Raw genomic sequence first — 241,810 nt, 5'->3', positions numbered from 1 at the left:
TAATGTGACTGGATTCTGGGGCAGCAATCAAAACTATTGGTTTGGAATCAGGCTTGGGAAAAAGTATTGTAGGAGACTGGAGGAAAAATTGAGCAGAAATTGCCAAAGCTAGTGAAATGGAATAAAAGTAAGGAAGACAATGTTGAAAGGTAAGTATAAAGAAGTTGAGGAAGCTTCATTTTTGTCTACGATAATGATCGAAAGAAGAAATGAATTAAAATTTGTGCTGCGGCCAGGACTCAAACCCGGGTCTTCTTGCTTGCTGGGCAAAAATGCTAACCATTTTTGTGTCATGAACATTCAAGTGAAGAAAGTTTCCCCCCTTACTGGGCTGATACTGCAGGAAAAAGCATTGCAGTTTCAATGGCAAATAGAAGGACAAGATTCAGAATTTACTGCCAGTGATGGGTGGCTGGATTGGTGGAAAAAAATGAATTGGTATTCTCCATATTACCATTAACGAGAAGCTTTATCTGCTGAAAAAAGAGGCTGTCCCATTATTTAAAGACTACATTTTGAAGTAAACTGATGAGGAGGGAATTCCTGGGAAACAGTTGTACAGTTGCAATGGGAGTGGTTTAAATTAAAAGAAGCTACCTACAGAAACAATATATTCAAAAGAAGAAGCAGCAGATACAAGTAAAGTGACGAACCAGTTACCATATTGGCTTGCAGTAATACAACTGGCAACGATAAGTTCAGGTGTAGATTAATAGGGAGAACACAGAAACCTACAGCTTTAAAAAACTTGAAAAATCAGGAATCACTAAATCACTACCCCTATATTACACTCATCAAAAGAAAGCACAGATAAATTCAAATCTTTAAAACCCGGTTCCAAACGGAATTTTTTCCAGCTGTAGAGAAATATTTGAAAGACAACAATTTATCAAGGAAAGCCTTGTTACTTCTTGATAATAACAGGCTTTCACATCCTGCCAGTGGCAAACTCAGATATCGGAGCATTATTTTTACCACCAAATGTGACTGCTCTTTGTCAGCCAATGGACCAGGGTATCCTTGAAATGCTAAAGAAGAAGTACTGCTGCTGTCTTCTCAGTTTGTTGATATCAGTGATTAATAATAATTAAGACTGTGTAACTGTTCTGAAGAGGATGTACATGCTAAATATAAAGTGGTTGACCAAAGTGTGGGAAGACACTCCGAACATATTACTTGCAAGGCCTTGGAACATTCTTTTAGACTATTTTAACTCTGAATCCATGCATGAAACCGAAGTTAAAATTACAAATGATGATGATGATGATGATGATCCACTGTTCAAAAATGTACCAGGCTGGGAGGATACTAATGCAGAGGACATCAGAGAGTGGATGGCAAATGAAAAAGTTGATGAACTAGACAAAGAAAGACCTGAGTAGAATACAAGAAAGAGAGATGATGTTCATACTAGGGATCTTGGGTAAGACAAGATGATACGGAATGAGAAATGAAACAATATGAAAGACACTTCAGATCAATCCTCTAAAAGAAATTAGAAATAAAACAATAGCAAATTATTTTGAAAAACCAAGAATCATGAGAAAGTAGAATGCTACTCACTGTAAAGATGACAGTCAAAGCCTTCTTAACAATGAAAACACACACAGATTCACACAAGCAGGGATATCTGACTCTCACATGACCACTATCTCTAGCTGCTGAATCAAGACTGTAATTGTTGTGTTGAATGAAAGTAGGAATCAGACGTGGGGCACAGGAGGAGAAATGACAGCAGAGTGTGGGTGTGTGAGAGAAGAACACCGTCTAGTGGAGCAAGCAGGCACTAGCAGATGGCAGAACAAGGCTGCCTGGCACAGTGTCAGACGGCCGTCGCTGAGGGGGTAGCAGATGACGAGAAGTGCTGAGAGGGGCAAAGACTATTGGGTATGTTGACAGAGAGAGGTGCAGAATGAGGGTGAGGGGATGTGATTTGGGAGGAAGTGATAGGACAGAGGGAGTGAAAACTGTTGGGTGGAGGGTGTGGGGATACTGGATTATTGTTGGTTGAGGCTGGGATAAACTCAGTGGAATAGAAAGTGTTGTAAGGACAGCTCCCATCAGTGCAGTTCAGAGAATCTTATGGTGGAGGGGAAGATCCAGAAGGACCTGATTGTGAAACAGCCACTCAATTCAGGCATGTTATGTTCCACTGCATGTTGTGCCACAGCAGGCTGCACTTTGCTCGTCACTAAACTGAGAGCCAAAAAAATCCCAGAACACTGTTGTTAACCTTTTCAACAAAATCCTCAGCCCCACAGAAGTTTCAGTCCTATCAAAAAGACTCACTTTGAGCCCTACACCCAAATTTAACCATGTTGGATTTGTCAAAGACCTACTTTCCTTCTCCCAATGCCCCAAATGGAAACACTTTTTTACCACCAGTCCACCCAACCACAGTCATCCTAATCACAACACTGCACCCTGCCTCTCCACATTCAAAGCAACATTCAACTGTGATCCTCCTCCTTTCCCACCTAACCAGCCCTTGGTCATCTTTGGGGAATCCTTGATTCCAACTTGGAATCCCTTCCTAAGACACCAACCTTTCAGCACACGAAAAGGCAGCCGTTTACAGACCCAAAACAGATCCTCACCTGATCATCCTACTTGCAGACAAAGGTTCCATCACTGTCATTATGAATTGCAGTGACTACCTGACAGAAGGTCTCTATGAATTGTCTGATTACTCCACTTATAACCTCCACAAGAGTGATCCCATCCCAGAAGTCCAACATAACCACCAATTTCTGCTTAAAGCCTTAGGCCCTTCCCAGAACCTCTCCCTTGAATTCGTTTTCCTCCTCTCCCCTATGACATCCTGCATACCCACCTTCTACATGCTCCCTAAAATCCACAAACCCAACAATTCTCAATGCCCCACTGTGGCTGGTTTATTGTGCCCCACTGATAGAATTTCAGCCCACACTGACCAACACTGTATTTGTGCTGGACACGAACTTAAGTCGGGAGTAGTTTTGGTCTTTCACTCGAGTGCATGGAAGACCAAAACTACTCCTGACTTATGTTTCATGTCCAGCACAAATACAGGAGCAGCAATGCCAGCATCTATGACAGTATTAAACCGCCTGCCTAGAAGCCAAAACTGCCCAGTCTTAATAATAATAGGCCTACAGCTACAAATTGTAACGAGCCCTCCCATCCCACGTTGGAATCTGAGAAAATCCAATTGGGAAGCATATCGAGAAAGTGTGGAGAAAATGATAATGAGAATACCGCCTACTGCTGCAAACTATGCATGCTTCTGTAAGTTACTCATCCACGCAGCTCATAAAAATATCCCCCGAGGAGCCAGAAAATACCACATCCCATGCTGGCATGAAGAATGCAGCAACCTACTGGAAGAATTTAACAGGACTGAAGATGAGGGCACTGCCCAGGCTCTTGCCGACCTACTGGACGAGGAACAAAAACTAAGATGGCACAAGCTGATGGAACAAATGGACTTCACACATTAAAGCCGTAAAAGCTGGAGTCTCATGAGAAAGCTGGGAGGAGCCAACCACAGGAAGTCAGCAGAGGCCAGTATCCACCCAAACAAAATCAGCAAGAAACCCAGGGATAACGCCAAGATAACAGTGACTCCTGAGCAAAGAAAAAAACATAAAAGCTCAGATGGCTGTGGCACTACAGGAATGTGAAGAAAAAGCCAACATGTTCAAGGCAGCAGACCAAGAAGAAGAGGTGAAGATGGCACTCCAACACACACGGGCAGGGAAGGCAGCTGGACCAGACAACACCCTCCCTGAATTTTTGAAAAATCTTGGACCAAAAGCGCTGAAATGGCTATGCAAATTATTCAAGAGAATAATGGGAACCTGTGAAATCCCCAGAGAATGGAAAACAGCCAAAATCATTGCCATACTTAAACCAAGGAAGAATGGAACTGACGCAGGGAACTTCAGGCCAATCTCATTACTGTACATAACCTACAAACTGTTTGAAAGGATACTGTCGGAAAGACTTAAACCAGTAATGGAGGAACAACTACCAGTGGAGCAAGCAGGTTTTAGACAAAAAAGAAGCTGCTGCGACCAGGTGCTGTCACTTACCACACACATTGAACGAGGCTTTCAGGAAAAGAAGAAATCAGGGATAGTCCTCTTTGACCTGACATCAGCGTACGACACTGTATGGCTAAATGGTCTCATGTTAAAACTGGCAAAGATAGTCAAATGCAAAACAATGTTGAAGCTCATGAACAACATGCTGAGCGAAAGCAAGTTCAGGGTCAAATTAAATGGTGAAACCAGCAAGTGCCATACCCAAAAAAATGGTCTTCTGCAAGGATCAGTCTTAGCTCCCTGGCTCTTCAACATCTATATAGCAAATTTGCCTGATCTGCACTCACGTAAATTTGCCTACGCAGATGATTTAGCTATTACAGCACAAAGTAACTTGTTTGAAAACCTGGAATCAACACTAAATGAAGATCTAGCTACACTTAAAAAATACTATGACACAGGGCATCTAAAAATCAATGTGACAAAAACAGTAAGCACAGTCATGCATCCAAACAACAAGGAAGAGAGAAGGGAACTGTGCCTGGTTATAATTGGTAAAGCTGTCAGCCACAGGAATTTCCCAAAATATCTCGGTATTAAGCTAGATCGCGGCATGACTTTTAGACAACACCTAGCTGATACTGCCCAAGACGAGAAATAACCTGCTCAACAGACTGGCAGGCACCACTTGGGGTTGTGATGCTGCCACTCTACGAACTGCTGCACTGGCACTGGTGTATAGCGCTGCAGAATACTGTGCCCCAGTCTGGAGCAGAAGCCCGCACGCCAAAAAAGTGGATGTACAACTAAATGCCACTCTGAGAACAGTCACCGGCACTCTCAGGCCAACACCCATTGAGTGGCTTCCGGTGCTGGCAAACATTGCTCCTGCTTCCATATGTAGAGAGAAAGCAACCCAGGACATAGTAGAAAAAATTGAAGCAAACCCAAGGCTACCCATACATGCCGACATGGGAGGACCCACGAGACTCAAATCCAGGAAACCTATCGTCTGGAGCAGAACATTGGGCACAGAGGGTCTCGATGCTGAACAGAAGAATGCATTGCAGGATCTGAGAAGAGGCATCATGGAAAACCATCACCTAATCCACGACCCAACCAAAAGGGTTGAAGGCTTCAATCTCGACAGGAAACACTGGTCGGCTCTAAACAGGTTTCGCATGGGAGTTGGACGATGCAGACAGCAAACAACCAAATGGGGCTATAAAGATGATTCGTGTTGTGACTGTGGCAAGGTACAAACAATGGACCATCTTCCAGTTTGTAACATTCATGGTTTCAGAGACGGCTCTCTGATGTCGCTCCACAAGTTAACGGACAATGCCAGGAAATGGCTCCTTAATCTTAATGTTGTGTAATTAATTGTCTTCAATTTATGTAATTTTTGTTCCATTTACTGTAATAATGTAGTTTCACTGAAATAATTGTAATGTAATAACTGATATAATTTGTTTCCACATTGTAAGTTCCAAATACTTATTGTGATTTATATTAATCTTATCTGTTCTTTGTAAAATGTATCTCGCAGATCGAACAAGAAATAATAATAACACTTTCAACCAACTGCATGACATCTAGCCTCCCACATCAAATAAACCAACCACTTCCCTCAATGACTCTCCACCATCCCCATCAGTTTATCTCCTGAATGCCTACTCATCACTGTTGACAGAACTTCCTTATACACCAATGTCCCTCATGCCCATGGTGTTGCTGCTAATGAAGACTACTTCTCCCTTCAGACTTCAAATCCACTACCTCATACTCCCTACCTCCTCCACCCGACAGTTTCTGCCACCACTGTTGTATCACCTTCTCCCAATTCACATCCCCTCACCCTCATTCTGTGCTGCTCTCTGCCAATGCGCTGTACAGTATTTCCCCCCCCCCCCTCTGCTCCTCTCCTCTTCTGCTGCCTATTTTCTCTCTGCCCCCCCCCCCCCCCCCACACACACACACCTCATAACCTTTTGATGCTGCGCCAGGTAGTCCTGTCCTGCCACCATCCTGATCGTGCATGCTCGGCCACCCAGCCAGACGGCACTGACCCCCCCCCCCCCCTCCTAATCCCACCCTGTCAGTACCCTGCTATTTCTGGCCCTTTCCCGCCTTACTCTGGATTGCTGCTTCTCGCGTGTCAGCACTCTGTGCCGCGCGCTGCGATGCCTTGCCGGCCGCAGCGGAATCCGACGCGTCGGCAGTGGCCACTGGCTGCTCCGCGCCCCGCCGTCAACGTCAGCAGTAGCGGCCACCAGCTGTGCTCCCTGCTTTTGGTAAACAACCGCCTGCCTACCTTCAGCCCTGGATTCCAGCTGACAAAGCAGCGACACCACCACACCAGAGGCCAACGGAAGAAGAAGGAAAGCATGGGGTAAGACGCTAGCGCGAGCCATCAACTTCACACCCGGTATGGAACACACGGAAGAACAACTTTTGCCTATGTCCCCCAGTCAAAAGATAGCAGCCATAGACAAAATATTGAGTGAAATAGGAGCAGAGTTAAAAGCTAAGCATGTTTCATCTGCTCTGTTAACCGTCATTAGAGACAAAATGTTTCCTTTGGTTTTCGAAATAACTAGCCTTGAAGCTAAACTGTCCTGCCTAAATGACAAAAATAGGCGGCTAAGACTAGAACTACAGAGAGCCTTGAATCCAGTCAAAGACTTACAAATACAAACTTTGCAAGAGAAGGCTGAGAAATTAGAGAACGAAAATAGGGAATTGAGTGTAGCGAACCAAGACTTGCAACAACAAATAAGAGAACTAACTAAAGAAGTCATACAACAAGCACAGACACTGACATATGCTGCCGCCTTAACTATAGAGCCCAAAGCCAAAGAGGCTCGAAGAATAGAACAAGCTAAAACAAAACAGACCACAACCCTCTATATCAAATCGACAGAAAATCAAGACGCCAAAGCTGTTCGACAGACCATCACCAAGAATATAAATCCCAAGAAAGAGAATATACATATAAAATCAATCAGAACCACACAGACTGCAGGTATAGTAGAAACAGAAACACAGGAGGATTGTCGAAAAATAATAGAAAAGACTACAGACCTGCACACCATTGTCTGTGAAGGACTGTGAAAATGCAAGCCACTCTTGGCAGTATATCAAGTGATAGATACACTTACCGACGAAGAGTTTCTAGAAAGCCTTTATGAGCAGAATCTAAGCGGTGACACCACGAAAGAAGACTTCGACAGAGGGGTCAAAAGATGATTCAAAACAGGACCTAAGGGAAGGGGTTTCAGTCACCAGATACTGGAGGTCAGCCCACACCTGTACAGAGTCCTTACAAGAAGACAGAGACTCTACATAGACTTCGAATCACTTTCTGTGAAAGACTATACAGTAGTAAACCAGTGTTTTAAGTGTTGCGACCTAGGACATAGACTAAAACCTGCAGAAAAGCCGACGTCACGTGTGCCAAGTGCGGCAACCAAGGACACAAGTGCAGTGAGTGCAGGTCCGCGGTTTGCGTCTGTATCCCCTGCAAATACAGAGGCCGCGTCTGCAATAAAACAAAAGGAGGTGATTGTCAGACATATAAACAGTTGCATGACCGGCTCCTGGACAGTATAGACTACGGCAGCTAAAATCAGCACACACACAAGAAATGCGAACACCCAAAACCAATCACCCAAAAAACATAAATAGAAATCACCGTCAACATTACAGAGAAGCTACCAAAGAGCAATTTCCTGGAGAAGACAAATGAATCTTCTGCTGGAGAATTATGTCGATAATGAGCACATCCCGCCCCTAACACACTCAACGACGTTACAGGATAGCTGCATTAATACAATAGAATATGTAGATGACATGACAATCTGTGGCTCCATCCACTATGAGGTGGCAAAGCAAATTAAAAGACAATTACACCACTGGATAAAATTCCAAATAACATAAACGCAGAGGATAGATGAGTTGAAAGATGAGCTTACATATATTGTGCACAAGAAAATGTACAAACAAAACCAACATACTCCCTCACAATTTCTCCCAGCCGAAGTACATCACACCACACATACACAGGATGAACACAAACCAGAATCATCTCCACATGGAAAACCGCACAACACACGTAAATAGTCAAATTTGTCTCAAGAGGCACTCTTCACCCTGGGAAAAAGGAACAAGGAACAGACAGGCACACAGTCCCTGAATCAAAACACATCGAAACACTCAGGCCACAGACCAATACAAAACTCAAAACTAGCGGACCCAGACTTATAAAAGTAGACCAATTAGATGAGGACCAATCTAAGGGAGAGACAAGTGACATTTGCAACGATTTCAACGTGCGTCTAGCAACAACCTCCTCTCCAAACACAAACAAAGACAACATAACACATACAGTCAGTCCCATACAAATCACACAAATCACCACCATCGCCGACACCACGCCAGCAAGCACCACCATCATCATCAGTGAAAAATGTGTGAAGGCAAACAGCATTGAAGAAGCGTGTGACAAAATGAAAAGTAACCGTGTGACATCCCAAAGAGGTCTTAAAATGTCCCCCAATCAGCAGCCAACACCGAGCCACAATCCGTTTAGTACCACCTCAGAGACCGCAACAGAAACCAGCACCAACAGCAAGCCAGCTCACCTAATTACCATAATTTAGAACTTAACTTACTTTTAAGTAGGCTAGAGAAAAAAGAGATACTGCAGACAGCGCAGCGGATGCTACTTAGATTTTGTCATCCAAAGGGAGATTCTCTCTGTTTTCCAGTAAGTGAGCAACCAGACAGAATCATCCTAAAGACAGAAAATATTCCTACATCAGCAGAGCCGCTGCTCGATCTCATGCTCCAGGTCTGCCTGCGCAGGTCAGAATCTTTTGACTTGGACAAAATATAGGTAGATGATGTAAGAGCACACAGAAAAACATATTTTGATTACTCTCAGACTGGCAGTAAATGTTTTGTACACGTAAAACACCCAGAACACAATGACAAAAAATGAATATCTTACAATATAATACAAAAAACAGTAAGACAGTCAGCGCGGAAATCCCTAAAATAGCAGAAGACCTGCAGGCAGACGTCATGTGCTTACAAGAACCTTATAATAGAAACTGGCAACTGATATGTCTATCAAAACATGCTACCACAATAACAGGCAGCAATGACTGCAAGGCTGCAATAGTAATTCTAAATAGAACTTATAACATAATTAAGGTAACACAGTTATGCAATCAACACTTGGTTACCATAGAGATAACTAACGGGAATGCCACATGGGTTATTGCATCCATGTACGCCCAATACACCCATCAAATACAGCCATATGCAGACTACATCAGAGACCTAGTAATGTATGCCAGAGGCAAAAAATTAGTGATAAGTGCTGACATTAATTCCAGATTGACCCTCTGGAACTCAGACAGAACAGATGACAGAGGACGCATAATCACCGATCTAATACAAGAAACACAATTACATGTAATGAATATGGAAGGACCTATACCAACATATGCAGGGTTCGATGGTACGAGCAGTAATATCGACTTCACGCTAGCAAATAATGCAGCAATGGCATACGTAACAAACTGGACTGTACACGACAACATAACCAGTAGTGATCATAATGTCATAACATACACACTAACTCACACTCAGAACACAATGACCAAATCACACACCAGACACTTGCTGTTGCACAAAGCAGACTGGAACAAATTAACGGAAATTATCCAACGACACGATCTAGAAAACATCAATGGAAGTATCGATTATAGAGCACACAAGTTAACACAGGTGATACAAGATGCACAAAACACTTCAATACCGACAGCAAAGAACACAAATTGCTCACTGGTACCATGGACCAACGAACTTATGAGACTCAAACAAGACACAAACGAAAATTATATCAAAGGGCGATAGCAGATAAGGACAGACGAATAAGACTTGTCGCATATAGGCAAGCACAAGACTTATATAGACAGACCCTATACAACATGCGTAGACAACAATGGGAGCTATTTGTAACAACACAAACAGAGCAGAATATATGGGGGGAACCATACAAAATACTGGCAGAGAAGATAAAAACCCCACTAGTTCTGGGAACACTAAGGCAGGATGATGGCACGATGATGAGGGGATGGAGGAATACAGCGGAGTTTCTGCTGTATAAACTGCTCCCTGACGACGTTATCGATACAGACACACAACATCATGCAACACTAAGAGAAAACCTACACACACCATACAACACTGCAACTGTCACCTGTCCTTTTGCGCAAGAAGAGGTTGCGCTAGCAATCTCAGAGCTCAAAAACAAAAAAGCACCTGGACCAGATGGTATCCACTCGGAAACACTGAAAAAACTAGCACCGCAGATCACCCCGTTCCTAACAACGTTGCTGAACGATGCCTTACAGCTGGGCAGGGTACCTACAGTATGGAAAACCTCCAAAGCAGTCATTATTAAGAAATCAGCGGAAAGGGATTCGTCAATATGCCTAATAAACACCCTAGCAAAGATTCAGGAGAAGCTACTGTGTAAGCGCCTGCAAACACACAGAGCTCTCAGGGGTATGAGCCAACACCAGTTCGGCTTCAGATCTGGCAGATCAATAGATGATGCCATCAACCAGGCGCTGCACAGAGTTAACACCACAAAACAGAATACGCCATGGCAATAATGATTGACATTGCCGGAGCATTTGATAATCTTTGGTGGCCCGCACTGTTTCAAAGGCTAAGACACCTGGAGGTACCGCAATCACTGTACAACAGTTTTCTAGACTACTGTACAGACCGAGTAGTCGAATGGAGATGGAGAGCCGGAAAGTAATTAAAAGAATTACCAAAGGCTGTCCTCAAGGGTCGATCTACAGCCCCATCTTCTGGGACATAACAATCGAACCCCTCCTACAGCTTCTGGATGGGGATGACAGGTCAGACGGAATTGTTGCCTACGCAGATGACCTATTAGTTGTAGTCACTGCAAACAACAGAGCCCATTCAGAAGAGAAAGCCAGTGGATTACTACAAACAATTACTCAGTGGTGTCACAACAACAAACTCAGGATAGCTGAAAACAAAACAACATACACTTTACTGAAAGGATCACTCCAAAGGAATCCTTCGGTTAAAATTGGGGACACAAACATCAAACGAACACGCATTACGCGCTATCTTGGGGTACACATGGATGAAAAATTGAATTTCCACGAACACATAAGGCTAACAACAGACAAAGCAGAAAAAATACTCCACAAACTGGTGAGGCTAAATTCAAAACGGTACAGACTACCTCTATCAGTCATACGTACATACCACTGTGCGCTCTTTGAATCAGTACTCAGCTTTGCAGCTAGCACGTGGGCACCTAGACTGAACGTGGTCACCAACAAAGCATTTGTCAGACGAGGGCAGAGAAGTGTCCTACTTAGGCTATCTGGAGCCTTCTGTACCACCTCAGCGGATGCACTGTGTGTGGTGCTCGGAATATGCCCCATAGATATCATGATCAAATACAGAGCTGCAAGGTACTGGTTAAAGGCGGGGAGACTAGATAAGGTACACACAATAACCGGTGTGCCCATAGAGACGATGTTGTTGTTGTTGTGGTCTTCAGTCCTGAGACTGGTTTGATGCAGCTCTCCATGCTACTCTATCCTGTGCAAGCTTCTTCATCTCCCAGTACCTACTGCAACCTACATCCTTCTGAATCTGCTTAGTGTATTGATCTCTTGGTCTCCCTCTACGATTTTTACCCTCCACACTGCCCTCCAATGCTAAATTTGTGATCCCTTGATGCCTCAAAACATGTCCTACCAACCGATCCCTTCTTCTAGTCAAGTTGTGCCACAAACTTCTCTTCTCCCCAATCCTATTCAATACCTCCTCATTAGTTATGTGATCTACCCACCTTATCTTCAACATTCTTCTGTAGATACGATAGAGACGATACGTCACCTTAAAAGTTGGCGTTTGGATACTTGGAAAGGTGAGTGGGATATAAGTGATAAGGGACGTAGACTGCACGACTTCCTCCCTGACATAAGGGAGTGGTTGAAAATGAGACATATCGATCCCAGCTGCGGTATGGTACATTTCTTAACCGGACACAGACCTTATCCCACGCAATTAAACCGCGTGAGTCTGAGGCAGACACCTACATGCACTTGTGGGGAAGAAGGTTCCCCAGAACACACTGTCTTTTTCTGCGGGCAATACACGAACAATAGACATACACTACACTTAGATTACACAGATACAGACATAGATATATACACAGCAATAAGAGACAAAGAACAATGGGCACAATTAAACACATTGACAAACAGTATTTCAAAAACAACACATGAAGAGTATATGCGGGCACGACATCACAGACATGCCTATGTGCAGCGTAACAGAAATCTCCAGAGGATGGACAGCGATACCCACAGTGACAACAAATATAGTGGCAATGAAGAGGAACAGGAGAAGGAAGCTGAGATGTGACAGTAAATAAGCAAATTGCTGGCAATCTAGCCAAGAAAACACCAAATGCTGTACATGGATGGGCACCTAAAGTAGTTAATACGTAGGATTAGTAATAAATAGGATAAGCAACATTATTTCTCTACTAATAACCATTTGTGTATATGTGTGTGTGTGTGTGTGTGTGTGTGTGTGTGTGTGTGTGTGTGTGTGAGAGACTGGTGGTCAACGGCTCGAAGAAACCATTCCGAGGTATTCCCCGTCAGTCACACTCGGTGATGGTACTAACAAATCTCTCATCTATCCTATCTTCTTTTCATATCCTCCTTTTTTATATTAAAAAAAATAATTCAACCTTAAATTATTGTTATTTTGAAAAGTATCATTCTTTGTAAATGTTGTAGATAAAACAAAAGGAAAGAAAACTGTAAAAAGATGAAAAACGAAAATTGTTTTATACATCAGGTAACAGGTCTATAATTTGGCAATAAATAAATAAAATTGCTGCTTCCCTTGCAACACAACACAGTTGCATTCTAGACAGAGACAGCAATCACGTGTGAATGAGATGTGCTGCTTCCTTTGCATAGTACACCCCTGACTTATCAAGGGGTCTCCTACAATACCCCACTCAATAACGCAGGTCCAGACGTACATTCCCAGAAATTTCTTCCTTAAATTAAAGTTGATGTTTTATACAAGCAGACTTCTTTTGTCCAGGAATGCCCTCTTTACCAATGCTACTCTGCTTTTTACATTCTCCTCTTTTTTTTGCTCATCATATGTTATTCTGCTTCCAAGGTAGCAGAATTTCTTCACTCCATCTACTTCATGATCTGCAGTTTTTATGTTAACTTTATCAGTAATCTCATTTTTGCTAAGCCTCATTACTTTAACCTTTCTTGGGTTTATTCTCAATCCATATTCTGTGCTCATTAGATTTTTCATTCCTTGCAACAGGTTGTAATTCTTCTTCACATTCACTGGAGATAGTGATGTCGTCAGCCAGTCTTATCAATAATGTCCCTTCACCCTCAATTTTAATCCCAGTCTTGAACTTTTCTTTAGTTTCAGTTCTTATTTCTTTGATGTGTAGATTGAACAATGGGGCCAGAAGAATACCCTATTTAATCCAAGCATTTGTTTTTGCTCATCCATTCTTACTGTACCCTCTTCATTCAAGTGCTTGTTGTATATTATCTGTCGTTACCTTTAGCTTAATTCTATCTTTTTCAGCTTTTTGAACATCTTACACCATTTTACATCGACAAATGTTATTTTTAAGTCAACAGATTCCATGAAAGTGTCTTGATTTTTCTAAAGCCCTGCTTCTATTATAAAGTGCCATGCCAGAACAGCCTCTCTGGTGCCTTTACCTTTCATACAACCAAACTGCTCATTGCCAAAGGGATATTTAACTTTCTTTTCCATTCATCTCTGTATTATACTTGCCAGCAACTTGGATGTGTGAGCTGTTAAGATGATTGGGCCATGGTTGATACACTTATCTGGCATTGCTATCTTCAGAATTGCATGCATGATATTTTTCCAGAAGTCAGTTGGTGTGTCTACAGACTCATTGATTCAACACACCAACTTGAATAGTTGTTTGGTTGCTATTTCCCCCAATGGTTTTAGAAATTCTGACACAGTGTTACCTATGATATCTGCCTTATTTGAATGCAAGTCAATCAAAGATCTGTCAAACTGTAACTGTAATACCGGATCCCTTATATCTTCCAAACTAACTTCAATTTCTCCTTTGTTTTTCCACACTTCCGCCCCTCTTTGACACAAGGTCATTGGCAGAATGAATGTGACTCCTCCCCCTGTCTGAAGTATCCAATGTGTTCTTTTCTTCACTCTCTCCTTTATATTTAAAAGCAGAATTTCTCCTGCACTCTTGCTGTTGAAACCTTTGCTTTTAATTTCAGTGAAGGTTGTTTTCATTTTTCTGTATCTGCCCTTCTCACAGCATACCATTATCGATTTCTTCAAATTTTTTCTTCAGGCATTTCACCTTAGCCTCCCTAAACAACCTATTTATTTCATTCCTAAGTGACATACTGCCAGTGCTAGATTCCTGTTCTTCCCTGTGAAATTTTGTACTTCCTTCTTTTCTTTTCTTTACAGTTACCTTCCTTGCACCTATATTTATCTGCCCAAGTTCTATGATTACCCTTTTTAGAAATATTTAGTCCTCTTCAACTGAACTGCCTACTGTGGTATTTTTTATCACAGTATCTACAGCCTTAGGTAACTTCCAACTTACATTACCATTCCTCAAGTACCCTCTTTGTTCCTCTTGTGATTTTTGAAAGCATGTTCACTATTACCAGCTGATGTTTACTGCAGAACTCAACCGAGTTTCTCCACTCTCATCCCACTATTGAGCCCACAGTCAGCCATAAAACTATCTTCAGTTCCTTCCCCTGCAACAGCACGCCAATCCTCATGATTATTACATTATGGTCTGCCTCCTTAAGCCATCGGTCACATGGTTGAATAAATATTATTTTACCAGATCAAACTCTATCATTCAGCAACTGTGGACCTACTCACACTATCGAAGTGTGCAGCTGATCGTAGAAAATTAATCATTGGCACAGATGATGGTGTGCAACATAGCTACCCAGTTTGCAGCGGATCGGTCTTTTCTACCTGGGTGCAGCTCGTTTCATGACATTGAATGTGTGTGGACACATTTTATGCGAAATGGTCTGTACTATCTCCTTCTAAAATATGTTTTGTTCCTCTTGAAATAAACTGTATACAATGCTAGGATGATATTAAGTGCTTTGTCCAAATAACATTATTTTTAGTTAATCCACCACTAGAATGCAACACAGGTTAGCTTACAAGTACTACAAAAGCCGTCCAGAAAGATCGTGAAGACAAGGATGCCATTGAGCTTGGATGCATCGTTGGGGGAAGGCATTCAGTAGGCAATCTCCAAATACTAACTCCCTCAACCCGCTACCTCTCTCTGCCAGTTCATTTCATGTGATGCTCATTCCAATGCCTTGGGATGAGACAGCCAACAATGATGTGCACACAGACGAGATATCCCACATCACAATACACAGCACCGTCAGCACACAGCATGAGCTGCTTAACATGATTTTGTGCTTTCAGCACTATGGCTTTATTTGGCTTGAAAACCATGCAGTTTGTTTACGAAAATGGACTGCATAGAATTTCTAAATTAGTTCTATTAAAATGCACATTACCTTTCTTGACTGTATGCTAGCCATGTTGTTCTGTCTGTGGTATACATAAATAACAATGTCACTATCCTGGAATGTGTGATAAGACAAAAATGAAAGATACATGATCACTCAGGAAGGACATCACCTTAAAAAAGTTCAAACGAACTCACCCCTGAAAGAGAGAGCACTTACATTCACATAACGTCAACTATTAGAGAAATTAATTCCATTAATTTCTGTAGGAAATTCCAAAAAGCTTTGAGAAACTATGAAGGTGGAAAAAATTTAGGATATGCAATTTAGGATAGGCAATTACCATGTGTTGTTTCAGATGTGATGTGAATACGGATTCATTATTATTCCATCTTTCATCTGTCTTATTGTTTTACTCACTTATTAGTACGTGAGAGTCTTACTTATTCTCTAGGTACCTATATTTTCTTCTGGGCATTTTGATGATAAAACACTGTGTGAGAAGTTAAGGTCTGGGTACATCATTAACCAGTTCGTAATTGTCTTCTAGTCCTCGTCAAGTTGCTTCCTTCTGCGAAATCATGGAACTTTATTAATTTCAACACAGGACGTAACAATCCAATTAAGACTTTATATGCACAGATTAATTACATTTGTTGATTACACATTTGTGGGCGGATACAACTCAATATAGACAGGTCATTAAACACAGCAGCTTTGACTAGATGGGACATCCAATTTAGAGTGGACAGTAAAAACATAATAGAAAAGAAAGACGCTACGGATATGCGCTGCACCCGCGCTATTTGTACGTGCAAAGTTGTGTAGGAGAGGAATACTCTTAGACTTCTGAGTGAATGTATTGCTTGTCAGTAAATAAAACAGTTCATGTATGTATTTCAGTAGTTGCTATTTGTAAACATAAAGATACTTCCACTTCGTCGTGTTATGCGAGATCAGTTGGTTTCAGTTCCTGCGTCCTGTTGAATATTGAGAGGAATAAATATTATTTTACCAGATCAGACTCGATCATTCAGCAACTTTTAGAATAAATTATTCAACTGAAATGCCCCAAGTCCTCCAACCAAAAGCAATATGCGAGGCCCCTGATGATTCAGGAACTTATCAACTAACATTTTCTCTTCTGCGAGGCGGTTGATTTTTCAAGTAGCCTGTTAGCTTCATGGGGGTAATCTATCATTTTATATGAGTGGGGATGATAGATTCAGCATCAGGCTAATTGATATATCCACAGAGCAACTGATGGGTAAGGGGTCGTGGTCACGGCATACCCGGCTTCTATCAATGCCAACATCAATAATTCACGTCTAAATGCTGATGTTGCAAGCACAAGATAAGGTGGGGAGAGTGTATGAGGGGGGTAACTCAGTATGTTAAAAGAGATCATAATGTAATGAAATAAAATGATCATATGGCATTAATAGCTGGGAGACCTCACCTGAAGTAGTTCAGCCACTGACTTGCAAGGCTTTGCAGGTTAGCCACATTGGGCAACTTGCATGTCGATGAGGATGAAATGACGATGAGGACAGCACAACACCCAGTCCCCAAGTGGAGAAAATCCATGATCTGGCCAGTAATCGAACCTGGGCATGCTGAATGGCAGTGAGAGGCACTCACCACTCAGCTAAAGCCATAGGCACATGGAACAAGTTATGTAATGTTGAAGTGGCGCTCTGCTAGTTTTGTGATGTCACTTCCTGCTATTTCTCATTGAGGAGCCATTTTGTCACATTAAACACAAAATAAGTTCTGTGATATTTCAGCACCTATCACGTAAAGTAGAACCAATAGGAAGCAAGAATGCTCTCTATTTCACAAGGAGAAAGCAAGATGCCATACTGTATTTATTGTGTTCAGTAGAGGTCCATATTCGGTGGGTTTTATATTGTACATTAAACCCAATGAATATGTGCTGTTGCTGAACACCAGCCCACAGAATTGAGAATGAATTGTTATTTGTATGATTTGTTGTAATAAAATGGTGGGAAACACCATATGGTATTTGAACAATTTTCATACGATAGAAAACCATTTTAAGACAACAACCTGTTGAATAAAGTTTCATGAAAAAGTGTCATTTTTACTAGGATTTGTTACAATTAAATATAAATAACATTTTGGTAATTGAAACTTTTAGAACACTGTAATACGAAATCTGAGAATAATTGAGGAAGAACATTGGCGTAGTGTAGTTGGTTGAAGTACCACAATAGAGCACTGAAGTGTACATTGGTAGCGAGTTTGTATCCCACCATATCCTAAATTTTTTCCACCTTCATAGTTTCTCAAAGCTTTTTGGAATTTCCTACAGAAATTAATGGAATTAATTTCTCTAATAGTTGACGTTATGTGAATGTAAGTGCTCTCTCTTTCAGGGGTGAGTTCGTTTGAACTTTTTTAAGGTGATGTCCTTCCTGAGTGATCATGTATCTTTCATTTTTGTCTTATCACACATTCCAGGATAGTGACATTGTTATTTATGTATACCACAGACAGAACAACATGGCTAGCATACAGTCAAGAAAGGTAATGTGCATTTTAATAGAACTAATTTAGAAATTCTATGCAGTCCATTTTCGTAAACAAACTGCATGGTTTTCAAGCCAAATAAAGCCATAGTGCTGAAAGCACAAAATCATGTTAAGCAGCTCATGCTGTGTGCTGACGGTGCTGTGTATTGTGATGTGGGATATCTCGTCTGTGTGCACATCATTGTTGGCTGTCTCATCCCAAGGCATTGGAATGAGCATCACATGAAATGAACTGGCAGAGAGAGGTAGCGGGTTGAGGGAGTTAGTATTTGGAGATTGCCTACTGAATGCCTTCCCCCAACGATGCATCCAAGCTCAATGGCATCCTTGTCTTCACGATCTTTCTGGACGGCTTTTGTAGTACTTGTAAGCTAACCTGTGTTGCATTCTAGTGGTGGATTAACTAAAAATAATGTTATTTGGACAAAGCACTTAATATCATCCTAGCATTGTATACAGTTTATTTCAAGAGGAACAAAACATATTTTAGAAGGAGATAGTACAGACCATTTCGCATAAAATGTGTCCACACACATTCAATGTCATGAAACGAGCTGCACCCAGGTAGAAAAGACCGATCCGCTGCAAACTGGGTAGCTATGTTGCACACCATCATCTGTGCCAATGATTAATTTTCTACGATCAGCTGCACACTTCGATAGTGTGAGTAGGTCCACAGTTGCTGAATGATAGAGTTTGATCTGGTAAAATAATATTTATTCAACCATGTGTAAAAATTACTCTGGGCACATAAGAGTCAAGGTCAGAAAACGTTTTAAGAATGAATTTACATAATTAAAATAGAACAATGACGAGAAAATGAATGGTTGTTAGGGTCACCAACAGCACGATGCTGTACAATTACAGTTCGCTGGTGCCCACACACATAAAGGAGATAAGTTATGCTTTCAGTCGTGATTTCAAAACTATGCAGTTACAGAAAAAGGTGTGAATTCAAACAGAACATAAAAACAAATCAATGACTAAAGGAAGAGATTAGGAAGAAATGTCACTAGGTGGATGGGCTCCAATGAGTTAGCTTGGTAAAGAAATGAAACACAAGTGATTATGAAAGGAAAAAAAGGTGTCCTTTGAAGCAAGAACTAGATTGCAGAAAAACACGCATACCAGTGCATGAAGCATGTATATCAACTTGGGAAGACTAAAGAACAGAAAAAAAACAAGGAATGATCTACTCTTCCCTCAGTATATCACAATTCCTAAAGTCTAGAGAGTGCATTGCAGATACAATCTTACTGTGATTGCCTTTGAGTGGAAAATCAGAATACCCTTACAAATCCAAATATGACTATGAATCCATATCACAATTTTTGTTAGCCCTCCTTCAGACCTTGGAAAGGCAACCGATACAATCTTTACTAGCCAATGGCAGAAAAGGGCCAAAGTGATCTTCCAATTAGGGATCTGAAAGTCTGTGCCCTAGCTCCTACTATGAAGTTAAAATGTATCTGTCAAAGAGATACATGTATATGGAAATGATAGACAAGTGTCACCCAGTTCCCACATCTAGAATTGTTTGTTGGAATTTCTGGAAATTTTGCTGAGATCTGCACACCAGTCCTACAGAAAGTGCAAAGTTTGGAACTTGCAGACATGTGAGTGACTATATATTTCACTTGGGTATACATGTCTAGAGACCACACACCGCAGCATAATGGTAAGTACTCACTCCACCTGAAGTTTACAAATATCTCAGTGTTATCACTCCTTCTGCTGGTTGCTTCCCATTCTGCCTGCCAGCTCATGTCAACGGAAGTGTCCGATTCCACCCATCTGCTTTGACCCATGACATAAGTGTGTTGTGTGGTGTGTGACGTCATTACGGCTTGGAGTTTATGAGTTGATTGTGTTTGTGTAGATGTCGCCGTATGTGTGTGTGTGTGTGTGTGTGTGTGTGTGTGTGTGTGTGTGTGTGTGTGTGCGCGCGCGCGCGCGCGCGCGCGCGCGCGCGCGCGCGCGCGTGCGTGAGTGTGTGGAGAGTTTTTGGGTCTATTTTTCTAGATTTGTAATGTTTCGTGCATTTATTGTGTATCGAATGTGTTTTAATTTATGTAGGGATGTCTGATTTTTGAATTTTTGAGGTATTGTGGTTTTGGTTCTGTTTTTCGTAGTTGTAGGTGTTGGTTTTTTCGTATCAATAGTTATGGTTGACCTATATAGGTCAAGGGAAATGACCAATTACAATTTTCGTAGTTTTATATGTAGGTATTGGTGTTTTGGTATCATCAGCTGTGGTCAAGGGAAATGTCTGATTCAATTTCCGTAATTTTTGCTGTAGGCGTTGGTGTTTCTGTATTGTCAGCTGTGGTTGACCTATATACGTCAAGGAAGTGTCAGATTCCTGCAGATTTTGTAATTTTTTTGTTTTTTGTTCATCATTTTGTGTGTTTTGGGATCATGGTGTGTTGTTTTTTATTGTTATATTTAGCTTGTCCCCTTGCTAAAACTCCCAATTTCCTGCGGTTGTCTCGTTAGTTTGATTTTATTTTTGGAAGGAGATGTTATTGTCTTATTTATATGTATTTTTGTGTATTTTTGCCATGTGTATGTAGTGACATCATAGGTGCCATATTGAAGACGCTTAGAACAGCCATTTACGCCATATTGATGACGTCATGGCTCAAAGCTGATGGATGGAATCTGACACTTCTGTAACCCAGGCAGCTCTTCCAAAAAAATGTGAAATTTCCTCCTGTACTCACCCTAGTGAAAAGGAGTTCCCCTGGCCATGACCAAATGCATTTAATGGAAAAAAGACTACTTCAAAAATGAAATGTTAGATGGAAAATCCAGGATGGAATGTAACAGTATTATGAGAAGGAAAGTAGCTACACACCATATAGTGGAGATGCTGAGTCGCAGATAGGCACAACAAAAAGACTCTCACAATCAAAGCTTTCGGCCATTGGACTTCGTCGACAATAGACACACATACGCACACACACACATACTCACACAAACGCAACTCACACACACGACTGCAGTCTCAGGCAACTATATTTTTAAATCACACTGTGAGCAGCAGCACCAGTGCATGATGGGAGTAGCGAGTGTGGTTTCAGTCGTCCGAGACTGCAGTCGTATGTGTGAGTTGCTTTTGTGTGAGTATGTGTGTGTGTGCACGCGTATGTATATGTATTGTTGACGAAGGTCAATGGCTGAAAGCTTTAATTGTGAGAGTCTTTTTGTTGTGCCTATCTGCGACTCAGCATCTCTGCCATATGGTGAGTACCTGCTTTCCCTCTCATAAAAATATAAACAACACACAATACAGGTGTAAAGTCAACAAATAAAACTGAATTGGAAAGTAAATGAAGCAAGAGCATCAGGTGTGCAGATTCACTGCGCAAATAGGATAAAATGTGAGGAAAAAATCCTGAAACAGGCTGCCACCTCACAGCACTGGTTTGTTATCAATGCTGATGAGAATAACCCTGTCATTGAACTGTCCAAAGCAACTCTCTCTCAGACTTACCTTCCTATTTATAACATACCCTACTCCAGTTATACCATTTTCTGCTGCAGATGATATTACTATATATCTGTCTGATGCTAAATCCTTGTTTAAATCCACTAAACCCCACTAAATCTGACAGACGATTTGTATTTAACTTTTCAGTTTTTTAGCTCCCCTACCAGAATCAAACTTCTGACATTCCATGTTCAGACTCTTAGAATGTTACCTTTTCATTAGTTATTCAGTGTCTTTCTTGGTCAACACTCTGTTGGCAGTACCCTCGCTGAAATCTGAATGGGGGACTAAACAGGCTGCTTCTTCATGCTGTTAATCACTATTGATTCTTCTGCCTTCTAGGGGCAGTTTCCTGCCCCAATAACAGGAGGGGGTCCTAAGGCTTTTTAACAAGGTCATTGGCAGAATCAAGGTAACTTCATATGCAGTAAATCTTCAGCTGCCATTGCTAATCATTTTTATTCAGAACTTCAGCAGTTGCTCACATCAAACCCTAGACATTTTGATTACTAATGAAAGGTGCTACCCCTAGACCATGGTGTACATAGTATTATTTGTTGTTTTTCATTATTGTATGTGTTTCAATTAGCTTAACCTCATGGCTCAACCTGAATGGTTCAGAGGCTATCTACTCAATAAGATGTCCTGAAAACTTGCACTATGATTTGAATGGCATAGTGGTGAACTATTTCCAATAACTTCTTTCTGCTGTTCACTGTTCCTGTAATGCTTACACATAAACAACAAAAACCAGTACAAAGATGTTTCTTTCTCTGTAAACTCGAAATAGAAAGTTATTTAAAGTGCCTCCATTACGATGCCTCCATTAAGGTTTGAATACAGTCCGTTTCCTTTGCAGATCAACAGTGATATTTTAATAAACAACATATTCAATTTCCTGTTTAATTTGAATTCTGGGTGCAATATTTTATCTATGAACAACAGAATAATTTGACTATAGTTTGAGTCGCAAATGATAGGGGTCGAGTTTAGGCTTGTTCTGGGCGCCTACGTCATGCAGTCTCCCACAACCAATGAGCATTCAGTAGTGTTCTCAGCACTTTGCTGTGAATGTCAAAGCCAATGCGAGTATTAAACATTATTGTAAGGAGTTATTTAGTTAATTTTTATTTATTTCATTTGGTGAGAGTTGTCACAGCAGATGGTAGTGTTAAGTGACAAATTCTGGACAAGCAAGTGAGAAACATAAATTGCAGCATATTTTCTTCAAGCACAGAGCACGTGTATGCATTTACTGAAAAAATCACTTGGAACTGGCAACAATGCAGTCCCTGTCCATGACTCGAGCTGCACAAACAGCCATTGTTCATAGATTGGACTATAATGTAAAACTTGCTTCTTAAAATGTCACAGCAACAGGTATCATGTATGCATGGAACTTTATTTTTATATCACATTTAGTGTTCACTGTGAAGTGCCAATGCATACAGATGCATTTCTTGCATCAGTTCTTATGTGCCTTAAATTTTGGTAATACAGCTTACAGAAATACGTGACAATCATCGACTATTCCTTGACTATACACTGGATTTGCCGTCTATAACCCGAAATTTAAGAGTGAGATAGTGCAGTATTTAGCAAACAGGACTTCAATTCTGGAGGATAGTGGTTTAAGTTTCCATGTATCCATTTAGATTTAGATTTTTCGTGGTTTCCCTAAATCAATTAAGGCCAATGCAACCCCTCCTAAATTCTTTTGTATTGCACAGAAATTTCAGAATAGTAGTTGGAATGACATTTTTACATCTAAATAGTCCAAAATGAAACTTGAATGAAATAAATATTGGGTGGGGAGTAAGAGAAGATGATCTACTTACCTGTCAATAATTGAAACACTTACGACACAAGAAGTAGCAAAGGGTACAGACATACACTTGATAGAGATGATATTTCTAGAGTTACACTTAGACCACTTTAGTGCCCCTACTTAAATAGATGTGTGTGTTTAAAATGGTGAAAGTTAAATATGTTCTTAAAACAAATGTATGTACACATGCTTACACTAGTGATAAAACATAACCCACATTAGGTGTCAAACCTTATGATAAAATACAAAAAGAATCATAACTAGGTAAAGGCTAAAAACTACAAGAGGCTGTCAGATCACTAATTAAAACAATGTGTGTGTCAGTCACTTTCCAATAAAATAGAGCTTAAAAAGTAAATCTTAGAGTCCAGCCAAAACACAAAATTGTGAGTGTGCACCATACTCTACTTGCTGTCACTTAAAATGGATAGCAGATCCTAGTTAAATTTACTACCGCCTTCAACTCTGAATAAAAAATTGTCATGTTACAATACCAGAGAAGGAAAGTTGCTACTCACCATATAGGGGAGATGCTGAGTCGCGATAGGCACAACAAAAAGATTCACACAGTTATAGCTTACGGCCATTAAGGCCATTGTCAGACGCACGCGCGCGCGCGCACACACACACACACACACACACACACACACACACACACACACACACACACACACACACGAACGCGTGCACATACACATACAGCTGAAACCACACTGCTACTGCCACACTTTTTGTTGTGCCTATCGTGACTCAGCATCTCCGCTATATGGTGAGTAGCAACTTTCCTTCTCTGTAATGTTACATTCATCCTAGATTTTCCATAGTTTGAAATTGTCATGTTACACACACAAAGAAACAGATGATTCTTTCAACAACACCTCTTTTAGTCCAAATACCGACATGATGAAGATTATAGACACTGCTGCCTCTACTATACAGGGCTATTTTGCTATATGGGGACATTACCATGAGGGGTGAAGCTGTTAACCTAGACAACATCCACTACCATCAGAACCATTCACCCACAATGTGTGATCAGGGATTATTGGCGACCGCCTTGTGGGACCATTCCATCTTCCACAATGCGTCACAGGCCAGGCATATCTGTACTTCTTGTGGATAACATGTCTCCCCCGCCATAAGATGTGCTTTTGGTGGTACAAATGGTAATGTCACTGCTACATGATTGTCCTGTACAAGAAGAATATAGTGTCAGCCCAGCAGTCAATAGTTTTATTCCTAATTATGATGGCAGAGTCAGTTGTTGAAAGCACGAGGATTTTATATGAAATAACAGGTCTTAAAATGCGAACATATTGTATTCAAAATGACAAATCTTGAAAATCAAGAGGGTTTTATTGATGTGTGCTACTGCAAAAGACTCTAAGTAAACATCCATTACCTTCAGATACAACAATGTTTCAGGTCTACACACCTTGTGTACATACTTCAGCCAGGACGCCACAGAGTCAGTATGAAACTGCGCAAGGCCTTTGACTCTGGCCACACAAGTTACACCCAAATCAAATTACTAACATAACATCTTTGAAATGATGGCACGTGAAAAATCCAGTGTCTGCACTACCCTGGAAATGGTATGCCTGCTCGAACAATCTGGCCATGATGTATTCACGGATATTTCGCATATTGCACATCCTGCACTCAACTGTTACACCAACAGCATGCAAGTAGAAGACAGCTGTGTCACAGGGATGTAGGATACTCTGAGGCATCACACACATCATGCTCCAGCCTCTCCTGGTAACTGGCAATGTTGAGTGAGCATCACACATATTGGGCCACTTTTTCTGTTTCGGGGTCCATAGAAAAATTTACATGATCAAAAAATTCTCGTGTTCGCTTCTCAACATAATTGTTGTCATCTTCAACTTTTGTGGTCCTGTCTTCCTCAGTTGCATGTAATATTACGGTATATTGATAATTTTTACTTATGGACCATCTGACAGTAACTGAATAAAACACAATTTTAGTGCCATATGCGTTTCGCCTTTATTTTCTGCAAGGCATCATCAGTGGCAGGCTGCGTGGACAATTTCTTACATATTACGCTCCTGTTGCATTTTTGGTGTTCTTCTTCTTCTTACGAATGCCAATTTGCGGTTTTTTCCCCACATTCCACAGCACTATGAACTGAACGCTTGTTTCAATGCCAAATTGAAATTGAATTGGCTGCCCAGCAGATTTCTTATTTTTGCAGATGATCAGATGATGGACATTATTCCTTTCTTTCATGGATTGGGAAAGAGTTTTGCTACCCATAAAAAGTTAAAAAGGTCAAGGAGGGCTTCCTTAGCATTACTGATGGGGTGCTGCAATGTGTTATAAATAATTTTGTCATGGTTAGTGCCTTGCAACTTGTTATACACCATACTGACTCCAGCTTATACACCATACTGACTCCAGCTTATACACCATACTGACTCCAGCTTATACACCATACTGACTCCAGCTTATACACCATACTGACTCCAGCTTCCATATCGAGCAGAGGCAGCTGTGATTCTTCACTCATGTTAGTCCTAACCACCGCCTCAGCAATCATCCCACAACAGAGGAAAGCTAGACAATAGCTGGAAATGGTAGTGATTTGAGCAAAAACAACCCATCATGATCTGAATGACATTTCCATGGCTGTTCAGAAGACATCCAGTTTTCTCAACATTACTAGGGAACATATCATCTATCTCTGAAATTCTTCCGATGGCCTCTCATAATGGACTAATAATGCATTGATTTACTGGAATGGTTAATTTTGTATGAGAATTGTTGTCATTATCTTTATATGCACTCTCTAATCATTCACTGAACTTTTGCCACTGCCATCTGAAAGGCTGCATAGTTCTCAACAGACAGAATGTGTCTAACCTTGCAAATGCCTATGAGTGACATAGTGGTACTTCTCATTCCACTATAGTACAAGCTGTTTCACACACACACACACACACACACACACACACACACACACACACACACACACACACAAAACCACTTGCCTACTTTAGGTGTGAGCAGCAGCCTCTAGATAGAGCTCACATATCAGGACCATTTTCTTCTGCTGTGCTACGTCCACCAGCACATGATATTTGTCCCCCACTAGTATTGCTAGCCACCAGAGAGAACACTGCCAACAGTGGACCACATCGCTTCCACCCAGTACTGGCAGAGATGTATATCCTTCCAGCAACAGGCAGAAAAGACAAAGTGCCACAAACACTCTGACATTTCAGTACCTGCATCCAGCTGAGTAAAGTTCCTGCACTATGCTACACAGCACAGTTCCATGAGTTCCCTTCAGAAGACTACATTCTGACTTAGCAGTGACTATTTACAGAGAATTAGAATAGTCAAAAGAGTTTCTGCCTAATTACTTTCAGTCACTGTGACATTATCACAAACTGTCAAGAAATTGCCAAGCTATTTAGATTTCATTGTATTATGTATAGCACATCAAGTGCTACGCAACAAACTGTAACTAAAGGTAAGTAAATTTTTGTAATAACTTAATACATCTTATTGCTTATTTATTATTAAATCAAACAATGGAAAATCCAGGATGGAAAGTAACAATATTGTGAAAAGGAAAGTTGCCATGCACCACATAGTGGAGATGCTGAATCACAATAGGCACAACAAAAAGACTGTCACAAACATAGCTTTTGGCCAGTAAGGCCATCATCAAAATTAGACAACAAACATACACATACACACACAAACAAACACAACTCCCACATACATGACTGCAGTCTCAGGCAACTGAGGCCACACTGCGAGCAGCAGCACCAGTGCATGATGGGAGTAGCGACTGGGTGAGGGTATCGAGGAGGCCGGGTGGGGAGGGGGAGCGATAGTAGGGGAGGGATAGTATGGTAGGGATGGTGGACAGTGACATGCTGTTGGGGAGAATGTAGGGGCGAGGTGGAAAGAGGGTAGGGCAGCTATGTGCAATCGGGACATTAGACGGAGGACACCGAAGAGGTTGTGAGGTGGGGAGGGAAGTGGGATTGCGAAAAAGGAGAGAAGTAAAAAGACTGGGTGCAATGGAAAAATGAGAGCTGTGTAGTGCTGAAATGAGAACAGAGAACCGGCTGGATGGAAGAGCACAATGACTAATGATGGTTGAGGCCAAGAGGGTTATGGGAACGTGGTATATATTTCAGGGAAAGCTCCCACCTGTGCAATTCAGAAAAGCTGTTGTTGGTGGGAAGGATCCATATGGCACAAGCTGTGAAACAGTCATTGAAATGAAGGATATCATGTTTGGCAGTGTGTTCAGTGACAGGGTGGTCCTCTTTTTTTCTTGGCCACAGTTTGTTGGTGGCCATTCATGTGGACAGGCAGCTTTTTGGTTGTCATGCCAGAATTCAGAAGAACCTTTTGGGAACTGTTTTCAGCTTCGTTACTGTGTCATTAGACGTTTGATAATCTTTCTGTATTAGTCTTTTGTTTTCAAAAAAATGGTTCAAATGGCTCTGAGCACTATGGGACTCAACTGCTGAGGCCATAAGTCCCCTAGAACTTAGAACTACTTAAACCTAACTAACCTAAGGACAACACACACATCCATGCCCGAGGCAGGATTCGAACCTGCGACCGTAGCGGTCACGCGGTTCCAGACTGTAGCGCCTATAACCGCACGGCCACTCCAGCCGGCTCTTTTGTTTTATTCACATTTGTTGTTTATTAATACTGTTAATAATAGTAGTTACTTCCCTTGTAGAGTAAGTTTGTGATTATTGTAGTTAGGTTTTTTACATCATCTTATTGTAGTAGCGGAACTTAGAAAAAGTAAAATTTTACCACGAGTAAGAAGTGTGGGCTTTGCCGTAGGTTCGTGAGTAGTGGATTGCGGTGTGAGACTTGTTCGAAGTATTTTCACTGGGGGGGGAATGCAGTGGGGAAGCCAGTGGACATTCTGGTGAGATCCTCTCCTGGAACTGCAGGTTATGTAGCAAGAGTAAGTTGATAGAGGAGCAGGAGCATAAGATCTGTGCCCTTCAGGTGCAGTTGAAAAACGCACAGGAGGAGCTAGATAGGATGAGGAGGGAGAAGGGGGTTGGGGAATGGGAGCTGGCTGTTGGCAAGAGATCTGCTAGGAGAAGAAGATTTTCAGATAGTTTTACTATTGGTGTTTACAACAGATATGACCAACTGTCAGAGTCTAGTGGAAAGGAATCTCTAGTAGCTGTAGATGTAGGAAGTATGCAGCAGACCTCAGCAGTTACAGTGGCTAGGACAGTTGCAAAGTCGAAGAGGAAGAAGAAGGTTCTGCTGTTAGGTAGTTCTCATGGCAGAGGTGTAGGCCAGCAGTTGTAGGAAGTGCTGGGGAGTGAGTACCAGGTCACCAGCATTGTGAAGCCTAACGCAGGATTGGCTCAGGTGACTGTTAACATAGGGGGGTTATGTAGGGATTTTACTAAAGAGGATCAGGTAATGATTGTGGGTGGGGCTGGTAATACTATTGATAGGGATGGGGAGTATGACATAGATGGTGACCTGGAAAAGATAGCCACTCAGACTGGCAACACGAATGAGCATTTCGTGGAACTGTTTCAGTGTCACGATCGGCCTCATCTTAATACAGCCATCAGGCATAATAACATGAGACTTGGGGGTGCGCTGATTACAGAAAGCATGGGTCACATTTCAGTGGTGTCGGTGGAGTCTATCAGCAGGACGGGTTTCACTAGACATGGCCTGCACCTCAACATGTATGGGAAGGGGAGGTTGGCAAAGCTTATAGGTGACAGCATAGGTGAGGTTGGTGGGATCACTCATGGGAAAATTCCTGCAGTAGTGGGCGTTAGAGCTGCACCTTTTTTAGATTGAAGTCAGCAGATAGGTTTGGTTGGGTTGTTTGGGGAAGGAGACCAGACAGCGAGGTCATCGGTCTCATTGGATTAGGGAAGGACAGGGAAGGAAGTCGGCCGTGCCCTTTGAAAGGAACCATCCCAGCATTCGCCTGGAGCGATTTAGGGAAATCGCGGAAAACCTAAATCAGGATGGCCGGACGCGGGATTGAACCGTCGTCCTCCCAAATGCGAGTCCAGTGTCTAACCACTGCGCCACCTCGCTCGGTCAGCTGATAGGTATTCCTGCTTAAGGGAAGTCTCTCTAACAAAGAAACCACTTTCGACTAAGCTTATGTATCCGATTAATAAGGGAATTAGTATATTTCATCAAAATATACAAGGTATTAGAGATAAAGTTAGTGAACTGCTTATAGATGTTGACTCTGAAATTATTGGTATATCTGAACACTTCTTAAATAAGGAGATAATTCAGAGGCTTCCTTTACCAGGATACAGGTTGGCTGGCAGCTTTTCGAGGTGCTCTTTGTGGTGTGGGGGAGTAGCCATGTATGTGAAAAACGGCATCCCATTTGAGTCAATTGATGTTTCAAAGTACTGCACTGAAAAGGTGTTTGAATGTTGTGCAGGTGTGGTTAAATTTAACGGAGCTAAACTTCTAACTGTTGTTATTTATAGATCCCCAGACTCCGATTTCACAATATTTTTGCTAAAGCTAGAGGAGGTTCTTGGTTCACTTTATAGGAAATACAAAACGTTAGTTATATGTGGTGACTTCAATATTAATTGTATAAGTGATTGTGCAAGGAAGAGGATGCTGGTAGACCACCTTAATTCATATAATCTTATGCACACCGTATTCTTTCCAACGAGAGTGCAAGGGAACAGTAGAACAACCATAGACAACATTTTTGTTCATTCCTCATTACTAGTAGGGCATTCTGTTAGCAAAAAGGTGAATGGCCTTTCAGATCATGATGCACAAATTTTAACTCTAAAAGATTTTTGTGCTGCAACACGTGTTAAAAATATAGTCATCAGCTGTTTAGGAAAGCTGATCCAGTTGCTGTAGAGACCTTTGTAAACCTTATCAAGGAACAAGAGTGGCAAGATGTTTATAGCGCTGATACAGTAGACGATAAATATAATGCTTTTCTCAAGACTTTTCTCGTGCTCTTTGAAAGTTGCTTTCCGTTAGAACGTTTAAAACAGGGTACTGGCACAAACAGGCAGCCTGGGTGGCTGACTAGAGGGATAAGAATATCTTGTAGAACGAAGTGGCAATTATATCAAAACATTAGAAACAGTCAAAATCTAAATGCAGCAGCCCATTACAAACAGTATTGTAAGGTGCTTAAAAATGTTATTAGGAAGACAAAAAGTATGTGGTATGCAGATAGAATAGCTAAGTCTCAGGATAAAATTAAAACCATATGGTCAGTCATAAAGGAAGTGGCTGGTCTGCAGAGACAGGTCGAGGATATAGAATCAGTTCGTAGTGGGAATGTCCGTGTTACTGATAAGTCGCATATATGTACAGTATTTATTAATCACTTTCTGAATATAGCAGGTGAACTAAATAGAAACCTAATCCCAACAGGGAATTATATAGTGCTCTTAGAAAAAAGTGTTCCGAGACTGTTACCTGAAATGCTCCTCCATGATACTGACAAGAGGGAGATTGAGTTAATAATTAAATCACTAAAGACCAAGAACTCTCATGGATATGACGGGGTATCTAGCAGAATACTGAAGTATTGTTCCATGTATGTTAGCCCAGTACTTAGCCATATCTGTAACTATTCCTTTAGGAGTGGTCGGTTTCCTGACCGATTAAAGTACTCGGTAGTGAATCCACTTTATAAAAAGGGAGACAGGGATAATGTTGACAATTTTAGACCTATTTCTATGACATCGGTGTTTGCTAAAGTTATCGAGAGGGTTGTATATACAAGGTTACTGGAGCATTTAAATTCACATAATTTGCTGTCAAATGTTCAGTTTGGTTTTAGAAATGGTTTAACAACCGAAAATGCTATATTTTCTTTTCTCTGTGAGGTTTTGGACGGATTAAATAAAAGGTTGCGAACGCTAGGTGTTTTCTTTGATTTAACGAAGTCTTTTGACTGTGTTGACCACAAAATATTACTGCAGAAGTTGGACCATTATGGAGTAAGGGGAGTAGCTTACAATTGGTTCGCCTCTTACTTTCAGAACAGAAAGCAGAAGGTAATTCTCCGCAATATTGAGAGTAGTAGTGATGTTCAGTCCCAATGGGGCACTGTTAAGTGGGGCGTTCTCCAAGGGTCGGTGCTGGGGCCACTGCTGTTTTTTATTTATGTAAATGATATGCCTTCTAGTATTACAGGTGATTCAAAAATATTTCTGTTTGCTGATGACACCAGCTTGATAGTGAAGGATCTTGTGTGTAATATTGAAACAGTATCAAATAACGTAGTTCATGAAATAAGTTCGTGGCTTGTGGAAAATAATTTGACGCTAAATCACAGTAAGACCCAGTTTTTACAGTTTCTAACTCACAATTAAACAAGAACCGATATTTTGATCAGACAGAATGGGCATATTATACGCGAGACTGAACAGTTCAAGTTCCTTGTTCAGATGGATAGTAAGCTGTTGTGGAAAGCCCATGTTCAGGATCTTGTTCAGAAACTAAATGCTGCTTCATTTACCATTAGAACAGTATCTGAAATAAGTGACACTTCAACACGAAAAGTAGTCTACTTCGCATATTTTCATACGCTTATGTCGTACGGTATTATTTTTTGGGGTAATTCTTCTGATTCAAAAAGGGTATTTTTGGCTCAAAAACGGGCTGTTCGAGCTATATGTGGTGTAAGTTCGAGAACCTCTAGTCGACCCCTATTCAATAGTCTGGGAATTCTGACATTGCCCTCGCAGTATGTATTTTCTTTAATGTGATTTGTTGTTAGCAATATTAGCCTATTCCCAAGAGTCAGCAGCTTTCACTCAGTTAATACTAGGCAGAAATCCAATCTGCATGTGGAATGCACTTCCTTGACTCTTGTGCAGAAAGGAGTGCAGTATTCTGCTGCATCCATTTTCAATAAGCTACCACAAGAACTTAAAAATCTTAGCAGTAGCCCAAACACTTTTAAGTCTAAACTGAAGAGTTTCCTCATGGCTCACTCCTTCTATTCTGTCGAGGAGCTCCTAGAAGAGCTAAAAAATTAAGCAAATTCCAGTGTTACATTGTTGATTTTCTTTATTTAATTTTACGACTTGTCACCCGAATATGTTTTTTTATATTTCATTTTATCTGTTTCCAATATCGTGTTATAATTTCATGTATTGACTCGTTCCATGACCATGGAGACTTCTCCTCAATTTGGTCCCACGGAACAATAAATAAATAAATAAATAACATAGAATGCATCACAGTGGTTGTAGCTTAGCTTGCAGATCACATGACTGGTTTCATAGGTAGCCCTGCCTTTGATCGGATAGGTGATGTTTGTGACCAGACTGGAGTAAGTGGTGGTAGGAGGATGTACGGTGGATGGTGAAAAACCACTGGGGGAGGGGTGGGAAGGATAATTGGCAGGACATTTCTCATTTCAGGGCACAATGAGAGGTAGTCGAAACACTGGCAGAGAACTTAATTCAGTTGCTCAAGTCCTAGGTGGTACTGAGTTACAAGGTGAATGCTCCTCTGTGGCCGGATGGTGAGACTTTGGGAAGTGGTGGTAGCCTGGAAACATAAGGCACAGGAGATTTGTTTTTGTATAAGGTTGAGAGGACAATTATGGTTTGTGAAGACTTCTTTCTTATTGGGTTTCCTATTTCCATCCTAGTGTTATCCAGTCACACAATTTTTTAATTAGTAATACTAGGGTGCAAACTGACACCCATACACTGTTCCCAGACATTGTCTCTATGTTCACATGCAGCCAATTGGCAGTACAGTGTCCTGTTTGCCTTGTAGAGAGTCAGTACGGGTGACTTACTTTCAGAAACTGTTCGATCTGTATTCATTTTTGGAAGCAGTGTTTACGATGGCTGAGATTGTAGATAGTTTTATCGCAGAGAACAATCTTCATAGCAGTGCTGATGCACATGCTGTGCCCACTATTCAAAATCCCAAATCACTGGCAACAAGAAAGTCTCAACAGCTAGACTCTAGGGGCACATTGTAACACACTACAATAGGACTTGATAGTTGACTGAAATCTCCAAAAGAGGAACTGGCAGAAAGGTTGAGGTCATTTAAAGTATCATTATGAAAATAGCTAAAGGGAAGACACAATCACATTATCTGGCACATGCACTATAGTAGCTACTGCTTGCAAGTAGTTGTTCAGGGAGAGAAGTGAGTCATGGGATCCATCATTTATGAAGACAGCAATGCTAGCTTTATTTATCGCTCATTTGTGTAAACTGTAAGCCCTTATCAAAGAGCTCTCCCTCTGCTAACAAGGGAACCTCCCCATCGCACCCCCCCCCCCTCAGATTTAGTTATAAGTTGGCACAGTGGATAGGCCTTGATAAACTGAACACAGATCAATTGAGAAAACAGGAAGAAGTTGTGTAGAACTGTGAAAAAATAAGCAAAATATACAAACTGAGTAGTCGATGGGCCACATAGGCAACATCATGGTCAATATGAGGTCAGGAGCGCCGTGGTCCCGTGGTAGTGTGAGCAGCTGCAGAATGAGAGGTCCTGGGTTCAAGTCTTCCCTCGAGTGAAAATTTTACTTTCTTTATTTTTGCATAGTTATTATCTGTCTGTTCATTCATTGACATCTCTGTTCACTGTAATACGTTTAGTGTCTGTGTTTTGCGACCGCATCGCAAAACCGTGCAATTAGTAGACGAAAGGATGTGCCTCTCCAATGGGAACCGAAAACATTTGATCGCAAGGTCATAGGTCAACCGATTCCTCCACAGGAAAACACACCTGATATATTCTATACGACACTGGTGATGGCATGTGCGTCACATGACAGGAATATGCTGTCGACCCACCTAACTTGTACACTTGGCGAATGGGTAAAAAGATTCTTCTACCTTGCCTGATTTAGGTTTTCTTGTGGATGTGATAATCACTCCCAAAAAAGCAATGAAAACATAAGAGTTTGTCACATGAACTGAAAATAAAAAATTAAACTTTTCACTCGATGGAAGATTTGAACGAAGGACCTTTAGTTCCGCAGCTGCTCACGTTACCATGAGACCACGGCGCTCCTGCGTTCCCACTGTCCTTGACGTTGCTTATCTTCCCATGAACTACTCAGTTTGTATATTTTGCTTATTTTTTCACAGTCCCACACAACTTCTTCCTGTTTTCTCAGTTGATCTGTGTTCAGTTTTTCAAGGCCTATCCACTGTGCCAACTTATAACTAAATCTGAGGGGGGGTGCGACGGGGAGGGTCCCTTGTAAGAATCTCAGTTTTTTGACATTAGTCCCAAACCCATTAAGTGTTACACTGTGTAATGACTTAAATCCTAATGACTTTAATTTGGCACTGTTTTCCTTGGAATGTTTTATTTTATTTGGAGCCAAAAAACTTATCAGGTTGAAACAGCCTAGTCTACTATATTTCTTTCTCTGCTTATTGGTTGGATTACTGACTTCAACAACTCTTTTTTTTTTCTTCTTTTTGATCACTATTGATTGATTTGACTAGATAAAATTTTTACAGTTGTTTCACCTATACTTAAAGGTGCAGAAGATGTTGTTCATATCATTTAATTTTGATAGAAAGTTTTGTGACCATCACAGTAAAGTAAGATGCAAAGGATGATGGTTGTAATGCTTGTTGATCTTTTATGCTTGAGAATAATGGAAATGTTTTGATCTGTTTAAGTTATTAGATTTTTCTCTCCTCCAAATAAGTACAGAAAGCTGCTACTAACGAAAAATGAAGAATCTAATTGTTTTAAGATTACTACTGCTACAAAACTGTGTGAAATATCAAGGACAATTAACTTACAGCACAATGCTGTAGAGAAAGTGATATTGAGTATAACATTTTATCGACAGTGTTAGTTTCTTTATGTGACTCTTTAATTAAATTTTCTGAACAAAATACAAATTTATGTTGTGAAGAAACAAATGAGAATTACTACACACACACACACACACACACACACACACACGCACTACCTTCAATGTGAACACTTATAAGTAAAAAGAAATTCTTTCATTATTGAAATTATACTTATATTTAGAACTACTACTTTATAACAATGTGTTTCACGTCTTTACCTTTAAATATCCAGCTTTAAGGACTTGGTAAGTTGCTCAACATGGCCAGAGTATTATCCAGCCAACAGCCTGTGAAATGGCACAAAATATTTGAGGTCTTCATCCTTCCTGTAGCTTAAAATTTTAGTATAGCACTTAGTTTCTCATAAACGTTTTTAAATTTTCTGAACTTTGGAATTTGTTCCTCTGAAAATGGCTGAAATTTTTCCAAAAATGCATAAAAATGGTTCAAATGGCTCTGAGTACTATGGGACTTAACAGCGGAGGTCATCAGTCCCCTAGAACGTAGAACTAGTTAAACCTAACTAACCTAAGGACATCACACACATCCATGCCCGAGGTAGGATTCGAACCTGAGACTGTAGTGGTCGCGTGGTTCCAGACTGCAGCGCCTAGAACTGCTCGGCCACTCTGGCCGGCAAAATGCATAAAGGTGTCTTCATCCATACATAATTTATTTTGGACGGTGTATCAATCATTTAACCAGACTGTATTGATTTAAGTGACTACTGAACATTCACTTTTAATATCAGCTGCATGACCAAAATCAGTGTTTCCTTTTCATCCTGATATATTGCTACAATTACAGCAAAACAAACGAATCAGCACACAGCAAAGATGAGAACATTGTTTGCAACTTTCATTTTAACTGAGACTGCAGATGTGATTCAAAGAAATTTGACAAGTAATGCATTAAGGGACTGACAAGCCTTCCTTTTCAGTTTTTCCTGCTATTGTATGATCCCTATTAGTCCATATCAAGGTGTAAAATTTTGTTGCATGTTGTCATACCTTCTGTTTGTTGATCAGATTCATCACAATCAGATAAGCAGCAAGATTTTTTAGCAATTTTAAGAATGGTGGATTTGAGAGGAACATTTGTTTTAAGAAGTAGTGTCCAATTTTATTTCACAATGAACCATACTTCCTGATCATGACACGTATTCCACTACAGTTGTTTTCTGGCTCCTTTGATGATTTAGCATTGAGGTAACTGCCTATCTTTGTTAGTTTTGGTGTTGGTGCTGCTCTGTGGTCATTCTGAACAACAGAGTACTACTACAATAATCAATAGTTGCCATTTTGTTCCCATAAGTAGATGGTTAAATAAATGCTGATCTCACTAGAGTCCTACCTCATCTCAACAAACTTTATACAAAATGAAGTGCAGCAGGTACCCAAGTGGTTGCTAATAATTGTTTTATTTTAACACCATTTCATATCATTGGCACATGTTATGAAGTTTTTCATACTGGTTTGTGTTCTCCTCGTAATTCAGGAAGTCAAGCCAAGATCCTCAGTCCCTATCACATTACAACATTACACCACTGAGCTTTACACTGAAGTTCTGACAGAACTTACCACTGTAGAAGATTAAATGTGCTGACCAATAACAGATTGGGATTCCCCCGTTTCATCAAATTGTTTATCCATCAGTGACTGACCAAGTTCTTCAGGTTCTTGCCATGTGACAATTAATGAGCATGTGTGGCTTATCAAACACCACAGGTGTAACAAGCATTATCCTCTTAACGACCAACTCAATATGGTAGAAGCAGGCTACAAAACGACTGGCACTGGGTAAAAAGGGACACAGCAAATTATGGGCTGACAGAAGTACAAATTAATAAATTCAACTGAACCTTTACTTTGCATATCTAAATATATCTCTTGCACAAACAAAAAATGTGTAGATACCAAAAAGGATGGGAAAGCTGCTCCAGTTGACAGATCAAGAAATATTTTAGGTGTAAAAACAATCTAAGAATAGGAATGAAATACAAGTAACAAAATGTGGTATTGCAGTTGTATGTCCGATACTGAAAAAAATCACAAATTACAAAAACTCATTTACATACACCCAAAACTAAAAGTCTGCTGCGCAGTCAACCTCAGTAACATCTGTCTTCAGCTGTGTAAGACTCCCAATCAGGTACTTTAGTCCATGGCTCTTACTCCTATGAGTACCTCAATTGTGAAACCTTCCTTATGCACAATGCCAGAAAAAGAACTAGACCCACTATAATCAAAGTATACAGAAACAAGGTAACATTGGCTTGACAAAGCTAACACAAGTTTCTTTTCATCATACTGTGTAACTAGTCAGTTTCATGAATCACTTGTGCAGTTAATTGTAATGATGTAGAACAAGTCATTTTACATTCAAATGTATATACGGCTACAATGCTCATCATTTAATTTAAAAGTTTGTGTTTTCTTACCCACGAACTTCTACATATTACACATATAGAAATTATTCTTTGGAACATTGGGATGTTTTATTAATACACTATAAATCACATTTTCTCTTATTTAATAATGCTGCAGAATGAGTAATTTTTCTTATTTTGCTCTCTTCAATCTATGTGCTGCTTCCTACCTTTCTCTTTCATTTCAGATTGCATCAACTGAGACCTATTCTTTCATCTGTTGATTACCAACAGCTCATTATATACGATACGTTGAAATCTGACGTAATGTCAAGGGAAAACGATGACTATAGAGCTAAATCACATTACAAATTATATTGTAAAATTCTAAACAAAGTAATCAGAACCTCAAAATGTATTTATTTTAAAGAAAAAATAAATGCCTCTAATAACAAGATAAAAACTATATGGAACATAGTAAAAAGTGAAACAGGAAAAACTAATCAGGCAAATGTGGAAATTATGTAAAATGTAAATAATGAGTAGATTAGAGATACCTCCAAAATTGCAGGCACTTTCAACAACTTTTGCCTTTCAGTAGCAGACAACTTAGGTTTGCACAGTTCCTCAGAGGACAGCTTAAAATATTTTAAAAAAATTCATTTCGGCAGAAGTTTGACAAAATTCAAATATATCCTACCTCACCAAAAGAGATTTATAATATTATTAGCTCTCTTAAAAACAAATGTTCCAGTGGTTATGATGAAATCAGCACTACCATAATTAAAAGTTGCTCCTCAGAACTTGTGACATACAGAGTTACTTATGTAATGAATCCCTCCACAGTGGCACTTTTCCAGATAGGCTTAAATATGCTATTGTCAAACCATTACACAAAAAAGGAGACAAATCATCAGTGGAAAACTTTTGTCCCATTTCATTATTGGAAAGGGTTATGTACAATAGGCTTTATAAACACTTAGTACAGAAAAATAGTCTCATTCACAATCAGTTTGGATTTCGGAAAAGATAGTCAACTGATCAAGCTATATTCACCTTTACTGATGGTATATTAGAATCAATAAATCAAAAGTTATTAGCACTTGGAATATTCTGTGATTTGGCTAAAGCTTTTGATAAGCATGATATCCTTATACAAAAGTTGAAATATTATGGGATAACAAGAGTAGCAGGCTCATGGTTCTCATTCTGTCTTTTTAATAGAAAACAGTGTGTGTCTGTATCTGGCTTACCACATAGCAATAGTCATTCAAAATATGAAACCATCAGACAAAGGGTGCCCCAGGGCTCTATTTTACGTCCCTTGTTGTTCCTATTATATACTAATTGCCTTACATATGCAGTGTCACAAAATGCAAATTTTGTCTTATTTGCAGATGATACAAGTATTGGTATAAAAAACAGTACCTGTGATCTCACTGAGCAATCAGCTAATGACATATTTTTAAGTATCAAAGGGTGGTTCACAGCAAATGGATTGTCACTGAATTTTGAAAAGACCCAGTACATACAGTTTAGTACCTCACAAAGAATACCTGACCCTATAAGTATAATGTATTCAAACAATGAAATTAAAGCTGTAGATAGTGTCAAATTTTTAGGGCTACAAATTGACCACAACCTAAATTGGAAAACACACACTCTAGATTTAATGAAACGCCTTAGTTCTGCTACATTTGCAGTACACATGATAACAGAAATAGGTGATTTAAAAATGAAGAAGTTAGTTTATTCGGCCTACTTCCATCCATTAGTGAGTTATGGAATCATCTTTTGGGAAAACTCCTCTCACAAAGAGAAAATCTGCAAAATTCAGAAACAAGTCAGACCTCTTTAAGAAACTTGGTATCCTAACTACTACTTCTCAATACATACACTCACTGATGTCCTTTGTCATTTCTAACATGTCTCTTTTTACACAAAATAGTGCAAAACAAGATTATAATACCAGAGCCAAATACAATCTGTATAAGGACTATAAAAGCTTAACATTAGTACGAAACAGAGTCAAATACATGGGTACTCATATATTCAATAACTTACCAGAGCATGTCAGAGGTCTTGTAAGTGGTGATGATCGGTTTCAGAGTGAATTAGAGAACTTCCTGTGGGCCAACTCCTTCTGCCCCATTGACAAATATCTTCACAAGGATTATAGTTCATAGCTCTGTCTGCATCGGAATTGTACAACACCCATGTATCTGAGTAAAAAAAAAAAAAAAAAAACTTTGACTCTTTCCATATGCCAGAGACTCCTCTGCAAGGGATCCATGGAAAACGATAAATGTAATGTAAAGAAGAGGGCACCTAAGGATTGGAAGCTCAGTAAACATGATTATGCAAGGCAGCTCAGGGAGCTAAGTGACTCAAGAATACAAAGAGGTTTTTAAAGAAATATTTAATGGGGATAAAGATCTTAAATTATTGGGAGGGAGTATGTATTTACAATGGGGAAAGACAGCATATGGAATGGCAACAATGTGGATAACAGTCCAATTAGTGGAAAGGATGATGATGATGATGATGATGTGATGATGATGATAATGATGATCAGTGTATGGTTATGGAATAGAGTGAATTAGAAACTGAATGGATGGGGAAAGATGAATGTAATTTTGGAGCCAAGAATTGGGTAGGCTTTGCAATATTTCACTAGCAGTTAATATCAAAAAATTGGGAGAAAGAAAGGAAAAGTGCTGCCAGAGAGAGGATTTTTATGAGCACATGAGGCATTAGAAAACAGTTGAATTTTCAGACACAGATTAAGCTTAAAAAATGCTACTGGGAACTACAGTAATCCAGTGAGGAGGAAAGTAATGTTGGATGTAGACACTGGTGGAGAAACATTTGATCATGCATTTCTTGTGGTGCCATATTTGAGTATAAATGTGGTGCTGGGTAAACATGGGGCACATATTGATTGTAAAGACCAGGTTCTGTAATTAAATGCTGGAGTGGGGAGGACGAGAATAAAATTCAAAAGTACATTTAATGATGATGATTTGGTGGGAAGATTGCATGTTGCTCAATGTTTAATGGATGAGATGGGGGTTGAGGAAGAGATAAGAAATAAAGTAAAAAATGGAAATGTCGTGTGGCTAGGTTCTCCCGTCGGGTAGACCGTTCGCCTGGTGCAGGTCTTTCGATTTTGACGCCACTTCGGCGACCTGCGCGTCGATGGGGATGAAATGATGATGATTAGGACAACACAACACCCAGTCCCTGAGCAGAGAAAATCTCCGACCCAGCCGGGAATCGAACCCGGGCCCTTAGGATTGACAGTCTGTCACGCTGACCACTCAGCTACCGGGGCGGACAGAAATAAAGTGAATAACACAAAAGGCATTAATGAGAGTGAAAAAGCAGAATTATGTCAGCTGTTGAGGAGGGAAAGAGATGTTATTTTCAGGACAACCAGGGAAAGTGACAGATTTTTAGCATGTACTCAGGGTGATACCATCTGAACTGATTAAGGTTAGGCCATATGCCATCACACTACCAGATATGGGTGCTGTAAGCACAAAACTACAATGCATGTTAGACTGGAATATGATAGAGATGCAGAAGTGAGTATTGCAATCCAATAGGGATTGTCAACAAAAAGGACAAGTCTGTACATTTAAGTTATAGCGCCGCGCCCGTGCTGAACCGAATGGACAGTGTCTTGAAAGGAGGATATGTGATGAAGATCAACAGAAGCAAAACGAGGATAATGAAATGTAGTCGAATTAAATCGGGCGATGCTGCAGGAATTAGATTAGGAAATGAGACACTTAAAGCAGTAAGCGAGTTTTGCTATTTGGGGAGCAAAGTAACTGATGATGGTCGAAGTAGAGAGGATATAAAATGTAGACTGGCAATGGCAAGGAAAGCATTTCTGAAGAAGAGAATCTTGTTAACATCGAGTATAGATTTAAGTGTCAGGATGTCGTTTCTGAAAGTATTTGTATGGAGTGTAGCCATGTATGGAAGTGAAATGTGGACGATAAATAGTTTAGACAAGAAGAGAATAGAAGCTTTCGAAATGTGGTGCTACAGAAGAATGCTGAAGATTAGATGGGTAGATCACATAACTAATGAGGAGGTATTGAACAGAATTGAGGAGAAGAGAAATTTGTGGCACAACTTGACTAGGAGAAGGGATCACTTGGTAGGACATGTTCTGAGGCATCAAGGGATCACCAATTTAGTATTGGAAGGCAGCGTGGAGGGTAAAAATCGTAGAGGGAGACCAAGAGATGAATACACTAAACCGATTCAGAAGGATGTAGGTTGCAGTAGGTACTGGGAGATGAAGAAGCTTGCGCAGGACAGAGTAGCATGGAGTGCTGCATTGAACCGGTCTCTGCACTGAAGATCAGTGAAGATCACAGCAGCAGCAGCAGCAGCAGCAGCAGCAGCAAAGACAGGTCACTCAGAAAACACAGACAAAGTAATTCAAGGACTAAAAACGTAAAATTAATGAGAATCATGGACCTGACAGATAGGTTCTGGCAGGTGTCCCTGACAGAAGAGAGCAGGAAATATACCTCCTTTTTGGGGTATACCAATACCAAGTAATCTCATTTGGTCTATGTGTATCTGTCACTGTATTTGTAAGGGCAGTAAGTTATGCATTTGGGAATGAGATGATGAGGCGGCTTACTATTTATGTGGACGATATACTGATGGGTACAGCAACTTAGGAGGGCACTATTATCTACTCCAGAATGTGTTTACAGCTTTGCATAAAGGTGGAATGGAACTCAAATTAAAGAAGTGGGAGTTTCGTGCAGCGGTGATAAATTTCTTGTGATGCATTCTGTCATCAGCTATGTTGATATCTAATGAATACAAAACAAGAGCAACAGCAGATTGCACTTAACCAAAAAATCTGAAGTAGTTAAAATCACATCTTGGCATGGCTATTTTATATAGAAAATTCGTATGTGATTTAAGTCTGAATTCACCACACCTGTCTTTGCTATTATAGAAAGATGTGTCATGGGTATGGACAGCGGACTGTGATAGGGACTTTGAAAAGATAAAAAGTAGTTTATTTAATAGTAAATTGCTCTATTATTCTGATACGTCACCCTCATTTTATTTCGCAACTGACAGCTCCGATTATGGAATAGGTGCTGCTCTGTTTCAAAAGAAAATAGATGGAAAGGTAGAACACCAAAGCGTCTCTATTGCCAGCAGGGTGCTGTTAAAACACGAGTGAGCCTATGGCATTTCAGAAAAGGAACTTTTGGCTGGAGTACAAGGCTTCACAAAATTCCAAATATAACTGGAACATCATGAAACCATATTAATGACAGACCAAAAGGCTTTACATTACTAAATTCGAAAATTACTCAGTGGGCACTGTTTTTACAGCAGTTCCAATACTGGATTAAGAGCATCAAGGGTACTGATATTGTAGCTGCCAAAACAATTTCACACCAGCCAGTGAGAGGGGGTGATAATGTTGAGAAGGAGCAAGAAAGCACCAAATTGAAATGTGTATGTAGGGGGTAGATAAGGAAAAACATGTTAGGAACATATGTAAAGATATGAAATGGATAAAGAATACTGATTCTAATCTGAAATCAGTAAAAACTAGTTTAAGGGCTAAGGGTAAAGGAAAGCTTACAAAATTTACAAAGCAGTATCGCTCCGTAGGAAAAACAAAAAGAACGAGGAGTGGTGGTTGAGTTGGCCTGAAGTGAAGAACCATGTATACATCCAAGTCATGGGCATTATGAGGCACAGAAATATATGGGAGTACTGCAAGACTATGTCCTATTGAATAATAAGGACCATGGAGTGGGGAAACAGGTTGGAACATGTGACTAGTGCCAACGTATGAAGCACAGCACTATTGCACTCAAGGGGAGCTGCAGAACATCTTACCCCAAGATGTAGGTGCTCTACTGGTCATTGACGTTTTCACTTGTAGTAGATGTTAAAGCCACTGAGGCTAATTAATAATTATTTTCGAGAGAGAGTAATGCGTTCAAGAATATAACTTTATTTTTGCACGTTGTTGAACAAAGGAACAATAACAAAGCCAAGATATATAAAAAGGTATGGCATAGTGCTAGAACAAAAACAAAGAATAAACACATCATAATTAACAAACACCAAAGTCCACTGTGCGATTTCATTGTGTGGTTCCTACACAACCCCCCCCCCCCCCCTCCCCCCTGCTCTATCCACGAAGCGTTGATGGTACCAACATACCCATCCTTGTTGAATTTCGCCATTGGCGTTGCTGTTTTCATTCTGTAACAATTGTTGGACCTGTTGCTGCAATAATGTCATCTGTCGTGTTAGTTCTTGCATTAGTTTGCTGACGTCCGTATGCTGAGTCTTCTGTATTGCTGCTATCACTTCTGATGCTTCTTCCCCATTAAAGATTGTCATGCAAGCCATCTGTGGATTGCCTATGGTCACATGGACTTTGTCTGCTATCTCCAAGAGGTTCTGCAAGGTGTCTTTTTCACAAGTTACTAGTGTGTCTTTTAGTATGCTTGATAATTGATCTAGCCAGATGTGTTTGAGCATCACATCTGACAATTCTTCTGCATTGATGATATCGTGCAAATGTTCCCAAAATTCAGACAGTGTCCTGTCACCTATAGCTTCTTCTTTAAGCATCTGCCGTATGCATTGATTTTACTGTTTTTGCAGTCTGGTGAGTAATACATTTTTCAATGCCGTGTATGGTCATTCTGCTGGAGGTCAGAGTATTACATCTTTTGCTGCGGTTGGTGCTCTAGCATCCAGCGCATTCACCGTTATCGTGAACTTCGTCTGCTCATCACGGATCTTATTTTGGGCAAACGTGAGCTCAATCACTGCAAACCATAGCTGCAGTTTGTCCGGTAGGAACTGCGGTGTTCGAATTTTTACGTGCAGCTTGTTTTCTGTGGAGCTGTTGGTTTGTACGGCCGCACACATGTTTGATGTTGGAGTAATAGGCGTCTCCAATGCTAACTTCAGTGCTTCAAGTTGTTCATGTATCTATTCTTGAAGGTTCACGAGCTGCATCTCTTCATTCCTATGTGAACTTCCTGAAGTCACTGAATTCTCTTGTTTATACATCGTAATTTTCTTTGTGTTCAGTGTTTGGGGTCACCACTAAAGCCACTGAGGCTAATTAATAATTATTTTCGAGAGAGAGTAATGCGTTCAAGAATATAACTTTATTTTTGCATGTCATTGAACAAAGGAACAATAACAAAGCCAAGATATATATAAAAAGAGATGGCATAGCACTAGAACAAAACTAAAGAATAAATACATTGTAAATAATATTCTTCACAGAATAAACACCAAAGTCCACAGTGCGATTTCGTTGTGTCACCAGGCAGTTCCTACAATGTGTTTTCTAAACATGTAAAATTGAATGTGTTGAAAAAGGCCATTCCTAAAATAATGACTGCGAAACTGGAGACTGACTATTTTAAAAAGATTGGAAAGCCACAGGTACTGTTTTTGTATAATAAATCACAATTTACTTCTCAGCAATGGGAAAAATAATTGCAGCAGACAGGCATGATGCACATAAGAAAAATCAGTGTACCACCTGGCAGAAAATCCTGTGGATTGCTAGAGATGGGAACTAGGGCATTTATGCTGAACATACTGCAGCCACAAATTCATGCTGCGGGCTGAATACATTTCCACATTCAAGACTGTGATGAACAATGTTAAAAGTGCAACGGGTTTCACACTGTATGTGGTGATGTGGAATAAAAGAGCAGCAAACCTGATAGCTGAGGCAATAGAGTTTTTACCTGGAACCTCAATTTCAGAACAGGAACAACTAAAGTCAGCCGATGAAAAGACAGCAAGGGAGCTGCACAACAAAAGCACAGGCATGATGCCAGGCACAAACCAATTAGATCCAAGGTGGGTGATCTGGTGCTTGTAAAAACCAAGGAGTTATCAAGGGACATTGATGGTGACATAAAAAAGCTGTCTTAACTGTACCACAGTCTGTTCATTAAAGTAAGTTTCCCTCACACGAATATGTACCAATTGGAATACACTAAGTAGAAGCAGCATCTAGGACTCATATATGTGACTGAACTATGACTGTATGTACAGACAGCAAGTGTAAACATACTGTCAGCAATGGTTGGTGTGTGTGTGTGTGTGTGTGTGTGTGTGTGTGTTTATATTAAGAATTCGGGGGGAGGGGGGGGGGGGGCTTAGGAGTATATACACGTTAGGTTAATGTCTTAGGGGTCAATCTGTTGTATATATGTAGTATTTTTAGGGGTATTTTGCCATGAAAGCATGTTTATTTGGGGGTGGGGGTGTATGTTCTTTATGGGTTTGTTAGAGGTAAGAGTTGTGGATTGGCTATATGTGTGTATTTCTTGCTGAAATGTGGGAGTTGAAAATATGAGACACAAACCAAGGAGGTAGTAAGAGTTGGTTCAATAACCTGCAAGAGCTATACTGCATTTAAATATTTTAGTCTGAATATACAAAGGGGAGGAGTATAAATGAGAATTATTGTATACTGTTGTGCATGAGTGATTTTGATTTTGTCAGGCACTCAACTTTTTTTTGGTGTGCTGGGATTCATCCGATAATTGAGAGGGGTCAGTTGACGATTACAAAAATTATATTGAAGCTTTATGTACAAAACTGGAGAACAAAATGTCCGCATTAATTCAATTTTTGTATAAGATACTATTTTGGTGTGTGGAGTCGTCTATTGAGGTTTGATTTGGTTCAAATACTGTTTTGTGTGCAGTTTAATACTGTTTTGTGTGCAGTTTAATACGGTTTTAGTTTCTGACCTGATTCTATGGTAAGTGATTCAGAATCAGCAGTTATCTTTTCTGGCTCAGTTAAAGGGTACAGTAATTGGTTTGGTGATGCCTGTTCATGACACGAGTCACCTGTTTAACATGCTGGGTATTATTGATAATGAGACATTTTTAATTTTTTTTGTAAGCAACACCTGTGCTTCATGTGCATTCCATGAGAACACTTCAAGCTGTCTGTTCATGTTAGGTTTCTCTAAAATTTAGTTTTTGATTGTGTCAAGTCTGGATGGCAGAGTGGATGGGGGTTTTGATCTGACTGATCACTGGTATTCCGACTTGTGTAAATAACAGGTGACTCGTTGGGATACTAACTGCTTGGCAGGAGAAATGGAAACAGCGTCAATGCTGTCAGCAGCACAGTTACAGCAAGCAGAGAGGCACGTATCAAGACATTAAATGTGTTTTGACAAGTGTTTGTTAGGCTAAAACATAAAGTGTGATAGTACAAACTGGCAAATTAATAAGCCTTTACAAAAGGAATAACAGATACATTTGTAGATGATATTAAGCAATCATGGGTCTGTGAACATAGATATTGAATCGCAATCTGATTTCTTAACTGTTCATTATGTTTGCTACACAGGTTTGAAAGCAGATACAGAAAACCATGGGATATTAGAGTCATTAGCTTACTAAAACATATTTTACTCTTTGTTTAATTCAAAGATTTGTATTTAATTTTTGGTTTGCACAGGAATACAAATATTTAAATATGTTTAGAATAATGTTTAAAATAAAAGATGCTGCTGCAAATGTTAATATGCTTTTTCTTGATTTTTTTGTGTTTCTAGAGGTAAGTATGATACTTTTGAGAGTACATCGCATGTTTGGTGCTGCTCGCAACACCACTCACTACATGTATAGAGTAGCAAAAGGAGGTATTGAGAAAATGACTATGAAAAACTTAAACAAGAGGCATGGCTGCGCACGCATCCTGTCATACCTCTAGGAGCCGAGTCAGTGAGTGTTATGACAGAAAAAAGAGCCTGTTTTCACGCCTGTGGAGTGCCCATGCTAGAACAGACAAGCTTTGGAGCATGGTCAGTAGCTGGCAGCACCTTTGATGCATGTTGTTTGGCAGAGCTCAAATTATGAGAAATGCTGGCTGCAGGTCAGATAGCTGGGGACACAGGCAGTTTGGTGGCAAAACCCTGAATGTCTGAGCTGAGCAGGGAGGGTAGCCATCACAGCCAAACTAACTGAGTGAAGAAAGTATGAAATAAGGGAAACTCCAAATAAAAACTAAACAAAACCAGTGACAGAGAAACCAGTCATATGGTTTCAAAAACATAAATTGTGGGCGCATGCGTGTGTGTGTGTGTGTGTGTGTGTGTGTGTGTGTGTGTGTGCGCGCGCGCGCGCGCGCGCGTGCGCAAAGACATGCCTTTGTTACAAGATATAGTTTATAAGTTATTAAATGTTCTGGATATAAAATGATCTATAAAAACCGATAACCCACTAACACCTTAAGCAACTCAGACCAACATAGTGTCAATGGAACTGTTTTAATAGACTTTCTATGACTCTTCAAATTATGGACCAGAATGCATATTCCATAAATGAAAAAAATAATTTTCTAGAAATAAAACATGAAACAGTGAAAGTAGCAGCAATATTAGTAACTACAGGTAATTAGAGATGTCTGACAAATTAGTTTAATTTTTTAATAATTATTAAGAGATGTATATCTGCATGAAAGAAATGGATATACTATCAAGCAGGATTATTGAACACAGCCTTCCGAAATTCTTTCACCTAATAAGATGAAGCAAAATTCCATAGAATACAAATCAAGAACAACTGGCAACATGAGTAACTTAGAAGTAGATATCCTCAGAGTACTGAAGCAACTTAAATCACTTAATAAAAGCAAGTCTTCCAGTTCAGATTGTATACCAATTAGGCTCCCCTTTAGAGTATTCTGATGCAACAGATCCACACTTAACAATCATATACAACTGATTGCTTGACGAAAGATCCATACCCAAACACTGGAAAGTAGCACAGGTCACATCAATATACAAGGAAAGCAGTAGGATTAATCCACTAAATTACAGGGCCACATCATTAACATCAATACACAGCAGGATTATGGAACATACAACATGTTCAACCATTATTAATTACCTCGAAGGGAACAGTTTTTTGACACACAGTCAACATGGATTTAGAAAATGTCGTTCTTATGAAACACAACTAGCTCTTTACTCACACGAAGTATTGAGAGCTAACAACAAAAGATTTAAAATTGATTCCATATGTTTAGCTTTCCAGAAGGGTTGTGACATTGTACCTCACAAGCAGCTTGTAATTAAATTGTGTGCTTATGGAATATTGTCTCAGATATGCGAGTGGATTCATGATTTCCTGTCAGAGGGGTCACAGCTTGTAGTAACTGATGGAAAGTCATCGAGTAAAACAGAAGTGATTTCTGGCATTCCCCAAGATAATGTTATAGACCCTCTGTTGTCCCTTATCTATAGAAACGATTTTAGAGAGAACCTGAGCAGCCGTTTTAGGTTGTTTGCAGATGATGGTGTCATTTATTGTCTAGTAAAGTCATCAGAAGATCAAAACCAATGGCAAAATGATTTAGAAGAGATATCTGTAATGAGTGAAAATTGGCAATTGACCCCAAGTAATGCAAAGTGTGAGGTCATCCACACAAGTGCTAAAAAGAATCTGTTAATCAGTTACACGATAAATCAATCAAATTTAAAGGCCATAAATTTAACTAAATACCTAGGAATTACAATTATAAATAACTTCAATTGGAAAGAACGCACAGAAAATGTTGTCGGGAAGACAAACCAAAGGCTGCATTTTATTGATAGAACACTTACAAGATGCAACAGACCTACAAAAGGAACTGCCTACACTATGCTCGTCCAACCTCTCTTGGAGTACTGCTGTACAGTGTGGGATCTTTACCACATAGGATTAATGGGGTACATTGAGAAAGTTCAAAGAAGGGTGGCATGCTCTGTATTACCGAGAAATAGAGGAGAGAATGTCATGGACATGATACAGGATTTGGAGTGGATCTCACTAAAACAAAGGCATTTTACATTGTGGCAGCTTCTTCTCACAAAATTTCATTCACCAACTTTCTCCTCCAAATGCGAAAATATTTTTTTGAGGCAGAACTACATACAGAGAAACAATCATCATAATAAAATAAGGAAAATCAGAGCTCACACGGAAAAATGTAAGTGCTTGTTTTTACTGTGCTCTGTTCAAGAGTGGAAAAACAGAATTATTGTGAAGGTGGTTTGATGAATCTTCTACCAGGCCCTTAACTGTAGATGTAGATAATGACAAAATTGGTTCCATATGAACAAAAACAAATGCTATTTGTGAGAAAATAATTAAATCTACACAAAAACTACGAGCAGCATTGAAAAACTAGTGAAATTTGCTTCCAAATTTATGTGTGACATGTATAAATAGCATTAAATTTATAGTTTATATTTCTTTTCGATAAACTGAAATGCATGTGCTTGACTCACCTCAGTGTGAGAGTATGAGTATCGGTGGCCATTCTCACATGAGACATTGGGATTTTGGCACAGCTTGTATACAGATAGGGCATACGTGTGCCTGGAATGTGCCTCGTGTGTAGCAGAAATATTTTTTAAGAATTTGGTCATGGGCTTGTAAAAGTTTTACATGTGATGGTCATGAGGCGACACATTTTTAGCCTGTGAGAACTCAGAAAAATTTGCATCGCATGAACTGATTGGTTGGGACTTATAAATCTTCTGAGTGTGTCAATCGCAAAGAGTCTGCAAAATTCGCAGTGTGAGGACTCTGTATAACTTTAGGTTAGGTGACTTGGTCCAGACTTCTATGAGTTGTTCTGCAATTAACTTTGATGGTGATCTGCAGTTCAAAATATTGTTAGTTTGCAATCACAGAACTTCAACTTGAAGTGTGATGTTGTACTTTAAATGATTTTCATGAATTTTTGAATGATTAAGTGAGCAAATGATGCAGGTCAACGTACTCAGATTCTCAAAGTGACAAACGTTATTTTAATAATAAACTTTAGTGAATAGTGTGGAAAGAAATTTAATTTACTTTTTTTCAGTAAATTTAGTCTGTGAAAAGTGATCATTATTTTACTGCAAATTCTTGTCTGCATATTTATTTAACTTGTCACTGGTTTCATTTGGAGTTTAGTTGGTTCCTGGACAGTGACATAGGCAAGATTTTAATGCTCTCAGTACCAGATCTATTTTGTATATCTATCAGTAGAAAATAGGGCATTTAAGAAATCTCTGTATCAAAGCTGCAGACTGGATTGTAACAAATTTAGTACCATTTTAAAGCTGCACTTTTCTGCTTTAATACCATGTGAAAGGAATTTCACTGACATACACATGTTTGATTTACAGTTACAGAAATCACTTATCTGTGTTTAAGAATCTAGAAAAGTCATACAAAGAAGAGAACTCAAACTTAATTTTAGGGTACTACATTATATCTTACTCTCTGTCTACAGTCAATGCACATAAATTTTAGAAACAAGGTTCCAGCCATAATTCAACACCACACCATTCACACTGGTAGCAACTCTCTTTACTAGAAGACTTACTACTCTCTCTCTCTTCCTTCCGGAACATGTTCAGCAGAAATGTGTGCACTGCACAATTACAAGCAGTGATACACTGTCGCTAATTAGGGAAAACATACTTTGAAACATACCACTTTATTCAGAATCATCTGGATAGCTCTCTACATTACCCAGTGTGTTGCTATTTTTAATCAATCCATAATTTCTTCATCTCCTAAACCTTGACGGAACATGATTACAAAGGAACAGCAATATAAGGAATTCTGAGAATACAAAGATAAGTTTTGAGATGAATTACGATGCTGTAAACAGTACTGACAAGCCATCCATGGACATATTCTGTTACTAAACATCTGTAATATGTTTACTGGCCATACCCATTAAAGTACCGTTGCAGTGTTTTTCACTAAATTAAAAGTAACAACCCGTAAAATTTATGGGCATGGTGATTTAAATCTTACAGTTTTGGCACTTCAAGAGTTAATATCCAACCACACATTAAAGGATCCGGTGAATAGTGTCCTTCTTCCATTATTCAAGTTTCCATTCATGCAGATGCATTTGGGGGTCCATGAGTCTATCTTTGGTGGAAACAACAGTGGTTAACTTTCCCATTAGTCATTTAACTTTTTGATAGCAAGCAGCAAGAAGAGCAGTGTGAACATTTCATCAAAACATTTTTTAAACAGACATTTCCCACAATTTACTCAGCAACATTGCATATGGCTGGTCTTGTTCGGGATCCAAAGTGAGCAGAACACTTAAACATCCATTTCCACCACTACATTGCAACTGCCACTCATTCCTTCATACATCATTTTCTGTAAATCTTATTATGGAGGATCTGGACTCTCAGTGAGGAAGAACTCGAGAATTTCCTCTCCAACCTCAACTCCATTGGTTCCATCAGATTCATCTGGTCCTACTCCAAATCCCATGCCACTTTCCTTGACGTTGACCTCCATCTGTCCAATGGCCAGCTTCACACATCCGTCCACAACAAACCCACCAACAAGTAACAGTACCCCCATTATGACAGCTGCAACCCATTACGTATCAAACGGTCCCTTCCCTACAGCCTAGGTCTTCGTGGCAAACGAATCTGCTCCAGTCCTGAATCCCTGAACCATTACACCAACAACCCGAAAACAGCTTTCGCATCCCGCAACTACCCTCCAGACCTGGTACAGAAGCAAATAACCAGAACCATTTCCTCATCCCCTCAAACAAAGAACCTCCCACAGAAGAACCCCAAAAGTGCCCCACTTGTGTCAGGATACTTTCTGGGACTGGTTAAGACTCTGAATGTGGCTCTCCAGCAGGGAATGACTTCCTCAAATCCTGCCCTGAAATGAGATCCATCCTTCATGAAATCCCCCCCCACTCCACAAGAGCGTCTTTCCACCGTCCACCTAACCTTCGTAACCTCTTAGTTCATCCCTATGAAATCCCCAAACCACCTTCCCTACCCTCTGGCTCCTACCCTTGTAACCGCCCCCGGTGTAAAACCTGTCCCATGCACGATCAAAGGCAGAGCCACGTGTGAAAGCACCCACGTGATTTACCAACTGACCTGCCTACACTGTGAAGCTTTCTATGTGGGAATGACCAGCAACAAACTGTCCATTCACATGAACGGACACAGGCAGACAGTGTTTGTTGGTAATGAGGATCACCCTGTGGCTAAACATGCCTTGGTGCACAGCCAGCACATCTTGGCACAGTGTTACACCGTCCGGGCTATCTGGATACTTCCCACTAACACCAACCTATCAGAACTCCGGAGATGGGAACTTGCCCTTCAGTATATCCTCTCTTCCTGTTACCTACCAGGCCTCAACCTCCGCTAATTTCAAGTTGCCGCCGCTCATACCTCACCTGTCATTCAACAACATCTTTGCCTCTGTACTTCCGCCTAGACTGACATCTCTGCCCAAACTCTTTGCCTTTACATATGTCTGCTTGTGTCTGTATATGTGCGGATGGATACGTGTGTGTGTGTGTGTGTGTGTGTGTGTGTGTGTGTGTGTGTGTGTGTGTGTGTGTGTATACCTGTCCCTTTTTCCCCCTAAGGTAAATCTTTCCGCTCCCGGGGTTGGAATGACTCCTTACCCTCTCCCTTAAAACCCACATCCTTTCGTCTTTCACTCTCCTTCCCTCTTTCCTGATGAAGCAACCGTGGGTTGCGAAAGCTTGAATTTTGTGTGTGTGTTTGTGTTTGTTAGTGTCTATCAACATACCAACGCTTTCGTTTGGTAAGTTACATGATCTCTGTCATCTTCATTGGCATTATACTTTGCATATATGTTCACATACATGTGTCATCTACATTTTGGGAACAAAATGTAAATACATTAAAAAACTCCACATGGTTTGTCATTTATAAAACAGAATGCTCCCAGATTTGTTGTCAAATGAATAAAAAGTAAAAGCACAATTCTACTAATGCTATGGATGTTGTACTTTTACCTTTTATTCTTTTATTCATCTGAAAACCCACCTGGGAACATTCTGTTTTATAAATGACAAACCATGTAGAGTTTTTTAAATGTATTTACACTTTGTTCAAAAACTGTCGACAACACAAGTATGTGAACATATACGCAAAGTTTAATGCCAATCTGAAGATGGCGGCACGATTCTGTCGAAACTAGTGTCTGGAGTGAAGGTCTTAAAATCAAATGGTCTTGGCTTTCACTCTATGTAATCACCCCAACAACATATGTAAGCTACACAGAATGATAATTCCAACATGAGTTAATGTAATTTTTCATCTTGACTGCTAGTTTTTTCTTAAAAAACACCTAAACACGTTTACACGTTTCATCTTAAGCATCTTCACATTCACATTAAATAATCTCATCAGATTCCCATAAATCAAGGCACCATGCAATGGCTGTATATGGAATTTCACGTCCGTGCTTAATTTGATTCTGTTTTGGTGGGTGATGGGAGGATGCTATTCTTTTGGTGTAAATTTTGTTAGTATTCCTTTTTTGATAAGATGTTAAGTGGAGGGGAGAAGCAAGACATAAATTGGGAGTCACAGCTTAAAAGAAAATGATAAAAATGAGAAGACAGAAGAACGAAAAATTAACAAAGAACAAGAGAGAGACTAACTACTTTAAGCTGAATGCAACTGAGTCATAGCAGTTGTGTTAGTGCTAGTGAGGAAGTTTCCATCTGTGTAGTTCTGAAGTTCGTGTACAGGAAGGAGAACTAATGTAAACATTATCAACCTTTATGGTGCTTAGCTACAATAACCTATGATTATCTTTCTTGCAAGAAGGTGTACACATTTACATGTCTCTGATAAGTTTTGTATTAACATCCAAATGAAAATATGTTTAAAATTTTCGAATTATTTCATATCCTTGAGGACGATTTCACTAAGGATGTACTGAAGGAACATTAACATATCAACTTTTTAGGTAAACATTAACTATGCATCTTTATTTTTCTTGTACGTTTCATTCCTTAAGGACTCTTCATTAAGGGTCTAGTGAATGAACGATGTGCTTAATCTAAAAGCTGAATTAAAAATATGGCTCTGTATGTGCCAAGGTATTGTCTATTATCTTGCAAATTATGTCCTGCAAAAAGAAATAGGCAATCATGGTAGATTCAATCTGATTCCTGTCATGATGACAACGCAAGCTGAATAGTAGCTAACTTGATCAGCTTGTTAGGTATACACAATGGCACGCCATATGCTTGGTGAGTTGCCACCTTTATTCATTTCATTATTCATATCCCACCACGGACTTTCCATTATCATAAGAATAGTTATAACTAGAAATGGATCTGGTTCCTTACCTGAAATATTATCATCTGTCACAAGAGTCAAATAGTGTCTACTAGCATCTACAGGCAGAGTGTAATCACTTTTAAAAAACTTTTTATTTTCCAGTAGACATACTGTTTGCTAGTTTACCTTTCACTACAGTATTGTTCTTACAGTTTTCTTGGTAGGTTCGTGAAATAAATACTGTATGAATTAATAGCATAAATAGTTTTGGGCAGCTGATGTGGGCATGTTTTTCACAACAATGGCAAGATTTTAAAATAAACTTACTTTACACATTTAAAAATCAGTTTAAACAATACTTATAATGCATTACAAAGTTTTGTAAAACAATCAAAATATTTACATTTAGATACAGCCCCACACACAGAACCTGGCCATGCAAAGTGTGTACATGGAAGAACAATGGAGCATCTATATCTACATGATTACTCTGCAATCCACATTCAAGTGTTTGCATTTTGAAATTATTTCCAAGGAGCATACAGATGTATGTTTTTACTCTTTAGTATGCCTTACTCAGAAAGGAAAACAACAAAGATTTAAGACATTACACTTAGTACTACATTTTTGTTTGCTGTCGGTAAATAAAGTACATCTGTTTCTCTTTTGTACATAAAATGGCTCAGAATTTTCTTCATTGTCAAGTATATACTTTGTTTGGCCAGACTATACTCTTTAATATCACATATCAGACTGTAAAATTACATAACTATCAGTTTATCAGTACCAGGCATAACCTTTTGAGCTTTATAAAACTTAATCTTCTAGGGAATGTGAGGTGTCAGATGGAGTCTCAAAATAAATATTTGCAAATTGGTGAAAATCTGCTGCCATAGTATTATCATTATTATTATTATTATTATTATTAGTAGTAGTAGTAGTAGTAGTACAGATAGTCAGTATGAGAAGTCACAGCATATAGAAGAATACAAATGTGGCAATAAAATGAGGAAGAGGAATGCCAGTTACAGAAGAAATTGTCTTTAGCAAGTGGCATGTGAAAACAAATTAAATCAGTGCCATGTTCAAAACTCAATTCCCATGTATGTGTAACTGGAAGTCTAAGGTTAATGTCTAATGTAACTTCAAGATTACATCAGCAAGATGTCCAAAACATCCAAAGAAATAGCAAGAAGTTGCCATGTTGTAAATAATGACTGACAATATGAAACATAAATTGATAAGCAAAAAGACAAAACAATGATTTCATAAGGGCTTTTAAAATTCAAATTTGTGTGTGAGCTAGATACACAACTAGACAAATTGATAGAACACATACAAAGGAAGTTTTTAGCTAGACTGTTTCTTATAAAGCACAATTTAAAGACTAACTCAATGGAAGGCTTATAATACCCCATTAAGCAGATAAATCCCATGCAGCAGATGGGAAAAACTTCACCCACAAAGTTGGAAGACAATAACATTTGGAGTCAATTGGGATTGACATTATCCAGCAACATATGGACTGGAGTGTGGATAATTCTACACAAATGTTGTTAGAAACACTGTATCTGCGAGTTATCATTTCCTTGTATTTTATCTAATATCACTTTTTGCAAGCTGCCTTCATGAGAGAATAAAGACCAAGCATTGAATATAATTTCTGCAGTTATCCCACTCTGACTGAGAAAAGGAACAACTTCAGGTGACCAACATTCTGTTTTCATGCACACTATTTTGACAACTGAATGAGTTGCTTCTATCAGATGCTGCGAGTAATGGTTTGAGATGTGCACATTTTAAACCATAACTCACAGGATCTGATGGATACAACTAGTCCAGCCTAAGGTTTACTGATTGGTCCTGTGATTTACAAACGTATTTTACATTAATGACTAAATATTCAATGTGACTATATACTTACTTGGCAACAGATTTTCAAAGAATTTTCAGTGCAAATGTTCAGCAAACATACTCACACTCCTCATTAAAATAGTAATATAAGACTCAAATTTATCACAGTAATTGTTTGCATAGACAATACAACACATATGAGAACTTATAATTAGATACTTCACCATACACTGTCTCACAAATAACGTGTGTGTGTGTGTGTGTGTGTGTGTGTGTGTGTGTGTGTGTGTGTGTGTGTCAGAGAGAGAGAGAGAGAGAGAAGAGAGAAGATAATGGTTTAATGTACCACTGACAGTCATCAGAGATGGAGCAGAAACTCTGATTGTACAAGGATGGTGAACAATATCATTTGTATCGTTTTCAAATTAACCGTCTTGGCACTTGCCTTGCTTAATTTAGTGAAACATAAAATAGAAGCTTCTATGCCCATAAGAGTATTCGATTCGGTCTTTTCCTTCAAATAAGAGTTCAGGGGCTTCATCCCTGTGACACCCAGCTCACTCTCATACTTAACATTAGTGATGATTTTTTTCTCTTGTAGTACTTGAAAATTAGTAATACAAGCAAACAATCAAATAAACATAAGGGGCTCATTTCCAAAATCAACATGCATAGCTACCAATCTATAATTTCTTATGCTTAATGAAGATTTTCACATTTGCCTCATTAGATACAGTTTGAATAGAGGGGCAAATTTTGTAGGAACATTCTGAAATGTGACAAATACAGCAAAATTAATATCAGCTTGATATAACAACAAAATCAAAAACATAATGCATGAGTGCTGGTAAGGAATATGGAGGAACATTACGTATCTAGCTGTCCCTCTATGATCACCATCATCACCCTAATGTTACATCAAAGAAAATATGTATCTGAGGACAGATCACTACCCAAAAAACAGATGAGGTGCTGAGCAGAACACAGGCTAGCAGAAAGGTTACCCCGCCCCCTCCCCCAACTACCCAACCCCCCCCCCCACCCCCCACACACAAAAACACTGTTGTGTTTCACCGCTGCAGGCAGACTGAGGGGGCTAGAGATGCTGGCTGTGATGGGTGATGGAGAGATGCAAGGGGCGTAGGGTGGGAAGAATTAGGGACAGGACAGGAGTAGTTTAGGGAATACAGTGCTGGTGGGAAACCTTCCCTTATCTCTCCCTCTCTGCATCCTCTACCTTTCCCATGTACTCTGCTTTTTTTCAACATTTCTCCTAGGTGTGTGTGTGTGTGTGTGTGTGTGTGTGTGTGTGTGTGTGTGTGTGTGTGTGTGTGTAGAGCGGGGGATCACCTAAAAAAGATACTTTTTGGTCAGCGAATCACATTAAAAGATGTTTTTTGGTCAACAGCTAAGTGATTTTTCTGGCCTTTCTACATGCCACTCTGGTTTGCAGCACCTCTTCTATTAAATGGAGAACAATGTATTTGCAAACACACATTACCTTAAAATTAATGTATGAATAAAGTGGAGTCTTACAGCTCATCTGATATTTTCTTGGGTATTCAGTCAATACTATTGTCTGATTGCAACGTATTTTCCTGACATGCTTCTTTAATACCAAATGCTTCCTTCTCTATTCATGGCAGATAAGATCTGATGATGGTATGTCATTGAAGTATTACAGACTAACATTACTATCAAGCTGATCAAGCTGAACAACCGAAAAGATATCAGGCTGCATCAGTACTAAAAGTAAAATGGTAAGAATCTCCAAATTTATTTCTTATTCTCTCTCTCTCTCTCTCTCTCTCTCTCTCTCTCTCTCTCCCCCCCCCCCCCCCCCTTTCTCTCTCCATTTCATTAGTCATCTGTTTAAAACATGGGTTTCTTCACTGGTTTCTCATTCCCCCAGCCTCTCCCACTACTTGCTTTCGATTTGCATTTTTACACACAGCATCTTCATTGCAAAAACAAAGATAATAAAATCAGATTCTGACAAGTTTACATTTAATTGACAATAATCTAATTTCTTTCTCTTTAGTAACTATGCATACTTTATGTTTTATCAATACTTGTGACAGATGTCTTACATGTTTGTATGATGATCAATAACAGATACTTTTGACCTCTGATATAATTGACTTAAATTGCAAGAAACTAAGATTTTTTTTTCACAAATATCTTTCAACACATATTTTCTGTAGTACTAAGTAAGATTATGGAATATAACTTCTGTCACACACACTATAGCATGGTGCAGTCCGAACTAAATACAGTAGACTAATCTGACAATTTTCACAGTGCTTTGCTGCCTTGTCAGTAATAAATTACTGTGACAAGGCACAAAGGAAATGTTTGCACCCATGACAGTCTCAGTAACACTTTTATAAATTTGGACAAAACAAATGTGTCCAAATACATAACATTCGCCATTTGGTAAGCCCCCCCCCCCCCCCCCCCGCCCCTCTCTCTCTCTCTCTCTCTCTCTCTCTCTCTCTCTCTCTCTCTCTCTCTCTCTCTCTAAAGCTGTTACCGGCCACCGAGTTAAGTACACACAACCGAATGTTGTCACAAACATTGCAAAATAATAATGATTCTTATTTCAGCAGATAATCATGAAAAATAATGAAATACCAAATAAACCAAGAGGAAGTGTGTTATTTTTTAAGTAGACTGAAAATGTAATAGATATTGGATATTAGATGTGAGAACAAAAACCTTAAGTCATAAGCTTTCCAGAAACTTCCCACGTACTTTACACCAGATGCTGGTTTTAGTTCAGTAACCAAATATAATACTTAATACACAAAATAAGATACTCATTTAGAGACATAAATGCCTGAGACTGTATTGTATTACAGTCACTACAGTCATATAACATACAAATTATACATTTATGATTAAACCATTAAACAGGAAGCTATAGGATTTTTTAAGAAGTATTATGTATACAATACAATAAACTTATTTATAGAAAACAGTATGCTTGAGGTCGGTCTGACTGGTTTCATTTATAACCTAGACGTTTTATACAACAAGTACCAGATGAAGGATGTTAAAAATACTTTGACAATTTTACATAATTACAGTATTTTACAATGATGCATACCTGAGATATACTTTTTACAGTCTTGGGTTTTGTGATCAATGATCTACGCCTCCACTATACACCTATTTACAGTATGTTACAATATATGCACAACATGCCTCAAAAACTTTTTTTCTGAGCTGAAGAGGCTCCGAAAGATGGGCATTTTCAGAAACATAAGACAGTTCACAACATAGTACATATGAGAAAGAAATTTGTCGAAATATTTGCTGGGATCACAGTTGAATTAGATCAATTAAGTTACCTCTTGGCTGAGTCATATTTTCTGGGAAGAAAGCTACAAGTTGATCAAATAACTGGGATCTCCTACGATGGCATTCCAGCTGATCTTCTTCTTCAGTAACACTTTTCTTGTAACCAAAGGTGCTGTCGTCTTGTTCTCGGAAAAGGACTGATGTTAACAACTGGAACTTAAATAGATAAAATTTATTCCTTTAAACTGAATTAGTACTTGAAATAAACAAATACAACTAAAAAGAAAATCACAAAAAATTCTGCATCCTAATATTTAATATCAGATTTTAGTTATCCTTTCCAAGAACTAAGTTGTAGAAACAAGAAGCCTCTGGCACATATGCTATTGATATATTAGCTCTGTTTAGAAAATAGGATTTTCTTTGCACTGTAAGTAAGAGATTGCATTAAATAAGACTACAGCTGAATACAATACATTTTCATCACAGTGACCAATGTTTAAAATATTATTTCTTAATGTAAAGTCTGAAAGAGAAACAGCCTAACAAACAAATCTAAAACAAGATTTTATGTAATTCAATTCCACCTTGGCATTAGAAATTCTACAGTGAATTACTCAGAATTTAAAAAGAAAAGCAAAAGGAATAATAAACATCTGTCAGTGCCGTTATACCAAGTATTTAAATCCAAACATAAGTAGGGTATAAAAAAGAACAACAAATTTGCTGCACATTTGTTATGAATTGAGTAAATGTTAGCGACTGACAACAGAGTATATGTGTAATACTAAAGTAATTGAATCCAAAGAGAAAAATTACACTTATTCAAAGAACTAGAGTTGTTGAAGCTATTATTTATTGTCACTGTCACCGTCAATGCCACCACCACTGCTACTGCTGCTCTGTTGTTATTATGTTACTAAGAACACTATACTTATTTTGAAATCAAACTAATCATCAAAAATATAAGCTTACACATAAAAGCTAACCAGTTCATTTACTAATAAATTCTGGGACTTTTTTTTTGTTTAGTAAGAGAACAAAATGGGTGGAAGGGAATGTGTGCCTCAGGATATGCAGAGAATAAAAAAATAAAGATATAAAGAATGATTACAGTTATAACCTGGCGCCCAGTGACCATAATCTCTACTGAAATCTCAAACTGGTTTGCATCTATTAATTTGAGTGGAGTGAGGAATATATTTAATACTAGACAGACTAAAATGCCATGCAGCAAAACTGTAATGCATCAGGTATGAAGAAGTTTGTTCCACAATATTACAATGTTTAGAATTGCATGGTGATTAGAGAGGGCGAATCAGCTAAGCTATTCACCTCAAATATTTTCTGAACCAATAAACATATAGTCTTGTTTTTACCCAAATGAAATGTGGGAAACTAAATGATGTATAGTGACAGAAATTGAAAAGCATTTCATTCTTCAAAACCTGATCAGTAGTTTCAGAGAAATTACAATATTTAGAACTTAGTATTTATTGGTTTCGAACATGGAATGCTGTTTTTCTTTGAAAGTTTATGATGTTTTACGGAACTGTCCTGTGAAGCTGATGCAGCACTCCAACTTGGCACACCTAAGACAGTCAAGTTGAAAAAACAGAATGATGGAAATAAGATTAATTTAAAAGTGATACAATGAGACACAGCTACATGTGCTTGGACTGACACACCAATTGGAAGGCAAGGCACACACATCTAAGTGTGATTCAGTAGTTAACTCTGGTAATAGTTCTCTTCATTCTGCCAGAGCCTTGAAAGAAAGGTGCACATCAAAAACTGGATGGACTTGTAAAATGAGTAACTGAAGTTTAAGGTCTGTTAAATAATGACGTAGTGTCATGAGTTTATAATGACATCACACAGGAATGTGGACATAAACACTTCCTTAAAATTCTATTCACATCATCAGCTTTTCAAAATGCCCTCAGTCTACTAAAATACACATTTGCAGTCACTAGTACAAGGACTTTGGACAGGCTGGAGAAATACATTTGATATCACTGCATATGCTGCCACAATGCAATGTTTTAAATCCTCTTGGGTTGTGCATGAGCTTTATCTTTGAGTCTACTCCAGAGAAAAACTTCCTATTGTGTCAAACCAAGCACACATGCAGGTCAACTGATAACTTCTTCAATGTCCTATCCAATGACCAGGGAAGAGCTGGATGGGTGCTTTCCCGGACACAAGAGAGTAGTGAGCCAAGCACTCATCTTCCTGGTACCACACACATTTACATATGTCAAGTGATACTATCACTAGGAAAGCCAGTAGCACTTCAGTAAGAAATTGTGGATGTCTTTTACCCATTGAAATTTGTAAATACTTTACGTTTAAAGGAGACGACTCACTGAAAAGCAGAAGTGCTGAGTTGTCAACAGGCACCAACAAAAGAAAGAAAACTTACTAGCTTCCGGAGTTATCCTTTGTGTTGACTAGACTACACTAGATAGCACCACGTAGGGGCATAGGCAGAGAGGTGTGTGTGTGTGTGTGTGTGTGTGTGTGTGTGTGTGTGTGTGTGTGTGTGTGTGTGGAAGGGGGGGGGGGGCACACGCACTCTCTGTTCATAATAAAAGGATAACTCCAAATGCTAGCAAGTTTTCTTTCTTGTTTGTACTTATAAAGAATTCAATGCTTCTGCTTTTTGGTGAGCGGTGTCTGTAAGTATTTAAATTCCACTAGAACTTTCCTACAACATTAACACCCATTAAAGTTTCTTCAATGAAGTAACAACCAGTCACATAGTCCCCAATAATCCCCTACCAAATGTCACACCAACTGCCTCCGATGTTTAACCTACCTCATCCGGTGTGGATTCTCTGCTGTCCAATAATGTATGTTTTTTTACATTCAGCTTTCCATGAATTGTACAGCTAGTTTCATCGGTAAAGAGAATTCTTTGAAGAAAGAACCTATAGTCCAGATCTCTTATCAGAACAGAGCAACAGAATTCAATGCATCTTCTGCAATTCTGCTGATTAATCCGCTGATGAAATGGCACATGCTATGGATAGAAGCTGTTTGCAAACGATTCTGGCTTGAATTATGCCTGAGGCAGTCTTAACTCCTCTGGAGCTAATATGTGGATTATGAGCAATAGCTGCATGAACATCTATTTATGAAGCTCCACTTGTCGCAAGCTTGCTACTTACCCTCTTGCGCATATTCCAGCCCCATTTCAGTAATTATTTGCACATTCATTGAAATGTCATTTTTGTTGGACACCATCTTGTGGGATACCTTTGTGCATACAACTCAACTGTTTGCTTTGCATTCCTCTGCAGTCTTCATAAAGAAGATTGTCTTGGTTTGTGAAAGACTTTCCTCCTCTCTCCCCCCCCCCCCCCCCTTCCAATCGAACCAGCACTTGATATAAGTGAACGACACAGACAGAATTAATGCTATATATCCACTGTGCCCCTTTTAGACTGGGATTGCAGCAGGCAACACACTTCCTTATTTGACATGATGTATTTAGTTATTTGTGTATGAAACTTCTGTGTAAGAAGCAGTCTGTTTCATTGATACAGTTATCTCTGTATTTAGCTATGAAAAAAGACTATGTCATTCACTGAGGACTTACTCACAATTCATTTGGGAGGAAACAGAATTACAATACCTTAAATGGTTCCCGAAATATTTGAGCTGAATAGCTTAGCTGAATCTTTCTGTACAAGAAAGAAAACATGGGCCAAGCAGGCTGTATTCCATTTATTGTCTGTGCTATTAGCTAATTTCGACCATCAATCATTTTCAAACACTTATCACAAGCCTCAAGCTTCACGTCATATTTGAGACTTGAGACTTGCGATAGGTGCTTGAAAATGACCAGTAGTCAAAATTAGTGAATAGCAAAGACAATAAATAGATTAGAACCTGCTTGGACCAGGTTTTCATTCTTAAAACATAATGAAACTGTAGACCCCTCAAGGTTTTGTGCATGAACTGACCTCTCGCTCGTGTCCAATAAATGCTCGACGGACTTCACATGAGGTGATCTGATGGCCAAATTATTAAGTGGTTGAAAGTGATGGAGAGGTTAGGAAAGGAGAGGAATTCATGGTAGCCTGCTTCAAAACAGTCAGAAGACTGATTTAAAGAAGTTATTTTCAACTAATTGCTGTTCTAGCAATTAAACTCTGTTTAATTCAAATTCTATTAAAGTTAAGGAAATGAAAATAAAAAAATTGACTGCACAGAAGCAGGAGCTGCGTCATTCTGCACAGCCTACTAGCTGCATGTTTTAGTTGAAACTTCCAATTATTTGCTTGCAAGCCCCAGCACTAGTGAAATTTCCACAGTTGAGCCACAGTTTGCATTAACATTATTTGATGGCTTTGCATTTGCTGTTTGTGTGTTAAGAGTTTTTCATGAATTCACTACAGTTGGGACTTGTATTTTTTTCTGGCTTGACAAAGAGTCTGGGCTTTTATTTATTCTTTGTTTGCCAAACCCTGGTTTAATTGGAGCATGTGCTCAGAACGGAGAGATTGTACAGTGGTACCTACACTGTACGGGGCTCATGACATAGTCTAAGGACTTTAACACTTTGTTTTAAATACAATTGATGAACAACTCTGCAGTTAATACCAGTTCAGACTCACAATAGACGTCAATTACTGGTGTTTACAAAATTGGATTATTTAACTTACAGTTTTCCAGAAAACAATTTGTCTTGGCAGAAGTAATTTATAGAATCCTGCCACATCACTATTATTTAGAAGTATTGTCTGGAAAGTTCTTCGAATGGCATAGAAAGGAACGACTTATGTTAGCGGAACATTTTTATTTTTCAATGCATTCTCCCTGTACACTAATGTGTTCCAATGTTCCAATGCCTTGATCTCAGCTCAAAAATTAGATTCATCCAGACCTGCAAAATCTGAGTACCGTGGCCATGTCAGTGAACATCAAGAACAACAACAAAAATAACTTCATTGTTCTGCAAGGCAATTAACGCCTGACTGTCAGAAAGGTGGAAACAAAATAAAATCTGAAACTAATAACATATTTCAGCCTTCCATAATTATGTGAATGTATTTTAATTCACTTGCTAGATCCCAGCCACAGAAATCTGTTTTGCTTTCATTTGACGTGAGAACAATAAACAAAGAGGAAACAGCAAAATCACTTAACGTTAACACGGGTCATGTGGAGACAACCACCTCCATACAACAACTCAGACTGCTCTGTGCATCAGGTCTGGATCTATGATATTTCTGAACCGGAGCAATATTAGATAGTGGCGTTACCCCTCCCTCGAGCGTTAGAGGTAGCACATCAAAATATTAAAAAAAAATCGACTTTTCAAAAATATCTTCATTTTGCAGCGCACATCTTTCTGACGAGTATGATACATAAAACATATATGATCGAGGGAAGGTAACACATTGTATTTCGTCTTACGTGTGCCGAAGTGCAGTGCCACACCTCTTCACACAGCATTCTTCTATTGCACGTCTCTGTATTTCATTCTGTGAAATTCAAATATGTAATATTTTGTAATAGGTGCCATCAAACTATATTCAGGCCAGTGGAAATTAAAATGTCCTGTGGTGCCTCTCCTGCTCCCAGTCGGCCGGTTTGACATCCTGCCCCTCTTTAAAAAAATCTCGCAATTAATAGTTGTTGTTGTTGTTGTGGTCTTCAGTCCTGAGACTGGTTTGATGCAGCTCTCCATGCTACTCTATCCTGTGCAAGCTTTTTCATCTCCCAGTACCTACTGCAACCTACATCCTTCTGAATCTGCTTAGTGTATTCATCTCGTGGTCTCCCTCTACGATTTTTACCCTCCACGCTGCCCTCCAATACTAAATTGGTGATCCCTTGATGCCTCAGAACATGCCCTACCAACCGATCCCTTCTTCTGGTCAAGTTGTGCCACAAACTTCTCTTCTCCCCAATCCTATTCAATACTTCCTCATTACTTACATGATCTACCCATCTAATCTTCAGCATTCTTCTGTAGCACCACATTTCGAAAGCTTCTATTCTCTTCTTGTCTAAACTATTTATCGTCCATGTTTCACTTCCATACATGGCTACACTCCATACGAATACTTTCAGAAATGACTTCCTGACACTTAAATCAATACTGGATGTTAACAAATTTCTCTTCTTCAGAAACGCTTTCCTTGCCATTGCCAGTCTACATTTTATATCCTCTCTACTTCGACCATCATCAGTTATTTTGCTCCCCAAATAGCAAAACTCCTTTACTACTTTAAGTGCCTCATTTCCTAATCTAATTCCCTCAGCATCACCCGACTTAATTAGACTACATTCCATTATCCTTGTTTTGCTTTTGTTGATGTTCATCTTATATCCTCCTTTCAAGACACTGTCCATTCCATTCAACTGCTCTTCCAAGTCCTTTGCTGTCTCTGACAGAATTACAATGTCATCGGCGAACCTCAAAGTTTTTATTTCTTCTCCATGAATTTTAATACCTACTCCGAATTTTTCTTTTGTTTCCTTTACTGCTTGCTCAATATACAGATTGAACAACATCGGGGAGAGGCTACAACCCTGTCTCACTCCCTTCCCAACCACTGCCTCCCTTTCATGTCCCTCGACTCTTATAACTGCCATCTGGTTTCTGTACAAATTGTAAATAGCCTTTCGCTCCCTGTATTTTATCCCTGCCACCTTTAGAATTTGAAAGAGAGTATTCCAGTCAACATTGTCAAAAGCTTTCTCTAAGTCTACAAATGCTAGAAACGTAGGTTTGCCTTTCCTTAATCTTTCTTCTAAGATAAGTCGTAAGGTCAGTATTGCCTCACGTGTTCCAGTGTTTCTACGGAATCCAAACTGATCTTCCCCGAGGTTGGCTTCTACTAGTTTTTCCATTCGTCTGTAAAGAATTCGTGTTAGTATTTTGCAGCTGTGACTTATTAAGCTGATAGTTCGGTAATTTTCACATCTGTCAACACCTGCTTTCTTTGGGATTGGAATTATTATATTCTTCTTGAAGTCTGAGGGTATTTCGCCTGTTTCATACATCTTGCTCACCAGATGGTAGAGTTTTGTCAGGACTGGCTCTCCCACGGCCGTCAGTAGTTCCAATGGAATATTGTCTACTCCGGGGGCCTTGTTTCGACTCAGGTCTTTCAGTGCTCTGTCAAACTCTTCACGCAGTATCGTATCTCCCATTTCATCTTCATTTACATCCTCTTCCATTTCCATAATATTGTCCTCAAGTACATCGCCCTTGTATAGACCCTCTATATACTCCTTCCACCTTTCTGCTTTCCCTTCTTTGCTTAGCACTGGGTTTCCATCTGAGCTCTTGATATTCATACAAGTCGTTCTCTTATCTCCAAAGGTCTCTTTAATTTTCCTGTAGGCGGTATCTATCTTACCCCTAGTGAGATAGGCCTCTACATCCTTACATTTGTCCTCTAGCCATCCCTGCTTAGCCATTTTGCACTTCCTGTCGATCTCATTTTTGAGACGTTTGTATTCCTTTTTGCCTGTTTCACTTACTGCATTATTATATTTTCTCCTTGCAATTAATAGAGGATGGGATTATTTGTAACAGGGAGAACAAGCATTCTTCAGAAAATTTGCAGTCTTTACTGTCTATTAGCTAATAACTTGCAGTTTTGAGTGACATAAAATTAAATATAGGATACATAAAATGAGTAAAAACAAGAGACAAGCAAGACAGTACACATTTCCTCAATCCTTAAGTCCCAGAACTTTTTTCTCTCCAATCTTGCCATGGATTTGATATGGCGTACTTTCCTTTCTGGGAAAGGATATATTACCTCATCAAAGTTTGTCAATGTTTTGCTACATGCAAAAACAAAATGTCATTGTCTACTCCCACAAAAGCTGTTAATATAAATGTACCCAAGACTGGTGTGGTTTCTCGATCTGATTACGTGTATTTTGTCACTGTGTGTAGATAAAACGAAATAGGCCTGCCTAATATTGCAGCAATTGTTACACACACCAAATAAACAAGACTGTTTTGCCAAAAATGGTCATTTTTATAACACGACAGAATTTAATTCATGAAGAACCAATATCAAAAGCCTATTAGGCCTACTACAAGCAAAAAGTTTTATGTTAAGAAATAGTTTTACATTTCATACTCTCTAGCTTCTGAAGCATGAGATCGAAAAGTAGCAGTACGAAATTTTTATATAAATTTGGAATCATTCTTCTGTTAATTTGTGAGAGTCTCCGTTTCTTCTCCTTCCTCGTTCTAACAAACAATCTTGTCATCACTAATTCTGTAACTATTCCTGCCAGTGTCAAAATTTATTCTCTGGTTAACTTCACTAAACCTGCAACAATCACTGGATTAGTTATCCCACATTTGTTCTCCAGTTAGGCGTTATTACGTGTTCATACAACGCGTTTTCCGCACTACTCCCAGAATAGAACTTTAGCGGCTGCTAGCCGGGGACTGTATAATTGGCCCTTAGTAGTGTAGCGGTCTGGCCCAAAGTGTTTTGTCAAAATTTCATTTTCTTGTATACACGGAAAAGACAATACGTAATCTTAGTTTCCTGTTAGTCATTTATTTCCACCAGCAATATTTTACTGGGTAGCATCTGGCTGCTTGCTGCAATTGCTCGTACAGCTGCCACACTGCTGCAGTCAGAAGTGGGAGAAGGTACTACTCATACGCAACTCAACTGCACATGCACATACGCTCGCTCGCAACCGCTCAAACAAATCTATAGTAACCAATTGTGACGTCACGTTCATCGGAGGCGATTTGTTGTTATGAAATACTGCATAGTCTTCCTAAAGGCTTTGACACATTTTGCTGTTGGCAGACACTTGTATGAGCACTGTGTTTTGTTCTTGTATATGGTGCATTAACTTTGCAACTTAAGTTTTATTTTCTTCTTTTTTTCCCCCCCTCTCTCATTCATGTTTTACTGCTGCAGTATTATTCTGCAGTAGCGAGATACAGTAATATTCTTTGTTAGAGTATTGGTTCTTACTACTCAAGATTACAAAAATGTAACTGAAAACTAAAACAATGAAAAATTCCCAGAATTCTAAAAAATTCCCGGATGAATAAATTCCCGGGTTTTTCCCAGATCTCCCAGTTGTCTCAGGTCGTATAGACCCTGATCATGTCGAGAAATAAAACTGCTTCAGCTGTAAAATCCTTATATTCGTAGGCACTACCAGTTTCACAGCAGTTACAGATGCATCTTTAGGTGCAAATTGTAGCCAAGTCACGCTGTACATAAAATATTACAAACACTCAGCATTCATAATCCCATACAGTAGATTATCTGCAAAAAATGAATGTGTCCTAAAAGTAATAAGATATGTAGGAGATCGATCCCACAAAACTGAATGTGAAGTTGAATAGATGAACATCAACTGTCATATGGTATCTTGTAGACGGTCCACTAGCAGTACTTTTTCCATTCTTATGTGTCCTTCCTGCACACCTCTGTTTTTGGTTTTGATGGAAATTCTCATACTGCCATCCATTTTCCTTGACTTACTGCTATTTTGCCACAAAAAAGCTTTTAGCTGGTGCAACCTTACCTAGATACCATTAGGTAGGGGTTGTTCACCTCTGCCTGCTGACTTTTGATTTTATGAGCATTCTCCACCATATGTTATTACTTTTAGGACATACATTCGTAAGGATGACATTTCAATCCCGCGTCCGGCCATACTGATTTAGGTTTTCTGTGATTTCCCTAAATCACTCTAGGCAAATGCCGGGATGGTTCCTTTGAAAGGGCACGGCTGCCTTCCTTCCCTGTCCTTCCTAATCTGATGAGACCGATGACCTTGCTGTTTGGTCTCTTCCCACAAACAAGCCAACATACATCTTTTTCAGATAATCTGTTGCATTGGACTAATTTTGAATACTGGGTCTTCCCATAATATGTTTCGTGTACCATGACTGGACTCAAACTTGCACCAGAAGATGCAGCTGTAAGTGCTGTGAAACCAGTACTGCCTAAGAACAAAACCATTTTATTTCTTAGCACGCTTGTCACAAGAAATTAAGTTGACTGCCACAGTCAATTAGCACCTTCACCTCTCTGTCACTTATTCATTTTTTTTAAAAATTACTCTTGCAAATACTTTTCTTAACAGGTTTGCATTCATGGTTGCCTTTTGATTACTCATCTCCTTCACGCATTCAGATGTGCTGGCGACAAACTTGTTGCAACTGAAGCATATCATTCCCTTGCTCTTGTGGTTGCAATTACTTGATCTGTGGCCACTAGCATAACAACTGAAAAACTTTTTGTTTGGATCCCAAACTGTGCTTTTATTATCTTGTTACCTGAGTCTGTGGTGTATTTCTTACTGTGGTTTCCAAAATTTTCATTGCTGTAACTTTTGTTATTTCTTTCGAGCAATGATTTCACAGCTCTCTTGTAATGCCTCATTTTTTCCTTAAACTCTTTCACACTTCCATCACTGTAAAGTAAAAGTTTTGCATCTAAATCATCTTCTATTCCATCAATCGCAAACTAAAATAGTGCTTCAGTATATTGGCATGGCTGGCAATTTCTTTCATTACAAGAAAATGTTCTTTAAGTGACTCTTCCTGTTTCTTCTTTTTGTCAAGACAACAGTTCTTTTCACATCTAATTCTTCTTGTAAAGCTTTCTTCAGTGTAGCCCACAATGCAACACCCTTCTCTCCCTGAATAAAAAGCTTAGTTAAACCAACAGGTGAATTTTTAGCGAAAACAAGTACACTACTAGCCATTAAAATTGCTACACCACAAAGATGACTTGCTACAGACGCGAAATTTAACCGACAGGAAGAAAATGCTGTGATATGCAAATGATTAGCTTTTCAGAGCATTCACACAAGGTTGGTGCCGGTGGCGAAACTTACAACATGCTGACATAAGGAAAGTTCCCAACCGATTTCTCATACACAAACAGCAGTTGACCGGCGTTGCCTGGTGAAACGTTGTTGTGATGCCTCATGTAAGGAGGAGAAATGCGTACCATCACGTTTTCCGACTTTGATAAAGGTCGGATTGTAGCCTATCGCGTTTGTGGTTTATTGTAAAGCAATATTACTGTTCACGTTGGACGAGATCCAATTACTGTTAGCAGAATATGGAATCAGAGGGTTCAAGAGGGTAATACGGAATGCTGTGCTGCATCCAAACGGCCTCGTATCACTAGCTGTCAAGATGACAGGCATCTTATTCGCATGGCTGTAACGGAACGTGCAGCCACGTCTCGATCCTTGAGTCAACATATGGGGACGTTTGCAAGACAACGAATAGTTCGACGACGTTTGCAGCAGCACGGACTATCGGCTCGGAGACCATGGCTGCGGTTACCCTTGATGCTGCATCACAGACAGGCGGCGACGAGAGGTGAGGGAGGGGGCGGCGACAAGGAGGGGGGCCGGAGGAGAGGAGGAGGGGGCGGATGAGAGGAGGGGGCGGAGGAGAGGAGGGGGCGGAGGAGAGGAGGGGGCGGAGGAGAGGAGGGGGCGGAGGGGAGGAGGGGGCGGAGGGGAGGAGGGGGGCGGAGGGGAGGAGGGGGGCGGAGGGGAGGAGGGGGGCGGAGGGGAGGAGGGGGGCGGAGGAGAGGAGGGGGGCGGAGGAGAGGAGGGGGCGGAGGAGAGGAGGGGGCGGAGGAGAGGAGGGGGCGGAGGAGAGGAGGGGGCGGAGGAGAGGAGGGGGCGGAGGAGAGGAGGGGGCGGAGGAGAGGAGGGGGCGGAGGAGAGGAGGGGGCGGAGGAGAGGAGGGGGCGGAGGAGAGGAGGGGGCGGAGGAGAGGAGGGGGCGGAGGAGAGGAGGGGGCGGAGGAGAGGAGGGGGCGCGGAGGAGAGGAGGGGCGCGGAGGAGAGGAGGGGCGCGGAGGAGAGGAGGGGCGCGGAGGAGAGGAGGGGGCGGAGGAGAGGAGGGGGCGGAGGAGAGGAGGGGGCGGAGGAGAGGAGGGGGCGGAGGAGAGGAGGGGGCGGAGGGGAGTGGGCGGGGGAGGAGAGGGGGGAGGGGCAGGAGAGGGGGGAGGAGGGGGGAGGAGAGGGGGGAGGAGGGGGGAGGAGAGGGGGGAGGAGGGGGGAGAGGAGGGGGAGGGGGAGGAGAGGAGGGAGGAGCGGGGGAGGAGGGGGGAAGGTGAGGGGGAGGAGAGGGGGAAGGAGAGGGGGAGGAGAGGGGGGAGGAGAGGGGGAGAGGGGGGAGAGGGGGGAGAGGGGGGAGGAGAGGGGGAGAGGGGGGAGGAGAGGGGGAGGAGAGGGGGAGGAGAGGGGGAGGAGAGGGGGAGGAGAGGGGGAGGAGAGGGGGAGGAGAGGGGGAGGAGAGGGGGAGGAGAGGGGGAGGAGAGGGGGAGGAGAGGGGGAGGAGAGGGGGAGGAGAGGGGGAGGAGAGGGGGAGGAGAGGGGGAGGAGAGGGGGAGGAGAGGGGGAGGAGAGGGGGAGGAGAGGGGGAGGAGAGGGGGAGGAGAGGGGGAGGAGAGGGGGAGGAGAGGGGGAGGAGAGGGGGAGGAGAGGGGGAGGAGAGGGGGGAGGGATATTTATCAATTTTACTTTGAATGTAAGTAGTTTTGTTCCTACTGTACTTGTTCACTAATCATAAGATATGCCTTGTTTCTAGGCAGAGACAGACAAACAACAACTGACACAAAACCTAAAGGACTCACAAGCCCATGTTAAGAAGAAAGATGGGGAGCTCAAAGCCTTTGTAGCAAGACTTTTTTCCATAAATATTCTCCAAGAATGGACAAAACTTCTCTCCAATATTCGGCGTTTCCGGCTTGTCAACAGTAGTCTCAGTGGTAAGGGGAAATTTCAAACTTCCCATTCGCATCATACAATAATAAATTTGGGAAAATGAAATCAATTTCAATATTAATACCTGACCCTACTCAATCATAACACATTGAAAATCTAAGTGATGTAATGAGAACTTGGTAATAGACTGATAAAGCTCAGATAACCAACATCTTTCAGCAATTCATCTTACCTCCCTTGTCTGTTCCTCATCGGTGTGATCTATTATCTCAGATAATGTTGTCTGGAGATAATGAAGAGCTGCCATGCTATTTTTCAAAGCAAGCTCCTTGAACCTGGAAAAATGAGTGTAGGAGTTAAGTGACTAGTGAAAACACGAAGCATACATTTCCAATGCAAAAAGATGACACCTTGCAATATCATTACATAATAAATTTCTCCAAAACCATTCTCCAGACACTTCGTGTTTATATTGATACTTTCCCTGCTAAATTTCATTGGTGTAATTAAACTATAAGTAATATAGTAAATATAAGTAATATAGTAAATGTAAATGAATATAAGTAAAATAATCAAGGCCGAAGGTAACAGTTTTCATGGTACTGTTAATATTTCCAACAGGACACTAAAAATGCATAATATTCTTGATTATACGCCAGAGTATTTTTTTCAGACAAGTAAAGGTGACTGAACAAATTCTTGAAGCACCAACCAATTGATCGTCTCACATCATTTGTAAAATATCTGGACAGAAATGTACTCACAGATTACCATGCACCAGTTCAATAATACACTCCTGGAAATGGAAAAAAGAACACATTGACACCGGTGTGTCAGACCCACCATACTTGCTCCGGACACTGCGAGAGGGCTGTACAAGCAATGATCACACGCACGGCACAGCGGACACACCAGGAACCGCGGTGTTGGCCGTCGAATGGCGCTAGCTGCGCAGCATTTGTGCACCGCCGCCGTCAGTGTCAGCCAGTTTGCCGTGGCATACGGAGCTCCATCGCAGTCTTTAACACTGGTAGCATGCCGCGACAGCGTGGACGTGAACCGTATGTGCAGTTGACGGACTTTGAGCGAGGGCGTATAGTGGGCATGCGGGAGGCCGGGTGGACGTACCGCCGAATTGCTCAACACGTGGGGCGTGAGGTCTCCACAGTACATCGATGTTGTCGCCAGTGGTCGGCGGAAGGTGCACGTGCCCGTCGACCTGGGACCGGACCGCAGCGACGCACGGATGCACGCCAAGACCGTAGGATCCTACGCAGTGCCGTAGGGGACCGCACCGCCACTTCCCAGCAAATTAGGGACACTGTTGCTCCTGGGGTATCGGCGAGGACCATTCGCAACCGTCTCCATGAAGCTGGGCTACGGTCCCGCACACCGTTAGGCCGTCTTCCGCTCACACCCCAACATCGTGCAGCCCGCCTCCAGTGGTGTCGCAACAGGCGTGAATGGAGGGACGAATGGAGACGTGTCGTCTTCAGCGATGAGAGTCGCTTCTGCCTTGGTGCCAATGATGGTCGTATGCGTGTTTGGCGCCGTGCAGGTGAGCGCCACAATCAGGACTGCATACGACCGAGGCACACAGGGCCAACACCCGGCATCATGGTGTGGGGAGCGATCTCCTACACTGGCCGTACACCACTGGTGATCGTCGAGGGGACACTGAATAGTGCACGGTACATCCAAACCGTCATCGAACCCATCGTTCTACCATTCCTAGACCGGCAAGGGAACTTGCTGTTCCAACAGGACAATGCACGTCCGCATGTATCCCGTGCCACCCAACGTGCTCTAGAAGGTGTAAGTCAACTACCCTGGCCAGCAAGATCTCCGGATCTGTCCCCCATTTAGCATGTTTGGGACTGGATGAAGCGTTGTCTCACGCGATCTGCACGTCCAGCACGAACGCTGATCCAACTGAGGCGCCAGGTGGAAATGGCATGGCAAGCCGTTCCACAGGACTACATCCAGCATCTCTACGATCGTCTCCATGGGAGAATAGCAGCCTGCATTGCTGCGAAAGGTGGACATACACTGTACTAGTGCCGACATTGTGCATGCTCTGTTGCCTGTGTCTATGTGCCTGTGGTTCTGTCAGTGTGATCATGTGATGTATCTGACCCCAGGAATGTGTCAATAAAGTTTCCCCTTCCTGGGACAATGAATTCACGGTGTTCTTATTTCAATTTCCAGGAGTGTAGAATAATTAGCCAATCAAAAAGTATGCCATTCAAGAGTGCCACTCTACTGAGTCAGATATTCATACATTTATGAAAGAAACAAATTTTTTTAATGATAAAAAATAATACTGGCTGTAATCAACAAGTTACCAAAAGCATAATATTCTATTACAGAAGTTACATTTTAATGGAAAAGTGTCATTGTGTATCTGATTAGTTCATTTTTAAAAAAGATAAAAAACACAGGCTACAGAAAGTTACACTAAACTATTCCAGAAATTAGTGAAAGGCCACCAGCTAATTTACATGTGGAGACACACAACAATGGTGCTTTCAAAAGGTGGGCTAACCAACTTTGTTTTGCTCTCAATGATACACCATTTCATGTGAACAACAAGACATAATTAGCCTATTTTGCAGGCAATAAAAGTGTTCTTGTTCAACCAAGTAAAGAACCGTCAACAGAAGGGGGAAAAAATAAGAAAATTACTTTTTAAGAAATCAGTATCTGTGAGACCTTAACTTTTCCCAACGAATTGATTGTTCAAATAAATTATGGGTTTGCTGCCGGGTGACGTCATTGTAAGCGGTGGCCGGCAACGTCACTCGTCAGCAAATCCTTAAGTTATTGAACAATCAGTATCTGGTTTGGCACACAGGGGGTACTCTTGACAGTTCTCACAGTTTTGTGTGGCTGAAAATAGCCCACTTCCAATTAATATACTGTATCAACAAGAAATATTAAACAAGACAGGAAGTTCTAATTTCTTGGGTGTTCGAGATGATGAATGATGGGGAAAAAATATATATTTCTGCTAACACCTGTAGGTTCAGTTACTATTTTGAGGTATATTAGGCAAATAGTGTTCACTGCGCAAAGGCAAGTAATCACTAATTAGACAGTAATTACAAATGTCATGAAAGGTTCATACATGTATATCTCATAGTAACCTGTTTAAGAGGTTAGGATTATTAGGTACAGTCTTACAGTACTTTTATTTAATAATGATGTGTGTTGCCAACAATCCATACGAGATTAAGAGTAATAAATATATTCCCAAATAGAATACCAAAAGGATAAATGATTTTTGCTTCCCTCTGGTGAAGCAAATTTTAGCAAAAGCAGGGGTGAAGCTATAAATTAAAAAGACAGTCAAACTTGTTTGCAAGATGAAGGCAGAACTCATCATCTGTAACATTGTAGGATTGACTGCAGACCTTTGGTACAGATGTGAGTGAAGAGTCTGAATCAAAGGCTTTGACAGTTCTGCAACAGTGCAGGCTACAGATTCTTGAAATGCACCAAAAGCTGTACAGGTGTTAGGACCCGCTTAGAAGATCAGGGGTCCATTACATGCAAGAAGCAGTTACACAGATTGTAGGAGCTTTGTGGAGTGGACAGGGCAGTTTTTTTTTTTTAGGTTAGAGGGACTCAAAAAATTACAAATGGGGGTACAGTCTCAAAGCAGGCAGGTCAAACACAGGACAAGGTTACACCTAGGAAATATAGATATTATAGTTGTAAATGTTATAGCCGTTTAGGAAATAGCTAGAGCTCCAAGACTTAAAGGAAGTACTGAAGCATAAATTCTTACAAGCACTGAAAGATGACATCAATGAGTGAAGGTATAAAGGTGGCTAAAGCCTAAGAGAAGTTTAGCTGAAGGTTTTACACAGGACCTAATAGTGTTCTGGAGGATAGACAAAACTTGGTGGCGGCATTTTTATGGCTGTTAAAAGTAGTTTAGCTTGTAATGAACCTGAAGTAAATAGTTGCTGGGAGTTAGTACAGGTACAGGTTGTATTCAACAGAAGGAATAAATTAACAATTGGTTCCTTTTACCAACCTCCAACTCAGATGATCTATTTGCTGAAAGGTTCATGGAAAATTTGTGTCTAATGGATACCAGACACAAGTACAGTTTGGTGGTGACTTCAATCTACCCTCAATATGTTGGTGAAAGTACATTCTTAAAGTCAGTAATAGTCATAAAGCATTGTTCAAAAATTATTCTGAGTAATTAGTTTGGGAGCCAACACAAAGTGTGACTGACTGCAATAACGTAACGTACTTATTAGTGACAAAAAAATCCTGGCCAAATCGAGATCATCATGACAGACATAGGAATTAGTGACCACAAAGCCCTAATAATATGACTGAATACCATAACAACCAAATTTGCCAAAAATAAATGGAAAGTATACCTACTTAACAACAACTGGCAGGACTTCCAAGACCTCAACATCTCTAGAGTAGTTCCTGACACTTACCCGGGCATACAAAAAGAAGCAAGCAGGCAACCTCAGTTCATATATGTAGAGCAAGAAGCTTTAATAAAATATTTTTTATTTACTTACTGTAACATGCCCACAGTTAACATTTTATGTCTGCACACAGTAATAGTTTTCTATTATGCTTCTGAAGAGGATGAATGTAATTTAATTCTAAGGGCAAAAAGACATATTTATGTGATGAAATTAACAATTTTCAGACTTTTTTCCTTTACTTTTACTGTAAAACCTTTTATCTTGCCAAATTTCCTTCTAGCCAATTGGTTTTGATGAGTGAGTTTGTGAGTATCAAAATATGTGACATAAATGGTTGTATCTTTTGACTGCATTGACTTAGAACCTTAAATTTTTTACACTGCTAAAGGACCATAGATCCTAGTAAGTATTACAAATTTCAACTCGGATTCCATTGGGAGATTTGTACCACATAAACCAAGTGAATTACCCCAAATACCCAATGGGAGGGTGGGGGGGTGGGCAATATTGCCAGTTTTAAAAGAAGACAAAATTTACAAAATTGGCAATGATTTAAAGATGCTTGAAACTCAGCCTGGGCTAGTTACCACACACACACACACACACACACACACACACACACACACACACACACACACAAAAACGCTGTCTTGAAATCTGGCAGAAAATCCAAATAGATTCTGGTGATACATAAAGTATACCAGCAAGACACAATCAACAATTACATTTTTGCATGATCTTCTGCATATACTCTTATGCATCTTATTTTGGTTTCAGAAAACATCGTTCTTGTGCAATGCAGCTAGCTCTTTATTCGCACGAAGTAATGGCCACTATCGACAGGGGATCTCAAGTTGATTCCGTATTTCTAGATTTCCGGAAAGCTTTTGATACCGTTCCTCACAAGCGACTTCTAATCAAGCTACGGGCCTATGAGGTATCTTCTCAGTTGTGCGACTGGATTCGTGATTTCCTGTCAGGAAGGTCGCAGTTTGTAGTAATGGATGGCAAATCATAGAGTAAAACTGAAGTGATATCAGGTGTTCCCCAGGGAAGCGTCCTGGGACCTCTGCTGTTCCTGATCTATATAAATGACCTGGGTGACAATCTGAGCAGTTCTCTTAGGTTACTCGCAGATGATGCTGTAATTTACCATCTAGTAAGGTCATCCGAAGACCAGTATCAGTTGCAAAGCGATTTAGAAAAGATTGCTGTATGGTGTGGCAGGTGGCAGTTGACACTAAATAACGAAAAGTGTGAGGTGATCCACATGAGATCCAAAAGAAATCCGTTGGAATTCGATTACTCGATAAATAGTACAATTCTCAACTAAGTACCTGGGTGTTAAAATTACGAACAACTTCAGTTGGAAAGACCACACAGATAATATTGTGGGGAAGGCGAGCCAAAGGTTGCGTTTCATTGGCAGGACACTTAGAAGATGCAACAAGTCCACTAAAGAGCTGCGCGGTGTGGGATCCTTACCAGGTGGGATTGATGGAGGACATCGAAAGGGTGCAAAAAAGGGCAGCTCGTTTTGTATTATAATGCAATAGGGGAGAGAGTGTGGCAGATAGGATACGCGAGTTGGGATGGAAGTCATTAAAGCAAAGACTTTTTTCATCACGGCGAGATCTATTTACGAAATTGCAGTCACCAACTTTCTCTTCAGAATGTGAAAATATTTTGTTGGGCCCAACCTACATAGGTAGGAATGAACATCAAAATAAAATAAGAGAAATCAGAGCTCGAACAGAAAGGTTTAGGTGTTCGTTTTTCCCGCACGCTGTTCGGGAGTGGAATGGTAGAGAGATAGTATGATTGTGGTTCGATGAACCCTCTGCCAAGCACTTAAATGTAAATTGCAGAGTATTCATGTAGATGTAGTTAGGAAACAGCTTCTGTGGCTTACTTATTTGTGAAAACATTTCGAATTGCATAAAGGATTTTTCTCTAATGCCAACATTTCCACTATTTTCTTTCTGTCTATTATAAGAACTGATCACTTGTGGCATGCATAATTATGAACATGCTCAGGTTTATTGACTAGAATTTGATAGTTTGCGTGGTAGCATTGATAATTTTTTTGTTGTTTTCATTACCAAATATTGTGTTTGTTATGTTTCAATTTCATTTCTGCAATTCAGTTACAACGGATTTTCTGTAGTATTGATATACAGGGTGTTTATAAATGAATATCGGGATTTTAACACTTTACAGTATTTATTACATTAAACTCACACTCATAAATGATATGTCAAATAAAAGAGCAACTCAAACAGTTGCGTTTGGAACCAATACGGATGCGCAGCATGCAATGTTTCCACCACAATCCGCTACACAGCGGTAGTAGCAAAGATGGCGACTCGTGAACAGAAAGCATTTTGTGTTTTGCAGTTTGCAAAGATCGAATCTGTAGTTACTGTGCAACGTGCATTCTGGCTGAAGTTCGGTTGTGATCCTCCAAGTGATAACAACATTCGTAGATGGTATCATCAATTTGAAGATACCAGCTGCCTTCGTAAAGGGTAGAGCACAGGACGACCAAGAGTTAGATAAGAGCCTGCTGAGCGAGTGAGATAGTTATTCACTTGTAGCCCAAAGAAATCAGTCCGGAAGGCTAGCCATGAATTACAAGTTCCCATGTTGATTGTTTGGAAAATTTTAAGAAAACGCGTACAAATATGTCGTTATTGTTTACAGTTATTACAGGCTCTGAATTACAAGTTCCCGTGTCAACTGTTTGGAAAGTTTTAAGTAAACGCATAGAAACATGTTGTTACTGATTACAGTTATTACAGGCTCTAAAGCCAGCAGACCATGGATTATGTGCCAACTTCACAAATGAAATGTTGTTTCATGACAATGAAGATTTTCTGGATCATGTTGTCTTCAGTGACGAATCGATCTTTCACCTTAGTGGACACGTTAACACTCACAATGCACACATCTGGGGCTCAGAAAAGCCTCAAGAGGTGGTACAAATGCAAAGTGACTGTTTTTTGTGCCATATCCCAGCGGAAGGTTTATGGGTCTTTTTTTTGGTGAACCAACTGTAACTGGCACATCTTACCTTGATACACTAGAGCAACGGCTCTTCCCTCAGTTGGAAGAGGATGTGCCAGAGAACTTCATTTTCCAGCAAGATAGTGCGCCACCTCATTGGCATAGCACAGTACACGATTGGTTGAACTTCACTGTACCCAAGCACTGGATAGGCCGCAAGTGGCCCAATGACAGGGTTTGCTTTGCATGGCCTCCACATTCACCTGACCCAACGCCATGTGATTTTTTCCTTTGGGGCTTCACCAAGGATCGTGTGTACATGCCTACACTACCAGCAGACCTCCCTGAATTAAGAAACTGGACTGAAGCAGTTGTTGCTACAATCACTGAAGACACACTTATCAATGTTTGGGAAGAACTCGGTTATAGACTTGATGTGTGCTGTGTGACAAATGGTGCTCACATTGAACATTTATAAGGTTCCTGATAAAACTGTTTGAGTTGCTCTTTCATTTGATGTATCATTTATAACTGTAAGTTTAATACAATAAATATTATAAAGCGTTAAAAACCCGATATTCATTTATTAACACCCTGTGCTGCTTTTATGGAAATCCTATTTGGCTATTTTCATGTCTCCTTCCACTTTATGGGTGTTCTTATTAGAAAAATCACTAAAGTTGAAAGATGTTTATAAATATAATTTAATTTGAGAGCAGAGATGGAAAATGCATAAAACATTTGGTATAAATATACATTTCAGTTTTGGCTGGAAAAGTTTAGAAAGCAAAAACTTAATTATTATGATGCGATCTACTTTCAAATCACCCAGCAAATAGCAACAGTCACTTGACTTACTATATACATTACACCTATTTTTCTTTTTCCTTGCATTTCATCTGAAAGCAATTGTTTGAAATTATAAACTTTTCTGTTGTTTTACACTCCCCCAAAGATTGTGTAATTTCTTTGTACCTGTGCTTCCTGATGAGAAGTTTGCACTTCTGCAATAACTGAGAATGAGTAGGACGGCACAACTGGAGCTTCCAGAAGTCATCAAGTCTCAATTTAGGTAAGCATGCTCTTCCTGGATTGCCCCCAAAAAGATAATGAATCTACAACAAATATGAAATGTGACAGCACTGGCTAATAAGCAGCTTATGTTTTCAGTATCAAGAAATTACTTTCAGTGACACACAATTTTAAATTACCTTATTGACATGATCATAAACTAACTGGTGAGCAAACCTAGGACAGGGCTCTAAATGCTGCATTTTATTCCAATAGCTTTCCCCTGTATTCTCATTTCGATATATGCAGGACCTAGAATAAATTAAACAGCTTTTCTGTAAACACAATACACAACACCTACAAACAGTCTTTATAAATATCAAAACATTTATTTTCTTAAACTTTACTATGATACACTCACCATTTATTCTGATGAATATAATAAACCCAAAAAGAATTTTGCACATTATCATCTCTCTTCTCTTTATCTTTGCTGAGCCCCTGAAAAGAGACTGTGTGAGTACTAATGAACTATTCCAAATGCTGCACACTGTTTTCTCCATAGCCTTCATTATTTAGGTTACTTTCATAAAGTTTTAACATTGTCTTTACAACATATTGTGGTTTCATGTGAAATATCTATCACATGAAGATCAACAACAGTACATCAGCACAAGCATCTGAACACTGAAGTTGTAGTCAACACTGTGACTACCTATTAAATTAAACACATCTCTTTAATTGAAATCATATTACTTCTAGCATCTCAAGAAAATCATACTTCATGCATTATTATGAAAACAATGGTACAGTGAACATATTCAATTTTAGTAATATTCCCAACGTCACTCACCGATAACACATAAATTTCATTTAATTCAGGATCTATCGTTGCACGTTGTGTGAAACCAGCAGCTGGTATGTTGGATGCTTCCTTTTTTGTGCCTTCACTTATAATGTTAACTTCATGAGTGTCAACATTGTATGTGAAGAAATCGTTCAAATACTCTTTGCTTCTCTGGCCAGCAAATATAAATAGCTGACGGTAACTCTGTAAAGAAATTATCCCAGAGCAAAGTAAGTAATACTTCCATCAACACAAAATATAGCAACACTAATTACAACTGAAAGTACACAAAGAGTTTTCATTTTTACAAACAGCAAATACAGAGCAAGTCTGACTTCTTGTACTCCTGCAACTTTGTCCAACAAACTTAACTTCATTGACTACTTCACAAACCATCTCATCCTGGTTCCTTCTCCCAATTATCTCACTGTCACCACCTTATTCCCCACAATCCACAACTTCTCTGAACTACTTAGGTGCAAATATTCTATGAACACAGCCTTTGATCTTGCAACTGGTATGACAATATGCTATATTTACAGGGGGCGTTTGAAAAGTCCGTGCAAAGACCGAGAGATGGCACCACCGGCACGTATCGAGGTCATGTTTCGTTAGTAGCATCTTTGGAAAGAAAGCACACCAAGTTTCAGCCACACTGGTCTATTTCTTTGTGTTTGACATTCGTGTGAATCAAGGAAGTTGAGTGACTGTTAAAAATGGACGAAAAAGAATTTCATGTGGTCATTAAACATTACTTTATGAAAGGCAAAACACCTCAGGAGACTAAAGAGAAGTTTGATAAACATTACGGTGACTCTGCACCTTCGAGTAGAACAGTTTATAAGTGGTTTCAAAATTTTCGGAGTGGCCATATGGGCACAAAAGATGCTGAACGTTCTGGACAGAAAGCTGTCTGCAAGACGGGTTCTGTGATTGCCCATGCTTGACCAAAAACAGAATAATGTGAAGAGTTGCAACGATGGTTTGCAGCTGTTCAGGAAGAATACGCAGGACTTAAAGCTTTGTTTCGTTACTGTGGATGAAACATGGATACATTACTATACTCCTGAGACCAAACAACAATCTAAACAATGGGTTACCAAGGGAGAATATGCACTGAAAAGCGAAGACCATTCCTTTGGCTGAAAAGGTTATGGCAACTGTCTTTTGGGATTCGCAAGGGATGATCCTCATCGACTATCTGGAAAAGGGTAAAGCTATTACAGGTGCATATTATTCATCATTATTGGACCATTTGAAAACCGAGCTGCAAGAAAAATGCTGGCGATTGGACCAGTGAAAAGTCCTCTTCCATCATGACAATGCACCCGCACACACCTCAGCAGTTGTGGTCACAAAATTAATGGAAATAGGATTCCAACTCGTTTCACATCCCCCCATATTCTCCAGACTTGGCTCCCTCAGACAACTATTTGATACCCAATTTGAAGAAATGGCTGGCGGGACAAAGATTTTATTCAAACGAGGAGGTGATTGCAGCAACTAATAACTATATTGCAGACTTGGACAATTCCTATTATTCGGAAGGGATCAACAAATTAGAACAGCGTTGGACGAAGTGTAGAAGTCTAAAAGGAGACTATGTCGAAAAATAAAAAAGGTTTACCCCAAACACGTAAGTAGTTTTTATTTCTGCACAGACTTTTCAAACACCCCTTGTAGGTACCTGCTTTGCCATTAATATATATATATATATATATATAAAAGATGAGGTGACTTACCGAACGAAAGCGCTGGCAGGTCGATAGACACACAAACAAACACAAACACACACACAAAATTCAAGCTTTCGCAACAAACTGTTGCCTCATCAGGAAAGAGGGAAGGAGAGGGGAAGACGAAAGGAAGTGGGTTTTAAGGGAGGGGGTAAGGAGTCATTCCAATCCCGGGAGCGGAAAGACTTACCTCAGGGGGAAAAAAGGACAGGTATACACTCGCACACACGCACATATCCATCCACACATACAGACACAAGCAGACATATTTAAAGACAAAGAGTTTGGGCAGAGATGTCAGTCGAGGCAGAAGTGTAGAGGCAAAGAAGTTGTTGAAAGACAGGTGAGGTATGAGTGGCGGCAACTTGAAATTAGCGGAGATTGAGGCCTGGCGGATGACGAGAAGAGAGGATATACTGAAGGGCAAGTTCCCATCTCCGGAGTTCGGATAGGTTGGTGTTGGTGGGAAGTATCCAGATAACCCGGACGGTGTAACACTGTGCCAAGATGTGCTGGCTGTGCACCAAGGCATGTTTAGCCACAGGGTGATCCTCATTACCAACAAACACTGTCTGCCTGTGTCCATTCATGCGAATGGACAGTTTGTTGCTGGTCATTCCCACATAGAATGCATCACAGTGTAGGCAGGTCAGTTGGTAAATCACGTGGGTGCTTTCACACGTGGCTCTGCCTTTGATCGTGTACACCTTCCGGGTTACAGGACTGGAGTAGGTGGTGGTGGGAGGGTGCATGGGACAGGTTTTGCATCGGGGGCGGTTACAAGGATAGGAGCCAGAGGGTAGGGAAGGTGGTTTGGGGATTTCATAGGGATGAACTAACAGGTTACGAAGGTTAGGTGGACGGCGGAAAGACACTCTTGGCGGAGTGGGGAGGATTTCATGAAGGATGGATCTCATTTCAGGGCAAGATTTGAGGAAGTCGTATCCCTGCTGGAGAGCCACATTCAGAGTCTGGTCCAGTCCCGGAAAGTATCCTGTCACAAGTGGGGCACTTTTGTGGTTCTTCTGTGGGGGATTCTGGGTTTGAGGGGACGAGGAAGTGGCTCTGGTTATTTGCTTCTGTACCAGGTCGGGAGGGTAGTTGCGGGATGCGAAAGCTGTTTTCAGGTTGTTGGTGTACTGATTCAGGGATTCCGGACTGGAGCAGATTCGTTTGCCACGAAGACCTAGGCTGTAGGGAAGGGACCGTTTGATGTGGAATGGGTGGCAGCTGTCATAATGGAGGTACTGTTGCTTGTTGGTGGGTTTGATGTGGACGGACGTGTGAAGTTGGCCATTGGACAGGTGGAGGTCAACGTCAAGGAAAGTGGCATGGGATTTGGAATAGGACCAGGTGAATCTGATGGAACCAAAGGAGTTGAGGTTGGAGAGGAAATTCTGGAGTTCTTCCTCACTGTGAGTCCAGATCATAAAGATGTCATCAATAAATCTGTACCAAACTTTGGGTTGGCAGACTTGGGTAACCAAGAAGGCTTCCTCTAAGCGACCCATGAATAGGTTGGCATACGAGGGGGCCATCCTGGTACCCATGGCTGTTCCCTTTAATTGTTGGTATGTCTGGCCTTCAAAAGTGAAGAAGTTGTGGGTCAGGATGAAGCTGGCTAAGGTAATGAGGAAAGAGGTTTTAGGTAGGGTGGTAGGTGATCGGCGTGAAAGGAAATGCTCCATCGCAGCGAGGCCCTGGACGTTGTGTATAAGGACGTGGCATCAATGGTTACAAGGATGGTTTCCGGGGGTAACAGATTGGGTAAGGATTCCAGGCGTTCAAGAAAGTGGTTGGTGTCTTTGATGAAGGATGGGAGACTGCATGTAATGGGTTGAAGGTGTTGATCTACGTAGGCAGAGATACGTTCAATGGGGCGGCCGGGATGATTGGGTTTGTGGATTTTAGGAAGAAGGTAGAAGGTAGGGGTGCGGGGTGTCGGTGGGGTCAGGAGGTTGATGGAGTCAGGTGAAAGGTTTTGCAGGGGGCCTAAGGTTCTGAGGATTCCTTGAAGTAACTGGAGATCTGGAATGAAAAAAGGCGAAAAGGTGTTGGTTACAGCTGGGCTATGTTGGACTTGGGTTGGTAGACAACGATGTGCATAAAGGTTTCCAGCAAACCTCCACCTCCTCTCATTGCACACAAACCCAGTCTCTCCCATCTACTCAATCTCCCACTTCCAGCTCCACTCCCTCCAAAACCTCAAAATTCCGATCAACACAATCTGGAAGCACAACACCCTAATTCAGTAGTTAACCTTTCCTCCAAACCTCTCTCCCAATCTGAAACCTCTGTCCTATCCAAAGGCCTCACCTTCAGCCCCACTCCCAGATTCAACCAAACAGCCCTCGTCAAAGATTTACTGTCCTACACCCGTACTCTCTGCTGGAAGTATCACTTTGCCACGAAGAAAAATGATCCTAATCCTACTCCTAATGATCCGACTTCTCAAGACACCATCCAAATTGAACCCTGCCTGGAACAGTTCCGTCCTCCGTCACAGCGGGACCCACCTCCTCTTCCTCAAAATCACCCTCTCCAAACCTTCCAGGAATTTCTGACTTCCAGCCTTGCATCTCAATCCTTCTTAAAAAACCTTAATCCTACACCCAACATCACCACTGCTGAAGCCCAGGCTATCCGTGATCTGAAGGCTGACCGATCCATCGTCATTCTTCCGGCGGACAAGGGTTCCACAACCGTGGTACTTGATCGTCGGGAGTATGTGGCTGAGGGACTGCGTCAGCTTTCAGACAACACCACATACAAAGTTTGCCAAGGTAACCCCATTCCCTATGTCCAGGCGGAGCTTCAAGGAATCCTCAGAACCTTAGGCCCCCTGCAAAACCTTTCACCTGACTCCATCAACCTCCTGACCCCACAGACACCCCGCACCCCTACCTTCTACCTTCTTCCTAAAATCCACAAACCCAATCATCCCGGCCGCCCCATTGAACGTATCTCTGCCTACGTAGATCAACACCTTCAACCCATTACATGCAGTCTCCCATCCTTCATCAAAGACACCAACCACTTTCTTGAACGCCTGGAATCCTTACCCAATCTGTTACCCCCGGAAACCATCCTTGTAACCATTGATGCCACGTCCTTATACACAACATCTAGGGCCTCGCTGCGATGGAGCATTTCCTTTCACGCCGATCACCTACCACCCTACCTAAAACCTCTTTCCTCATTACCTTAGCCAGCTTCATCCTGACCCACAACTTCTTCACTTTTGAAGGCCAGACATACCAACAATTAAAGGGAACAGCCATGGGTACCAGGATGGCCCCCTCGTATGCCAACCTATTCATGGGTCGCTTAGAGGAAGCCTTCTTGGTTACCCAAGTCTGCCAACCCAAAGTTTGGTACAGATTTATTGATGACATCTTCATGATCTGGACTCACAGTGAAGAAGAACTCCAGAATTTCCTCTCCAACCTCAACTCCTTTGGGTCCATCAGATTCACCTGGTCCTATTCCAAATCCCATCCCACTTTCCTTGACATTGACCTCCACCTGTCCAATGGCCAACTTCACACGTCCGTCCACATCAAACCCACCAACAAGCAACAGTACCTCCATTATGACAGCTGCCACCCATTCCACATCAAACGGTCCCTTCCCTACAGCCTAGGTCTTCGTGGCAAACGAATCTGCTCCAGTCCGGAATCCCTGAATCAGTACACCAACAACCTGAAAACAGCTTTCGCATCCCGCAACTACCCTCCCGACCTGGTACAGAAGCAAATAACCAGAGCCACTTCCTCGTCCCCTCAAACCCAGAATCCCCCACAGAAGAACCACAAAAGTGCCCCACTTGTGACAGGATACTTTCCGGGACTGGACCAGACTCTGAATGTGGCTCTCCAGCAGGGATACGACTTCCTCAAATCCTGCCCTGAAATGAGATCCATCCTTCATGAAATCCTCCCCACTCCGCCAAGAGTGTCTTTCCGCCGTCCACCTAACCTTCGTAACCTGTTAGTTCATCCCTATGAAATCCCCAAACCACCTTCCCTACCCTCTGGCTCCTATCCTTGTAACCGCCCCCGATGCAAAACCTGTCCCATGCACCCTCCCACCACCACCTACTCCAGTCCTGTAACCCGGAAGGTGTACACGATCAAAGGCAGAGCCACGTGTGAAAGCACCCACGTGATTTACCAACTGACCTGCCCACACTGTGATGCATTCTATGTGGGAATGACCAGCAACAAACTGTCCATTCGCATGAATGGACACAGGCAGACAGTGTTTGTTGGTAATGAGGATCACCCTGTGGCTAAACATGCCTTGGTGCACAGCCAGCACATCTTGGCACAGTGTTACACCGTCCGGGTTATCTGGATACTTCCCACCAACACCAACCTATCTGAACTCCGGAGATGGGAACTTGCCCTTCAGTATATCCTCTCTTCTCGTCATCCGCCAGGCCTCAATCTCCGCTAATTTCAAGTTGCCGCCACTCATACCTCACCTGTCTTTCAACAACTTCTTTGCCTCTACACTTCTGCCTCGACTGACATCTCTGCCCAAACTCTTTGTCTTTAAATATGTCTGCTTGTGTCTGTATGTGTGGATGGATATGTGCGTGTGTGCGAGTGTATACCTGTCCTTTTTTCCCCCTGAGGTAAGTCTTTCCGCTCCCGGGATTGGAATGACTCCTTACCCCCTCCCTTAAAACCCACTTCCTTTCGTCTTCCCCTCTCCTTCCCTCTTTCCTGATGAGGCAACAGTTTGTTGCGAAAGCTTGAATTTTGTGTGTATGTTTGTGTTTGTTTGTGTGTCTATCGACCCGCCAGCGCTTTCGTTCGGTAAGTCACCTCATCTTTGATTTTATATATAATTTTTCCCACGTGGAATGTTTCCTTCTATTTTATATATATATATATATATATATATATATATATATATATATATATATATATATATATATATATATATATAAAAAAAAACAAAGATGAGGTGACTTACCGAACAAAAGCGCTGGCAGGTCGATAGACACACAAACAAACACAAACATACACACAAAATTCAAGCTTTCGCAACAAACTGTTGCCTCATCAGGAAAGAGGGAAGGAGAGGGGAAGACGAAAGGAAGTGGGTTTTAAGGGAGAGGGTAAGGAGTCATTCCAATCCCGGGAGCGGAAAGACTTACCTTAGGGGGAAAAAAGGACAGGTATACACTCGCACACACGCACATATCCATCCACACATACAGACACAAGCAGACATATTTAAATACAAAGAGTTTGGGCAGAGATGTCAGTCGAGGCAGAAGTGTAGAGGCAAAGAAGTTGTTGAAAGACAGGTGAGGTATGAGTGGCGGCAACATGAAATTAGCGGAGATTGAGGCCTGGCGGATGACGAGAAGAGAGGATATACTGAAGGGCAAGTTCCCATCTCCGGAGTTCGGATAGGTTGGTGTTGGTGGGAAGTATCCAGATAACCCGGACGGTGTAACACTGTGCCAAGATGTGCTGGCTGTGCACCAAGGCATGTTTAGCCACAGGGTGATCCTCATTACCAACAAACACTGTCTGCCTGTGTCCATTCATGCGAATGGACAGTTTGTTGCTGGTCATTCCCACATAGAATGCATCACAGTGTAGGCAGGTCAGTTGGTAAATCACGTGGGTGCTTTCACACGTGGCTCTGCCTCTGATCGTGTACACCTTCCGGGTTACAGGACTGGAGTAGGTGGTGGTGGGAGGGTGCATGGGACAGGTTTTGCATCGGGGGCGGTTACAAGGATAGGAGCCAGAGGGTAGGGAAGGTGGTTTGGGGATTTCATAGGGATGAACTGACAGGTTACGAAGGTTAGGTGGACGGCGGAAAGACACTCTTGGTGGAGTGGGGAGGATTTCATGAAGGATGGATCTCATTTCAGGGCAGGATTTGAGGAAGTCGTATCCCTGCTGGAGAGCCACATTCAGAGTCTGGTCCAGTCCCGGAAAGTATCCTGTCACAAGTGGGGCACTTTTGTGGTTCTTCTGTGGGGGATTCTGGGTTTGGGGGGACGAGGAAGTGGCTCTGGTTATTTGCTTCTGTACCAGGTCGGGAGGGTAGTTGCGGGATGCGAAAGCTGTTTTCAGGTTGTTGGTGTAATGATTCAGGGATTCCGGACTGGAGCAGATTCGTTTGCCACGAAGACCTAGGCTGTAGGGAAGGGACCGTTTGATGTGGAATGGGTGGCAGCTGTCATAATGGAGGTACTGTTGCTTGTTGGTGGGTTTGATGTGGACGGACGTGTGAAGTTGGCCATTGGACAGGTGGAGGTCAACGTCAAGGAAAGTGGCATGGGATTTGGAGTAGGACCAGGTGAAACTGATGGAACCAAAGGAGTTGAGGTTGGAGAGGAAATTCTGGAGTTCTTCTTCACTGTGAGTCCAGATCATGAAGATGTCATCAATAAATCTGTACCAAACTTTGGGTTGGCAGACTTGGGTAACCAAGAAGGCTTCCTCTAAGCAACCCATGAATAGGTTGGCGTACGAGGGAGCCATCCTGGTGCCCATGGCTGTTCCCTTTAATTGTTGGTATGTCTGGCCCTCAAAAGTGAAGAAGTTGTGGGTCAGAATGAAGCTGGCTAAGGTGATGAGGAAAGAGGTTTTAGGTAGGGTGGCAGGTGATCGGCGTGAAAGGAAATGCTCCATCGCAGCGAGGCCCTGGACGTGCGGAATATTTGTGTATAAGGACGTGGCATCAATGGTTACAAGGATGGTTTCCGGGGGTAACAGATTGGGTAAGGATTCCAGGCGTTCAAGGAAGTGGTTGGTGTCCTTGATGAAGGATGGGAGACTGCATGTAATGGGTTGAAGGTGTTGATCTACGTAGGCAGAGATACGTTCTGTGGGGGCTTGGTAACCAGCTACAATGGGGCGGCCGGGATGATTGGGTTTGTGGATTTTAGGAAGAAGGTAGAAGGTAGGAGTGCGGGGTGTTGGTGGGGTCAGGAGGTTGATGGAGTCAGGTGAAAGGTTTTGCAGGGGGCCTAAGGTTCTGAGGATTCCTTGAAGCTCCGCCTGGACATAGGGAATGGGGTTACCTTGGCAAACTTTGTATGTGGTGTTGTCTGAAAGCTGACGCAGTCCCTCAGCCACATACTCCCGACGATCAAGTACCACGGTCGTGGAACCCTTGTCCGCCGGAAGAATGACGATGGATCGGTCAGCCTTCAGATCACGGATAGCCTGGGCTTCAGCAGTGGTGATGTTGGGTGTAGGATTAAGGTTTTTTAAGAAGGATTGAGATGCAAGGCTGGAAGTCAGAAATTCCTGGAAGGTTTGGAGAGGGTGATTTTGAGGAAGAGGAGGTGGGTCCCGCTGTGACGAAGGACGGAACTGTTCCAGGCAGGGTTCAATTTGGATGGTGTCTTGAGGAGTCGGATCATTAGGAGTAGGATTAGGATCATTTTTCGTCGTGGCAAAGTGATACTTCCAGCAGAGAGTACGAGTGTAGGACAGTAAATCTTTGACGAGGGCTGTTTGGTTGAATCTGGGAGTGGGGCTGAAGGTGAGGCCTTTGGATAGGACAGAGGTTTCGGATTGGGAGAGAGGTTTGGAGGAAAGGTTAACTACTGAATTAGGGTGTTGTGGTTCCAGACTGTGTTGATCGGAATTTTGAGGTTTTGGAGGGAGTGGAGCTGGAAGTGGAAGATTGAGTAGATGGGAGAGACTGGGTTTGTGTGCAATGAGAGGAGGTTGAGGTTTGCTGGAAAGGTTGTGAAGGGTGAGTGAGTTGCCTTTCCGGAGGTGGGAAACCAGGAGATTGGATAGTTTTTTGAGGTGGAGGGTGGCATGCTGTTCTAATTTACGGTTGGCCTGTAGGAGGATGCTCTGAACAGCCGGTGTGGATGTGGGAGAGGAAAGATTAAGGACTTTTATTAAGGATAGGAGTTGACGGGTGTGTTCATTGGCTGAGTTGATGTGTAGGTGAAGGATTAGGTGGGTGAGGGCAATGGATTGTTCAGTTTGGAACTGGTATAGGGACTGATGGAAGGAAGGGTTGCAGCCAGAGATGGGAACTTTGAGTGTGAGGCCTTTGGGGGTAATGCCAAATGTCAGACAAGCCTGAGGAAATAAAATATGCGAGCGTAATCTGGCTAGGGCGAAGGCATGTTTGCGGAGGGAATGTAAATAAAACTTAATGGGGTCATTGTGGGGGTGTTGTGAGGGTGACATGGTATTAGAAGGTGGAAAGTGTAACATGAGGTGAAATGAAAATGAAAATAAAAATAAAAATATATGGGGAGAGATAAAGGTGAACCGGAAAGAAACTGGCGATCTGGAATGAAAAAAGGTGAAAAGGTGTTGGTTACAGCTGGGCTATGTTGGACTTGGGTTGGTAGACAACGATGTGCATAAAGGTTAGGTGGTTGTGTTGCCGCCAAAACACGTTAAAGGACGGAGAAATTCGGGAAAATTTCGAAAAAACTGCGTGTAGTATATTAAAAGGAGTGGTATTGTGGTGGCAGATTATGAAAATGAGGCTAACAATTGTCTGACGAAGAAATAATGGCGTTAAAACCTGTGGGAAGCGGCTAAAAATGATCAGTGATGTGGGAAAAACGGAAATGGAAATAAAGCGAAAGTTATTAGAACTGGCCGAAATGGTTGTTTAAAAGGTGAAAGGAGCTGTTTGTGAACTAGAAACGGTGGATATTATATCGGCGGTAGTGCTGAAAGCCGAAAAAAAAAAATATTTTTTTGGTTATGGTTTGGAAGTGGGTTACGTATTATTGGGTGTATATATATAGGCGGGATAAAATAGTATAGCAGATTACGGTAAAAAGGAGAAGGTGAATACAAAGTGAAACTACTGGCAAAAACAGAAAGAGGAAAATAAGACGACAGAAAAGATTTCGAAATGCAACAGTGACAATAACAAACGTAATTGTTGGATTCAAATTAATGATATCAATGTAATGGAAGGAAACATTCCACGTGGGAAAAATTATATATAAAAACAAAGATGAGGTGACTTACCGAACAAAAGCGCTGGCAGGTCGATAGACACACAAACAAACACAAACATACACACAAAATTCAAGCTTTCGCAACAAACTGTTGCCTCATCAGGAAAGAGGGAAGGAGAGGGGAAGACGAAAGGAAGTGGGTTTTAAGGGAGAGGGTAAGGAGTCATTCCAATCCCGGGAGCGGAAAGACTTACCTTAGGGGGAAAAAAGGACAGGTATACACTCGCACACACGCACATATCCATCCACACATACAGACACAAGCAGACATATTTAAATACAAAGAGTTTGGGCAGAGATGTCAGTCGAGGCAGAAGTGTAGAGGCAAAGAAGTTGTTGAAAGACAGGTGAGGTATGAGTGGCGGCAACATGAAATTAGTGGAGATTGAGGCCTGGCGGATGACGAGAAGAGAGGATATACTGAAGGGCAAGTTCCCATCTCCGGAGTTCGGATAGGTTGGTGTTGGTGGGAAGTATCCAGATAACCCGGACGGTGTAACACTGTGCCAAGATGTGCTGGCTGTGCACCAAGGCATGTTTAGCCACAGGGTGATCCTCATTACCAACAAACACTGTCTGCCTGTGTCCATTCATGCGAATGGACAGTTTGTTGCTGGTCATTCCCACATAGAATGCATCACAGTGTAGGCAGGTCAGTTGGTAAATCACGTGGGTGCTTTCACACGTGGCTCTGCCTCTGATCGTGTACACCTTCCGGGTTACAGGACTGGAGTAGGTGGTGGTGGGAGGGTGCATGGGACAGGTTTTGCATCGGGGGCGGTTACAAGGATAGGAGCCAGAGGGTAGGGAAGGTGGTTTGGGGATTTCATAGGGATGAACTAACAGGTTACGAAGGTTAGGTGGACGGCGGAAAGACACTCTTGGTGGAGTGGGGAGGATTTCATGAAGGATGGATCTCATTTCAGGGCAGGATTTGAGGAAGTCGTATCCCTGCTGGAGAGCCACATTCAGAGTCTGGTCCAGTCCCGGAGAGTATCCTGTCACAAGTGGGGCACTTTTGTGGTTCTTCTGTGGGGGATTCTGGGTTTGGGGGGACGAGGAAGTGGCTCTGGTTATTTGCTTCTGTACCAGGTCGGGAGGGTAGTTGCGGGATGCGAAAGCTGTTTTCAGGTTGTTGGTGTAATGATTCAGGGATTCCGGACTGGAGCAGATTCGTTTGCCACGAAGACCTAGGCTGTAGGGAAGGGACCGTTTGATGTGGAATGGGTGGCAGCTGTCATAATGGAGGTACTGTTGCTTGTTGGTGGGTTTGATGTGGACGGACGTGTGAAGTTGGCCATTGGACAGGTGGAGGTCAACGTCAAGGAAAGTGGCATGGGATTTGGAGTAGGACCAGGTGAAACTGATGGAACCAAAGGAGTTGAGGTTGGAGAGGAAATTCTGGAGTTCTTCTTCACTGTGAGTCCAGATCATGAAGATGTCATCAATAAATCTGTACCAAACTTTGGGTTGGCAGACTTGGGTAACCAAGAAGGCTTCCTCTAAGCAACCCATGAATAGGTTGGCGTACGAGGGAGCCATCCTGGTGCCCATGGCTGTTCCCTTTAATTGTTGGTATGTCTGGCCCTCAAAAGTGAAGAAGTTGTGGGTCAGAATGAAGCTGGCTAAGGTGATGAGGAAAGAGGTTTTAGGTAGGGTGGCAGGTGATCAGCGTGAAAGGAAATGCTCCATCGCAGCGAGGCCCTGGACGTGCGGAATATTTGTGTATAAGGACGTGGCATCAATGGTTACAAGGATGGTTTCCGGGGGTAACAGATTGGGTAAGGATTCCAGGCGTTCAAGGAAGTGGTTGGTGTCCTTGATGAAGGATGGGAGACTGCATGTAATGGGTTGAAGGTGTTGATCTACGTAGGCAGAGATACGTTCTGTGGGGGCTTGGTAACCAGCTACAATGGGGCGGCCGGGATGATTGGGTTTGTGGATTTTAGGAAGAAGGTAGAAGGTAGGAGTGCGGGGTGTTGGTGGGGTCAGGAGGTTGATGGAGTCAGGTGAAAGGTTTTGCAGGGGGCCTAAGGTTCTGAGGATTCCTTGAAGCTCCGCCTGGACATAGGGAATGGGGTTACCTTGGCAAACTTTGTATGTGGTGTTGTCTGAAAGCTGACGCAGTCCCTCAGCCACATACTCCCGACGATCAAGTACCACGGTCGTGGAACCCTTGTCCGCCGGAAGAATGACGATGGATCGGTCAGCCTTCAGATCACGGATAGCCTGGGCTTCAGCAGTGGTGATGTTGGGTGTAGGATTAAGGTTTTTTAAGAAGGATTGAGATGCAAGGCTGGAAGTCAGAAATTCCTGGAAGGTTTGGAGAGGGTGATTTTGAGGAAGAGGAGGTGGGTCCCGCTGTGACGGAGGACGGAACTGTTCCAGGCAGGGTTCAATTTGGATGGTGTCTTGAGGAGTCGGATCATTAGGAGTAGGATTAGGATCATTTTTCGTCGTGGCAAAGTGATACTTCCAGCAGAGAGTACGAGTGTAGGACAGTAAATCTTTGACGAGGGCTGTTTGGTTGAATCTGGGAGTGGGGCTGAAGGTGAGGCCTTTGGATAGGACAGAGGTTTCGGATTGGGAGAGAGGTTTGGAGGAAAGGTTAACTACTGAATTAGGGTGTTGTGGTTCCAGACTGTGTTGATCGGAATTTTGAGGTTTTGGAGGGAGTGGAGCTGGAAGTGGAAGATTGAGTAGATGGGAGAGACTGGGTTTGTGTGCAATGAGAGGAGGTTGAGGTTTGCTGGAAAGGTTGTGAAGGGTGAGTGAGTTGCCTTTCCGGAGGTGGGAAACCAGGAGATTGGATAGTTTTTTGAGGTGGAGGGTGGCATGCTGTTCTAATTTACGGTTGGCCTGTAGGAGGATGCTCTGAACAGCCGGTGTGGATGTGGGAGAGGAAAGATTAAGGACTTTTATTAAGGATAGGAGTTGACGGGTGTGTTCATTGGCTGAGTTGATGTGTAGGTGAAGGATTAGGTGGGTGAGGGCAATGGATTGTTCAGTTTGGAACTGGTATAGGGACTGATGGAAGGAAGGGTTGCAGCCAGAGATGGGAACTTTGAGTGTGAGGCCTTTGGGGGTAATGCCAAATGTCAGACAAGCCTGAGGAAATAAAATATGCGAGCGTAATCTGGCTAGGGCGAAGGCATGTTTGCGGAGGGAATGTAAATAAAACTTAATGGGGTCATTGTGGGGGTGTTGTGAGGGTGACATGGTATTAGAAGGTGGAAAGTGTAACATGAGGTAAAATGAAAATGAAAATAAAAATAAAAATATATGGGGAGAGATAAAGGTGAACCGGAAAGAAACTGGCGATCTGGAATGAAAAAAGGTGAAAAGGTGTTGGTTACAGCTGGGCTATGTTGGACTTGGGTTGGTAGACAACGATGTGCATAAAGGTTAGGTGGTTGTGTTGCCGCCAAAACACGTTAAAGGACGGAGAAATTCGGGAAAATTTCGAAAAAACTGCGTGTAGTATATTAAAAGGAGTGGTATTGTGGTGGCAGATTATGAAAATGAGGCTAACAATTGTCTGACGAAGAAATAATGGCGTTAAAACCTGTGGGAAGCGGCTAAAAATGATCAGTGATGTGGGAAAAACGGAAATGGAAATAAAGCGAAAGTTATTAGAACTGGCCGAAATGGTTGTTTAAAAGGTGAAAGGAGCTGTTTGTGAACTAGAAACGGTGGATATTATATCGGCGGTAGTGCTGAAAGCCGAAAAAAAAAAATATTTTTTTGGTTATGGTTTGGAAGTGGGTTACGTATTATTGGGTATATATATATAGGCGGGATAAAATAGTATAGCAGATTACGGTAAAAAGGAGAAGGTGAATACAAAGTGAAACTACTGGCAAAAACAGAAAGAGGAAAATAAGACGACAGAAAAGATTTCGAAATGCAACAGTGACAATAACAAACGTAATTGTTGGATTCAAATTAATGATATCAATGTAATGGAAGGAAACATTCCACGTGGGAAAAATTATATATAAAAACAAAGATGAGGTGACTTACCGAACAAAAGCGCTGGCAGGTCGATAGACACACAAACAAACACAAACATACACACAAAATTCAAGCTTTCGCAACAAACTGTTGCCTCATCAGGAAAGAGGGAAGGAGAGGGGAAGACGAAAGGAAGTGGGTTTTAAGGGAGAGGGTAAGGAGTCATTCCAATCCCGGGAGCGGAAAGACTTACCTTAGGGGGAAAAAAGGACAGGTATACACTCGCACACACGCACATATCCATCCACACATACAGACACAAGCAGACATATTTAAATACAAAGAGTTTGGGCAGAGATGTCAGTCGAGGCAGAAGTGTAGAGGCAAAGAAGTTGTTGAAAGACAGGTGAGGTATGAGTGGCGGCAACATGAAATTAGCGGAGATTGAGGCCTGGCGGATGACGAGAAGAGAGGATATACTGAAGGGCAAGTTCCCATCTCCGGAGTTCGGATAGGTTGGTGTTGGTGGGAAGTATCCAGATAACCCGGACGGTGTAACACTGTGCCAAGATGTGCTGGCTGTGCACCAAGGCATGTTTAGCCACAGGGTGATCCTCATTACCAACAAACACTGTCTGCCTGTGTCCATTCATGCGAATGGACAGTTTGTTGCTGGTCATTCCCACATAGAATGCATCACAGTGTAGGCAGGTCAGTTGGTAAATCACGTGGGTGCTTTCACACGTGGCTCTGCCTCTGATCGTGTACACCTTCCGGGTTACAGGACTGGAGTAGGTGGTGGTGGGAGGGTGCATGGGACAGGTTTTGCATCGGGGGCGGTTACAAGGATAGGAGCCAGAGGGTAGGGAAGGTGGTTTGGGGATTTCATAGGGATGAACTAACAGGTTACGAAGGTTAGGTGGACGGCGGAAAGACACTCTTGGTGGAGTGGGGAGGATTTCATGAAGGATGGATCTCATTTCAGGGCAGGATTTGAGGAAGTCGTATCCCTGCTGGAGAGCCACATTCAGAGTCTGGTCCAGTCCCGGAAAGTATCCTGTCACAAGTGGGGCACTTTTGTGGTTCTTCTGTGGGGGATTCTGGGTTTGGGGGGACGAGGAAGTGGCTCTGGTTATTTGCTTCTGTACCAGGTCGGGAGGGTAGTTGCGGGATGCGAAAGCTGTTTTCAGGTTGTTGGTGTAATGATTCAGGGATTCCGGACTGGAGCAGATTCGTTTGCCACGAAGACCTAGGCTGTAGGGAAGGGACCGTTTGATGTGGAATGGGTGGCAGCTGTCATAATGGAGGTCCCCAAAGGCCTCACACTCAAAGTTCCCATCTCTGGCTGCAACCCTTCCTTCCATCAGTCCCTATACCAGTTCCAAACTGAACAATCCATTGCCCTCACCCACCTAATCCTTCACCTACACATCAACTCAGCCAATGAACACACCCGTCAACTCCTATCCTTAATAAAAGTCCTTAATCTTTCCTCTCCCACATCCACACCGGCTGTTCAGAGCATCCTCCTACAGGCCAACCGTAAATTAGAACAGCATGCCACCCTCCACCTCAAAAAACTATCCAATCTCCTGGTTTCCCACCTCCGGAAAGGCAACTCACTCACCCTTCACAACCTTTCCAGCAAACCTCAACCTCCTCTCATTGCACACAAACCCAGTCTCTCCCATCTACTCAATCTTCCACTTCCAGCTCCACTCCCTCCAAAACCTCAAAATTCCGATCAACACAGTCTGGAACCACAACACCCTAATTCAGTAGTTAACCTTTCCTCCAAACCTCTCTCCCAATCCGAAACCTCTGTCCTATCCAAAGGCCTCACCTTCAGCCCCACTCCCAGATTCAACCAAACAGCCCTCGTCAAAGATTTACTGTCCTACACTCGTACTCTCTGCTGGAAGTATCACTTTGCCACGACGAAAAATGATCCTAATCCTACTCCTAATGATCCGACTCCTCAAGACACCATCCAAATTGAACCCTGCCTGGAACAGTTCCGTCCTCCGTCACAGCGGGACCCACCTCCTCTTCCTCAAAATCACCCTCTCCAAACCTTCCAGGAATTTCTGACTTCCAGCCTTGCATCTCAATCCTTCTTAAAAAACCTTAATCCTACACCCAACATCACCACTGCTGAAGCCCAGGCTATCCGTGATCTGAAGGCTGACCGATCCATCGTCATTCTTCCGGCGGACAAGGGTTCCACGACCGTGGTACTTGATCGTCGGGAGTATGTGGCTGAGGGACTGCGTCAGCTTTCAGACAACACCACATACAAAGTTTGCCAAGGTAACCCCATTCCCTATGTCCAGGCGGAGCTTCAAGGAATCCTCAGAACCTTAGGCCCCCTGCAAAACCTTTCACCTGACTCCATCAACCTCCTGACCCCACCAACACCCCGCACTCCTACCTTCTACCTTCTTCCTAAAATCCACAAACCCAATCATCCCGGCCGCCCCATTGTAGCTGGTTACCAAGCCCCCACAGAACGTATCTCTGCCTACGTAGATCAACACCTTCAACCCATTACATGCAGTCTCCCATCCTTCATCAAGGACACCAACCACTTCCTTGAACGCCTGGAATCCTTACCCAATCTGTTACCCCCGGAAACCATCCTTGTAACCATTGATGCCACGTCCTTATACACAAATATTCCGCACGTCCAGGGCCTCGCTGCGATGGAGCATTTCCTTTCACGCTGATCACCTGCCACCCTACCTAAAACCTCTTTCCTCATCACCTTAGCCAGCTTCATTCTGACCCACAACTTCTTCACTTTTGAGGGCCAGACATACCAACAATTAAAGGGAACAGCCATGGGCACCAGGATGGCTCCCTCGTACGCCAACCTATTCATGGGTTGCTTAGAGGAAGCCTTCTTGGTTACCCAAGTCTGCCAACCCAAAGTTTGGTACAGATTTATTGATGACATCTTCATGATCTGGACTCACAGTGAAGAAGAACTCCAGAATTTCCTCTCCAACCTCAACTCCTTTGGTTCCATCAGTTTCACCTGGTCCTACTCCAAATCCCATGCCACTTTCCTTGACGTTGACCTCCACCTGTCCAATGGCCAACTTCACACGTCCGTCCACATCAAACCCACCAACAAGCAACAGTACCTCCATTATGACAGCTGCCACCCATTCCACATCAAACGGTCCCTTCCCTACAGCCTAGGTCTTCGTGGCAAACGAATCTGCTCCAGTCCGGAATCCCTGAATCATTACACCAACAACCTGAAAACAGCTTTCGCATCCCGCAACTACCCTCCCGACCTGGTACAGAAGCAAATAACCAGAGCCACTTCCTCGTCCCCCCAAACCCAGAATCCCCCACAGAAGAACCACAAAAGTGCCCCACTTGTGACAGGATACTCTCCGGGACTGGACCAGACTCTGAATGTGGCTCTCCAGCAGGGATACGACTTCCTCAAATCCTGCCCTGAAATGAGATCCATCCTTCATGAAATCCTCCCCACTCCACCAAGAGTGTCTTTCCGCCGTCCACCTAACCTTCGTAACCTGTTAGTTCATCCCTATGAAATCCCCAAACCACCTTCCCTACCCTCTGGCTCCTATCCTTGTAACCGCCCCCGATGCAAAACCTGTCCCATGCACCCTCCCACCACCACCTACTCCAGTCCTGTAACTCGGAAGGTGTACACGATCAGAGGCAGAGCCACGTGTGAAAGCACCCACGTGATTTACCAACTGACCTGCCTACACTGTGATGCATTCTATGTGGGAATGACCAGCAACAAACTGTCCATTCGCATGAATGGACACAGGCAGACAGTGTTTGTTGGTAATGAGGATCACCCTGTGGCTAAACATGCCTTGGTGCACAGCCAGCACATCTTGGCACAGTGTTACACCGTCCGGGTTATCTGGATACTTCCCACCAACACCAACCTATCCGAACTCCGGAGATGGGAACTTGCCCTTCAGTATATCCTCTCTTCTCGTCATCCGCCAGGCCTCAATCTCCGCTAATTTCATGTTGCCGCCACTCATACCTCACCTGTCTTTCAACAACTTCTTTGCCTCTACACTTCTGCCTCGACTGACATCTCTGCCCAAACTCTTTGTATTTAAATATGTCTGCTTGTGTCTGTATGTGTGGATGGATATGTGCGTGTGTGCGAGTGTATACCTGTCCTTTTTTCCCCCTAAGGTAAGTCTTTCCGCTCCCGGGATTGGAATGACTCCTTACCCTCTCCCTTAAAACCCACTTCCTTTCGTCTTCCCCTCTCCTTCCCTCTTTCCTGATGAGGCAACAGTTTGTTGCGAAAGCTTGAATTTTGTGTGTATGTTTGTGTTTGTTTGTGTGTCTATCGACCTGCCAGCGCTTTTGTTCGGTAAGTCACCTCATCTTTGTTTTTATATATAATTTTTCCCACGTGGAATGTTTCCTTCCATTATATATATATATATATATATATATATATATATATATATATATATATATATATATATATATATATATATATATATATATATATATATATATATATATATATATATAGCAGCCATTCCCGTTGAAACGTTATTTGCACAGATTGCTGTTCCCTTTTCATGTATGTTGGCAAGGCAGGTTTGGCTGCAAATGATGCATTCCTGTTTCCTGGGCCCAGAACAAAGGCGTGTGCCATTACTAGTCACGTCATGGAGGTTCAAGTTAAGTAGTTGTTGCATGCATGCCATGGTGGAGTGTCACCATTTATATAGGACCCATTTCTTAGATCCATTTGGTTAATTGAGAGAGCCCAGGAGGTTAAAGCCTGTTTGCCAAGCCTGACATTCTTCCTCATTATACCTCTGTAACTAGCTTTCTAGTACTCCTCCTCAGTGCATTAAGTTTAAGACCTTTTACTTATCAATATGAACTCTCCCCCCTCCCCCCCCAGCCCCAAAAGAAAATGTTCTGGCACTTCTGCACCAGCTTTTTGCTTCTCATTTCATAACTTTTGCCCGGTTTGAGTGCCTATGGACCTGCTCTTGAAGTATGTATCTATTTCTGAGCATAAAATAAGTAATGTTTAAAGAAAAACTGTTGTCTGTGCTTGCTGAGCTCAAGAACAAAAAATGCAGGAAATGTAATATGCAGGTAAGTAGACATCGCCACTACAGCAAATATGTTGCAGGTGTGAGTCACTAACATATTTTGTCGGTTATTATAATTTTTAAAGTCTTTGCTCACATAAAGAAATAATAATATTATATACCATAAAGAAATATATATTCCCAAAGGTCAATTTCCATCATTGTACATGAATGCATACCACACTTAAAATGCAGTGCTATAAAAATAAATTGTGGCAGAAAAGTGTGCAAAGTTTCAGAGTCAAACATGTGTATATTAGTTTGAACAGGGTAGTAATGCAAGAACATACTTACATGAAGCACAACAATTTTACCTACAAACACTTTTCAAAACATTTTCAATCATTTACTTGTGTACATGTGCCAACATGGTCCCCCACCTCTCCACCACCACCACCACCACCACCACCACCACCACCACCAATATGAGTCAGTAAAACTAAAGAAATTCTTGACGAATTTGAGAACACAAGGGTCCAATTAGCCACTTAAAATTATTGGCTAAAACTGCTAGTAAGGTAGCTTTTGGAAAGGTACAAACCGATTCATAGAAGTCCTGAAGTTTACTGGGAAGGGTTTTCTGCACAAGGGTCTGAGTGAACAACTACAACCAGTTTGTACATGTCAAGAAGCCAATAGCTCGAGTTTATCACATCAAAGTTGCCAAACCGGTTACTTAATAGTTTCGGAAGTAAAGGGATAACGTTATTAGAGAAATATGGAACCAGCAGGACAGTACCATGATGAAAGAAGGGCACTGCTAAGTTGGTCGCAGCCAACAAAAAGGCTGCACATTCAGCGACTTTGCAACACTATGGTGACAACACGACACTTGTGCCAATGAGTGACACAGCCTGCAGAAGTATTGCAACCCAGTTACGACAGTTTGGAGGTCACTGCCACATTCTGAACAGTTCAGTATTGCACACTAGCCATGGTAAACATCAGAAATTGGCATAGAGAAGCAATATTTAAGGATGCTCAAAATAGCCCGTTGTCATCAAGCAGCTGGATAGTGACACGACGTCGAACCTGTGCTACTCTGTGCCAGTAACATGTATGCTTCTGCCACAACCGGGGCCAGAACCCCAGCCTGCTGCCTAAGCCTCTGAGTGCCACCGGCAGCTCCATGCTATTTCACCATCCTGAGAGAACCAGGGTCCAGTCACCTCTGCCCTCACTGTGACACCACCACAAGGTCTCTACACTCTGAGCCCTGGAGTGTGGCACAGCCTGATGTCCCTGTGGTCACTGCCACCAACCATACTCACTACGGCCATGAAACATGAACTTGGCAATGCAGCATCAGCTGCCCAGCAGTGGAATGCACACTCAGCAACTAGAGGCAGTCACCTCTGGGGAGGCGCCGTCATATTCTCCATGCCGCTCACTAGTGTTTGTAATCAAGCCTCAATAAAGAAGTCATTGTAACCATCTTGGGGCCTGCTGCAGCTGCCCAAAATCCTCCTTCAGCGGAGAATTCTAGCCCATATTTGATCCTCTACAGCATGGATGTCCTACACAACAATACGAGTAAGTGCTAAATTCAAAGTTTTGTTTGAGCCGGTGCAGTTGTTTTGCTATCTTTCCTTCACCTTTTTTTTTTTTTTTGTTTTAGTTTTAGGGCACAAAACTTCTATGGTCATTAGCGCCCGGTCCGTGACTTAGGAAACAGTAAAAAGCCGAAATTGAAAACCAGCAGCAATGGGAACGAAAGTCATAAAATTGGAGAAACTAAAAGCAAAAGGAAGGCTTAAAAATCCACTACAGAAAGGGGTTGGTTGTCCCCAAAAAAAGCTTCAAATGACTGACGTCATTTCACTGGCACTAATAAACTTGAGAACGCGGCCGGCTGAGCGCGTGTCATCTGCTAAAATCGACGATATATCAGGCGAAAGCTGTAGACGGGAGCGTAACGGCTTAAAATAGGGGCACTCAATTAAAAGGTGTCTTACCGTCCACAGCTGAGAGCAGTGGGGACAGAGTGGGGGAGGATCGCCGCTTAAAAGATGTCGATGGCTAAAAAGACAGTGCCCTATCCGGAGTCTAGTTAAAATTACCTCCTCCCGACGACGCGTTCGGGAGGAAGAGTTCCAAGCACAAGGAAGTGCCTTCACGTCGCGCAATTTATTATTGGGAAGTGTCGACCAATGCGTGTGCCATAAATGAACAACACGTCGACATAGAACGCTCCGTAGATCGGCGAAGGGAATCGATTGAATAGCTGGCCGAGGAAGAGAGACTACAGCCTTGGCTGCAATATCGGCCGCCTCATTTCCACAGATACCAACGTGTCCCGGGAGCCAGAGGAACACCACCGAGACGCCCCCCAGGTGGAGCAAGCACAGATAGTCCTGAATCCGGTGGACCAGAGGGTGCACAGGATAAAGAGCTTGGAGACTGAGGAGAGAGCTGAGAGAATCTGAGCAGATAACGTACTGTATCCGCTGATGGCAGTGGATGTAGTGGACAGCCTGGAGAACAGCGTAAAACTCCGCAGTATAAACCGAACACTGGTTGGGAAGCCGAAAGTGATTTGGGGTGTCGCCAACAATATAGGCACTCCCTACACCTAACGATGTTTTCGAGCCATCGGTGTAAATAAATGTGGCGTCCGTCATTTGTGCACATAGAGCAGCAAATGCCCGACGATAAACAAGGGAAGGGGTACCATCCTTGGGAAATCGACAAAGGTCACGGAGCAGGCAGATCCGGGGACGGAGCCAAGGCGGAGCTGTACCCCAAGTTGTCAAGAAGGTTTTAGGAAAGCTGAAGGAAAGAGAATGGAGCAGTTGACGGAAGCGGACTCCCGGTGGTAGTAGGGAGGAGGGGCGGCCTGCATACCCTACATCAAAGGAGGCGTCGAAAAAAATGTCATGGGCTGGATTAGCAGGCATGGAAGACAGATGGCTAGCATAACGACTCAGAAGGACTGCTCGCCGATTGGACAGCGGAGGTTCAGCAGTCTCAGCATAAAGGCTTTCCACAGGGCTGGTGTAAAAAGCTCCAGCAGACACTAAACGTAATCCATGGTGGTGGATAGAGTCGAGACGCCGAAGAATAGACGGCCGAGCAGAGGAGTAGACTATGCTTCCATAGTCCAATTTCGAGCGCACTAAGGCGCGATAGAGGCGGAGAAGGACCACTCGGTCCGCTCCCCAGGAGGTACCATTCAGGACACGGAGGGTGTTGAGGGATCGCAGACAGCGAGCCGAAAGATAGGAAACGTGGGAGGACCAGCACAGTTTTCTGTCAAACATAAGACCCAAGAATTTAGCTACGTCTGAAAACGGAAGGTTGACAGGACCTAGATGTAAGGAGGGCGGAAGAAACTCCTTACGTCGCCAAAAATTAACACAAACGGTCTTACTGGGAGAAAAACGGAAGCCGGTTTCGATGCTCCAAGAGTGGAGGCGATCGAGACATCCTTGAAGACGTCGTTCAAGAAGGCTGGTCCATTGAGAGCTGTAGTAGATCGCAAAATCGTCCACAAAGAGGGAGCCCGAGACATCAGGAAGGAGACAATCCATAATTGGATTGATGGCAATGGCAAACAGTACAACACTCAGCACGGAGCCCTGGGGTACCCCGTTTTCTTGGGAGAAAGTATGGGAGAGCGTAGTGTTCACCCGCACCCTAAATGTGCGCTCTGCCATAAATTCGCGAAGAAAAAGGGGCAGCCGACCTCGAAAGCCCCAAGAGAACAGTGTGCGGAGGATGCCTGTCCTCCAACAGGTATCGTATGCTCTCTCCAGATCAAAAAAATACTGCTACTGTTTGGCGTTTCCGGAGAAAATTGTTCATGATATAAGTGGAGAGAGCAACAAGATGGTCAACTGCAGAACGATGCTTTCGGAATCCGCATTGGGCAGGTGTTAAAAGACTGCGGGATTCCAGCCACCACGCTAAACGGTAATTCACCATACGCTCCAAAACCTCACAGACACTACTCGTGAGAGAAATGGGGCGATAGCTAGAGGGGAGATGTTTGTCCTTTCCAGGTTTCGGAACAGGAACGACGATAGCTTCCCGCCATCGTCTGGGAAAAGTACTGTCGGTCCAAATTCGATTATAAAGGCGAAGGAGGTAACGCAGACTATGGGTTGATAAATGCAGCAACATTTGGACGTGGATACCATCCGGTCCTGGGGCGGAGGAGCGAGAAGAGGAGAGTGCATGTTGGAGTTCCCGCATGGAGAAAACAGTATTGTAGCTTTCGCGATTTTGAGAGGAGAAAGCAAGAGGTCGCACTTCCGCTGCACGTTTCTTCGGGAGAAACGCTGGCGGGTAATTTGAAGAGCTCGAAATCTCAGCAAAGTGCTGACCAAACGAGTTAGAAATTGCAACGGGGTCCACTAATGTGTCATGCGCGACAGTGAGCCCAGAGACCGGGGAGAAACTAGGCGCGCCTGAAACCGTCGAAGCCGACTCCAAACTTCCGAGGAGGGAGTGAAGGTGTTAAATGAGCTAATAAAGAATTTCCAGCTTGCCTTCTTGCTATCGCGGATGACACGGCGGCATCGCGCTCGGAACTTCTTATAGCAGATACAGTTGGCCAAAGTAGGATGGTGGCGGAAAACGCGGAAAGCACGTCGCCGCTCACGTATTGCATCACGGCATGCCTCGTTCCACCAAGGAACTGGGGGGCGCCGGGGCAATTCGGAGGTGCGTGGTATTGAATGTTCCACAGCTGTAAGAATAACGTCGGTAATATGTGTGACCTCATCGTCGACGCTGGGAAAGTGACGGTCATCGAATGTCGCTAGAGACGAAAAAAGTGTCCAATCGGCTTGGGCAAACTTCCAGCGTCGCGGGCGCATGTAGGGCAGTTGAGGCTGCAGTCTAAGGACACATGGAAAGCGGTCACTCGAGTGTGTATCATCAAGGGCGAACCATTCGAAGTGCCGAGCTAGCGGAACAGTACCGACCGCAAGGACCAAATGAGATAGATTTGTCGTGGAGGCAGACAAAAATGTAGGGACCCCAGTGTTGAGGCAAACTAGATCTGCTTGGTGGAAGACGTCTAGCAATAGTGAGCCACGTGGACAAGGATGTGGAGATCCCCAAAGCGGGTGGTGGACATTGAAGTCCCCAACCAGCAAATATGGGGGTGGAAGCTGACCAAGAAGATGAAGGAGATCAGCTCGTGCCATTGGTGTGGACGATGGAATGTATACAGCACAAAGAGAGAAAGTTTATCCGGAAAGGGAAAGACGGACGGCGACAGCTTGGAAGGAAGTGTTTAAATGGATTGGGTGATAATGGAGAGTTTCATGGAGAAGAATCATGAGTCCTCCATGCGCTGGAGTGCCTTCAACAGAGGAGAGATCATATCGGATGGACTGAAAATGAGGGAGAACAAAGCGGTCATGGGGACGTAGCTTTGTTTCCTGAAGACAGAAGATGACCGGCGAGTAGGATCTTAAGAGGATCGACAATTCATCCCGATTGGCTCGAATACCGCGGATATTCCAGTGGATAATGGACATAGGGTGAACAGAAAATGGAGGAATGTGACCAAGGTCGCTGTCAACTCAACGACTGCTCTGAGCCTGCGACCGACAGCATGGAATGGCATTCAGCCGAAGGCAGAAGATCCTGATCCATAGGTTGGTCAGGAGCAGCTCCTGCCACCAGCGATCGGCCGGTTGATCGGCCACCAGCAGTGCACCTAGGCGACACAGAAGACGGCCGAGGGCGATTTCCACCAGGTGGTACTGTAGATGGGACACGCCTTGGCGGAGAAGGAGAGGAACTGGGTTTCTTTGTAGCCTTCTTGGAAGTATGATGTTTAGAAGGAGGTGGAACCGATGGTTGGGAAGTTGCCGTATGTAAAAACTCTTCACGAGTATGCTCTTTTTTCGAAGTCTTGGTGTCTGACTTTTGGGCTCGAGATTTAGCAGAACTCGACGAAGGGTGAGCCAGAGAGTGGGCAGGCGAAAGTGGTGAGGTTGAACGGGCGATCTTTGCGCTGGCCGATCTGACGACCGTGGCACTAAAGATGAGGTCGCAAGTCTGCGTGGCCGCCTCCTTTGTTGGCCGAGGAGAAGCAAGGACAGTGCTGTATTTTCCGTTCTGAGGCACGGTGGGCTGTCGACTGGCGAATAATTTTCGAGCAGCAAAGGTCGACACCTTTTCCTTTACTCTAATTTCCTGGATGAGCTTTTCGTCCTTAAAAACGGGACAATCTCGAGAGGAAGCAGCGTGGTCACCCATACAGTTGATGCAGCGAGGGGATGGATGTGGACAAGCACCCTCATGGGCATCCTTGCCACACGTAACACATTTGGCCGGATTGGAACAGGACTGGCTGGTGTGATTGAACCGCTGACACCGATAGCAACGCGTAGGGTTTGGGACATAAGGGCGAACGGAAATTATCTCATAGCCTGCTTTGATTTTCGATGGGAGTTGAACTTTGTCAAATGTCAAGAAGACAGTGCGGGTTGGAATGACGTTCGTGTCAACCCTTTTCATAACCCTATGAACAGCCGTTACGCCCTGGTCAGACAGGTAGTGCTGAATTTCTTCGTCAGACAATCCATCGAGGGAGCGTGTATAAATGACTCCACGCGAGGAATTTGAAGTACGGTGCGGTTCCACCTGGACAGGGAAGGTGTGTAGTAGTGTGGTACGCAGCAATTTTTGTGCCTGGAGGGCACTGACTGTTTCTAACAACAGGGTGCCATTCCGTAATCTGGAACAAGACTTTACAGGACCTGCAATTGCGTCGACACCTTTCTGAATAATGAAAGGGTTGACCATGGAGAAGTCGTGACCTTCGTCAGACCGAGAAACAACAAGGAACTGTGGCAACGATGGAAGAACTGACTGTGGCTGAGGCTCAGTGAACTTACGTTTGTGAGCAGACATAGTGGAAGGTGAGGAAACCATTGCGGAAGAATCCCCCATGATTACTGGCGTCTCCGATGGCGTGCTCCTCCCTTGTGGGGGCCCTCTCTGAGGGCACTCCCGCCTTAGGTGATTGTTCACACCTCAGGTCACACCTCCCGACAAGCGGACGGAGGGACCAATCGGCACTTTCGGAAGGTATCAGCTTGGGTAATCACCCCTCCCTGGGCCTGGCCGTTACCAGGGGGTACGTACGTTCCTACCTGTCTACCCGGGGTGGGGAATTACGCGTTACCCCGTCACCGGCTACGCATGGAAGTGCGTGGATCGGCCTTCAGACACGCACAGGGAGGAAGAAAGAGAAAGGGAAAGGAAAGAAGAGAGGTCTCAAACGCCGCAGCGGAGAAAAGGGTAAAGAGAAGAGGTAAGGAAAAGAGAAGGACAAGGGAAGGATGAAGACATACAAGCAAGGAAGGCGAAGAATGCGGTACATTTACAAGCGTCCATCTCCGGACGTAGGCACAAACCATACTCCCAGAGGGGGAGAAAGGGAAGGAAAGAGCCAGAGGTGAGGGGGGGGGGGGGGCGAAGATGGGGGATGGGGAAGGATGCGGAAAGGGAAGGTATGCAGCCCGGAAAGGAAGGAAGGCCACATTAGCTTGGGGTCCCGTGCTCGCTACGCACGTATCCACGAAAGAGTTGTGGATCGCCTGGGGGGTTCCTTCACCTTGTCATTGTTTGGGTGTACTAATACTTTGGTTAGTAGACAGTAGACAATATGGAGAAGCAAGTTTCAGGTCAGGACACTATTCAGCAGTTAATAAATCAAGAGGCTCAGTTACAGGTTGAGTTAGATGCAACTAAAGGAGGAAAGGAGGGATGGATGCTTCCTAGTACACCTATCATGGATATCAACACTGCAGCATTGCTTACACCACTTTCAGGTAAATCAGGAGAGGATATCTTTGCCTTTTTCAATAATTTGGACACAGCCACTAGGCTGGAAAACTGGAGTAAGGAGCAACTGTAAAGTGTAGCCAGACTAAAACTAGGAAGGGATGATAGGACACACGTGATGTGCCACGAAAAGTTAATGGAAAGACAGTTGTTTGAGATCTTCAGGGAAGGGTTGGTAGACAGACATTGGAGCAAGAACACATATAAATACTACTGAGAGCAATTTAACAGTGTGTTTCAAAACCATGGGGAATTGGCACAGAATTTTGTGGGCCATATGCACAAAATTAATGTCAATACACATGAGCTCCCAGAAGATTATAAAGCTAATGAAGCCATCCTGCAGGAGGCTGAGCAGAGCACACTTGACACATTGTTACAGGGGTTACAGCCAGGGATCTCTCTGAAGGTTCAGATGGAATTTCCAGTCTAAACTAAACAGTAGAAATAGCATTGGTGCAGCTGAAACTGATGTGGTCACCAAATTGTAGGAGAAGAAGGTGGTATTAAATAGAGAGGTTAAATGTTTCAGACGTTGGCAAATGAGGAATAATAGACATGATTGCAGATAATGGCAGTGCCAAATTTGCAGACGGTTTTAACAGTCTGAGCAGAATTCCAGGGACAGAAATTCACAGAGGTGGCCTTGTGTCCTCTTTACAATGCTCCCAGGAGTTAATACAAGTGTGAAATCAGTGGCACACTTTTTTCTGACTGGTTACATAAAAGAAAAGCTGTGTAAATTTTTATTAGGTACCGGATCACAGGTATCTGTGTCAAGTAATTGTATACTTGGTAAAGCAAAATTAAATCTGCCTTGGTGGGCATTAACCCTTAGTTCTCACTTTTTTGTTTTTGCTACAGGTTGAGTGATAATCAGCATTCCCACTTCTAGCTTGTGCTGCCATCTCTGTTATAGTGTACTAACTGTGTAGTTTCTCAACTGGCGCACAGAAGCTGTTGTATGCCTACATCTTAAGTCAATCAATACTGATGCGCCATTTCTCTGTGAAATGGAGCCATTATTTTGACTGTAACAGTTTTTTTTGTATTCTGTGCTTTTCTTTTGTTTGTGAAGTGACTTGGGTTATATTTTTCTACTTTGGTTTTTACCAAGGAGCTTTAACTGAAAATCATAGAAATATTGTGAGGTAAGTTTGTGAGAACTATTTGTACCACTGAATTGTGTGCGATGTGCAAGTTGTGTGGCTGTCAAATTGGCATCTTGTTTACTTTATGTTTTTCATTGTTTAGAATGCCTAGACTGATGCCAGGAGAAATTCTAAGAATTCTGCACTCCTTACCAGAGGATGTAGAGGGTTCAGATTTCGATGTTTACTCCAATTCTGATGAATACAACCATTCACCAAATACTTCACAGATTTTGAACAAAATTTGTGATAACATTCTTGTACCAAGTCATGATGATGATTTCAATTTGACAATGGAAGCGGGTGAAATTGGAAAAATGTCTTCTTGTCATGCCAGTGAATCTAACTCCAGCTTCAATAAGAGCTGCTTCAACATTTTTGCCCAATGCTAATACATGGAGTGAGGATGTTCCCTATTTAGGAAACCTTCTACTGAAATTAGAAGAAAGCCCAGAGATTCAGTCTAATTTCTCAAAGTCTGATAATTCTTTTTTTTTTTTTTTTTTTTTTTTTTTCAAACAAAACAAGAAGGATTGGTAGTGAAGTCAGGGTAGAAAACAAGTAAAGTAATTTCCAACTGACAGGACATAATCAAACCAGGGTTAAAATATTTTATGAGGAATGGTTATTTTGATGGGTACACATCAACTTCTACAACCCGGAAATTACTGGAGTAGTGATCCTTTCCTTGGTGTGCCTGCTCTCACATCAGTGATGACAAAACATCAATACAAAAATATTGTTGAGAATCTGCATTGCATTGCAATGACAAGTGGGATATGACAAGTTGCACAAATCCGACCTGTCATCAGTGCTGTAACAAAGAAGCTGTATGAAGCATACTAACCCGTTTTGGCAGTTGACAAATGTATGGTGGAATTCAAAGGACATTCAACACTAAAACAATATGTGCCAATGAAACCACTCAAGCACGGGTATAAAGTGTCTGCTTAGCTGATGCAACAACTGGGTACATTATAACTTTGACATCTACACTGGAAAAAAAGACAAATATGATAGGCCTGATTTTTAATTGGGTGAAGACATTGTGCTTACCCTACCAAATTCAATGGTTGGAAGTGAAAGATTGGTGACGTTTGATACATATCTTACAATATGTTTGCTCAAACAGGAAGAATCTGCCAGACATGCTGAAAAAAATCCGAAACTTAGCAGAGGAGAATCTGAATTTGCTGTCAGGTTATGTGCTGCAACAGTTGTGTGGCAGGATAGTAAACATGTGTGTATACTATCAAACTATTACAATCCCAAAAACACAACTGTTTTGTGAACAAATACAAATGGTAGAAGACGTGAAGTATTCTACCCTTTGGCTGTGCCAGAGAACAATGAAATAATGGGAGGGGTTGATAGATTTGATCAGCTGTGAAAACGCTTATTCATTGAAGTGGTGGCACAGATTGTTTTTCTTTCCAGTAGATTTGGCAGTTGTCACATTGTGCAAAAGGTTCAAAAGACAGGAGCTGACCAACTAACTTTTTTGTTACATCTGGCAAGACAGTTCATCTGTGGCTTCTCAAGTCTTTAGTGAAGAGGAAAGACTGTGCATTTCCAAACACTGAAAAGAGGCATGTCTGGAGTTCCAGATGAAGTTTGTCTGCAGAAAGTTGGGTCTCATTTGCCCACAAAAGATGCAACAAACACAAGATGCGATGAATGTAGCACGAAGAACAAAGAAGAGAGAACAAAAGTAATGTGTAGCAGCTATTGTGTGCCTTTCTGTATAGCACCATGCTTGTCTAAATTCCATGGCATGTCACCTTAGTGAAAGCAAAGGTTATCAGACAGTAATATATGAAAACATGTAATATTTAAGATTTTTTGTACTTACAAACAAACAATTTTTTTCAGATTCTTTAGGTGGGATCACTCCAAAGTTCAGTGTGAATAATAGTTCTCTCTCTCTCTCTCTCTCTCTCTCTCTCTCTCTCTCTCTCTCTCTCTGTCTGCCTTTTAATTTAGAGGCTAATCTCTGGCTTTCAAGATTTAAGCTATGATTTTATGTGTGGTTTCTTAGGCCAATAAAGTGCTGGTATAAAGTCCACAACTTCTGCAAATAATCTGGTCATAAAGGGGTTAAGCAGTGGAGGTAGGGGCTATGTAGACACAGCCAGTTCAACAGTAATAGTTTTCTGAGCGGGGAAGGTAACTTCAGTTTGATGTAGAAGTTCTTCCCATGGCTGTCAGTGGCTGCGAAGTCAGTCTTGACTTAGATTTATGGGTTGCACATTGCACCAAAGTTGACTTAGAATGGCATATAGTAGTACTGGATGAAGCATCATTTCATTTGGCTCTAAGACCGGAATACAATTACTGCCACAAGATTTACCCCTACACCAGGTGTGACCACTTAAACTGTGTACAAGATCCCTTGAAGTCACCTCACAGTATATAATATTGAAAGGTACTGGGAAGTAAATCTAGGTTGATGTAGAAGGTGATCCGCTGGTGAAACCACTGTGCATTGTTGAACATTTACCTGAAAATGAAGAATTGGACTAGGGAAGTGTTTTGCACGGCATATTTTATCCTACGTATGGGAAACTGAAGGAAGCAAATTAGTGCCTGTCAGTATGGACAACTTCAGCCCTGAGGAGGTATAGGTATCAAATTGTACCCTTATAGCTAATTTACATGTACTAGATAGAGACAAGCTGGATAGGGATTTCATGTCAAATTACACAACAACAGGACAGTCTGTCAGCTTGATCGCAGTGAGAAATAAAGCAGCACATCTAGCAATAGAGGACAAGGAGGACATCAAAGACTTTTAGAAGAATACATTAGATTGTCTGTCCCTCCTGGTCCATTACCTGCCATGCCATTAGCCCAAACATCAATTTCCAACTGGAAATGAAGCACCTGTTTATAAGAATTCATACCATGCTCTTCAAAGAAACCATATCATGTTCCTCGAAGCTCACAGAATATCATGGAAGACATTAATAGATACAAGTAATAACCACTGGTCAACACCAGTTGTCACTGAACCAAAAAAACACACCAGATGGCAACAAAGCAAATCAGTTCTGTTGTGACTACCACTACTTATATCAAAAAACAGTGCCAGATGCCTATCCAATGCCAAAGATAGCTGAAACAATTAGACAATCTGGGCCAGTGTTGATATTCTGCAACTATGGACTTACAAAATGGATACCATCAATTAGAGGTAGCGCCTGCAGATTGTCCAAAGACAGCCTTCTCAACCCCTTCTAGTCAGTATTCATATCATCACATACCTTTTGGGCCAAAAATGCACCAGCTACTTTCCTGTGATTATTACATAATGTATTGAGAGGATTAAAACTGAATCACTGCATAGTGTATTTAGATTATATAAACATATATTCTGAAGATATTCAAAGCAGCATACAGTGCATTTATGTGAAATTAAATGCAGCACGGTTAACCCTCGGCCTGGAAAAGTGCTTCTTCATTTTACAAGATGTTAGTCACCAGGGCCATATTATTGGTCGAAACAGGATTAGCACCAATCCACAACTTCTTGACACTGTACGAATTTGTTGATATCCACTACAATAAAGGAATTGCAATTGTACTGAGGTCTTGCCAATTTTTAATGCAAATATATCCCAGAATTCCGAACTTGAGTACCTACTTGTTTACCATTGCAAGTGATACTGTTTCAGCTTGCTAATTTGGTATGGCTATTATAGAAATGAAATCTGAAAAATGGCCAAATATTATAAAAATGTACTGGTTTTCTGGCAGTGTTTTTGCAAAAGTCCAAGGGCATCCAAACCAAGTATTTGAAATTATTTTTCTGCCTCAGGTAGCTTTTGTAACATAATCCTTTGGTGACAGAGTTCTGTCCATCGCTGTGTGGCATACTATTCGTTACGTAATGATTCATGTTGTGTTGTGTGTTATCTGCAAGTAATTTTGCACTATTCAGCATTCATTGCTCTGTGACCAGCATGTTCTGCTAAAATAGAATCATGGGCCTGCCTCATTACTTCGTTTTGTAATTCCTCTGGCATTATAACGCATAGCCTGCATCTCATTTTCCTACACAATACACCATCCTTTGCATTTAATTGTGGCTGCCTGGTGAACTGCTGACAATCTGAGTCATTGCACTTCGATTCGTTCACCCTTGTCTATGCCAGCATCTTCCATAGCACGTGGCTCAGACCATCTGCATTTGCATGTGACCTTCCTGAGTGATGTATTACTTTGAAATCAAACTCACTGAAACTCAGTGCCCTTGTAATTAACCTACTACTAGGACATTTTTAAGTCCTGATAACCATTTGAGTGATACATAATCAGCTTTTACTTTAAAATGATGTTCATATAAATAATATCTGAAATACGTTATTCCAAATATTGATGTCAGCATTTCTCTCTCATGAAAGTACACTTAAGAGCCAAAGAAACTGTTATCCCTGCCTAATATCATGTAGGGCCACCGCGAGCATGCAGAAGTGCTGCAACATGACGAGGCACGAACTCGACTAATGTCTGATGTAGCCCTGGAGGGAACTGACACCATGAATCGTGCAGGGCTGTCTATAAATCTGTAAGAGTATGACTAGGTGAAGATATCTTCTGAGCAACATGTTTCAAGGCATCCCAGATATGCTCAATAATGTTCATGTTTAGGGAGATTGGTGGCCAGCACAAGTGTTTAAACTTGGAAGTGTGTTCCTGGAGCCACTCTGTAGCAATTCTGGACCTGTGGGGTGTCACATTTTCCTGCTGGAATTGCCCAAGCCCATAGGAATGCACAGTGGACATGAATGGACGCAGGTGATTAGACAATATGCTAACATACATGTTACCTGTCACAATCGTATCTAGATGTATCACTCCAACTGCACAGTCCCACACCATTACAGAGCCTCCACCAACCTGAAGAGTCCCCTGCTGACAGGCATGGTCCATGGATTCATGAGGTTGTCTCCATACCCATACACGTCTATCTGTTCGATACAATTTGCAACAAGACTCGTCCAACCAGTCAACATTTTTCCAGTCATCAACAGTCCAATGTCGGTGCTGACGGGTGCAGGCGAGATGTGAAGCTTTGTGTCGTGCAGTCATCAGGAGTACACAATTGGGCCTTCAGCTCTGAAAGCCCATATCAATGGTGTTTTGTTGAATAATTTTCACACTGACACTTGTTGATGGCCCATCACTGAAATCTGCGGCAATGTGCAGAAGGATTGCACTTTTGTCATGTTGAACAGTTCTCTTCAGTCATCATTGGTTCACTTCTTGCAGGACCTTTTTCTGGTCGCAACAATATTGAAAATTTGATGTTTTACCGGATTCCTGATATTCATGGTACACTTGTGAAATGGTCATATGGAAGAAGCCCCACTTCATCACTACCTCGGAGACGCTGTGTCCCATCGTTCATGTGCTGCCTATAACACAATGTTTAAACTCACTTAAAAATCTTGATAACCTGCCATTGTAACAGCAGTAACCGATCTAACAACTGTGCCAGACACTTGTTGTCTTATATAGGCATTGCTGACTGCAGCACCATATTCTGCCTGTTTACATCTCTCTGTATTTGAATATGCATGCCTATACCAGTTCCTTTGGCACTTCAATGTATATTGTTCCAGAGACCTCTTCAAGTCTAAAACATTAGTGGTTAGTGCATCTGTCTAGTGAGCAGGAGGAGACCTGGGTCTGAATACAGGCCTCGGTACAAATTTTCTTTCATCGCTTCAGTCTGTATTTATATGTAGTAGATGTATGAGACTTGAAAAGGACTCTGGAACCATATTGATTTGATTAAAACACACTACGCCTAGGTTTCAGGCAGGATCACCCATGTTGTTTGATGCTGAGGTGCTATTCCAATACAGTTGGAGAGCCTCATCAATACTGTTCAAGTCCAGGGGGAACACCAAATGGGATGAGTTGTGATGAATTGCAGAGGGAGGCATGCTAGGGTAGTCCACTGTACAAAGCCTCTGTGCCAGGGTGGCATAGTGGTTAGCACATCTGACTAGTGAGCAGGAGACCTGCGTTTGAATTCTGACCTTGGTACAAAATTTTCATTTGTTTCTTCAGCCTGCATATGTACACCATTTCTTTCTCAGTTGTTAAATAATTTCTTTCTGCTTGATTAAGCTATCTGGATGCATACGCTACGAGGTGTTCGCTGCCCATCTATTTATTGATTCAAGACTAAACTTAAGGGAAAATTGTTGGAGTTGTTGGGCAGTATGAACTGTTTCTGAAAACCTGGAAAGGCAATAACTGGACTAAATGGTAACATAACAAATCTTTTAGTTTGAAAAATGCTACTTCAAATTTGGTGACCAATGAAACTTTATCCCTTTCCTTAACAGTTGTGTGAGGGGCAACTAGTGTGATTTCAGTTGTCTGAGACTGCAGTCGTGTGTGTGTGTGTGTGTGTGTGTGTGTGTGTGTGTGTGTGTGTGTGTGTGTGTGTGTGTGTGTGTGTGTGTATTGTTGACAAAGGCCATTGGCTGAAAGCTTTGTGTGAAAATCTGTTTGTTGTGCCTATCTGCGACTCAGCGTCTCCGCTATATGGTGACTAGCAACTTCCCTTCTCATAATATTATAAATGTAACTTTGAATGATGGGCATGTAAGTCCTACTGTAGATGAAATGATAAAAGCATTATCTACATTGCGTGGTGATGTGAGCGAAATGGACAAAAACAGTACTGAAGTGGATGAAATCAATAACGCTACTGGGGAGGAATCTAGTAGTGAAAGTCAGCAAGGGTAAAAGTTTATGGCAGACAGAAAATTGGAAGCGATGTTAAGGCAAATTATGAGTAGTATGAGTATGAAAGAAGACATTAGTAGGGTAGAGAATAGTATGAAAGAAGACATGACTAGCTTAAAGGGTGAACTGAAGAAGGAAATTAAAAAGGAAATTAAGCTAGTCGGCTCTAATATTACAGAATTAAATAAGAAGGTTGAGGTGGTAGTTAAAGATTGTGGTGAAAAGATAAAGAAGGTAGTACATAATACTAATGGGAAATTAACATTATTGAATCGTAAATGTGTAGAACAGAGAAAGAAGCTTTGTGATGACTATAGTAGGAAGGTGGAGGCTTCTGAGAAAAAATGTAAAGATGAAGTCAAAGCAACCAGGAAATTTTGTGCTGGAAGTAGGGTTAAACTTGAGAACCAAATCAATCAGATTAAAAATGATTTAGAAATGGAGGTAGAAACCAAGTGTGCAGTAGTGGTGGAGGAAAAACTGGTGAAGAAAATAAAAATGAAGATTCAAAATTGGCTGAAAAGGACAAAAAGGTGGAAGAGGTACAAAATCTAAAGCATAGAGCATGTAATGTTCCAAAAAGTCCTTCATTTGTTAGCTGTCAGAAATTTAACAATTTTGAACCACATGGGGAAGTGGATCCACTGGATTTCATTAGGGAATTTAGGGAACTTACCAAGGTTAGAGCAAAGTCTACAAAGAAGCCATGGATTACTCGAGGAATAGGGGTATCTTGTAAAACAAAAAGAAAACTGTATCTGTCAATCCGAAACATTTCCAATGTTGATGCTATAGCACATTATAAGAAATACTGCAAAATATTAAAGACTGTAATACGGATGTCAAAGCAAATATATTACAAGGAAAAGATAGTCATATCAGATAACAAAATAAAGACAATATGGGATATAGTGAAGGAGGAGACCGGTAGAACCAGACATGAAGAGGAACAAATAGCATTAAGAGTAAATGATGCATTGGTGACAGATGTGTATAGTGTTGCAGAACTTTTTAACAAACATTTTATAACTGTTACTGAAAAGATGGGGTTGTCAGGTTCGGTAGATGCTGCTATGGATTACCTTAGACCAGACATTTCAAGTAACTTCCATAATATGAATTTGACCCTCACTACCCCAACAGAAATAATGTCCATCATAAAATCTTTAAAATCAAAAACATCTAGTGGGTATGATGAAATATCAACAAAGTTAATTAAAGAATGTGATTCTGAGCTAAGTAACATATTAAGCTATCTGTGTAACCAGTCGTTTATCAGTGGAATATTTCCCGAATGGCTGAAATATGCTGAAGTTAAGCCACTGTTTAAGAAGGGAGATAAAGAAATAGCATCAAATTTCCGTCCAATTTCACTGTTGCCAGCATTCTCAAAAATTTTCGAAAAAGTAATGTACAGTCGTCTTTATAACCATCTTATCTCAAATAACATACTGTCAAAGTCACAGTTTGGATTTCTAAAAGGTTCTGATATTGAGAAGGCTATCTACACTTACAGTGAAAATGTACTTAATTCATTAGACAAAAAATTGCAGGCAACTGGTATATTTTGTGATCTGTCAAAGGCATTTGACTGTGTAAATCACAATATCCTTTTAAGTAAACTAGAATATTATAGTGTAACAGGAAATGCTGCAAAATGGTTCAAATCTTATATCTCTGGCAGGAAACAAAGGGTGTTACTAGGAAAGAGACATGTATCAAGCTATCAGGCATCATCCAACTGGGAACTAATTACATGTGGGGTCCCACAAGGTTCCATTTTGGGGCCCTTACTTTTTCTTGTGTATATCAATGACCTTTCATCAGTAACATTACCAGATGCCAAGTTTGTTTTGTTTGCTGATGATACAAACATTGCAATAAATAGCAAATCAAGTGTAGTCTTAGAAAGATCAGCCAATAAAATATTTGTAGACATTAATCACTGGTTCCTAGCCAATTCTTTGTCACTAAACTTTGAAAAAACACACTACATGCAGTTCAGAACTTGTAAGGGGTGTCCCAAGAGTATATGTCTAACATATGATGACAAGAAGATAGAAGAAGTGGACGGTGTTAAATTCTTGGGATTACAGCTTGATAATAAATTCAACTGGGAGGAGCACACCACAGAACTGCTGAAGCGTCTTAACAAATCTCTGTTTGCAATGCGAATTTTGTCAGACATAGGGGATATAAAAATGAAAAAGCTGGCATACTATGCTTACTTTCATTCCATAATGTCATATGGGATTATTTTCTGGGGTAATTCATCAAGCCAAGCTAAAGTTTTCCGGGCACAAAAACGTGCAGTAAGAATTATATGTGGTGTGAACTCAAGAACATCCTGCAGAAGCCTGTTTAGGGAACTAGGGATACTAACTACAGCTTCCCAATATATTTATTCCTTAATGAAATTTGTCATTAAAAATATATCACTTTTTCAAACCAACAGCTCAATTCATGGAATCAATACTAGAAATAAGAATAATCTTCACAAGGATTTAAAGTCACTTAGTCTTGTACAAAAAGGTGTGCATTATTCAGGAACACACATTTTCAATAACTTGCCAGCAGCCATAAAAAGCTTAACAACCAATGCAATTCAGTTTAAGAGAAGCCTAAAGGATTTATTGGTGGCCAACTCCTTCTACTCCATTGATGAATTTCTGAGGAAAACCAACTGATTTGTATATAAGTACAACATAACTTCTGCACAATTTCAGTGCAGTAATGTGTTCACTGAAAATTTGTGTGTGTGTGTGTGTGTGTGTGTGTGTGTGTGTGTGTGTAAGTATAATCTAACTTCTGCACCATTTCAGTGCAGTAATGTGTTCATTGTAAATAAGTATTACAGTAGTTGTATTACATGTTTCTTACCTTATAAATAAATATAAAACTTTTTTATTTTAAATTCAGTGCAATAGTATTTGTAAAATGACTCTTAGTGTTCATTAAAAAATGACGATCATTCCACTTGGGACCTGTGGAATGGTACATTAGCTTATTTGTTTTAGTTTAAATATTTGTCATGTATTGTTGTTTTTCTGACATGTTCCACATCCTGGAGGACCTCCTCACTACGGATCAATTGGAATGAAAGTAAATCTAATCTAATCTAATCTAATCTAATGATTTGCCTGGAACATGGAATGACAAAGAGAAAACGTCATTTGTGAGAGGTTTTTTGAAAGGGGATGCTTATGGATAGGCAGCTCAGGTAGCTGATAGTTTTACTTCATGGTATTGCTTTAAGGAAGCATTTTTAGATGAATATTGGTCCAAAGAGAAGTAACAGAGAATTTTGAGCGAATTTTAGGGAGGAGAGAGATTTGACTCTAGGGAGGGTACTGTGAAATGTTTCTGTCAACTCTGGATAAACAAACTGAAATATTTGGAACAAGAGCTAGGTAGTGAATCAATAACTTGGGATTTCGAAACTAAGTTGCCTCAGAAAGTTAGAGAATTATTTGTACTTGCACCTAGGGGTAATATTAGTGATTTTTTTATATTATGTTGATACAGTGGAGCGGGTGAAGCCGTCAGTGGAAGATTGTATGAGGAATTTTGATGACAATAATCAATCAGGGCGAGAGTTTCAGGTAAATAAGATGAACAGAACTAACGGGAATGGTAGGAGAAATTCAAGTCAAAGAAATGGAGGAGATGACTTTAATTCTGGATCAAACCATTTAAACTAGATAATGCTCCAGTTTTGGCTAGCACTAGAGCAGGTAGTGATGAAGAGCCACATGTATATAAATGTGCTGTAATTACAGGTAAGGGTAATGTAAATGATAATAGTAAGATGAGCGTAAATTCTAATTCTAGTGAGATGTTCAATGATGGTGTGAGTAGCAATGTTAATCCTGTAAAAAGAGAGGAGGAAGTTACTATAACAGAATTAAGAGATGAAACAGTGTGTGTTGCTGTTGATCAGGATGTCCAAAGTTTCAAAATGGATGGTAAATTTGTAAGGGAACATAAGGAATTCAGGTATTTTGCTTTGTGGTCTAATACTGGAAACAAGGATTAACTAATTAGCGAAGTGTTTGAGGACAATGAAAGTGAAAGTGGGTCTGATTCTGACAGTAGTTGTAATGATGATAGCAGTGACGAATCCAGTAGTGATGAGGATGAGGTATTTGAATTTATAATTGATAATGATGGCAATGTGTTAAGTAAAGAAAGAATATAGGAGGATAATATTAGGCCTAATGAAGAGTTAAGAGTTAGAGAGTGGTAATGAGGAAGAAGACCATGCTATCTGTCATTTGTGTCTGGTAAATCATTTTGGTAAGCAGGGAAAGGGTTAATGAGGCTTTGTTGTATGAAGAAGATCACATGGCAAGAAAAAAGGAAGTGTGGCACCTTGTAACAACAGCAAGTATACAAGGTATACATGTTGTTTCCTGGACAGTGGTACTGATTTGAATGGCATTTCACAGGCATTTTTTGAATTCATTAAGAACACAGAGGGTATAGTAGTGATGGATGTTTCTGGAATAAAAATGATTGGTGCTAATGGTAAGCTATCAACGAGTGTGAAACGAGAGGTACTATTAACTGTGTAATTGGCAGGACAGCTGTTGGAGTGCAATGTCTTGGTGATTCAAAATCTCAGCATTAATGTAATATTTGGGACTAATTTCTTGTGCAAATAGCAAGTATGAGGTTCAGTGTTCTGTGTTGGATTCATGAAGTGGCAATAATGCTCATCCCAGCTGTCTGTCTTATTTTTCATGTTTCCTGGGGCAATCACATACTGTGATTCTGCATATTCCTGAAATACAGCATTAAAGTGAGGATGATCCATCACGCACATATAAATTAACACAATATAGTGTGATCTGTGCAAACAGGCTAAAATATGAGGGGGTAGTCAAAGCTGCAACTACAAACTTAAAAACTAAGTTTAAGTACTTGATTTCTTTGTTTGCAGTTATGTATCAGCAATTCACAATCTATATCAAAATTTTCATGACACACTATTATACTGCTCTTCTAGAAGGGAAATAATAATAATAATAATAATAATAATATAGCACAGCCCATCTCCACTTTGTCAATGGTAGTGAATCTATATCTGTTCTTCACATAATATATACATGGTGCACCCAAACTGCACTCTCAAGCTTTCGAAGGCAGCAATATGGGCAAAAACAAGGAAAAAGTCTGGTAAACATGAGCTCCAAAAAGAAACAGCAAATCATGAATAACTAAAGGGTTTTAAATATCTTATAAACAGAAAAGTAAAATTTATTTACATTCCAGATCAAGTAAAGATCCTGTAATACTTGCAGCCTACAAAACTTGTAACAAAATATTACACAAAGTTATTAAAAAGTAGAAAATGCACATCATGATAGATATCAGCAATGTTGACTATAACAAATACTATGGTGCAAGAAACAGGTCAATCAGACAGTGCAGAAAATAGCACCTGTATCAAACTGAATGGCTTTGTCGCGGATGATATTTCACAACTTACAAATAATTCCACGAGTCACTTTCTGAATGCAGTGGCTGAAGTTAGGTCAAATAGCTCAGTTGAAGAAGTAGGGAGATACATTCACACATCTTTCCACAAAAATTTAATTAAATAATAGTAATTGTAGCATCGGAGGAAGGCAATGGCCAACCAAGTCCACTAGCACCTTGCCTAGTACGGCGGTGCGAATCTCCCGCATCGTTCCCCTACACTCTGTCAAGGAGTATGGGACTTCTTCATCATCATCATCATCATCAATTGTAGCATACTTCACTTAAATTAATATTATTGTAATTTTCTTCAAAAATAAAAGCTCACGTGATTTTGGAATCTCAACCAGAATTCTGAAGAGTTGTTCCAGTTCTAAGTTATGTTCTTAGTCATACAAGAAATCCATAACGGGCTAAGGAATTTTCGATGCAAATTACAATATTGTATAGCTAAACTTTTTACGAAAGGCAAAAAGGAAGATAATTATCATGCAGTTTTCTTATTGGCAAACTTTGCTAAAATATTGAGATAGTAAGTACCCTAGTAGTGTCACATTCAAGCAGATACAATTAACTTGGTATATTATGGTGCCTGTTACAAATGGTTGCTCTGCTGAAACTTCACTTTATACATTTAGCCAATGAGTATTACAAGCTGTAAACAAGAAAATACCAACATTTTTTATCTGTACAAACTCCTAACTGAGTAGCCAAACATAATCTCTGAAAAGAGTTCAAATTTAATGTAAGTAAAATGTTCCAAACAACTGGTGTTAATCATAAGTAATGCAAAAATAGTGCTGAGTAATTCAGACAATGATGGAAAGCGAAAAAAAAATTGTGACTTGAGAGAAAGAATGACTGGAGTCCAAAAGGGTTTAATTTGAGCCGTACCAATTCCTTGTGTATGTGAATGACATTCCACTTAACACCAAAAATTATTTAGCACAGGAAGAGTTTCATGGAACAAAATTTCCAATACTCCTCTGCCTGAAGAAATATATGTCAGTTCTTGACAATTTCCACCTATCTCATTTTTGTTTATCAAGTGAATTATCTCATTTTTGTTTACCAAGTGAAGCAGAGAGTGTAATTCTATCGATTACATGCTTGCAGCAAGAAAAGTGAAAGAATACTATTCCTCAAATAAAATTATAAAACTGCATCTACTGTTGAAAATAAATGTAAAATGAATGCCTTGTACAAACTGTTACAGAAATCACTAGTAATTATCAAAACTAAACAGATAAAACTACTTACGGGATGAAACAACATGGAATGACCGACTCTGGAACGAATAGCTGTATACGGAGCCCCCTCAGGCCAGCAGGAATCATCACATAGTTTCTTCCAAGTGTTAGTAGGAACATGATATGAGAAAAGACCAGAAAATATTGGTTCCACTGGTCCCACAAGGCCTATAAATCCTGGTCGCTCATCCACCATGCTGGTAACATTACATGATTATAGTAAGGGTGTTCCAATTTCTGTCAGTAATGCAACATATACAAGCATGTAGCAACAAAAAAGTCAAAATACATATCTAATAGTAGAGCATTACAATATAAAAACCAGTACATGGAATTCAATATCTTGCATCTGTTATTTCACTAACAGTAGCATAACCAAAAGCAGTCAAGTTGTTTGGTTACAATCTTTATTTTTGTTATTATTATCATCATTATTGTTGTTGTTGTTGTTACTACTTAACATTAAAAAGTCTTAATGAAGAAACTGAAAGGCATATTTTCCTCCATCCACAGGTAGTCTGTCACAGTGAGGGGGACTGTTTGCCCTTATCATAAAAAGTTTATTTTTAGAGTTTGAGTATCACAGTAGCATAAGAACATGCGAAAAGTGTAATTCGCTGTGGATGGTACAGCTCAGGAGGGTATGACAGTGAAAATACGCAATCAGAAAAACCAAAAAAAGGAATGAAGAAATCAAAGGAAAATATGAAAAAACAATTTTGTGGATGATTAGAAGCACAATCAACCTTAGTAATAACACTCTAAATGTTGTAGATGAACTAAAAGAAAGCATCTGAAGTGTCACTGTAATGAATTAACCAGTAAACCAAAGTGAACACATCACCAGAAACTTTTTACAAATTTATGAAGAAAGATTTCCCCATGAATGTTGTGTACAGAATGCCTTGCACAGCAGCTTGTAGTTGCTTGTTATTTCACTAAAATCAGTTCTGCAAACAACTTTTGTCAAAATATGACAACTGAATCTCTAGCTTCTAATGAAACAGGCTACAAGTAAATCTAACTAGTGCTGAACAAATTAAAGGTTTCAAATAAAGACAAACTCAACTAGCTTCTAATGAAACAGGCTACAAGTAAATCTAACTAGTGCTGAACAAATTAAAGGTTTCAGATAAAGACAAACTCAATAAAATCAAATCAAAATAAAACAGATTACAAATAAAGGTCAACAAGCAGACAGTGAAGAGGGAATGTACTGAGTACATAGATTTTAATGCTACTTACAACATACATTCACAGTTTGACATTCCCAGTCTGACCTATAAACTGAATGTGTACAGAGCTCAAACTCAGTTCCAAACTTGAGAATATCCCTAAATATGTCAGGTATATTATGACTGAATGTAAATGTAGTAGCTGTGGTATGTAATAAATATTCATTTGTTTATCATACTGGAACTTATAGAGCCACATATTCAGACAGAGATAAGTAATCAACCATTTTTCAAAATTGTAGACATATGGTATTCACCATGAATAATTTTAAAAATACGTGCTTAATAGTTTTAATGAATGTCATATTGCATTATTTCTTTTCTTGTTTCTCCCAGTAAGTATTGTATGCCCTTGTTTATATACCATATCCAGTTTCTGCCAGATGGTGACGTCTAGGCCGAAGTTAATTGTACATTCAATAAAACAAAAACTTTTAGCAGCTTTGTGTGGCTATTTAAAACAAAATGTTTTTATGCAAGCTGTGTCATACAATTTTAAGGAGAATTCTCATGTCAAGTTAAGATGAAAAGGAAGCAAACAGTTCATTTTTAAGAAGCTTCAAGCTCACATTACTGCACTTTAACGATATTATTACAGCTAATCAAACCAATTCAACAACATAGCAGACAGTAGAATCAAACTGTTTTTATCTGACCAGTTTCCTCATCAGCAACTGCTGTGTACAACTATGTGTTGCAGACAATTTCATTGGTGAACAATGTCTTCAAAATATGATTACCTTCTTTACGGACAGAGGGTCTACCATGTTATTAAATGCAGACACACACACACACACACACACACACACACACACACACACACACACACACACATTTCATTTCAATGATTTTCAATAAAGGATACAAGACACTCCACAAGAAGAATATGGCAAGGGAAGTGATAGCATGAAATAAATGTTGCATTCACGATTTCAGGAAAAGAAGATATAAAAGAAACAAGAAAAGCAGTGGTAGCACTCCGGCTCAGAACAAGAGGGAAAATCCAAAAGAATGAGGGGAGACTTGGGGTTGGGACAACAGACCACAGGAGGAACACCGACAGTGAACGAGGTACAGGCCAGGGAGCAGAACAGTTATGCAGAGGACGGAGGCACGGGTCGGGTGGGGCGGGGGGAGGGGGGCATGGGGCGGGCGGGGCGGGGGGAGGGAGGCACGGTTCGGGCGGGGCGGGGGGAGGGAGGCACGGTTCGGGCGGGGCGGGGGGAGGGAGGCACGGTTCGGGCGGGGCGGGGGGAGGGAGGCACGGTTCGGGCGGGGCGGGGGGAGGGGGGAACGGGTCAGGCGGGGTGGGGGTAGGGGGGCACGGGTCAGGCGTGGTGGGGGGAGGGGGTCAAGGGTCAGGCGGGGTGGGGGGAGGGGGGCACGGGTCAGGCGGGGTGGGGGGAGGGGGGCACGGGTCAGGCGGGGTGGGGGGAGGGGGGCACGGGTCAGGCGGGGTGGGGGAGGGAGGCACGGGTCAGGTGGGGTGGGGGGAGGGGGGCACGGGTCAGGCGGGGTGGGGGGAGGGGAGCACGGGTCAGGCGGCGTGGGGGGACGAGGGACAAGAGCCGGCGGGCCGGTGGGTGCAGGGCGGCGACAGGATTCCAGTGGGATAGGGGTTCACGAATCCAGTGGGGTAGGGTGGGCACAGTTCCTATGGGGCAGGAGGGGAAAGAGCCCAACAGGGTGAAGCTATGGGTGGGGTTTGAGGGGGACAGAAGAATCCAGGATGGAAAGGTGGGGATGTCTTGTGGGGTAGAAACAAGGGATAGAAGGGATATAAGCATGGGTTGGATGGGAAAGAAAGTACTGGTAGAGAACAAAAGAAATAACAGCTAGAGAAGATAACAAAAGTAGCAGCTAGAGAAGATAACAAAAGTAACAGCTAGAAGAAGATAAGGAAATTAAGAGGTAGAGAAGATGAGGAAAGTAAGTGGCAGAGAAGATTACAAAAACAAAAGGTAGTGAAGAAATACAGCTAAGAGGTATAGGTGAAAAAAAGCTAAGAGGTATAGGTGAAAAAAAGCTAAGAGGTATAGGTGAAAAAAAGCTAAGAGGTATAGATGAAAAAAAGCTAAGAGGTATAGATGAAAAAAAGCTAAGAGGTATAGGTGAAAAAAAGCTAAGAGGTATAGGTGAAAAAAAGCTAAGAGGTAGAGGTGAAAAAAAGCTAAGAGGTACAGGTGAAAAAAAGCTAAGAGGTAGAGGTGAAAACAAGCTAAGAGGTAGAGGTGAAAAAAAGCTAAGAGGTAGAGGTGAAAAAAAGCTAAGAGGTAGAGGTGAAAAAAAGCTAAGAGGTAGAGGTGAAAAAAAGCTAAGAGGTTGAGGTGGAAAAAAGCTAAGAGGTTGAGGTGGAAAAAAGCTAAGAGGTAAAGGTGGAAAAAAGCTAAGAGGCAGAGGTGGAAGGGTACAGGGAAAGGCAAATTACCAGGACAAAAGGTAAAAACTACAGAAAAAGTTAAGGACTAGGAGGGAAGGACAGGACTGGGGCGGAGGAAGGTCAACGACGGTCGGGACTGGGGGGGGCGGGAGGTCAGGACTAGGGTGGGCGGGAGGTCAGGACTAGGGGGGGGGGGGCAGGAGGTCAGGACTAGGGTGGGCGGGAGGTCAGGACTGGGGGGGAGGGCGAGAGGTCAGGACTGGGGGGGAGGGCGGGAGGTCAGGACTGGGGGGGAGGGCGGGAGGTCAGGACTGGGGGGGAGGGCGGGAGGTCAGGACTGGGGGGGAGGGCGGGAGGTCAGGACTGGGGGGGAGGGCGGGAGGTCAGGACTAGGGGGGGCGGGAGGTCAGTACTAGGGTGGGCGGGAGGTCAGGCCTAGGTGGGGGCGGGAGGTCAGGCCTAGGTGGGGGCGGGAGGTCAGGCCTAGGTGGGGGCGGGAGGTCAGGCCTAGGTGGGGGCGGGAGGTCAGGCCTAGGTGGGGGCGGGAGGTCAGGCCTAGGTGGGGGGCGGGAGGTCAGGCCTAGGTGGGGGGCGGGAGGTCAGTACTAGGGGGGGCGGGAGATCAGGACTAGGGGGGGCGGGAGGTCAGGACTAGGGGGGGCGGGAGGTCAGGACTAGGGGGGGCGGGAGGTCAGGACTAGGGGGGGCGGGAGGTCAGGACTAGGGGGGGCGGGAGGTCAGGACTAGGGGGGGCGGGAGGTCAGGACTAGGGGGGGCGGGAGGTCAGGACTAGGGGGGGCGGGAGGTCAGGACTAGGGGGGGCGGGAGGTCAGGACTAGGGGGGAAAGGTAGGGACTAGGGGGGAAAGTAGGACTAGAGGATACAGTAAGGATTACACAAAGATAAGCCATAAAAACAGGTAAGGAGTACAGGAAAGTATAAGGTGTAAAGGAAAAGGTAAAGGGCAGAGAAGAAGGTTAGAGCTAGAGGGAAACCTAAGGGCTGGGGGGCAAACTAAGGGCTGGGGGGCAAACTAAGGGCTGGGGGGCAAACTAAGGGCTGGGGGGCAAACTAAGGGCTGGGGGGCAAACTAAGGGCTGGGGGGCAAACTAAGGGCTGGGGGGCAAACTAAGGGCTGGGGGGCAAACTAAGGGCTGGGGGGCAAACTAAGGGCTGGGGGGCAAACTAAGGGCTGGGGGGCAAACTAAGGGCTGGGGGGCAAACTAAGGGCTGGGGGGCAAACTAAGGGCTGGGGGGCAAACTAAGGGCTGGGGGGCAAACTAAGGGCTGGGGGGCAAACTAAGGGCTGGGGGGCAAACTAAGGGCTGGGGGGCAAACTAAGGGCTGGGGGGCAAACTAAGGGCTGGGGGGCAAACTAAGGGCTGGGGGGCAAACTAAGGGCTGGGGGGCAAACTAAGGGCTGGGGGGCAAACTTAGGGCTGGGGGGCAAACTTAGGGCTGGGGGGCAAACTTAGGGCTGGGGGGCAAACTTAGGGCTGGGGGGCAAACTTAGGGCTGGGGGGCAAACTTAGGGCTGGGGGGCAAACTTAGGGCTGGGGGGCAAACTTAGGGCTGGGGGGGGGCAAACTAAGGGCTGGGGGGGGGGCAAACTAAGGGCTGGGGGGGGGGCAAACTAAGGGCTGGGGGGGGCAAACTAAGGGCGGGGGGGGGGGGCAAACTAAGGGCGGGGGGGGGCAAACTAAGGGCTGGGGGGGGGGGCAAACTAAGGGCTGGGGGGGGGCTAACTAAGGGCTGGGGGGGGGGGGCAAACTAAGGGCTGGGGGGGGCAAACTAAGGGCTGGGGGGCGCGCAAACTAAGGGCTGGGGGGGCGCGCAAACTAAGGGCTGGGGGGGGGGCAAACTAAGGGCTGGGGGGGGGGCAAACTAAGGGCTGGGGGGGGGCAAACTAAGGGCTGGGGGGGGGCAAACTAAGGGCTGGGGGGGGGGCAAACTAAGGGCTGGGGGGGAGCAATCTAAGGGCTGGGGGGGGAGCAAACTAAGGGCTGGGGGGGGAGCAAACTAAGGGCTGGGGGGGGAGCAAACTAAGGGCTGGGGGGGGAGCAAACTAAGGGCTGGGGGGGGAGCAAACTAAGGGCTGGGGGGGAGCAAACTAAGGGCTGGGGGGGAGCAAACTAAGGGCTGGGGGGAAGCAAACTAAGGGCTGGGGGGGGGGGGGGCAAACTAAAGGCTGGGGGGGGCAAACTAAGGGCTGGGGGGGCAAACTAAGGCCTGGGGGGGGCAAACTAAGGGCTGGGGGGGCAAACTAAGGGCTGGGGGGGCAAACTAAGGGCTGGGGGGGGGCAAACTAAGGGCTGGGGGGCAAACTAAGGGCTGGGGGGCAAACTAAGGGCTGGGGGGCAAACTAAGGGCTGGGGGGCAAACTAAGGGCTGGGGGGCAAACTAAGGGCTGGGGGGCAAACTAAGGGCTGGGGGGCAAACTAAGGGCTGGGGGGGGCAAACTAAGGGCTGGGGGGCAAACTAAGGGCTGGGGGGGGCAAACTAAGGGCTGGGGGGCAAACTAAGGGCTGGGGGGCAAACTAAGGGCTGGGGGGCAAACTAAGGGCTGGGGGGGGGGGCAAACTAAGGGCTGGGGGGGGGGCAAACTAAGGGCTGGGGGGGGGGGGCAAACTAAGGGCTGGAGGGGGGGGGCAAACTAAGGGCTGGAGGGGGGCAAACTAAGGGCTGGGGGGGCAAACTAAGGGCTGGGGGGGCAAACTAAGGGCTGGGGGGGCAAACTAAGGTCTGGGGGGGGGGCAAACTAAGGGCTGGGGGGGGGGCAAACTAAGGGCTGGGGGGGGGGCAAACTAAGGGCTGGGGGGGGGGCAAACTAAGGGCTGGGGGGGGGCAACTAAGGGCTGGGGGGGGGGGCAAACTAAGGGCTGGGGGGGCAAACTAAGGGCTGGGGGGGGCAAATTAAGGGCTGGGGGGGGGCAAACTAAGGGCTGGGGGGGGCAAACTAAGGGCTGGGGGGGGGCAAACTAAGGGCTGGGGGGGCAAACTAAGGGCTGGGGGGGGGCAAACTAAGGGCTGGGGGGGGCAAACTAAGGGCTGGGGGGGGGGGCAAACTAAGGGCTGGGGGGGGCAAATTAAGGGCTGGGGGGTGGCAAATTAAGGGCTGGGGGGCAAACTAAGGGCTGGGGGGGCAAACTAAGGGCTGGAGGGAAAACTAAGGGCTGGGGGGGGGGCAAACTAAGGGCTGGGGGGGGGGGCAAACTAAGGGCTGGGGGGGGGGCAAACTAAGGGCTGGGGGGGGCAAACTAAGGGCTGGGGGGGGGGCAAACTAAGGGCGGGGGGGGGGCAAATTAAGGGCTGGGGGGGCAAACTAAGGGCTGGGGGGGCAAACTAAGGGCTGGGGGGGGCAAACTAAGGGCTGGGGGGGCAAACTAAGGGCTGGGGGGGCAAACTAAGGGCTGGGGGGGGGGCAAACTAAGGGCTGGGGGGGGGGGGCAAACTAAGGGCTGAGGGGGGGGGCAAACTAAGGGCTGGGGGGGGGGGGCAAACTAAGGGCGGGGGGGGGGCAAACTAAGGGCTGGGGGGCAAACTAAGGGCTGGGGGGCAAACTAAGGGCTGGGGGGCAAACTAAGGGCTGGGGGGCAAACTAAGGGCTGGGGGGCAAACTAAGGGCTGGAGGGAAAACTAAGGGCTGGAGTGCAAACTAAGGGCTGGAGGGCAAACTATGGACTAAAAGATAAACTAAGGACTAAAAGACGAACTAAGCACTAAAGAAGGTGTAGAGGAAGAAAATTTGTAGACAAAGGAATAAAGTATGGAGTAGAGGAAAGAGTAAAGTTTAGAGAGAAACTGATCAGGAACCAGAGTTTTACATGTTAAATGAGAATATGCTGTCTTGGATTAAAGTTGTAGCTGTATATAGAGTTGGAAGGGGGAGAGGAGCATTACCGGTATGGTTTGTGGATAATGCAACAGTATCCTTTTAATAGATGCCCAAATTTCTCAAATACACAATAGTTTTCTGCAGCTGAACATCTATCTGGTTGTGTTCCTTTAATTCTAATATTAAAACTGTTATCAGCCAAATGAAAGGATTTGTAATGCAATTACAACTAGCAGTGATGGTGGGGGTGTGAGCATTGGTGGTGGTGGTTGTAAAATCTACATTCTCCCTCAACAGTGTTTATCAGTCAGAAAAATTAACATCTATACACCTTAGTTTCTTAGCAGCATCTAAAACCTTGTTACGAGGATGCTGCTGCCTCTTCTGTTTTCCCCAAACAGTTTTGTTTACTTAATATATTAAAAGATAGGGGAACCATACCTGCACTGAGGTGTGAGAACACGACCGCCAAAGACATAAATAGTTCTTCGCTCTACATCCATGCACATCTGATGATCAAATATCAGTTGAGGGCCTCCCATGCTACCTGTGTCTTCTGTTATTAGAGTCCATCTATTGTTCTCAATGTCATACATATAGAAATCACTCTGCAACAAATCATTTTTCTTTAAACAGTATGTTCTTAAATTTTCATATATTCATAAAAAAGTACACTGGTAATAATACAACTATGATAAAATAAAATGCAACTTGTTTAACAACCTGAGGTGCTGCTGAATACAACTGCACTAATCCTATAAAATACTGTGAGATAGCAGAAATTTTATGCCACATTCTTCTCTGCCATTACAAACTCCTACAGCACTTAGGCTTTATTTAGTCTTGATGCTTCTTTGTGAATTACTGACAGCAGTCCACATTTAATTTCAAGTATATTTTGTGGTGCCTTCTCTCTGTAATTTCAAAATAAGGTAAACAATATTTTAAAGTACATTGCTAATCTTTTGTCTCATTGCACATTTCTTTCAGTTCCTTTTGTGCTATACCATAGCAGGTCTTTATATGTATGGTCCCAGTTTGGTTGAGTTACGTTACTCGGCAGCAACATATTATGCGAAAGTTACTTTTATCCTTAAGTTTTACACACCAGTGAATTTATGAGCACTGTTATTTTTGGTATATGGTACATCAGTTTTCTTGTACTTGCACTGGCAGTAGTTACAAATTTTATTCTTTTTTCACACATTATACAAGTACGGAAATAAAAATTAGTACCACTGCTTTTATTGAAAATGCAGCCAATGAAATATTTCAAAAATACACAGATGGTTTAAGGCAAATGATGTAACATTAAATTTTGGCAAGACTCATTACATATAATTCAGTATTTCATATAGAGCTCCCCAAGTTATAAAAATGCTATCTACACAACCACTGAAATGCAACATGTAGACAGTGTTATGCTTTTGGAATAAAGTAACATCAAAATCATAATTAAAAAAATCCACTGACTACAGTCAATAAAATACAATTGCTCCAAAATGTATATAGTCATTACTGTACTTAGTTTTACCAGTATTCTTCTTTTCTCAAACAACAATGAAAAGCATACATACAACACTACTATCAGAAATAATTTCAATGTCTTAACATTAGTTCAAACAGAGGTCAAATACATGGGGACACATTTACTCCACAACCAGTCCAAAAGACATTAAATATTTTATGGGTAATGTGGTGGAGACCAAATTAAAGAATTTTCTGTTGAGCAAATCCTATAACATAACATATATGCAAAAAATAATTATTAGGTTATAATTAACGTAAGCATTATTAAATCTGTAATATTTCGATGTATTGCACATAAATTGGGAATGGGTTTGTCAGTTTTTCCAATATTTTTCTCTACCAGCCTTCTGATTGATCTGATGCGGACCATAAATTCTTTTCCTGAGTTAACCTTTTCATCTCTAGGTACAACTAGAAACCTACATCCTCATTATTTGATGGATATATTCCAGTCTCTGTCTTCCCATGCAGTTTTCTCCCAGTGTGGCTTCCTCTAGAACCAGAGGACCTATTCCCTGACATCTTAACACACATCCTATCATCCCGTCCCTTCTTTTGTGCTTTCCACATATTTCTTTCCTCTGCAATTCTGCAGAGAATGTTCTCTCCCCTTACCTTATCACACTACTTACTTTTCAGCATCCTTCTGAAATACCACATCTTAAATGCTTTAGTTCTCCTCTTTTCCTGTTTCTCCACACTCCACCATTCACTACTATACAATGTTGTGCTCCAATCACATATTCGTATAAATTTTTTCCTCAAATTAAGGTATAAGTTTGATACTAGTAAATTTATTTGTTGAAGAAGGCCCTGTTTTCCTGTACTGTTCTTCTACTACTTTCTACTTAGTGTGACGAAAGGGAGAGTGATCTAAATGTAGAAAAAATTAAATTGATGCAGATGAATAAGAAAAGCAGACCTGTGATGTTCAAATACAGCATAGGCTGTGTGTTGTTCGACACTGACATGTTGATTAAATACCTACGCATAACCTCGAACAATAATATGAAATGAAAGAAGCACTTACGGTCAGTGACTGGTTGACTTGGGTTCATTGATACAATTTTAGGAAAATATAGCTCATCTATGAAGACCACACATGAAACACTGGTGCACACTGTTCTTAAGTACTGCTCAACTGTTTGGAACCCCCACCAAGTTGTATTACGCACAACATCAAAATGATATTTAGAGGCATGTTACTAGATTTGTTACCGACAGGTTCAATCAATATGCCAGTGTTAAGGAGACGCATTGTGAAATCACATGGGAATCCCTTGAGAGAAGATAATGCACTTTCCGCAAAACACCATTCAAAAAATTTGGAAAATCACCATTAGTAGCTAACTGCAGAACAATTCCACTGCCACCAACACACATTTTGCATAAAGTTAACAAAGACAAGGTAAGAGAAATTAGGGCTTGGATGGAGGCATACAGGCAGCCATTTTACCCTTTCCTCATCTGAGAGTGAAGAATGAAAAGAAATCACTAGTGGTGGTACAAAGCACCCTCCACTGTGCACCTTACAGGACTTGCAGTGTATATATGTCGATGTAGATGTAGATGCAGATGTATAACTTAAATACAATGAGCTCTTCCACAAAAAAACAAATAAATAAATAAAAATGCACTCAAATAAATATTTACAACACCGAAAAGGGCAATTTTACTAACCTGAAACTGCAAAAAGATGGGAATTTAAGGAGATGGGACCTGGATAAACTGAAAGAACCAGAGGTTGTAGAGAGTTTCAGGGAGAGCATAAGGGAACAATTGACAGGAATGGGGGAAAGAAACACAGTAGAAGAAGAAGAATGGGTAGCTTTGAGGGATGAAATAGTGAAGGCAGCAGAGGATCAAATACGTAAAAAGACGCGGGCTAGTAGAAACCCTTGGGTAACAGAAGAAATATTGAATTTAATTGATGAAAGGAGAAAATATAAAAATGCAGTAAATGAAGCAGGCAAAAAGGAATACAAACGTCTCAAAAATGATATCGAGAGGAAGTGCAAAATGGCTAAGCAGGGACGGCTAGAGGACAAATGTAAGGATGTAGAGGGTTATCTCACTAGGGGTAAGATACATACTGCCTACAGGAAAATTAGAGAGACCTTTGGAGATAAGAGAACCACTTGCATGAATATCAAGAGGTCAGATGGAAACCCATTTCTAAGCAAAGAAGGGAAAGCAGAAAGGTGTAAGGGGTATATAGAGGGTCTATACAGGGGCGATGTTCTTTAGGACAATATTATAGAAATGGAAGAGAATGTAGATGAAGATGAAATAGGAGATATGATACTGTGTGAAGAGTTTGACGGAGCACTGAAAGACCTAAGTCGAAACAAGGTGCTGGGAGTAGACAACATTCCATTAGAACTACTGACAGCCTTGGGAGAGCCAGTCCTGACAAAACTCTACCATCTGGTGAGCAAGATTTATGAGACAGGCGAAATACCCTCAGACTTCAAGAATAATATAATAATTCCAATCCCAAAGAAAGCAGGTGTTGATAGATGTGAAAATTACCGAACAATCAGTTTAATAAGTCACAGCTGCAAAATACTAACGCTAATTCTTTACAGACGAATGGAAAAACTGACAGAAGTCAACCTCGGGGAAGATCAGTTTGGATTCCGTAGAAATGTTGGAACAAGTGAGGCAATACTGACCCTACGACTTATCTTAGAAGAAAGATTCAGGAAAGGCAAACCTACGTTTCTAGCATTTGGAGATTTAGAGAAATCTTTTGACAATGTTGACTGGAATACTCTCTTTCAAATTCTCAAGGTGGCAGGGGTAAAATACAGGGAGCGAAAGGCTATTTACAATTTGTACAGAAAGTAGATGGCAGTTATAAGAGTCGAGGGGCATGAAAGGGAAGCAGTGGTTGGGAAAGGAGTGAGACAGGGTTGTAGCCTCTCCCCGATGTTATTCAATCTGTATATTGAGCAAGCAGTAAAGGAAACAAAAGAAAAATTTGGAGTAAGAATTAAAATCCATGGAGAAGAAATAAAAACTTTGAGGTTCACCAATGACATTGTAATTCTGTCAGAGACAGCAAAGGACTTGGAAGAGCAGTTGAACGGAATGGACAGTGTCTTGAGAGGAGGATATAAGATGAACATCAACAAAAGCAAAACGAGGATAATGGAATGTAGTCTAATTAAGTCGGGTGATGCTGAGGGAATCAGATTAGGAAATGAGACACTTAAGGTAGTAAAGGAGTTTTCCTATTTGGGGAGCAAAATAACTGATGATGGTCGAAGTAGAGATGATATAAAATGTAGACTGGCAATGGCAAGGAAAGCGTTTCTGAAGAAGAAAAATTTGTTAACATTGAGTATAGATTTAAATGTCAGGAAGTCGTTTCTGAAAGTATTTGTATGGAGTGTAGCCATGTATGGGAGTGAAATGTGCACGATAAATAGTTTGGACAAGAAGAGAATAGAAGCTTTCGAAATGTGGTGCTACAGAAGAATGCTGAAGATTAGATGGGTATATCACATAACTAATGAGGAGGTATTGAATAGAATTGGGGAGGAGCATGTGGCACAACTTGACTAGAAGAAGGGATCGGTTGGTAGGACATGTTCTGAGACATCGAGGGATCACCAATTTAGTATTGGAGGGCAGCGTGGATGGTAAAAATCGTAGAGGGAGACCAAGAGATGAATACACTAAGCAGATTCAGAAGGATGTAGGCTGCAGTAGGTACTGAGAGATGAAGAGGCTTGCACAGGATAGAGTAGCATGGAGAGCTGCATCAAACCAGTCTCAGGACTGAAGACAACAACAACAACAACAGGTTACCCACACTGAAGCACCAAAGAAATTGTTGTAGGTGTGTGTATTCAAATACAGAGATATGGAAACAGGCAGAATATGGTGCTACAATCAGCAATGCCTATATAAGACATCAAGTGTCTGGTGCAGTTGTTAGATTGGTTGCTGCTGCTACATTGGCAGGTTATCAAGATTTAAGTGGGTTTGAACCTGGCGTTATGGTCAGCACACGAGCGATCAGACACAGCATACCTGAGACATCAATGATTTTCTCATATGACAATTTTACAAGTGTACCATGAATATCAGGAATCCAGTAAAACATCAAATCTCTGACATCGCTGCGGCCAGAAAAAGATCCTGCAAGAATGGGACCAACGACAAGAAGATAATAATTCAATGTGACTGAAGTGCAACCCTTCTGCATATTGCTGCAGATTTCAATGATAGGCCATCAACACATGTCAGCATGCAAACCGTTCAACAAATATCGTTGATATGGGCCTTTGAACTGATTGCTGCCTGCAAGACACAAAGCTTTACGTCTTGCCTGGGCCTGTCAACACCAACATTGGACTGTTGATGACTGGAAATACGTTGCCCGGTCGGACGAGTCTTGTTTCAAATTGTATCGAATGGATGGACATGAAGGGGACTGTTCAAGCTGGTGTAGGGTCCGTAATGGTGTCGGGCATGTGCAGTTGGAGTGTATAGGACCGCTGATATGTCTATATACGACTCTGACAGGTGACATGTATGTAAGCATCCTGTCTGATCACCTGCGTCCTTTGATGTCCGCTGTACATTCGGACGACTCGGGCAATTCCAGCAGGACAATGAGACACTCCACACATCCAAAATTGCTACAGAGTGGCTCTGGGAACACTCTTCTGAGCTTAAAAACTTCCACTGGCGACCACACTGCCTAAACATGAAATTTTTGAGCGTATCTGGGATGCCTTGCAACATGCTGTTCTCAAGAGATCTCCACCCCCTCATACTCTTGTGGATTTATGTACAGTCCTGCATGATTCATGGTGTCAATTTCCTCAAGTACTACGTCAGACATTAGTCGAGTCCATGCCACATCATTTTGTGGCACTTCTGTGAGCTCACCCAGGCGGTGGGCGGCCTTCACGATGTCGGGCAGGTATATGTGTTTTTTTGGCTCTTCAGTGTAGAAGTATACTCTTTTACTACTACTGTATACAACTACACACTTCATTTTATTACAGTGAACTATTTTGGCAATATTTAATGAAAACAAAACAGATAATATGAAAACTGTTCATTCATCATTATTTCAATATAAGCTGAACCATACCTTCAGATTTTCTGGAGTCCTATAGTGTGTATCTAAGTACCTTCCCAGTGTAAATATTTGGCGTTGTTCTGGATCCAGGCACACCTTATGACATGATCTTGCACTGGGTCCTCCCTACACATAAGGCACAGTGCTACATCAGAAAATGTAAAGATAAGATCACAGGATTCTGTAAGTCACTTGCAGTTTCTAATCAATTCTGCATTCACTAGAACAAAATATGGGGCATACAGAATAATAATACCCATACATTTTTTATATGGAAACTCCTGAAGTTTTAAATAAATCAAACATTACCAGCATTCTACATCTTTATCATTCATGTTTTCATATTTATTTTGCAACACAATTTTGAAGAGTAGGTTGAAAATTAAGATACTAGTTAGGAAGAACCACAGCACAAAGAAGTGGGATACGGAAGTACTAAGGAATGAAGTTCTCTGCGGCTTTAGGCACTGAAATAATGATTAACTCAGTAGGCATTTTTTTTTAAGAAGAATGGAAATATCTAAAAAGGACAATCACAGAAGATGGAAAGAAAAACATAGGTACAAGGAAGAAACTGCGAAGAAACCAGTAGTAACAGAAGAAATATTTCAATTGATCGTCAAAAAAATGAAGTACAAAAATGTTCAAGAAAATTTACGAATAAAGAAATACAAGCAACTTAGGATTGAAATAAATAGGTAATGCAGGGAAGCTATGGTAAAGTGGCTGCAGGAACAATATGAAGAAATCAGAAAAGAAATGATTGTCAGAAGTATTGACTAAGCAAATAAAAAAGTCAAAATAACCTTCAGAGAAATTAAAAGCATGGGTGGTAACATTAAGAGCGCAAAGTGAATTTCTCTGTTAAATGCAGAGGAGAAAGGGGAGAGGTGGAGAAGAAGAAACAGGAGTCGAGAGGGAAGAGGTATGCACATGAGTGGAATTTGTGGCAGGCCACAACAAACCAGTCAGAGGACTGATTGACTCAAAAAATGAGAATGCCACCCTGGCGTCACTCACATTGCTCCCAATGAGAGACCAATTTGGTAATACCATCACTGTAGAACATTTAACATTGTTGACAATATTAGTTGCTACTTGCCATATAGCGGAAATGCTTATTCACAGCACATTCTGACAGTCTTTTTGTTGTGGCTATCTCTGCTATATGGTGAGTAGCAACCATCCTTTTAATATTGTCACATTCCATCCTGGATTTTCCATTGTTTAACTTTGTTGACAGAGCCACAACCTCGTCTCTGCTTGCACTGCTTCAACACTATCAAAGCGAAGTGCTTCAAAGTGTTCAAGTTTAGGAAACAGATGAAAACTACATGGGATGAAGTTGGGATTGTATGGAGGATGATTGACGACAGTGGACTCGAGGCATCAAAATCGTTGCAGATGTCACAGTGCATGTGTGTGGCCTTGTAGTGTCATGCCGAAGGAGAGAGTGCTCCATGTGTGGACAATTTCTTCGGATTCGAAATCCTATTACAGCATGCTGTTTCCCATGCACCGACATAATTATGTTACACACTATCATGTTACAAGTTACGATTTGGAGCCCTCTAGCAGAAGAGGGATGCATATGTGCAGACATAAAGAATGAAGATGTAGAATGTTAATAAAAAATGTTTTATTTAAAAAGCTTTAAGAGTTTCCACATAAAAAATTCAGAAGCATTGCTTTTCAGCATGTCCTCGTAAAGGCCAACGCTTAAGCAAAAAATGTTTAGTAATTTGATCACAAAAACTTAAAAATATGGAAAAGATAGTGTTTCAGAAGTTTTAATACTGTTCTGCCATACCATGTCTTACATCTATCATAAAAGTCAAATCAAATTTCCAATTACTGGCAATTAGAACTGACTGTTGTAGCAACACAACTTTTCAAAAACTTGTTTGCTAATTTCTGGAACCCACTGAGTGTAGCCATGATGCATAAAAAAATTTCATATGGTGACTGAGCTATTCACATCAGTTTTGTAAGGCATTCCAAAACAAAATGTTTGCTATTTACCATAGTGCTCAGAGCATCAGTCATTACAGGTAATTCATTTACTTCTACTCATATAAAATTGATTCAAAACACATTTGTTGGATGTGATACAACAGGGCATGGACAGGGATGCAGAGGACAGAAAGAAAAAAAAAGAACAAAAAAAGATACCTTCAAACATTTAGCTGCTTTTCCTTTCAATATAAAAGTATAAAAGGTCATCGCACAAATCAGCTTTTCTTGTTGACTGGAAACAGTGTTAAGTTCTGTGCCACTAATTTTGCTGTAAGATGCTTTTCAAAAAAATCAATACAATTGATGACACTGTTTGATGTCCAAAGGGGCAATGCTCAAGTTTTAACCAAAGGGTATGGATTGAAATTTATGTTCAGAGTGGGTGGATACAGTTTGTCCAGATACCCTTTTGAAATGGCAAATACAACTATTTCTAATAGAGAATTACTATTATTGAAATAAGAGTAGTGAAAATTTAACTTCAATTCTCTCTCACTGACAGACGTAATATTATGGAAGCATGGTCACGATGACCCTTAGCAGCATCAAAATAAGCTCCCACTATAAATACACATTACTGAAAAGAACTTGAAACGGGATGACATATTTAGAAGATGCACCCAGATGACTCCCACTTTCCTCACTAAAGTACAGCACTGTGTGATGCCCGAGCTCAACTGAGCCGAAGATATCAACTGATCGATAAGGGAACAGGCCATTGATGAACAAAAGAGAGTATGAAAGTCACTTGACTGGTGGTGGAATGTCATGAAAGGTGGCCAGGAAAAGTAATGAACAAGGAAGCAAATTGAAAGTTTGAATAAATTTTTTTTTTTTTTTAATTGCGATACTTTGTTGGGCTATTAACTTATGGTGTTCTGGATTTGTTTTCCTCAAATGATGAGCAACAAAAATGTCAGTTAAGTGAAAGAATTTTGTTATTACAATGTGTGTAAATGTATAAATAATGTTGACTGTAGCAAGTTACTCAGTGTTCACTTTTTCTTGGCTTCCAATATAGTGAGGTAATATCAAGTGAAAACTGTCTCATTCTAATTTAAAATTTTCTCATAAATAGTTGTGAAGTTTATGAAATGACACCAATTTTATGAATGTGGGAACATTAACAATTAGATACTGATTGCTCCTATTTCAACCAACTGTCAGTAAGACAGATAGTGGTCATGTGTGTGAGCTGCATTTCTGTGAATGTACGTGCATATGTTGTCCGTTTCAGAAGAAAGCCTTCTGGCCAAAAGCTCATGTCTTTAATAGCCTTTTTGTTGTGCCTGTCTGAAACTCATCATCTCCGCTATATGAAAAGTAGCAACTATCCTTACCATAATACTGTCAGGTACTTCTCTCACTTATTCTCCAGTCTCAAGTGATTTTAAAAATTTGCTATTTTACATTGATAATCCTCACTGTGAGAACTTTGAACTTTTAAGTGTATCTGTGTAGCACCAACAATTGTATTAGCCTAAGTTTTGAAAGTGAACTGTGGATGTTCCAGAAATGGTCTATTTCTATTCTTGTTTACTGCCAACTGTTTGTGCAGAGAGAATGATATTTCCCTTTTTGGAGTGGCAGAGCTTTGCATCTGGGTTAGGCATCATTTGGTTCAGTTGACTGTTGCTCCTTCTAAATGCAATGTTAGTCCTATTCGAATGACACTCATGTTTATGGTTAGTATGAAACAACTGGCAGAAAATGCAATTATGAAGTCCCTGAATCTGCATCAGATATGTGGATTAAGAGTTATGGCATCATTAAGCAATTGGCACTGAAATGCATAATGCATTGAGAGGTGTGCTTTCTGTCCAAATATGGTGCGTATACTCCAGTTTGTCCTATATTTTATATTAGACGAGACCACTTTACTTTACTTCCAACGCCTCAAATGTTTTACTAAATTTCCCATTTGCTGTATTTCATAGAAATTTTAGGACATTCATAAGATTTTATTTAAATAACGTCAGAAACACAAAAATGGTGGAGACATACCTCTGCCTCAGTGTCTTTGGAAATTAATGTCCACTTGCGTGAAGGAACATGATATGTCCAAAGGTCACTGAGATCTTGATTTCCATCCCAGCCCCCAAACAGGTATATTGTCTCTGTGAAAGGATCCATACACATTTGATGCCCACCTCTCATACCTGGTTGAGATTCACTATCAGCTGGTTGTATAGGCTGCCATACAGGTTTGTACTCCTGCTGCTTGATGTAGTGGCTGAATAGATTACCTGCTAAATTAACATGTAAATTTAACTGCCAAAGAACACACAAAACATATTATTATGTGTATATAAGATGTCTGGGGAGATTAAACAGCAAGATGTCGTACAAGCAGGGACATTTTAATGTAACAAAACCTTCACTTTTCAGACAAAGACCCCTGTGTAATTCATATTTTCAACACACGAGTTGTCTGTTGCTAAACTTCTATGTTTCCGAATGAACAGGTTTCCCCCTGGCATTCCTGTTCACAAACATTACACCTAATATAACAAATTCATGTTGGACTGATGGTTTTCCTTGTTCTGATACAATGGTAAGAATATTGCATGGGATGGCTAGCAAAGTGATGTTAACAGAAAATCCTTGGTGGAATATAAATGATGGAAGGAGTAAGGGTAACAATCTGTCAAAGTTGACAATACATTGTGGGCACATACACACGACTGGAAACATTGCTGAACTTTGGGACACAGCCTTCTTCAGAATGCACACGCGCACACATACCACTGCTACATTGTCCAAGATGACTACAATGTACCATCAATGCCTCAACTTAACAATGAGGTATCACCTTTACATCTACCATTATTTATACAGTAATACAATATGCACTAAAGACAAAGTAAAAAGAGAAAATCAAAATGTAGCCTTTCACATGCTATTAAAACATATGTGAGTCACCGCATACCGAAATGATTTTGAAAGTTTCAACTTCATAGGTACAAAGTTCACTTTGAAAAATCTGAATTTAATTTCCTGTAGCCAACACAAAATTTTCCTTTCGACATATTACCAATAATCTTGGTATAAAACCACATATTTAAGCATTTCACAAATGTATAAAATAAACCTCTTTGATGCACAAGAACATAAGACACTTTATTTGAGACGTAAAATGATAATCGTACTTTGACAAAATTGACACACACACAACAACAAAATTTTGTTTTACGTTGGGATTTTATTTTCTGTTAGTGCCAATGGAACTGGAGGCCAAACTAACACATTTAATGTTGATGGAAAACAGAATCCTACATAACAAAGTGCACTAACAAATTAAATATCGGTAGGAAATAGAATACTACAGGGCCAATCAGTTGTAGTCATAAAGGACAGCTGCAAAAACTATACAGAATGGTGTGGAACTGCATGTGTCTGTACCTGTCTGAGTCTTTAGCACCTGTTTCAAAATATTAAAGAAGACTGATTAAAATTTATTTTAACGTACAGGGTGAATCAGTACTACTCTGACAAAATGGCACAGGTTGCGCAGGGGTACCTTCTGAGTATTTTGGTGTAAGGGACCCACGGTATCCAGGGGCTCTTTACAGCGTTATTGCAAAACATTTGGTTTCTTGTCCCAAATAAGCTTTGTAACTGTATTGCAATGAAAATAGGGCACAATGTTACAAATTTTGATGGTATGCACTGTGGTTCTTGATCCCATTCGCTCACAGTATAAGCTGTTGACAAAGCAATGCCCCTTTAACTTGTTATCAAGAGGTCTACATTCAGTATTGCTCAGTTCTGCCTAGGATTTTGTTTCTTGGCAGTGTGTGTTATGCACTAACAGTGATACACAGCTGTACGGTGGGTAAGTTTACTGACGAAGAGTTGGCCGATGTGCACTTCATGTATGTATTCACTGAATGCCACTTTGAGCTGTTTCCACATCAACAGCAACCACATCTCAATACTTTTGCATTTGTACATTGGCATTTACACAAGAAACAACATCCTTCTCTGTTGGAATAATTGTATACTACAGGATTTTTCACTGTTGTGAATGTATTCCCACAGAAACAAAAGTAATATGCATAAAACAACATACAAATCATTATTACATTACTGCTCTGTAACAATCCACTGGAGACCATTCATCCATTGTACCAAAATACTCAGTAGGTATCACTGTACAACCTCTGAAAGTTTGATGGTGGAGCTCTGGTTGACCCTGTATAATTCATTCACTGAAATATGTACAAAAACAGCTCTCCCCCCCCCCACACACACACACGTGGATGAACCAGCAAATATACAATACAGAAAAACAAGTAGTTTAAGCTGGAGTCTAAAAATATTGAAAACTTTAAAATAGGTGCCACACTTTTCTATTCCACAATAAAATAAATGTAAAATCTCCATGTACATTAAAAGCTGCACTATGACCAAAGTATTGTTACACCCAATATTAAAAAGACTATCAGTAAAATATGCTTACCAGAAGACTACAAGGACGTGTGTCTTCCCATCAGAGTATAATTGTATGTATCAGAAACTAATGTCATACAAACAGAAGGCCAAAACTACTTTACAAAGTAGTTTCTCATCCCAGCAACCAGAAGACAACCAATACACATGTGATTCTTTAAAGAATCAAACCCCTACATATAAAACATCTTCAAATGTATGGTTACTTGACAAATGAGTTAATGCAATATATATTTGACATTAAGGATGAAAGCAGAAAAAGTTTGCAATTATGTATAAAGTATGCCAGAAGTTGCTCAAGTGCTCTAATTTTCAAATACTGGATAAATAAAGACTGGGTGATAGCATGCTGTCAGTTACACTGAACCATGACAAACACACTGTATCTAACTATAATACTTGACTTATTGTATTAAACTTTTGACATAAGATTACACTTCTTAATTAGTAGATAATAGCAGCTTTTTAAATTTTCTCAGTAATTGCACAAAATTTTGAAAGTAAAACTATAAAACCTCAAAGTTGGAATATCAACAATACTATGGAAAGGACAGATTGCTACCCATTATAAAGGTGAGACAATGAGTTGGAGACAGGTACAACAAAAAAACTGTTACAAACTGACCTTTTAGACAAAGCCTTTCACAGAAAAGAAAAAAAGAAAAATCCACACATTCACACAAGCAAGCACATCTCATGTACACATGACCACTATCTCCAGCCTGTCTGTCCACAACGCAACTGTAATGCATTAAGCAGAAGCAGCAATCTGGAGTGAGGTGTGGGATGTATATCAGGGTAAGGGCGTGGGAAGAGGAATCAGTGCTGCCTGGTGGACTGGTGGAGCACGCAAGAACCAAGTGGCAGGACAAGGCTGCTAGGTGCAGTGTCAGATAGGCTGAGGGGGATGGGGCAGGGGAGGAAAGGAGGGTGTAATAACAGGGAGCGCAAAAGGAGGCGACCACGGCAGTGGAAAAAGACTGGTGGATGCATTAGCAGAAAGGTGTCCAATGAGGATGAGGGTATGTGAATGGAAGCTGATAGGACTGGGGGGGGAGGGGGGAGGTGGAAACTGTTGGGTGGAGGGTGTGGGTACAGTAGGTTACTGTATGTTGATGTAGGGATGATTTCAGGAGTGGGCAATGTGTTGTAAGGATAACTACCAACTGCACAGTTCAGAATAGATGGTGGTAGAGGGGAGGGGAGATGGTCTGGGTAGTGAAGCAACCACTGAAATCAAGTATGTTATGTTCAGCTGCACATTTTATCACAGAGTGGTCCACTCTGCTCTTGGTCACAGATTTGCTGTGGACAACTAGTGGACAACTGGTTGGTAGTGATACCACACAGCTGTGCAATGATTGCAACAGAGCTGGCATATGACATGCCTGCTTTCACAGGTGCACTGGGCTCTGATTGTATAGGACTGGAATAGAAAGTGCTGGGTGAGCAGATTGGGAAGGTCTTGCACCTGTGCCTTACAAAGGGATGTGATCCCTGTAGCAAGGGATTGGTATTGTGAGTGTCCTAGTGATGAACTAGGATCTTGTTGAGGTTGGTTGGACAATAGAAAATCACTCTTGGAAGGGTGGGAAGGATCTTGGATTGGATGTCCCTCATTTCAGGGAAAGGTGATAGATAATCAAGCCCCGATGAAGGATACAGTTCAGTTGTCCCAGTCCAGGATGGAATTGGATAACGAAAGGGCCGCTTCTCTGTAAATGGTTCTTAGGGGTGATGGAGGATTGTGGGTATGTGGGAAACTGCTTTGGGAAACTGCTTTGCAGAATAGGTCTGTGTGTGGGACAGTGCCTGTCTGTGAAGGCTTTTGTTGGAACCTCAGCATACTGGGCAAGTAAATCACTGCAGATATGCCATCCCCCCATGGTGACTAGGCTGAACGGGAGGGTTTTTTATGTGTAAAGGATGGTAATCGTTGAAATGTAGGTTCTCTTGATGGCTGGTGGCCTTTATATGGACACAGTTGTGGATGGAGCCATCAGAGAAGTGGAGGTCGATGTTCAGAAAGCTGACACACTGGTTTGAGGAGGACAAGGTGAAGCAAATAGCAGAGAAGGTATTGAGGTTGTGAGAGAATGACAATAGGGTGTCATGGCCCTGAGTCCAGATCACGAAGATGGGTACCGTGTGGGTGCCCATAGCTGTGTCACAGATTTGTTTGTGTAACTTCCCTTCAAAGAAGAAGTACTGGTGAGTTAGGGTGAAGTTAGTAAGGTGTAGGAGAAATCAGACAGTGGGTTTGGAGTCTGTAGGATGTTGCGAGAGATCTTTAGATCTTTGACATTGAACACTAGATTCCTGTGATTGGCTGGAAGTGTTGGACAATGAGGCCCATTTTTTTTTTTTTTTTTTTTTTCCCCAATGGGAGCACAATAACCTGCTACAATTGGGCCGCTTGGATTTTTGGAATTTGAGGATTTGTGGATTTTGGGGAGCACTTAGAAGGTGGATGTGCAAAGTGTTGTAAAGGTGATGATGGAAATAGATTGAGGGGAGGGATTCTGTGAAGGGCCTAAGGCTTTAAGCAGGGACTGGAGATTATTTTGGAATTATGGGATGGGATCACTCAGGTAACGTTTACAGGTGTAGGAGTCAGGCAATTGACAGAGGCCATCTGCCAGGTAGTCATTGCAATTTTTAATGACAATAATGGGGCCTTTGTCTACAGGTATGACGATTAAGTCACAATCTGTTTTGAGGCTATGTATGGCTGCCCTTTCGTCTGCCAAAAAGGTTCTTAAGAAGTGATCTGGGGAGGATGGTGAGGTCAAGTTGGAGACACAGAAATCCTAGAAGGTGACCCGGAATTGGTTAGATCGAAGAGGGAGAGAATCACAGTTAGATGGTAGCATGAACTTAAAATACTAGATCAAGTAGTTAATGTTTTCCTGTAAGCTTAATACTAGAACACACCCAAGGGAGATGAAGAACACACTACATTTTATGTAAAACCAGAAAACCCTTTAACTTACACTAAAAACAAGGACAAAAAACTGTACAGCCTGACGAAACATCAGGCACACTATAACAGAAGAGGGGGTCGGGTGGGGGGGGGGGAGAGAGCAGAAGAGGGGATCGGGTGGGGGGGGGGAGCAGAAGAGGGGATCGGGTGAGGGGGGAGGAGAAGAGGGGGTCGGGTGGGGGGGGAGAGCAGAAGAGGGGGTCGGGTGGGGGGGGGAGAGCAGAAGAGGGGGTCGGGTGGGGGGGGAGAGCAGAAGAGGGGGTCGGGTGGGGGGGGAGAGCAGAAGAGGGGGTCGGGTGGGGGGGGGGAGAGCAGAAGAGGGGGTCGGGTGGGGGGGGAGAGCAGAAGAGGGGGTCGGGTGGGGGGGGAGAGCAGAAGAAGGGGTCGGGTGGGGGGGGAGAGCAGAAGAGGGGGTCGGGTGGGGGGGGGAGAGCAGAAGAGGGGGTCGGGTGGGGGGGGGAGAGCAGAAGAGGGGGTCGGGTGGGGGGGGGAGAGCAGAAGAGGGGGTCGGGTGGGGGGGGGGAGAGCAGAAGAGGGGGTCGGGTGGGGAGGAGAGCAGAAGAGGGGGTCGGGTGGGGAGGAGAGCAGAAGAGGGGGTCGGGTGGGGAGGAGAGCAGAAGAGGGGGTCGGGTGGGGAGGAGAGCAGAAGAGGGGGTCGGGTGGGGGGGAGAGCAGAAGAGGGAGAGAGGGCAGGAGAGTGAGGGAGGGATGGTGGGGGGATGGGTGGGGGCAGAGGAGGTAAGGGAGAAAGTGAAGGAGGGGGGGAGGGAGAGGGGGGGGAGAGAGAGAGAGAGAGGGGGAGAGAGAGAGAGAGAGAGAGAGAGAGAGAGGGGGAGAGAGAGAGAGAGAGGGGGAGAGAGAGAGAGAGAGAGAGAGAGAGAGAGAGAGAGAGAGAGAGAGAGAGAGAGAGAGTTGGATGTTTGTTTCTTATTAACTGTGCCTGCTACTTGTCTGTGGCATTCCACATTCCACGATAGCACGCCCTTTGTTCTCATACACCACCTGACTGCGCCTGGTGCCAGTCACCAGCCAATGCTACGTCCACTTCCTCATTGTCGAAAGAGGATCCTCAGTGACCACACCTGCAGTGACACTTCTCTGTATTCAATAATAGACCAATTTGTCTTCTGAATGATTTAGCAAAATATCTGAAAAACTATTATGCAACAGATTACAAGATCTTAGGCTGCTACATGGGACAAGCCTTCACCAGTACAGGGTTTGAAGCAGCTAGTCAACTGAAGAGGCAATAATAAGGTGATCTCACTAGCAAGAAATAACCATTATATGTATGCTCTAGCAATGTTGATCAATACTACTAGCACTTTTGATACCTATGGAGGCCGTCTTTCTTTGGTTGCCTTAAAGAGTTGGAATGCCCGGAGGTGCTGTACAACTGCCTGATAGAACACTGCTGTGGGAGACGAGCATTTCAGTATCACCAGGAAAGGAATTAATGAAGTCAGTAACAACAGGCCGACTGCGAGAATCAATTTGGTCCAGAGTTTTGGGATGTGGCATTGGAGCCCATAGCGCAGAAGTTACCTGACAGTGATAACATAATTGGACCAGCAGCATTTGCAGATTACATGTTGTTCATTGTACATGGTGACATGGTGACTCTGGAGCATAGCAGGATGATTCCTTCCACCTGTTGTGTTCCTCCCACCCCGCCCACCTGCCCCCTCAAAAAAATTATTATTATTATTATTATTATTATTATTTCCTTCACTTTCTCAGACGTTAAGTCCGGTTAAAAATGGAGTGACGCGGACCTTGATCAAGCGTCACTTCCTTTTAACTGTACGGTATGTGTTATATTGCATTTAGGAGCTTTCGGGTAATTGAACATGTATCAATAATTATGGATTTCTGTAGTTGTATATATATGTTTGGATGTAGCTGTATTGCATTGATGTACTGGTGGATATTGTGTGGTATGACTCCTGTAGTTGATAGTATAATTGGTATGATGTCAACTTTATCCTGATGCCACATGTCTTTGACTTCCTCAGCCAGTTGGATGTATTTTTCAATTTTTTCTCCAGTTTTCTTTTGTATATTTGTTGTATTGGGTATGGATATTTCGATTAGTTGTGTTAATTTCTTCTTTTTATTGGTGAGTATGATGTCAGGTTTGTTACGTGGCGTTGTTTTATCTGTTATAATGGTTCTGTTCCAGTATAATTTGTATTCATCATTCTCCAGTACATTTTGTGGTGTATACTTGTATGAAGGAACGTGTTGTTTTAAAAGTTTATGTTGTAAGGCAAGCTGTTGATGTATTATTTTTGCGACATTGTCATGTCTTCTGGGGTATTCTGTATTTGCTAGTATTGTACATCCGCTTGTGATGTGATCTACTGTTTCTATTTGTTGTTTACAAAGTCTGCATTTATCCGTTGTGGTATTGGGATCTTTAAAAATATGCTTGCTGTAATACCTGGTGTTTATTGTTTGATCCTGTATTGCAATCATGAATCCTTCTGTCTCACTGTATATATTGCCTTTTCTTAGCCATGTGTTGGATGCGTCTTGATCGATGTGTGGCTGTGTTAGATGATACGGGTGCTTGCCATGAAGTGTTTTCTTTTTCCAATTTACTTTCTTCGTATCTGTTGATGTTATGTGATCTAAAGGGTTGTAGAAGTGGTTATGAAATTGCAGTGGTGTAGCCGATGTATTCATATGAGTGATTGCCTTGTGTATTTTGCTAGTTTCTGCTCGTTCTAGAAAGAATTTTCTTAAATTGTCTACCTGTTCATAATGTAGGTTTTTTATGTCGATAAATCCCCTTCCTCCTTCCTTTCTGCTTAATGTGAATCTTTCAGTTGCTGAATGTATGTGATGTATTCTATATTTGTGGCATTGTGATCGTGGCTTTTTGGTAATCAATGTATGCGTAGTGTAGCGACCTTTGTTTAGTTTTAGCTTGATATGTCACCTCTGCATCTATTATCAGTTGCTCTTTACATCCTCGTGCTCCTTTGCAACAGCCTTTTTGTTCTTCATTTATAATTTTGTTCTGTGTTGTATGTGTCATTAATTTCTGTTTAATGACTGAAGTTAATATTTTGTATATTGTTGGTAGGCATGTTGTTGGGCGATATTTAGCTGGGTTCGCTGTGTCTGCTTGATCTTTAGGTTTCAGATATGTTATTCCGTGTGTAAGTGTATCAGGGAATGTGTATGGGTCTGCAATGTAACTGTTAAATAATTTATATATAAAAACAAAGATGAGGTGACTTACCGTCGAAAGCGCTGGCAGGTCGATAGACACACAAACACAAACATACACACAAAATTCAAGCTTTCGCAACAAACTGTTGCCTCATCAGGAAAGAGAGAAGGAGAGGGAAAGACGAAAGGATGTGGGTTTTAAGGGAGAGGGTAAGGAGTCATTCCAATCCCGGGAGCGGAAAGACTTACCTTAGGGGGAAAAAAGGATGGGTATACACTCGCGCACACACACGTATCCATCCATACGTATACAGACACAAGCTTGTGTCTGTATATGTATGGATGGATACGTGTGTGTGCGCGAGTGTATACCCGTCCTTTTTTCCCCCTAAGGTAAGTCTTTCCGCTCCCGGAATTGGAATGACTCCTTACCCTCTCCCTTAAAACCCACATCCTTTCGTCTTTCCCTCTCCTTCTCTCTTTCCTGATGAGGCAACAGTTTGTTGCGAAAGCTTGAATTCTGTGTGTATGTTTGTGTTTGTTTGTGTGTCTATCGACCTGCCAGCGCTTTCGTTCGGTAAGTCACCTCATCTTTGGTTTTATATATAATTTTTCCCACATGGAATGTTTCCCTCTATTATATTGTTAAATAATTTAGTTAGATGTGAATGTGTTGAGGTGAACTTCTTTAACCAGAAATTTGCTATTCTATCATTTCCAGGGGCTTTCCAATTGTGAGTAGAATTAATTGCTTGGGTGACTTCATGTTGCAAAATTATCACTTCAGGCATTTGTGGTATCATCTTGTATGTGTCTGTTTCTGCTTGTATCCATCGTGCATGCCTGTTATGTTGTGCCGGGTTTGACCATATGTTGCTCCAGAAGTGTTCCATGTCTGTTATGTTTGGTGGATTGTTTATTTTAATGTGTGTGTTATCTATTGTTTGGTAAAATTTCTTTTGGTTTGTGTTGAATGTCTGGTTTTGTTTCCTTCTATTTTCACTTTTTTTGTATCTTCTGAGTCGTTTGGCTAATGCTTGTAATTTCTGCTTCTTTTCGTCTAATTGCTCTGTCGCTTCTTGTTGTGAGATTTTACCTAACCTTTTTCGTTTTTTTTTTCCGAGATTTCATTTCTTATAAATTGTGTTAGCTGTCCGATGTCTTTTCTCAGTTTTTCTATTTTGATCTGTAGCCTGTGTTGCCATGCTGGTTTTGTGGGTTTCTTCTGTGTGTTGGTTGGTTCTGATCGCTGCCTAGTGTGTATATTTAGTGTAGTGAGTGCTCCTATATAAACCAGTAGTTGTAACTCTTCCATAGTTGTGTTTTCATTTATTTTGTTGTGTATGATTGTGTTGATAGTTTTTATTGTTGTTTCGACTTGTGGGTTATTTGGTGGTCTATGCAAGAATGGTCTAATGTCTGTATTTGTGTCTTTGTATTCTATATATGTTAGCTGAAATTTTTCTTCAATATCTAACATCTGTGTCACTTTGTGTTCTATTTGTGCTTGTTCTGGTGGCTGTCTTAAGATTTCGTTTTCCTCTGACTGTTTAATTGATGCGTGTTGTTCTTTGTTTGTTTGCTCTGGGATGTTTGAGTCCATTACTGTATTTTCTTCTTCTTCTGATTGCACATTATTTTGTTCCAGTATTTGTTGTACTTGTTGTTTGATGTTTTCTAATTCTGACTGGGGTATCCTGTTATTTTTGATTATTACACGGATCTGATCAGCTAGTCGTTGTTCTGTTAAAAATTTTAATTCTGGGTATCTGGTAATAAATGTTGTGTATACTTGTGATCTGTATCCAGTTGTGTTGGTTCCTAGGTTTGTTGCTTGGTAATAACAGAACATGAGGTGTCGATTAACTTCATATTATTATTATTATTATTATTATTATTATTATTATTATTAGCAAATATTTTTGATATGACCATTTATATCAAATGTGTGCAGTTCAAGGATTTTGAAAACTGACAAGGCTTTTCTAACTTAATTTTAGTATTTATTACATTCCTTAGTTATCTGAAAACTGTACCAATTAAAAAGTACCAGTAATCTAAAACTTTGTTACCATTGTTTATGTGTAAACATACGCCCAATTATTCAGCATCTCCACTATATGGTGAGTAGCAACTAGCCTTTTCATAATATTGTTACAATTACTAACTTTCTGATGGAGTAGATGAAACAAGCATGTAAATAACTAAAGCATTTCTGCAGCTAACAAGTTGGCAACTTTTGCACTAATTTAGTCATAGCAATTAGCTGGTTCAGTAAAAAAATTGTTACGGAAACAGAATTCCATATTTTGGCAAACTAGCCAGTAAACAGAATTACATATTTTGACAAACTAGCCAGCATAATTCAATAGAAATTATCTCATTCAAATGAATCTTCTTCCATTACTTAGTTACTCAGAAGTTGAAATCTTTAATTCTCATTCATATAAATCCAACAGACAGTAATAGCTAACTTTAGTTCTAATTATTGTAAATACATCAGCGTTTATACACAGACAAGGAAAAAAATTCCCGGATTTCCCAGTTAAAAATACACTTTGTCCCGGGTGAAAATACACTGTTTCCGTGTTAAGTGACAGTACACTTTCTTTCAAAACTGTGAAACTTGTCGATCTATTGAATCATTATGGTTTGATACAACGGCATAGAATTTCCACGACTTCACAAAACAAAACTTAGGGGGAAAAACACACGTTTTGGAAATATCTGTGATATGCAGCAACATGGACGCTCCACATTTTCGTATTACAAAAGTATAAATTTGAGTTCCACAAAACATCACATGTTACTTTCCAAAGCACTGAAATCGAGATTGTGATCCGCTTTTGTAAGGCAGTCATAGTTCATGTCACGTGATCTCGCCAGCTGATGGCGGCGGATATTCAGAGCATAGGACATGTGATGTAGTCAGCCAGTACCAACATCACTGTTCAGTAGCACGAGCCAACAAATAGGAAAAGTTAATGGTTTAAATTCATATACATAGTGTTGCTACACAAAAAGCAAAGTTTTCACGTATAATATTGGTCTCTAAGATTAATATGCCACAAGAGAATCTAAGCTTTCACGTGTAATGTTGATCTTTTTTGTGCGTGTTGCACGTTAAGATGCATCACATAAATATGCCAGTAAAATTTTTAATAACGACATAAATGTCTGATCATCTGGGTTTGAAATTCTTCTCACGGTCATCCTCAACGAGTTGATTTTTAAATGAGAATCGAACGCTCTGCGATTTAAGAAATTCATCATACATTCTCGCACATAGTTCATCTTTGGTAAAAGGAAATTTACTTCGAAAGTAACCCCTTTCAAACCACCATTCACAATATTTTCCCGCAACGTGTTAGAAATAGGTTCGTTTCAGCAGTTGTCAGAGTGCCGGATAACAGGTGTCACCGCACTTGCGCAGCTACGATGACACAGGAAGCCCGTATGTTCGTAAGTGTAAAACATTAAAAGATCTTACATTATGTCATGAAAGAAACAAGTCATCAGAGAATATTCCAAGAGCATCGGAATTTCGTGAACCATACTAAAATACGTAATTTGGCTTACAGTGCACATTCATATGTCCAGACTTGGATGTAAATTTTCTTGGAATACCAGTACTGTGTTATCTCATGTTTGGTTCTTATAATGGCATAATGCCCTAAGTGCTAGAAGATGAAAATGTGCGTTTGAAATGCACCAAACAGATGAAACTAGCCAATAGTGTTGAATTAAACATTTTGGTTCAAATAAATAGACTGCATCAGTGCAAAAGATAAATAAAAGCCAAATTTCTTCAGCAAACTGACAAAAATAACTTCATTGTTCTGCAAGGCGATTAATGCTTGACTGTCAGAAAGCTGGAAATAAAATAAAACCTGAAACTAATAATTTACTTTAGACTTCTGTAATTATGTGAATGTATTTTAGCTAACTTTACAGCCCCCAGCAACAGAAACCCATTTTGTTTTCATTTGACGTGAGAGCAATACACAAAGAGGAAACAGCAAAATCACTAAAATGGGTCACGTACAGACACCCACCTCCCCACTACAACTCAGACTGTTCTATGTATCTGTCCCAGATCTACGATATTTCCGAACCGAGGCAGTACTAGATAGTGGTGACCCGCCCCCCCTCCCACTCCCTCCAGCATTTGAGGTACGACGCCAAAAATTAAATCGACTTGCCAAAAAATGTTAATTTTGTCATACTCATCTTTTTGAAGAGTCTGATACATAAAACTTGTGTCTTAGAGGAAATGTAAGATGTGTTATTGGATCTTAAGTGTGCCAAAGTGCAGTGGCATGCCTCTTCACAAAGCATTCTTCTATCACATATCACTGTATTTCACTCTGTCAAATTCAAACATGTATATTTTGTAATGGATGCCATCAAATTATATTTAGAACAGTGGAAATTAAAATGTCCTGTGGTGCCTCTCCTGCTCCCAGTTGGCCAGTTAAAAAAAAAGCACTCACAGTTAATACTGGATGGGATTATCTGTAACCAGGAGAACAAGAACTCTTCCGAAAATTTGCACTCTTTATTGCCTATTAGCTAATGACTTGCTGTTTAGTGTGACATAAATATAGGATACTTAAAACCAGTAAAAAAGAGAGACAAGCAAGACAGTACACCCTTCTTCATTCCTTAAGTCCTTGCATATTTTTCTCTCTAATCTTGCTACAGCTTTACATGGTGTGCTTTCCTTTCTGAGAAAGAATCTATTACCTCATCATCAAAGTTCGCCAAATGTTTTGCTACAAGGAAAAACGAAATGTCGTTGTATAATACTGAAAAAGCTGTTAATGTAAATAATACCCAAGACTGGTGTGGTTCCTCGAGCTCATTGTGTATATTTTGTCACTGTGTGCTTGATAAAATGAAACAGGTCTGTCTAATATTGCAGTAGTTCTAATACACACCAAATAAATGGCCATTTTTATGACACGACAGAATATAATTCATGAAGTACCAATATCAAATGCCCGTTAGGCCTATTACAAGCAAAAAGCTTTATGTTAGGAAGTAGTTTCACATTTCATTCATACACTCTGGCTTCTCAAGCATGAAATCAGAAATTAGTGGTACGAAATTTTTATATAAATTTGGAATTGTGATATTCTTCTATAATTTGTGTGATGTCCCCGTTTCTTCTCCTTCCTCATTCTAACAAACAATCTTGTCATCACTAATTCTGTAACTATTCCTGCCAGTGTCAAAACTTATTCTACAGTTAACTTCACTAACCCTGCCACAATCGCCGGTTTAGTTGCCCCGCATTTATTCACTGGTTAGGCGTTATTACATGTTCGTACAACGCGTTTTCCGTGCTACTCCCAGAATAGAATTTAAGCACCTGTTAGCTGGAGGCTGTACAACTGGCCCTTACTAGTGTAGTGGTCTGGCCAAAAATTTTCTATCAAAATTTCATTTTCTAGGATACAACGAGAAGATAATACGTAATCTATCTTACCTGTTATTCCTGTTAGTTGTTTATTTCCATTCAGGTAGTTTGAATCTATAGCTTTCGGTAGTAGCTATAACAACACTAATCATTTGCAAACCCAGCCAACCATATAAACAGTGATTGGCATTCATAGTTCGGCTTTGCTCCCGCACAGCTCCTATAGCCCGATCCTCTTTTTGTCTGCAGGAAAGTTTATTTCTAAATGCAGTGGGGATTCCCCTGGCACAGACATCATGTACACTATGCACACATTCAAAAATCAACTTATGATTAATTCAGAAATCAACTTAAAATGTGTTTAAAAAACCAACAGGGATGTGTTTCAAAATCATATGAATAATTGATAGACCAACGAGCACTAGATGCTAGATGATTTTTGAAACAAGCTTTTTTTCCTCAAGAATTTGAATTTGGCGACCCACCTCCTCCTGAAATTGCTGCAGGGGCAGATACCCCAGTTTGCCCCAGCCCCCTAGATCCAGGCCTGTTGCGCACGCGTGAATCTGGCAGCCTGGGCGCACCAGTAAAATTTTTCTGGGCAGCATCTGGTTGCTTGTGGCTACTGCTTATACACCTAAAAGAGACACTTCCATAGCCAGAAGCGTGAGAAGGTACTTACTACTCATATGTGACTTAACTGCGCATGCGCATAAGCCCAGTCGCAAATGCTCAAACAAATCTAATGTAAACAGTTGTGACGTCAAGCTCGTCAGAGGCAGTTTGTTGTTCTGAAGCACTGCATAGTCTTCCTATAGCCTTTGACACATTTTGCTTTTGGCAGATGCTTGTATGAAGACTGTGTTTTGTTGTTGTATGTGACGCATTTCGCTTAAAACTTAAGTTTTATTTTCGTTTTTCTTGTCTCGTTCATGTTTTATTGCTGCAGTATGTAATGGATCTGGGAGATGTGTTATTTTTTACCGGATTTGTCGATACCAAATCTAATGAGGGAGGTTGTAAATGTTTCCTTATATTTTTGTCAGAATATTTTTTGTGAATTGTAATTTGCCTTATTTTATGCTAATTTGCTTATATGTTTGAGAGTGACAGCGCATTGATTAATATTAGTAGATGTGACGAATAATATCAAAGAGACTGGTTACAAGTGGAAGCTTATGTGTTGTGTGAAATGTCTTTGATGCTGGAGTCGTCTTTGACTGTAGTCAGTCGGCAGTGAACACTCAGTGTGTGACAGTGGAACAATGTACAGGTCCCCATTATAATAATTTGCAAGTGACCAGCAAAAATGAGTTATTCTACTACTTTTTTATATAAAACATCAAGAAGGAAGCACATTCGGAAAAATGGTATTTGAAGCACCAAAAATGAGGCAAACGCATTGAACCAGGACATTTCCGCAGCCAACGAAACAGCATTATGGAATCGTACTTTCACTAGACAACTGAAGCCAATACAAAAAAGTCAAATATCATCTTATAAACATCCACGGATAAGTGAGTACTGTCACGAAATATGCTAAATTCAAGTATATAAAAATAGTGAGCATATTTGAAGTATTATTCTGCAGAACTAGGATACTGTAATATCCATCATTAGAACACTGGTTCTTGCCAGTCAAAATTACAAAAAGCTAACTGAAAACTAAAACAATGAAAAATTTCCAGAATTCTAAAAAATTTCCAGATTTTTCCCAGTTTTCTCCCGGATGAAAAAATTACCGAGTTTTTCCTAGATCTACTGGGTCGTGTACACCCTGTATATATAAGAGGCAGGTTGGAAACTATTTTAGTCAGTCTGCCAAGAGTTGTGAAATGTACTAGATCTATGTCTGGTGGGTCGGGGAAATGTACGGCAAATGATGTAATACAAATTACAAGTCAGAAAATGTACCAGTGTTTATCTACATTTCGAAACTTCAATAAAGGTCACTGTGGTAATAGGATCAGATTATGAATAGTGTTATCTCCAACACTTAGTTACTATGGACGGCATTTTTGTATTGATTTGACTGTCAAACTTCGAGGACAGTGATCTAAGGACTTTATCCAGTGACTGTGTTAATTATATTTGTTTGCCAAACGAGAACTGTTGTGAATAGTAAGGTCAGTGTTATGTTACTGCAACACTAGAACAGTCACATCACCAGACGTCAACTGAGTGTAGTACATGACTAATGATTATCAGTCATAATTTAAGTAACTGAGACATGATTTGTAACAACAAAAATAATCAGTTTTTAAAAATGTAATGTGATAGGATAGATAAAAACTATCTACTCACCAAGCAATGGAAGGAGAATACACACACAATAAGATTCAACTTACGCAAGCTTTTGGAGCCAGTGCGTGACAAAGAAAGCTGGGACATTTTTACCTCCACTCTTGTTTTGCCATCTGCCTCATTAGAATTTTTTTTTTCATTTTTGAATTAATTACCATTAACATACATGAGTATAATTTGCATTTTCATAAGTGAGAAAGGTTGACCCTCAGTTTCAAAGAATACCCTATAACACCAGATCTAATTTTGTGCTTAGTTTTATGTATGCAATTGATTTTCAAATTTATTTTGACTATCGTATTTACTCGAATCTAAGCCACACTTTTTTTCTGGTTTTTGTAATCCAAAAAACCGACTACGGCTTAGAATCGAGTGCAAAGCAAGCGGAAGTCCCGAAAAATGTTGGAAGGTGCCGCCACAACTAACTTCTGCCGTCGAATATATGTAGCGCTACACAGGTATGCTTTGTAGGCACAAAGACAAATACTGGCGCCAAAACCTCTGCATCAGTAAATAAATTTTTAAAAAAAAGGTGGAAGACGAGTTTTTTTTCTCCGCCCCGAGTTTTGACCACTGCATTTTCATACATTATCCAACGAAGTAAATACAAATTCCGTATTGTTCATCTTCGAATGTAGCAGCATTTTAATGTACTACGCTACGAAAATCCGACTGGCAAGACTGTTTGGGATGTTTGTCAATATGGGCAACTCTACGTTCTGAATTTTTTCCTACCTGTGAGAAGAGATGGTTGCTAATAGGAACTTGAATTGTGAATCACATGCAGTATTCTCTTCACCATAAGAATAATACGAATACAAACATTTTGCCATGTATTCTTTCGTGTTTGCTGCTATCTCATTTAAATCCTATCTTCCTAATACACTACGAAACTAGAGTGAGACAGCAGTAAATGCGGAAGAGCATACGTATCGTGTCATGTGTATATTCGTATTATTCTTATGCCTAATAGTGATACAGTCAGAAATGAAGCACGGCAACTGACTAGATTTTTAAATCTAAGATGGCTCTAATTTCCGTGCAGAATGTAATGTACTAAAGAGACGCCTGCAAAGATTTACAAACGGAGAAAAATTGTCACTACACTCTCGTTCAGAACATCTGCTATCATACGCAGTCTATTATTTGGTTCTTGCTGATCATTATCAAATAAAGCAGTGGTGTAAGTAACAAAAAATAGCAGTCTTTTGCCATTGTTTCGCTAATGAGACGATTCCTTTTTTTTTTTAATTATTTTTAAGAGGCGGTAGCGCGCACAAAAGCAAGCCATGCCGCGAGTGGCAACAGGCAGTAAACACGCACTATCAGAATGTGACAAACAATGCATGACACAGTACAGTAACGCATTTTCAGCTTAGAGTGACGTAAACACTTATAACAAAGAAAACAACACTTATCAGATCAAAGCAAAGTAAGCAATTGATTCAAACCAGACGAAGCACGTGAAAAAGGAAGGGTACCCGTATAAATACGGACGGAGCGCCTGACGCATAGCAATGGCTGCCTGGTAAAGCTTAACTGCTAAGATTATGACTCGAATCAAACTACTGTAGCTGTATCGTCATTCATTCGACCTAAATTGTGTCTCATATTACAATGGACCAACTTTGTTTCGATTTGGAGGTGCGGTCTAAAACTTTTCCCTCCCCTTGAATCTCAAGTCTCAAATTTCAGGTGCAGCTTAGATTCGGGAAAATTATTTTTCCTTGATTTTGAGTCTCATTTTTCAGGTGCGGCTTAGATTCGAGTAAATACGGTATTCCTAGATAGTATCTTTTGTTGTAGGATGAAATCAGTAATTGTTTCGTAACTTAAATTCTACAGTTGACGTATAAACAAACATAAGTTCTGTACTAAGTATAAATATTAGGAGTAGGAACTAATAGTATTCTTATGGCTCTGTTTGGCTCTACTCAAAAACATGTTAGCAAAGCCGGCCCTTAATTAATTCCAAAGTAATTAACAGTTCTGTCCAAAGGATTGTTTGCATATTTATTGTTAATTTTATGATTTAAACAAATAATCTGGCCTAACTCTTGTAGTAGAAGAAACTGTTAAAAAGATAGAATTTTTTGATGTATTCAGTTAATTTAATGAGTTAAGTTTTAATTGTAATTTCTTTAAATTAAATACCAAACAATGTCAAGTTTCAGCACCTATTATTGCTGGGGTATATAAGGGCCTGATTTTTTGGTCACGAGACAGTCAGTCCAAGGCAGAGTTTCCGATGAGAAACCTGTGCTGATTAGATCAACAACGGTACTTCAACTTAACTGTGAAATAAGTGTTACACAATTAGGCCGTGTGTTAAATCAATGACAGTGTCTGCTCCATATGTACATTTCTATTCTTCCCAAGAACTGTGATCTTTGTGGTTAGGTTTCTACTGCTCGTAGATGTCCAATAGCAAACTATTGTACCAGTTTGTGGAGGTTTGCCTGCAAACTATTAATGAGGCTTATGGGATATTAAAACAATAGTGCACTGGCCATATTAAATAAGTATATGGAGGGTTGTGAAAAGTGAAAGAAAACAACTGTGAACTGCAAATGTGCACCTGTTGGCTACATCACTTAAAGTAGTCAGTATCACAACACAGTACATCGACACCGAGGACAACAAATGAAGAAATAAAGGAAGGTGAACCATTTCAAGTGGCTCCTTCTTCTGCCAGAAGAGTTGAACGGGAAGGAAGAAGGGTAAAGGAAAAGCACTGGAGATGTTTAGGAAAAGGGTACAGTTGCGAAAAGTCACCCAGAACCCAAGGTCAGGGGAGACTTACTGGGCTGGATGAAAAGGAGAGACTTTCTCATCCTGTCCGGTCCTTCACCCCCCTCTCTTCCCCTTCAACTCTTCTGCCAGAAGGAGGAGACACTCTTGCATAAGTTAAATCTTTTTGTGTGTATATTCTCCTGCCACCATTTATTGAGTAGATTTCTTTTATCTATCCAATCACATTATGCAGAGACATGATTTAGTCATGAACACTAGGCAGTCAATTGATAAATACAATTAAATTGTGGAGAGTCCAAATCCACCGTAGTCCACTTTATTAATAAAGTGAAACCCCACTTTTACACTTTTCTAAGAACTTCAAAAAAATGGTCTAAAATACAGGAAAATGTAAAATGTGGGAAATAGCATTTTAAGCTGTAAAAGTTATGTATAGGATATGCCCTTGCATTTTCACACTTTATGTATATGAACATAATAGGAATCAAAATACTAATGTCAGGGACTTGTTATTATTTAATAATCATTTATTATCTAATAAAAGCTGGTGATATAATGGGAACTGATAATTGGGAAGCAGAAACATTTGACTCAATTTCATACATAATTATTGATGTTTCTGGAATGCCTGAAGCTGTCATTCATTATTTAAATAATGAAACACTGCATCAGTTACACATTTTTTCATGCTTAGCACAATGGATTTTGAGAATTTTTCTCAATATCAAGTGCAAATATTTACATAAGTATTTTGTGTGGTGTTTGCATATGTGATGTTCTGTGTCCCTTGAACTGTAGTCGTCCTTTTAGAGGTTATCTGGTGCTGTGCTTCCTCAGTTATGAAAGAAACACCCCCCCCCCCCCCCCCCACACACACACACACACACACACACACAATCTACAATCTATCACTCACATTGTTTTTCTGTGTAACATCACAAAAAATACATACGTAGATACTGCACTTAACAATGAGAATAAATCCTTGAAACACATTTTGCTCAGCATGAGAATATACATGGTGAAATGGTTGTGACACCATGATACTTTTATTTGTACGAACCTAGTTACTCCTATCAGCCACCATGCGGAGTAGAGTTTGGCAGCGGCAGGAGATATAGTATGAATTGTTCCAATTTTTACATGTTTACCTGTTTAAATCTAAAGCTCTGTATAAAGGAAAGTACGGCGATCCTTTACCCCTGGATTTGCCACCGACTGCAGTTCAGGATTTGCTGAAACTGCACCATGTGACATTAGCAGCCATTGTGGGCCCAAGTGTTGTGTGTGAAGCATACATAAGTGTTGTGTACCTTCGAAATTTTAAGCAGAATAATGACTCATTGCTGTGCTTCTGGCTGCTTGTTTGGAAGCGAAATAGGAGGAAAACTGTACAGAATTCCTTCTGAAGGGAGAGATGCAACAAGAAGGAGAATATTGGTCGCAATGGGAAAGGTTGCAGGAACTCAGCTTAACCATTCAGTTAATTTTATTCATTTCTAGCCTTTTGTCTTTGTCTCCTCCTCACAGTTCTGTTACTTTGTTTCCAATCCACTTGAACAGCAAAAAAGAGTCAGAAGAGCTAATAGGATGGTTTAATGGTAATTTAATTATGAGATAGAAATGTTAGAGATAAAAGTGCCACTGTTAGCAGATGAAACAAAAAATAGTGAGTGGTACTGCACAAAGTCATCATGACTGGTAAATAGTTAGACCTGATTGACTGTATGGTATGGTTTAAACTTATATTTAGGATGCTCACAATAATAAAGTATACTTTGTTCTACACAATATAATGAAAAAAAAAAAAAAAGTTGCACTAGGCAAGTACCGAACCTACAACCTTACATTCAGTAGCCATTAACATTATTACTATTATTACTATCACAACCTGGTCGCTAATCTACAATGTAGTAATACAAATACAGTTGTTACTATTTCCTACAGTCACTTTTGATAATAGGCCTAGTTTTATTCAAACACATTTTAAAAATATTGTATTCTCTTGTACTTTTGTAATCATTCTCCTAATACCATGGAACAATTTGCAGACAAAATTTTATGGGATAGATATGACAAAAATATAAATAATGCGTAATCATACAGGCAAGCTTATCAATTCTATTTAGTAAGGTACCGCGCATATATATTTGAACCCAATGCTTTATTTCACATAAAAAAAGACATTGGGTGAATTTCTGTAGTACCGAGTAGCAGGAACAAGAAGTATGTCAATATAGAGCTACAAATTAGCGATAGATTTTTCCTTGTACTTGCGAACTAAAATTGGTTCCCTTTTGTCCTGCTGATTATTGAATAGGACCGATTTAATGCTAATTACGAAAACAGGTGTTCAAACGCAATACTGTAACAAAAACCACGAACTCTGCTTTCACCATTAATAAAGGATAGCAGGGAGAAAACTGTTTCATGCTTGCCGCAACAAATGCTTTTCGACTCATTTATCTTAAATTTGTCAAGATTTTTTGTTGCTAAATATCCAACATGTTCCGTTTGAAGCCACTGATCAGTTTTAGCAGTGCATTAGATGGTTGGGTGCACTCCTTTAATATACACGGCTAAGTATGCTGCAGAAGTCAATGCATCACCAGCTGCGCAGTGGGCCCAAAATGGTGGCCTCTGGCAAGTTGGCCGTACTTTCTCTATACAGAGCTTTAGTTTAAATCCGCTAAGTAGAGCACCTTGGTTTCAAGAACTTAACGAGACAATGTTTGTAAATACTACTTGATGGCCAACATCATGCCAGCACCATTTTAGGTCAGTTTTTATCCCACAAATATTTTTTCATACAGTGTAAGTTGTGGGAAAATTATAAATATGTTGACGCAAAATTGGGTGTGAATTAACATTGTGGATATAGGAAATTAGACAGGAGTGATAAAAAATGTCGTAAACAGTGGAAAAAGGTTAATTCTGGGAACATAAAAGCAAGGTTATACTGTAGTAAATTGTCACCACCACCAACTTCTCAGCCAGATTTGATGGAAGCGCAGCTTCCATGGTCATATTTGCATAGGAAAATTGGTCTGCACCCGTGGCCTAGGTGTAACATCCTTGGTCCCGTGTTCGAAACCCACCACCACTTAAATTTTGATTAATAGTCAGCAGTGGCACCCAAAGACTTCCGGCATAAGAGGTCACCCCTCATTCTGCCAACCGCCTTGTCAAAGAGGGCAGGGGAGCGGACAGAGGTTCTGGGCACTCTCCTATCCTTGGGGTAGGAAACCGGCCCTAAAGGCAGAAGAATCTGCAATAATCAACGGCATGATGATGCAGAAGGCAATGGAAACAACTACACTGAAGACACATAACGTGTATTCACAAAACATGTGACCTGTAACCGAAAAAGTGTCATGATGATCTCTCCATTGGCAAAAGATTCCAGAATAGTGCCCCATTCGGATCTCTGGGAGGGGACTGGCAAGGGAGAGGTGACCATCAGAAAAAGATTGATAACGTTCTGAGTCGGGGTGTGAAATGTCACAAGCTTGAATGTGGTAGGGAAGCTAGAAAATCTGAAAAGGGAAAGCAAAGGCTCAGTCTAGATATAGTAGGGATCAATGAAGTGAAATGGAAAGAAGACAAGGATTTCTGATCATATAAGTATAGAGTAATGTCAATAGCAGCAGAAAATGGCATACAGGGAGTAGGATTCATTGTGAATGGGGAGGTAGGACAGAGTTCATTACTGAGAACAGTTCACTGATAGATTGTTTTTATCATAATCGAAAGCAAACCAACATCAACAAAAACAGTTCAGGTGTACATTCCGATGTCGCAAGCTGAGGATGAAGAGACAGAAATTATATGAGGATAAAAAGTAATTCAGTATGTGAGAGGAGGAGAAAACTAATAGTCATGGAGAACTGGAATGCAGTTGTAGGGGAAAGAGTAGAAGAGAAGGTTCCAGGAGAATATGGGTTTCGGACAAGGAATGAGAGTGGAGAAAGACTAATTGAGATCTGTAATAAATTTCAACTAGTAATAGTGAATACTTTGTTCAGGAATCACACGAGGAGGTGGTATACTTGTAAAAGGCTGGATGATACAGGAAGATTTCAGATGGATTGCATCATGGTCAGACAAAGATTCTGAAGTCAGATACTGGATTGTAAGGTGTACCCACGAGAAGATATATACTCAGACCAAAATGTAGTAGTGATGAAGAGTAGGCTGAAGTTTAAGAAATTAGGAAAAATCAGTACACAAAGAATGTAGGATACAGAAGTACTAAGGAATGACAAGAAACGCTTGAAGTTCTCTAAGACTATAGGTACACCTATAAGGAATAGCTCAGTAGGCAGCACAGTTGAAGAGGAATGGACATCTCGAAAAAGGGCAATCACAGAAGTTGGAAAGAAAAACATACATACAAAGAAGGTATCTGCAAAGAAATCATGGGTAACAGATTAAATACTTCAGATGATTGATGAAACAAGGAATTACAGAAATTGTTCAGGGAAATTCAGAAATACAGAAATACAAGTCGCTGGGGAATGAAATAAACAGGAAGTGCAGGGGAGCTAAGATGAAATGGCTGCAGGAAAAATGTGAAGAAACCAAAAAAGAAATGATTGTCGGAAGGACTGACTCAGCATATAGGAAAGTCAAAACAGTCTTCAGTGAAATACAAAGCAAGGGTGGTAACGTTAAGAGTGCAATGGGAATTTCACTATTCAATGCAGAGGTGAGAGTGGACAGGTGGAAAGAGTGCTTCGAAGGCCTCTATGAGGGGGAAGATTTTCTGATGTGACAGAAGAAGAAACAGCAGTTGGTTTAGAAGAAATAGGGGATCTAGTATTAGAACCAGAATTTAAGAGCACTTTGGAAGATTTAAGATCAAATAAGGCAAAAGGGATAGATAACATTCCATCGCAATTTCTACAATCATTGCGGGAAGAGGCAACATAATGCTATTCGTGTTTGTGTGTAGAATGTATAAATCTGGCAACATACTATCTGCCTTTCAGAAAAATCTCATCCACACAATTCTGAAGACAGCAAGAGCTGACAAGTGAGAGAATTATTGCATAATCAGCTTAACGGCTCATGCATCCCCAAGTTTCTGACAAGAATAATATACATAAGAATGGAAAAGAAAATTGAAGATGTCAAGCAATGGAAAATCCAGGATGGAATGAAACATTATGAAAAGCAAAGATGCTACTCACCATATAGCGGACATGCTGAGTTGCAGGTAGGCACAACAAAAACAACTGTCACAAATAAAACTTTCGCCCATTAAAGCCTTCGTCAGCAATAGACGACACACACACACACACACACACACACACACACACACACACACACACTGTGAGTGAGGATATAGTTGGTCAGGATGATTAGGAAGGAGGTGGTTGGTTTGGAATCCCTCGGGCGTCAGAAAAGGTCACCCGCTACTTCCCGCCCCCCCCCCCCCCACCTCTCCTCTACCCTCCATGTAACCTGCAGCACTTTACTGTCACCACCCCCACCATACTATTCTTCCCTCTCCCCAACCCAGCCACCCCCTTACCACCACCCAGTCGCCACTCCCATCATGCACTGATGCTGCTGCTCGGAGTGTGGTTTCAGTTGCCTGACTGTGCAGTCATGTATGAGTTGCATTTGTGTGTGTGTGTGTGTGTGTGTGTGTGTGTGTGTGTGTGTGTGTTTGTTCTATTGTTGACAAAGGCCTTAATGGCTGAAGCTTTATTTGTGACAGTATTTTTGTTGTGCCTATCTGTGAGTCAGTACTTTTGCTCAAATTGAGGATGTGGTAGATGATGATGTGTTTGGCTTTAGAACAGATAAAGGCACCAGAGAGGCAATTCTGACATTGGGGTTAATAATACAAGCAAGACCACAGAAAGATATAGCATTGCTTCTTGAAAAAAAGTAATGTAAATCACCGCTATACGTGCTCAGAGAATTTTAATTACTATTATCTCTGTATCGTAGTATATAAGAAAAGATTTCATTGTCTTCTCCTCCTCTTAGTCTTCTGTACCTGTTTGGTTCTGATGTCGCATTTAGATTATGGTCTGTAAAGAATCATATCTACTATATGTAGTGTATTTAGAATTTCTGCTAAATATATACGTCAGTATTTAATGCATTGCGTGTTTTTGTTAGCAGCAAGAAAGTACCTTCCCTGTCCCCTTTATTTAATTAATTATATAACAATTAAATGTTGCCCTGGCCATTTGTAATTGCATAGTTGAAGTGGCGCCATTGCTGTTAAAATTGATAAAAATTTCTTTGCAGCTATTTAATTCTGAAAGTATTGTAAAGATTTAATCCCAGTAAATTTAAAGCGGCATCTCATAATAATTTCTATTTCATTTTAGGCCACAGGTACAGTTTTATTGAAATGAATTATTTTAATTGTGTACACTGCCATTGTACTTAGGCAACTATACCGGAGCATCAAGCCTCACAGAGAAAAGTAATTGTTTGAATATTATATTAAATTTGCTTATCACGTATCATTAAAGAAAGATAATTTTTTTTATCCATTATGAGTAAGATGGATGTCTTCACGTTGGAATACATATGATATTTCTGGCCATATAGTCCTGAGGAAATTTAGCCATGGGTTTTAATGAATGTAACAGAGATTTTCTTTAATCAATCATTTTCATTCCAAATTAACGGAACATTCTTTTCTCTCTTTTCAAAAAAGTAAGTTACATGATAAAGATCAAGACATGTTCACAGGATGTGTTGACCAGGAAAAAGCATTCGATAATGTAAAATTGTGCAAGAAGTTTGAAATTATAAGAAAAATAGAGGTAAGCTATAGGGAGAGATGGGTAATATACAAAGAGCCAAGAGGGATTAATGAGGGTGGACATCCAAGAACAAAATGCTCAGATTAAAAAGCATGTAAGATAGGGATGTTGCGATTTGCCCCTATTGTTCAATCTGTACATCGAAGAAGCAATGAAGCAATAAATGAAAGGTTGAATGGTGGAATTAAAATTCAAGGTGAAAGGAAATCAATTATATGATTCGCTGATGACACTGCTATCCTGAGTGAAAGTGAAGAAGAATTACATTATCTGCTGAATGGAGTGAACAGTCTGACAATCACAGAGACTGAGAGTAAATCGAAGGGAGATGGAAGTAATGAGAAGTAGCAGAAATGAGAACAGCGAGAAACTTTACATCAGGATTAATAGGCATGAAGTAGATGAAGTTAAGGAATTCTACTAGCTAGGCAGCAAAATTTAAGGGCGGACAGAGCAAGGAAGACATCAAAAGCAGACAAGCACTAGCAAAAAAGGCATTCCTGGCCAAGAGAAGTCTACTAATATCAAACATAGGCCTTAATTTGAGGAAGAAATTTCTGATAATCTATGTTTGGAGCATAGCATTGTATGGTACTGAAACTTGGACTGTGGGAAAACCAGAACAGAATAGGATTGAAGTAACTGATATGTGGTGCTACAAATGAATGTTGAAAATCAGGTGGACAGAAGCAGTAAGGTATGAGGAGTTTCTGCACAGAATCGGAGAGGGAATGAATATGTGCAAAACATTGACAAAGAGAAGGAACAGGATGATAGGACATCTATTAAGACACAGAGAATGACTTCCATGGTACCAGAGGGAGCTATAGAGTGCAAAAACTATAGAGGAAGACAGAGATTGGAATACATCCAGCAAATAATTGATGACATGGGTTGCAAAAGCTACTCTGAAATAAAGATGTTGGCACAAGAGAGGAATAACAGTTTCAGAAGACAAATGTAGCGCAGTGCTCCAGTTTCAAATTGTCACTAGAACTTCTCAAAACCAAGTAACTTCTGCTGAAAGGAACCTAGCAAAAAGTCCTAAGAGAAAATTAAACAATGTGACTATTAAAACTAGTGCAATAATGATATATCTAGGGGTATTCTTGGACGATGATCATAATTTTGCAAGTCATATAGAGGAAGTAGGCATGAATGATACAATTGGGATGAACAAACTAACAACCAGTGCAAGTAGGCAATTTCAACATCCCTTGGATAGAATCAGCACATACCACCAATCTATGCTGCCTGAAAAAGAATTGCAACACCCTGAAGTACAAGGTCATTGCATTGGCAAGACAAGTGACAGGTAGTTCATCTTTGTAAGTGAATACGATGAATTCAGACAAACAGAAACACACGCCACAGTAAAGCGTACCTAAACATTTGCATACATACATAGTGTACACCACTCTGGCAGTAATGCAGGAGAGTATTCTACTTGGAAACAATAAGGGAGCCAAATGGCATCTTGCACCTATTATTGTAATTCAACAGTGGTTCTTGCAAGCACTGGAAAACGAGTTAATTCCCATGTCTTCATATCTCATACATGCTCAACTGGTGAGAAATGTGACGATCTTGCTGGCCAGGGCAGTAGTTGTACTCCACGAAGAACATGCTGCATCACAACAGCCTTATATAAGTGTGCACTGTCCTGCTGAAAAAGCACATCACCTTCCTGTTGAAAAGATAGCAGTAGCATGGTGTTAACATCCTGTTCAATATAGTGGAAATTGGTCACTTGACCCTGCAAAAACAGCAAATGGACCACAAGTTGTAACTAATGACCCCCACATCACAAAGCTCAGGATGTGGCAGGTGTGTTGTGGGCGAAAGCTTCCTGGACTGGTCACCTCATCAGGTCTATAACATGCACATATGCATCCATCATCCACATCTAGACAAAACCTACTCTCATTTCACTCTCCAATCAACCTACTCTCATTCCACTCTCCAATCAACTCTTTCGAGACACCAGTAGCGACTCTTGGCAGTGTTGTGGTGTTAATGGTAGCCTAGCCAGAAGTACACAAGACCTTACTTCTACTGCAAGCAGTCTGTTTCCAATGATCCCGAATGACACTGCAAGTGCAATATTTGCTCACATTTCATCCTGGAATGATGATTAGTCAGCCACAGCTGCTTGCATAATGCCCCGATCTTGACATATGCGTGTACTTCGTGGATATCCAGAGCCTGGTCTACAGGTGTGGGAATGTTCCATAGGCCACTGTTAAAAGCAATGATACACCACATATACATTGTGCCCAACATATGCAGCACTCTATAGATACGTCCATCTAGCTTCCCGCAGGCCCACACTGTGACCCTGTTCAAATGGTTGAATCTGTTCATTGGTAGCATGTACTCCATGTACTCATCTGTTGCGCATGGTTGTACCCTAGAGTAAATGTTGCAAACATTGTTCATCTCTAAACTCAGAACAGTTACTGCTTGCAGAGTCAAAACAAAGGGTACACATACAGGTCTCCTGAGCATCATCTGATCACTGACGACCTCAACAAATGAATCATTAATACTACACCACCTCAATATGCGCACACCACTGAACTCAATCCTCGATGGTGTAGTATTCTGTTTCCAGCGTTGTATACTAGCATTGGTCATAGGATACGGTGCGAGCATTTGAGCTTGTAGACTGCAGCTGAAGTCAGTTTTATTACTCAAAAGAGCTCAATGAGGAGTGTTACTAAAGGGCACCTACTGCACCACCCCGATTGATGTACTGTTAGTAATTCCAGGAATATGTACGTTTTCGTTAGACTTGGTAAGTAGTAAAAGTGGAGCTCTGAGTAAAATGGAAGTACGAAGGACATCGGAACTGTGGGCGGTACAAAAAAGTTAATATGAGATCGTATATTATAACTGTGGCAAAATAAATGAGACACTTCGGGTAAAGTCAGAAGAACATTTTAATTTTTCCCTAACATCAGGAAGAGACTAAAAATGATATTTCTTAATCCGGCGAGTGGACTGATAACTGACTGATTATGGCTCATATGTTATGTATCTGTACAAAGTTAAAAGACAGGTAGTTTGATAGTTGTGCCTGTGGCAGTGTGGGTACACACTGTGAGACTGTGTGCTCTACGAAGATGCAGCAGGTATTGGCCATCAGGCATTAAAGATGCTGGATCCCAAAGCAGCACTGAGGAAGAAGTCAGGCTGGAGCATTTTTGACAATACTGCAACCACAATATCTAGCAAGTCCAAGGAAACTTCATGTGGCATTCAACCAAACATCAGCATGCTGCCAGCCTAGTGTCTAGACAGTGTACTCTACAGATGGAGAGAAGACAACTGAGTCCAGAAATCACTGAATTCAATGGTTTTTCAAGAACTTACATGGTGATGTAAGTGTGAAATCTAAGACTTTCCAGCTTATCATGGAATTGCTATTGTTAGTGTTGTCCTATACCTAAGGAACCCTGCCAATAGTGCCTGCTGACTGGTGCAGTATGAGGGTGGACTCAGTAGTGGAAACAATCATCTACAATGTAAATGCACCCCAATAAATGAACAAAAATGGAAGATTCTGTAGTACTAACAGCAGCAGTAGTAGTTGGGTAACTGGTTAATGGTTTTACTGAGTTTTATAGAGGTAGAAAGTAACTATAGTAGTAGCATGCTGTTATTATTCACTAAAGTTCCACATGTAGAGACCTTGTTCTTCCTTGCAAAAGATTAACAAGCAGATAATAACCTTGTTCTTAACACGGGCTCTCCTCGAATTCTTTTTTATTTAATGACAAAATTTTACAAACAAATTGACGAGTTTGACACGACAAGCCTCTTTCTCCCTTGGTGGCCAATCTTTTATGAAAGATTTTGAGGAAAATACATTGTATTCTTCAAGTTTCAACTCTGTAACCTTTTGGAGGTACGTAGATGACACTTTGGTGGTGTGGCCCAGTTGTTGTTGTGGTCTTCAGTCCTGATACTGGTTTGATGCAGCTCTCCATGCTACTCTATCCTGTGCAAGCTTCTTCATCTCCCAGTACCTACTGCAACCTACATCCTTCTGAATCTGCTTAGTGTATTGATCTCTTGGTCACCCTCTACGATTTTTACCCTCCACGCTGCCCTCCAATGCTAAATTTGTGATCCCTTGATGCCTCAAAACATGTCCTACCAACCGATCCCTTCTTCTAGTCAAGTTGTGCCACAAACTTCTCTTCTCCTCAATCCTATTCAATACCTCCTCATTAGTTACGTGATCTACCCACCTTATCTTCAGCATTCTTCTGTAGCACCACATTTCGAAAGCTTCTATTCTCTTCTTGTCCAAACTGGTTATCGTCCATGTTTCACTTCCATACATGGCTACACTCCATACAAATACTTTCAGAAACGACTTCCTGACAATTAAATCTATACTCGATGTTAGCAAATTTCTCTTCTTCAGAAACGATTTCCTTGCCATTGCCAGTCTACATTTTATATCCTCTCTACATCGACCATCATCCGTTATTGTACTCCCTAAATAGCAAAACTCCTTTACTACTTTAAGTGTCTCATTACCTAATCTAATCCCCTCAGCATCACCCGATTTAATTTGACTACATTCCATTATCCTCGTTTTGCTTTTGTTGATGTTCATCTTATATCCTCCTTTCAAGACACTGTCCATTCCGTTCAACTGCTCTTCCAAGTCCTTTGCTGTCTCTGACAGAATTACAATGTCATCGGCAAACCTCAAAGTTTTTACTTCTTCTCCACGAATTTTAATACCTACTCCGAATTTTTCTTTTGTTTCCTTTACTGCTTGCTCAATATACAGATTGAATAACATCGGGGAGAGGCTACAACCCTGTCTCACTCCTTTCCCAACCACTGCTTCCCTTTCATGCCCCTCGACTCTTATAACTGCCATCTGGTTTCTGTACAAATTGTAAATAGCCTTTCGCTCCCTGTATTTTACCCCTGCCACCTTCAGAATTTGAAAGAGAGTATTCCAGTTAACGTTGTCAAAAGCTTTCTCTAAGTCTACAAATGCTAGAAACGTAGGTTTGCCTTTTCTTAATCTTTCTTCTAAGATAAGTCGTAAGGTTAGTATTGCCTCACTTGTTCCAACATTTCTACGGAATCCAAACTGACCTTCCCCGAGGTCCGCTTCTACTAGTTTTTCCATTCGTCTGTAAAGAATTCGCGTTAGTATTTTGCAGCTGTGACTTATTAAACTGATAGTTCGGTAATTTTCACATCTGTCAACACCTGCTTTCTTTGGAATTGGAATTATTATATTCTTCTTGAAGTCTGTGGGTATTTCCCCTGTCTCATACATCTTGCTCACCAGATGGTAGAGTTTTGTCAGGACTGGCTCTCCCAAGGCCATCAGTAGTTCTAATGGAATGTTGTCTACTCCCGGGGCCTTGTTTCGACTCAGGTCTTTCAGTGCTCTGTCAAACTCTTCACGCAGTATCGTATCTCCCATTTCATCTTCATCTACATCCTGTTCCATTTCCATAATATTGTCCTCAAGTACATCACCCTTGTATAGACCCTTTATGTACTCCTTACACCTTTCTGCTTTCCCTTCTTTGCTTAGAATTGGGTTTCCATCTGAGCTCTTGATATTCATACAAGTGGTTCTCTTTTCTCTAAAGGTCTCTCTAATTTTCCTGTAGGCAGTATGTATCTCACCCCTAGTGAGATAAGCCTCTACATCCTTACATTTGTCCTCTAGCCATCCCTGCTTAGCCATTTTGCACTTCCTGTCAATCTCATTTTTGAGACGTTTGTATTCCTTTTTGCCTGCTTCATTTACTGCATTTTTATATTTTCGCCTTTCATCAATTAAATTCAATATTTCTTCTGTTACCCAAGGATTTCTATTAGCCCTCGTCTTTTTACCTACTTGATCCTCTGCTGCCTTCACTACTTCATCCCTCAGACCTACCCATTCATCTTCTACTGTGTTTCTTTCCCCCATTCCTGTCAATTGTTCCCTTATGCTCTCCCTGAAACTCTCTACAACCTCTGGTTCTTTCAGTTTATCCAGGTCCCATCTCCTTAAATTCCCACCTTTTTGCAGTTTCTTCAGTTTCAATCTGCAGTTCATAACCAATATATTGTGGTCAGAATCCACATCTGCCCCTGGAAATGTCTTACAGTTTAAAACCTGGTTCCTAAATCTCTGTCTTACCATTATATAATCTATCTGATACCTTTTACTATCTCCAGGGTTCTTCCATGTATACAACCTTCTTACATGATTCTTGAACCAAGTGTTAGCTATGATTAAGTTATGCTCTGTGCAAAATTCTACAAGGCGGCTTCCTCTTTCATTTCTTCCCCCCAATCCATATTCACCTACTATGTTTCCTTCTCTCCCTTTTCCTACTGACGAATTCCAGTCACCCATGACTATTAAATTTTCGTCTCCCTTCACTACCTGAGTAATTTCTTTTATCTCGTCATACATTTCATCAATTTCTTCATCATCTGCAGAGCTATTTGGCATATAAACTTGTACTACTGTAGTAGGCATGGGCTTTGTGTCTATCTTGGCCACAATAATGCGTTCACTATGCTGTTTGTAGTAGCTAACCCGCACTCCTATTTTTTTATTCATTATTAAACCTACTCCTGCATTACCCCTATTTGATTTTGTATTTATAACCCTGTAATCACCTGACCAAAAGTCTTGTTCCTCCTGCCACCTAACTTCACTAATTCCCACTATATCTAACTTTAACCTATCCATTTCCCTTTTTAAATTTTCTAACCTACCTGCCCGATTAAGGGATCTGACATTCCACGCTCCGATCCGTAGAACGCCAGTTTTCTTTCTCCTGATAACGACGTCCTCTTGAGTAGTCCCCGCCCGGAGATCCGAATGGGGGACTATTTTACTTCCGGAATATTTTACCCAAGAGGACGCCATCATCATTTAATCATACAGTGAAGCTGCATGTCCTCGGGAATACGGCTGTAGTTTCCCCTTGCTTTCAGCCGTTCACAGTACCAGCACAGCAAGGCCGTTTTGGTTAATGTTACAAGGCCAGATCAGTCAATCATCCAGACTGTTGCCCCTGCAACTACTGAAAAGGCTGCTGCCCCTCTTCAGGAACCACATGTTTGTCTGGCCTCTCAACAGATACCCCTCCGTTGTGGTTGCACCTACGGTACGGCCATCTGTATCGCTGAGGCACACAAGCCTCCCCACCAACGGCAAGGTCCACGATTCATGGGGGGGGTGTGGCCCAGTAGCGAAGAGAAATTGCATAAATTTTTTGATCATCTGAATTCCATTCATGGGAAGACTCAAATTACCATGGAGATGGAAAAGTACAGATCCCTCGGTTTATTGTAAAACCAAATGCACCCTGGGACATTTTGTCTTTCACAACCCAAGACACAGACCTGCACCAGCAAGCAAACAACTGCCACCTTCCTGCACGGACCAATGGTGCCCTGAATACACTTGTCCACAGAGCACATATGACTGTTGGTAAAGACCTACTACAGGAATAACACAAATATCTAAGAAGTTTTTGAAGATAATAGCCATCCATCATGGAATCTTTGCAAGGCTCTGCATTTTAAAGCAAACATGCATGTCTCGCCTAAGGAAACTGATAACGATTCAAGTTCAGGGCCTTCCAACCATTCATAAAGACTGCCTCTTCTAAAATAAGATGTATGATATCTAAACATAAAGTCAAGGTCATTTTTCTGTCAGCATCAAAGACTGCCAGACTCGCTAGTTGTGTGATGAGTTGACTCAATAGGAGACAGTGGTGTGTTAATTTGCCTGTCAGTATGGTTTCTCATGTATTAAATATTTTACCTACCGTTGAGCATTGCACAGAACACTGACGCTATAGACTATCCTCCTGCTACAGCCTGATACATCTGCCATGGCTGAGCGCTGTAGACAGGCAATGTACGCTGTAGACTATAGAATGTCCCGATTTTAACATGTTTCATACTTCTCAAATTCAGTTTCCAGGGAAGCTACTGAAATACATTTCATAAATGATTTAGTTAATCAAGATGATGTTTTTAAACCTTGACAACATGTGGAATCCAGCACAGGCAGTAGTTAACTCTCATAAACAACAATACTTATCCCTACTAGATCATAATTTGTGAATCACCATCCTTTACAGAGTGGTCTTAGCAGCATGTATCTCCACTGGCCATGTGGTATTTCTTCCACTGTTATCCGCTGTATACTCATACACAACTCGTTCATCCTACCGGCAGATATAAGGTGGAAGGGAGTGTTTTACCATCACTTCAAAGACGGCTGAATGATTTACAGTCAAAATATTAGGAGCAGACAAAATTTGGTTACAGCCACATTTCCAGAATTTTATGAATCAAGTACTATGTCATGACAACATCACGATTCTCATTAATACCTTTAAGATAACTATGTGGAAACATTTTGTGTGCAATGAAATGAACAGTTGTGTAAACATTCATTCCACCAATACTACTTTTTGTTAACACAAAGTCCTTGTGATTATTGTGGCTGACTATAGCATAATCTTTAATGTCAAATGAAAGAAAAGTAGCAGTCAATCAAATATACCATATCTCTTTCACATGAAAGTACCAACACTTCGCTTATGTACTTTTGAAAAAACTAACCACTCAGTAATTGTTTTAAACTGAAATTTATGTATAAAATGAAAGACATCTAAATATGCAACAAGCTTGGGATTTTGTATAAAAGATTACCTATGTGTATGTAAGAAAAAGGAAGAGAAAAGGAAAGAATGTGAAAGAAACTAATTCATGTATCAATCCTACCCTCCTATGTAATTGTAGAGCTAAGCTTTAACAGGCAGCAGCAAAAGAAACTCAAAGTTATAAAAAAATGGTATTACACAAAATGAGACAGAATTCGATATACAGCATCAACACACAAAATAGCTAGAGGATACACTTATTGATAAACTGATAGGTAGGACATCTGACATCAAAATGAAACCCTACAGGGGAAAAAAGGTGAGAGTAAAATGAAGGAGAATATTTTGAGATGAGTTGGGAATATAGAACATTCACAGTAGTGAAGGACAGATACAACCAAAAATAATTGGAACATTTCTGGCGCATCTCTGCCTATAATTCTGCAGTTTTAAGTAACAGAAATTTATGGAATTCTTTCAAATCAATTAAAAAGGTTACACAAATGTAGCACTGCAAATATCTTCCATTTTGATTTTTTCCTTAACTGCTTCAAGGAAATAAAATTGTGGCAGGCTAAATTTAAAACTTACGAGATACTGAGTGTTCCATGAAGTCTTCAGTACCCTCGTAGTCTCCCTTATTAACTAGAATTTCATGTAACTTGCTAAGCAATGGGTCTTCCAATTGTATCTCAGTGTGCCTCTGAAGAGCTTCAAATGCTTCATTATAATTATGTTGGCGGAAGTGTTTCAGACACAGTCTCACTACTTCTCTCTCCTTATACTGTAAAAATTAGGCTGTGTTACTACTACAGTAAACAAACAAAATAAAAGTATGTAAACCAAAAATAATTTATGCGCACATCATTTCACACATCAGACATTTTAAAGGGCCACACAGAGCTGCAGCCAAGTTAACACTAAAATGCCTTCCTGTGATCTACAACATGATACTAATTGGTACAACTAATCAACTAATTACCATAACATTTAACTGATTACAAAACTAACTAAAAATGAGTCAATAGCACTTTGTTAGACAATACAAGCATTGTTACACTTGCAGATAAATATGACAAAATTTTAATAATCACTAAACCTCAAGGGGGTGCACCAATTTTTGTACCACGAGTGGGCGTGCGGAGCACTTTGTATACAATTAAAGAATAGCTGTCTTCATGTTACCAAACATGAATGAGCAAGTTTAATTTTAGTTTAATTAAACAACAATAAAATAAACTTTCATTATATGAGCTAAATCACTGTTTAAGTACAAAATAATAAAATAAACTTATATTGGTTCACTCTGCTGCTGAATACAAGTCTTACCCTGTAGTAACGACACACTCACAGCATTAAACAGCGCAGTTGCATCAGATCACAGCCAACTGCCTATCAGATTGCAAGTTATCTTGTACACAACTGCCTCATTGTGCGATTGTGCTCCTAGCTCCGAATCTCGGCCATTTTTCTTGCCCGGGTCGTACATTTTTTTCTCACCTAGCACGCAGTTTATTATGTTACACTGCACAATTTAGCACTGGTTTATAAAAAATGAAGGAATAGGAACAGGCTCACTGTTGTAACGCAACAATGGAATGGTACAAGACAATGTTATTTGTAGTTGGTGCTCTTTATACAAAGGTGCACCCACTCGAGGGTTAACAAACAACCAGATACAGAGGTGCACTTGTTTACAACCTCAACAGTAAGAACCACAATTATAAAGGTTCCGACAAATGTATTGCTGTTCTGTAAAACAAAATTATATTTTTAGGTCATTAATATGACTTGTCAACAGCATCTATTACAAGGAACACAAGAGATTGCTTTACCTCACCATATCAAAATTGTACAGCTGATCTGTTCACTGCAACCAATATTATTAATCAGGAATTACAGTTGGCTATTATCATTACTGCCTTTGGTAGTCATCACACAATAAATAGGCTTATGCATCACCCCATAAATTTGTAGCTTATAACTAGAGTAACATATTACACAATAACATAAATATATATGTGATGTAAGGCTTTCCCATTCTATATGCTGTTTGAAGGTGTCTCAGGTGTCCAGCCAGATACGATCGTCGAATGCCTACAATATTTTGGCGAATACCCGTTCGCCATCATCACGTAGTGTTGGGGCAATGGTCTGTCCACCCTCTGCCGCTAGTATTTATCCCTTGCGGGTCAAGCTGCAATTCCATGCGCCAATGGCGTGCGGAGTTTCCACTTGCACCATTGCTCTTTTATAAAGCTTAGTATTGGTTTCCAGGCCTTACTGAGTTGGTAACCAGTGTCCCTGTTGATGAGGTTGTCTGTTACGCAAATTTCTGTGGCCTCTTTGAAGATACAGTCCCAGTAGTTATTTGTGGAGGCCAGTACTTTTGTCTAGTCGTAATACGTTGTGTTCATGCAATGTTCCGCAAGAGCAGATCAGCTTGGCTGGCCTAAGCAGGTGTAACATTGATGTTCTTTGCATCAATCTTCCACCGTACAAACTGTTTGGCCAATATAGGATTTGCCACAGTTGCATGGAATTTGGTACACAGACGCATTCTTAAGCCAAAATCGTCTTTCACCGTTCCTAGTAAGGCCTGAGTCTTAGCCGGTGGTTGGGACAGTGTGTCGATCTTGTGTTGCCTGAATGGTCTTCCTATTTTTGATGACACATTGCCTGCAAAAGGTAGAAACGCCAGGCCTTTTTTCTCTTCTTCCATTTGTTCTTCATCTTGGTCCCGACTGCGCTTTTGTCAGGATGCCATTTGGATTTGGCAGTTGCCGTATCCTTCTTGCAGAACACAGTCGCCAGGTGTTTGAGTTCTGTTGATAGGTTCTGTTTGTCTGAGATCGTATGTGCTCTGTGTATTAAGGTGTTAAGCACTCTGTTTAGCTGAGCTGGATGGTGGCAGCAGGAAGCATGTAGGTGCAGGTGAGTGTGTGTAGCCTTGCAGTACACACTGTGACCTAGCAAGCCATCTGACCTGCACTGATCCAGGACATCAAGAAAGGGTAGTTTTCCATCTTTCTCAATTTCCATATCCAACTGTATATTATTATGGATGGAATTTAGATGATGTAAAAATATTTGTAACTGATCCTTTCTATGTGGCCAAATTACAAATGTGTCGTCTACATATATTTGCACCAACACCTCCAATTCTCCCAATCACTGAAACAACACCTTCAGCCGAACACGCAATCTGAGGGCTAGCAACAACAAGGCTGGAGAAACCGGGAGGGAAATGGGCTGGATTATTTCGAGAGCTACACCGGCCAGAAGCACTATCTCCAGAGCAGAGAGAACACCACTGTGCAACCTCAGACAAAATGCAGAGAGACTTATTCTCCCCAGATGACAAGGAGAATGCTACTTTCATTCTTGAGAGATGTGGCTATGAACAGAAGATACTGCAATTACTAGATGACCCAGCATATTAGAAAATTAAAACAGACCTGACTAAGAAGAAACAACTAAGCACCTCGAACTTGCTGAAAAATGGCATGCTTGAGGATAAGGACATCAACAGACTTCACCAACACTCTGCGGTAGCACTGAGGATATACGGCCTTCCAAAGATGCACAAAGATGGGACGCAACTGATATATAGCAACATAGGGGCACCGACGTATCCCCAGGCCAGCATCTGGCGAGTCTCCCTGAAAGATTCTATCAACTTAATCGGTGAGAAAATCGGAGCAGAGCTGACAACTTTTCAGGCATTTGTTAACATCAACCTACTTTGTCTTCAATGGGCTATACTACGAACAAGTGATGGAGTGGCTATGGCTGGGGCTGTGGCTGTGCCCCCCCCCCCCCCTCCCCTCTCTCTCTCTCTCTCTCTCTCTCTCTCTCTCTCTCTCTCTCTCCAGCGGTAGCCTACCTATTCATGGAGAGTTTCAAAGTAAAAGTCCTGGAGACTGCCAAACTGAAAACTGTATGTTCCTTCTGATATGGTCACATGGTAAGGATCAACTACAAATATTTCTGCAATAACTTAATTCCATACATGACAACATACAGTTCAATATGGAAATCGAGAAAGGTGGACCACTACTCTTTCTTGATGTCCTGGTGCAGTGCAGGTCAGATGGCTCGCTAGGTCACAGTGCATACTGCAAAGCTACACACACTGACCTGTACCTATATGCTTCCAGCTGCCACCATCTGGCTCAGCTAAATGAAATGCTTAACACTTGGTACACAGAGCATATACAATCTCTGACAAACAGAAGTTATCAACAGAACTCAAACACCTGGAGACTGTGTATCGCAAGAATGGATACGACAACCACCAAATCCAAATGGCCTTCCGATCACACGAGTGCAGTAGGGACCAAAATGAAGAACAAATGGAAGAAGAGAAAAAAGGCCTGGTGTTTCTACCTTTTGCAGGCAATGTGTCATCCAAAATAGGGAGACTATTGAGGCAACACAGGATCGACACAGTCTTCCGACCACCGGCTAAGATGCACAACTTACTAGGAATGGTGAAAGATGATGTCAGCATCAAGAAAATGAGCAAACAGAAAATTCCGTGCACCTGTGGCATAGCCTATATTGGTCAAACAGTTCATACAGTGGAAGATTGATGCAAAGAATACCAACGCTACACCCACTTAGGCCAACAAAACCACTCTGCCCTAGCAGAACATTGCATAATTACTGGATACACAGCGAATTATGACAAGACAAAAGTGTTCGCCTCCACAAATAAATACTGGGACTGCATCTTCAAACATACCATAGAAATTCACGCAACAGACAACCTTGTCAACAGAGACACTGGTTGTCAAATCAGTAATGCCTGAAAACCAAAACTAAGTTCTATCAAGGAGCAACAGTGCAAGTGGACATGAGGTCATTCTGCCATAGCCACCAAAGAGATATTGCAGCCCACCCCCACCACCTAGCATGACTTCCTCTTCGCCCACCACTGGAAACACTGTGTGCCATCGTCCCATGGAATAACACCTGGACCAATGAGGGGTAAATACTAGTAGCAGTGAGTGGACAAACCATTGCATCAGCACCACCTGATGATGGCGAAATAGTTATTCACCAAAATATCGTGGGCATTTGGCTATCGTATCCGGCTGGACATCCAAGAACCATCCAAACAACATTAATATCTTCCAAATCATAAAATGTATCATGCATGTATATAGGATAGTTATTAACTAGCACGGTTCATAACAGGTCTATAGTTACCAAAACATTTTAGGCGAAATTGGCAGGGAGGTTCAAATTTGAAAATTAATTTACACATCTAAGGTCATAAATATTTCAGTGAACCACATCTGACAATTAAAAATAAAACAGAAGAGCAAATAAAAACCCAGTTGTATTTTTAATGACAAATGCAAACAATGGCCACTTGAAAGAAAAAGGAAAAAATCTTAAATAGAATGGTTTCTGCAGACACACAATTCAAATTGGAAGAGATTTTTTCTGTTATATGTTAAAATGTATGAAAGCAGAACATAAAAGCCACTGAGAGATGAAACAGAAGTGAACTGTTCACACGCAGTGTTAAGGTGCACATACAAAACAAGCAAATTACCCCTTCACTATATGCCGGTAAAGTCAGCTTGAAAACAGCAGGAAGAATATTCACATGTTATCTAATAGGATAGTACACAATGGAAGCAGATGGCAGTGCCGACAGAGCTGACAGGTCCCAGCTGACTAACCAGAATGAACAAAACATTCTTTGCATGATTCAGTGCAGCTGTTGGTTGACTCAATAGACAAGGAGAATGAAGGTGCACATACACCAGATGCCCTGCAATTTTTCTCAAATGAGTATCTGTTTATTTATTTATATAATAGAAAGAAACATTCCACGTGGAAAAAATATATTAAAAAAAGACGCTGTGACATACCAAACAAGAAAGCACTGGTAGATACATACAATAAAAAACACACACACAAATATCAAGCTTTCGCAACCCACGGTTGCTTCATCAGGAAAGAGGGAAGGAGAGGGAAAGATAAAAGGATGTGGGTTTTAAGGGAGAGGGTAAGGAGTCATTCCAATCCTGGGAGCGGAAAGACTTACCTTAGGGGGAAAAATGCCTGTCCCTTTTTCCCTCTAAGGCAAGTCTTTCCGCTCCTGGGATTGGAATGACTCCTTACCCTCTCCCTTAAGACCCACATCCTTTTGTTTTTCCCTCTCCTTCCCTCTTTCCTGATGATGCAACCATGGGTTGCAAAAGCTTGATATTTGTGTGTTTTTTATTGTGTCTATCTACCAGCGCTTTCTCATTTGGTAAGTCACAGCTTCTTTTTTAATATGTTAATTTATTTATTTATTTATTGGTTATTTAGCCTGACCCCATTAGGGCCTTAAGGACCTATCTTACAACTGACCAGGAAAAACTCATATTAAAGATTTCACAAATAGTTCACAGTAATAATAGTCATAATATTAACTATGATAATAGTCTTAATAATATTAGCAATGATTATAGCAATAATTGACACTCATAATAATAATAATAATAATAATAATAATAATAATAATAATAATGATAGTGAATGGCATAAGGAATTACATAAATTATTTTAGTACATTTGAGTCTATGATTAGAGTTATCAGGAGTCAAAGAACATAGATGAAGGAGAAGACAGTAGAAGATAGGAAACAACATACAAACACAGAACTCTGCTCTCTGCTGACAAGTCGAGGGGTGATGGGGCAGGAAGCTGAAGGGGGGGAGGGGGAGGGGGAGAGTTGTGTGGTAGAAGGAATTTGTGAGACTTAACTGCAAATTTGAGTATGGGATAGATAGATATTGTGATTAGATGTAGGCCATTATCTGTCTTTTGAAGTTTGTAAGGGATTTGGTTTCTCTGATATTTTTTGGAAGATCGTTCCCAAGTTGGGTTCCTGATATGGAGAATGATTTAGAGAATATGGCAGTGTTATGTGCTGATACAGAGCCAATTTTACTGTGTTGTGGGGGAAGGGGGGGGGGGGGGGGATGTTTCTGCTGTGCTCTTCAGAAAGTAGTGTAAAATGGTTCAAATGGCTCTGAGCACTATGGGACTCAACATCTTAGGTCATCAGTCCCCTAGAACTTAGAACTACTTAAACCTAACTAACCTAAGGACATCACACACATCCATGCCCGAGGCAGGATTCGAACCTGCGACCGTAGCAGTCCCGTGGTTCCGGACTGCAGCGCCTAGAACCGCACGACCACCGCGGCCGGCAAAGTAGTGTACAATTCGACAATAAATAAGAGAAGATGATAGAGCAAGCATAGGATATGATAGTCTCTACACTTATTGGCATGTAGCCACAATAATTTATTGTAGGCAGGAATGATATGGGATAAAAAGTGAATGCACAAATGTACCGTGCACAAGCAATCATCATCAGTTCCAACCTGTATGAGCTTTTGTATGAAAGTCCTTGGAAAATAACATCACCATAGTGAAGTATAGGGAGTATAAGTGACTCTACAAGCTTCTTTTTAGGAGCAAAAGGAATCACTTCTTTATATTTATGTAGTGAGTGAAGTGACACTGACACCTTCTTACAGACTGCAATTGTGTGTTCAGTCTAATCTAGGTGGTGGTCCATAATTATTCCCAAGCGCAGAAGAAGAAAAGGTTATTTCTGTGCCGTTTAGAATCAATAATCAAAATGATTCTCTGTATTGAGGGTAATGAGTCTTTTATGAGTGAGTAAGACTGCCTGAGTTTTAGGTGTGTTAAGCTTCAAACCTAATTTCTGTGCCCAGTCTGACAAGGCAAGTAAATTAGCATTTACATGCTGCATGGCTGGGCACAAGTTTGTTGGGTTTGGATTAGATATAGCTGGTGATGATCAGCTCACAAGTGGTATTTACAGTGGGAGAGAACAGTTGAGACATCATTAACATACAGGGTGTTTCAAAAATAACCGGTATATTTGAAACGGCAATAAAAACTAAACGAGCAGCGATAAAAATACACCGTTTGTTGCAATATGCTTGGGACAACAGTACATTTTCAGGCGGACAAACTTTCGAAATTACAGTAGTTACAATTTTCAACAACAGATGGCGCTGCGGTCTGGGAAACGCTATAGTACGATATTTTCCACATATCCACCATGCATAGCAATAATATGGCGTAGTCTCTGAATGAAATTACCCGAAACCTTTGACAACGTGTCTGGCGGAATGGCTTCACATGCAGATGAGATGTACTGCTTCAGCTGTTCAATTGTTTCTGGATTCTGGCGGTACACCTGGTCTTTCAAGTGTCCCCACAGAAAGAAGTCACAGGGGTTCATGTCTGGCGAATAGGGAGGCCAATCCACGCCGCCTCCTGTATGTTTCGGATAGCCCAAAGCAATCACACGATCATCGAAATATTCATTCAGGAAATTAAAGACGTCGGCCGTGCGATGTGGCTGGGCACCATCTTGCATAAACCACGAGGTGTTCGCAGTGTCGTCTAAGGCAGTTTGTACCGCCACAAATTCACGAAGAATGCCCAGATAGCGTGATGCAGTAATCGTTTCGGATCTGAAAAATGGGCCAATGATTCCTTTGGAAGAAATGGCGGCCCAGACCAGTACTTTTTGAGGATGCAGGGACGATGGGACTGCAACATGGGGCTTTTCGGTTCCCCATATGCGCCAGTTCTGTTTATTGACGAAGCCGTCCAGGTAAAAATAAGCTTCGTCAGTAAACCAAATGCTGCCCACATGCATATCGCCGTCATCAATCCTGTGCACTATATCGTTAGCGAATGTCTCTCGTGCAGCAATGGTAGCGGCGCTGAGGGGTTGCCGCGCTTGAATTTTGTATGGATAGAGGTGTAAACTCTGGCGCATGAGACGATACGTGGACGTTGGCGTCATTTGGACCGCAGCTGCAACATGGCGAACGGAAACCCGAGGCCGCTGTTGGATCACCTGCTGCACTAGCTGCGTGTTGCCCTCTGTGGTTGCCGTACGCGGTCACCCTACCTTTCCAGCACGTTCATCCGTCACGTTCCCAGTCCGTTGAAATTTTTCAAACAGATCCTTTATTGTATCGCTTTTCGGTCCTTTGGTTACATTAAACCTCCATTGAAAACTTCGTCTTGTTGCAACAACACTGTGTTCTAGGCGGTGGAATTCCAACACCAGAAAAATCCTCTGTTCTAAGGAATAAACCATGTTGTCTACAGCACACTTGCACGTTGTGAACAGCACACACTTACAGCAGAAAGACGACGTACAGAATGGCGCACCTACAGACTGCGTTGTCTTCTATATCTTTCATATCACTTGCAGCGCCATCTGTTGTTGAAAATTGTAACTACTGTAATTTCGAAAGTTTGTCTGCCTGAAAATGTACTGTTGTCCCAAGCATATTGCAACAAACGGTGTATTTCTATCGCTGCTCGTTTAGTTTTTATTGCCGTTTCAAATAGACCGGTCATTTTTGAAACACCCTGTATAATGAGAATAGTAGCAGGTCCAATGCTGATCCTTGAGGGAATCCTGATACTGGAATCTTGACACTACGTTCCTCCAGTGTGACCTTTTTGGTCCAATCATTACACATTGCTGGTGCAATTTGAGGTATGAGTAGAACCATTCTACAGCACTTGAAGAAAAGTTTAGGCTTTTGAGTTCAGCAAGTAAATTGTCAAAGTCCACAGTGGTCAAATGTTTTGCTGAAATCTAAAAAGCATATAATAGTAGCCTGTTGTTTGTCCATGGCTTGTTTTAAATCATCAGTCACTTTTATAAGAGCAGTCATTGTGCTGCCATTTTGCTAGAAACCAGACTGGTGTCTAAAGGACAGAATCCAGCTTTACTATCATGCTACAGGTGCTAAGTGAGCAAAACAAAGTTCCATTTCTTAATATGAATGTTTGAAAACATGAGAATGCAACAGTAGCAGCGTACTGGAAGCAAATGTTTAGCCAAATTAGAGGAACAGGTAACAAGAGCAGAAATATAAAACTGAATGAAGCACAAAAGGTACAGGACACTGAACTTGATAAAGAATACACTAGACAAGATCACAATATGAATTCTGGTAAAATGTTAAAAATAATACTTCATAAGCAAGGAATGAGATAAACTTTAATGCAATTGAGGCAGAACAACATTCTGAAACTGGAACAATTATACCCTGAAGAACACTGTGCACTCCATAACTTTATTTGCATTTTATACAGCATATACCAACTGAGTACAGGCCTACCTTGATGGTTAAGTAATGAATTAGGTAATGAACATCGTTTTGCAACAGACTAAACAGTCAGTTTAAAAAAAATACGGTGATGCATTTACAAGAGGGAATAATATTTTATGTATAAGTACTTAGAATAGGAGAGTACCATTTGGAACGGCTTTTCTTTGATTTATGACATTGAAATTTATCTTTATTTGGTCATACAATTAACAGTTTTTTTATGCACTGAAGTGCCAAAGAAACTGGTATAGAGATGCATATTCAAATACAGAGATGTAAACAGGCAGCATACGGCACTGCTGTCAGCAATGCCTTTATAAGACAAGCAGTGTCTGGCACAGTTGTTAAATTGATTACTGCTACTGCAGCTACAAGCTGCGGCTACTAGATTTAAGTGAGTTTGAATGTGGTATTGTAGTCGGCACATAAGCGATGGGACACAGCATCTCCAAGGCAGTGATGAAGTGAGAAGTTTCCTGTATAACCATTTCACGAGTGTACCGTGAATATCAGGAATCCAATAACACAACACATCTCCGACATCGCAGCGGCAAGAAAAAGATTCTGCATGAAAATAACCAATTACAACTGAAGAAAATTGTTCAAGGTGACAGAAGTGCAACTCTTCTACAGATTGCTGCAGATTTCAATACTGGGCCATCAACAAGTGTCAGCGTGTGAACAAATCAACGAAACACCATCGATATGGGCTTTTGGGGCTGAGAGCCCACTCGTGTACCCTTTATGACTGCACGACACACAGCTTTATGCCTCACCTGGGCCCATCAACACTGACATTGGACTGCTGATTACTGGAGACATGTTGCCTGGTTGGACAAATCTCGTTTCAAATTGTATCGAGTGGATGGGCATGTACGGGTATGGAGGCAACCTCATGAATCCATGGATCCTGCATGTCAACAGGCAACTGTTCAAGCTGGTGGAGGCTCTGTAATGGTGTCGAGCGTGGGACCTCTGATATGTTTAGATATGACTCTGACAGGTGACACATAAGTAAGGATCCTGCCTGATCACATGCATCCTTTCATGTCCATTGCGCATTCGGATGGACTCTGGCAAATCGAGCAGGACAGTGACACACTCCACACACCCAAAATTGCTACAGAGTGACTCCAGGAACACTCTTCTGAGTTTAAATATCTCCGCTGGCCACCAAACTCCCCAGGCATGAACATTATTGAGCATATCTGGGATGAAACTTCCTGGCAGATTAAAACTGTGCCCGACTGAGACTCGAACTCGGGACCTTTGCCTTTCGCAGACAAATGCTCTATTATCTGAGCAAGGTTCGCAGAAAAGCTTCAGTGAAGTTCGGAACGTAGGAGGTGAGGTGCTGGCAGAATTGAAGCTGTGAGGAGGGGCCATGAGTCGCACTTGGGTAGCTCAGATGGTAGAACACTTGCCCGTGAAAGGCAAAGGTCCCGAGTTCTAGTCTCGGTCTGGCACACAGTTTTAATCTGCCAGGAAGTTTAATATCAGTGTACACTCTGCTGCAGAGTGAAAATTTCACCCTGGAGTCATATCTGGGATGCCTTGCAACATGCTGTTCAGGAGAGATCTCCACCCTCTCGTACTCTTTAGGATTTGAGGACAACCCAGCATAATTCATGGTGTCAATTCTCTATGGCACTACTTCAGACGTAAGTAAAGCCCATGCCACGTTGTGTTGTGGCACTTCTGCATGCTCGCAGGGACCCTACGCAATATTAGGCAGGTGTACCAGTTTCTTTGGCTCTTCAGTGTGACATTGTTACAGGAATACTATTCTGAAAACAAAATTTAGTGTCAATGAAGTGTTTGTTAACACAAAGAAAAGAAGAGCTGAAGGGCCAAACTATGGATCCAAAGGTATCATGATCCTATCCCCAGTCAGTCTTCGGATTTCAATCTGTTGCTTATCACTTCTTTCGCCGTTGGCAATAATTGCTAGTATGAAAAATGCAGAGTTGCACAATAGTCTGGAGCCCACGTTAAACTGTAGGCCCCAATAGCCAGCTATGTAAATGCAATGGCAAACAATCTCCAAAAGTACACAAGTGGGGTATACAAATCACTCTTCAGATTGATGAGAGCTTTTACTTTTTTATGGTTGATTTTCAGGCCTACTTTCAAACTTGTTCTATTAAGTTATTTTGTAGCTGAACTTAAACTCATTCACTGCTAAACAGTACAACAGCATCTCAAAAATTTAGGTAGCTCAGGTATGTTCCACTCCCTTTATTTTCCCAGTTTTACTATCTTAAAACCTTCTCTGGTGTTGCTAAAAATGCTTTTAGCTTCTGGAACTTCCTTGCAACTCATATTTCAGTTTTGAATTTCTCACAGACGTGATGAAGTCTAATGGAATCTGTTAGCACTGGTGTACACGAGTTGAATCAATGCCTTGTTTTTGCCATTATAGATTTTGTTGGAAGTGATCAAATGCTTTCTTAAAATTTATTATTCTCAGGCACAATAGCAATTTATATTCACTGCTCCATTAATTTCATTCATGACTTGCAAATGGTTCAATGTGCTATAGCTACAAGGGGCGGACAAAAATAAGGGAACACCAAACATAAATGCAGATGCTAGCCAAGCCTGCAGGTCACACTGCTGTATTTGAGCATGAATGGCACCTGTGCAATATCCTCGATTTGTTGCAAGTGTCAGTCGCAGTCAGAACATTGATCTGTGCAGTTGTGAGTACATTACGTCAGAGCTGTGAGTCCAAACGTGAGCAACCTGTTGGTGCTGTGGTGTAACAGGTTGTTCCGCCTCTTCCTTGCAATAAAGTGAAAGACATGCGTGTTAAATTGTTGTTCAGGTGACTAGCATGTACAGAATTTTTATAGTGCATATGCTGAATTTATTAACATTCAAAGTGGGAGCATCACAAGCAAGTGTCTCACGACACCAACTAAGCACCTTCACCTGCAATGAAGGGGTCGTGGCTTGATGATACTGGAAGGCAGAGAACAAAAAGACCTTCCTACAGTGAGAAAATCAAGAAACAATTGAAAGACTCTGAAGAGAAATGTTATTCTCTTATGTTGTGTTACAAGATTTTCTTCAGATATGTTGTTCTGAATAACTAATTTGTCACTTCACTTTGTAAATGCAAGTACAACCGAATACAGAAGAGTTCTCCAGAAGTGTATAATGGTACTGCTTCTTTAATTTCAAGTCAGCATTACGATACCAGTCCAATATCATAAACTGTCTGTATAGTTAAGTGGGTATCATATAGTTCTATATGTCCTAAATTCTAAGTAAATATAATGTTCCAGATTCATCATCACCAAGCACATTCCTAATTGTTAACTGACTGATACCATTAATCAGAACCTGTGCCTAAGCCAAATTAATGATCGTTTCGTAAAATGGTAATGGTCATTCTGTAACAGTAAATAACTAGAGACTGCAGAAATGTTAGCATGAAAAATCAATACTTTTAATTAACATAATGGTAATTTAAAAATCTGATAACAGAAACAGCTTAAAAGTTATTACCAAGCAATGTATTTTCATTTGTTATTTATTTTTATGTCCTCCTTTGTAATTAATATTCTTTGTAATTATGTTTCTAATTAACTCTACATTGTTTACACAACCCAACTTTCCAATTTGTGGAATTCGAGGCCATATCTGCGACTTTTACATATGCAATCAGATAAAGCACGAGTTCTGTACTGTCATTAAATGTTGGTAACAAAATCCATACAGTAACTAATTAATAAACTAGAATAATACGAAAGACATTGTTGTAATTAAAGTTCAGATTGATTTTCATTATTAAAACTGCAGATGTTACTATAGAAATCATGTCATTCGAGTTTGTATTTTAAACCACATTCAGCTGTAATATCAGTTTCTTTATGTTTTTTAAATTTTAATTGTAACATCAAAATTGTACCAAATTAATAATGGGTTATTTTAAAATTGCTTGTTAAAATTATATATAAAGGAAGACAGCAGGGCTGCTAGCCTCTCAGTCTTTTGTCTCAGTCTCAGTCTCAGTGTTGTATCTCAGTGTGTATTGATGTGCTTTGGACAGTCGGTCTTTCGGTAATGCAGTTTATATCATGTGGAGAACAAATAAATGATAAAACTGAAAATACACCTGAATCTTCTACTTGGCTTGTTTCCACATGTAAATCAAGATCCAAGCAACTACAAACACGAATTCGACATGTTGGAAGCAGCAACAAAAACAACAGGTTATGTATTATTTTAGTGTACCTTCCACTCATTCCCGTATCAGTTTCACTTTTGAACATTTATTATTGAAAAGAGGGTGGTAGAGGTATAAGTGGTTACATGATTTTTTAGCTAGCTTTCATAGTTTTCCAGTCCCTTACAGCCCTTGACCCTCTGTAGATGCTGAAGAAGTCCAGCGGTACAATTAGTGGGATTGCGTAACAGATCCACTGAATCAAGAAAACACGAGAAGGCGACAATAAATTTTAAATAAAAGAAAGGCTGCTATGAACATCATTAGGGGGACAGATTGTCAGTGAAGTAGTTGGTGCAGATAAAACTCATAACTCAAGGCCTTTAACATTTCATTTTTGTGCGCAAAGTGAGGGATGCAGATAAGAGGCACTGAAATATGAGAGCTTTTGCATGATAAAAAAGATTTTCATGAAACAATACAAGAACATATCCTGCTGACTGGACCAACCCATAGTAAACAATGAAGAAGATATAGGTGAGCACACGCTGTACTGTCGCCCAATATTATTACAATTTTAAGTAGTAGTAATTCTGAGTTTTGGTAAAAACCAAGTAAGTGTGAATTATCACAACAGGAGAAGTATACAAGATAGCTTGACAAGAGCAACATGAACAAGAAGTAGTATTTACATGTGGAAATAACTGTCAACAAGTTAGTCAAGAAACATTAAGTACACAATTTGGAAGATTTCAGCATGCTGATTCTGAGGCTGTAAGTGCAGCAGTGATCTCCAAGAACAACTCTGCAGCAGCCAACCAACACTATAGCAGTATGGCTTTACTTTGCAGGGTGGCAGCTGGTCAGATAACTATGCAATAACTGCATGGCAGTTGATCATGACATCACTTTGTCTACATGCGACACATTGGTGGTGCAGTACAGCTGCCTGTGTGTCCAATAGGTGAGCTGTAAAAAGTCCCAAGCTGAGGTTTTTTGCCTGCTGATTGGGTGTGTGGCATTAAAGATATTCCTTTTCTTTGTGTTTAATATTGTGAAACAATATTTTGGTGCTATTTAGTGGGCATACTGTTGTTCTTACCATATATCCATCACCACTTGCAAAATTAAGGGAAATTTAGCAGCCTTATTTGCTAAATTAGAAGAATTGCCAAATATTATCAAAACCCAAACGGAGGAGTTAAAGAGTGCAAAACCTAAAAGGAGGAATTAAAAAGTAGTATTACTACAATTCAAACTCAAGGGGAAGGATTAAAAAATAATAATAATACGAGTTGAGAAGAGTTATCTAATAATATCAAATGGACAAGCATTAGAGGATGTACAAACAAAAGCAGAAAAAATTTCTAGTATAGAAAATACGTCTGCCAAATTACCTAAGGAGTTACAGAGTGAAATAGAGAAACAATGAGAACTGGTAAGGAAGGACTAATGAAAATGGGCATTAGCTGAGCAGAAAGTACAACGTAAAGTTGAATTCGTCATTGTTACACCTAATTATTTGAGCGATACTGTAGAAACCAAAAAAAGTTTAGAAATACTATTGAAGCCAATAGTGAAGAGTTGTCAAATAGTAAGACACATTTAAAAACTAAATATAACAATATAAATACAAAATTGGATAAACTTTCAAATGCAGTAACACTAATTTTTAAGTTACCTAAGATTTTACGAGCTAACAGCAGAAAACGAAGTAAATGGATGGTTGGAGGATGGAGATGCTTGTATGGGCACATGACAGGAAGGTCTTTAGCACCCGCACATAAACAGATTAATACACAAAACAGGAAGATAAAACAGTACATAAAACACAGGTAACAAAAATTGGAAAACTATGTATGTATCTGCACAGAAGCACAGAACGAAGTACTGCATCAGTAGTAAAACATTAATGACAAAGGAAGAAAGTGGTATAAGGAGCTAAAACAATGTAGCTGATGGGTGTGGCTGGCTTGGGAAAAAAAAGAGGAGCCAGCCACTCTGCAACACACTAAAATCTCCAGCCTGAAAGTTTAGGTCAGAGTCCAGACACATCACAAAACTTTGTAGAGGAATTTACCTAGAATGTGCATTGGACATATAGAAACATTCATTCCAAAATATCTTGTGATTAACAATGATTTCATAAATATTGTTTATTGTCAACATGTGAAACTTAGTTATCTCCTGCAACATTTATTTTGTTATGTACCATTCAGGTTTTTAGGTCACATCTACTAAGGAACTGAACCATCAGTTAACAGGTTTACTGTATAGATACAACAATATTGCTTTTCCTACAAAGTTCAATGAGGGGAAGGTAATGAGAGATTACTTACTGCATTGTACCAATCCAAGCAAGGTTTAACAACATCCCAGTCATCTATTCCACACAGTTCCACAAACCAAATGCTGAAGTTGAAGCTAGGTCCCCAAGACTGGAGTGGCATAATTTTGATGAACCGAAATGGGACAGGATGATCTCTCACAGTATGACGCAACTGAAATGTTTCTGGTGAACTGTCATTCTTCAAGCCACTGAAACAAAAATATCGAACCTTGCACTAAATGTAAGAAAAATAGTCACATATTCATTCAGTATTCATTCTTTGTCCAATGGCCCATTTAAAAATGCTGTAAAATAATTATCAAACATATTATAGCAGAACTAAAATATCCTACATTTAAAATTGAGTAGTAATAAAAGATTATACACAAGGCATAATTAGTTTCAAAAACCACTTACTACAATATGTCACTTTGCAATACCAGCTAACATAAAATGTCACAGGAATAGTGTGACAACGACTTTCATTGATGCAGAAACTACAGTTTGTTACTTGATAAGTGAGGCAATATTATGAAGTAAAGTAACCACAATCACTTTTTTCCACACCTCCAGATGCTGCTGATGCTACTGATGATAAGCTTTTAGCTGCTGGCAAATGGTTATTAGAATGTTGTGCCCTGTATGGGAGAGCAACAGTGTGAAGGTGCCTTGGGTATTCAACAAATTTTATATGCTAGACATACAAGGAGGATATGCAATCTAATAGAAAATAATGATCTCCCAGCCTCAGAAAAAAATAAGAGTGGGACGGACAGAACTTTAATGTCTCTGTGCTCACCCGAATTCCCTAAAAAATGAATCTCCAAAACTTAAAAAACTCATTTTGTATGCTTCCCATGTCTTGTGACTAACACACAGTAAAACATAGGATGCTTTCAGGATCTGTGCTTTCAGATATCTCAGGTGTAGCAATCAGCTAAGCTTATAGAAACTTCCTGGCAGAATTAAACTGTTTGCTAGACTGTGCTCAAACCTGGAACCTTCACCTTTTGCTGCATGTGCTCTTACCAACTGAGCTATCCGAGCATGATTGATTACCTGCCTTCACAGCTGTATTTCCACCAGTATCTCATCACAACCCAGTTTCAATCCACCAGGAAGTTTCAAATCAACACATATTCCGCTGCAGAGTGAAAATTCATTCTGGAAGCGATGCGTATTATGAAGAACAAGACCTAGCACCCTTGCAAATTTCTAAAATACAAAATGGTGTCCTTCATTCTAAAGTCTGGAGGATTAATATTCATTGTGAATGTTTGCAAAGAACATCCTCTTTATTGTGGGGTGACTAAAAAAAAAACATCAAATCTTCTGCAAATAAAGACCATTGCAACAGACTTCTTACTGTGGTCATTACGTATTCGGATAGCCACCTGGAATGTGAAGACACTCAAGAGTCCTGGTAAGATACAAGAAATTGGGAATGAACTAGATAAGTATCAAGTCAAAATAGCAGCAATACAAGAAACCAGATGGAAAGGGCAAGGAATGATAGTATCGGGGGAACACACAATGATTTATAGTGGTGGAGATACAGGCCTTTACATCACTGGTTTCCTTCTACATAGGTCTATGAAGGCTAATGTAATTGGTTTTATGGCAATAAGTGGCAGAATGTGTTCTCTAAGGATAAGGGCAATTTTTTTTAAATGTTACAATAGTAAATGTCTACGCCCCTACAGAGGAGGCAGATGAAGATGCAAAGGATGTATTTTATGCCAAATTGGAAAAAGAAATTGGTAAAATTCAAAGGCATGATGTGAAAATAATACTTAGAGACCTAAATGCAAAAATAGGGAAAGAAGAGGTATATAGAAGTCTAACAGGAAAGGAAAGCCTACACAACGACAGTAATGATAATGGGCTCAGACATAGACTTTGCCAGTGGGAAGAACATGATAATGAAAAACACCTATCATCCAAGGAAAGATATTAAGAATGTGCATGTGTATCACCAGATGGAAACACAAGAAACCAAACAGATCACGTACTCATAGACAAAAGGCATGCATCAGATATTATGGACATTAGCAGCTGCAGAGGGACAGATGGAGACACACACCACTACTTAGTATGAATTAGATATAGGCAGAAGATAGATTTGGTAAGAAACCAAAGGAATACAATAAGAATAACACAATATACAAAGACTCCAAACAAAGGAAACATAAGAAGAATATAGGAAGAAACTAGAAGAGATATTGGAAGAAGGGAGAAACACAGGAAATGAAGATAATGTGGAAACTAAATGGGAGTTGTTGAAAACGGGCATTAGTGTAGCTGCAGAAGAGATACTGGGGAGAGAACAACACAAAAGGGTGGTTAAGTGGTTCGACGAGGAATGCTTAATGATAATACACGAGAGAAATGAAGCAAGACAGACAATGTTGCAAAGGAATACGAGGTTAGCGGCAGAAGAATAGAGAGAAAAGAGGAAAAGAGCGGATAAGCTGTGTAGGGTACGGAAAAGGCAGCATGAAAGGAGAAGGATAGAGCAACTGGACGAAATGGGAGACAATAAAGAGATCAGAAGGCTCTATGAAAGAACAAGAGATTTGAAGAAAGGCTTCCAATCTGGGGCAGTTTTCTGTAAGAATAAGGATGGAAATATAATTGAAGATAAAAGCAAAGTCCTAGAAAGGCGGCAAAAGTATTTTACTGAACTGCTTGATGGGAAAGAAGGGGATAAAGAAGAAGGAAGCGTGATTGAGAATGAAAGGGAACAGGACGCAGAATTGGAATCAGAGTTAGATGTAGAGGATCGGGAAGAGGAAGCAGTAGCAGAGCTAGAGGAAGTGAAGAATGCTATCAAGAACCTAACAAAAATAAAGCAGCAGGAGAAGATTGCACAGAGGCCAAATTATTAAAATATGGGGGAAATAAAGTGGAGGAGGCAGTTCATGAATTGATAAAGGAAATATGGATAAAGGAAATATGGATAAAGGAGGTAATGCTTAAGGACTGGAGCATGGAAATATCTGCCCATTACATAAAAAAGGCGACAAGTCTATGTAGCAGTTATCGTGGAATCACTCTCTTGGACGTAACATATAAGATATTTAGTAAAATTTTAGCCTCCAGACTTGGAGGGATGATAGAAGCAACTATCAGGCTGGATTTAGGAGAAACAGATCCATGATGGATCAGATATATTTATTTAGACAAATGCTAGAGACGTTTTATGAGTATGACAAGCAACTACATCAGTTGTACATTGATTTTAAGCAAGTGTACAACAGCCTACACAGGAAGAAAATTATACAGATCATGAAAGAATTTAGAATCCTACTAAAACTGGTCAATTTAACAGAAATGACAGTGAAAGCAACAGTTTGTAAAGCAAGAATAAAGCAAGAACTGTCTGGTGAAATCAAAGTACAGAGGGGGCTACGACAGGGGGATGTGATCTCTACAACGCTACTTAATTTAGTTTTAGAAAAGATGATGCGGCAAATGCCGATAAACCCAGGAGGAACAATACTTAATCAGCAAGTTCAAGTGGTAGCATATGCGGATGACATAGCATTAATGGCAACGAATGTAAGGGTACTAAAGGGGAACTACGATAAGTTACAGGAAGCAGCAAAAGAAGTAGGTTTAGAAGTACACATAAACAAACCAAAGTATAAGGCAATGGGGGAGCCCAATATAAATGGACAAAAGAATTCAATAGTAATGAATGGGAAAGAATATGAAAGAGTGAAAATGTTTACATATTTAGGTTCTGTAAGAATGGAGGACAATAAAGTAGCAGTAGAAATTCAAGAAAGGATAGCGAGTGGAAATCATTGCTATTTTGCCTTGCAGAATGTATTTAATTCCAGGAATGTTAGTAGGAATACAAAAATCAAAATATACACTATCATATTATGACCTACAGTAATATCTGGATCAGAAGGCTGGGTATTGACATTAAAGGAGGAGAACTGGTTATTGATATGGGAAAGAAAGATACTGAGAAGGATTTTTAGGGCAGTGAGAGAGGAAAATGGCTGGAGAGTAAGGACAAATGTAGAATTACAAAAACTTTTTTGACAGATGGATATTGTTGTTAAAATTAAGCAGGGAGAATAAGATGGGCAGGACATGTACAGAGAATGCCAGAAACTTGGAGTGTCAAGAAAGTTTATATGGGAAAACCTGACAGGAGAAGGAGAAGAGGTAGACCCAGGAAAAAGTGGCTGAACGATATCGAAGAAGATCTAAAGGTGATGGGAATAAGAAATTAGGAGGCCAAGGTTCTTCAAGGACTGTAGAGTCAACCAAGAAAAAGAAGAAGAAGAAATAATGAAACCCCCCATCACTCCTCTCGCCTGTGGCAGATGGTTGAATCCTGGCTGGTATGGTTAAAGCAAAGTTTCCATCATTGTCTCGGCTATGTCTCCTTTGCTGGTCTGGAGAACACACCTCACCATAACATTACTAAACTCACCTTGCAATCCTCCCAGAAATTCCTACAATGGCCTCACTAATATGTATGATCTGATGCAATGGTTGATAAGGTTAATGAATTGCTGCTCTCCTGGCTAATATTACACCATTTTGCTCTCACAACTGAAAGGGTGTAGTATTATTAGCAGATTACCTGCACTTGAACCTCTGTGGAGTCTCCAGTCTGCCCCAAATTGGAGAGCATTGCTCACTCCACCAGTGTGCAAGATGGCTTCTCAACTGCCCTGAAGACTTTGGTGTAAATGCATCTGCATCATGGTGGATTGCATTGCCAATGTGATCCATGCACTACTGGACACTGCCTCAATATTCATATACAGTCAAATGACTCTGAATCATCTGGATTGCCTAGCTAAGCCATTCTTTTGGGCACAGTTCTATTTCACAGCTTTACCCAAAGTTGGAAGTAAATACTGGGATACAAATTGCCAAGAATTAATTTTCATTGGGAAGTTTTTGAGAAATTGGGAGAGTATAACAAAAAGTCAGTTTCTCAAAACACCCAATAGCTGTGGTTAAGTATGCACAGTGCACTCTGTTTGGTATCTCCACCAGATTGCAATTTGTTTTCAACCACCACTGAAGGCACTGCCAGTGCTAGACGCCACAAGTTGTCGGAAGCGCTGCTGTCATAATGTCTCATGAGCAACACCTCTGGCAGTGACCTGTACATAAAGTGGGAAGCTTTGCAGCTCACATCCAGTGTTGTGTTTACTATGGCTGTCATCCACAGCTTATTGCTACAACTGTTATGAATCATTGCTGTGGACTTTTTCTCAATTCTGCTCTTCGGTTGTTTACTTATAACTCTAATACTGGAACTTATGCTATGGACATTTAGCTTGGAACATTCCTGCATCAGATTTCTCTTTGGCCTACGATGAACATGATGTTCTAGGCTATCACTGATACTGTCCACATGCACTCCTCTGAAGCTTCAATTGCACTAAGCATAAAAAATTTATAAGACATAAATCCTCTGTCAACCAGGGAATTATCAGCAGCTGAACCGCCAGACAAGTCACAGCAATGTCCCTCAGCACATGCAGCACATTAACATTAAAAAATATACAACTTTAGTGGATTACTCAGTATGTAGTATCTTTTATTATGTTACTTGCTTTTTTTTTTAGGGTGCAAAGCAAAAACAGTATGGTTCATATGCACCCATGTCAAAACTGTAGGACACGAAGACAAAAACAGAAGTTAAAAATGACTAGACGTCAATCCCAATCGACGGAAGAGGAGACAGCTAAAAACAGAGATGTGGAGAAAGATCCATAAAGTATGCCATAGAGAATTGGTGCTCCAGAACAAAAAAATCAAATGGCCTTCTTCATATTGCTATGACAAATAAAAAGTAAAATGCGATCGACAGCCTGCACATCATTCGTTAAAACGGCTGATAACTCAGATGGGAAACACAAAGGGGAATGTAAGTGGTTAAAAAAAGGGCATTCTGACAGGAAATGGCGGACAGTCAAAAGTTGGGCACACTGTGCACAAAGTGGTGGGGGAGCACCACTTAAAAAATGCCAAATGGTGATGGTTAAAGAGACAGTGACCAGTACACAACCTAGTTAAAATGGGTTGTCCAAACTGCTGGGAGAGTCTTAATAACCTTGAGCTTGTTCCCATGAAGGGAGGACCTGTGGTGATGCCAAAGTGATACCATTTGCTGACAGACGGCAACACAGAGATTCTCTGAGGGAACATAAGAACTAGGCAGCTGAGGTACATGGATTGCAGTCTTAGCAGCAGCCTCATTTCCTGCCAGACTGACGTGACCAGGAACCCACATATAGATCACAGCAGCTCCAATCAAGAGTGAGCAAGTGACAGCTTTCCTGGACCTGTTGCACTAGGGGATGTGGTGTGCAGCACACAGGGGCTTCAAAGTGTGCCTTGAGAGTCTGAGCAGATGACACAATTGAAAAGCTTGTGTCGCCGGATGTACTGCATGGCCTGATAGAGGACAAAGGACTCTGCTGTAAACACTGAAAAGTGTTCCAGAAGCCAATACCAACAAATATCAGCGCCTATGATAAGGGCACACCTGACACCAAGGTCTGTCGAAGAGCCATCAGTGTACACAAAGGTACTATTGCGAAATTTCATGCGAAGGTTGTGAAACTGAAGGTGGTAGAGCAAGACTGGAGTAGTGTCCTTAGTAAGCCAATGAAGGCCAATGTGAACATGGACTGCCACATGAAGCCAAGGTGGTGAAGGGTTTGCTCCTATTGGGAAAGTGGCAGGTAGCGTGAAGTTAAGCTGCCAGAGCAAGAGCCGAAACCAAACTTCAGAAGCTAACAGAGAAGAAGGACGGGCCTCATACTGGTGATCAAAACAGTCATTGAAGAAAGAGGCATAGGATGGGTGGCCACGCATGGCAGACAAACAGCATAAACATCTGCCGAGGAGAATGTCACAGCAGTAGGACAATGGTAGTATGGCAGCTACTGCATACAGACTCTCAAATGGGCTAATGTAGAAGGTGCCAGTGGCCAAACGGGTGCCACGACGGTGAATAGTATTGAGACAGCATAAGAGGGACGGACATGCAGATGCAGAAACGGAACACCCGTAGTCTAGCTTTGAATGGACAATGGACCATACAAACGGAGGATGGTGGTTCGATCTGCACTCCAGGAAGTAACATTGAGGACATGTAGGACACTGAGGGACAACATACAGAGGTCTGCCAGGTAAGACACGTGGGAAGACGAGAATGTTTTCGATCAAGCAAGAGCCCCACAAATTTCGTAGTTTCAATTAACGGAAGAGAAACAGGCCCAAGATGCAAAGACTGTGGAAAAACCAATTGCGCCGCCAGAAATTCATAAAAACAGTTTCGTCAGTGGATAAACAAAAGCCATTGTCAATGCTCCACGAGTAAAAACAGTTGAGACATCGCTGAAGATGCTGCTCAATGAAGCAAGTCTGTGGAGAACTGCAATAGATGGCAAAATTGTCAACAAAAAGAGAACTGGAGATGCCTGGTGGGAGACAGACCACTGTAAGGTTAATGGCGACGACAAACAGGACGATGCTCAGGACACAACCCTGAGGCACACCATTTTCCTGGTAAAGGTGTCCAAGGGAAACCCACACATACCTTGAAAACTCAGTCTTTTAAAAATTTCTAAAGGAAATGGGGCAGGCAGCCACAAAAGCCCCACCAGTAGAGAGTACGGAGGATACCAATCCTCCAGCAGGTGTCTTACGCTTCGTCTAAATTGAAAAACATGCCCACATTCTGCGATTTCCACAGAAAACCATTCATGACAGGGATGGACAAAGTGACGGGATGGTCAACTGCAGTACGCCATGTAGCCAGAAGGAAGCTGTCTGTCCTTACTGGGCTTACGTATGGGTATGACAGTGGCTTCACATCAGTGTCTGGGAAACATGCACTCTGCCAAGATGCAATTGTACATATTAAGCAGAAAGTGCTTGCCCACAAGAGAAAGGTGCTGCAACATTTAAATGTGAACAGCATCTGGCCTGGGGCGGAGTATCAGGATGAAGTGAGAGCATAATGTAGCTCCCTCATAGTAAAGGCAGGATTGTAGCACTCATGATTCGGAGTCAGAAGGTTATTGCCCGAGCCACCTACACTTGTTTCCACTGGAGGATGCCAGGGTGATAGTGGGAGAGCTCGAAATTTGTGCAAAATGGTGGCCCAAGGTGTTGGAGATAGCAATAGGGTCCACAATGACATCATCTGCTACTGTCAGGCCAGAAATTGGGGAATGGATCTTGGTCCCAGAGAGCCGTCGGAGGTTGGTCCACACAATGGAAGAGCAAGTGGAACTGTTAAAGGAGCTAGTGAATGAAATCTAGCTAGCTTTCTTGTTATCCCGAAGAATGCGATGACACTGTGCATGCATCTGTTTATAATGAATGCAGTTTGCCATCATAGAATGATGGCTAAAAACACGGAGAGCATGTCTCCGCACTCTAATTGCACCTAAGCATGCCTCAGTCCACCAAGGGACTGGGACATGGCATAGTAAAGTGGAAGTGCGAGGAATGGAATGTACTGTGACGGTAAGGATAATGTTTGTAAGTTATTCCTCCTGGTCATCACAACTGGGAAAATGCTGTTTGTCAAAGGTCACCAGGGAGGACTAAAGCCTCCAGTCTGCCTTAGTAAGCTGTCATTTTGGTGTGCATGGAGGTGAGATAGGAGTCAGCAAACTGATAGCACATGGGAAATGGTCACTCAAGTATGTGTCAGGGAGAACAGACCACCCAAAACAATGGGCAAACTGGGCAGTGCAGAAGGTTGGATCCTAATGGGAATAGGTGTGCATGGAATCTAATAGGAACAAGGGAGCCCCTGTGTTAAAGCAGAAAAGGTTAAGTTTATTGAGAAAGTCAGCCAAGAGGGCATCTCTTGGACATGTTCTATAAGAACCCTAAAGGGGATGGTGCACACTAAAGTCACCAAGCAGCAGAAATGAGTGAGGTAGCTGTCCAATAAGCTGGAAGAAGCCTGCCCTGGTGATTTTGTATGATGGAGGGATGTAAGCGGTGCAAAGGTCATACAAGGAAGGAAAAGGTGAACTGCAACAGCTTGTAGGCAGGTAGTCAGGTAGATGGGTTGGTTGTCAATGTTGTCCTGTATGAGCAGTACGACTCCCCTATGAATGGAATGCTGACCTCGGGGAAAAGGTCAAAACAGTCTGGGAGAAATGTGAGTGCTCAAAGCGGTTGTGAGGACGCAATTTTGTTTCCTGAAGGCAGAGAACAAGTGGATGCTGCAATTTTAAGAACAGCCATAAATCCTTTTTTGGCTCAAAAGCTGTGAACGTTTCATTGGATGAGAGTCATGATGAGGAAGAAACGAAGGAGTGTCACCTCAGCGACTGCCGAATGACAGCATTCGAAGACTAGCTGCTACAGGGCACAGAGGCAGGAGGATCCTGCTCCATGAGGTCTACAGAAGCGTCGGCATTCTTCTGATGTCAGTCTATGGAGTCCAGGGCAGAAAAACAATGGGTCATGCACACCAGCAACACGGAGGTCGGACGAGGGTATCACATGGCAACACCGTCAAAAAGGATCATCGAGTCAGCGAAGGAGAAGAATGTTGCCTGGTGGAGCATGCGGGTACCAAGCTAAGGCATAAAGACTGCCAAGTGCAGCGTTAGGAGACTATGGGGTAGGGAGTTGGGGAAGAGGAGAGGGGGTGGAAAAGAAGAGGAGCAGGAAAGTGGAAGATGGGCAGGTGTGTTGGCAGAGAGCAGCATATGAACGTGAGGGGGCAAGAGTGGGGAGGAGATGATATGACAGAGTGGGCAGAACCTGTTGAGTGGAGGGTGTGGGGACAACACGTTACCATAATCTGAGACCAGAATAATTATGGGAGCAGAGAATGTGTTGGAAATATAACTGTCATCTGTGCAGTTCACAGAAGCTGGTTGTGGATGGTAGGATCCAGATGGCCCAGCTTGTTAAGCAGCCACTGAAAACAAGTGCATAGTGTCCACCTTCATGCTGTGTCACAGAGAAGTCTTCTTTGTTCTTGGCCACAATCTAGCAGTGGCCATTCATGCTGGTGGACAGCTGGTTGGTAGTCATACCAAGAAAAAAAAAAGTGCAATGATTGCAGCAGAGCCCGGGTTCATGCAGCACATGCAAAAAAATCTGCAGCACAGCCTTGGGCACCCACATGACACCCTCCTATGCCAATGGCTTTATGGACCATCTAGAGGTGACCTTCCTGGCATCCTAAAATGCCAAACCTCTACTTTAGTTCAGGTTCACTGATAATATCTTCATGATCTGGACTCAGGGCCAAGACACACCTCTCTGATGGATACATCCACACCTCTGTCCACACTCGACCCATGAACCACCAACAGTACCTGCATTCCAACAGCTGTCATCCCTGCCACACCAAAAATGCTTCCAATACAGTCTGGCCACCCAGGTACATCAAATGTACAGTGAGAAGAGCTCCCTTGTTCACTATGCTGAAGGTCTCACCAAGGTCTTCACAGACAGGCACTACTTCCCAGACCTAGTCTACAAATTATCTCCCTTGCCAGTTTCCCACACGTTCCTGGTCCTCCCACCACCCCAGCAAGTTACAAAGGAGTGTCCCCTTCTTCACTAGTAACACCCTAGATTGTAACAAACGAACCACACACACACACCCTTGGTCAGGGCTTTATCTATTACCAGCCACAGAGATGAGGGACAGCCTACCTAAGAACCTTCTCACCCCTCCTAAAGTGGCGTTCTATTGCGTACCCAAATCCACAACATCCTAGTCCATCCATATCCACTGCCAATCCCAACATTTTGCTACATGAATTACATTCCTATGGAACACTCAGGAGTGAGATCAGCCCAGTCCACACACCCAGCACTTGATATTCCATTCCTGTCATAGGCTTATCATTCTTCATCAGAGGCTGGGCCACCTGTGAAAGCAGCCATGTCAAATACCAGCTTCTGCTGCAATCATTGCACAGCGTTTTATGTTTGTTATGATTACCAAACAGCTGTCCATCAGGATGAATGGCCACTACAAAAATGTGGTCAAGAGCAACGTAAACCACTTTGTGGCATGACATATGGCATATATCATGTGTGATTTCTATGGAGGCTTCACAACTTGGCCCCTTCTGGATCCTCCCCTCCTCCACCAGCTTTTCTGAACTTCACAGATGGAAGTTATTCTTACAACATACTCTTCGCTTCCGTAACTATCCCAGCCTCAGCCTACGGTAACCTACAGTACCCACACCCTCCAGCCAACAGTTTTGCCCCCCCCCTCCCCCTGCCCTATCACCTTCTCCCTATTCACGTACTCTCAACCTCATTGTGTGCCACCTTCTGCCAACAATACCACTCATCTTTCCCCTTTCCTGCTTCTCTCCTTTTCCATCCGTTCCTCCACCACCTCCCTGCCCCACAGCCTCCTGTCTGGCAGTAGTCATAACTACATCTAGTCCCTGCAGGCTCCACCAAACAGTGCCCTTCTCTCCCTCCACCCATACTGTGCTATCACTTCCCTATGCTGCCTATTCCAGAAGGCTGAAGAAGGCTTTGGCCGAAAGCCAAATCATAACAGTCTATTCACTGTGCCTGTCTGCAACTCAGTATGTCATCCTTAAGATCAATAGCAATCCATTCTTCTCCTTATACAGTTGATATTTCTACCTGAATTTCCATTATTTCTTCTTGAATGTTCAAAAAAATTTAGGTAATACCTCCATGTGTGCCCACTTATACCTTGTTACTTATTGACTTGGGCTGCTCTGGGCAATGTCTATCTTCTTCCATTATTTTCCTCAAAATTCCTGAATATTATTCTTAAAGCTCTCATCTCTTGGCACCTTTAATCCGCATCCTGCACTAGTGTGCCAAAATGGAGTGTTATGTATGTGCTTTGCTTGTTAAGTTTTCTACTCGATAGATGTTCTGTCACCCCATTGATATATGTGCCAACTTTTACCACGTAATTATCTTGCAGTCACTAGTCTTGAAGTTACTTTCTGTAGTGGACCTGCTATGCAATGCCACTGGACCCTGATGTGTTTACTTCTTCACCTTCTGTAGTGGGCAAGTGCTGAAAGGCAGCTCTGTTATTTTCAGGCTACCAAATTATGCAAACAGCTTTGTGGTAACTTTTCTGTATTTTGCATGCAATGTTTCCCTGTGCAGCTTCTGTCAGAACTGTGGTTGAACAGGTATCTCTTAACTAGTAGCTCCTACCAATTTGACATTTCAAAACAGAATGACAGTTCTCATTTATGATCTTCAGTTGTTCAGGCACTGACATTGTCACCTGTGCCCTTTGTTCTGAGACTTCCAAGGTGCCACCAAACTATGATCTCAAAGTACAAGTAGGCCTCCACACCAGGTGGAGATGTGCATTCAGCAGCACACATGGTCAATGTTCTGAGCTGTCCTTTACATCACTCTACACATATGACAAACCAGATCATGCACAGTGGGATGCTCCACACTTCAGAAGTACCTAAACAAATGTTTTTGGTTTACATCAATATCTTTCACTGGCCTATGTGGTTAGAAGTGGAACACGTTATTCCTCAGAATCACCATATTACACCACACCAGCCCCAGACCTGAACCTGGGATCTATGCCTTTGCCTTGGAACATAGGAGACAAGGTAATGGCAGAAGTATGGCTGTGAGGGTGGGCCATGAGTCGTGTTCAGATAGCTCAATCGGTACAGAACTTGATCACAAAATGCAAGGTTGTAGGATCAAGTTTCAGTCCAGCAGACAGTACAGGGTTATTACAAATGATTAAAGCGATTTCACAGCTCTACAATAACTTTATTATTTGAGATATTTTCACAATGCTTTGCACACGCATACAAAAACTCAAAAAGTTTTTTTAGGCATTCACAAATGTTCGACATGTGCCCATTTAGTGATTCGGCAGACATCAAGCCGATAATCAAGTTCCTCCCACACTCGGCGCAGCATGTCCCCATCAATGAGTTCTAAAGCATCGTTGATGCGAGCTCGCAGTTCTGGCACGTTTCTTGGTAGAGGAGGTTTAAACACTGAATCTTTCACATAACCCCACAGAAAGAAATCGCATGGGGTTAAGTCGGGAGAGCATGGAGGCCATGACATGAATTGCTGATCATGATCTTCACCACGACCGATCCATCGGTGTTCCAATCTCCTGTTTAAGAAATGCCGAACATCATGATGGAAGTGCGGTGGAGCACCATCCTGTTGAAAGATGAAGTCAGCGCTGTCGGTCTCCAGTTGTGCCATGAGCCAATTTTCCAGCATGTCCAGATACACGTGTCCTGTAACGTTTTTTTCGCAGAAGGAAAAGGGGCCATAAACTTTAAACCGTGAGATTGCACAAAACACGTTAACTTTTGGTGAATTGCAAATTTGCTGCACGAATGCGTGAGGATTCTCTACCGTCCAGATTCGCACATTGTGTCCGTTCACTTCACCATTAAGAAAAAATGTTGCTTCTACACTGAAAACAAGTTTCGCACAGAACGCATCCTCTTCCATGAGCTGTTGCAACCACGCCAAAAATTCTAAGCGTTTGACTTTAACATCGGGTGTCAGGGCTTGTAGCAATTGTAAATGGTAAGGCTTCTGCTTTAGCCTTTTCCGTAAGATTTTCCAAACCGTCGGCTGTGGTACGTTTAGCTCCCTGCTTGCTTTATTCGTCGACTTCCGCGGGCTACGCGTGAAACTTGCCCGCACGCGTTCAACCGTTTCTTCGCTCACTGCAGGCCGACCCATTGATTTCCCCTTACAGAGGCATCCAGAAGCTTTAAACTGCGCATACCATCGCCGAATGGAGTTAGCAGTTGGTGGATCTTTGTTGAACTTTGTCCTGAAGTGTTGTTGCACTGTTACGACTGACTGATGTGAGTGCATTTCAAGCACGACATACGCTTTCTCGGCTCCTGTCGCCATTTTGTCTCACTGCACTCTCGAGTGCTCTGGCAGCAGAAACCTGAAGTGCGGCTTCAGCCGAACAAAACTTTATGAGTTTTTCTACGTCTCTGTAGTGTGTCGTGACCATATGTCAATGAATGGAGCTACAGTGAATTTATGAAATCGCTTCAATCATTTGTAATAGCCCTGTATTAATGTGTCACAAAGTTTCAGATCTTTACCATGGTTTGCATGGTAGTATGTTGTCTCGTATACTGGATGTTTAGTATTGAAACCTCTGAAAATGTTAGTAAGTACAATAATTTAGCATTCTAGCAGCATCAATGGAATGGCATTATTCGCAATCCCCAACAAAACAAAAAACGTGAAACAAATTTGGAGCACTAGAAAGATCATGGCTACAGTGTTTTGGAATAATTATGGTGTCCTGCTCATTGACTACATGTCTAGAGGTGGCCTACTGTCAGATGCTTCAACAACTTCGTCATGCCATTAAAAACATGCGGCGGGAATCCAACCAGTGGAGTCATCCTCATTCATGATAATGTGTGTCGATTTGCAGTGGGAGTGACACAGACTTGCTTCAGCAGTTTCAGTGCGAAATGTTTCAACTTCTGCCAAACAGTTCGGACTTTGCCTCAAGTGATTATCACTTATTCCCAAAATTTAAAGATTTTTTGAGTGGACAACACTATGGAAGTGATTATGTACTTAAAGAAGCCATTAATCAGCGAGTCAACAACTTGGTGGCAACTGAGTCTGCATAAGGCATAGAACATCTGGAAAATGGTACAACAAGCACCTAAATTTCAGTGGTGACTACATAGAAAAGTAGCCTGGTTATCAAAGTGTACGCACAATACAGTTTTGTTTAATTATATCAAATCAAAATTTCTGCAGGGAAAAGCCTTTCTTTACTTTCCAAATAATATATGTACAAAACTATGTACGAATGGTAAAATCAAGACACTGAAAGCAATATTGATACCAGAGCTGAGAAGTAAATTGAAGAAAATTTAAAGTATAAAGGGCTGGGGCAGTACGCAGATCGGAGCAGATGAGAGCTCTTCCAGGGCTCAGCTGTAGCAAGAGAAACCCCACTCACATCTGATCATGTGCGAAGACAGTTACGGAGTAAAGAATGCCTTCTAGCTAGGACATTCATAACAGTGAAAGTCAGAAGGCTAAAAACCTAATGGATATCAGTTAGACCAACAATAATGAAATAAGGTGAGAGAAATAAACAAATCAGGAGGTGAGTGAGGCCAGGCAGGTGAGTGTGCCCCAGGGCTTTGTATGCAACAGGGACAGTCCTTTCCAGCCAATCCACCTCCAATCAGTTATGGGCAAAGTGTTAGAGAGTGGAACAGCACCCACTATTCATTGAAAAATAAAGAACAATAGAGAAAATGAGGAACCGCATATAAAAGCATTGAAAACAAAGTAAAAGAGGAATGACCAAATCAGCTGGCTAAGGAGGTAAGCTCATGGGTACCCCAGACCAAGCATGCCGTGGGAGATGCCTCAACCCCCCGACACCCTGCCCCCCCCCCCCCCCTTGAAAACACTTTAAAAGGTTCTATCTGAGAATAAAAACCATTTTCCTGCAGAAAACAGAGAACCAGTCAAACTGTCTGTGAGTTGTCCACCAATATTGGAGCCAAGAATCCGGAAGACCAAGCTTAACACAAAGATCTAAAAGTAGAGGACATTCCATCACATGCCAGCTACAGACTGTAATTTTACAGGTCCATTTCGACAAGAGATTTGTGATAAAATAAAGTAAGGGGCCAATGGCATAGAGCACTCTCTGTGAAACCAAACTAGGATTCCATCTGGACCCAACAACTATTTTGTTTTCAACTCTTCCAGATGCTTCTGTATGACATGAACGCCTATTATTGTAGTACGTCCTCCAGATGGCAATCCGTATGATGGTCAGACAACAGTATGTTCATATGATCCTCCTGTGTGAATGATTTCTTACACATGAGATTTAAGAATTTGATTTTTCTTTTGCTAGATTTTCCTGTTGCTATCTTCTTTTGTCACACCAGATCAGTCAATGAGTGACTGGATAAAAAGCCTTCAAACCCGCTTAGCAGTTTTACATAGGACCTGAATTTTCTCGGGTTCTCATTAAGATCTTCTTCTACAGTATGTCAGTGGTATTTACATGCTTTGTGCATTGAACTTTATACAGACACATGAATTTCTACCAACTTTTGACTGCCATTACTTGTGCATTCTTTTTTTGAACTGAGAGTGCAATTGTCTCTATTTCCTCAGCAAATCCCGAATTTTGTTATTAAGCCATGGTGGCTCTTTTCCAGCCTTAATGCACTTACTCAGCACATATCTATCCAGGACACAATTTACAATCCGTTTAAACTTCACCCATAATTCCTCTATGTACATCATAACTAATTGATATCCACGTGGGATGCCAACAGCTGCTTATTTGCTCTTCCTAGGAAATATATTCTCCTAACCTTCTTGATGGATTTACTAACTTTAATAAGCTTTGTCCCTATGACAACGGCATGGTCACTAATCCCTGTGTATATACTGATACATTTAATATGATCAGGCCAGTTTGAAGTTGGTCTAACATATTTCTAATGTGTGGGGGTTTCCAAACTAGCTGCACAAGACAATTTCTGGAAAACTGTATCAAAAGTACTGCCTGTCTGTACCACCTGCAATGAATCCCCTGACATCCTAGTCTACACCAACAGGTTAAAGTGGCCTCCAACTAATATTACATGATGCGGGTTTATCTGCACTACTAAAGCACATACTGATATACAGGACATAAAATCCTGTCTGAGGCCTGTGATCATTTTTATGTTAATTGGCAACCAATGCTGTAAAATCGCAATAAAGTCATGAGCTGTTCAATTGACTCTTATTAGAACATGTTACGCATTTTGGGATTACACCCATCTTCAGACATCTGTTACAAAAAAGTACAAAACAGAAGTGAACAGCACACTCAACATATCTCAACGTTACAGAAAATGAGATCTGGTCATATGAGTTACATATCACAAACTTCAACTCCTTCCTAACCAACCACGGGTACAGCCTTTACAACTCAAAGAAAGTGTTGAATAACATATGATTATAACTGCGACACAAGCAGTCTTGAAGCAGAGCATATGCTGACGCTAAACAAGTCAACTAGCCCAAAGTGCCCTCAGTAGGGGGTGCTGCATGGTCATGTGCTCCATGCGTTCACAGGTAATTTAATAATAATATACTCAGCATATAACATCTAACAGGGTGTAATTACGACTAGCAACCGGAATAGTACTTCCATACATGTTAACACTTGAGGATTTTTTAAAAAAACTTCAAAATTTTATTACATTTCCATACTATACCTATAGCCAGTAGTGGCACTAAGCACAACTCAAACCATCAAGCCATATGTCAATATAAAATAAATAATGAAAGGGGGGGGGGGGGGAGTTCCTTCTTGAATAAACCTTTCAAATCTCTAAAAGAATACCACCGAATTAAAAATAACCAACATTATCTGTCATAAACTAAGAGCCTGTGATCAGCTCGCATACGCAAACGTCTTAGGCCCCATCTGTTAAAGCCAACGGTAACCACATCAGCAGCAGCCATCCGCATATCGAATTACAGCCAAGTAATATTCATGGGTCATCATTGCTCAAATAGAAGCCTTTCAACGACAACTTACACCCCTCTACCAAATGGAAAAAATTTTAATGGTGAGAGGAAGAACATTTTCATAAAATCCCAAAACACACATGTGGGTTATACATTCCTTACATAAACTAGTGGCACAACAATTGCCGTGTCCTACCTATGCTATCCGATTACCGGAGAGCTCTAGATTTTTAAAAAACGAAAAACAAAACATTAAAAGTGTTAAAACTTTAAAGTCTAAAATCAATAAAATAAACCACTGTGTCACCAAGGACCACCCAAAGGGTACAGTGGTGAACAAATCCGTATATGCCAACCTATCTACCCATCTCCCACCGGAAGCCTGTTCATTAAAGACTGGGTGGGCAGCATGCTGTATACGCACATAGAACTCCAGATCTTCAAGGTTATCTAAAATCTTCCCTTTTGGTTCTAAATGCAGAATCCTTAGGCTATCTCCTATTGAGGCCAGCTTATGGCCAGTCTCCCTCATATGGCACCCCAGCCCACTATTATTACTATAGTTATGGTCTCTAAACCTTGTGGCAAAGTCCCTACCTGTCTAGTCAATGTATATCCCAGCAAATCCTCCACATTTAATCCGTACACACTGGATAGCTTAAACTTAACCTGTTTTCCCTTCTTCCTTATGTCTTAGTACTCCCCCCCCCCCCCCCAACAAAATTTAGGAGTCTTTTTTTTAATTAAAAAAAAATCCTTTAGTGTTAATGTGTATGGAAGTACTATTCCAGTTGCTACTTGTAATTACACCCTGTTAAATGTTATATACTGAGTATATTATTATTAAATTACCTGTGAACGCTTGGAGCACATGACCACGCAGCGCCCCCTATCGAGGGTGCTTCACTGCTAGTTGACAATTGAAAATCTCATGACTTTATTGCGATTGTGCAGTGTTGGTTGCCAATTATTAACATAAAAATGATCGCAGGCCTCAGAGGGGATTTTATGTCCTGTATATCATACATTACACCGGGCTGGGCATTAAATGAGGCAACAAAATATTACTTCACTAAAAGGCTTACCGTAACAAACCATTTAAAGATTAAATTTAATAAAAACCTGTCTAGTAAGTGAAGTGACGCCTAGGTATGCGAAGTTAAGATTAGGAAATTGTACTGAAAGTTCTCAGCAAATTCAGCAGAAGTTTGAACGTGAATGGGTGAGAAGGGAAGTCAATTTTTGCCTACAAGACCAAAGACCTGCCGAGTTGCAAAGCCAGATACCTAAGTTTTTATTTACAACATAATCTGCATCCAGTGGAGTTTGCAGATTTATGTGCCCTCATTAGCATTTTCATGTGTTGGGAACGTGATATCATTTTGCGAAGACACAGGAGGAAGATTAACCAACTGTTCACTGACAGCGGTTGCAGCATGCAGGGTTGGAGCCACCGAGTAAGTGAATGGAAGTTTGCAGAGCGTGTGGTGAACTTGACTGATACTGTGTTTACTCCGGACGAACTTAGATCGCTTAATAAGGGGTTAGACTATAATTTGCCTTCACAGACTAATGGCAAAATCATCAATAGGGTAATTGCCGAGGTTAAGAAGGGATGTGATTAAGCAAAAGTTCCCAAAATTTTGCAGGCTGATACAGCTGTGGCAACTTCTAATGCACTTATGCGAGCTAGACATATGCCACATTTTCCAGGTACATTTTCTGATACTGTGAAGAAACTAAATTTAAAATTAGAGGACAATAAGATCTTTGAAGTCAACGCCGATAAAGGAAACTCTGTTGTGTTGATTAAGGATAGTGACTACATTGCTAAGACCCTCAGAATTTTCAATGAAAATGGTATCGTAGAAACAAGTAAAAAGCCCGTAACTCAGTTTCGCTGAGATATTAAAAAATGTATTAATGACTCACATATCCTGCTTAACTCGTACGTAAAGAGAAATAAGCTTTTTCATGATGAATCCCAAAATGCCACGGTTGAGGACTCATATTAAGCTCTATAAAATTGAGAAACCAATCCATCTGATTATTAGTGCTTTTTCAAGCCCAAATTACTATGTGAATAGATTTTGTCACAATAAACTGAAAGAATTTTGTACTTTTAAGGAGACCTTTAGTGTTTGTAATAGTTTTGAGATGGTTGGCCTTCTACAAAATATTAGGGTGCCCAAGGGGGCTGTGTTAGCCTCATTTGATATAGTTAATTTGTATACTACCATCCCAGTCAATGAGACACTGGAGATTATCCACAAAAATTTGCTAAGGAATGGTAAGATGATTTATAATGAAGTACTTGAGTTTCTGGAGTTGTTAGGACTGACATTGTCATTTAGTTATTTGACATTTAATGGTAAGACTTACGTGCAACAAGATGGCCTTGCTATGGGGTCAAGCCTCTCAGGCCTTTTATCAGAGATTTGTATGAGTAATCTAGAGATAAAGCTTTTCAGCTCTCAGAGCAATTTGCTGAATGACATTGTAATTTGCAGGAGATATGTTGACATATTTATTTTATTTGAAGAGGGGTTGGATAGGATAGATCAGGTATCTACCCATTTGAATAGTACACATGGGAAAATTAAGTTCACAGTAGAGGTAGAAATTGAAAATTCCCTCAGGTATCTCAACCTACAAATTACTAAGAATAGGGATGGGTTGAAAATAGGCATATTTCGGGATCCAATGACAACAAACATAATAATTGTGGCGGATTCATGCCCCTCCCCCCCCCCCCCCACACACATAAAAGGGCATTATTTTCATCCATGTTTAACAAGTTATACAGATTTAATTTGAGCAAAGAAGCCACTGATAGGGAGATTGAAATGATTGTAAAGATTGGACGGGCTAACGGATACTCGGAAAAATTTATACGAGAGTTTGGAGCTAAAATTCTTCGCAAGATGCGGCAGTCAGTCTGCCAAAAATTAAATAGTAAATTTGTGTCAATGGAATACGTTGGACCATATTGCCAAAAAATATGAGGCCTGCGATCATTTTTATGTTAATAATTGGCAACCAACACTGCACAATCGCAATAAAGTCATGAGATTTTCAATTGTCAACTAGCAGTGAAGCACCCTCGATAGGGGGCGCTGCGTGGTCATGTGCTCCAAGCGTTCACAGGTAATTTAATAATAATATACTCAGTATATAACATTTAACAGGGTGTAATTACAAGTAGCAACTGGAATAGTACTTCCATACACATTAACACTAAAGGATTTTTTTTTAATTAAAAAAAAGACTCCTAAATTTTGTTGGGGGGGGGGGGGGGGGGGGGAGTACTAAGACATAAGGAAGAAGGGAAAACAGGTTAAGTTTAAGCTATCCAGTGTGTACGGATTAAATGTGGAGGATTTGCTGGGATATACATTGACTAGACAGGTAGGGACTTTGCCACAAGGTTTAGAGACCATAACTATAGTAATAATAGTGGGCTGGGGTGCCATATGAGGGAGACTGGCCATAAGCTGGCCCCAATAGGAGATAGCCTAAGGATTCTGCATTTAGAACCAAAAGGGAAGATTTTAGATAACCTTGAAGATCTGGAGTTCTATGTGCGTATACAGCATGCTGCCCACCCAGTCTTTAATGAACAGGCTTCCGGTGGGAGATGGGTAGATAGGTTGGCATATACGGATTTGTTCACCACTGTACCCTTTGGGTGGTCCTTGGTGACACAGTGGTTTATTTTATTGATTTTAGACTTTTTTAACACTTTTAATGTTTTGTTTTTCGTTTTTTAAAAATCTAGAGCTCTCCGGTAATCGGATAGCATAGGTAGGACTCGGGCAATTGTTGTGCCACTAGTTTATGTAAGGAATGTATAACCCACATGTGTGTTTTGGGATTTTATGAAAATGTTCTTCCTCTCACCATTAAAATTTTTTCCATTTGGTAGAGGGGTGTAAGTTGTCGTTGAAAGGCTTCTATTTGAGCAATGATGACCCATGAATATTACTTGCCTGATGAGGCAACAATTTGTTGCGAAAGCTTGAATTTTGTGTGTATGTTTGTGTGTCTATCGACCTGCCAGCGTTTTTGTTCGGTAAGTCACCTCATCTTTGTTTTTTTTATATATATATATATATATATATATATATATATATATATATATATAAAAAAAGTGCTGGCAGGTCGATAGACACACAAACGAACACAACATTCCACATGGGAAAAATATATCTAAAAACAAAGATGCTGTAGAATCTCATTCTGATGAAGATGCTGTAGAAGATGCTGTAGAATCTCATTCTGGAAACATCCCCCAGGCTGTGGCTAAGCCATGTCTCCGCAATATCCTTTCTTTCAGGAGTGCTAGTTCTGCAAGGTTCGCAGGAGAGCTTCTGTAAAGTTTGGAAGGTAGGAGACGAGGTACTGGCAGAAGTAAAGCTGTGAGTACCGGGCGTGAGTCGTGCTTCGGTAGCTCAGTTGGTAGAGCACTTGCCCGCGAAAGGCAAAGGTCCCGAGTTCGAGTCTCGGTCGGGCACACAGTTTTAATCTGCCAGGAAGTTTCAAAGATGCTGTAATTTACCAAACGAAAGTGTTGGTATGTTGATAGAGACTATAACAAGCACAAACACACATACAAATTTCAAGCTTTCGCAACCCACGGTTGCTTCATCAGGAAAAAGGGAAGGGAGGGAAAGTCGAAAGGATGTGGGTTTTAAGGGAGAGGGTAAGGAGTCATTCCAATCCGGAGAGCAGAGAGACTTACCTTAGGGGGAAAAAGGGACAGGTATACACTCGCACGTGCGCGGAAACAGACAAGTAGGAATTACAAGCAAAAATCATTCTGATATCTCTGACAGTGGAATACATACACTGCTGCTGTTAAGAATGTAGAGGGGGGGGGGGGGGGGCGCACACGCACGCACGCACGCACGCACGCACACACACACACACACACACGCACACACACACACACACACACACGCGCGCGCGCGCGCGCGCAAATATACAGGACGGATGCTACCACCTCTGAAAGTTGCATACCCTACATTCTTAACAACAGCAGTATCAGTACATGTATTCCACTGGCAGAGATATCAGAACGATTTTTGCTTGTAATTCCTACTTGTCTGTTTCCGAACCAAGGACCCTTACCTCAAATTGAAACATTTATGACTCTCCATCATCTTTCAAAGTTTGTACTGCCATCACAAAGTCTTACAGGTGCTGGCACTCATAACTTATTGACACTCTGTAGTATCGTTGGATGACATTTGAAGACATTGGTTCCTATGTAAAACTTGATCTAGTAAATCTCCTCTACAACCTCTAGAAGTGTGTAAGAAGTATTGTGAAACACTCTGTATCACATGCTTAACAGTTATATCTTCCACTCCTCCTCCCGCATATCTAGCCAGCTGCATGTTGCCTCCCACTGAGCTGCTAATTACCCAACCCCAACATCTCTCCTGCCCCCCACCTCTTTCACCCTCTACCCAGTCCACCCTAGCCCAATTGCCAAACCGAAACCCCAGCAGTGTTGGCACGCGCGTGTGTGTGTGTGTGTGTGTGTGTGTGTGTGTGTGTGTGTGTGTGTGTGTGTGTGTGTGTGTTTGGGAGGGAGGGGCAGGTGGAGGATGGAGGGGGGCGGTGGCAGATTGGCACACCCATTGTACTCTAGCTCATGAAAGGATTTCCTCAGAACACTAGCAAGTTTTCATCTTCTTCTGCGTGTGCCTGTTGGCAACTGAACAGAAAATGGTCTCCTTTGCTGCTAAATTATTTATAATAAGAAAACTTGTTATTCCTACCAGCACACTTCTCTAATTCCACTATATCTAATTTAAAACTTCCACTTTTATTTTTATATTCTCTAACCTATCCACCCAAATAAGGGGGCTAATAGTCTATGCTCTGTCCTGTGCAACAGCAGTTTTGCTTTTTCCAATTGCAACATCTTCCTGAATCATCCCCACTTGGAAATCCAGGAGGCGGCTATTGTACTTCCGGAGCATTTTAGCCAAGAGGGCGCCATCATCATTAAATAATACATTTAGAGCTATATGTCTTCCGGAAAAATAAAATCTGCAGTTTCCCCTTGATTTTTCCTATTCACAGTACTGACATAACAAGCACATGTTAACTGGCGTTATAAGGCCAGATTAGTGAATCATTAAGACCATTAACCCCCCCCCCCCCCCCCCAACTAGTGAAAGGACTGCTTTCCCTTTTCAGGAACCATTTGTTAGTCTGGTCTCTCTACGGATACACCACAATGTGCTTACACTTATGGCATAGATCTGTGTACAAAACAAGCACAAAAGTGACCACACTGCGCAAAGGGCAATGGTTGATGGGGGTAGACCCAAATACAAGTTTGATATATTGTGGTTTTGTGTTCACTTATCATCATGTATGAGCTTACTGACTTCCAGAAAAGGAATATTTCTGGCACCAGCTTAATCAATGCTTCTCTATTGAAAATTACAAATATAATGGGAGTCTCTAGAGTTATTGTCTCTAATGCCGTGACAATCGGGCATTGGGAGAAAAAAAGGCTGCTAAACTTGTTATTAGTGAAATTAAAGTTGCTTCCTCAGAACTTTCAAAGATTCCCTATAAGAATGGGCAGACTTACGATAATTTTCTCACTTAAAACTATATATTTCTCTTCTAGAGATATTTCTAAATATATTTTATTGCCAAAAAAATATTTTTCTGTTATTTTAAAGTTATTATTCATATCGATCCCATTTGTAACACTGATCTTGTACCATGAAAATTAGTAATCATGACTGTCAACTTAAATGGTCTAAAAACAAATTTAGAGTAAATATAATATTGTTATGCTTCAGTTTTCTAGTAAACAAAATTTCTGTATTCATTTATACTTTTTGAAATTTTGCTATAGATAATGAATCAGTTTATCAGTTTTATAAAATAACAAAAAGCTACTATTTTTCATATTGCCACATTTGCAATCTTTATTATTAGCCATTAAAGCTATAAATCTTCGGAAATACGGAAGCGTCCGATCCCACCCGTCTGCTTTGACCCATGACGTCACAAATATGGCGGAAACAAAAACAAACACACACACTTTCCACAAGAAGCCTAATGACACTAACGGGACAAGCGCGGGAAATGGGGTGTTTTGGGTGGGGGGCAAACTAAATATAAACAAATTTAGACGCCTTGCGTACCTACAACGTGTAAGTGAAGACAGCCATGCATGAATACCGACCCACCTCCCCAGGGGTCGTAACCCCTGCAACCCATAGAAGATAAAGATGCTTCAGTAGCTGATTAGTGTTTTTTGTCTTTTAAAAAAAAAAAAAAAAATCTCACGGGATAGAACGAACAGATCAAAGATAAATATAATAAACTAAAACAGAAACTCGAGGAAACAGATAATTAAAATAAGTAATAAGTGTTTTTAAATTTAAAAAAATCTTACGAGATAGAACGAACAGATCAGAAAAGCAAATAAAATAAGATAAAACGGAACTGGAGACAGCCACACTCAAACCAAACTCCGCGCCGTCACGATGTCACACACAACACCCTTACGTCACGGGTCAAAGCCGACGCGTTGGATCGGACGCTTCTGTCGACCCAAATCTTCAGCAAATAATTATTTTTGGAAAACAATAAATAAATAAAATATAAAGAACAATTTCAATGAAGACAGTCATGGTAATACTAATTTGGATTGTTTCCTGCTCTAGAGCTTAGTGGAAGCTAGATGAGTAATATAATATGTTTTTTGGTTCAAAGTGCTTCGGAGTAGTGTCAGACAGGTTGAGAGTTGGATAAAGAGGGTGTAGTGAGTTTAGCATCTTCTGAGTTCTGTACATGCTGTGTTCTGCTTGACTAAGTTTTTCACATGGATCAAGGTATTTTTTTTAAAGTGTCAAAATATAGTGGTAAATTGTTTTTCAAGAACATGCACGCAAAAGAAGAAAAGGGTTAAAATCAACATAAAGTTATAGCTACTTCTCTTTTTAACGAGCCAAAGGCAAATTCTCTTCAATAGGTTACACAGGAACAAACTAAGCAGCCCTGACACTGAGCCCAACTTTGCAAGGTAAATACTATTTATATACAAATATGAAGCAAGTTTTCCTTACACATTTCTTTTAATGTTATCTAAACTATGAGATAGTGCAAACAATGCAATAATAAACATTTGAATTTTTCATTATGTAGGACATTATAATCCTTAGCAAAGCCCAAGGTCTAGGTAAGGCTGAAAGATGATAATTTGGTTGCCAGTCAATGAGTGTGGCAACATTCCCACATCCCTTGTTACGAAACATTTCATCTGTCCACTGTTTTCTCATCTGCTGCATAGAACCAGCAGCTGAAACACCACTTTTTGTTCCCATCAGACCTCAGCATGAGTGTTGACAACATTGCTGCATAAGTACCTCCAAAACTCACCCTGATTTTGACTTTTCCCAAACTTTATGGTGGGAATTACAGTTTAAAAAAAGCACCAAACACTGGCCATATGAGTTTATTTTTACATTAGTCCATACAACAACATATGTTTATGATGGGCACTATTTCAGCATTGTCATCTTTTTTTCTATCATCATGATTGTAACATCAATGATAGTGTCATTTTCAAGTGCAAGATTTCATGCTCATGAAAATGTTAAAAAATTTTAATGTCACCCAGCAAAGACATTCACTCCATATGATAATCAACATAGCTCGACAGTGGAGACAGACAACTTTACCACACCAACTTTACTAATCTTGGCACACTGGTGTACTGTTCTGTGTACATTCATAATACACTCCTGGAAATGGAAAAAAGAACACATTGACACCGGTGTGTCAGACCCACCATACTTGCTCCGGACACTGCGAGAGGGCTGTACAAGCAATGATCACACGCACAGCACAGCGGACACACCAGGAACCGCGGTGTTGGCTGTCGAATGGCGCTAGCTGCGCAGCATTTGTGCACCGCCGCCGTCAGTGTCAGCCAGTTTGCCGTGGCATACGGAGCTCCATCGCAGTCTTTAACACTGGTAGCATGCCGCGACAGCGTGGACGTGAACCGTATGTGCAGTTGACGGACTTTGAGCGAGGGCGTATAGTGGGCATGCGGGAGGCCGGGTGGACGTACCGCCGAATTGCTCAACACGTGGGGCGTGAGGTCTCCACAGTACATCGATGTTGTCGCCAGTGGTCGGCGGAAGGTGCACGTGCCCGTCGACCTGGGACCGGACCGCAGCGACGCACGGATGCACGCCAAGACCGTAGGATCCTACGCAGTGCCGTAGGGGACCACACCGCCACTTCCCAGCAAATTAGGGACACTGTTGCTCCTGGGGTATCGGCGAGGACCATTCGCAACCGTCTCCATGAAGCTGGGCTACGGTCCCGCACACCGTTAGGCCGTCTTCCGCTCACGCCCCAACATCATGCAGCCCACCTCCAGTGGTGTCGCGACAGGCGTGAATGGAGGGACGAATGGAGACGTGTCGTCTTCAGCGATGAGAGTCGCTTCTGCCTTGGTGCCAATGATGGTCGTATGCGTGTTTGGCGCCGTGCAGGTGAGCGCCACAATCAGGACTGCATACGACCGAGGCACACAGGGCCAACACCCGGCATCATGGTGTGGGGAGCGATCTCCTACACTGGCCGTACACCACTGGTGATCGTCAAGGGGACACTGAATAGTGCACGGTACATCCAAACCATCATCGAACCCATCGTTCTACCATTCCTAGACCGGCAAGGGAACTTGCTGTTCCAACAGGACAATGCAAGTCCGCATGTATCCCGTGCCACCCAACATGCTCTAGAAGGTGAAGTCAACTACCCTGGCCAGCAAGATCTCCGGATCTGTCCCCCATTGAGCATGTTTGGGACTGGATGAAGCGTCGTCTCACGCGGTCTGCACGTCCAGCACGAACGCTGGTCCAACTGAGGCGCCAGGTGGAAATGGCATGGCAAGCCGTTCCACAGGACTACATCCAGCATCTCTACGATCGTCTCCATGGGAGAATAGCAGCCTGCATTGCTGCGAAAGGTGGATATACACTGTACTAGTGCCGACATTGTGCATGCTCTGTTGCCTGTGTCTATGTGCCTGTGGTTCTGTCAGTGTGATCATGTGATGTATCTGACCCCAGGAATATGTCAATAAAGTCTCCCCTTCCTGGGATAATGAATTCACGGTGTTCTTATTTTAATTTCCAGGAGTGTATAAGAAAAAACCAACAACGGACAAAACTGGTGTGGAAAGAGTGTGCAGCTGTACATTTGTGTGTGAAGGATACTAAAGGAGTATGCAATTTGGATTCACTCTTCCAAATGTTAATCATAGTGCATATTCTGTAATCATTTAAATGGTTCTGTTTTTATTTTCTGTACATTCTATGGCTCCTCTAAAACAAAAAGTAACTAGGACACTATAGAATTGTTTTCATGTTGGGCTGGGGCATTTATTCAACTTCTGACAGTCTCAGGGCACTCACAAGACCATACCTAATTTCATAAGCATCTAGAGAACCTTTAGCAACTAGCCAGCAATAATAACACTATTGAGCAGCACCCGCAGGGAACAAGGTATGTCCACAGTCAGAAATAGCCAGGACTAGCCAATGTCTAACTCAATTTGTAAGCCTGTTCAAACACAGGAGATGTGGCATTAAGCAAGTATGTTCACATGTTCAACCCCAGGCACCATTCTGACATAACACATTCACTCACAAATATGTTAGATGAGGAAGAGGCTAAATAAGGCTTCTGGTTTGGCCTCTAAAAAAATCAATGCATTTTCAATAATATTGAGCCATTGTGGTCTGCACTGAAAAAATACTGCAGAGCCCACAGCCCTCCTCCAGAGCGTTTAAACAAACTGTAACAGGCTCGCTGTAAAGGTATGAGACAATGATACATATTAAGGGACCCGTACTATGAATCAGCTGCTTTAGATCTCTAATTAAACCTTGCGCCATATAATGTACGTGTTTATATTACTTTAGATTTTATATTACTTAGGGTTTTGATTACAAAATTGCATTGTGCTGGATTAATAAAATACCTGAAAATCGAGCATATTTCTTCGAATACGTACCTATCCAAGAGTTCGATCATGTTTTCGTCTGTCACTCCACCAAACACTTTGAATTTTTTGAGATTGCAAACATGCGTCTTCTCATATTTTCCGAATGTTATGGAGAGCACGATAGCAAAATGTTGGAGTTTCAGCGTCAGATACTGTAGGGGAAAAAGGAACTGTACAACAATGCTGCTACTTAATTAACAAAACAAGTATCACATCCTTCACTATGCAACTGCTACCTGCGGCGGATTATTCGTGTCCGATGACCAGCGGGATGACTGATCGCTTGACTTGTCTTCTTGAATATTCCTAAAACAAAATTTGCTCAAACCGTATATCCATAAAAGAACAAAGTTAAATTTGTTAGTACGTAATTTCACTAAAGCAACTTTCCGGAATATGTATTCATCAATACCTGTACAGGTTAACTACCTTATCGTTCCCGTAATTCCCCCACCTCGAATGAATAAATGTACTCACATTCATCACACAGAAACGCCGGGTGAATAGTTTGTACTTACTCAGGTACATAGGATGATGAAAAACTGGAGCACTTATGTATACTATAAGCTAACCTATTCCCTTTTTCCAATTGAAAGGCCGCCATGTTTTAGAGTTGACAGAGGCGGCGGCCAATATTGTTTCTGCTGTGAAACAGTAGACAGTCGGTAAACAAGGGGGCGTAACATCTATGAATCGAGAGGTAAATGAGAATCAGTAAGGACCATCGCCGACGTGTTAAGCTTCGCAAACTATATTTGCACCCTAAAAAAAGACGTGAAATTTTGTTTAACAGTCGGTTAATACAGCTCTCTGTGGCCGAATGTCTCGCACAGAAACTCACGAACATACATTGCGATCTTTATATACCGATACTTCGCTGCATACCATAACATACAGTGCCCTACAGTATGCTTCTCCTCAGTGAATTCGGCTATAATAATTAATGACTCCAGAACAAATGTACTTAATAATAGTTTACAGGAGATAACCTGGGATGATATTTATAATTAACCAAATGTAACATAAAATTCAATCAATTCCTTAACATATATAAAAAAACCATGGGTCACTAAGGTAATTAAAGCATCCTGTGAATGAGAAAGGGAAATGTATCTGTTGGCAAGAACAAGTAGAGGTCCTGCAAAGATTGCACAGTACAAAAACTCCCAACAATTACTATGAAAGGTTATTTAATGCAAGAAATCCCCTCCCGGATGATGAGCTTCGCCCTGACATCTACTCTTCCTACCAACTCTAACCCCCTCTTCCTGGCTCCTCCTCAGGGCTCCCTCTCCTCCCCCTCCCTCCTCCTGAGCGACTTTCCCCTCCTACTCCCCCTCCATCTCTTGTGCCTCCTTTCAGTGTCTCTGCACTCCCTCCTGCCCTGTCTTCCCTTTTCCTCTCCCGCCCCACGTGTCTCCTGCCTCTTCGTCAACCCACAGTTGCCCCTCCTCTCTTCATCCCGCCGCTTCCTCAGCTGCCCCATACTCTCCCCTCCTTTTCCATCCTGTCTGACCTTTTACTTGGCAGGTCCCACCTGGTAGTTTTACTCTTCGTCATGTGTGCTCCAAGTGGGTTTTAAGTGTGTTGTTTCAGAGTGTTTTTAATACTGGCCAACTTTTACCCTGTGCATTCGCATTCAGTGTCTTCTCTGTGTTTCAAGAATCGCCAACTGTGTTTTTTTAACTTTCTGGTGACTTTTTTTTAACTGTCCCCCATGAACATCTACATGTCCATGTCTTTTTACCTCCATTTTCTCCCCTTACTCAGTTTTATGTTCCCCTTTTTTATCTCCTTATGTATGTATCATTTTATTCTTGTTTTAGTTGTCATGTCTCTCGGCTGAAGAGCGTTGGATTGTGCCGCTGACAGCCCTCCCCTGCCCATATGGGGCAGGGGAATGAAATCACAATAAAGGAAAAAAATGCAAGAAATCAATAATTCCAACAACAGATTTAAGCCTGTATGGAATATAGTGAAATGGGAGACAGGATGACCAGCCACAGAACAGGATAACATCTCTATTGAACTGAGTGGAAAGGCTATACATGATGAGTTACAGTGAGCAAATACTGTATATTTAATAATCATTTGTTAATTAAAGTCGAAAGTATAGGGACAGAGATTTTATGAGAAAAATCACAACAGTGTGCTGAAAAAGCAGCTCTCATAAAATTCAGTCACATGAATGTATCAAACTTCTCCTTCTAAAATTAAGAAAATTATATGTTCTCTGAAAAATAAAAATTCGTCCCCTTTTGATGGCATTTCCAATGGAGTACTAAAGATTTGTTCCCATATAATAAGCTCAGTCTTATTGCAAATATGTAATGTATCACTAACTCATGGGATTTTTTCAGAAGAAGTTGAAATATGCCATTGTCAAATCCTTATTATGAAAAATGGTAGGAGAGATGTCAATAACTGCCAAACTATTTCAGTGCTGACATCACTTTCCAAAGTTTTTGAACAAATGATGTATTCTAGACTAGCATCTCACCCAAGCAATAATAATATCCTCAAAAAAATCACAGTTTGGATTTCAGTAGTGTAGCTCTACTGAGTAAACCATTTACATGTTCACTCACCAAGGTTTACAAGCATTAAGTAATTAAATAGGGCTGGCTGGTATTTTCTGTGATCTATGTATGCTATTTGATTGTGTGATGATGAATTAAGGCCAACAATGCCACTGACATCTAGCTGTGAATAGTACAACTTGCAGTACAGGCTTTTGTTTCATGATTCAGAGCGTCTGTTTCATCTTCATTGCTGCCTGGACCAGCAACAGCTCTCCATCTGCTCTGAGCCATCATAGTCACAGCTGTGTGACCTATTATCATTTTCCATTCTGGGGTTTGTACATTTTGTGCTGCCTCACATCTTCCTGGATTTAATCAATGTTGTCCGCTATGGCCATAAAGTAGCATCTAATTGAAAGACTTGTTCTATGCCATTGAGTGACATGAAACTGTTATTACTGGATTCTATACATTTCTTCCTCTTTTATACATTTTATAAATTGTAGTGCCCTGCCGTGTTTTTCTGTCTATACCTCTAATCTCAGTAGTCACTGTAACGATTTTGATACAGTTCTCACTAATACATATACTGATTATTGGTGCCCTGGGTAGCACAGTAGCTTGCAGCTTCCATTACTGCCACTACAAACACAAATTAAATATCGAACACAAAATTCGTGCCTCCTGAGAGCTATCCTGACACCTGCCGCTTAAATCATTTAAGTTATATGTAAGTCATCATATTCAGTTGCCTAACATTGTCTTCTGAATTTTAAACACAAGTCTAGTGTCCCATAAATAAAATTACTGCTAGGCCAGACAAGTCATGTGGCTGCAGATACTTAGTGCTACACATGCAAAGTCAGGTGGGTTTATAGTAAAACTGATAAACCATGATACCACATTTATTAATCATCTACACTATCATCACAGCAGATGGCTTACTGGCAATTCCTGATCTTAACCACTGGGATGCCTCTGGGTTAAGGAAGTTGCAGTAAACTCCTGTTGTGGAATTTTATGTCTATGATCTGTTCTAACATTACTTACATCTATGAGTCCCTGATTACTGTGGACAACATGCTAAATCTCTAGAACATGAGTTCTGAAAAACCCATACTACCCCCACCCCACTTCCCATCAGCACTGAGATGGGGCCACAGATGAGTTAGTGCTGCTGCCTGCAGTCTCAGTGGAGTCAACCAATGGGACACTACCTGCCACAGCGTGCTCTTGCTACGAGGCCCTCATAAGTCACCTGCAAGATCCCATTCATTCTGCTGGTTCTGCCATAGCAGCCACTTTGTTAGCCACATATCCAATGCTTCAGATTGTCTTCTGTGTAGAGATTAATTCTGGTGTTGGTGAATCCTGCACTGCACTGCACTCAAAGTATTTACTTCAGTACTGTCAAACACAGTTGGGTTTTCTCTTACTGTGGCTTTATATTTTAAATATTTTCTAAGTTCCCTCTCAGTAATCTTACTTGCTACTTCATTCACCATGTGTAATTTTTCATTGTTGCTAACAATGTCACTTAGTATTTGATTCCACAGATCTTTATTGACATAGCACTCTAGTATGATTTAGTATGGTGTACCAGTATCACAAGATGGGCATGTATTTGTTGGATGTTTCTTTATCATTACTGCACAGAAGATTTGTAACAAACATGTCTGAAAATGCCTCAAGCAGAAGTGCAGTTTTGGGGGGACTATTGTTATTGGTTTGTATTTGAGTAAGGAATATGAGGCAAAACGTTTTTTGGTTTAGCATGGACCAGCGGCCATTTGTACATCTATTTGAATATCTGCCTTACTATAGCTTCATTACAGTATATTAAGCGAGGTTCGAATGGTGAGCTGGAGCTGGCACCCAGGAAAATTGTGTAAATCAATTAATTCCTTTTGTAAATGATTTTAACTGGACTGAAATTACTGCTTAGCTAATGGCCCATTTGTATGTGCACCATTAAGATTTTATGTGCAGAAACATGAAAAACACATTTATCTGGGAGAATTCTGAAGTGCACCGCTTCTATACTTCAAACTTGTATGAATCTGTTCAAACTTTGATAAAGGCTGATAAATTGATAAAGTAAAATTAATTTCTTTTTATCCAATAATCTTCATCCATTGTTGAGATATGACGATTTAAAGCTGAGCTAAATGTAGTACATAATTTTTTTTATTTCTTGGTGGCAGGTGGGGGGGGGGAGGGGGGAGGGAGGGACAATGATTGGTTTTTTTTCCCCTGAGGGGACCATTTCTCCCCCAAACCTACCCCCTATTACACTACTGGCCATTAAAATTGCTACACCATGAAGATGATGTGCTACAGAAGTGAAATTTAACTGACAGGAAAAAGATACTGTGATATGCAAATGATTAGCTTTTCAGAGCATTCACACAAGGCGGGCACCGGTGGTGACACCTACAATGTGCTAACATGAGGAAAGTTTCCAACCGATTTCTCATACACAAACAGCAGTTGACCGGCATTGCCTGGTGAAACATTGTTGTGATGCCTCGTGTAAGGAGGAGAAATGAGTACCATCACGTTTCTGACTTTGCTAAAGGTCGGATTGTAGCCTATCGTATCGCAACATTGCTGCTCACGTTGGTTGAGATCCAATGACTGTTAGCAGCATATGGAATTGGTGGGTTCAGGAGGGTAATACGGAATGCCATGCTGGATACCAGCAGCCTTGTATCACTAGCAGTCAAGATGACAGGCATCTTATCCACATGGCTGTAACGGATCGTGCAGCCACGTCTCGATCCCTGAGTCAACAGATGGAGACGTTTGCAAGACGACAACCATCTGCACGAACAGATCGACGACGTTTGCAGCAGCATGGACTATCAGCTCAGAGACCATAGCTGCAGTTACCCTTGATGCTGCATCACAGACAGGAGTGCCTGCGATGGTGTACTCAGTGACGAATCTGGATGCACGAATGGCAAAACGTCAGTTTTTCATATGAATTCAGGTTCTGTTTACAGCATCATGATGGTCGCATCTGTGTTTGGCGACATCGCGATGAATGCACATTGGAAGCTTGTATTCATCATCGTCATACTGGCGTATCACCCAGCGTGATGGTACAGGGTGCCATTGGTTACACGTCTTAGTCACCTCTTGTTCGCATTGACGGCACTTTGAACAGTGGACGTTACATTTCAGATGTGTTATGGCCCATGGTTCTACCCTTCATTCGATCCCTGCAAAACCCTATATTTCAGCAGGATAATGCATGACCGCATGTTGCAGGTCCTGTACGGGCCTTTCTGGATACAGAAAATGTTCAACTGCTGCCCTGGCCAGCACATTCTCCAGATCTCTCACCAATTGAAAACATCTGGTCAATGGTGGCCGAGCAACTGGCTCCTCACAATACGCCAGTCACTACTCTTGATGAACTGTGGTATCGTGTTGAAGCTGCATGGGCAGTTGTATCTGTGCGCACCATCCGAGCTCTGTTTGACTCAATGCCTAGGCGTATCAAGGCCGTTATTATGGCCAGAGGTGGTTGTTCTGGGTACTGATTCCTCAGGATCTATGCACCCAAATTGTGTGAAAATGTAATCACATGTCAGTTGTAATATAATATATTTGTCCAATGAATACCCGTTTATCATCTGCATTTCTTCTTGGTGTAGCAATTTTAATGGCCAGTAGTGTACATGTATGATGAGGGCTGGAAGAACAAATAGACACAACAATCATAGGTTCGGGAGCTGTAGGGTCCTCCTAAATGGGTCAGGTGTACACTATACATCAGAGACTGCCACTCAGGTAGGTGAATGTGTGTGGGGTGCACACAAGGGCTTTTTTGGATTAGGCAACTCTCTATCCAATCCAGATAATGACATTTGTCAAAAATCCAAAAGTTTCAGTGTAAAATCAAAAGAAATGCCTCCCACAGTTGAGAGTATTAAAATCCTAATGATAAACTGCCAAAGCATTCACAACGAAGTGCCTGAGTTTGAAGCACTCATGAAAAGAAGTGAAGCTCACATAATATTAGATACAGAAAGCTGGTTGAAACCTGAAGTTGATAGCAGTGAGATTTTGGGGGAAAATTTAAGTGCATATTGAAAAAATGGGCAAATGGGAAATGGAGGTGGTGTATTTGTCATAGTAGAGAAAAAACTTAAATCCACTGGGATAGAAATTGAGGCTGCATGTGAGTCTGTTTGGGCAAGACTCAGTATCAGGGGTGGGCATAAAATGACAATTGGATCCTTCAATCACCCACCAGACTCGACTCCGGATGTAGCCAAAAACTTTAGAGAAAACCTCAGTTCACTTGTACCTAAGTTCCCCAATCATCAGTGGAGGCTCTAATTATGCAGCAATTAATTGGGAAAATTGCAATTTTTCTTAGTGGTGGGCCTGATAAGACATCATGTGAAACTTTACTAAGTACCTCCTCTGAAAACTAACTAGAAGTGATAGTTAGGAACACTCATGGTGGAAATATATGGGATCTAGTAGCAACAAGTAGATCTGACCTCTTTGAGGACATCCACATCAAAACTTGATGGTGTAATGATTGTATTTGTTGTGAACAAATGAATTATGTATTGAACTAAAGACACTTACATTTGATTTTCTGGTGTTGGACTTGCTAGAAGCAAGAACTGGTTTTATAGTGGTTATTAAACCAAACATATTGTAATTGTATCTGTTAGTATCTAATGGTCCAACACGGGGTTGACTTGCGAGAGTTGAATGATTATGTGAATCTTGTGCAGTTGTTTTATTGTGGAGATGAAAATATAACAGAGTTGAACAAGAAGTATCCTGAGAGTAAAGAATCATTTCAAGATTAGAAAAGAAGTCTATTTTGAAATTCCTTTAACCAGCTATAGTCTTTGGGGAAGAAGAGTTTTTGAAGATCAATGCAGCCATCTGACCTGAGAAGAAGATCAGCTGCACACAATAGGTAAGTCAACTGCGAGAGACGTGAGTCTTGCACCCCAGTACCATACTGTCTCGTGTCGTCAGAAACCAGACATATGTACATCAGAGTAGATGCACATATTACATTATTGATATGTGATGGTTCTGGTTATTTTTCTGTCACTATCATATATATTTACATACATATAAAGACAGGACAATAACAATCAATGCATGTGCCAAGAGAAACAGGAGCAGGAGAACTGGGGCAATAAGTATAAAACAAGGATAAGTTAATTGGAGCTAGTCATGTTAGTCTTTCGGGAAAAGGCATAGTATCTACTGGGAGTTCATAAATACAGTTAGACATAGAATCTACTATGTGTAGGCATGATATCTGTTTATATAGTAGGAGTGAGAAGTAAAAGAGCATTCTAGGGTTTTAGATGGAGTTTTGGAAAGTGGAGTTCAGGTGTAAAGTAGATTTGTAATTTTACCAGAGAATATTTAAGAATAGTATACATAAAGATGTATGCTAGGGCAATGAACCAGGAGGTCTACTCAAGAAGGATATGGAGGGTGCACTCAACATTTATTGGATGAGAAAAAGGGCATATAGGCAGACCTATGAAAGGCTGACCTACACTGCGCGGACAGGGGCACCAAGAAAGGGATTGACCTGTACCATAGAAGGATAGAAACAAGAAAGGGGTGAACCTACCAAAACGGAAGGAGAAAGGGTACTCCTAGGATCAACCCATATAAGATATAGGTACTGTTGCTAAAGGGAAAAAGGGAAGTATCATGACAGAAGTCACACATTTAAAGGGATGGGTCTGGTAGGTTTGAATTCTACGCAGTGCTAGCATTTTTACATTTTAGATTTACAAGTGTCAAAAGAAGGGAACACTTTTATTTTACCCAGAGTTCCCTCAGATTACAATGAGTAATGAATAAGTATGTACTTAGGAAAAGTAGTACGGGAAATAAGAACAAAGCAGTAGAGTATTCATGAGTTACATACACCTGGAATTTATGATTGGAAAAAGGCAGAAAACAAAAATTTGGTACACACGAATTGTCAGAGAATTGAAAAGAATTAACTCCAACAGGGATTGAAAGATTCACATCTTAAATTGAAAAAAAAATAATAATAATAAAATAAAAAAAAAAAAATAAAAAAGGAGGAATAAGTAATGAGAACAGGCATATTCACTATTATCAATAGGAAAGATATATTGTTGAAAGATGAAGTGTTATCCTATGTGTCCTTACTGTACATGATAATTATGTATAAAATATCACGTGTTCCATCTAAGGGGAGGGATATGTAGACCCTCAAGAATTTTGGTATAAGTTCTAGAGACAATTGGCTTTCCACCGCCTCGAACACCTGTATTTTAAGTAAGAGGGTGAGAGAGTGGAGATGTGTCTACCTCGCCACCAGTTTCTGTGTGTGCAGGATGGACGTGTATTGAGAGAATACTGCAATAGTGATGGACAATCAGCATGGACAAGTGTTTGCCCCTCGCGCCATAGAAGCTGTATGTCCAGTATAAGTAGCAAGCATGCTTTTTTCCTTGATGGTGTAATGACTGTATTTGCTGTGAACAAATGAATTATGTGTTGAACTAGAGACACTTACATTTGATTTTCTGGTGTAGGACTTGCTAGATGTGAGAACTGGTTTTGTAGTGGTTATTAAACCAAACATATTGTAATTGTATCTGTTAGTATCTAATGGTCCAAGACAGGGTTGACTTGTGAGAGTTGAAAAATTATGTGAAACTTGTGAAGTTGTTTTATTGTGCAGATGAAAATAAAACAGAGTTGAACAGGAAGAATCCTGAGAGTACAGAATCATTTTAAGAGTAGAAAAGAAGTCTATTTTGAAATTCCTTTAACCAGCTATAGCCTTTGAGGAAGAAGAGTTTGTGAAGATCGATGGAGCCGTCTGACCCAAGAAGAAGATCGGCTGCACACAATACGTAAGTCAACTGCGAGAGATGTGTGAGTCTTGCACCCCAGTACCACACTGTCTCGTGTCATTAGAAACTGTTAGAACATCTGATTTTTTGCAGAGACTGCAGTTATCTATAGTATAATGAAGTACTGTCTGAAAGAAGCTGCATAAATATTCAGTCAGATCTTGGGGAGGTTTCAAAGTGGTGCAGAGACTGGAAACTTGCTTTAAATGGTCAAAGATGTAAAACTGTCACTTCACAAAAAAAAAAAAAAAAAAAAAAAAAAAAACATAGTATTCCTATGACTATAATATCAATGAGACACTGTTGGAATTGGCCAACTTGTAGATTAAATTATATTAGATTAGATTCAGTTTTCGTTCCATAGACCCAAAAAGTGAGATGATTCTCATGAGTGTGGAACATGTCAGAAAGTATAACATAAAACATTTGAATATAATACTTACTACCCTGATCATTTGTCAAGAGATAGTCAAAATAGGTTAACATAACGCAGTAAACTGGAACAGCTAATATTTACAGAATTAACACACTGTCAGAATGAAATGCTGTTATGCACTATTAATAAATTTATCATACACAAAATACTTAATCTTGACTGTTGTGGCCAAGTGTTGTCAAAACTGAAATCTAACAGATATTTTTACTTAAGCTGGCTTAACAGTCTCTGTTAAGATATTCATCTATGAAGTAGAAGGATTTGCCTATCAAAAAGTCTTTCAAACTCTGTTTAATCCATGGTTTATCTGAAACCAAGTTTTTAATGGTTACTGTCAATTTATTAAAAATTTGTGTTCCTGAATATTGCACCCCTTTTTGGACCAAGGTAAGTGATTTTAAGTCTTTATGCAGATTGTTCTTATTCTTAGTATTGATACCATACATTGAACTATTGGTTGGAAATAGAGATGTATTGCAACAAATTTCATTAAGGAAGAAATATACGGAGAAGCAGTGGTTAGAATACAAAGGTCCTTGAACAGTTTTCTACAAGATGTTCTTGAATTTACACCACAAATGATTCTTATCACATGCTTTTGCACCCTAAAAACTTTTGCTCGGTTTGATTAGTTGCCCCAGAAAATGATCCCATATGACATAATACATTGAAAGTAAGAAAAGTATGCACATTTTTTTATATTTATATCTCCTACATCTGACATCATTCTCACGGCAAATACAGACTTGTTTAGGCACTTAAGCAATTCTGTGGTATGCCCTTCCCAACTGAATTTATTATTGAGTTGTAATCCCAGAAATTTAGCACTGTCAACCTCTTCAATCTGCATGTCTTCGTATGTTGTACTCATGTTGGAAGGAAATCTCTTACAGGTTCTGAACTGCTTATAGTGGGTCTTCTCAAAGCTTAATGACTGTGAATTAGCTTTAAAACACTTACTAATGTCAGTGAAAATTTTATTAGCAGTTATTTTTAAATCTGTGCTTGACTTACTACTTATTGCAATGTTTGTATCATCTGCTAACAAAACAAACTTAGCATCTGGCAATGTAACACACGAGAGGTCATTAATGTACACAAGAAAAAGCAGTGGACCCAAGATGGAACCTTGAGGAACACCACATGTAATTAATTCCGTCAGATGAAGACTGACTGCTTACTGCACAGGTATTTCGCAACAAAATGCTTTGTTTCCTGTCAGGTAGATAAGACTCAAACCATTTTGCAGCATTGCCAGTGACACCATAATATTCTAATTTACTTAAGAGAATGCTGTGGTTCACACAGTCGAAGGCTTTTGACAGGTCACAGAAAGTGCCAGTAGCCCCTAATTTATTATCTAATGAATTAAGTACATTCTCACTGTAAATGTAAATACCTTTCTCTATATCGGAACCCTTCAGAAATCCAAACTGTGACTTGGACAATATATTATTTGCAGTCAGATGCTTAAGGAGATGCTTGAACACAACCTTTTCAGATATTTTTGAGAAAGCCAGCAATGGTGAAATTGGTCCATAGTTTGATGGTATCTCTTTATCCTCCTCCTTGTAAAGAGGCTAACTTCAGCATATTTTAGCCAGTCCAGAAATGTTACTCTGGTAAGAGATTGATTACACAAATAACTTAAGATAGAACTCAACTCACATGAGCACTCTTTTATTAACTTTGTTGATATATTATCATACCCACTGGAATACTTAGATTTTAAGAATTTTATGATGGATGCTACTTCTTTGGAAGACGTGAGTGTCATTTCCATGTTGCTGAAGTTATTTTTAAAGACTGGGCTCAGATACTCCTTTGCACTGTTCACCGAACCTGACAACCCCAAGCTGTCAGTAACAGAAATGAAATACTTGTTTAAGAGTTTGCAACACTACATGTACCTGTTAACAAAGTCTCATTTATTTTTAGAGCTAACTGTTCCTCTTCCTATGGGCCCCACCTGTCTCTGTCTTCACAATATCCCATACTGTTTTTATTTTATTACCTGATGCAATTATCTTTTTCTCATAATAAAGCTGCTTCGATATGTGGATTATTTGCTTCAGTATTTTACAGTACAAATACCTGGCTGTAACACTTTGTAGAGAAATGAGATGCAATGATCACATGGGCTCAGTCATGGGTCAAGCAGGTAGTAGACTTCAGTTTATTGGCAGAATACTGGCGAAGCGCAATCAGTCTACAAAGTAGATTGCATACACATCACTCATGCAACTCGTTCTAGAATATTGCTCAATTGTGTGGAACCCATATCAAATAAGACTAAGAGGAGATACTGAATGTATACAGAGAGGGCCAGCATGAATGGTTACAGATTTCTTTAATCTGTGGGTATCCCAAGAAAATCTACTAACAGAGTTTCAAGTACCGGCTTTGAATGACTATGCAAGGAATATACTGCAATTGCGTACGTATCGCTCACATACGGATCGTGAGGAAAAGATTAGAATAATTACTGCACACACAGAGGCACTCAAACAATCATTTTTCCTGTGCCACTATTTGAAGGAACAGGAAGAAACCCTAATAACTGGTACAATGGAACGTACCCTCTGCCATGCACCTCACAATGGTTTTCAGAGTATAGCTGTAGATGTAGACATAGAAATTTATGTGCCTTTAAAGAATGGGATGTATCTACAACTGGAAGTGTATGAGAATGTGTGTGATCTATAATAGTAAGTATTCTACATTCCCACAATGGAGAAAGTATCACAGAGTGGAGATACGAGCAATCTAAACTTTAATGACACATTGTGTCATATTCCACAACATGGTAAATGCCATGTTTGATGACATGGTGGCATGTATCATGTTATATGACATGACATCATGTATTATGTTACTTTACTTGACATGTTGCTTTATATTATATGACATTTGTACAAACAAACAAAAAAAAAAGCATGTCAAGATGTTTTGATTTAAATGTCTTTGAGGCTGCCAGATAACTCAAAAAGCCAATTCCCTTCTTTTACATCCCAAACTCTACCCAAGTCATGTCTGCCTTTTCTTTATAATTAGAGGAATGTCTTTCATTCTGGTCCTACATAAATATTCAGGGTATGTTCCAGTTGTGGTATTGTGCCACTCTATTTTCCAGTTACACACTTTCCATAATTTTAGCTCTATTTTGGTTGTTATTTCCTGTCCAGTAAATTTTCTCACCTTGGGAAGATTCTCTTTATGAAATCAGTCAAGATAACCTCTGTATTTGATAGTAATACCTATTGGACAAATGCCTCATATGACTAACAGTGTCTCCACCAGTGTTTTCTGAAGGCTCCTGTGAACCTCTGCAGCACAGGTGTCTGAATATGCCTTACAACTGACTTATAATGACTGCATCACAGATTGTGTATCCAAATGCTAGCTGCAAATCTTACAATAGCAGTGAGGACTGCATCAGGATAGAGTTGAAGCAGTTGTAGTTGGATCTTAAAATCAGTGGTGTCCAGTTTTGGCAATTTGTGCAAATGTATGGCAGCTTTGTGATGTATCAGAGAGATATGTATGTGAAAGTTATACCTAGTCACAGATAGGCACAACAAAAAGACTCTCACAATTAAAGCTTTCAGCCATTAAGGCCTTCGTCAACACTAGACACACATATGCTCGCGCTTTATGCCTATCTGCAACTCAGCATCTCTGCTATATGGTGAATAGCAACTTTCCTTCTCATAATACTGTTACATTCCATCCTGGATTTTCCATTAAAGTTATACTTCTCATCCAAGTGCATGCTCAAATACTTATATGCCTCACTGTGACGCACCAGGAATCCTCCATGAGCGGAGGAGGCTGCGGTTGACCAGCAGGTAGGTAGTCTTATTTGCTGTTATTTCTAATTTATTGCCTGAACACCTTTTTTGCATCTGAACAAGTACAACACTGGCTTCTCTTACCAGACTGAGTCTTGAGTGCTCTGTCACAACAACCAATATGTCATGAGCATAGACTGTGAATTCCTGAAACTTTAGTGTTTTCATTCAGAGTTGTTAGCAAAGGCTCAATGGCAAAGCCCCAGAAAATTGCTCCACATGTAGATTAATAGAGAAAGTAAAACACAAAGAATAAACAGAACTGCAGCAGTGACTGAATAGGGCTGCTGCATGGCAGTAACAGACAGAGAGTGGGGTGCAGGCCAGCATACGAAACTGGGCAAGTCATGCAAGGAAGGGGTCATGAACAAATATATCTTTCAGTGCCTGTCATTATCAACTACATTATAAACTGATCGAGAGAAATCCATATTGTTAATACAGCTTGACATATTTTTCACTTTCAGGCTGTTCTGTGAAAGTGTGTTGTACAGTCTGTGTAACAACCAAGCTCCAAGCTGCACTGTGGTTAACCCTGTGCAGCAGTGTTACAAAGTCACTGTGAGGGTACTCGCTGCCCCCCCCCCCCCCCCCCCCATATTTTGCTGTCCCTGTTAGTATGTACGCTAAACCAAACATTGTGCTAGAGTAATTTTGGATGATTCTGAAGTTGCACACATAAAATTTAACATTAAAACAACATTTTAGTAATAATGAGAAGTAAACTGAGCTTTTCCATTGCAACTTGTAAGCCCTCTCCTCTATTTTACCATTTTTTGTAGAGGAATATAGTTTATTAATAATGATGTAGTCTGGCAGGTTAGAAGAATTAGGCATCAGACATTAATAAGCAGCCAATTATAGAGGGGAAACTTACTCCCAAGACACATGCACCAGTAACAAAAGTTCTGACTGTGAGCCTATGACACATATCTACCTATTCGCCAACACTGTTCTATGACTCTGTTCCTTCCAAAATATTCTATTAATAATGAAGAGGTTTGCATATACAAACAATTTTGTACAATACATTTATCGTAGTCCACTTTAAATTCAAGTAACACATACCTACTGGTGTAGATTGCATTAATACTTCAACTGCAGTCACTCATTTATCATGAACTTGTATGAATTTACCATTGCTGGTTCACAACTGTATGATCAACTTTTCATTATGTAAAAATTCTCCTGGATATGAAATATAATTCTGAGCTTTACAATTCTAACTTTGCTCACACACACATATGTATTTTACCCGTGTTTTAATTTTGGTGCAACTCTCAGTAAAATCTTTCCACATATTACTTCACTTTTATGCACAAGAAGTGTGGGTACTCAGGATCTGCACTATAAGCATGCTCCAGCCCTACTGACAATATTCCATGATGTTACAAAACTAATTCACAATTTTTTCTGCAAAGCACAGAGCAAAAGCTCCCAGGACCTGTCCTGGAGGCTCAAATAACTCACTCTTTCATATTATCTCCAGGCACCAATTTTTCCCTTCTAGAATGATGGGGCATCCCCATCAGTGATGCCACTGCACTGTATCAAAAGAGCATAATAGTAGATTAGACCCTTCCAGTATAGAATCAAGATCTGTATCCTTACATCCCCCAACAAATTGTTTTCAAAATCCATGTGAAAAAAAAGTGGCCAAATATGAGTAGGACTCACACACTCAGCCAGCGTGAGAATCAAGAACTTCAATGAGTTTTGCCTGTTACGAATATCAATACTGGCAAGATATTGGTCCTGGGAATTCCGAGACCATATCAAAATATCTACAGTAGTTCTTCAGACTAGCTCAGACATACAAAAATAAGCAGGTAGGAGACTTCAGGTTATATACATAGAGAGAGAAGATTTAATAATTTTTTTTATTTACTTACTAAAATAGACTACCATTTACATTTTGTGTTTGCACACAGTAATGTTTGTCTGTTATGCTTTATGTGCATGACGAATGCAATGTATGTTCAGTTATGTGATATAATTGCAATTTAACAAGTTTTTTTTTCTTTATTTGTACTATGAGATCTTGCTTATTGCTGAATTTCATGTTTCCAGGTCAACTTCCATGTTTTGATGAGTGAATTGTGAGTATCAGAATATGTGACATAAATGACTGAATCTTTTGATTGCATTGACTTAGAAGCTTGAATTTTTTACAATGGCAAGTGACCTTAGACTTTAGTATGAGACATGAATTTGAATTCGATACACCAACCTGTTCCAGAAGAAAAAGGGGTCATGAAAGACAGACAGATGAATAAAAAAGGACAAAAAATATTGTTAAAATACAAGTTAATAATTTTCAGTTCTTTCCTTTTACATGTACCGTCAAATCATGCTTCTTGCCAAATTTCATGATTCTAGGTCAACAGGAAGTATCCCATAGGTTTTGGTGAGTGAGTTTGCGAGTATCAAAATATGTGACATAAATGGTCGAATCTTTTCATCACACAGACTTATAAGCTTAAATTTTTTACACTGACAAGGAACCATAGATTTTAGTATGTGACATAAATCTGAACTAGAAATGCCAAATCATTCCAGAGAAAAAGGGTCTTAACAGATATACAGACAAACAGACAGATGGATTAACAATGACAACAAAAATATTTTTTCATCTTATGTAGCTACAAATTAACAATTTTCGGATTTTTTCCTTTGCTTCTAATTTGAATCCTTGCTTCTTGCCAAATTTCATGATTGTAGGTCAATGGGAAGCATCCTTTAGGTTTCGATTAGTGAGTTTTCAAATGTTAAAATATCTGACATAATTTGGCTGTATATTTTGATTTAACTGACTTAGAAGCTTAAAATGTTTACACTGCCAAGGGACCATAGACTTTAATATGTGACAAAAATTTGAACTTGATACTCTTCCCACTCCTGAAAAAAAGGATTCTTAACAGTCGGACAGACAGATAAGCAGACAGACAGATGGACAGCAAAGCAATCCTATAAGGGTTCTGTTTTTACAGATTGAACCATGAAACCACAAAAAATTAAACATCTTCTGAGTTACTGAGAAAAAAGGGAATTCCCCACCAACAGAACATAATTAACTGAAACTGGTAGTGGTATCCCCCATAGTTTCCAACATGGTCTTCCCTTTTTTTCCAAATTTATAGTTTGCACGTACCACATCCATCCATCCCTACTATTTTCTGACTTAAACAAAAATATATTCAATTTCAAAATACATAGACTTATTCAAACATGATAAAATCATATTGCATATTACAATTAAGTCCATTCAAATTTCATAAGATTAGAAAGCCCTTGCTGAAAGATAAATACATGGCAACACATTTTTCAAAAATATTCACACCACAAGATGAAACTGAAGATTACAGTTACATTTCATTTCAGATCATTTCCTAATCTGTGAAATATAAAAGTTTGTGCTGAAAGAGAAATACGTAGCAACTCATCCATCCAAATTTTTCAAACCACAATATCCAACTGCTGATTACAATTACATTTTGTTCAAGTCAGTTCCAATATTTATGAAATATTAAACTCCATACTGAAAGAAAATTTCAGAGAAACACATTTTTCAAAATTCTTCAAGGCGCAAGATCAAATTGAAAATTACAATTACATATTATTTCAGTCCATTTCAAAATTCATGATATTTGAAAACCCACATTGGAAGAAAATACACAGAAACCTATTTCCCAAAATTCTTCACCCCACATTTTGTTATTATTTTAACAAAATAGTCCAAATCAGGTAAGTATTTAAGTGAGGAAAGGTTCTTTGTACAACAAAAAATCTATATATCAGCAAACTTTAGCCAATTCACATGTTATAGAAAAGCTTTTGAAATTCAGTAAACTTGAACAATACACACATTAAAAATTTCAGTTCACTGCAAAGAGAAAGAGAAAAAAATACCACAAATAAGAAAGAAAGTGATTTCATGCATTCATGAGCATGTCTTGCACTGCACAGATAAATGTGCAGAGAGATACTACTGAGTTATCACCCATGATCCGCATACACACCCACACTTAATTGGTGTGAAATGCCATAAACACACTCTCCTCACACACTGTCCTGGCACAGTACTGCATTACATACACAACATGTAAGTGAGCTGCCTATAACTGACCTGTACTAGCTGTTGTGAGCTGATAGGGTCAATGTCCATGATCACTGAAGGTGTCCAGCTAGTGGCTGAATTCTCCCCTCACTTCCATGTTTCATAATCAGACTGCACACCAAAAATAATCTTCTGGGTCAGACAGGTAATGCAGACCAAACTCTGGTGGATTCTGACTGTTGGAATGTGGTATATTTATATTGATAGTATTGTCTGTATTGATAGATCTCTCAACAATGTGTATTATATTTTTACTGCACAATAGTTAGTTAGATCCATTTCATGACTGTGATCACTGTGTAAAGACAGGTATATTTGTATTTACCTTTTTCTAAATAAATAATTTTAACCTGATAGCAGAGCATGGTTGTAAACTGAAAAAGAAGAGAGTTATTCAGAAAAGTAGTGATCAGTTGTGAACTAAAAAGAAGATTGTTATTCATAAAGTGTGCTTTGTGAAATTGGACATCACTGACATTAAGATACTGGTGTTTGATGGAGAAGTCTATGGTAACCAGAAATGTAGAATGGAAATGTGTCTGAAAACGAAATGCTGTACAGTGGCTTCAAGAGTGAAAACAAGCATGGGCAAGGCAGGTACTTGTGATGGAGAAAATCTGATTGCAATGAACTAACTGCAAATGTGGAGCAACTTCAAATCAGCAACTAGGATTTGTGAGTGATAAGAAAACTGCATTTGAGATAATGAAAAAGTTTGATGAATTATACTCCAAAGAATCAATGGCACTACAAACTATGTACAGAAACAAGTTGGACAAACTAAGGTCAAAAGACTATAGTGACACAGCAATATCCTTTGGTATTTACTTAAAAAACTGTGAATGGATTAAAATTAGGAGGTGTGAAAGTGAAGGAAAAGGAGAAGCTAAACTACAAGTTGAAAACCTTGCTGGAATGCCGGAGTTACATTGGGGACATGATTGATGTTTTGAAAGAAGAAGATCAGACAGTCAACTATGTTAAAAGTAAACTTCAGATGATGGATTTAAAAGACAAGGGTGGAAATAAATGTGTAAAATCCAATGCGTTTTCCACTGAAAAGAAAATGTGCATGAGCTACCAGGACCAGATGTGTTATAGATGCAGTAAACCTTGACATTTCAAGAGGGGCAGCTGCCAGTCAGGGCAGAGATTCATGGACACATGGCAGACATTACTGAGGGGGCAGCCACAGCAGTTGGTAACATCCACAAAGCAGTCAGCACAGTGGCCACACCAACAGCTGGTCACGAGGTCAGAGTAAATGTTGTGGTTCAAGAGGCAGTCATCACTCAGGATGCCGAGGACATTAAAGAACGGAACCAGCATGAGCAGTTTTGTAATGGAGGTACAACCTACAGTGGTGTGTAATATGTAGAGTCATGTGACAATGTACAGATTGAGTGTTTAGTGGATACTGGTTGCGCAGATCATGTTCTTAATAAGGAAAATTATTTTTCTGGATGCATAACCTTAAAAAGGCTGTGGATGTAAAATTTGCAGATGGTAAAGCTTTTCAAGTTACAAAAGTAGTGAATATAATCAGTTATTTTACTGATTATTGTGGCATGATTCCAATTAAAATGAAAAATTTGTTTCACATCAAAGACATGACC

At 41.0% G+C, this 241,810-nt stretch overlaps 1 protein-coding gene across 2 annotated transcripts; it reads right to left on the bottom strand.

Moving 5' to 3' along the window:
- Positions 1 to 59,330: 59,330 nt before the first annotated feature.
- On the bottom strand, positions 59,331 to 222,990 carry LOC124615713 (muskelin). 2 transcript variants are annotated; one of them, XM_047143766.1, is made up of 15 exons: positions 222,891 to 222,990; positions 222,609 to 222,678; positions 222,382 to 222,524; positions 193,780 to 193,978; positions 177,665 to 177,857; positions 142,517 to 142,761; positions 138,509 to 138,622; positions 132,307 to 132,473; positions 124,426 to 124,612; positions 82,161 to 82,358; positions 81,729 to 81,808; positions 81,508 to 81,619; positions 81,272 to 81,411; positions 73,060 to 73,162; positions 59,331 to 60,321 (listed from the first exon to the last, which is right to left on the bottom strand). In XM_047143766.1, exons 1-15 carry the CDS (start codon positions 222,974 to 222,976, stop codon positions 60,127 to 60,129), a joined length of 2,232 nt encoding a protein of 743 aa, XP_046999722.1. In that variant the 5' UTR covers positions 222,977 to 222,990; the 3' UTR covers positions 59,331 to 60,126. The 2 variants fall into 2 exon arrangements, with proteins under 2 accessions (XP_046999722.1, XP_046999723.1); XM_047143767.1 differs by having other exon boundaries at positions 142,517 to 142,758.
- Positions 222,991 to 241,810: the final 18,820 nt, after the last annotated feature.

The sequence above is a fragment of the Schistocerca americana genome, chromosome 5, assembly GCF_021461395.2.
Source record: "Schistocerca americana isolate TAMUIC-IGC-003095 chromosome 5, iqSchAmer2.1, whole genome shotgun sequence".
NCBI classification, from domain to species: domain Eukaryota; kingdom Metazoa; phylum Arthropoda; class Insecta; order Orthoptera; family Acrididae; genus Schistocerca; species Schistocerca americana.
Note: the sequence above shows the minus strand (reverse complement) of the source record. Positions and strands in the feature narration are given on the sequence as shown.

Coding starts and splice junctions, on each gene's coding strand:
- LOC124615713 (XM_047143766.1), bottom strand. CDS start 222,976: ATGGCGGCCTTTCAATTGGAAAAAGGGAATAGGTTAGCTTATAGTATA. Junction 138,623..142,516: donor CCAAAGACACTGAGGCAGAG/GTATGTCTCCAC, acceptor CCTTATGTGTAG/GGAGGACCCAGTGCAAGATC. Junction 82,359..124,425: donor ATTCCATGTTGTTTCATCCC/GTAAGTAGTTTT, acceptor ATTTCTTTACAG/AGTTACCGTCAGCTATTTAT.